This window comes from Diorhabda carinulata, chromosome 10, assembly GCF_026250575.1.
Source record: "Diorhabda carinulata isolate Delta chromosome 10, icDioCari1.1, whole genome shotgun sequence".
In the NCBI taxonomy this organism is placed as follows: domain Eukaryota; kingdom Metazoa; phylum Arthropoda; class Insecta; order Coleoptera; family Chrysomelidae; genus Diorhabda; species Diorhabda carinulata.
Window position 1 is genome coordinate 12531409 of NC_079469.1, and position 224457 is coordinate 12755865.

General features: G+C 32.1%; 13 protein-coding genes across 19 annotated transcripts; 7 read left to right on the forward strand and 6 right to left on the reverse strand.

Annotated features, from left to right (window-relative positions):
• Positions 1-23952: 23952 nt before the first annotated feature.
• Positions 23953-34416, reverse strand: LOC130898427 (vacuolar protein sorting-associated protein 18 homolog). Of its 3 annotated transcripts, none has more exons than XM_057807718.1 (13): positions 33957-34403; positions 33715-33898; positions 33365-33610; positions 31822-31922; positions 31666-31713; positions 30982-31293; positions 29814-30361; positions 28401-28686; positions 26886-27248; positions 26462-26666; positions 26254-26405; positions 25958-26189; positions 23953-24354 (listed from the first exon to the last, which is right to left on the reverse strand). In XM_057807718.1, the coding sequence occupies exons 1-13, from the start codon at positions 34023-34025 to the stop codon at positions 24110-24112; spliced, it is 2991 nt and encodes a 996-aa protein (XP_057663701.1). In that variant the 5' UTR covers positions 34026-34403; the 3' UTR covers positions 23953-24109. The 3 variants fall into 3 exon arrangements, with proteins under 3 accessions (XP_057663701.1, XP_057663702.1, XP_057663704.1); XM_057807721.1 differs by having other exon boundaries at positions 24132-24354; positions 25924-26189; positions 33957-34390; XM_057807719.1 differs by lacking the exon at positions 31666-31713 and having other exon boundaries at positions 33957-34416.
• Positions 34417-36357: 1941 nt separating this feature from the next.
• Positions 36358-40784, forward strand: LOC130898498 (uncharacterized). Its single transcript, XM_057807853.1, has 3 exons — positions 36358-36773; positions 37888-38039; positions 39228-40784. Exons 1-3 carry the CDS (start codon positions 36585-36587, stop codon positions 39496-39498), a joined length of 612 nt encoding a protein of 203 aa, XP_057663836.1. The 5' UTR covers positions 36358-36584; the 3' UTR covers positions 39499-40784.
• A 469-nt stretch (positions 40785-41253) lies between these two features.
• Positions 41254-81893, reverse strand: LOC130898734 (mitogen-activated protein kinase kinase kinase 7-like). The gene is made up of 8 exons (XM_057808216.1): positions 81650-81893; positions 80785-81081; positions 79636-79815; positions 78831-79070; positions 77201-77458; positions 76567-76651; positions 45710-45903; positions 41254-44217 (listed from the first exon to the last, which is right to left on the reverse strand). The coding sequence occupies exons 1-8, from the start codon at positions 81728-81730 to the stop codon at positions 43945-43947; spliced, it is 1608 nt and encodes a 535-aa protein (XP_057664199.1). The 5' UTR covers positions 81731-81893; the 3' UTR covers positions 41254-43944.
• Positions 81894-81910: 17 nt separating this feature from the next.
• LOC130898738 (cytochrome b5-related protein-like) lies at positions 81911-92135 on the forward strand. Of its 4 annotated transcripts, XM_057808222.1 has the most exons (7): positions 81911-82040; positions 82139-82313; positions 86338-86571; positions 88625-89016; positions 90272-90460; positions 91203-91424; positions 91650-92135. In XM_057808222.1, the coding sequence occupies exons 3-7, from the start codon at positions 86353-86355 to the stop codon at positions 91960-91962; spliced, it is 1335 nt and encodes a 444-aa protein (XP_057664205.1). In that variant the 5' UTR covers positions 81911-82040; positions 82139-82313; positions 86338-86352; the 3' UTR covers positions 91963-92135. The 4 variants fall into 4 exon arrangements, with proteins under 4 accessions (XP_057664205.1, XP_057664208.1, XP_057664206.1 ...); XM_057808225.1 differs by lacking the exons at positions 81911-82040; positions 82139-82313 and adding an exon at positions 83111-83516; XM_057808223.1 differs by lacking the exons at positions 81911-82040; positions 82139-82313 and adding an exon at positions 83484-83630.
• Positions 92136-92454: 319 nt separating this feature from the next.
• On the reverse strand, positions 92455-96528 carry LOC130898741 (39S ribosomal protein L28, mitochondrial). Its single transcript, XM_057808229.1, has 6 exons — positions 96395-96528; positions 96044-96219; positions 94771-95029; positions 93703-93849; positions 93402-93589; positions 92455-92571 (listed from the first exon to the last, which is right to left on the reverse strand). Exons 1-6 carry the CDS (start codon positions 96404-96406, stop codon positions 92508-92510), a joined length of 846 nt encoding a protein of 281 aa, XP_057664212.1. The 5' UTR covers positions 96407-96528; the 3' UTR covers positions 92455-92507.
• Positions 96529-96835: 307 nt separating this feature from the next.
• LOC130898739 (cytoplasmic 60S subunit biogenesis factor ZNF622) lies at positions 96836-100897 on the forward strand. Its single transcript, XM_057808226.1, has 5 exons — positions 96836-97644; positions 98245-98523; positions 98603-98790; positions 99730-99947; positions 100715-100897. The coding sequence occupies exons 1-5, from the start codon at positions 97326-97328 to the stop codon at positions 100827-100829; spliced, it is 1119 nt and encodes a 372-aa protein (XP_057664209.1). The 5' UTR covers positions 96836-97325; the 3' UTR covers positions 100830-100897.
• On the reverse strand, positions 99667-107553 carry LOC130898740 (UDP-galactose transporter senju). The gene is made up of 4 exons (XM_057808228.1): positions 106659-107553; positions 104534-104651; positions 104290-104476; positions 99667-102119 (listed from the first exon to the last, which is right to left on the reverse strand). Exons 1-4 carry the CDS (start codon positions 106744-106746, stop codon positions 101469-101471), a joined length of 1044 nt encoding a protein of 347 aa, XP_057664211.1. The 5' UTR covers positions 106747-107553; the 3' UTR covers positions 99667-101468.
• A 296-nt stretch (positions 107554-107849) lies between these two features.
• Positions 107850-124360, forward strand: LOC130898730 (F-box only protein 11). Of its 2 annotated transcripts, none has more exons than XM_057808212.1 (4): positions 107850-107955; positions 110547-110966; positions 111026-111306; positions 113099-124360. In XM_057808212.1, the coding sequence occupies exons 3-4, from the start codon at positions 111105-111107 to the stop codon at positions 115699-115701; spliced, it is 2805 nt and encodes a 934-aa protein (XP_057664195.1). In that variant the 5' UTR covers positions 107850-107955; positions 110547-110966; positions 111026-111104; the 3' UTR covers positions 115702-124360. The 2 variants fall into 2 exon arrangements, with proteins under 2 accessions (XP_057664195.1, XP_057664194.1); XM_057808211.1 differs by having other exon boundaries at positions 107860-107955; positions 111033-111306.
• LOC130898733 (serine protease inhibitor 28Dc-like) lies at positions 109494-134919 on the reverse strand. The gene is made up of 4 exons (XM_057808215.1): positions 134704-134919; positions 132564-132858; positions 129206-129668; positions 109494-110481 (listed from the first exon to the last, which is right to left on the reverse strand). The coding sequence occupies exons 2-4, from the start codon at positions 132856-132858 to the stop codon at positions 109587-109589; spliced, it is 1653 nt and encodes a 550-aa protein (XP_057664198.1). The 5' UTR covers positions 134704-134919; the 3' UTR covers positions 109494-109586.
• Positions 134920-137495: 2576 nt separating this feature from the next.
• Positions 137496-142815, forward strand: LOC130898732 (protein PIF-like). Its single transcript, XM_057808214.1, has 4 exons — positions 137496-137589; positions 139350-139584; positions 140576-140630; positions 140903-142815. Exons 2-4 carry the CDS (start codon positions 139490-139492, stop codon positions 142766-142768), a joined length of 2016 nt encoding a protein of 671 aa, XP_057664197.1. The 5' UTR covers positions 137496-137589; positions 139350-139489; the 3' UTR covers positions 142769-142815.
• A 5334-nt stretch (positions 142816-148149) lies between these two features.
• Positions 148150-172476, forward strand: LOC130898729 (centromere-associated protein E-like). The gene is made up of 11 exons (XM_057808209.1): positions 148150-148301; positions 148401-148544; positions 150240-151358; positions 153400-155794; positions 157013-159630; positions 161064-161222; positions 162713-162905; positions 162964-163165; positions 171753-171903; positions 171955-172122; positions 172318-172476. The coding sequence occupies exons 1-11, from the start codon at positions 148281-148283 to the stop codon at positions 172363-172365; spliced, it is 7218 nt and encodes a 2405-aa protein (XP_057664192.1). The 5' UTR covers positions 148150-148280; the 3' UTR covers positions 172366-172476.
• Positions 172477-174947: 2471 nt separating this feature from the next.
• Positions 174948-180199, reverse strand: LOC130898731 (peptidyl-prolyl cis-trans isomerase sig-7). The gene is made up of 4 exons (XM_057808213.1): positions 179569-180199; positions 177643-178466; positions 176383-176968; positions 174948-175534 (listed from the first exon to the last, which is right to left on the reverse strand). The coding sequence occupies exons 1-4, from the start codon at positions 179793-179795 to the stop codon at positions 175042-175044; spliced, it is 2130 nt and encodes a 709-aa protein (XP_057664196.1). The 5' UTR covers positions 179796-180199; the 3' UTR covers positions 174948-175041.
• Positions 180200-192010: 11811 nt separating this feature from the next.
• LOC130898736 (alpha-amylase-like) lies at positions 192011-202787 on the forward strand. The gene is made up of 7 exons (XM_057808220.1): positions 192011-192296; positions 196233-196378; positions 197110-197314; positions 199306-199510; positions 200035-200349; positions 200927-201115; positions 202521-202787. The coding sequence occupies exons 1-7, from the start codon at positions 192069-192071 to the stop codon at positions 202745-202747; spliced, it is 1515 nt and encodes a 504-aa protein (XP_057664203.1). The 5' UTR covers positions 192011-192068; the 3' UTR covers positions 202748-202787.
• Positions 202788-224457: the final 21670 nt, after the last annotated feature.

Genomic DNA, 224457 nt, shown 5'->3' on the forward strand with positions numbered 1-224457 from the left:
GTGAAAGCTTTTACCGGACTATCACAATAATTTTCTGGCTCGGTCCGACAAAATGAGATTTTCTGACCTAAAAATAAACAGGAAAGTACTAAATTTCTAGCCGTATAGACCAACAAACTTGCATGACAATTTCAGACCCGGGACATTCAATATGGCTTCCTATTATTGGTGGATCAGGAATTCTGGAGAAATCTATCGCTGACTACAACTCGCTTACGAAACCTTATTGGAAGTTTTGTTATACCAACTTTTTTCCTTATATTTACCTATAGAATCATTTCCCGGGAGATTGGAGTGCTATTCCGAAACACCCTGTATATGATATCTCACTTCACAAAAGTTGAATTACGGCATTCTATTGAATCTATGGAAAATTGTAGAATTATGCTACTGAATAATAAGGTTTTTCGCGCAGAAATATCTTAATCAATATTCGGAACTTATTAAATGTATTTACCATTTTTAACTGTGGATCAGATGTGGGTAAAGGTAAGTGAATGTCCAAAGTTTTTCTTTGATAAGGTAGGCATGATAAACCAGAGATGGCTACAAAAAACAGGTTCGAAAAATTTCAGCTTGTAAACTGGCGGCCCGAACTTAGTACACCACCAAACGCCACTTCTTAAGGTCAGCACAGATCGGATATGAAAATGCCAGCTGGTTTTCCCAAACAGAAAAATTGGCGATGTGATAGCGCAAGTTTTGCAGACCGGAAATGCGAGCATTAGATAAGTAAATACTTTAACCCATTTTTGCAATGATAGAGACGAGCGTCGAGATTACCATCTTGCCTCAACGTTCCTCAAAGTTCCTTTCGGAACCACGAGCCGTTATTCAATACTGAGCAACTTTATCAAAAAGTATAACTATTCCCAGAAGTTTTGAAAAAAATTTGTTCAAAATCAATTGATAATCGGCGCAGTGAATGAATTTAAAAAAAAAAAAAATTAGAAGCCCGTTTTTTGCTGTTGTGGTCGGCAGCTCGAGTAGGTAGATAATGAGTAAGCGCTATAAAATCACGCGCGCGATAAAAATTAATTATATTTCAGCGGGTTTTCATCGTATCCTGATGATTTTTTTTAATATCCGGTAGCTTAAACATATATTATCAATGGATACATCAAAAATAATTTTCCCTTAAGCCGAATACCAAAAATTTTCGTTTGAAATATTGAAAGTTTTCCGGCTTACAAATCATCTTGCGCTATCACACCGCTCTTATTTAAGGTTTAAACCCTACGTTACAAAAGGTTTTCAGCCAATTTTTCCGTTCGGGAAAACCGGCTGGTATTTTGTAGCATGAACGGTTTAAAGACTAAAAATCGTGCTAAGTGGTAGTATCCAAGTGCTAGAAAATTGTTTTTCTCAAATATTAAAATGAGTTTACATTGTGAAAGAGAATATTCCGGACGAAAACTGTATTACCTTTTGTTAATACATCAGAAATCAAGTGATAATAAGAGATTTGGAACAATAAAAACCAAATGACTAGGTTTTATTTATTGCTAGCTCAAAACGTGGCCTAAAATGTATTCTATTACATCACACAGGACAAAGTTAAAGGAAGAATATTGTCAAATTTCTTGAACAAAATAAAATACAATAAATGGCAAATTTATGTCGATGTGAAAATGTTGAACATTCTTCTGGGTCAACAAAGTGGTTATTCTAAGCTTTTTATTTATTTGGGGTAGTAGAACTAAACAAGAGCATTGGGTAAGGAGAAACTGGCCCTTAAGAGAAAATATGAAGGCTGGAAAGAAAAATAAAATCTGGAATTCATTAGTAGTTCGACACAAAGTTATCCTGGGCATCATGAAACAGTTTGCTAAATCACTAGATAAAGAAGAGAACTGCTTTTGATAAATTTCCTCACCTTATTATGGAAATAAGTGTGCAATCTATCATTTTCATAAGTGGTCGTAGGAAAAATATAACAACGCACATCTTAGTTGTTATAATGGTCAATATGGTTACTGCAGAGAATCGTGCTCGACAATATGACTCTTGCTCCATCATAAAAACCTCTAATTCTACAATTTTATTTATTTTATATTTAAATACTTCACTTAATTCACTCTTGGCACTTCTAGACTCAGCTAATTAATTCAGTAGTTTAAAAAATTAAAATATCTTTGAATTTATCATGTTCTGATGTAAAAAAAGTTCCACAACGTGGTATAGTGGCTAATATATATCGAGAGTTGAATTTTTTGGAAACCTTTTCAATAATAACTATTATTAAAGGTTTTTTTCCTATACAGTTTCTCAATTTGTAATATGATATTTACATTCTATTCGTTCCGAAATTCCTACCACTTACCGTGAAGATATCTTTTACTTTAACATCTGGCAGACGACACATAAAATTCATATCGTTACACCCGAATAAACTTCGTAACAAATATTTGTTATTCCGCATTTTGAATTTCTGAAAATTAGTGAAAATTGGAAGCAAAAATTTTATCATCTCAAGATGATAATATAATTCAGGTTGTTTCTTACATAAATATACTACATATTAGAGCAAAATAACAAGGGAAACAAGTATTTCAAATAAGTGAATGTAATTTTTCTGTAAACTTCTTAGTTTCTGATATAAATGGTGATAAAACGCTCAGAACAAGAATATTTTGTTGTGTACATTATCGAAGGATAAGATATGAATTTAAAATATACAATGCGGTCCATTTGTATGGAATAAATTCAATTTTACTTACAACTTGTCGATTTGTATTTATAAATTGACTATATACAGTATGAAAATATTATCCCTCTCCAGCACCCCACGAAAATTTTAAATAAGAAAGGGGATACTGTGGCACCTTGTTGGGAAGGGATTTTAGTCCTTTGTTCAGCAATATAGAATTTTTTTTTTGAATTTGGTGCGATCATAACTGAAAACATTAATTTTTAAGATGTAAAATTTTAATAATGTCTCTATCAAAAAACTTCACGTAGAATGCAGAAAATAATGTCGCATGATATTTAGAATATATTTTCTAATGTACTTTTCAATTAAATTAAATGTTCACAATGACCACCATTCACTTCTTGACAATAACCGAGGCGATTTCGTAATTCTCGAACATTTTGTATCTAATTCACAGGGCCGGATTAAGCTAGGGGCTTGGGGGGCTATAGCCCCGGGCCCCAGGTCCAAGAGGGCCCCATCATTTGGAAATCATTCTGTATTTTTTGATGTGTTGATACCACAAATCTAACGTAATGATATTATTTTGTGAATTTTTCCGGGTTTTCGAATTCCTTAAGGGGGCCCCGTCATTATTTTAGCCCCGGGCCTTATAAATCTTAATCCGGCCCTGCTAATTCACCCCACAATTTGAGGAAAGAAGAGAAAAAATTCAAAAGAAGATCCCCTTTCAGACAATTGACAGAATAAAGGAAAAAAAGAAAACAATGATTTAATGAAACCAATTGAAAAAGAATATGCCAACACAACTCACACAAAAAAAACTGATGTTACTTTTATCAAGATATGGCTAGTATATAATTTATTTATGCGAATGCGAAACGTTCAATAACTATAAAGAAAATGAATGTTCTAGAAAATGGGAATTCGAGAACATTCAAAATATTCTTTGTTATATCGAAAATTCCTGTCCATTCCACTCAATTGTCCAAATTTTATCAACCACAGCTGTCAATCATCTTATTCTTATTGTGCTTTGGCAGAGCTCTTTTAATTAATTTCATTAAGGCGACAAATATGGATTGGATATATGAGGAACGATCGAAATTATTCAGAAATTCAGAAAAACTACAAAACGATTAAGAAGATGAGAAATGTTCAATAATTCCACCAATAATGGATATATTTTACACATCAGCACAAGTATTTCAACAGCATACCAGGTGGATTTGGATAATTGCAATTGTGGTGGATGTGCCAAATTTACTAGAAACGCTTTTTCGATGTGCTTTGATTAGTTTTTCGTGCTCGCTGCACTACTAGAATTAACCGGCCCAATGCATACGCGTCACGATAAAGAGAACTCATAATTTTTTTTTTCAAATTTTGAATCAAATTGACCAATCATCAGAGAATAAAAAAATTCCAATAGTGAGCAATTAATAAAACCAACTGACTTTCTTTGATCAATTTCTGATCTTTCAGATGGTGTAATTGGTCAATTGAAATTTCACACATGAGGTGCTAAGATTGCAAATCTGAGTTTTAATATTTTTGATTGGTTTTATTTTGCTATTATACCCGACCTTTGAAGGTTTCAAAGAAATAGAAGTAGCATCATTAAGACTACAACATTTTTAAGATACTTGCACACCTAGACAAAAGTTAAAAACTGACTGAATAAATGCGTTTTATATAAATAAACAATCTTTAACTTAATAATCAGTTATTTTCGTACAACCTGAAACACCAACGTCGGATGCATAAGCGTCACATCCACAAATTTTTGAGAAATTTAAAACTAGAATCGAAAAATATTTTGCGCTAAGTGCTTTCCTGATTTTTATTCTTGTTATAGTTCACGTTAAAATGTTAGGACAAGTATTTTTTATAATTAGTATGCCAAGTAATACGTCAATTAACGAGGGCTAAAAGAGATGTACTGATAATTGAAGCATCTAGCCGAATAGGGGTATAACTTTAGTAGAAAGTTTCAATAGAGGCCGACGTCAGACATGTCCAGCTTATAATAAACATACAAGATGATAAATCTCAATATTTGGACAGACCCTGTTCGCGTCAGACTAGGACTTATGGTACTGAGATCTTTCCCCGTGATATAATATAAAGCTTGCATATCTGAACCACTCCAGATTACACTGGTATCTTCCGCAAATAAAAATAGTTTACCATTAATTCGTAAGTCTGTGACACTATTAATGAATCCCAAAAAAATTGACCCAAAACTGAACCCTGTTGCTCTCTACATTCAAATTAAGATTTTAATGAACAACTCGGAAGCCATAATACTCTAGTCAATTAATCAGAATTTCTTAATCAACACAATTATCACAATAATCAATTATAGCATAGGGGTGACACTTTATAACACACTCGCCGATTTTATGCTTTATGTCTAAATTTTTATCTCTACTGTGCCAAAGTCACGGTCTATTTAAGACCGTGACCCACGTCCATCTCTACCATCTCTAGATAACAACGCCCCGCCAAGGCTATTTCAAACACTTAGAATCCGGACAAGAGAACCAAGACACTATATAGAAATTAGGCTTGATGTCCAGACCTCTATGTAAGACCGTAGTTTGAAGCCAAGGCTCGGTTGACTGAACATTAATCAAACATTGTTTCAGGAAAATTAATCATTGAGAAGTGGTTTAGGTTCGCAAAATAATTTGGAATAACCGTTTAATGCTAGACATATCGTGAATTAATATTTGAATATGCCAAAACTATCCTCAATATCCGAGCTTACAATCGTCCAATGCCAACAACTAATTAATTATCCTAAGCAGTATTTGATACTCTAACGTGAAAAACCCGAATTTTCCTTTCGATATGTGACAATGACTTAAACAGACAGTCAGTCGAGTGGACTAGTTCCATTCCAAGAAAAATATTTGTATCTTCTTTAGGTATTTTAATGTGATAGCTAAGAATGGGAAATTGTTTGAATGAATGATTTTATTTTGATATTTATTTTGTTAATGGTAACTACTCAAAACATGTTTTCCTTTTAGGAAGAGTATTGTAAAAATTTCCATCCCATCCCCCACCTACAGCTATGTTCTTTCAAGTATACGGCAGAGCAACTAATACTAACCCAAGGTCATGACCAGCGTTCGTTGACCGTATACACATCAGTCACACCAACAATTATCGGGAAATCTGACGGTTTTAGATGCGAAACCATGTGTGAAAAGTGTTTTTGCCAGATTATCTTGGCATCGTTTGTTTAGAATATACCGGTATCCGAACAAATTCGCTTGAATTTTACGATTACTATGTGATCAACACGATTTTGTTATGAGTATTACAAGCGTCAATGGCTATAAATAAAAAATTCCGCTGATATTATTTTAAATTTGTATATTTCTTAGAAATAAAAATAATTCCTTAAAGGGCCCTTAAAGTAGGAGGCTACTGTAAATTTTGACCTAGACACACTAGACTATCCGGTAATCGAGTGGCATCGATACAAGGTTTGTCAAAAAAGAAATGAAACTGATCAAATGCAAGTTACCTGGCAATGTTACACAAATTGATTACCGGAGTTTAAAGCAACTTTGTACAATCAAGTTTTGTATTAATCTTGGTGAATCTACGAATGTGAGTTTGAAAAATTACGTCCCACTAGAAGACACTACTATGGACAGTTGTTTTCGGAGGATATTTTTGGTCTATTCGGCAATCACATATCCGTTTGAAACCTTACATAACAGCTTCTACAAGTCAAGGTCTTGTTCAGAAATATGAAAGTCACATTTTTAATTTGGGCTCACTTACCAAAGAAACTACAATTATTTTTAGAATACATCAACGGCACTCACGAAAATAAACAGTTTACAAAAGAAACCGAAGAAAACCAACTAGCATTTCTGGATATTGTCATCTCCAGAAAATGGAGATAACTATAGTAGTAGTAGCAGCAGAACATGCATTAACGGCAACAACTCCGCCTGGGGTTAGCTATTGGATGTATTGAGTAGCCTAGTGGTTGTCCCTGCCAATCCCAAGCCGGGATAAAGAGAAGGGTTCGTAAATGAGACCAGCACCTACCTATGGCAAAAAGGCGCTCATGCCAACCGAACCACAAGGCACGGCACAGCTCGAACAAGAAAAACCAGACCAGTAGATAATATTGGAGCTGAATCGGAAAAATATTGACATTCACATACATTCTAGAACTAAAAGAAAGGGAAAAGTTACCTCTAAGTATAAAAACTACATCTTGATTCGTAGCGGAAAAAGAAAAGACCAAAGAGCCAGTTCTGGAGTTGAATTTTCACTGCATAAGAGATTTGAATTAGTATGGACAACATCGAATACATAGAGATTACTACACAAATTGCAATTGGAGAAGGGTAATTTGGCTTTGGTGATATAGATATAAGTAAGCCGAAACAATGAAGGGGCGAGTTCTACTAGAAGTTAGAGACATTACTTAACAAAATACCAACAGGAAACAAACTTATTATGGCGAGAAATTATAAATCAAGAGGTAGAAGAGGCGAGACAGCGATTCAGCGAATAAATACTCAATGATATTAGAGGGCTCTTGTAGATTCATGCAGCCTCAATGAACTCAGAATAAATAATATCTTTTACAATCATAAACTACAATACAATATAACATCAATCCGTCATAGATTATATAATTACCAACAAAAACATACACAGATAACAAATCCTGGATCCTGGATCCTGGAGCCATCAGTTGGTTCATATACATAAGGAGAAAATCAATGTAGAATCACTAATATATAAAACACGTCTATCATGCAAGATCTAGAATATCCGGATAACATCACAAGTTACTGTAGAACTAGCATGGAAAAAGATACAAATTAACATTCTGGAGGCAGAAGAGGAAGAAGTTGGCACAATAAAAGTCAGTATGTAGTCTACAAAACCAAAAAGCCCTGATTTACCAATCAAGTATAACTCCTGAAATCTGAAATATCGAAGCCTAAAAAAAGAAGAACGCCAACACTTCAAGAACGTATACTCAGATGATCAGGATGATAACCTCAGCACACTGGAGCAAGAAACTAATACTTTCGAAATCAGTGATGGGGAGGTTCAAACGGCGATTCCGAGGTAGAAAAATAGTAAGTCTCCAGAACTGGACAATATTAGCAATAAAATGATTAAGTAGGAATGCAAATCACTAATCAAGGAGACTAATAAATGGAGAGCAATAAGGCTTCAGACACAATAGATATAATGTTCATACTGAGACAAATTATAGAAAAAGCGATCTATCTGTCGATCTTACCCAGGCTTTCAACAAGGTAAAATTCAAAAACGTTATTCGCATTTTCCGGAAAAAGTCGACAAAAAAAGTAATACAAATAGTCAAGGAACTTACTTATTAAACCGTACAAGAATACAACACACAGATGATATTCCAATAAAAGCAGGAATCAGACAGGGTTTCTCAACCTTGCCCTAGATCTCATAATAAACGCAGTCAAAACTGGAGGAAGAAGATACTCGATGGGAACCAGCATGTTCCGAATTTCATGCTACACAGATGATACTGTCATCATAGCAAAGACGAAAACAATCGACAACGAAAGCTTTGCAGATTCAACCAAATGGTAGAATAGGTCACTATGAAAAGTCTATGAAAATAAGTTATATATAAATGATAATATAATAGAACAAGTATAGAACTTCAACTATCTAGGAATTATAACATCAAGCAATAGAAACATCTACGAGGAAGCACAAATACAAGCCAATAAGGCGACCAGAATCTTTCAGAAGTGTGCATGACATTATATAGCGCAGCAAATTAATGTTAAGCCAGGTGCAGAATAGCTGTACGTACAATAGTTAATATGCAATTGAAAAGAGAGCGATTACAAGCAGAACTTTTCTGAGCAACAAATATAAAACCCATTAGATCAATAGCCGGAGTAACCCACTGGGACAGAAAACGCAGTTCCGACATTAGACATGGTCTGTGACCAGATAACGGATATAATCAGATGGGAACGGAGTAGAAGACGAGAGTGGAAGGCACACGTTGACAGAATTGGGAAGGATCGGCTGGCAAAACAAGCAGACCTGCTAAGAGATGATTCCTATCATGGATAACGAAATACCAAGATTGAGACTGAAAATATTGGAGACCGAGCACGAAAGCCGGACGCGCCCCGTTCGTAGTACATTCCTTGCAATGAGCAATTTGAATTAAATTGGTAATGAAATATAAAACGACAATCCGAGAATCTCGGAAATTAAACGTGGTTTATGTCTCTGTTGTTATCTGTTGGTTTGATAGAAATTGCATTAAACTTTTTACCACGTCGTGATGTGTCTCGTCTATTAATTTCTATCTAGTAATGGAGCACACTGAATGGTTGAATAGTGGTGAGAACAGATGAAATTGTCGAATTTTGACTTAAACCATATTCCGAATATAATTACTTTGAAAAACATCTCTTGTTAGATGCGCTTTATGTCCAATGGCATAAGGATAGAGGCAAGCGATAGAGGCATGGTGACTCATTTTTTTTTTGGAATAAATGCACCAGATGTAGAGAATCAGAAAAAACATACTTTGTCGCCTCTAATAAACGCGTCTCATTATTTTTGACCATGGAATTAACAGTGCAATAGTCTTTTTCGAATTTCAAAATGATTTTTTTTAATACCATCGTTAATTCTAATATAAAGTCGAACATTACACCTCGGTAACAGTGGGAATACATCGAATATCTCATAAGAAAAGTATATTTCATTGATAGTATTCCCTTCATAACTTGTAAATGGATACACGCCTTTCTAATAATGCAGGTGTGGCTAAAAAACCGTAAAAATCTAATTGTGTGTAATTATATAATAGATGGTCTCGTATTTGTTATTAGAAGAAATGTGCTTGCTCGGCTTTTTTAATAAATAACGAAATTCGATTCGTCACGAAGAATAATTTATTATTCCTTCATATTATTTTCAATTGCTTCATTAACGATGTGTATCCAGCAACAATTGTGCTTTGATTGATTTGTGATACGTATATTACACATATTCTATATATTTTTCGTAATAATTAGTTTGTAATAAATGCAACACAACAGTGTGTGTTGCAACACCAAAAGAGATGAATCCAGAATTTATTATAAATTATTTACCTCTTAATATTTTGATTTTAACCGTAAGAAAATTCATGCAATAAGTGCAGACAGTGGCAGAAATATCAAATAAACTATTAAGCTATGACAGACTGTAATTCGTTGATACCCGTGAAAACAATTAAAGAAGGTATAAAAAGATAAAAAAGACAAGAAAAAAGCAGCAAAGCGTGTGTGAGGAAGTAAGTGGGGAATTATTGGCCGAAGGAAGGATGTTTTTTGGGAAATCAATTGTAAGAAGACGGAGAAAACAAGTAAAAAAGTGTAATCAAATTAAGAAGTCGCTTACCTTAAACAAAAAAGTTAAACTATAAGTTATAATTTAACAATAAATAAAGTTGTGGCAATTAATCTTGTCGATGTTAAATGATTAACTGATGTAGACTTTCGGCTGAAAGAAATAGATATAAATTCATTATCAATCATAAATAAGAAAATACTATATGAGTCTTAGCATATCCAATTAATAATAATTCAAATAATAATCATGTATAATCAAACTTACCTACATCAAAAGGAAAAAAGAGATTTTTGGGCATGTGCCCTGAAATAATTATAAAATAATTTCATTTAGACGAATAAATTCACTAACCTCAGTAAAATAACTAAATAATTTTAGAGCACAGGTCTACAAATAATCACTATTTTGTATCATTTGTGTTATTCATTCATTTTAAAAAGGAATTAACAGCCCGAGATTAAAACAGGAAATTGTACTTGAATACTACAAGGTAGGCAACTCTATCGACCCCAGTATATTCTTTTTGAAATGAAATTATTTAATAAGCCAACATTTTTTCTTGCACATGTTCCTTGGTTTCATCAAAAGACTTACTTTATCATAGAATAAACAATTTGATGTATATCCACATATACAAGGCGAATCTAGAGTTAGGTGTATTAGAGTTAAAGCACCGAAACGAAGAACGCGTTATCGCAAAATTGTATCTTTAAATGTTTGTAAACCAAACATTCTAAACATTCTAAGTAAATTTTATTATTGTTATACATATTTTTATATTGTGCCTGACCATAATTTCAGTCCCAAACGTTAATAAGTATTCCAGAGCTTTGAATATATTAGAGTTAGTACACTGGTAGTTAATTATGCCACATGACAAAGACTTCCAATTCATATATATTTCTTTAAAGGAGAAAATAACTACTTTCCTGGCTAATACCTCGACGAATATTGAATTACATCTCCTCTAAAGAGCAATGTTGCTATCAACGAAAAGGTCGATAAATTCCACACTCTTTACTTCTCCTACGTGAGCTATTTGATAGCACTTCCCAAATATCTTTATTTGGTAGCGAGAGGCATCCCACACCCTGAACTTTCTGAAAGGAAAGGGATTAATACATCATCTGTGAACACTGAGCATCCCCAATGCCTCAGATAGAAAAGGGGACCTGGTTAGATCCAAATATACTCTAATATACTTCTCATTGTAACTTTTAACCTCAGAATTAGGGATGATAGGTCAAACGTGAATATTCATCAATACTTCTTCAAGTTAAGTGGATCATGTTGTTAAGTGGTTCGTAGGACATTATCAACATATTTTCTAGCTGTAACATTATTATTAAATATTATATCGCTCACCACGTTGGCGTTTAACCCTCTGGTGGCCGCTACCCACACCTAAATAAGTCGGTATGAGATGAGACCAAAGACTCAAATGCATTATTGTCATTGTCATTTCAAGTCCCTTGTTATTTTTTTCTTAAGCCGCATTTTTTGCTTCAAGTTAGAATGGAAGTACTATACAAAACTTCCATCTTTTTCATAAGTTGTAATTTGATTCTTTTACGAACGATTATTACAGAAATTGATTCGATTAAGTAACCTTAGCTTAAATTACCATAGGTATGAACCACATCGTATATTCCCGACTCTGTAAATCACTATAACAAAAATGAAAACAGCTAGTTGGATTCTCTCTTGCTACGTTTCTACTTAGTGAACTTATTTTTCAGTTTATTAAATTGAAAATACGGCAAACGAGGGAGAATGTGTTCAATGTGGGTGGTCCTTTTCCAGAAAAAAATTACTGACGAATGTTATGAGTTGTATTCCGCCAGAAACAGTTTTTATACAAAGACTTAAATTACTTTTGCAGTTGTGTAATAAAAAAAGTATCCAAAGCATTCCACTTCGAGCCATGAAAAAGTTTTAATAATTTCGGAAAGGTTATTATATAGTTGGCATTCATTAATTTTTCTTTGAGCAAATTGTAGTTTATAACTTTAATTTGAAAAAAAGTAATATAGACTCATAAATATAAAAATGTGAACTGGTTATATTAAAAATGTAATCTCTTTAGATAGGGTGATGACTTTGTGTTACGCCATATGCTCATAAATGTTTTTATATGCAAAAAATACATTTTAGGTAAAGTATGATATGCTGATACTAGATTTGCAAATAAACTGAATACATAAAATTTAGTTATTCATCAATGTACAAAATATACTTGGATAAAAATTAAATTTACAGGAAAATACACCAACTATTTTCGTCAGCTCATGCTCATATAATGAAACCAAAATAAAAAGCTAATTCCTCCAGATTAAATGAGGATATTTATACAGAGAGTTCAGAACCAACCACAGCAACTAGCGCTGAAGTATTCGCTACTGACACCAAAGACTATCATCTGATCTGACAGACAGAAATGCTACTAAAATTAAATTGGTAATAAATCGACTAATTTAAGCAACTATCAAAGCACTAAATTTCAATAGAGTACAAACCAGCCTTCAGCCTGTAGAAAACGAATCCCACTTCGTAATTCACACTTGGCGGCAACATCAATAATGGCGGACATGTTTACGTGGCTGTAGCACAACGCCGACTGACGCCTGAATGTCAACAATGGCGGAGTGTGTAGTGCAAGAGCTTGCGTATCAACGACTGCTTTTTGAGCAACAGTGAAGGTGAAAAATTGTGTTTCAATAGTAGTTTGTATGAATAAGGTGGTGTGTGTGGAATAATTGGTCAATCGACCTAATAACCTGTAGTAGCGATGGTCTATCCTTCTTTCAGGATAATTTGTCTCTTTTATATATCAATCTGTCATTAGTTTATGAAAATTCTTACTTTCGATTGCTTTACAATGAAATTTTAAAACAAAGTCAACCAAATCTCTTTCTACTCGGCTTAATGATAATTTAATTATTAATGAAAGGTTGGGGTGTTTAGTCGGATGTCCCGTAATAGATTGACAAGCGACTGTAAGAATGGGGGTGGCAGTTAAAGTTAGTTAAATTACAAGCATGATATTTCACCCTAAAGATATTCGGCTCAAATTCCTTTTTAATCAACTAATCACATAATTACTATGATGTAATAACTATTCGTAGCAATTGTGATCGATTGAACACAAGTATTAATATTATCTATTGACAATTATTTCAAAGAATTCCAACGGAAGAAAGCAGAAATATCAATATCAATAAAAGATTGAAAAAGAATTTGTTAACGCAGAAATAAATATTTATGGAGAAAAAATTTGTTCATAAACAAGTAAAAATGTTCTGTTAAGAGACAAAAATGATTACACTGGAAAACAATTAGTGGTAGAAAAATGCTTAAAAGATGTCATTTGTACTAAGTACACTTAAAAGATCTTACTTTTTAAAATGGTACACAAGAAAAAGTATAATCGTCAGGTATTGATATCAGTAATACCAATGCGGACATGGAATAAAAAGAGATCGTATGAAAACTCTTGAGGTTTCATACTGTATTCAGTTCAGTGACACTAAACATACATAAACAGGAATAAATATGAGGAAGCAGTAACAGAGATATCATAATGGCACTACAAAGCATACAATAATAGACAAAGTTTGGACAAATTTGTAGTAACAGATTTGTTTTAACAAGCGATTTCATGATCAAGAACTTTTAGAGAAAATTGAATTCAGGCCAGTAGCATGGAAACAGTATTTGGCATTTACAAATGGAAAAATGGAGATTTTTATACAATTATAAGTGATGGGCGTCACATGTAGAGATAATTAACTGAAATTGGACATTTTTACCCGGCTTAAGAAAAGATGAAAAATGGGGTTAATTACACACGTCAACATAAAACTTTTTTTTTAGGACGTGATTCGACGAAAAAAATATATACGAATCAAAAAGTTTTCTTTTGTATTTATAACACCGAATGAACGATATTTTTTTAAAATCTGTGGTTTTAATTCTGAATTGAGGACGATACCATTAAAATGAATATATTTTATTATCAAAATAATCCACAAGAAAATGGAAAATAATTTCAATAACACATTTTTACTTTTTTTCTTTCGATAGTCTTCGTTATTGTATTGGGCTCGATAACGTGGTTCGACGTTAATATTGTCTTGATGAAAAGGTTCTCTGTGCTCTTCTGAATACGACGCTTCCATGTTGTTACTAAATTGATCTAAATAAGCATGCATGTATCAAGAATGATATCCTGCTGCCCATGATCTTATAAAGTTTAAGTGTATCCTAAACAAAGAACGACTTAGTAGTGCTGGAAATTTTTCATCAGCGACAATTTGTCTAATGTGAGGACCAACAAAAACGCCAGCTTCAACTTTTGTTTCAGTTAACGTTGTATCCGCACGCTTCTGAATTTTCTTCCAGTTGTTTCATCAAGCCTAACTTGATCTCATAAGCACAGATAACACGAATATTTTGTATAGCCGCTCCAAATCTCCAAATCATCTACCAGTTATACCCGCTTCTTCACAAATTCTAGCAATATTTTGTTTCTTCTGTTTATAAACGACATCGCGTATTTAGACACCCTTTAATCAGGGTGCGATTCTAATCTTCTCTCTCTTAATGTTTCTAAAGCCAAAATTTTATTATGTGATTGACGTCGTTGAATCTGTAAAATTCTTACGGCTTGTTGTGGACAATTCCTTGAAATTGGAGTAACATATTGCCGCCTTATCTAAAAAATTAAGTTTCTCCTATTCCTGTTTTGCGCTGAGATCAGTTTCCAAAGAACTGAACGTATCCACTACAAAACTACAAAATGTTTTTTAGTTTTTACAAGCTTTTGTCTACAAATTGTAACAATTTTTTGTCCAAATTGGTCTAAGTTATAGCCTTTATCCATTATCCTCCAAAGGATGAAGTGACACCATTTATATTTGATTCAGCAGTTGTTTCCATGCTTGCCTATCCTGTGCAATCTTTTCGGCATGATGCAGTCTCATATTTATTAAGGATTTTGTCTGTCTCTTGGGCGTTTGCCTTCTACTTTCTCTTCTATGTTTCTTCTATGTTGGTTTAATAAAAAAAGAATTACTTTTATTTGTTTTATTATTCATTTTATACAAAAGTTTAGGTATTTTATTTATCGATTGATGTAGTATGAAGTCTGCCGGGTCAGCTAGTAATATGAACAATTTTCCTGTAAATATTATATTAAAAACTCAAAAGAAAGTAGGTGTTTCAGCGAGGGTTCTCAAACCAAAATGATCTATGTAGCTGTATTAGAACCTGGGATATAGATCTTTGAATGTAGAAAAATTGCCAAAAATCCATAACTCCACATTGAATGTCCGCGCCTAGCTCCTCTCCAACTCAACCGATTTAAGTGCTCAAAAACTCAAAAGAAAGAAGGTGTTTCAGCGAGTGTTTTTAAACCAAAACGAAGTCTCTATCTTGAATAGAACCTGAGATATTGAGGATAGAACGTTTGTATGTGAAAAACTCCCATAAGTAATGTACAGGAGGAAATCGCATTTGAGTATAACTTAAGAATGGTGAAAATTAGATGAAATCCGATGGTTGATGGCTGATCTGTGCATCAATACCTTTCATTGAAAAAAAAAATTAAGCAAATCGGTTGGGTAGAACGCCTGAACGGACTCAGAATGGAAATCTTCAATTTTTTTAATACCATTCATATAATTGCAAAAACAACGTCCATCTTCTCTTAAAACAGGTAAATATATTGACATTTCGACATATTTCGGTATCAAAATATAATTTTCCATCAAAATAGACGATTATTTTGAAAGTAGTTGCTTGAATCAAAAGAATTTAATATTTTATCGTAAAATGGAAATACCGTTCGTTAATTAATTCCCCAATAATGAATATGTAAATATTCTAAAGTTCAAAATATATATCATCTTGTGTACTATTTATTTTAATATTATATAATTTCTCTTTGGCCCAGTTCAATTCAAAATCATTCTAAATTCATAAGTTGATTGAATACGCATTTCAGTTCTTAATTCTTGTCTTTTCAGAAAAGTTCATGGTAGAAAAGTTTCTGTGAGTTGTGCTTGAGATCCATTGGTTGCCAAGTTGTACGAGTGAATCGGTTCAAAACACCCCGTGTAAGCAGCAAAGAGTTCGTCTTCATTTGCAAATGCAAAGGCGTGTCGTTTGATTAAAATTCGCAAAACCAGCATTATTTCAGTAAAATCCAGTATTAACGAAGGAACACGTCTTTATCAGTTGAAGAGGAAGTTGAGAGAAATTCGTTCCTATTGAAATTTAAATTTGGTTCGGTGTTATCTTAGAATCAAATAGTATTCAGCGGCCTCGAATCTCGAAGCAAAAGATCCACGACCGGAAAGGGGTAGATAATCTGTAGACAGGAGTTATTCGCCGCTAGTGTGACAGTGGTAATCAGCCATAAAACGCTTTTTTAGTTGTAAACTAAGAAATACAAGCTCATACTAGGTTTGTTCTCGTAGAGAATTACAAATAGTTACTGATAGATTAAAAACCAATTTAACACACTTGCATATATCTGCTAAATTTTTCGATGCTAAAAATTTTCTTCACTATTATTTTGAGTTTTACGTATGGAACGCCTCAATAATCTCAGAAACGGCTTGTACGTTTTTATAAATTTTTGTTCGCGTCGGATACCGCTTAATTTGACCCGCTGATTGTTCAAAAAAAGTTCGTGTCGTGTCGATTGGTGCAAAAAATACTGAACTAATTCAATCGACGTTAAAAGTGAATAAAAAAAGGTGGAAAAGCTGTAAACACCCTATGAATTAACTTAATAAAAATTAAGCAAACTATCCCCGTACACTATTTTCAGGAATAAATAATTTTATCAAAAAAACAATAATAAATTCCCATCAACAGTGTATCCAAAAGAGCACAACGGTTATAGATCAAAAACAACTCAGATTTCCATATATTATAGATACGACTAGGACTTATCTATGGAAATCCGGGATGGTTGCAGCTCTCAACTGAGTTCCCAGTTGTTGAAGTTGAATTTAATGAGGTGGTTAAACTGAAATCTGGCAGCTGTACGGAAAAAATATAAAATGCGGAAGGAAACAGGAACACAAATAGAAATAACCAAAGAAGGAACGAGTAGATAGAACAGATTTGAATAAAAAGGAGCTCATGCAAATAGGAAACTGTTTTATTATATTCTTTCTGTTCCCCAAATAAATAGAAAATACGAATTTACACGGAAATAATTATAAGAAATTTGCTTATAACCAAACGAAATTAATAAAGATAACCGGAATTTTGTGAGCACTATATAAAAGGCAACGTTAATATGAAAAAAAAAAAAAATAAAAACTCAGCGGATATAAAGAATAATCCACCCCACACCACAAATCTTACTAAATTTACTTTGATCCAAACACTTTTAGAGTGTAGATAGATAGAGGACGATTCAGCAACGAAACTGAAATTGAATTGAATTGTTCGAATGGAGTAGGAGGTCGATAACAAATTAATTTCTACAAAACTCCATAGTTAGAATTAAAATAGAAGCAACTTCTGAGCCACAATACATGGAAAAATTAAAATTTACAATGTGTGAAGAAAAATGTAATCGGTATGTTTCAAACAAAAAGGTCGTTGAACTACAATTGAACAATAGTCGTCGAGGAATTAATAATGAAAGTAGATAGATAGTATTAGCAGCTATTAGATTATTTATGTATTTTTTCGATCTTTATAAATTATGATCTGATATTAGCAACTTGTATAATTATCTCTTTCGAAGCTCACCTGCTTCTTCTTCTCTTTTTTATTGGCCTTTTACCTTACGACATACAGCCAAGATCTTGAAGCTCATGTACCACATCAAAATAAAATACACTTCACTAATACAACAATTTGGTATCCTTAGTTGTCACATTTCTATATAAAGAAGCAGCTCATATTTCAAATGATTCACAACTCTATTGAAATTTATAAATTTATATATAAAAAGTTTTAATTCGTTACAATGACGATATGGATAGGATGGTGATAAAAATGCAAGTTAGAGGTTAGGTTAGGCATTACGTTAAGCTTTTAGGTCTCTTTTCTTTGGAACTATCTTCAACTGGAGAGCTAGAGCGAACGATAGTTAATCGCAGACAATGTAACAATAACAAATCTAGCAGGTGCGTTAATAATAAAAGTTGCTGCTTTCCAGCCCTGGAAACATCAAAAGAATAGAAAGAATGACATCAGCGTGAAGTTACATTGATGGTTTAGAGCTCTGAGCTCCAATGTTATAAGATTTCAGCTGATTCAAGAATGACTAGACTGGACTATGCTCCAATATGTTCCGGGATTCACTGGAATGGAGAAAATAGAATAGCAGACAAACTTGCTAAAGTATGCGGATAAACACTCCGTAGAACCTAAACTCTTTTGTACAATCGACTAGAGGATAATAGAGAAAATACTAGAAAAGAAGATAGATAAAAATTAAGACCAGTTACTGGAACAATCTACAGCAGTCGAAGCAGGCATAGATGCTTCTGGGAACCTATAACCGAAGAAGATCTTTAAAAGTCCTGTCAAGGCATTGTCGTCTTAATGGATACCTGAAGACGCTAAGTTTAGCAGAGAATGCAATGTGGAGAAAGGGACAAAATCGATCATTGTATATAACACCTTGAGTACATACATTGGGGAATCTGATGACGAATATTTCACTACCTCGCACTTCATCTAGGAGTAATTATTTCTCAATTGACGTAATCGTTGCAGAAAAGACTTTATTACATAAATTATAATTTTACTAAGCTTTTTGTCGTGTTCTGTAATGATGATGTTTGTGCGAGGTAATATTTAAATTAAATAAAAGTAAACTCATCTTTACTTAAATAAGACTCCGTCATAAATATAAATTCCACACTAAAGTTAAAATATATGATAAAATCCATTGCTTCTTCTTACTAACGTTATATCGAAATTTATGTAACAATAACAAAAAAAGGTACACACATTATTTATTAACTTAATTACTGAAAACACCCACACCCTTCCAAATAATTGGATGATGACCGGAAATGGGACTAAATTAAAAGCCATGAAAGTTACTATAAAACTTAACAATAATTATTTCTGTAATTTGTATTAATACCTTCTCTTCATTTTTCCACATGCTTCAGACGTATTACTAAACACGGTCATACAGTGTCGGAGTTGTAAACAACAGAGAATACTGCTAATATTTATTTGTAATACTAAAAATGAACTTATATTATATTATGTTAATGAAAAGAAAATCAACATACATAGGCACCAAAAGTTCAAAAATTAAAGACAAAACTATAGTAAAGCTAATAATAAATGGCGTTAAAAGTTAATAAAAACAGAGTTTAATAAAAAACTGATAAATATAACAAGTTAAAAACCTCAACCTGAAAATAGTAGCAGTTATCACTATAAGTTATAAAATATATTTTCACCAAAATTCTGTCCATTTTTAAAATTTAGTTTCTGTTCGACAATCGTATAAGTTAGTCGTTGTGGAAATTTTTCTGCAAATGGGAAAAATGAAATATCGAGGTGTCGTTAAATATTTATTTTTAAAAAGCAATACGGCTACGCAAATAAAAGAGGAGCTAGGTTATGTGTATGAAAACTCTTTCTTCAGCATCATTTACGAACGTAAAATTTCGTCCATCAAATGGTACTGGACGATCATCGGATTAACTTGAAGCCGTGACTGAAATTGCACTTCTAATCGGTTGACCACCCATTGTAATTACCAAATCTGGCCCCAACGAATTTTCGTGTTTCCTAACCTCAAAGTTTAAGATGCAGGAAAGAGATGCAGCTATTATTTTGAAGGTTAAAAAGGTTAGACTAATCAGATTAAGCTACTTCTTGCATTGATGGGAACCGTGGTAGATAATCACGTGATAAACCTCGTCGCTTGAGAGGATTCGACAACCGATTTCCACGAAACATTAATGTATCCGCAAGAATAATAGCTACAAAATAATTGGTCCGATTTTAAATGGAACGTGGTACTTATATTTATTGGTAGAAATCAAAAACCAAGAGAAGTAGACAACGCAGCATCGAGTATATAAAATATCTAGTAACGACTAAGAAAAGAAAGCTGGAATAATTGGATAAGAGGTTATCGAAAGGGCAATATAGTAGATCTACTGAACACACTGTTCACACTAGTACACTACCACCACATCAACACAACTTATTTTACCTTCAATCTCTCTCAAGATGATAACCAGAAATATTTTTTCACAAGTTCTTATCCTATCCGAATTATACAGATTCAGTTGCCTCTTGTAGTATGCAATTCCAGTAAGGATTTTCAGTATTGGGTGAGTTTTTGACACAACCAACGTTAGCGATCCTATTTCTGGACTGATTTGAGAGATATCTTCATTCAGCTTGCCCTTTGAAAACACAATCTTTTGCAAATTGATATCATGTACAACTTTCAAAATATCTCTTGGTTGGATCTTGGATCTTGATTGTTCTGTGGTTGTTCCCTGAATAACTGGTCTATAATAGCAGCAAAATAAACTACACAGATCCAATATTTTGGCTAAATTTAACTCAGAACTTTGTAGTTTGTATTTTTTCACAATAGATTCCGGAGAGAAATGTATGTCTTCCATTACCTAAACAACCTGGTCGTCTGTATATTTATTTCGTCCACCACTTTTCGTTACACTTTAGTCAAATATTTCCATATTATCGGACGATTTACTTGAGTGTTAAATTGACAAAACAGTTCTTTTCTGTTCCTCGGATGAAACAATAATGTTACTTTTTGCACTGACATTTAGATTGTTGACAAAAAAAAGATAAGATGAAGCTCTTATTCATTTGCAGAAATACAACATTTATTATAATTTTTTTCTTGAATCCCTCATTTCCTTCAGTTATTTTTTCTCTATTTACTCAACCGTTAGGAAAATTTCCAATATATAACCCATCCTCTTCACTCGTCACTTCATTGTCTTCTCCAACACAGCCTTTCTTATTTGATGGACGATATTCACTTCTTGGAGATTTGAAAGGTTCTTCATGTCCCGAATGGATGGTGCTTTCTACATTTTATAGTATTAGGAATTCCTTCACTCATTTCAACAAAACTTTTTCTCGACTCATTCTTGAAAAAAGAACTCAACCACCAAGTAAGTAGTTAATCAACAAAAACCAGACTCATTTTACATTTAAATGTAATGTAGGTTCAAGAATTCAGGCATATCTATAAAACATTACGTGAAGCATATTTTCCTAGATTATAGCTTCATTAAGAATTAAGAAAACACAATTTAAAAAAATTAGTTTCAGATTAAGAGTTTATTTATGCAAAAAAATAAATAATAAAACTCGAACAGTATAATTTAGTAATAGCGTTGCTTTTTCCCCCAAGATTAATTTTTTTTATTGAATCTTATTAAATCAATATTAAAGAAAATCATTACAGAAAATAATGGCGAAATGGTAAATTACAGTTACATATGATGTGGCTTAACATAACTCTTCCTAAGGGGTATCATCGTTTGGTTTCGAATAAATCATTTTTGTTTTTTAAAGAATTGTATTTTGGGAGCCTTAAAAGTGAACTATTTTTGAAAAAACCTGGGTGGTCACATATTTGCATAAAACCATCTAATTGCCATAAATCTTATTGTGAATTAGATTTTTTTTGTGACAGTAGTGCAAAAATTTTTTACACTATTTTTCTGTAGCGCTACTGAAAAGATAGAAGAGGCCAAATTTAATGTCATACTTGCCACCTGAATTCCGGAAGGTACCCACCTGCCCATCAGCTGCTTTATTCGACGTTTATTCAATAACAGAATATATTTTATTTAACATATGTTTACGAAATCGACAGTCACATGCCGAATTTATTCTTTTTTGTTAATTCAAAAAGATCCGTTCAAGTTGTGGATGATTAAGCAGTTATACATTTTTATTTAGTTTTAAAAAACGAGTCGTTTATTTTGAAAACGCCTGAGGGTTCTGTCATGTTACAATTTTAGAACCTCATTCTGGTAACGCTAAATTTAGGTTTATAGACGCGTGCAAGTGAAGCCTGTTATGCAGTAAGGGGTGTCAACGCCACACTCCTTAGAAGACAGATTCATACTATTGAAAATATAAAATCGTAACAATAGTTATAGATTTATAGTGAATAAAATAATATTGATCATTTAATACATTCATTTCATTTTTATCGATATATCAACAAATGTTTTGTATCCAATACATACTCGTATAAATAAATAAACTTTGTTTCTTAAAAAGAATTATTTTATTTATAAACTAAGTATTTCTTTTTTTGTTCAAAATCTGATTTGTTTTGCAAAGGAATCTAATATCTATGTGATTTTTATCATCTAATTGATTAATTCATAAACTAGAAAAAATATCAATGTATGAAATCTTTGCCTGATATAGAATCTTTTGTTTAAATAAATATTTTTCCCCCACATAAATTTTATTGATATTTTCAGAGGGATGAGTCACGCTACCCTTATTATAAATCCTCATCAAATGAGAGAGAGAGAATTATTGTCAAAAAATTGTTACAATTTGTGAAAACTTGAATACAGACATATAAATAACTAAATGAAGATACAAATAAACTGAAATTTCAATATACAGAAGGATAACAAAATTATAGGTAATAGAAATAGGTAATAATTAGTATATAAGTCCATAGTATTGCGGAATGCGGGAAAAGATGATGTCGATTTGATTTCAATTGGCCAGTGATTGTGCATTTTTATGCATTGTAAAATATTGAGCCCTTAACTAATTCTGAACGTGGATTAGCGTTCCTAAGTGGATAACCGTACAAAGATCTTTCTGAACTTGGAGAAGCTTGCTTATGAATCAGTCAAACGGATTCAAAGATGAATAAGTAGAGAAGAGTCAGAATGTTTTATCTTTTAAAGAAGTGCCAGCAGTGAACCCTGCTATTTATTCCGAGTAACAGCTCCCTTTTGTAGTTTAAAGATTCGCTCAAATCGAGTCACCCTAGAAGAGAAGGGCTTATCGGAGATGCGTCTCAATAAGTGCCTAATAGACTGTTAAGAAGGTGGATAAGTTCGGTTCTTCGATCTCAAATTTCTTCAGTCTTGTTCTTGGGATGTCGATGTCCATGATTCGGCCCATCTCGACTTGTGCCTTCCACTATCGGCATCTCTCAGTATTCATCTGACTACATCTGTCCCAGAGGGTTACTCCGGCTACTGATCTAAGGATGTTTTAGTTCCTAAATAGCTGAAGCTCATAACTTGTTCTATTATTTATCCCCTACGGTTTAAATGTTTGTTTCCTCTTTTATGATTTTCATGATAATTCCTTAAAATTAATTGCAGAACTATTTTTGTAAGATAAAATGAAAAACGCAGTTTACTGCCTTTATACAAAAGAAAGGAACTAAAAGTAAATTTTATACCTGTATACTGTGATCTTCTCTTTCTTAACATTTCTAAGACCAAAGATCATATAAAATTGTCAATTGTCAATATTCTTAAAAATGAAGGTACTTTACTCTTGAGCAAAAATGTATATACCTCGTAAACGACTAACAAATTTTGATATCCAGGTTTTGAACCATGCAAAACTTTTTATGAAGAACTTTTTTTCGTAAAACTAAAAATAAAAAAGTTTCCCATATGGTTCCGACTTAAGTAATATTGGAAAAATAACAATTTTGTTAGTTTTCTTTGAAGAGTGAATTTTTTTTAAGTTAACTGATTTATTTGGATGTATCTGACACCTAAAATAAATGTAAGTTCTAGTACGATACCTAATTGGATGACATTTTAAGACCGAAATATTTCTTGAAATTCTTGGGTCAAAAATAACATAATACCAGATATATTGTCAAAAATAACGATACTAATCAAGAATTAATTAAAACTCAATATCACTCACCACCCTTTAGGGGTGATATCTCTAAATATACCGAGGAATTTTATTATCCATCAAAATTTCGTACAAACCAATTTTGGTATGATATTACAAACTTCCAATATATACATTTTCAATTTTAATATCAAAATAATTTTATTCCCATTCTTTCATGATCATCTCATATTCATGATCTTCTATAAAAGGTTGGTCGATATTTTTAATCATAATTTCTCCACAATATGGACACTCCGATGCCAGAATATTATCGATTTCAGCTCTGAGTTGTTCTCTATGAGACATTCCCGTAGATCCAGTGCTCAAATTGTCAAGATTAAACTGATTATTATACAAACTAAGCTGTTTATTCAAATCAGACAGTCTATTCCTTTTAGCTGGACCTAAAAATTGAAAAAAAAAATAATGCATTTATCTTATCCTGGAAATAATATCATAAAATCATTTGGAAATAAATCTGATTACAGAGATATTGTTCTCCGAACATAGTTGCTTAAATCAACAGTTCATAAATATTATAATGGAATTGATATCTTGCTGAGTTGACGAAGCCCATAGGCTCACAAAAATATCTTTGTCTTTTTGGACTGGCGAGCAGTTCGAGATGTTTGTCTCGACAATAAAGCGAGTTGAATTCACATTTTTGGAAGATGTAATTCAATATAACAGACTTTGAACAAGTTTACATGTTACTATGCTGGTGAGATAAAATTGTACTTAGGCTGCCACCAAATAATTGTGAATTGAACCCTATAGAATTAATTTGTACTTAGGCTGCCACCAAATAATTGTGAATTGAACCCTATAGAATTAATTTGTACTTAGGCTGCCACCAAATAATTGTGAATTGAACCCTATAGAATTAATTTGGGCTCAAGCAAAACATGAAGTGGCAACCAAAATACTACTTTTAAACTAAAAGATGTGAAGCAAACCTTGGAAAATCTGACAACATTCACTGGCGATATTGTGTTGTACATATCATAAAAGAAGATGTAATGTTCAAATTAGATAGGATTATGGATGATCTTATAAAACCGACAATCGTTTCTCTAGTGATGACAGTGAGACAGATTCTCAGTGAATAATTATTAATTATACATAAATTTATTTAAGATAAATAATGTTTAATGAAAAATTTAGAAATAGTTCAATGATTAAACTATTTTTACACCAAGAACGGAAAAAAAATTTTCAAATGATTATTATACAGATATTTTTGATGATTTACTTCCAAAAAAAAATATTTGTTGTATTTTCAAATCAAATAAGTTCTTGCACTTGCAATTGAACATTTTCTTATATTTCATACTCAACCAATTTTTTAATCAAATGATCTTCATTTCTCATACAGCTCCCTTTTCGACAAAAAAACCTCCTCTACTCACTAAATAATGTAATTTTCGTCTATTGTGGTTCCTTCATTCTGAATTATTTACATTTCATCAGAAACGACTCAGATCTTATTGTTTCAAAATTTGTTCCACCAATAAATATAAAACTTTCCAAAACTTCATGTAAAACAAATTTGTGAACCTCCTTACAAAACATTGTCACCGACCTTGAAATTGTTTATAGATTTAATTTCACAATTCGCTGTATTTTTTTTCCTTTTCAATAATATAGAAATCTAAGCGGAAGACTATTGCCGGCGACATACTTAATCAGCAAATGAAATAGTATAAATTTACAGAGCTCATGTTTTTTTAGGACTTTTTCATAGTAAGATCTTTAAATATAACCGTTGTTGTCTTAGAATCTATTAAGTACTATTCAAAATTCCAAAAGTTTGTAATAAGTGTATTTTTGAAAATAAATGTTTTTAAAAAGTGTTATAAAAAATAAAATTTCGAAAGTGAAATTTATAATTCTAGTAGCTTCTTTAGTGATTTGTAGTAGTGTGATTCAGGTTGGTTTCCTAAAATAGTCCATGTAGTTTCAAAACAGTTTACCTAAAATAGTCCATGTAGTTTCAAAACAGTTTACCTAAAAATGGTGACAGTTCAGTTAAGAGACAATCGCTATGGAACATATGGCGACACGGAAACATATAAAAAGATTTGATGAGCAACATTTTGTTACAAACTTCACAATTATCTGAAGTATTGATTATTGTATGATGATTTCTAAATGCTTCTATTTCTTCTCTAACTTGTTTGGCAGATTTCGTAGCTTCTTCCATTTCTTCTTTCAAATTTTGAATGTTCTGATTATATTCCTGAAAATAAAGTTTAGTTAGTATCGATATAATAGAGTTGAAAATTTTTGATAACCATATTTACCTTCAACGAATTACATATAGCGTCTTTGAAATAATCGATTGTAACAAAATCGGGGAAAAATGGTAAAACGTCTTCTATTTTAATAAACTCGCATTGTTGCATAAATTCCATTATCTGTTGTATGTCTTCTGTACTTTTTACTAAATGTTCGGCTAAAACATTCCAAATTTATTTTATCTAATCGCAAATAAAAATATCGTTATGATACCTATTTTGAGCCAAAGTTTCTTTTTCAATTCGAAATCATCTTCGGGAGACATATTAACTATCGTTTTGGCCAAATCGATATCTATGGTGAGTGCTAAATCGACGGCCGCTTTCCACATACCTAATAATCCAAAAAGTTTAACGCACGCTTTGTCCTGCTTATGTTCGTGGCACAGTCTCAACGCATAATGAATGTCATAATTTACCTGAAACAATACAGGAGTCGATAGCAAATTAACACAATAACCATTCCCCACAAATATATATAAATATATGTTTACGACTAGTTTCGACATTATTACGTCTCATCAGAGCAGTTTAACACCCCTTAATGCATCTAAATGTTCTTGATTTTAAGTCTCTTGATAAATTTTGACGTTTCGACTTTATATTTTGATAAAGACTTAAAGAAATGTCCTTCTTACCAAAGAAAGTTCTTGTCCTTGCGAGTCCAAATATTTCATGAGCATTTCTGAATCATATTTCGCATACAAAGATATCAAGAAATTATGGATAGCTTTATCGGTATTCTTCAATTTATCGATACAAAATTCTAAATAGTGTATTATTTCTTTGGCGTGAAATTCACTGTTACAGGTAACCATAGCTGGAAGAAGTTTGAGTGGTGCCAATTTTTTTCCTTGTTCTATTATAACTTTTACCATATGTTTAGGAATCATTTGCATCAAGATTGGGGTGAAATGATAGTACAGAGCATAGTTTTTCTGACTTTTTAGTACCTCTAGAGCGTCGTGAAAATTGTTCTTGAATATATGTTGTTGAATTATCTGAAACAAGCTAAGTTGCAACGAAAACTAATATTCTGTAGGATGAGTTACAACAAAAGATACTAATAAAGTGTCATTATTACACAGAATACAATTGCTGTGTTTTGTATAGCATTTTCTATTTTTCTATTCACTCTTTTTTAATTTGAAATTTGATTATTCATTAATATATGATATTATAGGGCAACCCCGCACAAAACAAGCATTTATGGAAGGTTCTTGCAAGCTGGAGAAACTGGCTTGCAAAAAATTTGGACGCAAGCTGCAGGTGAATATCCAATTTCGATAGTCAGTTACCAAATGACGCCTGTGATAGTTAATAATAAGTACTCGGAGGCAAACATGACTGACAGAGAACAGTAAATGGGAGACTTTAAGCCCCCAATACTGAATAATGGAACCACAAGGTAAACTGATGGCTCCAGAATGAATGCCTTTACCAGAGCAGGTTTTAAATACTTCTTTGTTTGATAAAGCTCTTTGTACTCCAAGCCAAATGTTTTGAGTGGGTGAGTTTGGAAAGAGTGGAAAACCAAAAAGCATTTTTTTGTTATTTTAGCACAGTCATTTTTTGCATTATTTATCTTTAGCTTAATAAGTAACAATTGCTAGCCGACTTAGAGCCATGAAAGATTTTTTTAGACATTATGTATCTGTTGTTTTAGTTTTAGACAGTTCCGTAAGCTAATCATCAATCAAATTTGTTTAAAGTTAGCTTTGCAAATAACAAGATTGTACGAGGATATATTGAAAAATTCTTAGCCTACTATAGAACCAACCAAAATTTCAACGTCAAATATTTTATTACTCAACATATTCTCCTCTTAATTGGATAAATTTATTACAGCGAACCTGCAACAAACTTTTTTCAGTTGAGGAAAGAGATGATAGTCGGACGGAGCCAAATCTGGTGAATAAGGGGGGTGTTCTAGTAATTCAAACCATAAATCACGAATTTTTTGTATAGCAACATAAGATTTGTGTGTAGGGGCGTTGTCCTGCAAAAACAAAACACCTTTGGATAGCTTTCCGCGTCTTTTATCTTTAATTTTTTCCCGTAGAGTAGTCAGTAATATCGAATAGTAATCTCCAATTATTGTTCTACCCTTATTGAAAAAATCAATATAATCAAATCAAAAATAATGTAATCACCTGTTCAAAATCTTTATTGATTATAGTGAGTTTTAGGAGATTTGTTTTATCGCCATGGCTACTCAACAAATTGTATACAGTGCTTTTATTATTTTTAATACAATTAGATACTTCGTCCATCGCTATAAACTTGTCAAGCTCTTTTTGTAATTCCACATAAGCTGTTGACTCTTCCATACCTAGTAAACGTCCTTCTTCCAGTTTTATCAAATAGAGTTCCATAACCCACAATACTATCATAGTTATTTGAGTTTTGTCCTGAGGTTTCAACATATTCATCTTACACCTAGAAAGTAAAATGTTGTTAAAACAAAGGCCGAGAATTATCGAATCAAATGACGAAAAGATTCCTAAAAGAAAAATAGGTCATAATTCTCATTAGTTCTTTTCTTGCATGACCACACTCACGCACGGGCGAAGCATTCCATTCGATAACATCCCACCCCAAGTCCCTATAGATAAAACAAATTCTTTATCAAAGCCTTCAAAATCTACCCAACCAAAAAAAAATTATTCCCAAAATTACTGAATAGTAGTAATTAGATTGATTGGTCAAATTTAAGGAGCAGGTGTTGATCAATGAATAACTGTTCTGCCAATTCATTTTAATCTAAATTGAAAAGACCTTTTTGGAAATAATTCATTTGTACGAACTTAGCTTAATCCTGATGCTTTTCTACCTTTTGAGGTGTGAGACTTGGTATTGAGTCATTTTGTGAGCTCCTTTTTTATCACCTTGTATTTTTTTTGCCAACTGATTCCTTATTTTATTTCTGTGATCTTTATTTCTTCTGTCAAGCTCCTCGTTCTTTCTTCCTTGTTTCTGTAAGTTCATCCTTCATATATCTTCTATATTAATTGTTTTTCTTCTATCTCATGGTGTCTCCAAATCGTCTCAGTTGCCCTTCTTCGATTTGGTTTTGAATTAGTTTCAAGTTGAAATATCCTCATATAATGTTATTCCTTATTTTGTCGTATCTCGCATTATTCTCTAATTTCCTTAGAAATCTCGGTTCTGTACTCTGTATTTTACTTTTTTGTTTCTGTGTAAGTGTCAATGTTTCTAATCCAAATGTCAATATTGAAATACCAACTTCTTTACACATTTTTTTGATATTTCCTTTTTTGCTATAAATTATGCCTCAATTGCTTTGGATAATCTTCTATTTGCTCTAATCCTCTAGTCTGCTCATGTTGCAGTCTTCCATCTTGTATTAATGTAATAATGTAATGATTTTTGTATTTGGAGTCTTACAATAATCATATGGTTACTTCTTTTATCAAGGTCTTGTATATTAATATTCTCATATGTGCACACAGCAATGATTAGGAGTAGAAAAATTCCAAGTAATTTATAAATTTTTTTTAAAGTGAAGTAATATTAACAAGCGATTGTTTTAACCAAACACTAACCTTAAAAACATTTTTAATGCATCACTTTGTCCAGCTTCTATGAATTTTAAACAGACCTCTTCAAGTTTGCATTCAGTTTCTGCATACCTTTGGGCGCTAAGTTCATATTTACCATCACCAAACAATTTATCGGCTTCTTTAATCAAAACATGGTTATAACATTGTATATTACTTTTGGAATATTTTTTCGCCAATTCGAATTCTCCTTTATCGCAAAATATTTGCCATATGTTTCGTTCTTCTCTGGTAACTTTAAAACGAAATACAGAATTTTCCGTTACTGCCCAAATATCACCGGTTCTAACATCCTTGATTAGATTGATGAGTCTACCGAACGCTTCATTGTAATTATCCTCGTAAACTATTTCTTGGTTTAATAGACAAACTCCTTTCACCGAGTCTGTATAAGCTAAAAGTATGTGAAATTGGGTGAGGGCCACTGCTATAGGAAACTTTTTAAGTACCGAATCTTCGTAAATAGATTTCGGGTATGAAATAAAGTTCGTCTTCAAACTAATTGATTCTATATTATCTGTAGAAATGTCGATCTGAAATAATATAATAATTATGTAGTAAATATTAGTACTGCAGCTAGGGGGGTTAAGTTTTTTGATATGTAGAATTGATTTTTCAAGGGTGCCGAGCCCAAATGTAGTCAAGTATTTTATTATAAACAATTCAATTGTTTATAAAACTATAACTCTTAAGCAAAGAGAGATAAGAAAAAAGTTTCAAACAAAAAAATATTTGTTTTAAAAACATCTACAAAAAGGTCACCAAAGTTTTTTGCATAAAATCAATATTTAAAAATTTATTGTTAATATAATGCAAAATTATTACAAAATAGACGTTTTTTCCCACTTTATCAGTAATTACTTGGTTCCTACATGATGTAGAAAGATTAAAAGTTCATTTTAAACATTAAAGTTTAAGCTTCAGAATGATATGTGGTAAACCTGTTAAATATGATCTGTTAAAAAGTTACACAAATTTGAATGTACAAATTTTCATGAAGTAAATTTTAAAAAACGAGATGCACCTTATAGTAGCTTCTAATAATAGGAAGAAAAAAAACACAAAAACATTATCTTTTATCATATTTTTCCAAATACAAAACATACAACAAACATAAAACAAACAAAAAAACTGAATATCTAACAATTCTTACCTGACTAAAAGATATACCTTCTTCAGTTATCCAAGCAAAAGAATCCGGGGTATTTAAATTTTCGGACCACAACTGCAATTTGGACAAGTTATTGTTGTTTTTACATTCCATGTAAGTATCCTTTTCGGGAACATTCAAATATTTATTAAACACTTGTTGTAAAATTGGTTTGTCTTCTGAATTTACTGAACCAGTAAAATAATAAAACCTAGACGGCGTTGTCACTATTACCACGTATTTATCTTGTCGGGGAAGTTTGTGAAATTCCAAATTGTTTATTGGAGTATCAGTACCTTTACCAATGTCAAATATCTTGAAAATAAAATATAATAAGGATTATATCAAACGAGTTTTACAAGAAATCTTCAAATTAATTAACACTACTTCAAGTGATTTTAATTTAATACAAGAAAAACCATGTGTTTGGGAAGGAGGATCTATTCTGTGCATAATTTTAAATCATTTGGAATGTTCTTCAAACTTCAAATGATTTAACATCTTAACAACAACTGAGGATCACAGCTTAGGTAGATGTGTGAGGTATAGAGGACTGAAAAACTGATATCATTTTAAAGAATTTCATATAAATGTGGAAGTATAGAATTTTATAGGAAATATTTGTAACTAAATTATTATATATATGGTTTTATTGTTAGAAAGATAATAATAAATTATTTGATTTACCAAGCCATCCTCATCTCTATTTCCATATAAGGGTAAATAATGTGGCAGCTTGGAACAAAATGATGAACTTGTGATTTGTACAAAAAAAATGTATGGATAATAAAATTAAATTGAAAATAACAACAAATGAATATGAATAACAATGTTCAACAATACCTGCCGCCAATATTGTTCCAGACTCGATGAAAAACTTGAAGTGAAGAACTTTTCTCCTTCCAAAGTAATTTCAGTTTCAAATATTAATCCTTTAGATGTACCTGTAATACAGACATTTGTTATAAGTTAAAAAATAATTTAAACACCACTAACAAGGTAAAGAGCAAGTGAAGATTGGACAGACCCAATGGACAAATGGGGGACAAAAAGAGAACAAACTCAGTCTTAACTGTAAATGGAAAAAGAATAAAAAAATTATATAAATTATAATAATAATATAAATAAAAATTATATAATGTATAATAAACAAAATATATGACCAATATGGAAAACCCATAATAACAAAACAAGTCACAGAGTCAGATTATTGGTATATATCCCTCTAGTATCAAATCAATATTAAGATAAGAATTTTTTAACTAAAGTATTATTTCTAGAAATTTCACCTTTTCATGATCAGTTGTTTGATAATCACTTGAGTCAGTCTTTGTGTATGTTTTCACAAGAATTATCTCTGAAATTTTGGGTACTTAAATTTTAATAATGACAGATGATGAACATCCAGGAAGATAAAAAATGTTGAACAAGTTTATCAAATGCTACTGGATGTTTGTAGAATAAGGTTAGAGAGATAGAAGAGTTGATGATGAGTGGTTTACAGGCTATTCCAATCTTACTCATGGATTATAAACAAAAATATAAAAGAATAAGGGGAAACAGCTATAGAATGAAATTGGAAAAAACTGAATTTGAATAAGATACTCAATACATTTCAGCTACCATCTTTGATAAATTCAGAGTATTCATATTTCAAATCTGGTAACCTAAGACTTGTCCTGTTTTCTAATTAAAAAATAAATGGTTTGAAAGGACAGAGATTTTTAATGAATGATGAACTGATAGTATTCTCAAAAGATGCCACTTTCTAAATAATGTAATAATTTTACAAATCTTTGATGAAACAACTTTTTTATTTTTGAATTCAGCTACACTATAAAGATAGATTTTTAAAAACTCAGCTCTCAATATTTTTACACGCAGTTAAATGTAGTTAAATCTCAGAAAGAGTCTTTATTTTTGGAGAACAAATATTTCATTAGTCTAGCACTGTAAAAATGCTTGTTTTTAAAAGATTAGTTTTATATTTATATTTATTACAGTTTCCTTGCTCACCCAATGCTAAGAGATAATATCATCTCTTACATTCTAGCACACTGTAACTCAAAAATAAAAACTTTTCAGGATAGCAAAAAACTGCATTTTTGTATTTTGCAATCATAATATATTTTTCTTTTTGAAAATTTATAAACATAGATCAATTGTGAGATTTTTATATCAGTTGACTAAAGGGGCATCTTTCCATTATATAATGAGTGACATTTAGAAATCAAATGATATTTTTTGGATTTATGCGATGTTAGAACTTGAGTGACAATATGACAATTGAAAAAAATCAAAGCAAATAAGAAACATTAGAGATAGTAAAATGCAATAATAGGTATAAATCATCATTGTAACTGAGCAATAGTAAAGATGAACTAACCTAATAAAATTGGTCCAGTGGTATTTTCTGATTCATTGAGTGGATTCCATGCCACTGCTGTAAAATCATTACCCCGAAATTTTGAGGTTGTTCTCACTTTATCTAATTTTTTTGACAAATAAAGAATCTCTGGACCACTTCCTCCATCATTTTTTGCAACAAATGTTATAAGCAGATGATTTCCAGTCGGATCCAAAAAAAGATTTGTAATTTTAGTGGTGCTTGTATATTTTGATAAAGAAATTTCTGAAACAAAGAATATTGATAAAAAATACATTTATCAATAGTGGACAACATGATTTTCTTGAAATTAACTTAGTAATATGAAATATGTAATATGTGATAAGTACCAGAGGTTTGCTGTGGATTGTTTAAATTCATTCTAAATAATACACTATTTGCCATAACAATGATGAGGTATTTATTGGCAATTGCAACATGTGTAATTCTTTCAGAAGGTGTGAAATCCTTTTTACTTTTTGAAAAAATAGGTGCCTCTTGTTCCAATGAAACATTTATATATGCAGACATACTCTACAAAAGAAAATGAATAAAAAACTAGTAGCAATACGTTGGAAAGAATATTGTTTACCATTTCAGCTGAGGGAACATTTTTGGTTTTCATATCTGGTTGTTCAAATTGTTCAAACATAGAAGTCATATTGAATAATTTTTGCTATTTTCAGAAAATAGAAGCACTTCTAGTTTTCAGCTTAGGCTAAAAATATGATTTCTTTTCTAATATCAGTATTATAAATACAAATCAATTTTATTCTAATTAAATAAAGACTATTGGGAGTATGTTATTAGTTGTTATTGTATCTTTGACAGATAGAATAGACAGTGTATATCATAGATATGGTGTATAACCATAATATGTCGTTATAAGGCCAAGCGTTATATATAAACAACGACGCTACTGTCAAAGTAAAACTGAAAGGATTAAGTGTTGAAACTCATATTTTCAAATTTATTTTTTCACCATTTCTTTTTCCCATCAATTGTAACACCTACATTGTAGTGTAGTTTCGAGACTTTCGAAAAATGTGATCGAGTGTACTCGATCATGATTTTAATGTTCGGAAAGTAATCTCGATCACTTTCACTATCGTTCGGAAACTGATCGAAGTAATCGGGTCATAGATTTAACATATATGTAATACTCCTATATGGACAGAGGGTATGGGAAAAACGTCTCTACGTTACGGTGCCGACAATAATCATTTATTCTCTCGTTCGAGACACTTTATCTATACTACGCATGCTCGAGAATGCGCAAAACCGAGCTGAAACCTCGAATGATAGAGAAATCGTTGCCATTCTGTCTGTCTTAGCCGGAACAGCTTCCACTTATAGAAACTATCCATATAGAAGTATTACATAAATGTAGATTTGTGATTGGATCCTTTCTATCTTGTTTTTGGTCTTCTGAACTTTAAAAGTTATTTTTAATTAATTCTTATGAGCAGCGTAATTGACAGTTTACCGAGGCAAATAGATTATTGGTATATCATTTTGAGTTAATAAATCGCTAACTGCTTGATGAAATAATAAACTGTAGGTGCATCTTTTGAACGGATGGTGATTAATAGGGCAGGACCTTTCCGACGAATCAAGAAAGCTAGATGTTACATCTTGCTGATTGGGGACTATTTACATAACGGGAGCCTACGAATTTCTCAATGTTTAGTCCATGATGTAAAGACTACAAGGTGTGGTATTGCGCACCAGCTGGGAAGCAGCCAATGAGAATTCGCTCCCAAAACGACGCGCCAAATTGGGAGCGAATTGTCATTGGTTCTTGAGAGATGCGCAGAACGAGTCGAAAATGAGCCCTCGGGAAGAACACAGCTTGTAGTCTTTACATCATGGTTTAGTCGATGTGTCTAGAACCTTTGCGATATTATGGGAATTAAGAAGAACGGGACGACACCTTTGCACCTTCAATTGGACGGAATTACCTTTTGAATTACTTTTAATACTCATAAAATAAAAAAAGGCTCTCCTGTTGCTTTCCAATTTATTAAGCACTTTGTGAACGAAGCCCATGGTCTCGACACTCATAAGCTTAGAACACAAAAATCAATTGGAACAAACTTCGTTAAGTTTTGTATATTTGTGTAAAATTTGAGAACATGTCACAAAGTAATTGTTTATTTGCTGCCGTGTCCGAAATTCAAGATACTTGATTAGTTCAATATAAAATACTATGGAAGCACTTCTGAAACTATATTTTTTACTATAAATTTCTTTAATTTCTTATTTCTTAGACCTTTTGATATATTAATATTTCTAACTGTTCTCAATTCTAGGTCTCTTCTGATTTAAAATTAATTTCTTGGGTATTTTTTTATAGACAGATGAAAATTGATAAATTTTGATAAAGACTAAAAGAAGTCGAAACGCCAAATTTTCATCTGTCTTTAAAAATTATAAATGAAACTAATTTTAAATCAGAAGACATCTAAAATCAAAAACATTTAGTTTAGAAGTATTTTACTATATATATCTTCTTCATCTTTTCAACAGTCTTCTTCATTGAGTAATAATGCATAAAATATAAGAAAATTTAGTTTTAAACAAACACAAATGTAAATCTAAGAATCCCAATAAATTGAATATAATTTGAAATAAATGTTTCAATCCTACAGCTTGTGTTTAAAGTACAATTTTGAAACTCATGGAACCCAAATATTAATATGGTGTTTAAGGTGCAAGGGAAAAATGCAATTGTGCTCGATGCACAGATCTTCAAATCCAAAATTTGTGAAGCATTACGCACTTTTGTGCTCGATTTAGTGCTCGAATAGTGTAATTAGAAAGCGACTAGCGATGCATACAGGGTATTAAAATGAGACCATCGATATATAAATACTAGAAAGCTAAGAACAGAATATTTATTTATAGAAGTACACTTTGGTTTTTACTTGCCACAATCTCACAATATATATCTTCATTACCAAGTTGTTAAATACTTTTCTTACTTTTATTCATGCATGCTTCAAAGAGTAAGAGCTTGTCAACTAATAAAAGTTATGTTTTTATTATAAAACTCTAAATTTAGCTATTTCTTTAATCTCTTCTCTCTTTCTTTCTTATCATCTCTTCAGTTGTTCCAATTTTGACACTAATGTGTTTACATAACCTAATTTTTTTTATTCTTTGATTAAATTGATGATATCAAAACATTAGTAATTAATTGATAAATTTTAACTATTGCATGAAAATGGTAGATTTAAAGAAAGATTTAGATGAATATTTGCTTCTCAAAAGCGATCAAAAAAAGACATTCAAACTGCAAATGCCTGCTATTCAAAAACCTAATATATCTGGTTGGTTTAAAAAAGAACAACCCGAACAGGATCAAACTTGGTTTCAAGAAACCAAGAAAGAATGTTGTCCAAGTTTGGTAAATATTTTCTTTTTAAAATAAAATACTAATAACTTTCAAGCCTGTAAAATTATCTTAACAGTTCTATTTCATAATTTATTAACATCATACTTTTAATTAAGTACTACAACAAAATTCTCTGACTAAACAGTCTTGTTATGGGCGCACTAGTTAAATGCTGCAGTTGATATTAAACAAATCCATTCATTTTCAAAAATAAGTTAATGAGAGTCTTTTATAAACATAATATTCATTTTTTCACTTTTAAATACATCTAGCTAATAGTATATTATTATATCTGATTTTATTGTCACAGCTGAAAAGATGCAGATTAAAATTTGTGAATTTACTTACTAGGCATGGATTCAACATTTTATTTCCTCTTGTTGTTATTTGGTATTAAAGAGTGGTTTTTTCCTCAGTGAAATGAAACCATCAAGTAATATTCAAAACAAAATAAACAGATTTGGGTCCGATAGGAAATCATGAAGCTGAAGAAAAATCAATGAAGAGCTAAAATTGAGGAATATAATATTTTGTAATAAAACACTGTGAAGGTAGTGTTATATTACGAAAGTAGGTAATAATACACGTTATTGTCAAAAATATGAACCAGTACATGTATTTGATCATTGTGTTTAGACAGTATCTCATTACAAGTGCTCAAAAATTCAAAATTGCTCTCAATTATTGGATTTATTACAATACAAAGCACAAGTTGTATATGGTTCAAAATTGATTGCTTCATTTCTCTGCTCCTTCCCCCCAAAGTATTGGCAACTGTTTTCTAATTAGAATTTGTTTTGCACTAGTACGTCTTATATATAGATAAATGTATAAAAAATACTATTAACTCAATCTTAGGAATCATACACTAAGCAAGAAGGACAAACCCAACCACAGAACTGGAATTAAGTATATTATTTACAAAGAATAAAATCATAAATCAAAAAAGAAGGCTTTAATTGTAGATATCCAATAAGGATAAATATTAAAATGTAACATGATTACAAATTGAACACATCCTAGGAAGTGGCATGTTTTGAATATTTACCTTAATAATTTTTTTGCTATCAACTGCATCATTTAAGCTGCTTATATAGAATAGCTAACCATATTTTTAATTTTTTAGAGTCGTCTTCAAAGGATAGTATTTTTTGCAGTCTGTGTAGGATTAGGATTATTATGTTTTTCAATATCTCTAATGTATATTCCAGTATTATTATTTAAAGCTAGGAAGTTTGCTCTATTGTTCACATTAGGCAGCACATTTTTTGTGTTAAGGTAAGATAATTTCATATACACTGCCCAGCTAAATTAAAGCATAATTTGTTATTTGGATAAAACTTCTAACGAAAAAATTGTAGTTCTTAGTTGCTTCACAATCACAATATTTATAACCAAAAATAATGTTATTTTTTAAAGATCCAGAAATATTTACCAATTCTTTTTACATAAGGAGATCCAAAAGTTCCATATCTACTTTCTAATCTTAAGATGATTATGAATCACATTTGGATTTAATGTAAATGTTGTAAAGAATAATTAAACCTTTACTTCAAAAATATTCTGATATACAATCTGTCCTAATTGGACAATAAGTAAGTGCTATATTAGATTACGTTTCGATAATCAAGTTATCATCTTCTGCCGGTTGCTCAATAGCAATTTCCATATATTTTCATATTTCAATAACTATCATAAAGGTGGTTTTTAGGGGTTCATAAATTGTATATCAAGGTGAATTTAACGTATTTACAAATAATTATACGCTTGAACTAGTATTCTATGAATTTTTTCGAATGTGGGTAGTTTTCACGCCTAATAAATAAAATTTAACCTCTGATAAAAGCTTAAATTTAAAATAGAGGGTAGACAGAACCTGAAACCAAATTTTTATGCTTTATGTTTAATCAGTTAAATAACTGTTTAATAAGATGTTAATTATTATTTTTTAATGATACCTGTCATAAGGGATGGTTGTTAAGGACCAAAACTGATTAATGAATGATAAATTATAATAAAACTTGGCTATTGATGATTTTTTATCCAGATACAAATATGATTTAAATTGATTACATGCTCCAATCTATTTTATCTATGTAAAGCAACCCTCTGTTCAGGGTAGATTTTGAAATAGAGGGTAAGTAGAGCCTATATCCAAATTTTCATACAAATCGGTGCTGTATGGGGTAAATACATAACTTACATTTTTTTTACCGTCGTTGATTGGACTATACATGCTGTGAACTTCAAAGGACATATATTCGCAATTCCTATCTTAATCCTGTTAATATTTGTACCAAAATAAGTTGGGTTCAATCTAATTATTTTTAGCACTAGAGTATACAATTTTATTTAGGTATGCTTTAACTTTTGTTAGGCACTATATATACTCGTATTCATCTCATATAAACAATAACTTACTCTTCATAGTAATTTTTAATCATTCTAAGCTGCCTTCTGTTTCAGCTTTTTTTTCTTATGGGGTCCCATAGCATTCTTGAAACATATGTTTGCAAAAGAAAGACTGTTAGTGACTATAACATATGGAGGAACCTTGACGGCAACATTATACTGTGCTCTACATCTTCAGAGTACACCATTTACTATTCTTTTTGCTGTTTGTCAAATCATTTCTTTACTATGGACGGTAATAGCAAATATACCAGGCGGTTCTACCGGACTTTCGATGATGTCTAAAATGTTTACCAGATCATCAGGTAGCACACTACCAATTTAGTACTCGATAACTTATTTATGAATTCTATTATTGTTTTAATTTTTTTATATTTATTGTTTGTAATACCATTCTTTTTAAACATAATTAAATTTTTTTGCAAATTTTGTCTTTCATAATCTTGGAATTTGACTAATTTAGATTTAGACTTTTGAGGTTGAGCAGTGAAAGAGGGTGTACTATTTGAAGATTGAGGGAAGAAGAAAGTAGAATTTAGGTCCATAGGACGAATGCCAAGAAAATATATTTTTGAAGAGGCTGTGATTTATGTTTGCATTCTAATACTGACGTATCGACTACTTTAGGTCTTTATTCCTCTTTATCTTATTATTTTGCTTAGTTCTGCTTCTCCAAATAAGTTTCGTATCTCATTATTTGTTCTTCTCAGCCAAGATTTTTCCTTCCTTGTACTCCCCAGTATCCTCCTGAGTATTTTCCTTTGCCATATATCATATATCCAACTTCTCTTTGTCTGCTTTGTTAAGAATCCATGTTTCGCTTCCATAGTTCACTCTTGGTTTCGATAAAACAAAATGCAAATTAGAAATGAATCTACTCATTGGAGCACCATCACCAAAGCCGAAGACGGACGATACCAAACACTCTAGGTATGGTGGTATTCGATAGCAGATTGAAAGTGCGAGAATATCTTCATCTCTATGAGGTTTTACTGGAAGAAAATGGTGTTAACTATATTGCGAACCGGAAGACAATTAAATAGACCGAACATTTGATGTATGCACTTATTACAAAATGAATTTGCTCATTCCACTTCTTGATCATACAAATCATCAATTGGTTGAAAGGTTTACCAAACATCGTAAAGTAGTATCAGCATTATCTGGGGTGCTACCTTAAAATTTTATCAGTGGTTAAAGCAGAACTTGAAGTATGGAACAGTGATGACAAGTATCTCGCCCACCCCGAAATCTAGTTTGGAATGCCTAGATATGTGCGATATAAATATTCTAATATTTACGCATTACTTCAAATCTTGGTTACCATTCCTGTATCCACTGCTACCCCAGAAAGGTACTTCTCGAGCCTAAGAAGAAACTATTTACGAAATACTAAGAGTGAAAACAGACTTAATGGTTTGGCTCTCATGAACACTCACTATGGAACAGACATTCATGCAGATGAAGTAGTTGATATATTTAAAAAAAAGAGCCGAAGATTTATTCTTTAATTGTTATAGATTTAGCGCAGAGGAACGAAAAAGAACTTTATCAATAACTATGTAGAAATGTTTCCGATGAATATATAGATATTAAATTTCATGTATTTTTTGTCGTTTTCTTTATTTCAAACTAACCCCCTCTCAAAACTAAATCCTGGCTACGCCCGTGTGTCCTAGTACCTGTTATCTAAACATCAGCTTCGGGGTACGCAGATTTCAAAGCTTCTATGCCTGACACAAGATTTCTTGTCAAAATAAAATAATTTTGAGGGTTAACTGGTGTTTTCATGTAATATCTTTGATACTTTAACAAGTGCCTAAACAGTTTAAAGTTGAAATACCATGACTTATCTCATTATCTCACATTGGAAGAAGTTTCTGTTCCTGCTTTTTTAATAGACAATTTCAGTGAATGCAGTTATATCAACGGTATTGTTAAAGCCCTACATGTAAAATAATTGAATTTTGTATTGTCAGCACCTAGGATATTTACGGTACACCTCTTGGTCGATACAGCTCAGTCGTAATTTCTTCGTTGAAGGAAATCTATTTTACTGATAATTAGAAAAAAAATAACACACTTTTATACATTTTTAATAAAATACAGAATTTACAATAATTAAAATGTGTAATAAAAATATAAACTAAAAAATAAATAAAATCACCTAAAGCTAAAATTAGTTAAAGTATTTTTACATTTTTACACATTTTATCATACACAGTAGAATATTTCTATTATACAATAAATTTAAAAACAGTAGAAAAGGCACTCGGTATCATAGAATAAAATACTTTGTTATACTTATAAAACATACACCTTCATGAAAGGTGTAATTACTGACAATTTTCATACAGAATGTCCACTTTATAAAAATATATTGTACAAAAATGATAATATCTCTATTTCTCGAGTTCCACTTAATGCCTAGTTCTTCCAATATCAATTGCAGAAGACAGTTATGCAAGGAACAATCAATATTTCATAAATAGGCAGTCATACAAAATTAATAAATGAAATATAATGTTTATTCCCCGTATAAAATCCGGTAAACATCTAAGTCTACGTGGACATGAAGAATGTGTGTCAAAATCCATCATCTACACTTTTTACCAATGAAAACATCGAATCGAAAACATAAATGCATTTCTATTGGCCGAAGCTGTCGGAAGGCCAATGTACACAATTTCTTCGAAATATTCCTGCCAGACAGTCTGCGATAATATTGAGCTTCCACTATCTTCAACATTTATAATAAGTGTGTAAATCAACATTTTTCTGGACATGTTGAATACACTTTTTCCACTTATCAAATATAATTCTTTAGCGTTAAAATGAAGCTTTTTAGTTCTCTTCTTAGGCGGAGGATAGCTAGTGACAGTTCACTGACCCATGGTTTATATATGATATTGAACTTAGAGCCGTCATAACAAATATAAGTTGCTGATCCACAATTCAACAAATGTTTTATTAAACTGATGATCTTGCTGAATTACATGTTTTTTAGTTTATACTTTTTGTTGTATAAAAGACTGATCAATAATCAATATTGTAAACCGTAATTTTAATTGTTAATAGTGTCATTTTACTGTTCAAATAAAGTATCTTTTCAAAAAATGATCTCTGCAGTAAGATAATACGATGCTGTCCCTGTACTACACCAGAACGCTTTATTTCTTAAGCAATGCGGCGCTCGCCCCTGTAGCGCGATTTTTTATTTGTGGTATATTATGGTGCCATTGATTTCTCCAGTGGTGTTCACGTGCTGATTACGCACTGATCATTGTTTCGGTTTACTATATCTCTTTGATTAATAGACTTTAGAGCTGTAGTAAAGAACTTAGAAGTCATGCACAAGACGACTTATGGAGACTTGAAGTAAAAATTCAATTTTAAATAAAAAAGTTATAAACTTTGATTTTTGTGTTATTAAGAGGAGTTTTAGGTTTTTAAACGTGACTAAATTTCTTTACTTGAGCGTGTTGTTATATTTCCCACTGAACAAAGCAATGAATAAAAGTTGAAAATGCACCTACAATATAATTTTTTTCATATTGTGTGAGAATTTTACATTTTCAATTATATGTAAAATTTATATTGATAAAATGGACAAACTGTATATTACAAGATTTTAAACTATTAATAATAATTTTTTTATTTGGTAATGTACAATTTATAATCTTATCTTCTGTTTGTATTTTAATACAAATTATTCTATTTTTTTATACCACTATTTTGGCAAAAACTTGCTTACTAATATTCTAATAACATAAATTACGTTTATCACAGTCTCGGATCCCACTTCTCGATTTTGTATGTATCTGTTTTTCCAATGAAATTTTATTTAAATCAATGGTTAATGAATATACAATGTATTAGTTCCGGGACGACTATAAAAAATGCCACAATTATATACAATCGAATTTAGTGCGATTGTTTATGCAACTATATGTTATTTTATTAAATTATACATCGTTTGAAATTGATTGATGAGAATATTTAATAAAAAAAAAAAACAATAGTTGGTCAACCGCAATCTTTGAGTGTAAATACATTACAATCAGCTTTATTCGCATAAATATTACTTCAAATTGATGTTTGATATTCGTTTTACGTAACTCGTTGTTTTCAATTGAAAAATGATCAGAATTATACTATAAGGGATGTTTGACGGTGTTAGATTGAAGATGTGAAAAATCAACATCGACATGGTGCCGGCTGAAAATTTATAAAGTCAAAAGGTCACTATGAGGGTAAAGCGGAAAACACACAATTTTTTGAAAATTAAAGAGAAAATTAATTACGTTAGCATTATCGGTACATAGGTTATGTACTTGAATAAAACAGTCTATTGATAAATTTTCTCGGTTTTAGCACAAATTTTTCCAAGTCAAAACCTATTCACCACCCATCTCCCCTAATAGTGTTGTTTATTTCAAAGAGATTTTGAGACTTAGTGAAAGTGGTCAAATAACGTTTAACGATTAAAACAATTTTTTAGACTATACATTAGAAGATTATGTACATTCATATGCAGTATGAATGAATTTACAAAACAAACAGTAATCGGGGAGGCTCATCCCTACACTCTAAGCTCCAAAAATAACTTCAATAAAAATGAACTGTTTATGAGAAATTTGATTTCATGGATTGGAGTGTGTGTAGAGGAGAACCGTTTATCATATTTTTGACAATTTTGGTGTCCCGATAAAAATAGTAACGTTTTAAAATTAGAACATACCAAATAAAAAAATCAACATTGATGGTTTCGCTAACTTTGTTGACCTTCTCTTGGTACTATCACCCAATTATCTATTGAATTTCTTGATGAATTTCCTGAAGGAGTCGTTGGCCTATCTTTTTGTTGCCTCAAGATATCTCTTGATGATAATTCTTTTTGTTGTTGCAAGAGGTCTCTTGCGACCATCAAAGACTCTTTTTCTTCTTGAAGAACCTTAAGATTCCTTTTTCTTCTTTCGTCTTCTTCTTTGGCTACCAATAATTTATTTTTTTGTTGTGTCAATAATACTAGCTCTGTTTGGACCTGAAAATAAAATCAAATATTTATTTCTGAAACAAAAAATTCTAAGAAAATAATAATTTATTGTACAGATTAATTGTTCAACTGTTTTACCAATGTTTTATAAATAATAATAACGATATTTTTGTCTTTAAATATTAATTCTTATATACTGTTGAATTTTTTTATTTTTAATCAATCCTTATCCAGATTACCGTGAGGTGCATTGCTGTTTGGTGATGCAGAATTATTCTATCACATCACATTTATTTTCTTCAAGTAAAGCATTCTTTTCAAGTACCAAAAATGGTGACTTAACGCCCAATGTTTTGAGATAAAAATTTGTTAAGGAATTAGAGATAGTCTATAAGAGAAACTCACCCAAAAAAACTATAAAAAGAAGGCCAAAATTTTTTATTTTAACTATTTTCTTCATATTAAGTTTACCAAGATTTGTAAGTACATATTGAAGTATTTGTAATACGTGACAGAACATTTTCATTATTTATGGCTAACTATTACTCAAATAATCAATAATTAATAACCTTCCGTTGGGGTATCAAAACCGTGTAATATAATTTGGAATTGGAAATTGTTAAGGAAATATTTGGGGTGTCATCTGAAAATTTTGCAAATCGTGGTGTCGTTGTGCGACATATTTGTTTTTCTACTCTTTTTATGAGCAAATTTATTTGTTTATGAAGAAAACATAGATTGCTTCTTGCTTTTATCGAACGGACAACCATAAACCTACTTTAGTTTTTCTCCAAAATGGATATATAGGTACTGTACAACTCAATATTGGAAAGTTGTTTGTAGATTTACAATAAGCGTATGACTTAATCAGGGAAAAAGATGAGGAAGGCTCAGAAGACCAAGGGATAGGAACGAACTTTAGAAACCTTTTTGCATAACTATGAAGGAATAAACAGCAAGTGTAGCAACCAACAAAAAATTCCTAATTGATAAATCTCCAACACTATTCAATCTAAAAAGAAACAATTTGAAGTATCTTAAAGACAACAGAGGGAGAAGAAATTGCGTTAAGAATAAATGAGGTATTGAAGCAGTTCAAAAAGTTAACAATAAAACTAGGAGATCATAAATTTGATGGAATACAAAACTTTAATAATCTATGAATGATGATTAAACAGTAATTGGGAGAGGAGATTAGAAATAAAAGAAGAAATATTAATAACTAGTAGAAGGGGTAAAAAGGACAGAAGACCTGAGTGTCTTAGATCTTCTCAGTGGAATGGGAATCAAGCCATAGAAAAGACTAAGAACAGAACCGCATGGAGAATAGTTAGCGACAGAGTGGAATAAAGAGACGAACTTTCCTGGTTTACACCTCGACAAATATTGCATTGCAACTAATTCGAAGAACGTGGTTTCATACAAAATTTTTTGTCTACATCGATATTCCTAGAGCTCTCAATTGCAAGGAGAGGGGTGTAACCACTAACCACGTTTACTTCTAAATGCGTATGACTGAAATTTATGATTTAATGAGTACCTTCCAATATTCTTCAGCCAGTTTCATGTGTTCCTCTAGCAAAGCTACTGATTTAGGATCTGAATGGTCGGGTGTTGCCGGTCTTAAATGAGGATCTAGTGAATCTAAAAGTACTTTCATATTGCTTAAGTCTTGGTTTGTGTGTTGATTTTCTGTGGAGCTTTGTACACCAGCTTGTATTGTGTTTGCTGTACCTGGAACAATAAAATAATATCAAGTAAATAATCAAAAATTGGAAACACGAGAAAATGAAGACATTCAATTATTTATCTAACGGTTAAATGGGAATCGATTAATTTCATATTTGAATAACCTCTTCCACTTCAATAGTTACGCGAAGTACTTTTTCTACTCCTGTTTTATAAGATACTTAGTGAAAGAAGAAATTTTATACCACAACGAAGTTCGTTATGATAAAAATTTCCATTATGGTACAGATTTTTAATCCAACCAAACCACTTTCTAGTAAAATCACACGAGGCATGCTACTAAGTTTTGAGATATAGCAACTGATGTGAATATGTCAAATCTGACACTGCCATCATAAAGTATGACATTTTTAATGGTGAAAATACTCAGAACGTGTTGTTATACAAGTGCTATTTGAGGTGTTTACAGCGGTATGCCGATCAACTCGCTTCGACTTTTGGTGATGAATCTCCAACTCGAGCCACAATGTTTCGCAGGTTTTTCGAATTTAATCCAAGATCATCATGTGACATACTGTGAGATTGAGTCATACTTGAGCATTCGTTCAACTCCCATACATTCAATATTGCAACGTTTGTACGAGTTGGATACTGCATATTTTGATAATTGCTCAAAGAAAAACCTTGTGTCGATTGGTGCAAAAAAATGCTGAAAAGATTCAATCGCGGTGCTTCAAAAGACGTCTAAGATTGTGACTGAACAACAAACGACTGTATGAGTCTTTCAAGAGGAGCCAATCGCCGAAGACGAATCATTTCCCACCACGAGAATGCAAGCTCTCACACTTCAGTTCAAACGAAAATGTTTTTGAACTACCAAAACGTCGAATTGATGGGTAATCCGCCGTCAGTCTTGTTTGGCACCCAATGATTTCTTCTTATTCCTACAGACCAAAAATAAATTGCAACGCTACTGATAATACTGATATTAACAAGAAAAGTATAGGCGGAGGACGACGATTTTCAGGATTAACGCAACTTCTTCCTAGTTGGCGTGTATTCAAGTAGATTTGCCGTAAGCGAGATATTGCAAAGAAGATGAGAAAAACGATAAAAGAATAAATTGATCTAATGCTTTCAAACTATTACAAGCTGGGTCTACACTATTTAAATTAAACAAGTCCTCGTAATGATGTTACGCCACCTGTTAAAAATAAATGGATTTTGTCATTCTCCTATATTAATCTTGAAAGACGTTGGGGAAATAATAGAAAACTTGGCAAACGACAAGGTTGTTTTATTACGCATAAAGCTTAGATCTACTTGAAAACCGGAAGTTCGCAAACCAAGATTTTATAATGGAAATTATTATACAAACAAGTTGGAGATTTTAATGCATCGGTAAGCTTGCGGAACCGAGAATATTAACTTTTATTACTGAAGTTAAATTTATATATTCATTTATTTTGGGTTTTAATGATAGCTTTCTCAATCACCATATTTTTCATCCTTTCGGCAATAAAAACATCAGGGCAGTCCAAACTGCACTATCGCTTCACCGTCACTTACAAATTACACCGTCCGACGCGCGTTTCAATAACTAAGTTATCGTCTTCAGAGACTGAAAGTAAACAGTTTACATGCAAACAACTCCGTACTCCTGATTGTACTATAGAAGACTAAGATTAAGCAATTTTTCTGCTATAGTGGTTTTGAATAGTTCCTATTAGAATAATGTGGGTTCTCTGAAAAATTTGCAATCTAACATAGAAACAAGAAATTTAGTCCCGGGTGTAGTTCTCCTGCTGATCAGTTCTCCCTTTTATAAATTAAAGTTTCAATTCAATTTATATTTTTCGATTCAAGGTCCCTGTAAATAGTTTTTAGAGGCTTTGTATTTTGAGAATCTTTACTTGAAGAAGATTTCTTTTCACAGTTGTAGTGACCCTTTTTACAAATATCATTACTGAACTATTTTGGGTTTTTTTATTTATTTTTGCTTGGTTTCTCTGCCTGTATCATTTTTTTTCTTTTTCCATTTATCCCTGTTTCTTTTGGCATTTTTTTTTTCTTAAGCAAACTTGCTAGTACTGGGCAATTCCTTCGGCGATTCAATCTTTTGTTCAGAAATATATCATTTAATTGCTGATTATTTTTTTCTGTCTATAACACTTGTTCTCTTACTCTATTTCTTTCTTAACGCCTTTTGGTCGCTTCGACTAAGATTTTTTCATACCCATTACCAATTTTTGATATTTTCTTTTTCCTCATCTCACTAAATCGTTTTGAAGTTTAATCAGCAATTTAAATTCATAGAGTGACGCAGCAAGTTTAATCATAACTAAAAATCACTTTCAATAAACTACTGATTCAAACAATTTCCGTTGGACTCGTTTCCTGGACACAAAACATCTACAGGAGTGAATATTTTATTACCAATATTATCCGTTGGAAAATGTTAGGTTATGTGTTTTGGTTTCAAGAGAATCAAGATTTTATTTCCATAAATTCATAGAAGCATAAAGAGATGTAAAAAGATGTATTCAGTATTTTATCTTTTCTCTCCATTCCATAAAAGTGGAATTATAAACTACACTCAAATTCAAAGACTCGAATCGAAAAAATCGAAATATCTAGAAAATTTCACACACACAAATTTCATCTTAAATTTCAAATGAACTTCTCAAATCGAATAAAAAACATTAGATTTTATTTACAAACTTCCGGTATACGGGGGTTGCTATTTAAGTTTTGATATAGACAAATAAAAACAAAATGAATGTTTAAAATATCTGTAAACAACTGAAATATCACTCGTATAACACACTGAGTACGTTCACCATTAAAAATGTCAAATTTTATGACGGCAATGTCAAATTTGACATATTCACGTCAGTATTACCACATCTCAAAATAGTTACCCTCGTAACTGGAAGCTCCACACTCAGGGCAACAATAAATTTGAACTCCAAAGCCTACAGCTTCGTAATTTCATATTTTTAAAATAATTGTGTCCGCCTTTACTTTTAATCGAAGCTTTTATTACTACACATTTAATAAAACTTCATGGATGTTGTGTTCCTAGATAAAATTATTAGTTATGCTCGATGTGCTGTGATTTCTTAAAAAAAAACAAAGCATGCAATTCTCCAATTGTACTCTTGAAATAACCTACATACTTACTTATTTATTTGGTATTGAATGTTTTTCATAGATGCATAAATGTAAATATATATTTTTAAATTTTGGCAGTAGTAGTAAAAGAAGTGGGAGGGTTGAATAGAGAGACCTTGAATTCATTACTAACTGATAAATGATTTGGCTATTAGACAAAATTTTCAATTTTTTCCTCGTTTCTACACACTATTTTACGAAAGTATACAGTGTAAATCACATGTATTTATACGATTTGTATTGGGCAAGTGGTGACATTAATAGCGGCTACCAACTAAAATTAGTTCCAACCATACATGATGTTCCAAAAGTTGTGAAACAAATCAAGCCCTATTTTTGATGACATTTTTGAATTCCACAATGTGAAAAATTCGGTAAAAGATCTTAGTCGAAGCGACCAAAAGGTGATAAGAAAGGAATTGTTTAAGAGACCAAGCGTTGTAGGCAGAAGAAAAAGACTTTGTAAGCGAAGACCTACGGAAAAACTAAAACAAGATTACAGAAAACGATTGAGAAAGTTGATGAAAGAAAAAACTTCAAAAATTGGTAATAGGTATAAAAGATCTTAGTCGAAGCTACCAAAAAGCGATAAGGAAGGAATGGAGTAAAAGACCAAGCGTTATATACAGAAGAAAAAGAATAAGCAGCAACTTAATTTACAAACAGCTTCTCCACCGCCAATTCCTGAACGAGAGATTGATGAATTGCCCAGGACTAGCAACTTTGCTTCATGAAAAAAATGCCATAAGAAACAGGGAAGAATGTAAAAAAGAAAAAAAATGACAGAAGCGGATAAACTAAGTAAAAACAAATAAAAAATGTTTCAGCAATGATATCTGGTCAAAGTATCACTCTAAAACTGTGAAGAAAAAATTTTCTTTTAGTAAAGGTTCCCAAAATACAAAGCCTCTAAAAACTTTTTTCAGGGTTATTGAAGTGAAAAATATAAATTGAATGAAATTTTGCAAAATTTGGCAAACTGGAGATCTTTAATTTATAAGAGGGAGAACTGATCAGCAGGAATTCAAACGTAGTTAATAACAAATTTGGACTAATTAAATAATACTACTAAAAACTTAGTGTCTCTTAATAACTTTTTTCAATGGGCTCATGGCATTTTTTCTATAGCGGATTTTTGAATTTCAAATAGAGGGAAAAGTCACAGGGAACCCAATCTGGCGAATGCTGTGGCTGAGCAACGGCTATGAGTTCGGCTAAAAAATCAGTCACAATCATGCTGGAAATTCCTATCATTGACGCTTCAAGACGGTTAATTATTAATAGTTATTGACCGTTTCGCCGTCTGTAACGAATTAATGAAGAACCACAACCCGGTAATCAAAGAAAACCATGAGCATGACTTTAATTTTTGACCGACTTTGGCGAGGTCTTTTCAGCTCCGGCCCATTTTTGGAGCGTCATTCGTTAGATTGTAGTTTAAGTGTTTGATGAATGTAGGGTCCTCAGCTACGTTAAGAAGCATTATTTGACTGAATGGGAGGCTTCACGACCTTAACTGAATGCTTTGAGCTTCTCGAATACTATCGGTCGCTATAAAGTAAACTCCGCAAAATATATCTTGGACCTTTTCAGCGATATTATAGCCGCAATTTTAAGCAAACTCGTTGCTCAACTCTTTTGTACATAGTCAATATTGCAAGACAAACTTTTCGTATCGTAAACAAACAACTGACAAACACATACCAATTGAGGTATAGCGCTTAAACTTCACACGAACATCAAAAAAGTTTGTACCAAATTGATCAGATCATGTGTATTAGTTATTTACGTAATTAGTTATGAAAAAAGCGATATTGTCCAACAATAACGTTCTATTTATAATGTGGAATCAAATGGTATTAGAAGTATTGTCACTATGGAAGCGGGTCTTGAAGTATTGTTAGTATGGAAGCAAACAACGATTTTTCAAAAGTCAAAACAAGTCAGATGTAATTACTTGAAATGTCTTTAGGTAGCCAATCAGACATTCCATTTGAAATAAGAGAGTCTGCAAATGCTCTGCATTGGGTAGTTTAATACCTGGAAAATCAAGGAGTAGATACGCAATGGCCTACCAAAAATTGGATAAATACTTGCTTATTTTGAAAATTTAAAAACATAAACTTAGTGGACTAATATTCAATGTTGAGATTTGAACTATGCTTTGGCTTGGCTGAAGAGACGGTCATTATGATACCAGACAAAAAAAATCGAAGATTTTGACGTAGGAGAATGTAGGAAGATTCATAAAAGAGGCAGAAGACAAAATATTTCTATTAATCTATTATTTTACAATATTTATATAATTTATTATTAAATAAATCTGATCCTTAGATCTGAATGATAATAGGAGCCTGCAGGTAGGCTGAAGTGACGTTTCTACGGGAAAGTAAAACACATGTTATTCGCGAATTTGTGGTCACTGCAGGAAATATTGCTCAAAAAGTATAGAAATATTAGACCTCTTGCTGTAAAGCACGACATATTTTTTGTGCAATATTATAATGGAAAATGTAGACTACCATTGGAAAACTAGCAGCAAAGTACATGGGTCTACCTAATGTTGAAGGATACACAGGACATTGTTTCAGACGCTCGTCGGCGTCTCTCCTGACAGACTCAGGAGCAGACATTCTCAAAATAAAACAACACGAAGGAAGGAAATCGAACAGTATAACCGAAGGTTATATTCAAATAACTGTCTCTTTAATAATTTTGTTTTTAATGTTAATAAATCTTAAAATACTGTTGAATTAAAATAATGAATTAACTGTCAGTATTTACAGTAATTAATAAATAATTCCTTGAAACAGTTTTAACATAACTATATTTCATGGTTAGGTTCAGGTTATGAAAAATGTGACATTTCCTAATGTCAAGAAGTAAACTTCAGCGTCACATTTGATAGCGGAATTAAGGCTCGTTCAGACAATGACATTTTATGTCGTGGCACCTAATGCCGTGACGTGAATGACGTAACAATGCATTGTCTGAACAGTTGAATGTCTCGATGTCATGGTGTCGTGACGCTAGTGCCGCATATCAAAAATACTTTGATATACGACATCGTGACACCAGCTATGTCGCGGCAGTGACAGTACTGAGGGTGCGATACTACAATACGTATTTTTCGGCGCGAATCTGCTGTATGTCATTCGATAAAGTTTTCGTTTGATATACTTACATTTCTGGAATGTTACCAGCAATACCTTTGTCTATGGGATAAGTCCGTTTCAGCATTTAAGGATAGAAATAAACGGGATTAAGAGCTTTTGAACATTATTAAATTAGAAAATGTGAAAGCCTTGAGGGCAAAAATTAGATCAATTCGAGGAACATCCAAGAATGAATTTCGATAGGTGGAAAAATAAATGACAACTGGTTCTGGTGTTGATGATATTTATAAGCCCAAGTTCCACTGGTATAATTTTGCTCACGTCTTATTTCCCAAAAACGAAGAATTTGAACTGCAAATTGCAAAATGAATAGCGACTTTAGTGCCTTGAATATTGATTATTGAACAAACGGTTAATGTATGTATCGATTATTTTTTCATAACAATTATGGTGGTCAATTTTTCAATATTTTACAAAATTTGTTTTTTTATCGAAACCAAAGACCTAACCTGAATGGAGACGTTTCATAAAATTTATTCCTGACCTTCTTTATGATAACTATTTTGTTTCAGTATTGTTAAATTGTGTAAAACAGTTCTCGATTGTAAACACAAGTTAATGAGTTGTGGTAAGTTTGGATAAACTTTTTAGGAGATTGATCTATAAACTCTGGGTTTTATTTTAGATCGAGTTTGAAGTAGGAAGATAACAGTTTATAATTTTTCAAAACTGAAGAGATTTTTCTTCCTTCTATATCAATATACAAGGTCGAAAATTTACAATATCTTGAAAATAATTATATTAGAAAAAGCATTAAAAATTATATTTGGGTTAGAAGGAAGTTAAAGGTAAAAATAGAATACAAATAATAAGTGAAAAATAAGCTTATACAGTCTGTCCGCTCAAGTTGGAACCATATGGAAAACTGTTTTATTAGTGATTATTATATTAGTGATATTATTCCTGATAAAAAGTCAACTTGACGACGCTACGGGGGGTCATATTTTATGCCCTATAAAATGTCGATCTTATTTAAAAAAAAAACTTTTATTATTAAGTTACAATAACAAACCTAAGAAATACCTTTAATTTTTCATTTCCTCAACGTCAAATTAACATTAAAAAAAAAAGATTATTTTATTTCACAAATACCAATATTCTACATTACACTAAAAACCTAATAAATAATACGGATTATTTCTCAATAATGTAAAAAAAAATGCTTGCCGCGAACATTTTGGCAACCGGGTATAGAAATATCTTCTAACGTTACTCAGCATCTCAGGCGTGACTGATCTAACAACAAGCGTGATTAGTCTTTTTAAGTCATCTAAGTTGAGGAGTTTGGTTTTGCCTACAGTACTTTTGACATATCCCAAAAAAAGAAGTCTAATGACATCAGATCAGGTGATCGTGTTGGCCATTCTATCAATCCGCACCTCGCTACCCACAGATTTGAAGAAATTTAGTTCAAGTACTAAGTACTGCCGGTTTGGAAATGGAACTGTGCTCCATATTATATTAGTAGGAACTTGGGGAACTGTATAATTTTTTTTTTTTTTGAAAAAAATGTGCATTTCAAAATACAAATCAACGTGTCCAAGCAATTTTCCGGTATACTTATTGGGATGTGAGTATATTTACGCGCACAAGCTATCGCTCGAACGCAAAATCGTTCTCGGTTAGTAAATGTTACTGAAGTTGATTCTTATATGATGTTATTTTGTTTTTATAGCTGTATGTGCTGAAAATCTCATTTCACAAAAGTATGGTAATTAAAACGATAAAAGAAGATTCAAATTTTCTGAGACAAGTACTGAATATTTATAGCAAACCAAAAATCATTTGTTGAATTTATTTTAAACTATACTTGTGACAGATATTACTGGCAATAATTCATAGAACTGATTTGGCAGATTTTCGAACTTTTGAAAAGCGGATAAAGCAGTGTTTTGAATACATAAACCCATTTACATTTTCTGTTCTTTAAGGAAGTAAGATTCAATTCTCCAATTCAGTAAATTCCACGTGGAGCAGGCAAAAATTAGCAAATTTTGGATGATACTTCAAAAAGACCTGAATAAATGCACTCCTTTATTTTCATTTTTTATGCCTAGTTGTGAATTGGGTCCTCAAAGAATTGTGAAAATTGAGGAATTGATTTTTCCATAGGTATTATTGAACTTGAGCAGAATACTTGAGCAATAAGTTGAAATTTATGGAACCGTTGGTTAAACCGGGTTTTCCACATTGGGACCTAAGCAATGTGTTCGTACTGCAGATGGCGTCAGCAAGCAGCAACAAACTTCCAATTGCATGAAGTCCTACAGTTTGGGAACACATATTAAAGGTGTTCGTGGATGATAGACTCAGTTAACACATAATGAAACCGGGACCTCTTCGGAACATACAGCGTTTGTCCTGAGCATATTTGTATGAAGACTATCTGCGAATGATGATGTGCCCCAATTTTACACCAATGATGACATCAAAATCAACTCCAAGTGAATTTTATGTTTCTTATTTTGAATGGGATGGAATTTGTTACCATTGGCTTTTAATGGCATCTACAGCAGATTATACAGCAGCTTTTGTTCGCAAAGAATAAATCAAATCATTCAAAATTTTAATACAGAATGAAGAATACCAAAATATGTTTGAACATTGAATTTTTCTACATTCAAAGATCTATATCTCAGGTTCTAATATAGCTACAGAGTTCGTTTTAGTTTAAGAACACTCGCTGAAACACCTTCTTTCTTTTGAGTTTTTGAACACTTAAATCGGTTGAGTTGGAGAGGAGCTAGGCGCGGACATTCAATGTGGAGTTATGGATTTTTGTAGGTTTTTGGCAATTTTTCTACATTCAAAGATCTATATCTCAGGTTCTAATATAGCTACAGAGTTCGTTTTGGTTAAAGAACACTCGCTGAAACACCTTCTTTCTTTTGAGTTTTTGAACACTTAAATCGGTTGAGTTGGAGAGGAGCTAGGCGCGGACATTCAATGTGGAGTTATGGATTTTTGTAGGTTTTTGGCAATTTTTCTACATTCAAAGATCTATATCTCAGGTTCTAATATAGCTACAGAGTTCGTTTTGGTTAAAGAACACTCGCTGAAACACCTTCTTTCTTTTGAGTTTTTGAACACTTAAATCGGTTGAGTTGGAGAGGAGCTAGGCGCGGACATTCAATGTGGAGTTATGGATTTTTGTAGGTTTTTGGCAATTTTTCTACATTCAAAGATCTATATCTCAGGTTCTAATATAGCTACAGAGTTCGTTTTGGTTAAAGAACACTCGCTGAAACACCTTCTTTCTTTTGAGTTTTTGAACACTTAAATCGGTTGAGTTGGAGAGGAGCTAGGCGCGGACATTCAATGTGGAGTTATGGATTTTTGTAGGTTTTTGGCAATTTTTCTACATTCAAAGATCTATATCTCAAGTTCTAATATAGCTACAGAGTTCGTTTTAGTTTAAGAACACTCGCTGAAACATCCTCTTTCTTTTGAGTTTTTGAACACTTAAATCGGTTGAGTTGGAGAGGAGCTAGGCGCGGACATTCAATGTGGAGTTATGGATTTTTGTAGGTTTTTGGCAATTTTTCTACATTCAAAGATCTATATCTCAGGTTCTAATATAGCTACAGAGTTCGTTTTGGTTAAAGAACACTCGCTGAAACACCTTCTTTCTTTTGAGTTTTTGAACACTTAAATCGGTTGAGTTGGAGAGGAGCTAGGCGCGGACATTCAATGTGGAGTTATGGATTTTTGTAGGTTTTTGGCAATTTTTCTACATTCAAAGATCTATATCTCAAGTTCTAATATAGCTACAGAGTTCGTTTTAGTTTAAGAACACTCGCTGAAACATCCTCTTTCTTTTGAGTTTTTGAACACTTAAATCGGTTGAGTTGGAGAGGAGCTAGGCGCGGACATTCAATGTGGAGTTATGGATTTTTGTAGGTTTTTGGCAATTTTTCTACATTCAAAGATCTATATCTCAGGTTCTAATATAGCTACAGAGTTCGTTTTGGTTAAAGAACACTCGCTGAAACACCTTCTTTCTTTTGAGTTTTTGAACACTTAAATCGGTTGAGTTGGAGAGGAGCTAGGCGCGGACATTCAATGTGGAGTTATGGATTTTTGTAGGTTTTTGGCAATTTTTCTACATTCAAAGATCTATATCTCAGGTTCTAATATAGCTACAGAGTTCGTTTTGGTTAAAGAACACTCGCTGAAACACCTTCTTTCTTTTGAGTTTTTGAACACTTAAATCGGTTGAGTTGGAGAGGAGCTAGGCGCGGACATTCAATGTGGAGTTATGGATTTTTGTAGGTTTTTGGCAATTTTTCTACATTCAAAGATCTATATCTCAGGTTCTAATATAGCTACAGAGTTCGTTTTGGTTAAAGAACACTCGCTGAAACACCTTCTTTCTTTTGAGTTTTTGAACACTTAAATCGGTTGAGTTGGAGAGGAGCTAGGCGCGGACATTCAATGTGGAGTTATGGATTTTTGTAGGTTTTTGGCAATTTTTCTACATTCAAAGATCTATATCTCAAGTTCTAATATAGCTACAGAGTTCGTTTTAGTTTAAGAACACTCGCTGAAACATCCTCTTTCTTTTGAGTTTTTGAACACTTAAATCGGTTGAGTTGGAGAGGAGCTAGGCGCGGACATTCAATGTGGAGTTATGGATTTTTGTAGGTTTTTGGCAATTTTTCTACATTCAAAGATCTATATCTCAGGTTCTAATATAGCTACAGAGTTCGTTCTTTTCTATTATAATGATTTCTGATACTTATTTAATGTATTCGATGCGAGCGAAGCCGCGGGTAAAAGCTAGTTTAATAGTAATACAGAAATGTGATAAAATTAATATTGACTTTTATTTGTACTAATCGAATTTCTACTCATGCATATTCCTCTAACATTGCAGAGCAATAAGAAAGCTGTTTTGGTGTAAAATGTTGATATTTTTTTACCTTAAAAGACAGAAAAATACTCAAGCCATCGAATAAAAAATTGATGCCAAAGTTTGAATTTTGAACGAATGTATTTAGCAACTAAGGTATCTATGCAATGTGACATTCTATTTTCTACAACTTTTATACCATGGATGTTTTCATAGAAGTATCTATTTTCAACAAATGTGCTCTTGGAAAGCCGCAAAACGAAAATGACTCATAGCGGATTTCGTTCAAGGAGGTTTCGTCTGCCTAGGGTGAATCGAGGACTGCCAAAGACCGTCGACCTTCTAAAATATGAACCTCAGGATCAGCATCTGCGTGATGAAAAACCTTGACAGTCTATTTGAATGTCGTGTTCTTGTCAAGAAGCTTGACAAACTTAAACTTCACTTCCAGGTTTCATGATGTAAATTTTTTCAAGATATTGGGTCTTGAAAAGCCGCAAAAAGTAAGTTTGCACGGAAATACGGTTTTTTTTTTTCGTTTTCAACATTAGATTTAAGCTATACCAATAAACCAAATTTCATTTTTCAATTGTCAGTCGACGCAGAATTTACTCCTCCGTATTTTTGAGTAGAATGACATGTTCTATCCGATGCCTGTTTTTCAGGTACAAGCAAAAAAATTAAAACAGTTAAACTCAACATCTGGAAATGTGCAAACTCAAATTACACGTATTTAGGACCAAACAGAGGTTTTAAAACAATTTCCAGCTTGCTGAAAATTAATTAAACTAAACGGATTTTTTCGACTTAACTTAATTGGCCTATAGATCAACAATAATTATTTTCTTTGAACTTTTATCGGTAGTCATTTCACATATTTTTCTAAGAGTGTCGTACTGTGCAAGTGGCAAAGAATTATAAATTTTTAAGATGCTGAATTCCGCGTTTACTGGTTGTTAACGACATGAGCGGACCAAAGAATCCTGATGTAATTTAAAAAAAGTCTACATAAAAAAATACGATTATTTCTGAGAGAACTATAATTTCTAGGAACTCTAAATCACCTCATATATTAAAAAATATATTATGAATAATACTTATAATGAAACCCTATTTAATTGAAATTAAAAACTAATCAAACGTGACTAAGTATTCCAATAAATTTATTACGGCTTTTTTTTAGAAAAAAAAAAATGACTTTCCTGTATCTGATTTGTTAGAATGCATATTTCAATGGTTATTTTGAAAACTATTTCAAATTTTTTCATATGAAATACTTACCATTATCAGTCTTACATTCTTTAAAAATAATCCAACTCCTATAAGCTTCATGTGAGGTTATAACACCAGCGATAGGGCAATCACACATTTTTAATATTGTTTAGTTCGTAACGAATATATTGAAGTAAAAAACTAGCTTGCAGTAATTTCAAAAATTACGATCCAACCTTACCGAACATGTCAAAAACTATTCAAAAACAAACGTAAAACCGTTTTCACTTAATATATAACTTCCGTCCGTTCGTGCTTGAAGCAGAGATGTTTAGTATTAGAGGATTATTCATCTCGGCGATATTCTACTGTCGTTTTACGATGACCTGACTGTAGTTTTAGCTACGCGTCAGCCCGTGCGAAAATACAGATCTTAAGACAAAAATAGAAAAATCACCGAAGGGAACCGATACGTAAAACTAAGGGTTAACTGCACCATAATTAATTACGTCATTCACAGCGATTAAATTCGTTGTAGAAATTATTGTTCTAAAGTAAATATTGTTTTATTGAATCGTTTTTAATTGTACAGTCAATATAAATATGTTAGAGAAATTGTGTGTGTATATGAAATGTTCTTTGTTAATTATACAGGCGATTAGAAAAGTAATGATTAAATTTTGATGGCGAATTGAGAGTGTGAAATGATTAATTACTACACTCAACAGCAAAACAAACCGGACACTACATATTTTTCTTATAAAAAGCTAATTTTCACCAATGTGTTTGGTTTTGTAGGTATTCTAGTTATTAGAGAAAATGTAGGGTCTAAGTTCATTGAACTAAACAATTAGATAAAACTCAAATTTGATTTATTTCTCTTGTAATTGATTTAGTAGTTTATCGCACATTTAAACATCTTGAATTTATTTATTTATTTTGATCCAGAATTAAGGTTCTTTCAAATATTGACATGCCTTGGCCAGAAAAGGCCGAAACGCTTGGGGTAGGGAAGTCTACCATTAACGATGCACTTCGGCGTCTCCGGGAGACTGGTAGCTATGATAGGAGGGCCGGCAGTGGGCGACAAAGGGCAACAACGGCAGTAGACGATCGATTTAGTACGCTGTCGGTATTATAAGAGACCGACATTTAACGGCATCTGAGGTTCGGGAAAAGCTTGAAGTGTCTTACACACATGGGCGACATGCAAAAAGGTCCCAAATCCTGGAAAGACATCGAAGAGAAAGGCGATTATTTGCCGATCAGTATTCTCATTTGACTCTGGAGCAATGGGGAACTGTTAGTCACGGACGAGTCTCGATTTGGTCTATACCAATGAGACGATCGAAACAGAGAATTTTCATAAATAATGGGGTTATGACAGCTCGGAGGTACATCCTCCTACAGACAATTCATTCTAACGCAGGAAAATGTTCGTCCACATGCCGCCAGAATTGTTATCGAATACTTGGAGCAAGTGTGAATCACAGTTCTGGCCTGACCTACAAAATCTACCGATATATATCCCATAGAGTATTTGTGGGATAGTTTTGGAAGGCATGTTGGACGTCGTCATCCTTCTCCTAGTGACTTAAATCAGTTCTAAATTGATCTTCGAGAAGTATGGGATGCCATGCCCGTGGAGTAAGTCCAGAATTTGATTTCCTCGATGCCTGACAGGGTTAGAGCCCTTTGCCGTAGCAGAGAGGGCAATACCTGCTTTTAGAATTACATAAATTTTTATAAAATGAAAATGAGGATTAACGTTTTTTTAAATGTGTTATTTTATAATTTTTTCTTTATTTTGTTTTTCTTTATTTATTTTTGGCAAATTTTGTTTATATAACCTATAAATTAACCAATTTTCCCCATTAATTGAAAAGATTAATAAGTTTAACAAAATTATAAGACCAAATTTAAGTGTTCGGTTTTTTTTGCTGTTGAGAATTATTGTTTATGCTAAAGAGCAAAAAAAGGCTGACCATCAACAACAATTAAACGTCAAAACGATCAAAACGTGGTCAAAAGACGTATATTTAAAGTTTTGATTGTTAAAAACTCAATATAGTTTGTTGCAATATGTTAAAATAATAATTTATTATAATTTGTGCGTGTTTTTTAAAATAAACTATGGTCGCTATCACTCATTGTGAATTCATTTCAACTTTCTTCTTCAGAGGAGAACATGATTAATTCACAAATGTTTTCTACTACATCAGGTGGCGCTAGAAGTTTTAGAATTCCAGAGATAATGGTTTCATTAGTTTCTGTAGCAATTTCCTTAAAATTGTAATAAATGGATTGGATGACACTAGTAAAATAATAATAAGATTTTCATTGTGGTGGCGATTTTCTATTGTGGATTCCCCGATATGCTTTTAAATCTATATCCTTGGAGGATAGTTGCCTTATATATAAGAATTGGAAAAGAAATCATACGTGATCGATGAATTAATATTTTGTGCATTGGAAGTGACATATTATATGTATGTATATATAGATTTGGGGTCTCGTATACACTGCGACCCAAAGGATCTACTGTGTCCCCCTTTTTTGCTGAGATATTGGAGAACACAGAGTTTCCAGCTGATCCATCAATCCCACTCCTTGAAATGTGAGATGGCTTTAAATTTTCGTCTTCTATTTCATACGCACCCAGATGTAGGGCTGTAGAGTTCCTTAATGTTTCACACTCCGAGAGAATTTGGATAGAAGATTCGTCCTCTGTGCAACAAAATCTGCTCGCTACCTTATTTGCTAGGTCTGGCGTCTTCAGATGTTTGTTGAGGCGACAGTGCATCGATGAGAATCCTGTTAATATTCGCAGATTGTTCTACTTAGGTTGATACATTCAGCAGATCTACTCTGGATATAGTTTTTCAGAGGAGTCTTTGCCCATCTCAGACCCTTTATGTTGTCCCAATAATTGGTTTTGCTCCTATCTACCTTCTTTTCTAGTGCTTTTTTCATTGTTCTGGTAACTGATACCACAGAAGGGTTCAAGTCCCATAGAGGGCTTTCAATCTTTCCAGCGAAAATGAATTCCAGCGAGAAAACCTCCTTGGCGAGATTATTCACATTCATTCCTGAATTTCGAATTTATTAATAAACAGGTAAGGCAAGTCATTAGCTTTTCGTTTACCCTCAGTCTCTGAAGACGATAACTCGAAACGGATGTCAGACAATGTAATCGTGAGTGTTGGTGTAAACAGTGTATTCAGTATGAACATCGCCAACGGTTCTAGAAATTCCAGCTTAATCATAGTTAATTATTGGAATTTCATTATCGTGGGTTATACAAAGGTGTGAAAATTTGTCCAGCGCGTAAATAATATTTTGTCGGACACTTTCCATATACACAGATTGTTTTCCTTTTCTACATAGTGCCGACATCTTCAGATTGTGGTCGAAAACTTTTCAGAAAGCCCACGTATTTTATAAAAAAATATGCAAAAACGATAATACTTGAATTAATCAAAAAAAAAAAATTTTGGATAAAAAATTATTATTTGGGCGACTGATGTTTATATTGGGATTTTATATTGGCATGAATCATATTCATTGGTCGACGGCGCGGCGTAGACCGATTGATATGATTCATACGTAGACTCTACGAAATATTGAATCACTGGTCTAATTTTGACCTGCAACATAATAAATATGAATACCTCTTTGCTTTATTATTTACATATTAAATAATTCCTTTTTATTTATATATTCAATGCTTATATTTTGTCCTATTTTATTTCAAATTTTCAATATTTTTACCAAAAACTATATTACGAAAGGATTAATTTAATGAGACAAACCTGTATCAAGCCAACTTTATTTTGTGAGAACAAGCAGAAGTTCAACCAAAATCGTTCTTTACTTCAATGATATGGTGAGTTTGTTAAGGAAAATTGATTGAAATTATTGGTTTTTTAGGGTAATGTATTAGTGACATTTGAAATATTCATATTTACGGTATCCCAAAATGAACGCAAGATTTAATTAATTAATTAATTAAATCGACTGCTGACAGTTTAGTTAGTTAAAGTTAGTAAAAATGAGGAGATATCCACTATATTTTGTTTCGTATTCCATTCTCGACCAATAACTCCAATTTTAAGCGATCCAAGCATTGACTCCCGGTCATTTTCTAATTGATTAACGATCATTCCTTCGCCATATCTGAACAAACCAATCTTCCTAATGCGATGGTCAACTGAGTACTCTTAATCACCGTTCCAAATCAAAAATTCAGCTAAATGGTGCCTTAGTCTTGCTAGTCCATCTTTCCCCCTTGGCGAATGGGCAGGATAATCACTATTCAGAAGAGTACCGATAGCTTACCAGGAATTTGTGCTGTCATAACTTCCTCTGGAAAATATAGTGACCCATATCACTAGGAAAACCCATCTAGAAAGTACATTTACATTCTCTTCGATTGCCAAGAGGTCTTGAAGGCACTAAAGACAAGTGATCTTCCAAGCTAGCGTGCACGTGTAAACAAATAAACAAATTCTAAATCAGTGCATATCTCAAGGGTTCCTTAATCTTGCTAGTCCATCTTCCTCCCTTGGCGAATGGGCAGGATGATCTCTGGAATTTGTGCCGATGCAGTACAAAATCTTTGTCTGCTTGCTATTGAATCCCAATTACAAGAATGGAGGATGTCAAGGCCGGTGGGTTGTCGAGTTCTACCAAAACTAAAGGAGTGGTAATGAAGCCGGTAGCGAGACCGGGGGGATCAGTATTCATTGACACTCAAAGTAAATTCTAATTTTATATTTTTTATAAAGTAAAATCAAGGTTTTCAGAAACTAATGTTTCGTATCTGTCAATACTGCACAAATATATAGAGAAAAATTCTTTTATAATTTTTGAATTTATAATTGATATAAGATCGTTGTGTAGCGTTTGTCAATAGGATTAAAAATATCAATCTTTACAAAACAATAGACAGAGTAGGAAAGGAGAATATGTTCAAGATATATACCCAAACAGTTACCACTATTGCAATCATCGGTAACATAGAATATTGTTAAAAATAGAATAATCTATTCTTTAAAATATATTTGCTGTCACAGATTTTTGAGAATACTACTTGTTCGACGCAGAAATCGAAAAAACTTTAAGTGCAACTCTGGATACGACAGACTTTAAATATGTTTTAGCGCAACCAAACAAATTAACCCATAATCTAAATCTACGCTGTTGAGTCATGAACTCTAAAAACAGACTTCGCGCGTGAACCGAGTGAACGACTGACAGAGAAAACCACACGCGATCGTTCATTTCAACCTTTTGAAATCTCTTATTAGTTTTTCTGGTCGTCATTTCATTTGCCATAATTACTGATTATAACAAATTCCTTATTCTAGTTTGAATATTTAGAATAACGGAAAATATCTAGTTTTGTGTTTTTGTTTCTTTGTATTGTCAATACCGATTGTTTTTTTCTGAATTCTTTTTTTGCATCACAACCCATATATTAGAGTTGCCTTTGTTCACGGGTCTGATTCCGAATCAGTTTATGGACCGATCGCATGCGCACTTTCAAATTTATCTTTGCGTGAGTGGGGCAAAGTTATCAACAAATTTTCTATAAAATATTGAATTGTTATGATTCTACGTCCAAACATCGATATGATGAGTAAATTTACAGAAAAAAATTCCACATCTTTATTGTAGGCTTATTTCGATATGAAACTTTATTCGCAATAATAGGTAACTGGCAGGTAGATAAAGCTATTTACTTGTTTTTACAGGCACGATTAATGTGGAATTTAGAATTGCACAACACCTCACCCACAAGAAAAAGCTGAATATATCCTCAAATTTAATGAGCTTAAATAATCTGATGCGTGTCTAAAATTTGAATCAGCGAATTCATTACAACAATAAAGTCTTACCAGCACGCCCTTTTTGATTCCCAACTTTTACAAAATAAAATCATTAGCACTTAGAACTACAGCCAGAAAATTCCTAGGGGCAAGCAGCCCTCTGTCAACATCTGGAACTTTGACTACGACACTCCATCTCCAGCAGCTTCCAGTTTCGCGTTGCACTCTAATTGCATTACGTGGGTACAAAAGTTGAATACGTCTTCTCTTTCAATTTCAATCCCACATTTCATGTGTACTTTTAAAAACCTTTTATTGAAGACGACGACGACGATCAAGTGATTTCTACATTCTACAAAAATCGCGATTGAGAGCGGGCTCGGCGTTTAGTTGAAACCTAGCGGCAATATTTGCAAAAGACACTGTGGCACAAGATTGTATTGGTAGGAAACAAACAAGAAAAAGGCGTACAAAAATACGAAAAGCTTGTGCGTACTAAATAAAGATATTATTATACTTGTTTTATAAGAACAAGTGATTTGATTATTCCCAAAATTTGCTATCACTAATCACTTGATTTCACTATGATCAGACTAATTGGTTTTATGTGGGTACTCAAGTATTTCCCTTGAACCTCAATAAAATCCTATTTATAATAGAACTTTTTAAGTACAGGAATATCTTCTGAATTAATTAAATTACGGGGAACCGGACATCCAGGTCAAAAAAAGGGTTTTTTTAAATATGAAAAAATGCAATGTGGTGGGTGCCGAGGTACACTAGTGCTCATATAAGGAAATAACACTGGAATTTTAAACTTGACTTGCCGAAGAATCCATGACTTGGGTTGCCTTTTCCTTATTCTTTCGTCTTATTCATAAAGACATGATAATATTTTGACTTTTAGCAATCTTATGAAGCTACAAATTCTAGTAAAAGCAGAAGAAATCTTTTAAAAGCAGCGTCTTCGACATTCTACTTGAAACATTTTTCTTCATAATTATATACTTTACTTTGTTCCACTGTCAAAGCTTCTTTCTTGCTTCCGTTACTATCCTGTTACACCCCTTTCTATCATCCACGATTTATCTTTAGTTTGTCGACCCTGCCAATGTAATATCTTGCATTACTTGTGGTTCCCAGCGTGCTTTAGGTCCACCTCTTGGCCTTCCTACGGATGCCTTCAATTCTGTTATCTTCCGTATCAGGGATTTCGAATCTCTTCGTATATGTCCAAGCCGTTTAAACCTTTGAATTTTTATTAATGTCTCTACATCACCCTCTTTCACCTCGTTCTTGATCCCGTGATTCATAAACCTTCTTAGGTGTCCTCAGTCGGCCTTGACCGGTTTCAGTATCTTCCTTAAGAAATATCTCTTCATTATTCAAAGATCCTGTTCGTCGTTCCTTGACACATAGTTTCCTGTTCTGTATTTTCTCAACTTTGTGTTTGTGTTCAGCTCTTTACTCCTCAGAAACTTTACATCCCTCCAGTTCACTCTGTTTGCTGCTTTAATTCTGTCCGCCACATCTATGCTGCTATTATTTGCCTCGATTAATGTCACGCCTAAATACTTCAGTTTTTTGAATCGGTCCTTTCCTAGAATGATCTTCCTCTCATTATGTGTCGTTCTCTTGGTTGCTAACATGTACTTTGTTTATTGAATATTTACTTCCAAGCCTTTTACATAAACTGCACTATAAGTTTCTCTAGTTTCACTTATCCCTTGGCAGAAGTGCCAGGTCATCAGGTCATCAGCATAACCAACTATCTGCATACATATGTTACTCCGTCTATTGCGATGTTAAAAAAGGGTCCACCAATTTAATAAGTCGTGAAGAAATCCTCTCCTTTCTCATCACCAGCTTTGAGCGTTTCCTGTTGACGCTGTCAAAAGTCTACAAGAATAACATGAAGGCCCATTCCGTATTCACTTTTCTACTGTTTGTGACATCACATGCAATGCATCTATTGTAGACCTGCCGGTTCTGAAATCCTGCTGATAGTCTCTGAGTTTCTCTTCAGTGTAACCCAACAGTTTATAAGTTGTGAGTTGTTGTTGAGCTTGAGGTATTGTTTTTTCGGTATTGTCATGATCAGTCCCATATTCCATTCTGTGGGTATATTTTTTTCCTTTTCCGTAGGAGCTAGATAACGGTTCAAATTCTTGTCCAAGTTTAAAATCATGGTCTTCCTTTTTTATTCATATAAATTATGATTGAAATATTTTCCTTCAATAATTAATATTTATCAAACTCAAAAATACAAAAGGTCATTTCCTCTTCCTTGTTTGTTTTCAAACTGGATCATCAATCTCAATATATTTACATCAATAGGAATATTAAGAATCTATTTTGGTGTTATCAAGGTTTTTCTCCCTCTCGGCCGTTAGATTTATATTTAGCTTACAAAACACTAATTTTAGAAGACCTGTTTTTTTTTTAATTCGTTAACATCTGACTTATAGTTCCGGGGATATTTATTTAGAAACATTCGAATTGTTGAAACAAGATCAAACAAGATTTAAATAAGGTTTAGAGAGTGATAAGTCTCGCAATATTTATTTATATATTTTTACAAATTTTTAATGTTAGTATACGAAAAGTTTAAATTTAGACGACATGATTTTGAGATTTGAGTACTAAATATAATAACGGAACTAAGTACACTCGGTGACGTTAAAGTATTAAACCTCGAAATAATAATAAGTTATTAACATATAAAAAATTACTTATGTAATTTGCGAGTCCCTATCTAAAATCACTTCTGTACAAGTCTAGGCATTGACAAAACCAAACCGGTTCACATATAAAAGTTGAAGAGCTTTTTTTATAATTTTGGTATGTAAATAAAATAATATTTGAATACAAACTTTAAAAAGCATAATATTATATAAAAAATAAGCACTAGCGCGCTGAAAATTTCCGCACAGTCTCTTGATTAAGATGCATTATGAAAAAAAAATTGTTTACCGAAAGATGGGTGGCAGAAGGCAACAAATTTTGAGTTTAAAATAAGAAAATGTATTTTTTGATTATAATTTGTATACCGAAACGCTTAGAAAGACATATAACATAATATTCCTTTCTGAAATAGACTATAACTATGGTCAACACCTGCTCGACAAATAGAAAAGTGGAGATTTATGTAAGTGGTATTAATTTGAGAAAACAAATTTCCATTTTTGTATAAGAACTTGACTGATTATTATAAGCGGCTTCTTTGGAAAAAAAAACAAGATGCCAATTCAACCATTTCAACTCCACATAGTCTAGAAACATTGTAAACTCGAGCAACAGGCAATCCAGTCATAGCATTGTTACTATTTCTATCTGGACAACAGCAGTGTCAGCAAATTATAATACATCATCTCAAGGGGTGACGAAACTATTTGTACGTTTCCAAGCTTGTCGCTCGCACTGTATATTAGTGTTTAAAAAATGATTCTTACAGTGCACAAATAAAAATTTTATGATCTACATGTTTATAAAGTGAGTCTTAATGAGTACCCAAGTCACATTTAGTTGGATAAAATATGTTTCCCAGTTTCTCAGTAGTATATCAAAACAAACAGAAGTGGATATTAGTGGCGTCGATCGGGACGATAGATACAATTGTTTACAAAGTAGCTGGAAAAATGTAATCGAACCTAAAAATACTGAATTCACATATACCGCTACATTTTAAAATAATATTGTACATTGATATTTGAAATTTTGTAAGCACTTGTTGAATTACTTTACGCAAAAATAATTAGACAGCAGCCTTGTCATTATTTTTCATTAGGCTTCTCTATTTTCATAGAGCATATATTTAGACATATTTTGGACGATCAGGGTTGGCTATTGAATAACGAGATTGATAGATGGGTGATTCCGTTCTAACTGTGATATTCACTGTCCTGTATTGTTTTTTTGTACTAGTCATTAATTAATAATCAATTAATAAAAATTTTGTGTTAATTGAATAATTCTTAAGATATTTAAACATTATTTTTATACAATATAACTTGCCACTTAAAGAAAACTTATACTACATCACTTGAATGTCAGTACCGTGTCATGTCCATTCCTAGAATTTACCGATAAATTATTAATTTTTTTTGTCGTAACAAATGATTTAAACTAATTACCTTATAAATTCTAATGTTTATGATCAAACTGAGGAAAATTGATGCACTTGTTGTTTAATATCTTAAGTTACCATGTCAGTACCGTGGATAAATGAGTCAGTACCGTGGAACTCAAAATCCGACATTTGTGTCTTGCTCGTGATACTTTGAAGTTGTAGTAAATTCCTCTTAGAGTTTTATTTTTACAGTAAAATAGATGAATAATATGCATAAAAAAGTTAGAAAAGTTAAATTTTAAAATCTTGAAATTTTGAATACAAAAAATCACAGTTAGAACGGAATCACCCAGATAGATATCACGATACCAACTATATCCACTGTTATACACACCAAGTTGATGATAGAACTCAGAACGATGCTATTACAATTGAAGAAATCGTTGTCGAAACTATTTCTGTACTTTTTTATGATGCGTTTGTTGGAATTATCAGAAAAAGCATCTTAGTGTGAGCTGAAAGTTTTCATTAGATAGATATTTTAATGGAATAATGCTTCTATCGACTCTGCAGATGAATATTTTGAAGAAATCAGAACAAAAATATTTTCATTAGCATTATTGATAGCATAATTTTTTTAGAAGCAGGTATATACTTTTTTTAACATTCATCAAACCATCAAATGTTTGTGAATTAGGCTGTATATTATCGAAAAAATTAATTGAATTGGAGAATACTTCGAGAATATTTGCTTAGTTATTTCGTTTAGTGATCAAACGTTACCAAGAATAAAATTTTAGAACACATACCACTAAATCTTTTATGAAACATTAAGCGAACATTTTCGATGTTTCATACATTTTTTCAAAATCATGAATTGAATGGAGAGAAACTAGAAAACGTGCCCATCTGTAAACAGAAAATTTTTGTTCGAAGACTCACCAAAATAGGGCTAGTGCAGCAAGTGAAAATAATATAAATTGAGCAGTTATAAACGAAGTCAAGTGTGCCGAGATTAAAAATTTACTTGACTGTATTGACAGTATTTAAAATCTCAATGACTTGCTTAAAATTCCTCAAAAAACGTGAATGGTTATTTGCTACTAAAGCGCCACCTTAATTTTCTACTTTCCATAATCATGAAGCCTGATTCAAAAACAAACTGAAGACGATAAGTTGGTTATCGAAACGTACGTCAGACAGTGTAATTGTGAATGTTGGTGTAGTGGTAGTGTAAACAGTGTATTCAGTTTGAAAATGCATTCCAAGATACTACCTTATAACGTTACAATGGAAGTTTATATCGATCATTTCGTTTCTTGTGTATATCGGTATTGCAAATACCAAGCTTTTAAGATATCCCCCCCAAAATTTACTTCAGGGAAACATTTTTTTTTTATATTTTAATTATTAATCTCTTTCAACTTTTCCCTTATGCCAGTGAGTTTATTTATTTAGCAGTTTTCCAAGAAATATTTGATTGTGTTTTAATACCCCTTGTAAGTATTTTCAATAAATAATTGAAATTTATGATAATTTCCTTTAGAATGTGTCTTTATGGCAAAATATTTCCTTGGCATGTTCAAGGATCTAAAAATCTCCATAAATTTTATCGAGTTAAGCAAAGGGTAATTTTTGTTAAAAAATCGATTGATAATTTCATGTTTGCTATTTTGTGATTGTACAGGTTGTCCCTGTAAAAGTTACGGATAGTTAACGATTGGACATAAACTGCCCCAAACCTATAATAAATTGATAATATTTGAATGGATAATTAAGAAAATATAGTTCTGATTTCGCAATTTAGTCTCGTAGATACTCTGGATCGAGCTTTAAAATCACGAGCCATATTTTTTGTCAATTAAAAATTAGAAAAGTGTTTCATATGCTCATAATTGCGAATATACCTAGCAGAAATAATAAGCACTTTCCGATTTTTTTTTTTTTTGGTGTCAATGATGCGACAATGAAAGATAAATTTCTGAAACAATACTTGAGATTACTAAAATCCCCCGTAGACATTTAGGAAAATCATGTGTCGAGAATGGGGCCGTGCGCTCTTTGGTATAAGTCATCGGTCATTGTATTTATAGTTGTCAGCGTAGCGAAAAATCTCGAAAACGTTACACTAAATCTGCGGCGGCAGAAAATATATAAACCGATCTGATGTGATTTTTAGTCCTTGCTGTCATTTTTTGGTACTTAGAATGTGAGGTGCGTTCTTTCCTCCACCAAAAATAGGTGTCGTGTAAAATAAAATCTATTGCTGCCGTTGGGCTCATTGGCTTCTACCAGTATGACTCACGCTACAACGTTTCAAAACATTTGTTTTTCTTTATAGGACATTCCTACAAACACGTAGTTTATCAAAACAGACGATTTCTTTGTCAAAAATTTCTGGCAACTTTAGATAAAAAGATGTTAGGTAATAATTATTTGAAAATGGTCTACGAAGGTTTTCATTTATACGATTTTCATTACACCTTCATCATTTTAAGAACCTTAACTATAGGTTCGTTCTTACAGAAGTCACAATCAGAATAAGGATTCTGGGCATCCCGTTTCTCCGTATTTATCAAAAACTTATGATTTTTTGAAAACAGTTGGACGCTGTTCACATATGTTTTAGTAATGGTTTTCGAACTATTATTTACTCAATATCTGATGTTAATGACACTAAATATAATTTAGCAGACTTATCGGAAGAAAAAGTTTAGCTGAGAAAAAATAGTACAACAATTTCATGGGTAACTTTTGAGTTGAACAAAAATTCGTTTGGGCAAAAAGTAAAACAGGTTATTTACAGAGAATAATGAATTTAGCTACGGAGTCTTCATATCTATCAACTGTTCACACAAGTAATTACAAGTGAATTACATGTGCTTTCCAATACTTTAAAAAAAGGTATCGCATGTCATAGTTTCCCATTAAAAATTCTTATCAATAATGACACTAAGACGATTACGTCGGGCTTGTCTGACAAACCGACGATAAGCTACCAATGCAGGAGGAGCACCCGAGAAGGAAAATCTCCAAGCTACCTACGGAACAGCTCGAAAAACTCTTATTAATGCTATACGAAACAATAAATCGGGATGTTGGAAAGATAGTTACTGGCAAATTGGATAATCGATCCTCACCAGACCTCAAAGATGTCCAAACGACAGGACGGATCGTTGATGCACTTTTGCCGACACTTCCCTCTGGAGGGCATCAAACGCAATGAAGACTGGTAAGGCACTGAGGCCGGAGATCCGCACTGGTAATCTGGTAATCTCCCAGAGTAGAGAGTATACTTGAACCAAACGCACAATAATTTAGACCACACGGTAGATGAATTAATTTGAGGACTGAGAAAAAAATGAGATGTTAGCAATACGCCTTGATCAAAGTACAGTTGTCGCCAGGCTTCAATACTGCTTCTTTTCGTGAGATTTTCTTCCGGAGGATCTATTCAAGATAATTTGTTTTTCCCTTTCTCTTTAGAGATCAATTTAACTGGAAAATAAATTGATAGTCACACGAGTAAGCACCAAATTGATTGGAACAATCGTATTGATGTGTATAGCGGTGCAGCTACAGCTATGAATGAACATCTGCGTTTTACATCGCGCAGAATTGGGAATTACGATGCATTAATCATTTCTTCTTCACACGGAAGTGAGGGGGCTTTCCAGAGAAGCAATTTTATCAAGATTAGTTCAGTTGGACAACGAGCTTAAGATATTCCTTACCGAACAACCTGTTTCAGCGACCGTTTTGTACGGTGAGCAATGGCGAATGAAATTAGTTTACGTAACCTATATATTTTTTCATATAAAAAGCTAACTAGACGTCTGAGTCTAATGTGTTGAAAAAAAGAGTACGTACGTAAATGACTTTGTGGAAGATTATTTTTCTGAAAAGTAACAAGACATCGACTGGGTGCAGAATCCATTTTTAACCCAGTAGAGTTCAAAATCCATTTTTAACTAACACCAAACTGTCAAATTATTTCAAATGCTTTGGACGTCATACTAATTCGTTATTTTTATAAACCTTATAATCTTAGATGGTGATTCTAGCTTGATATATTTTCCTTTTACAAATATCTTGTATTAGAACATCTTTTCGTTTGTTGGCCCACTGAAAAGTTGCGTTGATATTTTTGGTTTATAAAAATTTCATGTTTCAAATGTTTAAATAACTTCTTCCAAATCTAATCAATCAAATCAACATCTAATCACATTATTTCATGTTTTTATGTAAGTCGTAAACTAGTTTGGAAATGAGTATAAATCAATTCATCAAATCGACAGATTCGCCACAGAGTTCAACGCCGATGGGAGTACGCGGGTCTATAATGAACAAAATTATAGCAAATAACATCATATTGTGGCGGTATATTTGTATCGCAGAGTTTATTCAGTGGCCATAGCGTCCTTTAGTCGAAAATTGGTTTGTTCCAACCCATCAAAAAACCGTCGTTGGTATGGTGAAGATTCAGTATTCCAACCGTTATATGAAAGATTCTATGTTATGTTCCGACCAACTTCGATATCGTTTGTGAAACGTTTCCGGGACGGTCTTTTCGATACTTGGTTGATAGCAAGAACCGTGCTTAGCCGGAGATTGTGCCGAACATATCATTTAGACGCTTCCAATAACCGTTAAAAGAACAGTCTAGATTAGCAAGTTGGAACAAACCTACACAATTTAATACCTCTAGATAGCGCTGCTCATTGCGCGTCGAATCACTGTCGTTAGTCCGTTATACTTATAATTTAATTACTATTATATTGTATAAGAAACTTTATTTGACATGTTTACCTATTAAAATAAAAAATAATAACTGCACTTACGCTCTAAAGGTTCGTTTGTCACCAAATAACTTTAAGCAATTCATCTCAACAATATGATTCTCAAGATTTAGGTTACAGATAAACGATTTAGAGATTGTTAATCGAAGAACTGTTCTTTACAAATTATCTATTCATATCTTCGCGTACAGTTGTCAGTTGTCAATCTGTTGTTGTCAGTTGTCAGTCTGATTTTAATGATTTTATAAGAAACTATGTGAAAAAATTTCATTCCTCACATTAAGAAGCTTTTATGTCTCTTTCTTTCCATAGCAAAAAGTTTATGTTACTAAATAATTATTATTCTTCATTTATATTCGCCTATTTTCAAATCAAATGTAAAAATAATGCAACTATGAAGTCATCTTTTTTGTTATCAGCCGTCTAGATAAAAACATTGGACATCTCTACTCTAAATTACTATTTAAATAAGGGACAAACCTTTAATCTCATAACATCTTGAATAAAATGAATAATAGTATTCATAATCCATAAGAAAAGTTAACAATTTCGTAAATATGATCACCCCCTCGTAATTCGAAAATATTCAAATATATTTTGAGACAGATTCAAAATGGTTCAACAACCTTTCTCGCAGCAAATAATAATTAGACATATGATTCACAAACGACACGTATAGTCCGGGAGTCAGCTGATTGATTCATTTTAAGAAAACTAGGATTTCGTCCTTTAGTTTATTAAATGTGAAAGTGTTTTGAAAATATATCCTGCTTGCAATCAGGGAAGAAAATTGTATATGGCATCCTTAAACACTATTATTTGACCCATCTCTTTGTAATTTGATTATTTTATTATTATTTATGTCTATAAATGATATTTCCTTCCCAACCAATCGCTTGAACGACCGCTGGTGTTCAGAGAGAAAATATTTTTTAAAAATATCTTAATAACACAAAGAAAACGATCTTTTTAATATTGTAAAGCCGTATTTTCTTACAAATATTCTCAATCTTGGGGTGTCTTGTAATATAAAGTGCCTTATCTAAAAACTTAAACGCCTCCTGTTTTGCGCTGAGATCAATTTCCAAAGAACTGAACTTATCCACCTCCTTAGCAGTTTATCATGCCCTTATTGACTCCATATGCTCTTTCCTTCTGGGGTACGTGTGGTGCGACTCAATCTGAGCGAATCCTCAAACTACGAAACAGAGCTTTTATATATTTACTCGGACTAAACAGCAGGGCTCACTGCAGGGACTGCTTTAAAAGATTAAAAATTCTGACACTTCCTTCCTTATTCATTTTTGAATCCTGCTTGCATAATTCGTAAGCACGCTAATTGATTTATTCCATTAGTTTGGGTTTTCAACATGGTAAGTAGAAGATTGCGATCGGAGAAACTAATCGACGAATCTGAGCGAAAAAATTGTATTTGAATTTCTGAATATGTTCCAAATTAGATACTCTCTATAAAAGGGAAATGGAAAAAATAAGTTCATAGGAATTTCGATAAATATTTTTTTGTGAAAAAATAATAATCACTTCTATATAAAAAAACGTTATTAAAATAGAACCAAAACCTTATGGGATATAAAATAAAATCGTTCCTTTGGTATATTGAAATCATTAGCTAAAAATATTCAACAGCTTGTACGAACTGTCGGAAAAAAACTGATTTATGGTGCAAAGTAGGACAGTTTTAATGAAATATCCTAACAAAAGCTGCTTTTTAATCGTTTTAATTAGGGTTTTGAGGTTAATCAGGAAGTTGATTCAATTGAAATATTGCCAACATTGTATTTATTGTTAGATATCACTCAATAAAAATTTTCCTACATTCACCTAAAACGCGTCATACTTCGTTAAACTCTATATATCATCTTGATCTTCTCATGGTTAACTTAAAAAATAGTCAAATAACACGGGTCTACACGAAATTTCACGTTAACTTCGAAGCATAAAATTGCAATATTTTAGGTCTTAATTAGACGAAAAAACATATATGACATAAAAAAGTTTGCTTTTGTATTCAGGAGACAGATTGAACGATATTTTTCGAGTCTGTCCTTTTAATTTTTAACCCTCTGTAAACTACGTGAATAGAAGATTCGACTTGGACGATGTGGGGTTTTCTGGACCCATCGTTCTTCTATTTTCAATATATAGACCACATTCTTATGTTTCTAAACTGTCTTGATTTTAGGTCTCTTCTGATTTGAATTTGTTTTTTTCTTATAATTTTTTAAAGACATAAAAAATTGACGTTTCTACCTATTGCGGCTTCGCTCACATCGAATCCATTAAATAATAAATCAGAAATCATTATAATAAAAAAGAACGAACTCGTTTAACTATATTAGAACCTGAGATATAGATCTTTGAATGTAGAAAAATTGCCAAAAAGTAATGCCCAAAAGTTTTACGATCGTAAATAATGATGTAGAGTCTCCTTATACAGTATCTAGACAACAACTCACTTATACATTTGTTAAATACAAACGAAGCGTCTTCAAGTTGAGACCGGAAACTTTTCAGTCATATATTTAAAATTTTGACGTTTTATAAAACTTCTGTAAATTTTTCCGTGACACTGCTGAATCCTATAACTGTATAATCATATAGACAAAGGGAAAGAAGAATAATCTACTCAAACGTTCACTATTTAAAATACCTCGCCAGGTACTGACCAATGTATGTAGTTAGTGATAGGCTCCTCTAGTTAATTCAAATTGCAGTCCACTTTTGGTTGCGACCTACGATTTAAATTTCACTCAAAGATACCTGGAGACATATTCACTGTGGCATCATTGGGAAATGAGTTAATAACGAAAACGCGTGTAAATAGTCGAAAAAATAAAGCACAAAAAACCGTCGTGGTATTCGTATCAGTAACCTCGAAAAACCCCAGGATACATATCTTGGACCAAGTTCAAACAAACTTCCACAAGACTCTAATATACGACGTAGATTTCGGCCACTTTAGGCACCAGGTACCTCGTAGACTTTTTCTGTCGTGATATTTGTGTTCAGCACTACCAACATCCCCCGAGTTATAAAATTGAACTCATTTCCTGCAATATTTTCCGAGTTATAAATTTTTTAACAATTCGAGATGTATTTTTCAAAATGCAATTTCCATTTCTTATTCATAATTTTTGTTCACAAAGTTTTTTGAGAATGGAATGCACTTTGTTCCATCTTGATCCGTCTTACTGCTCAGAAATTCCTAAGCTTTGAGCTTTATTTCCTCGAATATAAAAAGACATTTTTATAACCGTTTTTATTTTTATATATTTTTTCTATGTTAAAAGTAAGCACGGGAGGGTAAACCCTATTATGCTCGAATGGTGCCTGCAGTATAGAGATACTTAAAAACTTTTTTCGAACAAAATAAACGGTGAATTACTACAATCACCACACCGTATTATAACCAATGTCTACAAAAGTCCAGTGTATCCATTAAATAGCACATACGTTCATTGAATTCCAAAAATGATAATAGTAACTTGAATCCATGTCCTTAATTTTCATTCTAAATTTATTCATTTCGATGATCTATTGCGAAAGATGAAAATACAATAAGATAATTACTCACCTTCGCCATTTGTCGGAATCGCTTTATCAAATCCAGCCATAGTTTGCATGTAATAGCTCCTCTCCAATTCTCGATCCCATGCTTTCTGAAAAACGGATCAAGATGTCAAAAAACCATTAAATTATAAAATTAAACGCCGACAATCCAGACGTCAAAAAATCGTATATAATCGGCGATTCATAAGTATATAAGATTTATACAGAACAACTTAAGCAAATATATAAAGATTATTACAACTTGCAATATCCACCATCTACTAAAGGAGAATATTTTTTCTACATACATAGAATATATAAGGTGTTTCAAAGTACATAAAGTAAATGCCCGTATGAAATTAAGATGGGTCTTTCCTAGAACAAAATTTCCTCAGCCTGCTTCTTTCAGAGATATAACCCTTAAAATGTGGTGAATAAAATTCTGTGGTGAAAAAAATAAAATAAAATAAAAAACTGAAACCAAAAATTGTTTTTCAATGCCTAGAATCAGAATTCAAATCATGAACCCAAAAAGAAAACTTTTTTTGTTGACCGGTGTTATCATTTGGTGGTAATTGATAAACAATTTCTTTGTTCGAAGAACTTTCAGTAGGACGTTAATAGCTTGATGAAATAATAATACTGAAAAGGATAATTACAGGATCACATTCCACAGTCAGAGGTTTCAAGAAATCTGCATTTGGTTGAGGTAGTGTCAAAACGGCATTATCTCCATTTGTATTCATAGGTACTTTGAAAATGTCTTCTATTTCTGTATCAAAATATTCTTCATCTTGCTCTTCCTCTTCTTCGACTTCGGCAATGTCCTCGTCATCTTCACAATTGTATGCTGATGTTTGGATAGATTTCTCTGCACCAGGAAGTAATGAACATATAACAGCCATTTTTCTGGCGATCTAAAAAATAAAAAGTAAGATAGATAAATATCTCTTTAAAAAAATCAAATATGAAAAGTTTATTTACTTATTTAATGAAATTCGATTTGTTGTGAAATCGACTAATCCAAACTCATTTCTAAATGAGATTCACAAGACTTTTTATTGCAAAAGGATTTATAGAATCAGATTTCATATTTCTTGAAATCTAGAAAGCTTTCAATAAGCTATGAAGAAAACTATTTTAAAAGTTTGTGCTAAACAATAATTTGACCAAATTTCAGTGGCGCCGATACAGTTTCTAGCATTTCTTTAATTAGATAATATGGACACCAACATGTTTAGACAGCTCATGCTCCATTGTACTTCTGCATGAGCGATTTGAGGACATGGTCAACTCAAATGCATTTGGAAAAATTACTATTTCGTGTGGATTTTAGGCTAGTGGCGCCAATAGTCCATATTTATTTGAGAACATTGCTGGCCAGGTCATCACTGTAAATATGGAGCACTATAGGCCAATATTCATAATTTTCTTTTGTCATAAATTAGGTGATACGGACAAGAAAACATTTAGACATTATGCACGATTGATTTGAGGACGTGATCATCTCATATAGAGGTGATGTGAACTGCTCACCGAGATTGTGCGATATGACCATGTCAGATTTTCTTAATGGCAGGTCTATATTAAAAGTCACACACCCCAGTGGCCCTCAAATCCCGTATAACCCATGACATTGGTCAAATTCAGTCTGGTTTACACGCCCAAGTAAAAAAATAGATATTATTTTGCTAAGTTACAAACGAGGTATGTTAAAAATACGAATTTTGTAAAGGACAATTTTGAAATTCGTTTGTTCATTACACTTTATATTGAAAAGTAAAGTGCTTAGTATCTTAAAGAATCTAAAAGTCCAAAACAAATCTACAATAGATTTCCTTCTGCAAGATAAAATCTAACTTTATTCAAATTTTTCATTTTTATTGAACATTCAACAAATTTTTGTTGTAGAAGTTGTTATTATTTTGAAGTAAAAGTTCTGGAAGACTTTAAAATAAATTTAGAAGAAAACATGGGTCATGGATTACAAATGAAGATATAGAAAATAATGTGATGCTATCCATAGTGAAAGATCTAAAAGATTCACTTCAAAAAACGTATTGAAAAAAAGTAAAAGTTGTGATGATTTTGAAGTAAAAGTTCTGGAAGACACATATGAGTTACAAATGAAGATATTGAGAAGGAAAGTTGACCTGTGGTTCGAATTTTGTGTTCTTATTCAAAAAGAATTGTAGAATACCAGATTTATGACAAGACAAATACTCATCTCTGACGTTTGAAGAGCTTTATCATTAGAATATCACGTTTTATAGTTTGTATTTTATTTACCTCTTCCATACTTGGCCTATTTGTTGGTTCCTGGTCCCAGCATGACGTCATTAAATTTTCGATTACAGGTGGACAGTTTCGTAATAAAGGAGGCCTTTTTCCTTTATGAACGGCCCACATTATACTAAATGCAGAGCCGCCTTGGTTGTAAAAAGGTTTTTTCCTTGAAAGAACTTCCCACAAAATAATGCCCCAACTGAATACATCACATTTCTCAGTATAATTAGAAGAGGTGAACACCTATAAAAAAATAAAATGTTGATTTATATTTATAACTAAAAACAAACAATATCAGTATACAAATGGACCACAGTAGTGATTTACTACGTTAAGTTTGTTTTTATGGCAATTTTTTTTATATCTTATCTTTTTTATATCTTATGCTGCAATGAGTGCTTTTGCTACTTCCATAAAGTGGGCAGAAGAATATGATGTTTCCGCAAATGATATCCTTGTTTTAAAGAGGTTTCAAGAAAATGTGTCAAAACTGTCGTTTCAAGCCAGGAAACCAAAGAAAATTCACAATATCTTTCCTCCATGGAAATGTGTGGAATAGTCCACCAGAACTGTAAGTGTTGGTATGTTTACGTATCTGTTTACAATAGGCAGAGCCTAAGATGATTATTTTTATCTGTAATATGTAATGTTTACTTAAAATTTAAAAATAAAACTCGACTTCTTTTGAACTTTTTGCGAATTTTTAATATTATTTTCCAGTAATCCGGCGTTTTTACTAATCCGGCACAACTCTAGTTTATATCTGCCAGATTAACAAGAGTCTATTGTAATAGAATAAAACTCTTACCTCAGGTGCCATCCAAGCGGCTGAACCTTTATTATTAGTCATGTAAGTACTTTTGTCAGCAGCTGTACCAAAATCACATATCTTTAAATGAACACCACCATTAATTAATAGCAAATTTGGTGGTTTCAAGTCTCTATGGATTAAAGGCTTAGGTTGCATCGCATGTAAATACTCCACACCCTAAAAATAAATAAATTCAAATGGTTTTTGAAAAATACTACATTTCAAATTATTTTTGGATGTAATGAGTTACTTGGATTTTTTACAAAATGTTTCATTATTTGATTCAAGACATTAATAAACTCCTGGATAAAATTAACGCTCATATTTTTTTCAATATTCTCTATGATTGATAACGGGTTATGTTCTCAGATGAAACTAGAGTTAGCATTAAAGCTCTAGATGGACGTGAGCGTGTCCGGCAATGGCAAGGAGAAAGGTTTGCTTAGAATTGGTCTCTATATGTATGAGGTCTATGAATGCCCAATATTACTCAGACAACATTATTGTCAAATATGTAATGCCTTTTGTTCCATACCTGCACAGAAGTGGTTTGCAGAAAAAATCTATCAAAGCAAAGGATTGCTCATTCCTTGTCTAGTCATGTGACAACAGTGGCCTTAGAGTAACAAAATTTTCATAAAAATCTATGCTACACAACCATTTTTATGTGAAAAGTAATTATAGAAATTGGAAAAATATCAAACAAAAAGCTTCTTTTTAGGGAAAAGTAGTTTCTTTGTGATGAAGATTATTTGATAAATCTGGGAGTATCATACATCATCTTGATCTAGAAGCATTCTGAATTTTGAGTAAATTTTAATTTGGCATTAGTTTTATTTTGCAATTTCTACCATTGTGTTCAAAGTATCTACTTTACATGCTGCATAACAAACTTTAGAAATAATCAGTGAAATAATCACAAATTAAATACAAACTTAAAGCAAATCCAATCCAAAAAAGTAATCATTAATAAAGGTAACATTGGCAGAAGGTATACAGTAAATATAGAAAATTATATGATTATTATGTAGTATTTGAGGCAGCAAGTGCTCCGTGAGTTCATAGATTTTGCACGTGTTGATAGAAACCAATATAATTTTCCGCTTTCAATAATAAATTTAGATAAATATCAAGGTTTATAATTACCTTTGAACACTGATATGCCCATGACATAGCATGTGCAATTGTATAATGTAAGTTTGAACGATGCAAAACATTGAATAAAGATCCCCCTTCAGCATATTCCATTACAAGACAGAATTGAGCTCCTTTAGTGCAAGCCCCATAAAGTTTTACTATATTTTCATGGTCCACCCTTGACAGTTGTCTCACTTCAATAAGAAAAGCTTTTTTTTCTTCCTCTCGAGTAATGTTTTTTACAGCTACAAATGTATTGTTCCATATTCCTTTATAAACAACACCAAAACTTCCTTCTCCTACAATCTAAGAATTATTATTATAATTGATGAAATACACATGATAGAAAAGTATTTAGTTCTAAAGGCTTACAAGAATGGAGCCTTTTAAAATGAAAGGGAATTATGGAACTCCAAATATATTTTAGAAACCAAATGATTAGAAAACCTATTTGTAATATAATTCAATTTTCCCAACTCAACTTTCAATATATGAATAGTTTATAGGAGAGCACACTAAAGGAGTAATGAAAAAATGTCAGTAACCAGCAACTGCTGCCAGTTCATAAATATAACATATAAATTTATGAGAACTACCCTAACTTTTAAATTAATTTCAAGAAAAAATATACAAACATGTTGATCTTCACTCGAAGAACATATAGAGCCTGGATAAAAATATGTTTCTCTCTCTATAAAATATTTGAAGAAGATTTAAATCACTACAGCTCATATTTTACAGCAGGAAATGTTAAAAATATCGTCAGACATTCAAATTATTCAGTATAACTGTTCATTAATTGTCACAAATTGGTTGGTTTTGTAGGTATAATTTGATAAATTTTAAGCAATTGGTATTTACTAAATATACCTACCTCTAGTTGCTCAATTTCATTGTGATCAATTTCCCTTACAATTTGATGATTTTCATTATCTGAGAGATCTGCAGACGCCATTGAACATAAACTAATCACATATTTGGAAGTAAGCAGTATTTTGTTTGAATTACTATTAATTTCACGTAAATATTTATAAAATTTTATAAAAAGTGGTTATAAATTTCGGAGCAAGTGTCAGGATGAACGTCAAAGTTGACATACTGTCAATGTCATAGTAACGTCCTTGGACTTCATTTGTTAGAAGTTCAGGTAGTAAACAAAATACATACTATTTGTTAGGGTCTATTTAATCTCGAGTGATCTCGAGCACGCACGCATTAAGCACAAGAATACGGATTCGTTCGTTTTACACTAGGCAAGCGAAAAGGTGAGACTAATAATTTACTATTTATCAACATAAAAATATTTAAATTGAAATCAAGTTCATATTTATAATGATTTTATCCTTATTTTACTTTTTTATAGACATTCCATTCCTACGAATGAAGACGTTTGCAGAATTTGGTTGCTAAGAATAAATAAGCCAAAGCAGACACAGTATTATCATCACATAGAATATGTGATATTCATTTTGAACCAATTTGTAGAAACCCCAATGGCAGGTTAAAAAAAGTTTCACTGCCAACTCTACATTCACCTAGTAAGTACTTATATTTACTGTCACAATAAACCTACTTATGAATCCTAGTAAAAAATTATGCAGAGGAAAAGAATTGCTATTTCCCCCAATAGTTGATGTTCCAATTTATAAACCATTCTGTAGAAGCTCAAAAGAAAGAGGATTAGATCATGTCACTCCTTATGTGGCAGGTACCAGTAGCGAAGAAATTATTTAAAAGTCTCAAATTCTGTGATATTTTTAAAAGTTTTTCTGATAAAATCTTCGAAAGATTGCCCCAGTTAATCAATTCGTTAGGCATCTAAGCTTGCTAAAGTGTGAAGGAAATTTTTTTGTTTGTGGATATAGTTATAAAATGTCAAAAACAAAATAAAAATTATAATAATCATCCCGTGTTTCAATATTCCATCTACCTATATCTTATATAAACCATTTAATTGTGAAATTTAGATGGTCGGACCTGGTTGTCACATAAATGTAAATGAAACTAAAATATTTTACAAAATACTTCATTTAATCAGCATTTTAATTACAGGTATTTATATTTTCTTGTAAATAACAATATTTGAATTTGAAATGTTAGGCAAATGAAAGTATTTTGCATAATACTTTTGTTTCATTCAGAATTTGATGCGACAACTACCTTCGAGCATTTAAAATTACTCGAGTTATTTTCAAATTTCCCGCGAAATTAGCATGGATATGAACCTTAGATCAAATCTTTGATTATAGAAATCTTTTTTTTGTACGGAGCCAGTCCGAGGGATGTCGCTAGGATCGAACTTTGTCGTCAATGTTTATAGAGTGGCAGATCTATCGAGTATATAATCTTTGCAACCGACAGTCGATTCACCTGCACTCGGCGCTCGTTCGTTTGAGAAATATAAAAAGCCTATTAAGCCGGACACCATTTTTTTAAGGCTGACACACAATCAAAAAGCCTAGCTACGTCCGGCTTTATCCGGACGTGGCAAATCTGTTGGATTTGGTGATTCCGGCTCTATGTAGCTTTCCAAACATTACTACTACTATGTCTTACTGTTTCCAAACTTCTTTTATTTTGAATATTAAATAATTTATGTTATATATAAACAATTTTTGTACTTAAATTTATCTGCTCACAAGGTCAAATATTATCGAAACAGATTAAACACCAGTTTAACAAGAGCCTTAGATTCATCGACTCAATTTTCAAAATAGTTGTGGTGCAGTACTTATTACGTCGTAAGTATTTCTTAATTTTTTTCTTGAAATAAACAGAATTATAAATATTGTTACGGACAATACTAGATAACAGTTGAAACAATAAGTTGAAGGAAAATAGGAGACACTTTTAAGGCAAGTTTTTTTTGTATTTAGAGCGTAATGTAACAGATTGCCGTCTGATAAAGAACGTTTTGAGTCAATTTTACTTAATAGCTTGAAAACCACATAATTTTGTCTATAGTTGAAACAGTTTAAGATAGTATTATGACATTTCAGCTGCCATATTAATTATTAATGTTAAATGTGGAAGTACAATTCTTAGACTTTATCTATTGGAACTTTTGACCTGAATTCAGCTACGTTGCATCATATTCATACCATATCCTTTGACCGCACCAGCGCGGCAGCGCATTTCTGGAAAGTTTTTGAAGTATAATTTAAAGTATACAGCAGGACACTTACCCAAGTTTTCTCCCACATGAAATGATTCTCCTTACCTTTCATTGAAAGAGTTTGATAGATTTCTCCATGTTTAAAATCAATGAAAAAAAATTTAAAATATTCTCTATTATACTTACCGATTAAATAGAATTTCGGATTAGTGATTAGTGCTCGCAAATAAATATATTTGAATGCTATTATTGTAATAGCTTCTTAACGGAGTATTAATTTATATATTGTAAGAATAATATTGTTCTCAAAAACGCCCTTATGGATAACCAAACATACTAGCAAACATTATACGAGAGCGGTCCCAGAATTTCCTGGCCTGACCTAGAGATAGCGGTAGTTGCTTGAAAAATACCCTTGTATTAAAAAGAACACAATTTATACAGCATTAGTTTGAAGATGCCACGTTGTTTAGTATTCGTTTGGCAGCCATCAATAGTGAACGTTTTCAGTGATTTGGAAACATGGAAAAAGTTGGCTATCGTTATGTGATATATATGTTACGGTAAAAGTAGATATTGCAGCAAATGTACACATTTTCAGGTAAATGTGCACATGACCATGTCGTTTTGGTAAATGTGAGCATACAAAATACGAAATCGCAAGTGCAATTCACCACATAGCAAAGTCGCAGAAAACGATGAATTTTCCCTTGAAACGTTAGACATAATTTTGGATGATGGTTTATTATGCAACCAAATTGAAGATAAAGATGGAAGTTTTGAGCTAAATTTACTAAAATTACGTAGAAAGTAAGTAAATACTGAAACGTGGTCGCCGCGTGTCGTCTTTCAAAGGCCATTCTGTTGTTGTGAGTGGAGGTAATTGGTTGTTTAGCGCAATTACTAATTAGACTTTCTTATAGTAACATCATTATCACATTTGTTTGCTTGAACTAGCTTTGAAGTTTATGTTTTGATAAAAACTTTCGATGCTAAAACATTTGTATTATCTTTTAGTGTTGTTTACTTACTTTCTACGTCACACTCAATTATGCGAAAACAAATACGTTTTGGCGCGTCATTTAGGTATTTACATGTATTTATTCGTTTTTATGCACTAATATACCGTTTAAAGAAAAATAAAAAATAGTGTGTGATTAAGAAAATATACTAAACGTAGTTAAGGTACAAAAAAAAGGTATGCAAGGACCCTATTGTAAATTCAACTAGAAAAGCAGCTACCGTCATCGATAAAAACTTGTGGCAAGGATGCTTGCAACACATGGTTAACGTTGAAAATTCATATACGAAACCAGCAGTAGCTGAATTAATAATTACACCAAGCGAAAATGTCATTGATGGTTATATGCATAATTTTCACAGTGTTGTTTGTGAAGATGAAATTTGTGATGGACAGAAAAGAGTATTAATCAAAATCTTAACCTCAAATTTCATTTGATATTTTGTGCGTAGCTTAATAATGAAAATAAAGCTAAGTTTCACGAAAGTCAGCTGATCTGTTGAGCCAAAAGTAACTAGATTTCTACCTAGAAATGCAACTTGCACGCAATAAAATAACATCAAACCGATAATGTTGCAAGTGCGAGAACTTGCATGATCAAGAAATATTACGTATTGCATTACATTGCACTTTGTCTTGCATCATGTCAAGCGGCCTTTAACAACAGAAAATAACTACCAAAAACGTCGATTATTAGTAACAACATATATTGCTCAAGATTATCAGTAAATTAGTAAACAAACTGATTCAAATAACGTCAATGTAATCTATTCATATCTTTAAAATTTTGAAAAACAATTATATAAAAATTCAATGTCATTCGTAACAACCTTTAATTGAACAGATTTCTAATTTAAAAACAAAACAAGTCAATACAATATAAGAAAATCTATAGAAACGTCCGATGTAATTTAGAGGATAGTTTTTTTTTGAACAATATGAATTTGATATTTTATTAAAAAAAATTTTCAACCGTAACTTTCAATAAATAAACGTAAATAATTTTTAATATTTTCAATTACTTTTTCACAGTGTGTAAAAGCCAAATAGATTAATGTGCGGTTACTGTACATAATTATGAAAAAATCCCTTTGAATAACAAGTTCAATTCCCAATTTTTAAATGGGAATTGAAGACTTAAGATGGAATAAAATGAAAACAAAAGATTACAGAATGATTTTTCTTTATTCAGGGCCGGATTAAGCTAGGGGCTTGGGGGGGCTATAGCCCCGGGCCCCAGGTCCAAGAGGGCCCCATCATTTGGAAATCATTCTGTATTTTTTGATGTGTTGATACCACAAATCTAATGTATTGATATTATTTTGTGAATTTTTCCGGGTTTTCGAATTCCTTAAGGGGGCCCCGTCATTATTTTAGCCCCGGGCCTTATAAATCTTAATCCGGTCCTGTCTTTATTGTTTCACAGGTCGCATTTCACGATATGGCTCCCAAGGCTGAGTTTATTGCTGCTTCTACACTAGGCATTAAATCACCCGAAACAAAATTACAAGGAGCTTCTCTTATTCCCGATTTGTGGCTAGAGGGGAGAACGAAAATTGATGGAGCTGAAGGACTGTGGAGAATCCATGATGGTATTTACGATTTAACAGATTTTGTCGAAAGCCACCCAGGTGGATCAGAATGGCTAAAACTAACAAAGGTAATCATTTATTAATTAATGTATATAACTAGATGCTTATGAAATAATTCTATTGGAAAAAGTATTTTCAACTTCACATTTATGGATAAAGTTCCCAATATATATTTACTGTGAAATTTTCATTAGTTCTGACTGAACGTAGAATGTAGTTCCTTCGTACAAATATAGTATAAGTGGATATTGCAGATAATCCTCAAAATCGTAAAGAGTTTGCTTCTCAAAAGTAACTTTTCATTATTTATTTAAATTTATCAAAATAAAAATTTTGTTGTTGATCTATTCATCCCCATTTTATTTTCACTGGCCACCCTATAATATGTATAAAATTATTCAAATTTGCTGTTTATTCGATTGCAAAGCCATAGAATTTTAGTATGTACAATATTTAAAGTATCCAGTCAATAGAATTTAGTCATAGGATACCCAATAACAAACTTACTCATAAGGCCGGTTCAGACGCAGCCAGTGATTTAGTAAAGTAATTTACTCGAGTCAAGTTAATTAGTAGAGTTTGCTCAATCAAGTCGAGTCACAACAATCGTTTACACGGGCCAGTGTTTAGTTGAAATCGACTAGCAGCAAGTCGAGTATCAGTAGTGGGTTTTCAAACATTTGTAATTATTAAAATGAACCGAAAACGGCAAGTTACAAACCACAATCTTCTTCGATCAATATTAAGTCAAGTTAATATTAAGTTATGCGGTGCTGTTTTTATTATATTATATTATACCATCTAAGTATCGATAAATTACAATTAATGGAATATTAATTACCTTGAATTGAAATCACAAAAGGCTTATAACTAAAATGACTTAAGAAATTAAGAAAATGTTAGCACACAACATAAACTGAAGAGGTATCGAGGTACTAACAAGTAGTACCTACATAGTATATGTTCTCACTCAGTGTCGTTGGAATTGGACAATTGATAGACATTATGGACAAATCTAATTCTGTCCCACCGGTCAGTTCCGCCTCGCCTTTCCCTACTTCCATGCAACACCTGTTAAAATTTTCTTTCCATCTTTTCTTGTTTCTCAAACATTCACAATATATTTTGAGTATAATTACCTCATCACTCGATGAATTTTGCAAGATGCGCTCTCTAAAGCCGAGCTGAAACAACTCGTGTTCTTGACATATTCTTTTGACTTGAGATATTCTTTTTAACAAATTAATGGAACATATTGATCATATTAATTAAATTATCGATCTAAATGTTTTTGAAAAACAAGCAATTTGAACATTTTTATAACTGTAACACACTTGTAGATATTGGAAAATCAGTTATAAATGTAATTTTTCGTTTTTGCTGTATAGTAACAGCTTCTGCCTGCAGTTCTTGTTCAATATCCCTAATAAGTTACATGTCATAGGGAGCTATTATAACATGAATCGATTTATTCGAAATAAATACAAAAATGGTATATAAACTAAGCTATCTTTCTGACAAATTTTAGGCACAAAATATTCATTATAAAGTTATGAAAATCAATATGAACATTCATGTTTAGATTAAAATTGTGTTCAACCTTGTAGTCGATAAGGATCCAAGATCTATTCAAGCAAGCTCTAACAAATTTTTTCGTTCCTTCACTACTGTAAGCCACACAAGTTTTGAAAGACATAAACAAATAAACACTAAAGAAGGTTTTACTATGTACTGACGTCACTACGTCGCATTATTAGTAATGATGGTTTTAGTGGGAAGTAGAGCTGAAAATTTAGAAACTTGATACCAACCATTTTTCCAAAATTTGTCAAATACCCTATTATAGTATAATTTGAATAGATAAATAATGATAAAGATTTTTTTTAAAATTACACCAATATTTTTATCATGTAAGTTACACTTTTTGAATCTAAGGCTAGCTTATTTTCTCGAGTTACATTATTGTTTTTTTATGTAGTAGATCCCTATTTTTATATTACCGACAATTTTGATACAAACACACAACAAATACTCACTTTTCACTCATCCAGTGGATAGGTGTCCATATTGTATAGGTACCCCATGACCCATTTATTTCCTAATTAATTTGTTTTTTTATAGGGCACTGACTTAACTGAAGCCTTCGAAGTTCATCATCTCACAGAATTGCCGGAACAAATTTTGAAAAAATATTTTGTCAAAAATGCAAAAACTAAACGAAACTCACCATTCACCTTTAATGAAAATGGTTTTTATAGAACTCTTAAAAAAGAAATCCGACCAGTACTGAAAAATGTTCCCAAACAATCAATGAAAAATACCAATTTTATATGTGATGCAATGGTATTTTTATTATTTTTGTTTGCCATCTTAGCTACTTTGGACTGGAACTACTGGTTAGGAAATTTAGCAGGAATTATTTTGGGAATGTTGACAATTGCTACTCATAATTATACTCATATGAAGGACAATTTCAGAATGTACTACTTTCAGTTTTCGATGTTGCAAGTAAGGTAAGGGATTTATCGAAATTTATGTTGGGGCTGTTCCAAAAGTAATAATTTTTTTAGTGGTATCTTTTTGGCAACATTGTTTTTGACAGATCACGCGTAAATTGTGTCTTGTGTCATTGTCAAACTTCAGTTCAATTTTGTCTATAATTTAATCATGAATCGATTTATAAACGAACAACGCTTGCAAATTATTGAATTTACTATCAATATTCATGTTCGGTTAAGAGAATGCATCGCGCACTTCTTCCAATTTATGGGCAGTTTGGTCTGAGGGAACTATTCGGAAGCTTATGACTAAATTTCGAACCCAATTTACACTATTGAACATTAAACCACTAACACGCAAACGTACAGTGACGACCGAAGAAAATATTGCGGCTGTATCCGCCGGTGTTACTGATGACCGTGAAATGCCATGTCAATTCACCGCCGTTCGCAGCATTGGGCCTCTGTTACTGAAAATTTTGTAAAAGGATTTGGGTGTAAAGCCTTATAAGGTGCAGCTAGGTGCCAGAATTGAAGCCAAGCGATCTTCCACAACGTGTAGCATTTGGTGAATGTGCGCTGCGCATGTGCACTTTTTTATCGAAAAAGTGTGCTCAGCAACAAAGCTCATTTCTGGTTCAATGGATACGCCAACAAGCAAAATTGCCGCATCTGGAGCGAAGACCAGCCAGAAGCATTGCAAGAGCTACCAATGCATCTCGAAAAAGTCACTGTTTGGTGTGTTTTATGGGTCATGAATGGCAAGTGGTACCGTGTGATGATTGAAGATTTTTTTGCCCAAAATGGAAGAATTGGACATGCCTGACATGTGGTTTCAACAAGACGGTGCCACATGCCACACGGTACGTGAAACAATCTCACGTTTGGGGCTCGTCAATTGGCCGCCTAGATCGTGTGATTTAACGCCTTTGGACTATTTCTTGTGGGGTCATATTAAGACTAATGTCTAATGGGGATAACCAACAACGATTGGCGCACTGGAAGCCAATATTGAAGCATTTATTCGTGAAATACCGGCCGATATGTTGGAGAGAGGGTGCAAAAATTGAACCTTGCGCATGGGCTATCTAAAGCGGAGTCGTGACCAACATTTGCATGAAATCATCCTCAAACATTAAATTATACTGATCGTTTTATCGATTCCAATAAAGATTTCATCAATTTCTTTGTAGTTTTTTCCAAAATAAAATCATACACCTCTTAAAAAATCACTGATTATTGAGAGTTACATAATTATAATTTTTTGTAGAGACTGGAGAATAACTCATGTGCTAAGTCATCACCTATATACAAACACCATAATTGATTTGGAGATATCTATGCTTAAACCTATTGTTCAGTATTTGCCAGTACCGAAGACACTATTTCAACAAGTTAAATCGGTTTTATCGATGCCGTTTGTTTACCTTACATATTTTTATGGATCTATAATACGAAGGTAAAAGTAGCTTAAACCATTAATTATCTTCTGAGATTTAGCTGGTATAAGTATATAGTATTATTATTGAATTTAAGCTCCCAGACAGATTTTTTTAAATTGTCGTTGCTACCTGACTGATAAACAATCCGAGGTACACAATATCAACAGGTCAAAATATTATCGAGGTAGATTCAACGGTCTGATGCAATTTATATTGAAAAAATGTGAGAGAATGTTGTTGTAGTACCCAAACAGTTCAAAACTGTTCAAAGGATATTGATAACATTTTCAAAACTAATACATTGCTCAATAAGTCGTTGAACTGATAAAAAAAAAACACATTTTTTGCCAAATATCAATTTTATTCATTAATGTAATCTCCTTCAAGACCAATACAATCATTCCAGCGCTTCTCTAACTTCTCGAAGCTTGTATAAGGATTTGTTTTTTACCTCATAATAGGCTTCAGCAATTGCTCCTTCATTGGAGCTGAATCTCTTAATAGCGAGCATTTTTTTGAGATCAGCGGATAGTTAGAAGTCACTGGAAGCAAAATCTGGACTATAAGGTAAATGAGGAAGTATTTCGAAGTGTAATTCGTTCAATTCAACCATCGTGGATGTGTGCATTGTCTTGATGAAACAGTTGTTTCGACATGTAACTAGATAAACAGGTCTCCATTAAAATGAGGTTTATTTCAATCAACTTTGATCAACAGGTAATATTTTTCATTTAAGATTAAAGTATAATATTGTTGTAGGATAATTACCGCCCGGAAATGTAAATATCAAAATTTGAAATTAACAGATCTTACCGGATTATCGCTACCATTAATCATGTATATGTTTGGAGGTCGTTCTTTGTGGGAAACACTTTTAATGTGGAGTTTTATACTTACCGTTGGCGGTACATTCATGGCTTTCATTGGTTTAAATGGTGCACATCATCACCCAGATATTTTCCACGATGGAGACACCCCAAGGTAAATATATTTTAAGTTAAAAATTCGATAAAAAGAGTAAATTTTTGAATGAAACTAAAACCTTAGAAATTGGGTTGAACTAATTGAATGTGTGAGAGACATACTTAACATCGCCTTACACAGTTTTATAAATTTCAATTAAATTCCACATAATTTAACTTCTTTTTTAATCTTCAAATTTTGAGAAAATTCTGAACAGAACATCACATTTACATTTATTTTTAGAAATGCAGAAGATTACGATTGGGGTCTTAGTCAACTGGACTCTGTCATGGAACACAAAGAAGTGTGTGGATCCCATTTCTTAGTTTTGATCAATTTTGGTGATCATTGCCTACATCATTTATTTCCCACTTTGGATCACGGTGTATTAGAGCACCTATATCCTGTTTTCGAGGATGTACTCAAGCGGTTTGATCTGAATTTAAGATTTGTGACCAAATGGGATACACTTTTGGGTAGCTATCAACAATTGACTAGGATCGAGCCTAACCCTAATCCTCCAGATTTGAAGAAATATCCAGGACGACCATTATAAAATTGTTCAACAATAACGAAGGATTTAGACGATGAGCTGGTCATTATGAATTATTCTAGCTTAGTGAATAACATACATATCCTAATGTACTTGTGTGGGGTTTTCTCATAATAAATTACCTAACTTTGTCTAAAAATAGAAAGCCTTTAGATAATAAAATGTACGGCTAAAAATGAATTTTATTAAAATCCTCTATATGTGTGGCCACTATATTCTTCTGGATTGGGAAGATTTAAAAACTTTGCCACTCTGCCTATTTTGTTTATACCCACTACTTACTGGGTGCATTTTTCATTTTTATAATAGAGATAAAACAATAATTTCCAAAATCGTACCCTTTTTCAGTTTTTGAATTAATAAAATAATTTATTTCAGTACAAGAATAGTTATTATTAATATTTTTTATACAATTGAAGCAAACTGATACTTCAGGATTTATGAAACTATTATTTGTGGGTGATTGGAAGTTCCAATTCATATAAATAAACAAAAAACAGAATGAAATACATTTAATCACACTACAAACAAATCTATTTTTATCTGTATCATGTCTCGTGCTTCTTTCCGAAAGGGTTCATCTTTTGTAACCATGAAGCAGTTTCAGCTTGCCTAAAACCAAAATATAATATGAGATAATATGGAAAATTATAGAAAATGTTTTACCAGAAGAATATTTAAAGACTAATGAAATAAATTTATTTAAGACTCCTGCTTGAATGTTTAGAAAGTAGAATTAATCGGAGGATTGTTAATATTTGTACTGTTTAAGCTAAAGAATACTTAAGGGGGTAACCTAGTCTAGAAATTTGAAAAGATCAATTTTTTGTATAATTTCGAAGCTCAGACCTTAAAGAATATGTCATTAAACGGATTTTTAAAAATTTTGTAATGTAGCATATAAACCGGCCGAATGAAACGAGTTATTCTACTGGAATTGTTTCTCAAAGTTTAAACACGTTTGTCTCCAAACTACTTTTGTTGAAGTGTTTAACTTGATATCTTAAGTTCTAACCGACCGATTACTTTGAAATGTGGTGGAAATCATATAAAAAAAAGAATAGTAAAAATGTTTTTCATTTTTTTGCGTTAGTTTCAATAATGCCTAAAATTTAGGATTCCAGACCAGAATACCAGATACATAAAAAATGTAATTGTGAGTGGTGTTGTAGTGGTAGTGTAAATAGTGTGTTCAGTATAATTACGTAGTTAGGTATCTAAGTTGTTAATTGTTAGATTTGTTGCATGGTTTATTTAATGATTAGTTCTTATCGCATTTTTAGTATATTTGTATCAACATAAACAAAATGAAAAACATGACTTTGATCTCAAAAATAACAAAATATTAATTCAAGAAAAAAATGATCAATATATTACAATAAAAGAAATGATAAATCAAACCAGATTTATTATAATTTAATCAATTAAATTTGCAAACTTACTCTATTTGTTGTGGTTGTTCGGCAGATTCGCTAATTGAGGCAGCTTTCAATTTTTCTATCAACTCGGCTCTATAAACTTGTTTTAAAGGAACTATTTTAGACTGTTCCTCAGCTTCTATTTTAGTTTGGAAGATCCTGCATGCTTCTGTCAATGAATAGCCATACCAGTCAATTTCTTCGGAAGTATACTGTGAATTATAAAAAACACTATATAAAAATGGGCAATATTTAACAGCATAATTGAGAGTATAACAACATATTATCCCTATATCTTAACTATATAAATAAAATGAAAACTTACCGCCGTTAAATACTGTTTATACTGTCCTAGAACATGTTTTTGTTTTTTAGGGTTATTGGAAAAAGTGGGGCATCCGTCACGTAATTCTTGTAGTATTTTTCGTTTTAAAGTCAACGCTAACAATGATCTAAGATCACAGGCTGGTGTCTAGAAAAATAGAAATCATTAATAAAAAAATAATAACATTAGCACATAAAATAATGGATAGTCTGACTTAAATAAGCGAGAATGTGAGAGACAATATGTTGGTCTGTAGCAAATTGTTTTCACGAATACAGAAAAAAACAATGGCCAATAATAGAAACTGTCGATCCAGGAAAACACAACATGATAGAGCAATCTTTAATCATCTGCTCGAAAAAACTACTTCTACCTTTACATATAAAATTTGGATTGAGATAAAGAGAAAATCTTTCAAGTATCTAAAGAATCATATTCTGAAAAAGAATGATGAAAAAAGAAGGAAGGTTGATTCGACAAAACTCAAATATGATAAAAATTTCATAGTGACGAGGATAAATATGAAAAAAGCAGAATCAAAAGCAACAAAATTACCTAGTTAAAATGATAGAAATAGTGGCTTTTTGGAAAATTCAATAATTAGATACTCCAATAATCCACTCCACAATCCTTTCCATAGCAACTTACTAAAATTGAGCCTATTGATGTCCATTAATAAAAAAAATTTGAAGAAAGAAACGAATGTAAGCTACTAATCAGAAATTTTTCGAGAAGATCTAAGATATCCCGTTAAAAAAACAAGAACAATTACTTACTTTATTTCAAATTGGTTTTATTATGTATGTATCTGAACTACCAAAAATAATTTATATTTCTGTCCAATAAAAACAACATAATTTGGACTCAATTGAAAGAGTTAATCGCAACAAGTTAGGCTGGTTTGGATATTTACTTAAAGCGTGATTTCATTGGCTCTGATTGGTATTTCAGTTAACATGGTCAATTGTAACAACATTGTAAGCAATTTGAGTTAATGGTAAATATGTCTGTTGAATCATTTTATTTAAAAATTTGATATTTAAAGCATTGGGTGTTGTTTAAACTTACCTTCAACAGATAATGATCCAATCCATAATGGGTATTTATAAGATTGAGAGCCCTATCTGTAACTATAACTGAAATATATTTATCCAAGACTTCTGAGTAGACAACAGATCTTTTTAAAATGGGCACCCAAAAATGTGGAACTCTTCTTCTGTATTTATCACGTTTCAGAAAACCTTGCACAATTCCCTCTCCACCCCAAATATGATTGTGTGATTCTTTGGGATAAAACACTGGCAGTGGAATATTTTGAACAGGTAAACTGAAAATGAAATATGTTTCAGAAATATAGTGACTGCTTCAATTTTAATCAGTTTCGTTCGATTCTAAGTTGAGTTGAATAGTCATACCTAATTTATTTATATTATCATTAATAAAAATCTTTCCATTCTATTTCAAATGCTCTAGCCTAAAAATTTTGGTTAGGGACATCTATAATGTGATGTGTGAATTTATTTGAATATTTAACTGGTCATCTGGGAACGTCAGGAGGAATGGAACTATTTGAGGCATGTCTCTGAGATTCTATTATATTACTAGTTGACACTTAAAACACTTAAAATACATCTCAACTTATACTGGTACTTCTGACAACACTAATGATACATACTGTATACGCGGCTACATTTGGTCAAAAGCACACTAAGTCTGATTGCTCCCATAGTTCTCTTTGTACATTGAAAAGTCCCGTATTTATATAACATCTATGTTATGTTTAACCAAGTAGTTTATATTATTTTGCAGATATATATGTTGATAAGCAATGTATCTTTTGGGGATAATTGCTCTTCATGGTAACCCTCCTTAGTCATGCACCGAAATCCCTACAATCCCCAATTTACTCAATATCCACTACAATTCAATATATATAGAGAAAAAAATTATTGAAAATGCAATAATTTTATAGGTAGTTTAAACATTTCAGTAAGGCTGCCATACTGCATGATGTCAAAGGTATATAATAAATACTGAACATATGACACAAAACATCACAAAAGGCTAGGAAAACATGTTAACCTTTTACTTATCTCACTTCTGGGAATTCAAAATAGTATTTACCAGAGGATAAAAAGACTAAAAGAGGTCTTATCACTAGAAATCTTGCTATACTAAAAGGAGTGAAGTGCTCTTGACCTAACCAATTAGCTCATACAACTAGATATATCTCACCGTAATAAAAGGCGTAAAACTGCTCTTGACCTAACGAATCAGCTCACAGAACCTTTTCAATTTGATTACTAAAAAATTTGATGAATAAAAACACAAGATTACTTACAGTTCACCAGTTACTTCATTTCTTTTCCATTTTCCTGGTTCTGGTATATAATGTACAGCTGCGGGTTGAGTAAATTTCCATTCTCTATAAAACTTTTTATAAGCTTCAGGAAGTCGAGAAGCTAATCCTTTATCCAATTCTGTTGCTTTTTGAAACAGCCCCAAAGTTTTAACAGCCTGAAAATATATGAAAGTAATAAGAAAATAAATTTTATGGATTAATTGTGGAATATAGGTACATCCGTGTGTTTCTATTATACCTATAAAATATATGCATTACACAAAATTACATCCACGTTAATTCAAAACCTTCATTAATATGGAAGTATGTGTTTTTTATAATTTACAATACCTTTGTAGCCATAATTTATAAGTATTATTTTGTAATGTTTTTCAATTCACCTAAAACTTTCAAATTTTATTGGTTATTTTTATATATTAACCTTAATATTTCTTCTTCTATCATGGTCGTATTACTAACACTCTATGTAGATAACTATATGTTTATTCCGCCAGAAGTTGAGTTTTATCTATAATCTTTACGTTTCAGCCACCTGCCATATTGTTTTGGGGGACGAACATTGCTTTATTTACATTCAAATTATTATTAGTACTAGCGTTTTATTTTCATTTTATTGTCCAAAAATATTCCAATTAAAAAGGCGCACAAAAAAGCAAAGCTCTACACAAATCGTGTCTACCACAACAATATTACTGACGTTTCAAGTCACGTAGCTTGAAATAACCTACCGGTTAATTCACGGTACCGAGCTGGAACCTCGGAGGATAGAAAAATCGTTGCCATTGTCTTCCTTAGCCGGAACAGCTTTCACTTATAGAAACTGTCCATATAGGAGTATTATATATAAACATATGCTATAAACTCAACACGTTCTGAAGCAGATGTCATATTACGAAACGCTGTTAATTTGTGCTAGGTAGCGGTAGTGAAATTTGTTAAATCTAATGTGTTATGTGACCAAACGTCAAGTTGTAACCTTTCTTAAGAAAAAAAATGATGCTTGCAATGAACGAAAGTTTTATGCTACAGCAACAAATTGAACTTGTTCAGTACTAGTTCGAGACGAGCGAAAATTGTTTTGAATAATCATATATATCCGCGCATGTCAATACATATTTTAGATTGTGTATCATGCTTTATCAGGTTATAAAAAATTTTTAAGGTGAAACACTAAGATTATATACTCGAGTGAAACATTTTTTCTGATTAGAGGTACGTGATAAAAGATTTTTCAGCGTAGATTTTAAACGTCTTAAAAAATATGAATACGAACTCTAGCAAAGAGTCTTTTACTTGTATTTCTTGTCGAGTCGCATTTAAAGATGCCGAGCTACAAAGGTTACATTATAAAACAGATTGGCATAGATATAATTTAAAAAGAAAAGTAGCTGAACTGCCTCCTGTTACTTCAGAAGATTTCCAAATAAGAGTGCAAAATCAAAGGAATATTAACGAAATAGCTAACCAAGACAAAAGTGTTTACTGTACAGTATGTCGAAAGTCTTTTGGCGGTCAAAATGCATATGATAATCATTTGAACTCCAAGAAACATAGAGAAAATGAGAAAAATAAAACAGAAGGTATGTTCAAATTTATTTTATTGAAAATATGAATTGATTAAAATAGAGTATAGAAATCATTTGCAGGCAAATTCAATAAGTTATCTACATAATGAAGGGTATTTTGTTGTTTCTTTGATTATCTTATAGTGTATTGAAATAATTTGTAAGGTTGAATTTAATACATTCTATGGTACGTTGGATGGTTGCAAACTAAAGTTTCAACAAAGTTGTAGGTTTGAAGAATGATTTTTCTTTCATGCAAGGACTAAATGCTAACTTGATTGAATCCCCAATTGAAGTGTAAGAAAGTATGAATCAATGTCTTTAGTTTTCTAAAATTTTATCGACAATTTTAATTAGGGATGGTTTTGCAGAGTTATTCAGTGGTTTAGCAAAAACCTGAATTGAAGACTTGGTATTTAAGTTTATCTTTGTGTTGATTTTATTTAGATTAAGGGTCAATCAATAATTGTTGATAATAAATTTGTGAGATGATAGATAGTCTAGTAGACTATCTTAACATTTTTTGGGTATTTTTTTTCTGTTATAAAATCTATTTCTGTGTAAGAAAACATGATCAATGAATTGATTAAGGCAATAAATTATTTCTTGTTTCAGAATTTTTGGATGTATCTACTGATAAACAAAATAAAACATCAAATATTGCAAATGTTGGTTCAGATTCTGAAGTAGAAGAAGTAGATTCAGATGAATGGAATGATACAGTTGAAAATCCTATAGATAGAAATGATTGTTTGTTCTGCTCCAATCATAGCAGTAATTTTTATAAGAACTTGGAACATATGACTCTTGCACATTCATTCTTTATACCCGATATAGAATATTGTGTTGATGTACAAGGTTTATTAAGGTACTTGGGTGATAAAATTACTGAAGGTGAGATTAATTTAAACTTCAGTAGCCACCTAAAAATATGATTCTGTTACACATGTATAATATAAATTTATTTTCTTAGGATTTATGTGCTTGTGGTGTAATGAAAAAGGTAAAACTTTTCACTGTGCAGAAGCAGCTCAGCAGCATATGTTGGATAAAGGTCATTGTAAAATGATTCATGAAGGCATAGCACTAGCTGAATATGCAGATTATTATGATTATTCTTCCTCATATCCAGACACAGAAAAAGAGAATGTTGATGAAGAAGTAAGTATACTAAATACTACTCTTGAGTACAATTTTACCTCATACAATTTGAAAGTTGTGTATTTTTTTTATGATTCTCACATAATTTTTATGCCCCTTATAATAATATGCATGTGGCATAGATTCCCTTTTTTATAGCAATATCATTAGTTGTATATTAGTGGGATTTCTTCTTCTTTGGGTGCCCTCTCCTAAACCGGGCAAGTCGCGAATATTCTTCAACCATGAAGCCTGTCGTCTACCAGGACCATGTTTTCTCTCGATTTTTCCTTTGATCAGAAGCTGCAAAAGTCTGTAAATGATAAAAAGCAATATTTGTTATTTCAACAAGAATGAACGGGTTACCGGAGAAAAAAACAATTCAATCGATGGTGCTGTACTACAGAAGTCTAACGTGACAGGCAGCGGTCAAATGGTACGATTTCGTTAAAGCATCGGGTATATACGATAAAATTGCGTTTATTTTCGTCGGATGCGACCAAATCGTACGACGCCATAGTATTGTGATGGTCCACTTTACATTTATCATGAATTGGGTAGTTGTCCTTCTAATTTAATTATAGTAGTTGGTATCTTCATTTATTAGGATGGCAACAAATAAATAACCATCAACTTTATTATTTTCTACATAATTGCTTGTTGTTTTCTTTTATTGCAATTATTTATGGTACTGCGATTAAGTTTTATTAGGTGTTGAGGTTATTGATTGATTTTGTATGCAGAGTTGCCATTTTCTACATCAAAGATGAGAATCTATATTTTTTTATGAAATTACTGCAAATACCTTTATCAAAATATTTTCTTGATTATAGTATTAATTTAATAATTTAATATGTTCTATCCCTTGTTATCTAAATTTTAAAACTTAGGAAACAATTCTCACTCTGGTTATTTGTGTAGTAGTATACTCAAATAAATTTATTCACTCAACGTTTTTAGGTTGAAGTACCAGAATTAGATGGTTCAGATTATCAGCTAGTGCTACCATCTGGAATAACTGTCGGCCATCGAAGTCTTATGAAGTATTATAAACAAAGTCTCAATCCTAATAGAGCTCTTGCTGTGGTCCCATCTAGAAATAATAAAAAACTACATAAAGTTTTAGCACAATATAGATCATTAGGTTGGACCGAAACTCAACAAGCAGCAGCTGCCAAGTAAGTGACAATGATTTTTTTATAACACTTATAAACAAAAAATCTGGCATGAACCTTCCATTTATCTATTCTTTATAAACTACTTATTTATTGACTCTAGGTATTTTCCTCTATTATTGTCAAAATGAACTAATTTGTCATAGCTGATTTCAAATCAATAAATACTAATAATATTACTGTCACTGATTGAAAATCCACAAAATAATTTTGGAAGCTGATTGAGATAGCTGAGACCCTAAATATATCCCAAGAAAGTGTTGGACATATCATGAATGAATATTGGGGTGTGAAACTCTGTTCAAATTGTGTGCCACGCTAGCTCATAATTGATCAAAATCAATAATGAATTTATGATTATCAGCAGTGCCTCAATATGTGACTTTAACAACTAACTGGTGTAAACTTGGTCTCTTCTTACACGCTGTACAAAATCCAGTCAAGTTCATTGTTTAAATTATTAAAGTTTATTCAAAACCATTTTCTACATAAATTTAATTTGTACTCCACGGACCAAAATGCTGGTATCATACAATACCAATCAGAAGCGAGTAGAGATATAGAATGCTAACCCGATGGTCTTTCTCTCTCTTCCAATACTAGAATTCCACTTATATTCCGATCTATCTTTAATATTATTAACCTCCTTTTTTTCATATAGATTTGAACAATAGTATAATTATTATTGTTCAATCTAAGTAATCGTTTTTGTTAATCTGCGTGGATGAATTTTCATATAACACTGTTAATCTATTTATTACTTATTGCAGAAAAGCTAGAGATATCCACTTCTTGAAAAGAATCCAGTCTAAATATAACATGAAGATGGGAACTAAAAATAATTCATTGCTTCAACATCATTTTAGAAGACAAGTGCAGTTTTAGGCAAACCATAAAAATACTATAAACTTGTCAGTTTAATATTAAATATTATATAAAAATAATGTTCCTAATTGTAGTTTTGATTTCATTCATTTTTCCATAATAATTTATATTTTAAACAAGGTAAGAATATTTTCATATTTTAGAGTTTCTTGTAATTAATTTTACATATCTAATATAATATATACATTGTACGCGCCGATCTCTGAGAGCACAATTCTTAAAAAATCGTACATGTGGCTTTACAGCCAAATTAATGTTTGCGAGTTGAAAGAATGCAGTAGAAGATGAAAAATTTAACAATAAAGAATAAATATTTAGTTTGATTTCATAGTATGAATAAATGTCAAGAAGAAAAGGGAATCGAACTAAGAATTGCCAAAAGTAACAGATGTGCAGGCAGCCTTAGAAGATTATACCAATTCGAATCCATTATTAATAGTTAAGACAGGACAAGGTTTAACAAGTCGAATAGTTATGAATAAAATGCCCAGCTAAAAAGACGTACTTCTTTCCAGTATCATCTCATAAAACTACATCTCTTTATTAGCAAAGTTGTCAGCTTTTCAAGGTGGTAAAATTAAAATTGTTTAGGATTGAACTTGGTTTATTTTATCGATAACAAATATAAACTAACTGGTATCACACTTCTTCTATTTGTAATAATTTCTCTTTATCAACAGAGGTTGGTTTAGGGGGATTATGCACAGGGTTTTGTGAATACAAAAATGTAGCTAATAAAACAGTCCCAATACTTAATACTGTGTTAACATATATCGGTATATCAAATAACAAATAACTTAACAAAGCAGTAAAAATTAATTCCAAAGCGCTTGCGAATGTTTTCAATATAGAGTTTAACGTTTTTAAAAAAAAACTAGTTATTATTCCGATAGCGGCATTATTTATCATCACTAGTAACACTTTATAGGTGAAAACTTTGGCGATATTTTCATAAGTAAATGCTTGAATTACAGTTCCATTCAAAATAAGTATTAGTACGTTACACACTATAGAATCCAAGTACATAAATACATTCTGTACAAAAATATTTACAGAGGCACCACGATTTTTTAAAAGATATTCGTTGTAGACCCCAGCCAGACAAGAACATATTATTTGAGTGAATATGAAAATAGCATCTAATCCTAAAGAAACCGATGTCGCTTTTTTAACACTGTCACTGATTGGTATTGAATTGATAGGAAAATTAATTTGTTTCATCATACATCCTAACGTCAAAATTAAAAGGGAAATCCATTGAGTTCGGCTTAAAATCTTCTTAAAAATCACCTAAAAAGTAAAAAATGATTATAACATTAATATTTTTATTTTCTAATATTAAAATCAGTAAAAAAGAATCATTTGAAACCATTCAAAACAAGTTTGAAATACTGATACCAGTAATGTTTTAAAACATTTATTTTTTAAAAAAACAAAGAACTCCACACGCAAATTGGTATACCAGGACAGTGTATTTTACTAGTTTTTATATACCTAGTAGTTCCGATAAAATATTCAAGGTTCGCCAAAGAACAAGTCTCCGATTAAACAGGATATAACATGTATATAGAGGTTCCTTCACGACGACCTGAATCGATATGTATATGAGAAAGAAATTTAAATATCAGAAGGAATAACGCCGGACGACCTCGAACTATATAAATTTTCTAAATTAATATTATTTACCGATGCAAATTTTCGGTAAATTTATGTGCTGGAATAGTAGATGAATACATAATATCAAAAATTAAACAGAGAAATTTATTTCACATTCTCATATTACGAAAACTTCTGGAAGAAGTTCCTCTTTGTACCCGACAAAATATGATATTTCAGCATGATGGAGCTTCTGTACATTTTTCAACAAATTTACGAGTCCATTTAAATGCCGATTATGGACAGAACTGTATAGGCCGAGGTGGGTAAATTGGTTGGTCAGCTAGGTCTCCGGATCTTACTCCCCTTGATTTTTTTGTTGGGGTATATGAAGTCTCACGTTTATCAGAGTTGGATAGAAAATGAGGAAAATCTTGTTGGTGCGAATAGTGCTTGTGTAAACGAAGCAGGTGGTCAATTTGGGCAGTTGCTTTAATCTATGGTGTTTCACCTATTTTGTGTTTCAGATGTGTTGATTAAATGTTACATTTTTATTCTCCATGATTGATTTGTAAAATTATCAACTGAAAGGCTTTAGTGTTAATTAAGAATTTCTGGAAAAACGTTTTAGTGTAGTAGAAGACAAAACTTTTTCAAAAAAAAAAACGTGTAGTTCAACAAATATCATTTTGTAGGACAACATGAACTTATCGATGAAATTATGTTGAATTTTTCTAAATAATCACAAGAGCGGTCCCAAAAAGATGTTTTTCTCGTAAACGGTTCATTTTAGCGTAGTCAAATGTTACTTTTTTATTAAGAAATGATGGTAGAATTAAAAAATTAAAAAAAAAAACAGATGTTCTTATGATATTTATGGGATAGATACAAAATTACATTTTAATAAATATCGAAATTAGGTCTTAGAAGATACTAATTGAAGAAATTTTCATTAGATTCAAATCTAGTCAACGAAAATAATACAACCATATTAAACATAACATATTTATCATTCTGTAGTTTTAAGATCTATTGTAATGAAACTTCCTGTTCCGATGTTAATGACCTGTAAGCCGCAGAGATATTAATTATAATAAAAATATGAATACCCACTCATATTAGTTTATAAATAAAGTCCTAAAGTAACATTTGAATTTATTTTCTACGTTAATACGAACGCAAATGAAAATATTGAAACAAGAAACTTTTATATATAAACCAAAACTTTCTGAATAAAATTATTTACCCGCTTCATCCAATTGCAATAACTGCGTCTATCAAAATCTTATATATAAAACGTGTGAAGACGTTTTGATAACCAAGCTATCGTCTGTAATGAAAAAATCAAGTATTGCCGATCACGCTGACATAATCATGACATAAATATTAATATTCAATAATAAATTGTTGGATGTATTTGAAAGCATTGAAAGTACTAAGTGTAAAAGTAGCTTAAGTAGGGACAAAGAGACACTTCCTCACTATGGCTTAGTAGTCAAGGAATAAATGTAAAGATTCCCGCCAAGGAGGTTTTTCCCGCTGGGATTAATTTTCGCGGGAAAAGGTTTATTGGTGGGAAAATTTAATATAAGGTTTTAGTTTACCTTCAGTCTCTTAAGGGGATAACTTTGTTATCAAAGCACGTGTTAGACAGTTAGTGTAGTGGTGTTGTAAACAGTGTATTCAGTATGGATATCACCAAAAGTTCCAGAAATTCTAACTTAGTTAGCACTAGTTATATCAAGTTCTAATTCCAAGTCCATAAATATTTCTATTTAATATTAGTACAGCGTTTGATTCTATTAAATAGGAATTTTTTGTCTAGTTCACACAGATTTGAAATAGATTATTATAAGACACTTACCTGAAAAAGAATACCTGTAATTACAACTCTCAACTGTAGCAACAAGTAATACGTTGTTGGGTCAAAGGAAGATAAATTCCAAAATGCCAAATTATTATACAAACAGTATAAAAATGCAGGGATGAAATAAAGTATCAGAACGTTTTTATTTGTTACAATTTCTGTAACTAGATTTGTGGCGGAATTTCTGAAAAATAAAAACCGTGAATATACCACTTATGTCGGCATTCAAATAAAAACTTACTCCCTACAGTATAAGAGTGATGAAACCACTAACTTTAAAACCTCGGTTAGTAGTACCACCGTCACTATATTGTAATTATAATTATTATCAGACTGTTGTGAAGCAGTAACGAGTATACCTGAAATGATTAGAATAATTCTCATACAATCTTTCAAACATCTGCATTTTATTGTTAGTTAGAAAAGCAAACGCCTAAAAATCTATTTAAGTTTAAACAAATTCCATTATCAATTCATATTTCATAGTAGCGTTGTGTGCCAAGGGCCGCTAAGCACGTGGGCCTTCTGATAGTTCCGTTGTGCCTCATTTGACATTATCAAAGGCCGATGTCCATTGAGAAGCCGACACTCCGGATCATCCGTGATGTCCATGATGTGGAGATGGCGCCTTCGATTTTCGGATTTCGCGCCTATTTAATTGGAGCAGTTTGGTAAAAGAATCGCAGTGGGTCCATCTATGTGTGGCTTCGCTTGTCTCATACATCTCCGCCGAGACCGACTTGCAAGCTGACTGTTGAGGGACGCGACAGTAACACTTTTAAGTATTCCAATAATGGATTCGGGGTCCATTAGTTAGTTCGCCCATCCCAGTCTGACCACTGAGTCCAGTTCAACTTGTTCTTGTGACCTGATACCATCAGTCACCATTTTGTAGGACCTTCTTGCACTCCAGCACTAGTCTAGAGCACACCATTTGCGCCGTTATGGCTTGTACTTTGTCGACTGAATATCGCGCGTCCATATTCCAAAACAGCGAATATTTCGGCTTGGAAAACGGTAGCGTATCAACCGGGCGAAAAATTATGAATTGATTTGAGTTTCCATAACAAAAAAAAAATTGTAGAAGGTTCCAGCTTATTGCTATTGTAGAAAACAATCCTCTCCTTACATTTACTCAGAAAATACTTATTGATTACATTGGCCTTATGCAAACTTGTGGGATTTGAGGATGTTTTTGAAATGGAATAAAAAATCATATTTCTTAAGCTCCTCAAATGTGCCTCTTTATAATTTAGACTTTCCATAAACTCAAGATACCCCTCGTTTATCTCTTCTAAAATAGAAGATTTTGCAATTGTCAATATGTTAACTAGTTGTCTGTTGAAATGTCTTTCTTGGGAGGAAATATATCAAATAGGCAAACTTAGAAGAAACATGAAGAATGATAGATGAATTATAGTAAATAATATTAGTAGAATAAAAATTGATAAATAACTTTGTATATAGCAAACCTCTAAAAGTATATTGATTTAAGATCTAAGACGTACTTTGCAATACATCTTGCACACATAATTGAAGTTTGTTGTTGACATAGAAAACTGGTTTAGAAATAATGAGAATATGAAAAAATGCAGATAAAACTAATGAAAATAAAAAGAATCACTATGATTGAAGTAGATAGAGAAATATATGATCCTTTATTTTTTCCAAACTTTTTCCAATTGAGTAAAAAGAGCAAGTAAATGATTTTAAAATAATTATAAAGAAAACAAGTCATAATTACCATTTCATTTATTGAATTTTTACTACTATCCCTCATATTGGATGTAGTAATATAATTCTGTTATCAATACCCTTTGCTTTTTTTAATAATAATAATAATAATAATAATAATAATAATAATAATAATAATAATAATAATAACTATACTACTTTTGACAATACAGATCATAATATTTTATTATTATGAAAAAATAATTGTTATTATAACCTATAGTAGCAAAATTGAGTAGGTAGGAACTTTTACTTCAATAGTAATCTTGGAGGTTTATTAGTTTTGATTATTTTATTGAGAAAATGTCTCATTAATTGCAACGTATGACTAGATTAATCAAAATATGTATTTCCAATATTGAAAAATTTATTCTAACAAAGTCAAGTAAATTATACGATTTTTTCAAATATATTAATAAGTTTACATATAAACAATTTCTTATGTTCAAAGAAAAAATATTTATTTTATTAGGTACTAGAAAGTTTCATTATGTGTTTCACTTAGAATACAATACCTCAGCAGTAAACGCCTGAGCTAACGTATAATAAGTGCCTTCTACTCCCTTATATTATTCAATAAAGCCTTAGTTTTCATTGTTATTATAATTTGATGCAAAATAAACTAAACTTACCTTGGTTTACAAATAAAAATATGTAGCCCACAAATATAATAAAACTAAATTTTGAAGGAAACAATTCCTTCAAATGTAAACTAGACATACTTGTAAACGAACATATTACTTTTTAACTTCGATATTGACAGTAGATAATTCATTATCAGGTTATGACAATTGCTTTTTCTCATACTCGATTACCAATTGAATATTTTAGTACCTTATTTTTTTATGTTTTAGATACTAAAATTGACAGATTACTTATATATCTATAAATTATAGCACCTTTTGTGTTTATATTTTTCTTTTTATGGGTCTGAGCACAGAACAGAGTTCGAGTATTTAACAGTGTCACCAACGTATAAATTGAAAAATCAGTTAAATTCATCGAATTTAAGGTAAGTTAAATAGCTTATTCATTATTTAATAAATTCTGTATTAAACGTTTTCTGTTTTCTACGTATTCACGTTAGTTAACTGACAGTCATTTCGAGTTACGTGATTTGAGATGTTGGCCAAATTGTCGTGGTGGACAAACAAAGACTTTATTCCATATAAGTATAGAGACTTGATTGTTTCGAGCGCTTTTTGATTGAAATGGATATCTTTGGTTGTGATGTAGCCCCAAAATGACCTATTGACTTTTATTGGGTTTAATAGATTAATCTCATCTCAAGTTTATGTTAGGTATGCACCATTAGCAAAATGCCGCTAATGGCTTGAAATAGGCCGTTTAAATAAAGGCTCAGAAAAGCTGCAAATATTTTATAATCTTATTCCTGTACCTTTACCTAGAGTAAAAAATTGGAATGGAGTCTGAAAATGATTACAAAATTTTGGACAAAATAAACTTAAGGTTTCTCAAGCAAAATAACCACAGTCCACAGCAAATTTTTTGACACCACGGATAACTGTCAATTGTCATGGCTCTCAATTTTTTGTAACTGCAGATGTACCATAGAGTTAATCTTTATTACTAACTCTATGACTTCTACTCATATTTGTTTCTATTCGATTGCATAGTTATGTAAAGAATTGATACTTTTAATGGCGTCCTGATGCAGTAGCTGTACAAATTTCCATGTTAAAAAAGTGAGTGTTTTAAGATCAACTACTAGTAATATTCTCCTCTATCACACAAATAACAATAAAAAAAGAGAAAAAGAGAAGAATTCAAGGAGTGTCAAGTATCTCACAGAAGTCAAAATTGTCAAGGTTGTCTTATCCTGTCATCTGTCTTTACTTTTTAGTAGTTGTGTTTTTGTTTTAGTTGATTTAGGGCTACGGCATTTACCTCTCCGCAAATGGAAATTAGGTATTTATAGATATTTTTTGCTCATTTGATATATGATATAAAATATATGTGAAGTTCACTATAAAAATAATACGATTTTGGAACAATTACTGCAGTACGGAGATGGTCTGTCAACCGACCCCCAAACTAAATAGTCTTTGTTTCTACATATATAATGAAGATTATTAAAAACGCATTTTTGATAAAATAGATTGTGAAAATGATATTTATAATACATAAAAGTGATACATTGAATTTTAAAATTATCTGATATAGCAATGGCGGTTTTGGTTCGGTAAATTTTCTTCTTGTTTTTTAATCGAAGATTCCATAATTTTTGTGCATCATGCAATTTTAGAAACTATTTTAGTACTCCAATCCCATTTTCTTCTTACTAGTATTTGTTTTATTAAATTTTATGGTGAAATTGATGTATTACCAATTTGGTGGCCATTGTAGATATTAACCAGGATGTTCTATTGAGTCCACATCAATTTTTGATATATTATCTAAATTTCCATCTAAGCAGTATTAAAAATACAATTAGTGTAGATCTCACACTTTTCCATTTAAATAGATCAACATTAGTTAATATTAAATTTTACTTTAAAATCATAAGAATATTTCAGACATATTTTTTAATCTATTACTTTAGTTATATATTTGACAAAGAATATTGAAAATAAATTTGTAGTGATAATGGAGTAAAAATTGATACTTTTTCCATTCAGTAAGTTAAAATAAGACAATTAATTATATGGAGAACTGATGAGTAGTCTTTGACAACTCTATTGATAATATGTACATTATTTCACTTTAGTTCTTCTTGTTCATTTTACCTGCAAAATAGACATCTTACCTTACATTATATAAGATTCATTGCTTTGCAATCAACAATTGGTAAAGTGATATGATAAAATGAATTTACAAGGATGTTACAGAATTGCTTAGTATCTGCAGTTGCATCCATAGTTCTATAAGCCATTTAATATGTATTAATATCAATATTAGACTTAATTTGTAATCACTATTCTCACAATTTCAGCATTTAACTCTTTAAATCACTTCTTTGTATATTACTAAAACCTGTCATAAGTTATATGGTTTGATTGTATTTTATATAATATTATAGTTACAATTTTATATATTTGGTGTTGTTTATTCATAGTTCAGTGTGTATACATGTTTGATAAGTATACATAAAAATATAAATATATGAAAGAGAATTATTTTTTTAAAAACATATTAATTTTTTATTTTATATATTTCATCGCTCAAGTTCTAAAACCGCATATGTCCAAAAACCACAGAATGCCTGTATAATGTTTGAATGTCATTCAATTGAGAATTGAAAGATATACCTCTAGACAACTGAGACAAGAAGCTTGAAATCAATTCATGTTAACAAATTTTCAGTAACAAATTTATGTCTTATGATCACAATATAAATATAAAAGGCCACAGTTTTTATGCTCTCCCGAAAAGTTGTCATTTTTGACATTTTGGTGTTCAAACTTAAGGAGTGATATGCTTATATATAATGATAAATAAAAAATATATTTTGAAATGTATTTATTTATTAACTTGATTTACAATTAAGAGTCACTCACTTTTTAAATTGTAGATCAGCTTCGATACAGTTACTTACTTAATCACGAATTATTAAAATTTGGTGTAGGCTTCTCAACTGACCCCCAAAACATAATTGTTTTTGTTTCTTCATGTCTAATGAAGAATATGAAGGGGACATCTACTCTGAAGCTAATGGCATTTAATGATTTAAACAAGGTGACTGCCGTTGCAGCAGCTGCTTCTGTTCCAGTTTCTGTAATATCCATAAATACTTTATGAATTACTTTATCAACAGATAATCCTGGATTTTGATTGTTGTCTGAGTTTTGGTTATTGATAAGATTTCTGATGCTGTCAATAGTGTCGATTTGTGCAAATGCAACCCGTTTGTTTGGACGGATGTTTGCTTGCTTAGATCTTCTCATATTTACTGTGTCCTCACACATTGTAGTGTTATTGTTTGAGTTGAAAATATTGGTACAATTTATAGTACTCCCCATTCTATTGAATATTAAAACCTCATCAGGATTACCACTAATTGGTGCTATGGGATTTAAAACTGAATCTATGTGACGGATTTGTGTTAAATTTCCACCAGGTGATAATAGTCCTAGATTGGCTTCATATGGATTAAACAAACTTTTGACTCCCAATTTACTTAATACAGATTTTAAATCAATTGTACTTTCAATTCTCATTTTAGGAAGTAAAATTAGAGCATTTGTAGGAACAGTCTTTTCTGTCAAGTATTCCAAATCTGATGTTGTTAATTTCTCCTCAAATTCTTTCAATTTTTTTGCATTTGAGTTGAAGGGCATGATTATATACATTACGCTACCATTTCCTTGATAAGGAAATCCTAAAATTTCACAGCCTAATGTGACATCTTTAAAATATGGAAAATATCCAATATTAGCCATCATATCCACTTTTATGTCAGTAACTGTTTTCCGACCATTTGGAAAGAAAGGCCTCCTAGAAACAAAAAAAATACAATTAACAATACTATGTAGAATAAAATTTCTTATTTTTCTTTTTAGGTAAATACGGATGATGCCCTTAGAAAATGTGCAAACACAAAAGTCCTACAAGTATTTGCAGGAAGTTGAAACAGTTGCACAGGACATTTTAACACTCAAAGAGGAAAAAGTTGAAATTGCAAATACTCAAAATAAATTCAGAGAAGCTTTAACTGCTCTGAAGCACATTGACGATAGAAATACTTGGGTGCTAACAGGATCTACATACATACAACTACAGACAGATGAAGCGAAGTCTCTCTTACAAGATGAGATTAACAAAGCAGAGAACGATTTAAATATATTGCATAACAAAATTAAAACAAAGTCACAAGAACTCAGAGACTTGGAGCATCAGCCGAGAATTGAAGGATTGACATTGAAACCTATTTCTAACTTTGAAGCCAAAGCACTCAATAAAGCATTTGGATCTAGTTAATGGTAAATGTATTTTTTGTTTTCATATAAGGTATTCATTAGATAACTAATGAAGCTATCAGATTTTAGGTATCGTTTAAAATAACTTGAATATTACATAACTACTTGTAGTAGTCAAATAATTTGTTGAGTTTGACAAAAATGCCCAGTGCCTCTTTTATGGCGTCCAGATCGTATGTGAGAAGATCCAGACGAAAAGGAGCCAATAGGATACCTACACCGTCGAGAACCACATCTGCTGAACCATGTGAACCCTCTTGCCCTATTCAGCCAAACCAAAACATTCCAGCTACATTTCAAGCATTTCCTCATCTATCTAGTGTTAGTAGCACTAGTACAGGAGGTAAGAATATTTACAACAAAATCTTCATTTTATGTAAGTGTTTGAAAAACTGTTGGTTATTTTCTTGCCATAATTACTACTAACACAATTACTGAAGGTACCACCTTCCAGCATTCAATTTGACTCCAGTTTTACACTGAACCAAACAACACTGAAAGAAATGATCAATTCCAAACACTACATCAAACTTCAGACTAAAATATTGGTTTACAAGACCATAGATATATAAATGTTACTTTGAAACATAATATAATATGCTGTTAGGAAATTGGACAACTTTAATCTGAATTCTGTATATAAAATATCAAGATACTGAGTGCAGAAGTTTTGTATCCTATAAACATGCTTGGTATGGGGATGCTCATAACAAAATATTAGCTAATACGGTATGGGCAAAATATACTATTGTTCATGTGTAATAATACGGTATGGGCAATTATTACACATGAACAATAGTATATTTTCTTAAGCAGTGTTATACTTGGGACTCTAGTATGAAAAGGGGGAGCAATCTGCTGATGATCCGCTTCCAGAAGAAATGCTTAACAGATATTCCAAACCACTCTTCAATTCAATTCAATCTAATAAATCATAAGACATAGTTATTTAACTAACTCAATGATAACAGACTAAAACAGTTTATGGAAAGGAATGAAGTGTTACTTGAATGGCAGGATTTAGAAAAAACGTGGATGTGAGGATAATATTTTTGTTGTGACATCAATTCCTTTTTCAAATAATATGGTGTTAATAGGGTCAATCTCTGTTTGCTGAATTTATAGAACTAAGGCGATACTTGCAAATTATTGATTCCTATTGTTCTAAGAACAAGCTTGAAGTTTACCTGACAAAATAAAAATAGTTATTTTTCACAAATACCTAAATATCGTGCTCTAACAAGAATCCATTTATATAAATAACATCAACGCTCTATCAAATACAAATATAAATATATGGGAATTAATTTCACCATCAATTGATTTCAAACAATTTTAAACGTTAGCAAAAAAACCCGATTCTCACAAGGAGATTTAATTAAATGTATAGACTGCTTCAAAATCTCGATAGTTGAATTAATAAAACTAAAGTATTATAACGTCGCATAAGTGGTATTTGGGATCTATGTTACCTGAAAGAAGCAGAAACATTTGGACATACTTATTGTTTCTGCAAATATCAACAACTGTATACATAATTAGATCTGAACTAAGTTATATAGGTTAAGATACTTTATAATAAAGCAGGCTTTAGAACTTCTCCTAGAAATAAAATAAAAATCCCAATTGTTATATTCATTGAGCATTAACCCGCTCAATTAAATGGTATAAATCTGCTATTGGAAATTTAAAATATCATTGCATTGATCAACTATGCAATAACTATAAAGAACTTCACAGACAGAAGTTCAGTTTCTCAGGTCAAAAATCAAACAAGGATATCTGCCTGAGTAACAGTTGTTAATTTTCTATACCTTATTTCCAGTTTTTATATATATTTTTTTATATTCAGATGAGTTGATTAATATTATTGATGATTTATAATCAGGTCAAAAAACAGAAATTTGATCTTTTTTGTAATCTATTAATACTTATCAAATCTAAGTATTAATGATTTAATTCAGAGGGTATTATGAATATCAAGTCTATAATAGTTAGTTTTATGCTGACTTAGGGATACTCAAGATCTTGTAAATTTGAGAAGAGTACCTCAATTTATTTCAATTAAAATGTTTGAGTTGCAGTTTTGTCATTTAAAATATTGCTTCTTGTAGAACATCTCGTTATGATTTTAGGAGGTGGTGCAGTACCTGCCCATAATTCCCCATATGATTTGCGAAGGAAATCACCTTCCCATCACGATGGCTCCGGACCAAGCACTAGTGCAGCAACAGCGGGCTCCCCCACTTCCCCCGCCACTCCAACTATACCCGCCCAAGGATATTCTTCAGCCATGCTGCCGGCAAGGAAGAGACCCAGAAGAACATGTTCAGCAACTTATGAGACATGTACCAATACAGCAGCTCACTATCTGCAGTACGAGTTACCCGATGAGGTTTTGCTCACCATATTCAATTATTTATTAGAACAAGATTTATGCCGTGTAAGTCAAGTTTGTAAGAGATTTCAGGTGATTGCAAATGATACAGAACTTTGGAAACGTCTATATCAAAGTGTTTACGAATACGATTTGCCACTGTTCAATCCTGCTCCTTGTCGCTTTGAATTTGTGAGTCCAGAAGAATCTGATCTGGCTAATCCTTGGAAGGAATCTTTCAGACAATTGTACAGAGGTATACACGTACGTCAAGGTTATCAGGATATTACGTTTAAAGGTCGTAATCTGGTGTATTTTAATACAGTGCAAGGTGCTTTAGATTATGCCGATGAACGTAGCGGTTCCAACAGCAGTACCGGATCGTTATCAGGTTCATGTAGTAATCACTCTAATGAAGGATCGGTTCAGGGAGCATTAATATTTCTTCACGCTGGTACATACCGTGGAGAATTTCTCGTTATCGATTCCGATATAGCTTTAATAGGAGCCGCTTCAGGTAACGTTGCGGAATCGGTAATTCTCGAAAGGGAATCCGAATCGACGGTTATGTTTGTAGAAGGAGCTAAAAATGCTTACGCCGGTCATCTTACCTTGAAATTTTCGCCCGACGTTACTTCCACCGTACCACATCATAAGCACTATTGTCTCGAAGTTGGTGAAAATTGTAGTCCTACTATCGATCATTGTATTATTCGTAGTACCTCTGTTGTGGGCGCGGCTGTTTGCGTTAGTGGAGTAGGTGCTAATCCAGTCATAAGACATTGCGATATAAGCGATTGCGAAAATGTTGGATTGTATGTTACGGATTACGCACAAGGCACTTACGAAGATAACGAAATCAGCCGTAACGCTCTAGCCGGTATTTGGGTGAAAAATTACGCCAATCCCATAATGCGTCGAAATCACATACATCACGGTCGAGATGTGGGTATATTCACATTCGACAACGGACTAGGATATTTCGAAGCGAACGACATTCATAATAATAGAATAGCCGGTTTCGAAGTAAAAGCGGGTGCCAATCCGACGGTAGTACATTGTGAAATCCATCACGGACAAACTGGCGGTATATATGTTCACGAAAATGGTCTAGGTCAATTTATCGACAATAAGATCCATTCGAATAATTTCGCTGGAGTTTGGATAACCTCGAATAGCAATCCAACGATTCGCAGAAACGAAATTTATAACGGTCATCAAGGTGGGGTGTATATTTTTGGTGAAGGTAGAGGGTTAATAGAACATAACAATATTTACGGAAACGCTTTGGCCGGTATACAAATTCGAACCAACAGCGATCCGATCGTTAGACATAACAAAATCCATCACGGACAACACGGCGGTATTTACGTACATGAAAAAGGTCAAGGATTAATAGAAGAAAACGAAGTGTACGCCAATACATTAGCCGGCGTTTGGATTACTACAGGAAGTACGCCGGTTTTGAGGAGAAATAGAATTCATTCCGGCAAACAAGTCGGCGTTTATTTTTACGATAACGGACATGGAAAATTAGAAGATAACGATATATTCAACCATCTTTATTCTGGCGTGCAGATTAGAACCGGAAGTAATCCAGTGATAAGAGGTAACAAGATATGGGGTGGACAAAATGGAGGGGTACTAGTATATAACGGTGGATTGGGCTTGTTAGAACAAAACGAAATATTCGACAATGCCATGGCGGGTGTTTGGATTAAGACTGATTCAAATCCGACGTTAAAAAGAAATAAAATATTTGATGGACGCGACGGCGGTATTTGTATTTTTAATGGTGGTAAAGGTGTGTTGGAAGAAAACGATATATTCAGGAACGCTCAAGCTGGTGTACTAATTTCAACTCAGAGCCATCCCGTATTGAAACGGAATCGTATTTTCGATGGGCTCGCAGCCGGCGTTGAGATAACGAATAATGCAACGGCGACATTGGAATTCAATCAAATTTTCAATAATAGATTCGGGGGATTGTGTTTGGCGAGTGGCGTGCAACCAATCGTACGAGGCAACAAAATTTTCAACAATCAAGACGCCGTCGAAAAAGCTGTCGCAAACGGACAATGTTTGTATAAGATATCTAGTTATACGTCGTTTCCGATGCACGACTTTTATAGATGTCAAACTTGCAACACCACTGACAGAAATGCCATATGTGTAAATTGCATTAAAACTTGCCACGCCGGTCACGATGTCGAATTTATCAGACACGATAGATTTTTTTGTGATTGCGGTGCTGGGACTCTCACTAACCAATGTCAATTGCAAGGGGAACCTACTCAAGATACTGACACGTTGTACGATTCGGCAGCTCCGATGGAATCCCATACACTTATGGTTAATTAGAACGTGCTTCTTGTTAATTGCAAACGTACGCTACGGAAAATTGAATAGTGTGTTATAAAAAAGTACTGATAACTAGTGTGTTTATATTTGGTGGTTTCGTTAAATTTATGTTGAATTATATTGATTTAACTATTTAACTATTCATAATAGAAAACCAAAATGGTGATTGTGTCGATATAATCGCTGATCAGAACGTTTGTTGATTGCCTAAACTAACGATATTTTTCCGCTGGTATATAGTATAATTAAAAATAATTGTTTACAAATGGGAAGAGATCATCTTATTATGTTTTGCTACCTTTTTAGAGTCGTTCCTGGCTTTTTACTCCATGTTTTGAATGTCTCCTGAAAAAACTCTTGTATGTATTAATATTTTATTAAAAATATAATAATATGTATACAGAGAGTTTAGAAACTTTTCTACCAAGTGCAAATTACAAAAACTATGTGATTTTATGTTGGTTTAACTCAATTTACCTTTATCTAAAAGATTCTTTAATGGAGGTAGCGCCCTTAGAAGATGATGTTTTTTGAAGGTAGTCAGTTTTTGAAGGTATAACAAAATATACTGCTACCTACATTATCAGAATTTGACTAACTACAGAAGTTTTCTAAATCTTGGAATATTATTCAAAAACATTTACGAGGTGTTTAGAAATCGGTGCCAAAATAGGTTATCTCGAAAATTGTCTAACTCACTTCTTTCCAGTATCAATCTCATTTTTTCTCAATGCTAGAGGATTCTACTTTAGAAAATTGGGAGTTTTTATAAAAACTTGAAAAAAAAAACTGAAATTTGGCGCCACATTATGAAAACCTTTTATGAATTTTTTTGATGAATTCACAAATATTTGGGAAGATTCAGGTGCTATTTAGGGAAATTCTGTTCATTTTTGCCGGAATTTTAATTTCCATAAACATATTTTATCGTGTTTGTCAAAAGCTATCAAAACTTTTGAAACAATTGTAATAAAAACTAAGTTTCTAAACATCGGTGAAGTTTCATTGAAATTCATCATAGGTCTTAAAAAAGAAATAAAAAGGGAACATACCATCTAGTATCTGTAGTTTGCATTTGGTGGCAGTCTAATTATAACTATTTCTTTTGAATCCGTTGTTTTTAGTATTTTAGCATGAGGTTTCCATTATTTTTATTGTTCTGTAATTACACAGACATCGACATTCACAATTATACTGTCTAGTTTTGTGGGATGGAAGTTTCGACGAATCAGACAGTCTAATTGTGTGTGTTGGTGTAGAGAGTAGTGTTAGTAGTATGAATAACATCAATGGTTTCTGTATTCAACTTCTCCCATTTGTTTTAGCAGATAATTGATTTTGTCTAGTAAATTTTACCCAAACTTCCTCTTTGATTTTTTCACATGCTTTATCTACTTTTCTTTTGTGATTTTTATAGCACACACTCCATCCCTATCAATTCACAAAACACAATGTTCTTCGTTACAATTTATTCATTTTAAAACTTCCTAAGTGCTCTGGTCTCATCCCATTTGTCTATAGCTTAATATGTGTTGATCATTTTACAAATAGTTTTTGCATTGGGATTTAAAAAAAATGTCAAATTTTTCAAATTCAATATATATATATTATGAAGTTGCGGGTTGACTTTTTCACTGAACTAACCTTAAATAAGTGCCATATATTTATAGTCAGTTTTTGCATGAAACTATTGTAATTTAAAAAGGCATTAAGAAGCAAGTATTACCGTCAATATATCTAGCAAAATTCCAAAAGGCGTTAATTGATTTTCTAGGCACGATTAATTACGTAATTAAAACACTGCTGAGGATTTTTTTCAAAATGTCGTATGACCTGTTTGCACATTTCGTTAAAGTTTTTCATGATAACACACTGTTCACAGAATATTAGTTTCATATCACAAGATATTCCCTCGCATGTAGTGAAGAATTTGATTAATCATCATTTTCCAAAAAATCACAAATTTATGGTCATTAAATGAAATCATTATTGTGCCACATGTTTATTCTGTGAAATAATATATAATTTTATCATAGATTCTTTTATAGTTAAAAAAATACCAAATATCACATTGTGTGTACAGAGATAATTATTTATTATACAGGGTATTTCTAAATTCATGTTAAAAATGCAGATGATAGGCTTTGGAAAATTATTATTATTATAACGAAATATTTTCATTTCATCCTCTTGGATATATTTCCTCAAAATAAAGTTTTAATTTTTTTCTATTTAAATAATGATTAATTATCAGTTTATATATAGGATTTAACGTTACACTGCCTTTGAGGCTTATTTTTGTCATCAAAACACTACAGTATTTTATAAGAATTCCTGCTTCTAAAAGTTTCTCGAAAAAAAACATTTTCTGTATTGGCTTGTGATAGCTGGATATTTCGTTAACTAAGGATTTTTTTTGCTTCTCTCCTTCAGAATCCTCAGTGTTTGCGAGACGAAAATATCTTGTTATAAAGCCAGTGAGAAGATGTAGTATGTTTTCTTTCGCTCCAGGAAGAATCCACCAGTAATTATATTCCAGAAACTTTATTATAGGCTATTTTTTTTATGCTATAAAAAGCTTCTTGCCATTAAAAACTTTTCTGCTCCTAAGAATATTAAACTTGATTTCCGAATCTTGGGAAACTCAAATTTTTATTGTTATTGCCTTAATCATTGAGCTTTTCACTGCATTTTTGGATTTCATTTCTGAAGTTTCCGGGTATTGACAACTGGTATTTTTCCAATATTCCTGTTATAAGGAGGTGAAATTAGAATCCCTTACTTCAACTACTATCAATTTTTTTCATTCTCATAATAGAACTAATACAATCGATAAATCATAAGATGATTTTGATAAACTTATTGAATTGTATTTTATTTTCACTGAATCTATTAGCTCTAGGATAAAGATTAAGGGGTGTTTTGAAATAAATAGGCGTTTTAAGTGATATTAAAAAATTTCATTTAATTTACATTGAAGGAGAAAAATTAAAACTCATTTTCGTCCATCACCATTTATGGGAATTAACTCTTGAATCTTTTTGCGTGAATTTATAAGCACCTTGTATATATCATGAAGTATATTGACTTTAATCAGAGGTTGGGATAAAATAATTTCAGTTTTTCATGTGTTTCAAAGTGTAACCTTTTTAATTTAATTTTAAAATACTAATCATGGAATAAAAACTTGCTGCATCAACTTTGTTTCACGTTCAACCCAAGTATAGAGCCTTTTTCATACTCAGTCTTAAATAAATCGTCCAAAAAATTTTTATGGTCGACTTTTAGTTCTGTAGTGAAGTGATGAGTCGAAATATGTCGGTCTACCTCGATTTTTTCAAAGATTGACGACGTTTATTGATATCAAAGAACACTGGAGTTCACTTAAGGACTAATATCCATGTAAAATTATCGTGAAGCTAGTGCGGCAGTTTTTCCTTTTCGAAAATAAACAAAATGTGGCTTTTTGGAACCTTCATTGTTAAAGCAGATTAATTTTTGCATGAGTTACTTTGTACTCTAGAATTTTCTATAGTCTGCTGAACATCCTATCCTATATCATTAAATAAGTGTTATTAAAGATTTTTAACTCGAATGCCATGTGTTAAAACCGAAATTATTTTTCCCAAATTAATTATTTTTGTGTTATATAATATGTGATTATATGAGTCTCGTACCATCCAATCATTTTTTGTATAGATTGATTTTTTTGAGGAAAATTTAAATTTAATTTCTGTATTTGTATAGCTGGTTGATTCTAAGAATATGGAAATACACAATCACAATTTATATTTGATGATGATTGAAGTGAAATGAGGATTGAATTTGATGTGTACAAAAAAGTTTTACTTTAACATTATAATTGAAAGTATCTTATATAAATGTATTAATTGCTTCACATAGACGATGATTTTTATAAGAATTTGTATAGACACTACTGCATGAAAATGTGTTGCAATTTATATGGTGTGAAAAAAATGCCTAAAAATAGAATTGTGTGTAAGATTAATAATTTATTTTAAATACAAACAACTGTATGAAAATCAAACAATATTAAAATTCATTTTTATGCACATGTTTATGGTAATTGTGATTAATTGGGAATTTTTAATGTTACTCAGCCCAAGGGTATGTTTATGAATCGACTATAACTAGATATGGTTGGTGAGCTACGTCATTCAACATTTATACATACAACACGTTATAAAGAATGTCAGCATTAAACTTGATTAAGAAGTAAAATCTTTTTACTCTAAACGAATTATGAATCGGTCATGGTTTCTTTTTAATTCATATTAAAGTAACTACATTAACATGGAATTGGACGTGGGACTGTTATATACTTTATGTTGTATAATGGATTAATAAAGAAATAAAAATAACATAATATAACAACATAAAAAATAAAATGAAAAATTAGAGTTTTTTCAATTTTATGGTATAAGAAAACTTATTCCGCGCATAGCCATAACGCTATGTTTTGTTAGGGTGTTTAAGAACCCTAAAGTAAAAACAGAAATAGATGATTGTAGATAGTAGGAAAAATTTCTGACCGTGTTCATACATCTCTTGCAAAATATGCAGAAATCAGAAAAATCCCTGAAAAACCAAATATGGTTCCTATAGAACACCATGGTTTTTTTCTCTTCCTTTTTTCTTTTTCTTTCTTCTTTCTTTTTGGATGAGCCTAGCCTTAGTCATTCTACTTCATTAGAAATAATTAAAAGAATTCCTTCTACCGCTATGTAATCAAAAATTAGACATGACAGCAAAATGACAAAATATAATTGTTTTCACAATAGTGAATACAGCTTATTTTTGAGGCAACTAATATAACATATTCATTGCTCATTCATGTCATCCAGTTTTCCAATAATTTACTTTTACTTGAATATTTTTTTGTTGTAGGCATACATAACATCTCCTAATTCTTGTTTTGTTCATTGTACAGCTTAGATGTCGTTTTATGAAAACTTAATCAAATGATTGATGCCGCCTCCGAAGATCTGTACAAGATGTATTTGTTCCTCTAATATAAAGCATAGTGTGAAAAATAGACAGTGGCCATCGGTTTTTTCTTTTATTAAAGGTGTCCACATCACTTTTCTAGAGAAGCCAGGTTTGTTTTATTTTGAGAGGAATTCTTGTAGTTCCAACTTGTATTTGCTCAATCTTGTTATATTGTTTGTTATTGTTATATTCCTGTTTGTTTTCACTATTTGCCTACAAGTACATAGCAATGACTGAGTAGGTATTTGTAGCTTTTTTATCTCGTCCACTGTTTTTGCCACTGTATATATAAAGAATTGTATAAGTATTTCAATTGTGCACCTGTGAAACACATTCAAGCAACATTGACTACGTTTCCTTCCTTTGGATGCTGTCAAAATGTCAAACATTGTAGTATTTTCTCCTATGCAATAAACTTCCTGGGAGTTCTTATAAACTTATGTGAATAATTCAGTCGTAGCAGGATCTTTTTTATTTCCTTGGAAGTTTTATTATTAAATAGAGCTGTAAAAAAAGTCTTGTAATTGTTTGTGTCAAAAAGTGATTCGAGTTATGTTTTAGTTCTGATCTGTCAATCTACTTCCGTAAGTACCAATGAGGGTGTTATATTTTATTATTGTTTGAATCATTGTGTCACAATGCACAACAGCCGCCATATTTCCAGAGGATTTGGTGAAGCTCCCAGATTCCTAGCTTCATTCGGAATCTAGGTAGATGCATTACAAGGTTGTTTGCACGTATTTTTGAACTATTTATAACGATTCTTACTATAATGTTGACATTGTATGATTTCTAGAAGGTAACTGATTTAAGTCTCACGCATTGTCCTTGCCCTTGACATTGTCCATTAATTTTCTAGTGATTATTTCCTCGAATAACTAAGTTAGAATTTCTGGAACCGGTGCTGATATTCATACTGAACATACTGTTACCATTACACCAACAACACACACAGTCTGACGCGTTTCTATTACCAAATGATTGTCTTCAGAGACAATAAACAGTTTACCTTCAGTTTTTAAAGATTATAACTTGTTTATGGAAACGGGTGTAAGACAGTGTAATTGTGAGTGTTGGTGTGTAGTGTAAATATAGTGCCCAGTATTTTTTTTCAACTGGTCCTAACAATTTGCCTGTGTGAATCACCCCTAAATTTTTAACCACGTGATCGAGTATGTAAGCCATATGATGTGAAATAAAAAATATCATGAATATTATCGAGAACTGATCAGCATTGTGCGAAAGAGATAATTTTAAGGACGTGTTGGAAGGGATAAGACGATAGGCCAATCATCTATTGTTCTCTTTCTAAATTCAGTTGGATCAATATGTCTAACCTAACCTAACCTAACCTTTATAGTTAACCACAACTTTCCGGGTTATTATAAATAATGATCTACAATTTTATTAATAATTTCCAATTAATCACACTTGATGTATGATATAGTAAAAAAATTATTGAAAAAAAATTATATAATTTCATAGGCGACGCCTCTAAACTTGATGATAGATATATTTACAAATTCCTAACTTGATAATAATAATAGAAATTGCAAGGATAATTTGGGAATTTATATAATTGTGGAAAAAGTTTTAAATCTAAGAGTAATTTTTTAATTTTTGTTGTGTGGGAATCTATCTGTTAGTTAAAACTGTGGTGAGTGTAGTTCAACATACAATTTAACAAAATTGTCGGGTGAATATATTAAGGACATTATGTGTTTAATTTAAGTTTTTATCTTAGTCATGAGAAAGCATCAGCCTATTTTGGTTGGAGTGTTTCCACGAAATATTTAGATTTAAAAGTATACGTAAAGTGGTGAGCTCTATGGACATATCTCAAAAGAATGTCTCACATTCTTCTACTCTAAAATTTTATAAGTGTTTATTGTTGTGAGAATGCTTAGCAATATAAAAATTAAATGCACTGTTTAACCATAACGTTAAGTCTACTACGTAATGTCTGTCTACATTTTTCGAAAAAAAAAAGTAGTGCTATTAGCAGCTTGTAAACATTGTTGATTTGTTTTGTTTTAATCATCCAATAAAAACTTTTGGCATGACTCATAATATTTTTTCAATCTATTCACGGAGCTCCTTCCGTACATTAGTTTTTCGAAAATTTGATATAAATCGTATTATATATAAATAGTAGAAAATAGTGTATATCTAGGGGTGAAGGAGGCATAATTTATTTCACGTTTTTGAAAGTTTTGTTGGTTACGTTAAACTGAAAATCTGCTATATTGATTTTTATTGTAAAAAATTCAAAATTAGGCCTGTTACAATATATACGAGGGTAAGCCATGTCTTATTTACAGTCTATAATATAGAAAATTAAGGTGCAATTTCATAGTGACGCTCGACGCTGGCTTAGAGCCTCAAATGAGTTCGCGTGGTATAATTTCGACTGAGGCGCCATCTTAAATTATGGTCAAATATAAGAGCGTCAACCTTCAAAACGCTAAAAACACTAAAATATACCACCTCTATCAATAGATAATTCATTCAATAATTGCTTTATTAAATTCTTATTATAATTAGGTGAATTATTCTGATCGATGATTATATCTTACATCGTTAAAGTTATCAATAAAATACTATAATATATTTACATTACTCTTTTTCAGTACACTAGGAGCTAATAGCTGATAATATGGGTCAAGTTTTTTGCTACAAAACCCTATTTAAAAAAGCTAAATGATGTTCAGCTGTGACGCTCCATCTGAGGCAGCGTCGAGCGACAACATGAAATTGTACCTTTAGCAATAACTGGAAATGGATCATAGTATTGTTAATATTTATTTAAAAAAAAGCTGCAGTTATATTCTACACATATGAAATTATGTGTAAAGAATAAGGATACTTGTTGCCCGTGCTTCTTTGTGAATTGTATTCCTTTTTAACCAATAATATTTTGTCACCATTCAATAACTAATGCTTATGATCAAAATTCTTGCCGTTTTATCTTTTAAACGTACAAGAAATTCGTAATACGAGCGATATGATTCCCAAAACAAGTTTTTTACTGTTTCATAGTTTTCCTGACATGCTGGCTCTTTGGTATAAGTATTATAATTAACGTTTGCGGACGTTTTCATTAGCTTGTCGCAGTTATTTTCTAACAATCGTTTCTGGCAAGTTTAAATATTTTTTTTTTATTATAAATAATGGTGTACCTAAATTAAAACAATTGCCTTTCTGTATATCAACTAACAATACGAGTAAATAACATCACATACAAAATTGTCTTGTCTGTGATATTTGATAAGAAAGTTCAAAATGATTCTGATTTTCTCTCTAATTAGAATTGACGACATAACTACTCATTGTATTTGTGTAATTTTTATTTATACGTTGATTATATTCACTTTGAAATTTTTTAGATTAAAACAATCAAGAAAATTTAATTGATTTCTTTATCATAAGATTTGATTGAAAAAAATGAGAATGCCAATATTTTTAATGGATTTACGTTAGATAAAAGTCATGAAAAATTAATACCCGAAAGGTTGAAAAAATGATTATTAAATCAATGTTTATGTATTTCTTTCTATTTCTAAATAGTCGCAAAGGTAATGTAGTTGTTAGGTAAACACATAAATGTATTAAATTAAATTGTACAATAAAGGTTATACTCTTTTCTAAAGCTGTAGTTTCAATTCAAGTGCGCAAAATTTATTTTTAGTTAATTATATTCGTTTTCCATTTTCATGCTAATTATAAAGCCAATGTGATTATCATGGTATTGCAACCATTTGAAAAATTGTCTTAATTTAAATTACTTTAACTGCATAAAAACCATGGTCAGTCAGTCTTCATTCAAAATGTAAAAGAAACTAATAAAGTAGAATATTATTTGACTCGAAATTCGTTTAAATGGAAATTTACCACAAATACCACTTGAAACGTTAGCAACGCCCATTTTACATTTGAAGATTTGAATACTACATTTGACTTCCTCAGTTCTAGACCATTTACTCCCATACCCGATAGTCCAATAACCCAACAAGTAGACCGGGAGGGATTGGACCAATGATTGTCCGCAATTTTCTGATTCTTTTGGAGTACTGAAAGAGTATAAAAAGTACTTACGATTCTTGGAAAAATAATTGGGTCTCCATCGACATTTTTCTGGGAAAATGAGATTTTCTTTGTTCTGTCGCGATTCTCTGCTACCTGCCATGTTCATGGAATGATAGTTTATCATCGGTCTTATTATCAAAATTGTTTTGGCAGGAGGGTGACAAGGATTCTAAGGGATAAAATATATGAAAATGCAACGAAATCAATCGATTAAATCATGACAAGAATTAGAAAATCGCTGCAAAACGTACTTCAAAAATTTCATTTTCACAATAAAAAGTCAATGGGAACTTGAATAGTTTTCTAGGAGTCGTAAGTACTTACTATATTCTTTCAGTACTCTAAAAGACAGGAGTCAGAAAATCGCGGATGAACTTCTGTCCAAAGTCTGACCCAAACACTGAAGACTGTCTCACTATCAAAGTCTTTAGTACATACGAGAATTGCCACTTGAGTTTTAAGATATAGCAACATTGATGTAAATATGTCAAATCTGACATTGCCATCATGAAGTTTAACATTTTTAATGATGAACGTGCTCAGAATGTGTTGTCATACGAGTGTTATTTGAGCTGCCTACAGATACTTGAAACATTTTCGTGCAAATATTTTTTATGACTTTTGAAGTGGATTAAACCAACAGCAGTGTGCCAATCAACTGGTTTCGGTTTTTGGTGATGAAGTACCACCTCGAGCCACGGTAGTTTGCGAAGGTCGTTCAAAAGCGGCTGTTGTGGAGGAGAACATCGATGATATGCATAAACTGATATTGCAATTTCGTCAAAAAGATTTGCTCGCGTTGAATACCGCATAATTTGACAAACAGGTGTCGATTGGTACAAAGCAATGCTGAAAAAATTCAATCTCGGTGCTTCAAAAGAAGTCTATAAGATCGTAACAGACGACGAATCATGGATCTATGCATATGAACCCGAAACAATCGACTGGATGGGCCTTTCAAGATGAGCAATATACAACAAAAGTTTTTCGCGCTCGAAGCAAATGGTCGTCGGTTTTTTCGGAATAACTGGACTGTCGCTACCGTTCCATTAAAGCAACGAAGACTTCCAATAGAGTTATTAAACGTTCAGTGACAAAACTTTACTCTCTATTTTAGTTTACTAGTATTCTTTCATCGTTTTTATTTGATTATAACAATAACCGCCTACGATATGTTTTTTATAGTCACGTCTCCATTCAACGGGACCGAATCTTTTGTATATACTGTATCTCTTCATATTTGTATAGGTTCCTTGGAAAATTAAGAGACATACTCGACTTTTATGTTAGAAATTAGTCTTTTGTTAAGCAGGACTAAACCTGCAAGTAATAAATGTGATTGTTATTGGGTTGTGGCAATAAAAATTCAAAGGATACTCTTTTTAATATATATTGCGACCATGTATTCATCATCAGGGACTCTAAATATGGATTATAAAAGTAAATACATTGTACCAAAATACTAGAAATTACTTAAATTAATTAATCGAGGAATGCGGTATTTGAACGGTTATAAAATATTGAATACATACAATTCTAAAAACAACTTTCAAAATAACAGTAGATATGGATATTGATTTTGTTGAATTTTGTAAATTTCATTTGTTTTTGAAAATGAAACACGTCAAATTTAAGTTAAATTAAGTGGTTAGGGATCCAAATAGTGCTTAGAATGATCAAATTAGTTATTGTTTTGGATCGATTGGGAGCTCGTGTAGCACCGACTTTAAATTGAGCTTTCTCATAACCAAATATTTATTCATGATACGTCCAACATTCCTTTGATATCTTTAAGGTCTCCGCTATCTCAATCAGCTTCATTTTACGGTTATCCGCAATTATTTGGCGGACTTATTTTATATTTTCGTAGGTGAACGCCTTTTTAGAGTTTGAAGTTCAATAAAAATATTCTTGTTCTTGTTGTAGGTGTCCAATTCAGGTTTTACGAAGTATTCTTAAAATTTGTTCATAATTTGTTGTTTTGATAATCTAAAAACATTTTGACATACTATTTTGTGTTACGTCAATTTCCACCTTGTCAATTATTAAAATATGAAATTTTTATTGTGCGTTTTATATTAATATTAATTAAACTGAATGAAGAAAAAACAACTTACCTTCGAAACTTGATTCCTAAATATTTATTTTTAGCGATATCAAAGCAACTGCACGCTGCACAACTAACTATTTTTTTTTTTCAAATTGCTTTTCAATTGATATTGTTTCAAAATTGTCTTGAACAAATAAATCATCGTCATTAGAGTTACGCCCAAGCAACTAAAGTTACTTCTGATTACTTAAATAGTAATTTCTATCAAATAATATAGAATGTATATACAGAGTGAATTTTATGTATGGAACGCCTCAATTATCTGAGAAACGGCTTGTACGATTTTTATAAATTTTTGTGTACAAGAGTATTTTCATATGGCCGGTATTATGGTGGGATTTACATTGTTGTCGGAACTTTCCTTTTTTTCGGAAAAATAATGAACTTTGTTATTTCAAATGGATCACCCTGTATATTTTTCGCTTTTCGAAATCCTTAAGAAATACTTATTATTTTTCATCTAAAGTTTATATTTATATAATATACAGAATAAATTCCCTCTTTTATGGCCCGGAAACAAATAGGTCATCCCTTTTTTTTTTGACCTAATATATGTGGGTATGAATTGGTTAATGAAATCGATTCGTCCCATATGAACTAGAATAGCTCTGTTAGAAAGAAAATACATTTTTTTCTATAATGAAATCAACCTGGTACCTGGCAAAAAAATGAGTTATTGAAAACAACTTTCTTTCACCGTGAGAAATTTGATATTGTCAATTAAATTATTGTCATCTGTTTGATCCTTATAAACACCTATATAAATACAAAATAAAAACTCGGCAAAACTCTTTAATTAATATGCCACAAACATACTCGTATGTGTTTTCTCAACGAAATGTGATTGCAAAAGTTTAACCACATCCTACATTTAAGTCAATATTATAGAATTTCTGGAGTCTAGCAATGCCTCATTTTATTCGAATTGAAATGGACACCCTACAGTCTAAAATTATTATATTGAAATATACCAGAAAACATAAAAGAACAAATAAATATCTGTTTTACAATTGTTCGGATTTTTTTCCAAATTATGATCTTTTGTCTTTGTAAAAACTTCAATACCCATTAAAAATCTTATACCCGAAGTAACCGAGTAGAAACTTCTTCCTATCATAGCTGAGTAAATAAAATAATTCAAAGAATTGCTTCGAATCTTGATTACAGCTTATATAATAGGCGCCTGTTTTTTAAAATTTTTAGTACGTACTGTTGAACGATTTTGTAGCGGCAAGTTTGGAAACTACTTTTCAGAGATAAAATTACAAACGTAAACGACGAATTTAAAGTTCAATTTTGTCAACGCTTACTGAAAAATGTTATGATAAAAGTAATGCAAGTTCAATTTTGAAAAAAGGCAAAAAGTCGTCACACAAGGAAAAACTGAGAGAATTAATAAAACCAAAACTTGATTTTGAATACTTAAAAGACTACATAATTAAAGTAAGTCGAACATGAAGTTACTTAGTAAGAACATCTGTTTGTCAGTCCCAGTCTTAGAATCAGTCAAATTTATTATTAGTGCTCCTTTAAACGAGATGGTGGGTTAATTCGATAGACGTTTGGAATTTTGTGAAATCATAATGAGGCATCATAATTTTTTTGATATTGTAGTAGTACAATTGTCGTTATTGAACTTTGAATCCCCATTGGATTCAGACCAAACACACTTTCCGCAGTAAAAAAATTGATGTTTGGGTAGGAATCGTCAAGAAAGATTTGCTGGCCCTTATTTCTTTCGCGGGAATTTAATAGCTGAGCAATACTTGCTACATCTTCGTACGGCAGTCCTTCCGGACCTCATTGTGACTTTTTCGGTTCCAAATAATAGGGAAAACCTGGATCCCACAATTTCGTTTCAATAAGATGATTACCGACCACATTATGAAATGAATCGCAGATGATCGAACACTCTGTAACTCAGGTTTACTATTGTTTGACAGGTTTTATAAATTTTGTTTCGTCTACACTCTATATAAAAGATAATTGGAATTCAATAGAGTAAGGACATATTGAATCATATTACGAAACTCTGTTGGATAAAATATTTTTCAAGTCTATAATCGGAAATCATATGTTTGGTTTGAAACGGAGTTAAGCAAATCTTTTCACAGTTCGAGTTAATTTCGAAATATGGACTTTAAAGATGTCTATTATTTTTGTCGGTACCATTTTTTGATATTTCTTAGAATAACCTATGTACCGATGTTTGTCGAAGTACAGGTACACCCTGTTTATGTTTCTTTGAAAGATAATAAATAGTATTTCATAGAAATTATGTATGCAATATTAATATACCTTGCTGTTTGCCCTTCCAAAAATGGATGTTCCCACTTTGCCTTGAAGTACATAGCACTAGCGACAACAACTTTGGTACCTGGAGACGGAGCTTCAGTCAGTATATCAGTGATTTTTCCAAAAGTTCGATCGGAAACCCAAGCGTTCACAAGTTGTAATGCTTTTAAAGGATTACTTTTAAAATCCACATTCAAAACTTCATTTCTATAGAGATTTTCTGCTGTTTCTTTATAAAGTTTTCTAATGGGAAAGTTGTTTTGAACGAATATTGCGGATGCTAACGTAATTTGTTGACCCATCACCAATCCTGCAGTTGATTCGATTTTCAGGATCATCCTACCGAGTTCTTCATGAACTCTTTCCGAATTGTTCTCGATATCGATCCCCGTAGCCAATCCCAAAACTTCAGCAAGTTCCTGAAAAGTATTTCCATTTGATCCTAGTAATATTAAAGCCAAAGCACCTGAAAAAAAAATGATTCGCTTAAGCTCAAATAGCTCAAATAAAATTTTCTGCTTGTTCGCCTTACATCGCGATTCGTATCAGAAAGCTCGGTTTTTCCTAATTTAGCACACATTTATGATGCGCGTAGATATACAAGGTATGTCGATATTCGACCGATAACTTTTTAGAGATAAAAAGCCCTTGGTAATAATTGATTCAAATTAAGGTGGGAACATAGTTCCTCTAAATGCTCATATAAAAAAAATTAAAAAATAAACAAGAAAGTTTTTTTCATAATGATTTTTATTTTTCTTAGTCTTCTTTAAAGTCTATACACTTAGCCCTCGATGTTCTAATCTTGCCCTTCCAATTAATAGTTGCCGTCTTTCTCATCGAAATAGATTTTACGTATGCCATATCTCTCCTGCAAGTCAAATTGCAACGTAGCGAAGCAGAAAATAGTCGATGTGTGTTAAATCTGGTGAATACATGGCCTATATTCGCTTTTCTCAGGTGCAAGATGATGCTCCATTTGGTTTTAGTTGTCTCCAACAAAAAAACGTTTGAAATTTCATAAATTTGCTGATTTCTTTGTAGCCAATCATGTGAGACATGATTATTATTAAAAATTGAAAAAATTGAGATTTTCAACAGTGAGGGTATGTTTTTATGTCTAGTGAAAGGTGTACGTACTGTACCACATAACTTGTTTCTAATATATGGTTTCGGTTGACAGCACACTGTACAAAAGTACTGCCACTAAAGTAGGATTTGTCCCTTTTGTAATTGAATCATACCATCTTTGACAAAAGTTGTCATAGATATTACTCTTTTCTCAGACACCTGAAAGTAAAATAGGTAATGCTATATACAGTTGTTCAGAAATCAACAAATTTGATTATTTGTGAAACCATAACATCAATTCGATTCTATTTCCTCATTTTATTCCATATTTAATAATAATAGTAACAAAAATACTCACTTTATTTATGTTCTAATGATAAGCTGCAAAACACAGTTTGTTCAATTGAATATTGCCTTGAAATATATAACCACAAGAAATATATTCAATGTAAATGAAATTTGATTGCAATTCATATACATGTTGTTAAAATTGATACCAACAATACACTTTCAACATAACAATTACCAATTATTCATGTCATAATAATAATAATATAAACAAAATAATGTAATAAAATATTACAGTTTTCATAGTACTTTGGAAGATACTAAAAATATTATACTTGGATATTTCTTAACAATATTATAAAAAATTCATTGTATACCAGGATCGTAGAGAATTTTTGTAATATAGAACAAGTCTGCTCGAATCTTTTTAACTTTTCCAAATGATATTTGCCGTCGTTTTCCTCGAAATGGGTGTTTATTCATATGATTACAATCTTGTCCGATTGTAATCGTTGTAAAACTTTGAGGCCGGGAAACATAAAATTGTCTGGGCCAGATGAATGGTGAATGTGGCGGGCCGCCAACCAAGTCGAACTGCTATTCGTAATTTTTTGCCGTGGTGAAGTGTGAAAAGGTGCGTTGTTCTGATGGAAAAGCAATTTCTCCCTTTACCTTATTAAACTAAGATGCGTAATAATCTCCTGTTTGAATATAGTTGATAAACACAATCCCATGACTATCCCCAAAAACAATCGCCATCACTTTTGCGGACGATGAATACATCAATATATTGATTCACTTTAAAATTGTCAGACATTTTTAATTTTTGCTACATAGGTACTGAACTAAACCTTAATTTGCATTTATTACACAAAGCAAATGGTCCTTAGTTATAGAAACAGTAAACCACTAAATGTTTTTCGAAGTTCTCAATTAACAAAAATTCGCCCCTGTCTAAATATAAAAATTTATAAATGGAAAAACTTCTTGATTGCTGCATGGTCCAAATCCATGGATTATGTGAATTCTCCCTCTGAAATATTAGCTACATGGGTAAGAAATTGCAATTCACAATCATATATTTTTTTCTTCGTCTTCTGTTTCGCCTGTGACATTTTGAAAAACCGCCTCCCTATAATTGTTGGCTTCCAGCCAAGTGCCTCATCTTGTAATGATAGGTTGACGGGGAAGAGGAGTGTTCGGTAATTTTTGTTTATGGAACTGAGCTCTCATAGGTGCTTAGAGAAAGGTTTGAAATGTTGCAGCCTCAGTTGCTGCTTATCAACATCTTTTTTGGGTATATTGGGTTCAACTGTGGCTTGGTTCGGCTAAACCCTACAGGGTTTATGTACATGTACTTTATTGGTGCTTAAAAATACATCAGCTTTATCATTTTTATTGGTAGAATCTATTCTATAATCACGTCCTCTTTATCTGAAGTTGGAAATATTGAATGGTCGTTCTTATTGGTAGTTTTTGTCAGAAAACATTTTTTGATAAGATATACCGTTTGTGACTTAATTTAAGGCAATAAGTGTATCTCATAATTCTGTAATTGTATATAACTTATACGATCGATCGCCTCATCGTTGGATTGGCAGAGAAGGAACATACGAAATCTCTTATAATTTCACTTATTCCGTTAATTGCTAACAGTTATAAAGTATAAAGAATTTGCGGATATTTTATGTCCAGACAGTACCAAATCTTGAGCCGTACTGCCAGTCTTCTGGTGATGATCTGTTGCTACCCACGGATTTGGGCGTTAGATGGGATTAGAAGTATAGTTTAAATGTTTATATTTTAGGTTCAACAGTATTACTTATTAATAAAATACACACATTTCAAGACGGTTATTTTTCGGTTAGTGTTCAAAGAAAAATCACGATTTAAAACCTATCTGTACGTAACAAATATGAGAAAAATATTTCATTAAAATGAAATGAAGTTCTTTCAAAGGAATGCGAGCACAAATAATTTATTATATTCAGAAAATACATACCAGCAATGTTTAACGGAGCAAAGACAATATTGTTGGCAAATTTTGTATCTTGATAGGCTTTATTGATGGCTAAACTTAGATTAGCGATACCTCTTGATATTACACGATTAATATATTGTTCATATAAGTTTTTATCTGCAAAATTGTTGGTATTTGATATACCTAGCGGTGATGAGGAGATCTTGTACATTTTATCCTCATATTCGTCAGGAAAATATATATTTGTATCTGTTTCTGCATAAACCAAAATATATGCGGCCGATACAGCTAATATCAGTGAAGGTGTGATGTACATCTGGAACAATTTAATCATGTTATTAGTTGCAATAAGACTGAATTTTGGAAGGATGTATCATTCGCATTCTTTTCATGAATATTGTAATTATTAATTTGAGCTATATGATATTTTTATATGGCTGTAACTAGATATAATGTAGACCAGAAAATACAACGTTGTTAAAAGTAATTAATAACATGACAAAACTTGTTCACACATATAGGACGCCCCGAATACTGAAAGCATTGCAAATGCTTCTTCTTTCAGCCATATAAATTTATCTGGCAAACTAGCAAAACAATTCAGTATTTCATTGGATTCATCCTGAGGACTACCTTCTAAAACTCTTTCTAGTTTCACAACTTTATTTTTCCATGAGCGAAAAAAGACTAAAATAAATGCTGATAAAATTTGTCAGATCTAGTTTTATAATGCAACCTTTTTTATTAAAATCTTGACATCTTTCGGCAATTTTTCCTTTCAGTGAAGTCATATAGTTTAACAGCGCCTCATTGAATGCAGCATTATCACAATTGATATTGCAATTAAATACATCTATTTCTAGGATCCTACAAATAGTTTGACCCATTTCTTGCTACATAACGCTTAGTTAGTCGACATGATTTGCTAAATCATTTAGGAACATCAACTTACATATTCGTTCTTCATTATGTGGTTCAGGGAAGAGTCGAACTGATTTTTGTGCAACCAAAATGTCCTAATTTCTCACAAATATAGAAAGTACTATACTGTGTGTCACTGAATAACTGATGTTCTCCATTTGTTCTGAAATCGCGTGCTGTAAGAAGAGACACAACTTCCGTATGTGTCCTTTTGTAATTGAGTTTAGTCCTCGTTTCTTAAAATGTTTAACGAATTCTGATAGTATATCTTCTCCTTTTGTCGTTCCTTCGAATGGTATCAGACACATCAGTTATTTATATATATATATCATTTTGTTTAATGGGATCGACTTGTTGTACTGCTCGTTTATTCGGAAAATCACCAAACAGTACATCCTCACTCCTCAAAAACGTTTACTTCATAAATTCCCCATCGGTTGAAGGTCCTCCCTTTTCTATTAATTTTGAAACTGCATTCTGTTGAGCAGAGTTTTTCCTCTATTAACTTTGATATTTCTGAGGAGGGTGGACGAGAGGGCGTCTCATTTCCTGAGGCCTCGTCCTATTTGGAATTCACTTTGCTCTTGGTCTCAGCTAACGTCATCTACATCAGGCGAATAAATTTCAGAGGAATGCCAAATAGACGCATAGTGCTGCATAAGCAAGATTGATCAACACTGTCATAAGCTTATTTGTAATTTATGAAGAGCTGGTGTACGGAAATATTGTGCTCATAGCACTTTTCCAATAGGCAGACAACACACATGCTCGAGAACCAAGTACAAGTGAACAAATTAACTTATAGAGTGTAATCATATATTTTGATTGTAAATTAAATATCCATAACAATATGTAATGTTCAAATTCATTTTTCTGAATTCTTTTTTGTGATAATCACTTGTTTCTATCAATTTATTTCCTACTTCATTCCATCACGTTTGTATTGTTTCTACCCCGTTTCTGCGAGTTTCAGTGTCAGAATGCAGTTCATCAAATTGACCGAAAATGTGGTAACAAGTCGTGTTGAAAACTTTTATGTTCAAATACACTTTAATAAGGTATTGTTTCTTCCAATTTGTTTCTTATCGATATTATTTCAATATTTCTATAAATATTTACAAATTCATGTTTTTGGATGGAGAATATTGCAGTATCTTACAATTTGTGACGGTTTTGTTTTCTGTTTATCACTGTTTACGATACAAGTTCTAGGTTAGTACCGAAGTGAAAAAATACTCACATTTCATATGCTGTTTCAGAATAATGCAGATACAAATGATGTTTTACGAAGAACACAATTTTTGAATAGTACGCGGAAAACAGGAGAATTATTGAAAAAACCACATTACCACTATAAATGTAAATATCACCTTTTTATTGAAAGAAACAGATATAAATCGCGTCTAGATTCGGAATCTCATGTGCATAATAAAACATGACCTTCTAATCCCCTTCCAACTCTTGACGAAATTATCAACACTTTCTGTTTTATTCGTTTTTTACGATCTTGTTGGAATATACGATGTACAAAATATTGGTTTGAATAATCATACCTAGAAAATGTCGTTTATTTATTTTTAATACGAAGCAATAATATCTAAGCGTTGTTCAATCCAAATCATTTTCCTCTGTAATGCATTCAGCAAAACGCCATTGCCATGCCAACATACTAAATGTCCTTGCTTTGTACATTTATATAATATACTATTTGAAATTGCTATACAAATTAATTATTAATTATTAAATATTAAAAGTAATTCCATTTTGCACAATATTTAGTCCTTGTATATCAACAAAATTCGTGTGAATGGTGTTAGAAACATAGACTAGAAGATACAAATAAATCACCTTTTCTGAGCTTCAGAGTAGTCGCCATTGTACTAAACACACTTTTAAAGATGTTCGTAAAGCCTTTGAGAACTCTTACTATTGCCTTTTTCGGAATAAACTGCAAAACAGATGTCACACGTCCTTGTATGGCGGACACGTCCGCTAACGTGTCCCTTGAAGGACCTCTTCTAAGTTCGCAAGTGCCAAGCCAAGGAGTATGATGGGTAATCGAAAACAGTTACGAGTTACGGACCTGGAATTATTGAATTTTTATAAAATAATCAATCGTAAATCAGCATTTATTTTATTATATATTGAATCTTAGATTCAGACTACGATTTTTGGTTTAGATTTTGCTGTAGATTTTTGGTTATATGTTGTATTTTTGTGTTGATAAATTTGTTAATTGTTTTTCATCGTGAAAAAACGTAATTGGTGCAGTCAGTAGGATTCGTGCGGGTCGTGGAAAGACTTTTACGCATCGTGCCGATAGAAACTTTTTGTGATCTCTGTGTTTCAACGTTCAAGCGCGGATCCTGAGAACCCACCCTTCAGTGGAGGACGAAATTAAGAAGACATCAAAATCTGTAGAGAGACCAGGATCCAGATGAATAAAAAGCACAAGAGGGTAAACCCTTTTACACTCGAGTAATTCTAGTAGCGCTTGCCATGTGGAGATGCCTGTAGATATTGGTCTTGAACTTCTATAGGTTGTAGTGTTCGGGAAGGACGCGTCTTGGTAGCTGGTTTCACAGGCTTGCACTTCTCCAAGGAAATGAGTCCCGATAAATTGAAGTTTTGTTTCTAGTATTGAACAATCAGTTATATGGAGATTTCTCAAAATTAAGTTTATGTAAACTTTTTTAAAATATTTCGATAAATGATTGATATATGTATATGAGATAATGTTTTTAAGAAGTAACATTATATCAGTACATGCCTATAAATAAAATATTTCAACAATTCCTATTAATAAAATTCACGTAAAGATAAAATTCCAAAATAACAGATAGAATCTTTATGTGCTTGTTTTTTCAGATAAGAATAATTATGATCACTAGATAAAGCACCTATTCAATATGTAGTGGCAATGATTGTAAGGACGTCGAGTACAAAAAAGTCCTACCTCTGCTCCAGAATAACCTTATATAACTTTGCGACTCTAATTTTCCAATATATTGACGATTTAGTTGTTAATTTGCCATATTTATAATTTTTTGTTTTGTTAAAAGCTGGTTGGATTTGGTTTTGCAGCTTTTATTCACATCATTTTGTCAAAAATTGTCAATAAAAGGATGAAATCTCTATAAATTAATTATAAGTCTACAAGTCTCTCTTCTAGACTAATTCATCTAGTATCTTAGTCCCATAAGATAATGTTGAGAAAAAGTATATTCCTGACCAGTATGCAACTAAATTTCCACCGAGTTATTGACTGGCAATACTTCAGGCAAAATCAAATTAACTTTATATGCATAACAGTGTTTATAGTCTAGAATCAGGATATTTATCTTTTATTATTGATTGATTTCAATTCATGACTGAAGCACCGTAATGACTTTGAACAATTAATTTGTGGGGGGTGTCAATAATCAGAGTATCAATTTCTTTTAAAATACCATCAGCCATTCAATTAAAATTAGACCAACTGGTTTTACGGAGTTTTAAAACTTCTGTTCAGGCCTTTCGATAGTGATGTATTGCAAAAAAATGTGATTTGCTTTTATCTGTAGCTAAACAGACAATAGCAACATTAAAAATACTTTTTTTATTTAACTTTCTCTTGATATACATGAAACATGCATTCATATTTGTTTGGAAATTTCTCTATAGCTTTATTGAAATTTTTTTCAAATTTCCTGTCTAGTTTTTTTTTTCATTTCTCGCTCTAGCAATTTCAACGTTTCGCTTTTTTCCTTTCAGCTTTGCATTTTCATGTTCATATTTTTTCAACCCATTATCTACTTTCTATACTTTTATTAGAAATTTTGATCATACTTTAAGCCTCGTAGAGTCAATCCTTATTGAGAAAATATTACAAATTCATAATAGAGCAGTAAATAAACTTTGAGTGGGTATAATATTAATATCACCTACATAATTATTCACAAATTAATAGTCACGTAATTTATATTTCAAATTTTATTTCATTATTAGTTTTATTGACAAGCAATTGAGTTACTGTTATCTGTTTCATCATTTTGATGATTATCAAATACTCCAATTAATATTTACATTTATTAGTTATCTATCTATTTTGGTCCTGGTTTCGTCTAAGTGATTCTTAATTAGCATTGTAAGTATTACATTCCAATCAATTTTGTTCAAGTGGTTCAAGTGGTTTCAGTACATTATCGATTGTATAATAGGTGCTAACGACACACTCTTCTAGCCCCCCTACCCCTCTCTATCTCTTGTGTGATGCAGACGAAGTGGTATGGGCCAGCTTGTAAATAATGGAAATATTGAAAATTAATTATAAAATGATAAATAAACTTCCGCAGCTATTAGTTACAAACTAGGGAAAGTCCTCAGTTCAGAAGGCTTATAAATATTATTAACATCAAAATTTGGATAACCAAAAACCAGCGTAAAATCAGAAAAAGCCGTGAGCAGCAGAGCTCCATCACGAAAGTCGAATTTTTCGTCGAATGAAGAATTTAACTAATATACAAACAAATCTTTCGATAAAATGAATTTCTTGGAAATGATATCAATTCTCAATCTTATTTCTTTATATGGAAAATTTGCTATTCCTCAATAACTTTTCATTTCACAAGTTAACTCTCTCTCTCTCAAATGAAAATTCATAATTTCAATAGACCCGGTGGTCTCGAACCCTCTTGTTCAATTCCAATTGACAACAAAGAAAAAATTGTCATAATGACGAGAAATTTCGAAAATGAGAAGTAAAAAAAATCACCCTAGCAACGATCATACTCGTATTATTCATTAAATAGGAGGCGGTCCAGTTCAACAATTACAACGATCAAAACGATTTCGGGCGTTTTGTGCTAGAAGAACTGAAGAAGAAAATTTTGAACTTGAGAAAGACAATTCTTCAACATCACCCCTACTTGCATGCGAAGTTCGAACCCTCTAGTTAAACTTATTCTGGCCAAAAAATAAGAAAATATAACAAAAATGACCATAAAATGGAGAGGGGTGGAGATGGAAAGTTTCGACCTTAGACAGGAAATCATCTCGCAACTAATTGAACCTACATGTGAAATTTCATTTTTCAGTCGCTTTTCGTTTGACCTGCAGAGGTGAGCAAAGGTCAAAAACCACTTTTTTGCACTGCGACCCCTCGAAATATTCATTTGTTTTCAACCAAACTCTAATAACATCAATCCGCCGCCAAAAAAGCCATGTATGCTAATTTTGAACCAAATCGTACCCATAGCAATTGCTCGAGAGACGAAAATAAGAATTGTAGCTTAAACAGATATATATATAAACTACAGACATTCGAAAAACCATCATAATCGTGTTCAGGAGATCTCAAAACATGGGAAAAATGATGTGCCCCCCATTTTTCTTCTAGTCATGCCTACCGTAATAGTCGAATTTTTCAAGGAAAAATTCGACTAAAAAGAATAAACGGTGGATGACATTTAATCTAAATATGTAACCCCGTTATTTAGGAAATTAAAAAAAATGAACTATCTGTTGTCTCCACTATATTTTTTATATATAAAGATTGTCTGAAAAGTTTTCGACTTTATCCTGAAGATGTCACCATCAATGTAAGCTGAGGAATATAATTACGCATGGTTCGAGTGGTGGTTCACTAAATCAGTGAATTATTCATGTTAGTTGTTTTTTCCAAATATTTTCCATATATATATATATACAATTATCATATTTTCATTTTATACTTATAACCATAAATTTCAAATGCAGCGTTAATTATAACAGTACCAATTAGGCAATCATATTTTTTATTAAATTATAACATTTACATAAATTACATATTTTTTTATTAGATATGTCTGGAGTACTACTTCAATTTAAATAATTGATTTTTGAAAACAACATTTTTTTTATTTTTAGATGTTTCTAGATAGATAAAATTGTACAATAGATTTTCTGATTATCTCATTATTTGGTGTTCATCAAAAAAGTGGAGATAATGATCATTGAAACTAGTATAAATGACTGTTAATTCTGAGTTGAAATCATAGTATAGCAGAATGTACATCAAACTAGTCTTCGCAGCTCTACTTGTATGTGTACTGTACAACAGTGCCTACAGTAGATCGATTAATTATGATGGTTCCAAAAATGAGTAAGTACTTATCGATATTTATGTCTATAGTAATATTAAGAAAAATAAATAAATTTTGCCGTTTTCTGTAGAGTGTTTACATGTATAAAACAACTTTACAGCTATCGGGTGCTGTCTTTAGTAAAGGGTATGTTGTTGCAAGGCTCTGATGAGACGCAATAGCGTCGAAACTGATTAGCGGTAACTTCCATCTCCTTGTAATTGCGATCCTTTAGGGATGTAGATGTTGACAAAAAGGTCAAAAGACGCCACGATTTTCGGAGAAGATGTAATTCAATATTCGTCATGACATTAGCCTGGAAAGTAGTAATTTTCTCTTTCGAAAAACGGCCCCAAAGTATTACTACTTTTTCTGGTTCTTGTGCTCTTGTTTGTAAGACTCCGATGCTCACTTTTTAATTAGCTCTATCTATTTAGATTCGGCTGTTTTGGAATCCATCACCATAGCTAGGTCATTTACTTCGATAGCTTCTTGGAAATCACATTTTTTTGCTTGTAGGCATTTCTTTCTAGTTCTGTTCTGTAATTTGTTCAAGTTTCTTCTCGTTTCGATCTTTATTAACAAGAATTCTGAAGGTCAGCTTAACAGTCTATACTAAAGCAAATTAGTTTCTCGGTTGGTGTAGACCTATTTACTAAAACAACCTCCTTCAGCATATTTTCATTGCTCCTTCTCTAGTTTTGAAAAAGTATACTACAGTTTTTCAAGCCTAAGGTTTCGATTTTCCCACATCATCTTTGATTTTTTTTGTATCTGAACTTTTATTTACGTTTTTGTGAGAGTCTTTGTTTATTCCCTCTATGACTGACAAAATTTTGCCTACTATCATTTAATGATCATCCTGAATGACTAATGTTGTTCGAAAAGTAAGCTCCTTAATGAGAATGAGAGAATGAGAAACTCTTAATGAGAAAATCTGACGTTAATATCAATCATTGATACTGAATAACGCGTTACTCAATGAAAATACTGATTATAATAATTTTTTAGTGACAAATCACTTGATACAAGTGCAAAGCATGGAAGACGAAGCTTAAGCTTAACTGTAAGTTGTTTCAACACTATTACTCCAAAATTATATGAAAATTTTTATTACCATTATATTTTCCATTTAAGAAGAACTAGCATCAAATTCATTTCTCTCGGAATGACAATCCACATTTTTGTTCCTTTGAAGAAGAAATTTATATTTTCATTTTAGTTATTATGAATATCCAATCTCTTTTATATAAAATGTCACAAATTGAAAGCCAATTAAATAAAATTCATAAATAGTAGGAAAAAGACCAAAAATGATTCTGTTTCTTCCCCATTCAGTTGAACGATCGCCGAAGACATAAAGACGATGATGATAATGATGATGACGATGATGATGATTTCCCTCCACTAAAAGTAAGTGGCCGCAGAGATGATGATGACGACGATGATGATGATGATGATTTCCCTCCACCAAAAGTAAGTGGACGTAGAGACGATGATGATGACGACGATGATGATGATGATGATTTCCCACCACCAAAAGTAAGTGGACGTAGAGACGATGATGACGACGACGATGATGATGATGATTTCCCACCACCAAAAGTAAGTGGACGTAGAGACGATGATGACGACGACGATGATGATGATGATTTCCCACCACCAAAAGTAAGTGGCCGCAGAGACGATGATGACGACGACGATGATGATGATGATTTCCCTCCACCAAAAGTAAGTGGACGTAGAGACGATGATGACGACGACGACGATGATGATGATTTCCCTCCACCAAAAGTAAGTGGACGTAGAGACGATGATGACGACGACGATGATGATGATGATGATTTCCCACCACCAAAAGTAAGTGGACGTAGAGACGATGACGACGACGATGATGATGATGATTTTCCACCACCAAAAGTAAGTGGCCGCAGAGACGATGGTGATGACGACGACGATGATGATGATTTCCCTCCACCAAAAGTAAGTGGACGTAGAGACGATGATGACGACGATGATGATGATGATTTCCCACCACCAAAAGTAAGTGGACGTAGAGACGATGATGATGACGACGATGATGATGATGATGATGATTTCCCACCACCAAAAGTAAGTGGACGTAGAGACGATGATGATGACGACGATGATGATGATGATGATTTCCCACCACCAAAAGTAAGTGGACGTAGAGACGATGATGACGACGACGATGATGATGATGATTTCCCTCCACCAAAAGTAAGTGGACGTAGAGACGATGATGACGACGACGACGATGATGATGATTTCCCTCCACCAAAAGTAAGTGGACGTAGAGACGATGATGACGACGACGATGATGATGATGATTTCCCACCACCAAAAGTAAGTGGACGTAGAGACGATGACGACGACGATGATGATGATGATTTTCCACCACCAAAAGTAAGTGGACGTAGAGACGATGATGATGACGACGATGATGATGATGATGATTTCCCACCACCAAAAGTAAGTGGACGTAGAGACGATGATGACGACGACGATGATGATGATGTTTTCCCTCCACCAAAAGTAAGTGGACGTAGAGACGATGATGACGACGACGACGATGATGATGATTTCCCTCCACCAAAAGTAAGTGGACGTAGAGACGATGATGACGACGACGATGATGATGATGATTTCCCACCACCAAAAGTAAGTGGACGTAGAGACGATGACGACGACGATGATGATGATGATTTTCCACCACCAAAAGTAAGTGGCCGCAGAGACGATGGTGATGACGACGACGATGATGATGATTTCCCTCCACCAAAAGTAAGTGGACGTAGAGACGATGATGACGACGATGATGATGATGATGATTTCCCACCACCAAAAGTAAGTGGACGTAGAGACGATGATGATGACGACGATGATGATGATGATTTCCCACCACCAAAAGTAAGTGGACGTAGAGACGATGATGATGACGACGATGATGATGATGATTTCCCACCCCCAAAAGTAAGTGGACGTAGAGACGATGATGATGACGACGATGATGATGATGATTTCCCACCACCAAAAGTAAGTGGACGTAGAGACGATGATGATGACGACGATGATGATGATGATTTCCCACCACCAAAAGTAAGTGGCCGCAGAGACGATGATGATGACGACGATGATGATGATGATTTCCCTCCACCTAGAAAAACTGATGACAGATACTAAAATGTTATTGTAATCAATAGTAGAACGTAATATATTAGTAATTTTTATGTGTTCTTTTATTTCGCTAAAAATTCCAATTTTTCTAGAAAACTAGATATGAACTTTCATATTAGAATATTCCATTTTTCAACAACTGCTCTCCGATGATTTGTTCTAATGTATTATGAAAAGTTGGAACTAGTTAATAGATATATATGAAAAGCCAAAGAGAAATGTCATATCGTAAAACTCAACATACCTACATTAATACGGTTTTGTGAACGATCATTCTCAGAAAGTATAATCATGTCTATAATATAATTTGTAACCCTAATCGAAATAATAATGGACAATAATATCTACCCATAATACGGACAAAATTATACAAAGACTATCGACATTTAATAAGACTGTTAAAAAGTAACAGTTTGAATATCTTCCTGTTAGATTCATTATTATATCATAAATTGTGTACAACACAAATGTATTTGAAAACTATGGAATATAATCTAATTGAATTTCTAGAATATTATATGGGATAAACAGGAGAACAACCTCACTATCATCTTTTGATGAATATATTCCACCTTTATTCCTCCAATTACACCAACTGAAAGGTTACGTTCTATGTTGAAGAGCGGATTTTATTGGAAACATTGTGTAAAAAATAGAGTTTTTGTAAAAGTTATTCTTAAGAGTGTGAAGCATCTCTGGCGCTGCGAACAGGATCATTCGTACAGAAGCATCTGCGTTTCCTGGTCAACTTCAGTTGTTTAACGAAGATCCATCGAGCCCTTCCAGAGGAAATTGGCATGCAGAGGACATCATTCGAGTTCATCCTATTGTAAGTACCCTAAATTTCCTCATTTTCTTCGATTTTATTTATGCGCAATTTTAAAGATATTACCGACGAAAATTTACATTTATTATTAGCCGAAATAAATTTGAATTTTGACAATTCTTCTAAGATAAACAATTCTCGATATTCTACCAAAAAATCATTTTCTGAGAATCTCGAAACATTTATTGTAAAAATAAAAAGTTCAGTAAGTAACAGTGATATTGTTATCCTTTGCGCTACTTTACCTAAATTTTCTAATGAAACTGATAATATTTTCACTTTCATTAAGTCTGTTGATAATTTAGTTACATTCTTAATTGATTGAAGGTGGACCTAGAGATTTTTCAAATTATTAGAATAAAACACTTTGGACCGACATAAGACCAGGTTTATCATCTAAATACGGCGATCGACGATCCGAAGACATACTAGTTACACGACTGTACAAAAATATAACGAAACTTATGACCAATACCACTATAGAATCTGTTATAACTTGAATGATTTATTACAACACACATTTTTTAATGATAATGAACAAACTGTAAATTTTAAAACTATTTTAAAAATATTAAAAACTTTCTGCACAGGTGTAAACGACGCACTTTCAAATAAATTCTCGAGAGGAAGCTTTCCAAAAATGTATTGCTTACGATAACCACAAAAACCAACAATTCCTCGGCACCATAATCGAATGTGATATCTAACTTCTTGGGCAATAATACTCAAAATTCCAATCATCAATCACGACCACATTTCAATTAATTCAGGAACGCTCCTGCCAATAATACGAATTTTCAGAGAAACGACTTTCAATCTTCTTTTAATCGTTCTCCATACCACTGATAAAGAACTCGAATTTCCTGACAACAATTACGAAAATTATGCAGAGGTAGATGGTCAGGATTTTCAGATAAGTCCTACTCCCGATTCATCTCCTCCGTAAATCTAAATTGGAGGCTCCAATAGTATAATTTCTCCAAAGGCATCTACGTACTTAAACCAGTCACATCAATACAAAAAACCTTTCCTATCAACTTCCATGAACCAAATGAAGTCATATTTGGCTATATTCCCCTATATAAAAAATAAATATTGGAAAATTGTTCAATAATAAATATCAAAATAAACATTAGTTTTCACAACCAGATAGTAAGTACTTCATTTTATTGTTTACTCGACCCAATTACAATAAAATTATTTTCCTACTGATAATTTGAATTGGCAATTGATCGAAATATTAGATTACTAATTCTAGGTTATTTCATAACTGGATAACTAAGTCTAAGGATAAATATATTGTTATTGTATAGTCGATTGTATTCATAAATGATTAAATTTGCGGATGCCGAATATGCAGATGTGCACTCAAAGGATGAGCGTATGGAGATGCAACTGAAGCACCACGATTGCTTGAAGAAAGAATTTTTATACCTGAAGATATCCGACACTAGACAAGAAACGGAAACCGCTATAAGCCGAGTTTGTCGGATATTTGATCCAGTTCTCGATAGCATAAAGAAGCTTATTTTTAGAAAATATTACAAGATTCATATATTCCATCAACATAACCTGTTTTTTCATATTTCGGATTGTTACTCCTTTCAATAATGAAGATGGTATGGAATCAGTTCTTTTGCCTTTGATATCATCTGGAAAAATTCTAATTGGAAGATCAGGGTTATTTTCACGACGATTTGCACTTGTCTGTTCGATAATATTCACGTAATTCATGACATGACATGAAGGATATGTAGGTCATACAAACCAGGTGTCCCAGGATTGGTAACTTCCTTAATACTGATGTTAGTACCAGCAACCTCCCTTCCATTTTGCTTTATCGTAACAAACCCATATTGATTCTGCCAACAATGAGAACACATATTTTCCAAATTTTGAAATGACATGTCAACATTCACATTTTCATCATATATGTGTTTGAGGCTCGTTAAATCTTGTTTGAATATGACTAAAATAATTAATTGTTTAGGGATAGCTGAATATGTTTGACACAGATAAAAGCAACCAAAACAAAAGTTTTTGATCGCATATCTTCCAGTTGAATTACATTATGTGAAACATTATATTCCTCATATCCAATTTTTCCATGGGATTCCGCAAGTAAGTATACTTTGGTAGATGTAGACTCTTAGAATACACGTAAATATTTTCAAATCTCAATCCATTGAGGTTATCAATTATTGACAGCAGCGCTAAAATAGTTTTACCACATCCTGCAAATTGTGGAATATTCTTCACTAAATAATTCTACGATTACTTTATTTAATCTCTAGCCTTCTTTCTTTTGAGTTTTTGAACACTTGAATCGGTTGATTTTGAGAGGAGCTAGGCGTGGACATTCAATGTGGAGTTATGGATTTTTGTAGGTTTTTGGCAATTTTTCTACATTCAAAGATCTATATCTCAAGTTCTAATATAGCTACAGAGTTCGTTTTGGTTTAAGAACACTCGCTGAAACACCTTCTTTCTTTTGAGTTTTTGAACACTTAAATCGGTTGAGTTGGAGAGGAGCTAGGCGCGGACATTCAATGTGGAGTTATGGATTTTTGCAGGTTTTTGGCAATTTTTCTACATTCAAAGATCTATATCTCAGTTTCAAATATAGATACAGAATTCGTTTTTATTTAAGAACACTTGCTGAAACACCTTCTTTCTTTTGAGTTTTTGAACACTTAAATCGGTTGAGTTGAAGAGGAGCTAGGCGCGGACATTCAATGTGGAGTTATGGATTTTTGCAGGTTTTTGGCAATTTTTCTACATTCAAAGATCTATATTTCAGTTTCAAATATAGATACAGAATTCGTTTTTATTTAAGAACACTTGCTGAAACACCTTCTTTCTTTTGAGTTTTTGAACACTTAAATCGGTTGAGTTGAAGAGGAGCTAGGCGCGGACATTCAATGTGGAGTTATGGATTTTTGCAGGTTTTTGGCAATTTTTCTACATTCAAAGATCTATATTTCAGTTTCAAATATAGATACAGAATTCGTTTTTATTTAAGAACACTTGCTGAAACACCTTCTTTCTTTTGAGTTTTTGAACACTTAAATCGGTTGAGTTGAAGAGGAGCTAGGCGCGGACATTCAATGTGGAGTTATGGATTTTTGCAGGTTTTTGGCAATTTTTCTACATTCAAAGATCTATATTTCAGTTTCAAATATAGATACAGAATTCGTTTTTATTTAAGAACACTTGCTGAAACACCTTCTTTCTTTTGAGTTTTTGAACACTTGAATCGGTTGAGTTGAAGAGGAGCTAGGCGCGGACATTCAATGTGGAGTTATGGATTTTTGCAGGTTTTTGGCAATTTTTCTACATTCAAAGATCTATATCTCAAGTTCTAATATAGCTACAGAGTTCGTTTTAGTTTAAGAACACTCGCTGAAACATCCTCTTTCTTTTGAGTTTTTGAACACTTAAATCGGTTGAGTTTGAGAGGAGCTAGGCGCGGACATTCAATGTGGAGTTATGGATTTTTGCAGGTTTTTGGCAATTTTTCTACATTCAAAGATCTATATCTCAAGTTCTAATATAGCTACAGAGTTCGTTTTAGTTTAAGAACACTCGCTGAAACATCCTCTTTCTTTTGAGTTTTTGAACACTTAAATCGGTTGAGTTGAAGAGGAGCTAGGCGCGGACATTCAATGTGGAGTTATGGATTTTTGCAGGTTTTTGGCAATTTTTCTACATTCAAAGATCTATATTTCAGTTTCAAATATAGATACAGAATTCGTTTTTATTTAAGAACACTTGCTGAAACACCTTCTTTCTTTTGAGTTTTTGAACACTTGAATCGGATGAGTTTGAGAGGAGCTAGGCGTGGACATTCAATGTGGAGTTATGGATTTTTGCAGGTTTTTGGCAATTTTTCTACATTCAAAGATCTGTATCTCAAGTTCTAATATAGCTACAGAGTTCGTTTTAGTTTAAGAACACTCGCTGAAACATCCTCTTTCTTTTGAGTTTTTGAACACTTAAATCGGTTGAGTTTGAGAGGAGCTAGGCGTGGACATTCAATGTGGAGTTATGGATTTTTGTAGGTTTTTGGCAATTTTTCTACATTCAAAGATCTATATCTCAGGTTCTAATATAGCTACAGAGTTCGTTCTTTTCTATTATAATGATTTCTGATACTTATTTAATGGATTCGATGCGAGCGAAGCCGCGGGCAAAAGCTAGTAAACAATAAATTATTATGGTTAAACAGATTTGTATATTTCGTTATTCATGTTGTGAATGATCTATTAATCAATATAATTTTACATGTTGTCAATGTCTAGTAATATTTTGATAAAGACCGCAACAGATCGAAACGTCAAACTTTTACTTGTCTTTGAAAAAATTTTTCCATATAACGCTTTTATTAGCAAAACTACAGCTACAGGTTACATGCTTCTTGTCAGGAGATATCGCAACTTCAGACAGGCAGACGGACAAAACTTTGAAAATAGTTACTTCTCAAAAATAAAAATGCAATATACAACACCTGCTTCCTGCAAAACCCTCTTTAATACAGAGACATTTCTAACCAATAACGATCTTCAGTTTGATGTGTCAACTTGGTTTGCCATTACTAGTTATTATTATTTAATACTTAAATATTACTTCAAAGTTTCAAATGTCAATCGAGCATTAATACGTTGAGAAATCAGAAGGAAAACGTAAATAAGAATGGAGAAAACCAGTCAACATGTAAGTATAATGTTTATCATTTTTGTCATTACTTTAGTCCCATTACTGACATTTGAAAACCCATAAATAATCAATTATGAAACGAAAAAATAATTTAAGGTCAAAGAATCATACTGTAGGGAACAGGAAAATATCACTGCAGCTACCATAGAACAGCTCGAACGTATAAAAGAAGTTGCAGAAGAACGAGACAACTTAAAAAAACAATTAGAATGGTCTCAAGAGGAACTAGGAAGACTGCGGGTAAATTTTCATAAATTCCAACTAGTTTTTTCGAAATTGTTTTTAAGATATATCTGAATATTATAGAAGAACATGTCCTCATTGACTAATAAATCATTTATAAGCAGTAATCTTTTCTTATAACTTTCCCAATTAGAGAAAATAGGGTACAAAAACTAAAATGAATTCAACTTTTTCTTTCTTTTTTATACCAAAATCTCAACATGAAGCATTTAATCGCTTTCGTTTAGCTACTTGTAGAAGAACTTCTTGTCAAAACTCTTGTAAAAAAGCGAATTATGACCATTTGCAGGATCTGTCAGAATCATTTTTTTTGTATCTTATTTAACTGTATTTCAGGACCGTTTTCACTTGATTGTGAATGAGCTTTTGTATTATTCCAATCAATCACAATATCAACCATATTTGTTTGTGTCTAAAGCTAATCAATCTATTGAAAAAGCTGAATTACAACTACATTCTTTACAGGTTTTCTTGCCTGTTTGCTGAAACTTCAAGCTTTATCTATCAACTGACAAATTTGTTCGATTACATTCATAGGATTCTGTTCAATGCAGTGTTTCAAAATCAACAGCTGAATCTAGTAGGTGCAATACATTCTTTAACCCTGTTCTCAACCACTCTGTTTTGATCTAAGCTCATACTTATACAGTACCCAGACCCTCACCTGTTTTATTTCGGTGAAATTCTTCACTATTCCAAATTGGTGTTTGTCGCAATACTTGTACTTTAAAGCACCATGAATTTGGGTGCCGTAATTGTTCACTTTAGAACAAAAACATCCGAATGAACATTTCCCAGGCCTTATTGACGCGGTATAAGTGAACTAAGTCAGATTCGTTGCATTTATTCATAATTACCGATGAAGCCTTGATCCACCACTACACTCCTGAAACTAAAAACAGTCGAGACAGTGGATTGCAAAGGGCGAACCTGCTTCGAAAACGGCTAAGACAGTTTCATAGGCCAAAAAACTGAATACCTATGATTCATTTATTGATAAGGTGAATGTAAAGCTCGAGATTTGGTCAGTACATTATTTGTACAACACTACTTAAAAAGATTTCTGGACTTTCCACTCATAAAGGGGTTGAATTGCTTTCAAAGTTAAAATTTTGCGTTTGTGCTAAATATTAAAATGTATTTCAGCTTTTTTGGATTAAACTTTATACTCAGTTGCTTTATTTTGTTAACTAAAAACTCTGATTATATTTCTTGAAAATTTCTTCAAATGTTTCCCACCAATATCTGCATACTTCATTCTTTACAACTGCAAAACTTGGAATATTCATAAAAATCGTTTTACTCATATTAAAATGAATATATAATTTGGTTAATATCATATTTAGACATTCAAGTTTTTCATCAGGTTTTTTCATGTGTGGAACAAAACCAGAAATGCTGCATGCATAATACTGTTCAACAGTTTTTATACTAAAATCTAGAGCAGATGTTCCCACTTTCCTGGCAAGAAACGCTAATTAATTATACTTTCCTATTTTAATAACAAAAAGGTCAAATCCTCGATGAAATAAAAAAAACTCTACATTATTAAGACCTTAGATCTAACAATATTGATTTTTTCTTCGTCATCATTGTCAATGGTCGTATTGTATTAGAAAGATATTTTCATTGATTTTATTTGATGGCTTATCTTATTTAAGGTATACTTCATTAATTAGCTATCGGTTTCAGAGAAGTATCGAAGAAAAGAAACTTTACGCTGTCCAGAGTCCATCAAGAGGAGATGCCGAAACAGGAGGTCTTTCTAATTTATCCCAATATCCAGAAATAATTTCCACAGAAACTGAAATCAAAGAATTAGAACATAATATCGAGCAGATGCGTAATCAAAACATTACACCAGAAATACGGCTTAAAATAATACAAAAAGAAGTCGAGGTAATGAAAAAATACTGTTCGAAACTCTCCCTAATACAAAACGAAAATGAAGAACTGAAGGAACAAGTATTTTTCTACGAAGACTCACTAGCCAAAATAGGATGTTTCCCAATCACTCCAGCCTTGATGGAAGATCTGAAACTCAAATTTGAAGCCATCAATGAAAATGATAAGTTGAATGAGAAAATTCATGATTTAGAAAAAGAGCTTTGCTCTCATACTTATTCCCCTCACGATGTTGAAATGTTTAGACAGAGGTCCCTACTTCTAGAGGAGGTTCTAAAAGATCGCGATAGACTAAGTCAAAAAGTAGAACAACTACGTAGTCTAGATCAAGAAGTTCATAGTTTAAAAAAGAAGGCAGCTAGAGTAGATGAACTGGAGTGTTGTGTAATGAAATTGAATAGATCGAAATCTTTCATGGAAGAAGAAATAATTCAATTAACACGTAAATTATCTGATGCCGAAGAAGGAGATTTTCACAAAAAAGCAGAAGTAGATATTCTTCGATCCAAAGTAGTTTGCATGGAACACGAAATAGAAAGCCTCAAATCCATGTGCGAAGACAAAGAAAGATTAAAATCAGAACGAGATCATCTGAGGAATAATCTCGAGGAAATGATAAGAGAGCTAGGAGATGTCGACTACATGAAAAAGCAGATTCAATGTATGGAAATGTTCAAAGCTGAACGGGATATATTCAAATCGAAATACGAAAATCTGATGGGTTTGGAATGTGAATGTGATATTCTGAAAGCTCAACTAGATAGAGCGAAAGATATAGAAAGAGAACGAAACTCCTTGGAGTTTCGAGTAGAGGATTTGGAAGCTTGTATAGCGGACCAAGAGAATGAAATAAAAAGATTGGTATGTCATATAGATTTGCTGGCTAAAGGAAGGGACGAAGAACAAGTAAGTCTGTTTATCTATTTGTATAATACTATTTGTATAATATTTATATGTATATTATTTATAAATGAATATGTCATTCCGGGGAAGATGGGGCACCTTCATCAAATTTTCCCCATAGGAAATATTATGTCCATAATCAAGAATATATCAACCTACAATCACTCGAAAATCGAGAGTATATAAAAAAATTTCAATTCCATTATGAATTGTCAAAAGAGAGGTCTTCAAAAGCCACACAATTTCAGCAGACAACTGCTTAATGTTTTTATGAAACCTATGACGTTTCAACTGAAAATCAATAGGTATCGTTTTATTATGTGGTTGAAAATTTGAGCTTTTTCACTTTTAATTGAATATTTCATTTTCTGACGTTATTTCATATCAAGAACTTGATATGAATGAAAAAGTCTTAAAAAATTCAAGTACCCTATTAACGCCACCTTTACATAAATTGGTCTTCCTCCATGATTATGCCTTTTTTGTCGTATTTATTCTTTAGGGTTGTGTTGTTCTTGTTCCATTGTTTACTTATCTTGCCTTTAATTATGTCAGCATGCTATTATTTTCTGTTTTCCTTGTATTTTTCATTCCTTTCCTATGATTTTTTTGAGTTTCCACCTTTCTTACTTGTATTTTTCATAGTTTTCTCTTTTTTATTATTAAAATCTTTTCTCAATTTCTTAATTTTTGATAATCATTATATCAATTAATACGACTCAATTAATATTGATATGTAAATTTTATATTTAGTATTTCTGGAAATGGTTTGCAAACTCTGTGGTTTTGTAACTTATAGCATTTTATTTTGTTATCTACAATTTTTTACTGATTATAGAGCTAATAGAATAGGGTAAAGTTCACAGGAAAAAAATTGTAGAAAATGTGATTCAAATCAACATTTATACATATTTCTTATATTGTACTTGACCGTAATTTCAGTCCCAGACGATAACGATAAATACATAAGAATTCGAAAGCTCGGAATATATATAAGTTAGTCCACTTTGGTGTTTCATTGCTACGTTCCCAATAAGAAAATAAAAATTATTTTGATAAAGAATAAAAGAAGTCGCAACATCCATTTTTATTTGTCTTCCAAAAATTATTAGAAAAACTAATTTTAAAACAGAAGCGAACTGAAATCAAAAACATTTGGAAACATTACATCTTCTTCGAAGAACGTGATATCATCGACAAATTGGCATCCCTAACAGCTCGCATTTATAAGGAGAGGATCGTAACCAATGACTAGTTTCGACGTTGTTGCGTCTCTTCAGAATGGCGTTATAACCTCTCGTTCGGACGGCTGGCGTTTCTACTTGATTCATGTAGTTAAACATTATTCAGTAGACGTCTTTTGGCGACATGTTCACAAGCTTTAGTCAAGTATATCTCTGCCGTAGACGGCGATATGTGAATTCAGTTATTAGGTGATATATGAGGCATGCTCAGTAATTAAAAAGCATAATATCTATTTACACCTTTTATTTCGAACTTCATGATTCTAAATGTTGGTTTGCCTTTCTTTGAAGGAAAAAACAACCACTTTTCTGGCTAATACCACGGAGAATATTGAATTACATCTTCTTTGAAGAACGTGGTGTCATCGACAATCCGCTGAAATTAGCATTTCCAATGGCACGCAATTATAAGGAGAGGGTCGTAACCTCTGATCAGTTTCGACGTTGTTTTGTCTCTTCAGAATGGCGTAACGACCTCTCGTTCGGAGTCTCTAATCCGAACTGAAGACACGGCCAGCTGGCGCTTCTACTTGTTGATTCATGTAGAACATTCCTCAGTAGACGTCTTCTGGCGACGGTAGGGATAGCCTAGCGGTAAAGGGTAACGTTACATACACCCTAATGAAACTGATAAATTAATAATTGCATTTTTCTTCAGTTGAAACACTCCTCCTATTTCATTGTTGTTGTCAATATTTCATCCTAGCAATTTTCTTCCTTCGAACCATGTGTTCATCTAATCATTAAACCAGATATTTATTATATAATCCTTGAATAGAAATTGTTATCATAATTTTCAGGAGAAGTTCAGAGAACATGCTGTTCAAATGAGAGCAGAAATTGAGGAGAAAGATAGTCTCATTAGCGCTACCCAAGAAAAACTGAGCTCTTTAGAAGTTAGACTTACAAATTCAATCCACGGCCTCAATTCTCAAACACTTAAACACAAAAACAAAACTAGCAAATTGAAATCAGTAATATGTACTCTAAATCTCGAAGTGGATAGTTTGAAAGCTAGAAACGAAGAATTGGAGGATTATCTTAGTAACATACAAGCTGAATATCAAAAATTGGTACATCACATCGTAGCCTTAAAGATAGAAAATGATAATATTACAAAACATCTCAAGGATTTAACGGAGGATAATGTTTTTCTCATCCAAACATTAGAAGAAAAAGAAGATTCATTGAATACTTTAAGTGAAGTTTTAAAAGATCACGAACCAATATTGGATGAATTTGAAAAATCCCAAAGTCTTCGTGATAAAAAAACCGAAAATGATTCAATTTGTTTAATAACCTCTGAACTAGAGATGACAAAGGAAGAGAATAGAAGACTTCATGATAAAGTACATAAAATTTCTAACCTAGCCGCAGATCAGCAGCTTCATGAACTACTGCTTCACTCGAAGAGCGCCATAAAAAGAATTTCTTTGGAACTGAACAAACAATGTGATGGATGGCACAACTTACAAAACCAAATCCAAGTATTTAGATCCGACGATGGGAACGCACAACATATCACAAAACCAGAAAAGTTAATAGTAAATTACACTCTTTCTACTGGAATAAATACTGATATGGGAACATGGGATTGTACAAAGACAAAGAAAATAACAAAATCTACAGAAATATCTGAAATAACCAACGCCAATATTCCTGTTACAAGAAACGATGTGGAAGTAGAGTGTTCATCATTGATTATTCAAGATGTATCAAAATTAGATGCAGGTACCATTACTAAAAAAACGGAAATTGTTTCGGTAGGAGTAGATACTCCCTCTACTCTCAAATTGGAAGATTCACAAAATGTCGAACGTAGAATTTGTAAAAAAAAATTAGTACATTCAATAACTCAAAAACCAGAAAAAGTAATTTACGCCAGCAAACCGAAAGCTAAATCAGAAGCCATTCAATTGGAATATAATATGTCTAGGTGGAATTTCCTTAAAGAATCCTTAACACCGCATACAATAATCTCTAGAAGTGTTACGTCACTCGATTCAAACAAACGAATTATATACAGTCAGATTACATCTGTTACTAAAGCACAAGATAATGTTTTAATAGCTCCTGCGGAACCATATCAAAGATCTAATAATCAAAAACGCCCAAAATTGGTTACAGTTGCAACAAGAACAAACAAAATTATGTCCAAAGATGAAGAAGTAGAAACTTTCGAAACTGCTAGATCATTCTTTTGCTCACGTTGTAAAAGCTTAGAAGAACGTATACAAATTCTTGAAAAAGAATTGATTGCTTCCAACAATATTATGTTGAGGCTTAAAGATGAAGTATGTAAAGGAGTTAAAATAGCAGCTGAGAATGAAGCTTTACGTAAACATTCGACAGAAGTTCAAGAAGTAGCTATAGACCGAATAGAAGACCTAATTGAACACGTGAAAAAATTCCAAGAAAAAACGAATACTTTAGAAGACGAAAATAAAAAACTAAATACTTGTAATTGTAACCTACAGTTGAAAATAAAACAACTATCACAAATGATCCAGGAGGTTCAAAACGAAAACGAGCAGCTATCATCTCGTAACGCAGCTATAGAAAAAGAATTGAAAGACGATTCCGAATTATGTAAACTAAGAAGTGAATTACTAAAAGCAGTTAGTGACAAAAATGACTTGGAAAAACTGATACTGGAAGATACAGAGAAAAATAAAAAACGTACGAATTCATTAGAAAAAGAACTGGAATTACTTGTTGAACAAAATAAATATTTGAAAGAAGAAATTGTTCGGCTTGAAGCGACTATAAATGAAAGTGAAATGTTAAACAGCAAACTAGCAAATTCAGAAAGTAGAATTGCAGAATTGAAAAATAATTTACGTCACGCAATAGAAGAAAATAAACAGTTAATTAAAGAGCTGAACACAATCAAATTCCAATTGAAACAATATCCTACTATAGACGTTGATGAACTAAACGATTTGCGAAAAGAAAATGAAAATTTGCTTAAGAAAATTAAAGCTCAAGCTTTAGAAAGAAACGAATTATTGGATAAATTGAAAACTCCCCATGTGGATGTACCATCACTTCCTCCAGATATGAAAGATGAAGGTGTTCTAGTGACAATTTGTCAGGACCTAGAAGGTCAACTGAAATGTTTAGAGAAAGCAAGTCTACCCAATGAAATGGCCGACGAATTCCAGAGGATGGTGAAAGACTTATGCAAGCGTTTAGGTAAGTTCTGAATTTTCTATTCTGTTCTTATATTAATAAAACCTCTACAAATAAATTGATGGTATGGTCTCTTTTTAAAATAATATATAGTGAGGAGCACAATCCCATATCTACTTAATTTTAAAAAAATATTCCATTCTATTCAAAGGCAATATTCTATTATTTGAGATAATTAGAATTAAAGCTGAAATAGAAGAATACTCCGATTGTGAAACGTTCAGAATTAATTCCATATCCCATTTTATAAAAACACCGATTTATGAATAAATTTAGCAGCACATGTATGTAAGCGATAAATCCTAAAATTACTATTGAACTAATTGTAAATCAGTCCTTCGTATTTTTTGGTTAAATTCTCGAGGACATATTTTCCACCAAATTAATTAATAAATATGCGGCATATTGTCTATCTTAAACCAGAATTCCCTCCTAGATTTTCGATCGACTTCATGATATGCTGATATCCCTTTGGCGGTAGGTCAGTTATGGTTTGGGCGGGAATGCAGCACGTACAGAGTTGGTCTTCATAGAAAATTGCTTCCTATCCCCCATAGGTACATCATCGAGGTGCTAGAAGACCATGTTATACGTTTCATGGTGATTATGGGGGAACGTGGCATTTTTATGCAAGATAATGCTAGACCACATACATCCAGAATTGTCAGGGAGTATCTGGATGACGTAGAAATTAGGTGGTTTGACTGGCCAGCCCACAGCCCAGACATGAATTCCATTGAACATGTCTGGGACGAGTTGGGACGACTGAAATGTTGATAACAATTGATTAGTCAATAGTTCGTAACGGTCCACTGTCATGACTATGAACATAATGGGGCACATCCTTCCAGGTAATTCAGTAGAAATTTGGATATGCTGCCTGATTGAAACTGATTCTCTGGAATTGATGTTCGTCACCCTTCATACTTTCTACTATTGTTAAATTACTACCTGGTCAACTGGAGCTATATAAGGGAAAACTATGGCTTTCAGATAGTATATGTGAATTCCTCTCACAAATCTGACATTTTTCAACAAATTTGCTACTCAAATGATGACAATTGCGTGGTTCCACTTCCTCCTGACAAAAATTTTATGAGAATAACATAAAATTACTAATATCACTTTTACTTCTGTTTTCAGATGACCGTAAAAGCGCCCATATCGTTATAGCCGTATTTAACGCTTCATCTTGATTTCAACACAATCATTTTTTTGCAGAAAACTCAGAATATCGTGCAAAAGAAGCTGAAACTCTACTTAGATCAATGAAAGTCAGCGACCGTACTGCGATGTTGAGCGATGAATTGAATAAATGCCGAGCAAAACTAGCTGAATTGGAATCGAGCTTAATTGAAGCAAATGAGAACTCAGATCACTTTAAAGCAGAACTAGCCTCTTGTAAAGGTGATTATGAAAAAAGCTTGAAAGATAAGGAATCTTTACAGCAATTGATCGGAAAATTGGAAACAGATAATGTCAAATTAAATGCTGCTCTTGCAGAAATATCTGAAGGTGGCGATTTAAAAGAAGAAATTAAAAAAATGAAAGAACATATAGCACAACTGGAAACAGAAAATAATGGATTGAGAAATAAAGCAGCAGAATACGATCGTTCTTTCGATAAAATCGATCTTTTGCAGCAATCAATCAAAATTTCGAAACAAGATTTAATGAAAGCCGAAAATGAGGTTGATAGATTGAAAAAAGAATTAGAGAGCAGTCTCAATATTAGAATAGCCGATGGTAATAAAGTTGATGAATTAGAGACAGAGAAAAAGAAAAATCTCACTACTATACAAAATTTAGAACATGAAATAATTGCATTGAAAAAAGAATTAGAATCGGTTTTAATAACAGCTAAAAATTCTTCAACAGGAATAGCAGACTTGCAGAGCGAAATAGCCAAACTTAAACTGATAATAGATCAATTAGAAGGAGATAAAGTTAAACTGAAGAAAGATTTTGACAATGTTGTAGAATCTTTGAAATTTTCTAATGATAAATTACAAGAAAAAATCGAAGAAAATGAGAACCTAATTAAATATAACGCTAATACAGCCGACGAAGCATCTAAATTAAAAGCCGAATTAGAGAGAGCTAAGATTGCAGCTCAAATATCAGCGGCTGCCGAAAAAGAGCTAGAAAATAAAGTTTCAAACTTAGAAAGCGAAAATGCAAGGCTACAATTAATTTCTAAAACGGAAGATAGAATTAGTGAACTGGAAAACTTAGTACTCACATTGCGACAACAGATATCTACTTTAGAAGTCGAGAAAAGTAAGTTGCAAAAGGATCTTGATAAATCTAAATCAATCTTTGTAAAAGATGAAGCTCTAGTAGAACCTGCAGATCAATTAACTAAATTAGAATTGGAAAATGACAGATTAAATAAAGAATTGAATGCTGCCCTGGATAACCTGAATTATATAAATGCACAAATTTTAGAAAATCAAAAGGAAAGTAAAATATTGAAACAGAATTTTGCTCTACTGGAATCTGAAAATACTCGAATGAAAAAACAACTTGATGATATATCTGAAGAATCTCAGACATCTTCGTCTGAATTGATTAAATTAAAATCGGGCGAATCTACTTTAAAACAACGCCTTGCTCTGTTGGAATCTGAAAATTTGAAAGTTAAAAAAGATTTTGACTTGATATCTAACGATAATAAAAATTATCTTTCTCAAATACAAAACCTTAAACAAAATAACATTAAACAAGAAAAAGAAAATGAAAAATTGAAGCAAAGCTTGGAAACTGTCACTAATATCAAAGAAGATGCATCCATATGGAAACAAAAAGCTGTAGAAAACGAAGAAGCTCTAAATAAACTTGAAAATCAGTTAAAAACGATTCTAGATGAACATATAAAATGCCCAATAGAAATTTTTAGATTGAAAGAAGAAAACGATAGGTTGAGGACTAAATTGATAGATTTAGAAAATGAGAACAATAAATTGAAAAATCAATATGAAGGAGCTATGGGAGATTCTTTGAAAAACGTATCTGCACTAGAAAAATTGAAAAGTGCTGAATCAAAATTGAAAGAACTCGTATCGAAATTGGAAATAGATAATAGAAATTTACAAAATCAAGTAACAGTGCAACGTACAGAATTGGGAACTATAGATTCGCAGCTGAATAGATCTAAAGAAGATGTGGCTAATTTGAAACAGAAGTATACATCTTTGGAATGTATGAATATTAAACTTGAAAAGGATTTGGACGAAATTTTAAGTGAAAAATGTAAATTACAAAAATTACTTAACGAATTACAGAATGATAATTCGAAATTAAGCGGATTGATAGTTGAATTACAAAATGAAAATACTAAATTGAAAAAAGAGTTAGATAATATTGCTGCTACTCAACATCAACACTCAACTGACGAACTGAAGATTAAACACAGTAAAGAAATTAAAACTCTACAAGAAAATCTCGCAAAACTTACTAACGAACGCGATAAAATCAAAAGACTTCTCAATGAAGAAAAAAAGAGGATTTCGTCTGTAAAAGATAAAAATGAGCAGGTGAAAGATGTCGTCATTAAAAGAAGAAAGATGTGCGACCGGCAAACGGAAACATGTGATTTACTAGGACAAGCATTGGACGATCATTCGAAAACGATCGAAAAATTTAGAAAGAAAAGCCAAGACTTAAAAGAAGAAAATGACAATTTGATTATGAAAATTACTGAAACTGGAAAAGAGAAAAATTTGCTTGAAAAAAGTTATTCAACTCTGAAAGAAAGATTTGAAAGAGGTATCAAGAATAATGAAGAAATTAAAAAGGAGGTGGAGGTGTTGAGAAAACAACTTGCGGATAAAAAACAGGTAATCATTGATAACCAAGAAACGAAATGGTTTTTTTTTAGACAAATATATGTGATCATAGATATTGAATGTTGCGGAAATATGTATAATCTCATAAATAAGGTAAATACCTAAATGATGATTTAATATTATCTTTCAAAATTAATTTCATAACAACCTAACAGGTTTTTCTAACCTAACAGAAAGTTACCAATCATTGTTTATTTGGGTGATAGTAGAATAATAAAAGTTTTATGTTACGTCTGGTTTTAGAAATACTTCATTTTTTATAATACTTTGTTAAATCAGTATAAACTATTGTTACGAAATAATTGGAAAAATAATTGGCGTTTTAATTACAGTTTTTTTTGTTATAGAGCAACATCTCTAAATTTATTTTCCTCCCAATATCCCACGAGACATTCTTTAAAAACTTTGATCCTCTTACTCATACTGCTTGTATTTTTTGGGAGCTGTTTACATCATATTGTGACTGTTTTTATGGAGATAATTTTTAAGAAGGTCTATTTATTTGTTTACGATAAATCTAAGATTCTGGAAAGTGAGATAGTTTAAATAAATATAAATAAATCAGCAGCAGGAGGGTCAGCAAACAATTTCATGTCATGGTGATCAAATCAGGATAGGGAAAAGAGTAGATGTTGGAAAATACTTTATTTTGATATGCCGATAGACTCTTATCTTAATCCGACGCTCGTCTAGTACCATTTGGTGAACTTTCTCGATGATATTGCCGTTTCTGGCCGACCTCAATACTCGCCTTCAGTAAAGCTGAAAAGACCAAAATTTTACGGTCGTAAATGATGGTGCAGAGTGTCCGTTTCCTCTAACGACTCACTCATACGATTGTTAAAGTAAGTATCCAAACTGGCTCTCATCGCAAGCACAATCTGTTCTCACATCTTCTGGTTGAGGTCGAAAATTTTTCAGACAACCCTCATATATAATCCAGGGCGTCAGAGGAAACTACGATATACAACATAGGCATCTACCAATACAGAGATAAATATTAGATTTTGAACTGGTGGAAAAGATTTTATTTCACGCCAGCAACACCTGGAAGGTCTCTCCAACTCTGGAGATCCTTCATAGGCTACGGCGAGGGCGATCAAGGAAACTGCGAAAGGATTGCACGGACAATAGAGAGCGACAAGCTCTCTATTCTCGATTATAGAAGTAATTGTAATAGTATCGTTTTTGTTTTTTTAAATTTTGTTCTCTACGTTAATTTATAGTTCCTAGTTGAGATAGTTGGTCGATAAACTGGAAAACGTATTAATAGTATGCTAGAAGAAATGGAATATGATATACATAATGATTTAATAGCAAAAAATATTTGTTTTTTATTCCTGGAAAAACTTCAAATACACTAGCATTTACAAAATTATTATCATTGTGTACGGTTCTTTTAACGATTTGTTTTTTTATCCAAGAAATTTACAGTAAAAACAATCAATACAGTGTCGATACCGGATGTTGTAGCCATAAGCCCATTATCTGAGAAAGAGCTGAGATTCTTCGGCAAGAAAGCCTCTATTTTTAAACCCAATCTTCAAATCATAATCAACAAAATGGCAACTGGTGGTGTACAGGTGAATATGACGAAAGAGTATTCTACAATATTGCGAAGGAAATGCTAGACTTCGGAAAGGAGGGAGAGACGAATCAATCAAACCCAACGGGTATCTTTACACACATTTTACTATTCTATTGTGTTTTTCACAATATACCGTTTTAAAAGACATGTTTAGCGTCATCACTCATCGTTTATTTAGGCAATCTGTACCTTAAAACGAAATTGGTTACGAAATCTTTGGCCGCCTCTTTATTTCAAGATTATAATCTTCGATACATTCACTAAGTTCAGATTGACGTGTCGAAATGTACTCAATATTTTCGCAATCTTTCTCTAAAGGTGCTTCAAGGTTCAAATAAGTCTGTTTGATACTGACGAGACTGTAGTGGTTATTGTCAGTGGTTCGGTATAGTCATGGAGAATAATATGTTTTGTTTCTAGTTACGAAATTTGTTTTTATAATAGACAATATTATATTGTGTTTTCTTATTAAATCTGGGAATCTTATTATCTCATTCTTGAGATTTGATATTAGCCTTTCTCAGTAGAAAATGTCTTGTAAAAGCGACTTTCTTAACTTGATTCAATATTATAGTAGCCTTGGAATAGATTTAAACAAGGAAGATATATCGCTACATCTAAAGAATAAAAAAATCATTGTTATATTGGGAAGAAGAAATTCATCATCCTCTAATTCTTATTTCAATAACTCATAATCTTGTATCAATCGAAATCTTTAGTGACGCTCATACTAGATTTAGACCCCGGCCACGTCTTAATATATTATGTCCCCTTATGTGAAATGATTGATCCGCTATTCTGTAGCCCATCTACGAATGAATTATTGGCTATTTTTTCATTATGGAAATTGAACCGAATGCGATTTTTAAATGAAAATTTCCTCCCTTATTTACCTCTGATTTGTGAAAAGTTTGCTCTAGTCACTCACATGCAAAAATTCAATTATCTAAGATGTCACGAATGTTTACGAGATACTTTTGGTTGGATCTTTACAGTCCAGTAGATTTTCTCTAAGTAACATAGTTTATTAATTTCTTGTTTTAATTCTTGGAACTTCAATTCTTTCACTCACTCTTCACTATTTTTGTATTTATCCATCTAATAACTGAGTTCTTATCAATGTTCTGATAACACATCGGTGACATTTGTCATACCACATATTATCCATTTCCATATATTGTTTTTTTTTATGTATAGCGCCCTAATCGGGGTCATATAAGTTATTATTTTTCCTTATTTCCTCAAGAATATGACGACAGCAAAAATATTATATTACTATTATCATTATAGCCATTGCCAGCCTTTCTTTTACAGACATATTTGATGCTTTATTTACTTCTGGATAATTCCCAATTTGGAAAATAATTATTTGTTCTGTCGAATCAATGCACCCCATTTCAGTTGTCTGGTTTCTCTCCCGTTTCCAAAGCCTAGTATACAATTTGCAAAATATTTTCTTATAGTTATACTTTGATATTATTTTAGTCGCTGTTTCTAGAAGAACTGCAGTTTTTGTATAACAAACTTTGTGACGTTACGGCTGAGCAGCTCGCAAAAATGGGACAAAGTGCTGGCGTATTAAAGTCGAACGAAAGTGGCGACAAACTTGGTTTATTGAGAAGAATCGCTGCTTTGGAAGAAGAACTTTTGGAAAAACAAAAAGTCGCAGATCATAAAGGTTTTTGATTATAAGATGAAATTTATACTGAATCGTTAACTTTGATAAATTGTTCCAGTTAATGCTATGCAATACGCTGTAAAAATAGGAAAAAAGCGCCTAAGTGACTTGCAAAAAACTTTGGAACAAGAAAGGAAGTTGAGTACTGAGCTCACCATGCAAGTTGATTCACATTCGAAAATGGTGATGGATCTTAAACAAGAAAAAGACTCCATCGATCGACAAAAAACTTATCACGAACGGAAACTAGAAGAATATATGTAAGTTCAAGAAATAAATATATCAACTAGTATTTAAAGATACACAAAATATTACCGACAATGAAAATCATCTATTAATTTTATGAAAACCAACCACTGACTGACTATTCATGATCATATTGAAATAAAATATGAAACTGAACAGCATACTACATATATGAACCTTTCTGAATATCTACATGGTCAGAAAAAAACTGTAACACGTGAGATTTTTTCGTTACATTGAGAAAACCACATATTATAATTTATAACACATCTTAATCATCCCTTTTATGGGGGATCACATCTTCCTTCTTCAAAAACAAGCTGTAATTACCTTTCAATGCAGGATCCCATTGGTAGAATCCAGCTCGTCTCTAAGAGCACCCAAATTCCTAGCAAAAAATGATATATGGTAATAGAGAGTTGATATTTGGCAGCCAAGAGATTTATGGGAATCTAAAAGTTGTTCATAGCTTGTTACCATAAACGTATGGTTGAATTTCCAGTTCTAAGTTCTTGCCTTATAAACTTTTCTATAAAATTGATATCGTCTATCAGCTTTCCAGTTTGTGGCATCATAAAAATGCCCTCTTTCAACTTGGAATCGCTCAACTCTTAGCAAAAAATGATATATGGTAATAGAGAGTTGATATTAGGTAGCCAAGAGATTTATGGGAATCTAAAAGTTGTTCATAGCTTGTTACCATAAACGTATGGTTGAATTTCCAGTTCTAAGTTCTTGCCTTATAAACTTTTCTACAAAAATTGATATCGTCTATCAGCTTTCCAATTTGTGGCATCATAAAAATGCCCTCTTTCAACTTGGAATCGCTCAACTCTTAGCAAAAAATGATATATGGTAATAGAGAGTTGATATTTGGCAGCCAAGAGATTTATGGGAATCTAAAAGTTGTTCATAGCTTGTTACCATAAACGTATGGTTGAATTTCCAGTTCTAAGTTCTTGCCTTATAAACTTTTCTATAAAATTGATATCGTCTATCAGCTTTCCAATTTGTGGCATCATAAAAATGCCCTCTTTCAACTTGGAATCGCTCAACTCTTAGCAAAAAATGATATATGGTAATAGAGAGTTGATATTAGGTAGCCAAGAGATTTATGGGAATCTAAAAGTTGTTCATAGCTTGTTACCATAAACGTATGGTTGAATTTCCAGTTCTAAGTTCTTGCCTTATAAACTTTTCTATAAAATTGATATCGTCTATCAGCTTTCCAATTTGTGGCATCATAAAAATGCCCTCTTTCAACTTGGAATCGCTCAACTCTTAGCAAAAAATGATATATGGTAATAGAGAGTTGATATTAGGTAGCCAAGAGATTTATGGGAATCTAAAAGTTGTTCATAGCTTGTTACCATAAACGTATGGTTGAATTTCCAGTTCTAAGTTCTTGCCTTATAAACTTTTCTACAAAAATTGATATCGTCTATCAGCTTTCCAATTTGTGGCATCATAAAAATGCCCTCTTTCAACTTGGAATCGCTCAACTCTTAGCAAAAAATGATATATGGTAATAGAGAGTTGATATTTGGCAGCCAAGAGATTTATGGGAATCTAAAAGTTGTTCATAGCTTGTTACCATAAACGTATGGTTGAATTTCCAGCTCTAAGTTCTTGCCTTATAAACTTTTCTATAAAATTGATATCGTCTATCAGCTTTCCAATTTGTGGCATCATAAAAATGCCCTCTTTCAACTTGGAATCGCTCAACTCTTAGCAAAAAATGATATATGGTAATAGAGAGTTGATATTTGGCAGCCAAGAGATTTATGGGAATCTAAAAGTTGTTCATAGCTTGTTACCATAAACGTATGGTTGAATTTCCAGTTCTAAGTTCTTGCCTTATAAACTTTTCTATAAAATTGATATCGTCTATCAGCTTTCCAATTTGTGGCATCATAAAAATGCCCTCTTTCAACTTGGAATCGCTCAACTCTTAGCAAAAAATGATATATGGTAATAGAGAGTTGATATTAGGCAGCCAAGAGATTTATGGGAATCTAAAAGTTGTTCATAGCTTGTTACCATAAACGTATGGTTGAATTTCCAGTTCTAAGTTCTTGCCTTATAAACTTTTCTACAAAAATTGATATCGTCTATCAGCTTTCCAATTTGTAGCATCATAAAAATGCCCTCTTTCAACTTGGAATCGCTCAACTCTTAGCAAAAAATGATATATGGTAATAGAGAGTTGATATTTGGCAGCCAAGAGATTTATGGGAATCTAAAAGTTGTTCATAGCTTGTTACCATAAACGTATGGTTGAATTTCCAGCTCTAAGTTCTTGCCTTATAAACTTTTCTATAAAATTAATATCGTCTATCAGCTTTCCAATTTGTGGCATCATAAAAATGCCCTCTTTCAACTTGGAATCGCTCAACTCTTAGCAAAAAATGATATATGGTAATAGAGAGTTGATATTAGGTAGCCAAGAGATTTATGGGAATCTAAAAGTTGTTCATAGCTTGTTACCATAAACGTATGGTTGAATTTCCAGTTCTAAGTTCTTGCCTTATAAACTTTTCTATAAAATTGATATCGTCTATCAGCTTTCCAATTTGTGGCATCATAAAAATGCCCTCTTTCAACTTGGAATCGCTCAACTCTTAGCAAAAAATGATATATGGTAATAGAGAGTTGATATTAGGTAGCCAAGAGATTTATGGGAATCTAAAAGTTGTTCATAGCTTGTTACCATAAACGTATGGTTGAATTTCCAGTTCTAAGTTCTTGCCTTATAAACTTTTCTATAAAATTGATATCGTCTATCAGCTTTCCAGTTTGTGGCATCATAAAAATGCCCTCTTTCAACTTGGAATCGCTCAACTCTTAGCAAAAAATGATATATGGTAATAGAGAGTTGATATTAGGTAGCCAAGAGATTTATGGGAATCTAAAAGTTGTTCATAGCTTGTTACCATAAACGTATGGTTGAATTTCCAGTTCTAAGTTCTTGCCTTATAAACTTTTCTACAAAAATTGATATCGTCTATCAGCTTTCCAATTTGTGGCATCATAAAAATGCCCTCTTTCAACTTGGAATCGCTCAACTCTTAGCAAAAAATGATATATGGTAATAGAGAGTTGATATTTGGCAGCCAAGAGATTTATGGGAATCTAAAAGTTGTTCATAGCTTGTTACCATAAACGTATGGTTGAATTTCCAGCTCTAAGTTCTTGCCTTATAAACTTTTCTATAAAATTGATATCGTCTATCAGCTTTCCAATTTGTGGCATCATAAAAATGCCCTCTTTCAACTTGGAATCGCTCAACTCTTAGCAAAAAATGATATATGGTAATAGAGAGTTGATATTTGGCAGCCAAGAGATTTATGGGAATCTAAAAGTTGTTCATAGCTTGTTACCATAAACGTATGGTTGAATTTCCAGTTCTAAGTTCTTGCCTTATAAACTTTTCTATAAAATTGATATCGTCTATCAGCTTTCCAATTTGTGGCATCATAAAAATGCCCTCTTTCAACTTGGAATCGCTCAACTCTTAGCAAAAAATGATATATGGTAATAGAGAGTTGATATTAGGCAGCCAAGAGATTTATGGGAATCTAAAAGTTGTTCATAGCTTGTTACCATAAACGTATGGTTGAATTTCCAGTTCTAAGTTCTTGCCTTATAAACTTTTCTACAAAAATTGATATCGTCTATCAGCTTTCCAATTTGTAGCATCATAAAAATGCCCTCTTTCAACTTGGAATCGCTCAACTCTTAGCAAAAAATGATATATGGTAATAGAGAGTTGATATTTGGCAGCCAAGAGATTTATGGGAATCTAAAAGTTGTTCATAGCTTGTTACCATAAACGTATGGTTGAATTTCCAGCTCTAAGTTTTTGCCTTATAAACTTTTCTATAAAATTAATATCGTCTATCAGCTTTCCAATTTGTGGCATCATAAAAATGCCCTCTTTCAACTTGGAATCGCTCAACTCTTAGCAAAAAATGATATATGGTAATAGAGAGTTGATATTAGGTAGCCAAGAGATTTATGGGAATCTAAAAGTTGTTCATAGCTTGTTACCATAAACGTATGGTTGAATTTCCAGTTCTAAGTTCTTGCCTTATAAACTTTTCTATAAAATTGATATCGTCTATCAGCTTTCCAATTTGTGGCATCATAAAAATGCCCTCTTTCAACTTGGAATCGCTCAACTCTTAGCAAAAAATGATATATGGTAATAGAGAGTTGATATTTGGCAGCCAAGAGATTTATGGGAATCTAAAAGTTGTTCATAGCTTGTTACCATAAACGTATGGTTGAATTTCCAGTTCTAAGTTCTTGCCTTATAAACTTTTCTATAAAATTGATATCGTCTATCAGCTTTCCAGTTTGTGGCATCATAAAAATGCCCTCTTTCAACTTGGAATCGCTCAACTCTTAGCAAAAAATGATATATGGTAATAGAGAGTTGATATTAGGTAGCCAAGAGATTTATGGGAATCTAAAAGTTGTTCATAGCTTGTTACCATAAACGTATGGTTGAATTTCCAGCTCTAAGTTCTTGCCTTATAAACTTTTCTATAAAATTAATATCGTCTATCAGCTTTCCAATTTGTGGCATCATAAAAATGCCCTCTTTCAACTTGGAATCGCTCAACTCTTAGCAAAAAATGATATATGGTAATAGAGAGTTGATATTAGGTAGCCAAGAGATTTATGGGAATCTAAAAGTTGTTCATAGCTTGTTACCATAAACGTATGGTTGAATTTCCAGTTCTAAGTTCTTGCCTTATAATCTTTTCTATAAAATTGATATCGTCTATCAGCTTTCCAGTTTGTGGCATCATAAAAATGCCCTCTTTCAACTTGGAATCGCTCAACTCTTAGCAAAAAATGATATATGGTAATTGAGAGTTGATATTAGGTAGCCAAGAGATTTATGGGAATCTAAAAGTTGTTCATAGCTTGTTACCATAAACGTATGGTTGAATTTCCAGCTCTAAGTTCTTGCCTTATAAACTTTTCTATAAAATTAATATCGTCTATCAGCTTTCCAATTTGTGGCATCATAAAAATGCCCTCTTTCAACTTGGAATCGCTCAACTCTTAGCAAAAAATGATATATGGTAATAGAGAGTTGATATTAGGTAGCCAAGAGATTTATGGGAATCTAAAAGTTGTTCATAGCTTGTTACCATAAACGTATGGTTGAATTTCCAGCTCTAAGTTCTTGCCTTATAAACTTTTCTATAAAATTAATATCGTCTATCAGCTTTCCAATTTGTGGCATCATAAAAATGCCCTCTTTCAACTTGGAATCGCTCAACTCTTAGCAAAAAATGATATATGGTAATAGAGAGTTGATATTAGGTAGCCAAGAGATTTATGGGAATCTAAAAGTTGTTCATAGCTTGTTACCATAAACGTATGGTTGAATTTCCAGTTCTAAGTTCTTGCCTTATAAACTTTTCTATAAAATTGATATCGTCTATCAGCTTTCCAGTTTGTGGCATCATAAAAATGCCCTCTTTCAACTTGGAATCGCTCAACTCTTAGCAAAAAATGATATATGGTAATAGAGAGTTGATATTAGGTAGCCAAGAGATTTATGGGAATCTAAAAGTTGTTCATAGCTTGTTACCATAAACGTATGGTTGAATTTCCAGCTCTAAGTTCTTGCCTTATAAACTTTTCTATAAAATTAATATCGTCTATCAGCTTTCCAATTTGTGGCATCATAAAAATGCCCTCTTTCAACTTGGAATCGCTCAACTCTTAGCAAAAAATGATATATGGTAATAGAGAGTTGATATTAGGTAGCCAAGAGATTTATGGGAATCTAAAAGTTGTTCATAGCTTGTTACCATAAACGTATGGTTGAATTTCCAGCTCTAAGTTCTTGCCTTATAAACTTTTCTATAAAATTAATATCGTCTATCAGCTTTCCAATTTGTGGCATCATAAAAATGCCCTCTTTCAACTTGGAATCGCTCAACTCTTAGCAAAAAATGATATATGGTAATAGAGAGTTGATATTAGGTAGCCAAGAGATTTATGGGAATCTAAAAGTTGTTCATAGCTTGTTACCATAAACGTATGGTTGAATTTCCAGTTCTAAGTTCTTGCCTTATAATCTTTTCTATAAAATTGATATCGTCTATCAGCTTTCCAGTTTGTGGCATCATAAAAATGCCCTCTTTCAACTTGGAATCGCTCAACTCTTAGCAAAAAATGATATATGGTAATTGAGAGTTGATATTAGGTAGCCAAGAGATTTATGGGAATCTAAAAGTTGTTCATAGCTTGTTACCATAAACGTATGGTTGAATTTCCAGCTCTAAGTTCTTGCCTTATAAACTTTTCTATAAAATTAATATCGTCTATCAGCTTTCCAATTTGTGGCATCATAAAAATGCCCTCTTTCAACTTGGAATCGCTCAACTCTTAGCAAAAAATGATATATGGTAATAGAGAGTTGATATTAGGTAGCCAAGAGATTTATGGGAATCTAAAAGTTGTTCATAGCTTGTTACCATAAACGTATGGTTGAATTTCCAGCTCTAAGTTCTTGCCTTATAAACTTTTCTATAAAATTAATATCGTCTATCAGCTTTCCAATTTGTGGCATCATAAAAATGCCCTCTTTCAACTTGGAATCGCTCAACTCTTAGCAAAAAATGATATATGGTAATAGAGAGTTGATATTAGGTAGCCAAGAGATTTATGGGAATCTAAAAGTTGTTCATAGCTTGTTACCATAAACGTATGGTTGAATTTCCAGTTCTAAGTTCTTGCCTTATAATCTTTTCTATAAAATTGATATCGTCTATCAGCTTTCCAGTTTGTGGCATCATAAAAATGCCCTCTTTCAACTTGGAATCGCTCAACTCTTAGCAAAAAATGATATATGGTAATTGAGAGTTGATATTAGGTAGCCAAGAGATTTATGGGAATCTAAAAGTTGTTCATAGCTTGTTACCATAAACGTATGGTTGAATTTCCAGCTCTAAGTTCTTGCCTTATAAACTTTTCTATAAAATTGATATCGTCTATCAGCTTTCCAGTTTGTGGCATCATAAAAATGCCCTCTTTCAACTTGGAATCGCTCAACTCTTAGCAAAAAATGATATATGGTAATTGAGAGTTGATATTAGGTAGCCAAGAGATTTATGGGAATCTAAAAGTTGTTCATAGCTTGTTACCATAAACGTATGGTTGAATTTCCAGTTCTAAGTTCTTGCCTTATAATCTTTTCTATAAAATTGATATCGTCTATCAGCTTTCCAGTTTGTGGCATCATAAAAATGCCCTCTTTCAACTTGGAATCGCTCAACTCTTAGCAAAAAATGATATATGGTAATTGAGAGTTGATATTAGGTAGCCAAGAGATTTATGGGAATCTAAAAGTTGTTCATAGCTTGTTACCATAAACGTATGGTTGAATTTCCAGCTCTAAGTTCTTGCCTTATAAACTTTTCTATAAAATTAATATCGTCTATCAGCTTTCCAATTTGTGGCATCATAAAAATGCCCTCTTTCAACTTGGAATCGCTCAACTCTTAGCAAAAAATGATATATGGTAATAGAGAGTTGATATTAGGTAGCCAAGAGATTTATGGGAATCTAAAAGTTGTTCATAGCTTGTTACCATAAACGTATGGTTGAATTTCCAGTTCTAAGTTCTTGCCTTATAATCTTTTCTATAAAATTGATATCGTCTATCAGCTTTCCAGTTTGTGGCATCATAAAAATGCCCTCTTTCAACTTGGAATCGCTCAACTCTTAGCAAAAAATGATATATGGTAATAGAGAGTTGATATTAGGTAGCCAAGAGATTTATGGGAATCTAAAAGTTGTTCATAGCTTGTTACCATAAACGTATGGTTGAATTTCCAGCTCTAAGTTCTTGCCTTATAAACTTTTCTATAAAATTGATATCGTCTATCAGCTTTCCAATTTGTGGCCTCATAAAAATGCCCTCTTTCAACTTGGAATCGCTCAACTGGGAAAAGACGATCAGAAACTCTATTGGCACCTTCTACTCTACATTGTAATCGAATTTGACACGAGATATTGGACGTTATGTGAGAATTGGCAAATATTAAACATTCATTTGCAATAATAAAGAATGTAATTTCTGAATCGGTCAAAAAGCAAAAAAAGGCAGCTTCACAGAAAGAGTGTTACTAGCTTAATTTGACACTAAATCCAAAACGTGGAAGTCTTCAACACTTTAGTCGCCTTATTCAAAACTGAAAGGCAACCTAATGGTTAATAACGACGTAGATATCAGTTAATATTCGAAACACATTGCATATTTGAAAAATAAACCAGTTGGCTAAAGACCCAAGAAATTTCAGTTGCAAGCTCTAACCTTAATCAGTCGGTCGTCTCGTACCATTTGAGGAACTTTTTTCTGCCCCGAGTCATGCTAATAGGGCCACGTTTGAATTCAGTTATTCAAAAATTTCATTGTGGTAAATAATAGTACACAGTGACTAACTCTCAGAAACTCCTCAGAACAATTTCAGGTTGAGGCGGAAGACTTTTCAGACAACTCTCGTACCTCTTGCTTGTATTTTTCTGGCACGTCTTAATTATCACCAAAATAATCTCTGTTATCAATTCCAGAGTTACCATTGAAAAAGAACGTGCAAAGGCTCGAAATTTGGAAGACGAACTCGAAAAAGAAAAAACAAATGTCCTCCATTTCAAAAGTTTGCTGGAAGCAGAAAGGGATAGAGCTAGGATTCATAAAAGAAAAGATACTGAAGCCTTAGAGGTGTAACAGTTTTTTGTCGAATATTTAGTTTTTGAAATTCATTTTTTATAGAGAATGCGCATACAGTTGGAAAAAACAGTTAATAACGAGCAGCTACTTAAAATGAAACTTCAAGATAAAACGAAGCAAAGGAGTGATTCTCCTTGTAAGCCTGTCAAAGATACAAACAATTCTGTTACAGAAAAATCCAGAGCTAACATGCGTGCTGCTTCTTCAAAGGTAAGTATTTAACTCGATATTAAGGTGAGACTTTCTTACTTCGTAGTGTAAAATTTATAAATTTCAATATAGTTCTTGTTATGAAAACTAAGGATGAAAAAATTGTTCAGTGTGGCTAAAACAAATATTTATTTTGATATGCATTAAACGTCCCGTAAACGTATTCATATTTCATATATCTTATATTTGTTTCAGGATTTCAAGTCTATTTCAGGACGATTGACGTCGGCTTATAATCAATAATTTTCGGATAATTGATTTTATTATTCTGAAAAATGATGTTTTTGTACTAGTTTGTTGTATTTTCAAAAATTTATCAAATAATAATGTATCAACAATAGAAGCATTTAAGGCTCGTGGCATTTTTTTGTTCCCATATTCCCTCAAAAGTAACGGTTCTTTAAAACTGCAATTATACTTAAATTCCCTCACAAGTTTATTGAGTTGATTGAGTGGAGTGTAATACATTGTCCAATTTCAATTTTTTAACTCAAATAGAAACGATGAAATCAATTAAATCGGTAAGCGGAGATTGAAATTTTTTCTATTTATAAAATATATGTATCTATAATAAATTATAGTTTAAAAATACTAAAAAATAAGCTAAAGAATAATTTTTGGTATAAGAATAAAATTACTGATGGGATAATTAATATCACTGTTATAAAAGCATTCGCATAGTGAGGAGGTAGAGGGCGCGGTGCCTCTAGGTACCACAAATACTAATGTGTGATGGGCGTGCATCTACTGAGGAGGGGGATCCTCTTGGAGGTCACGCGCGCTTGCTTTTGAAACCAAGCGAGTTGTAACATGACATGAGATTGGTCCTTGAAGGACATTGGATCCCATCCACTACACCTTCCCGTCGTCTCTTGCTACTCACCACTCTAAATACCACGTAATTGACGTTTTTTGTCGCACCGATATTTTATCATTCCTGTTTGGTACAGTAGGGGTTGAATTACAAATACAAATAAAAAACGAGTATATTACAAATAAATCACAGGAACGAAGCTACTAAAAAACTACCCTATTTACTACAGTATACGTACACGTCTTTATTATCACATTAGGTATTCGAAACATTCCGACATTCATTTCGTATTCCTCCTTCATGTTATTCCTCGTTGTTGGAAATATTTTGTACACAGAAAAATCAGTCCATTTATTGAAATCTGGTAACCTTGGTGGCCACTGTACCAGACCATTTCTTCCGATTTATCTTCCAGGAAATAGTTCATTTAGTTCACCACTAATTAATTGATTAGAGTGAGCACCATCATGAAAAAACCACATCCTTTGACGCGTACAAAGTGGGACTTATTCCAATGAAAGAGGTACATGGTTTACTAGTCAATCTAAATACATTCACCAACAATACCTTCCCATACATTCAACGATAATCTAGTTTGACTTTGTGTCAGTATGTGATATGGATTAGTTGATGAATTATAGTGAATGTTTTGCCTGTAAAACCATTTTTATTAAACGTGGCTTTATCTCCAACTAAAACATAGTCGAAAAAGTCTCTCTGTTGATTAACTTTCCGTACTACAAAACACTAGTCTTTTTTCAAAATCAACTTTAGTTGCAAGTGAATGTTACAAGAGTGCATTTTGTTTTTGTCAAGGATTCTTTGTATACCGTTGAAGCTCAATTCTTGTTCGCTGGAAATACTCCTTACACTTGTGTGTTGGTTTTCAGTAAATGTCAGCAAAACTATAATTTCATTGTCTTCCGTCGTAGAGTTTTCTAATCGTTCATGGTTTCTATAATTAATTGAACCCGTGGGATTGAAATGCCCCATCAATCCAAATCAAGCTTGTTTCTGTAGGTTGCCGCCTTTCAGGAAAACGTTCATGGTATACTTGTGCTGATAGTAAGGCTTTTTTTGCAATCTCCCAATATCCAGGATATCTGAATCACTAGTAAAATTCATTTTTGTCCTAGTTCAAATTCTTCAAAACAAAAAAATGTACCAGACCCTTTAATTAAAAACAATAATGCGCCTATTTTCATTGTTAAATGATTAGATATAAGTGCAAAATCGTGGTTTGTTAATGCTTGTTAAAAAAAGGAATATGCTAGTAGAAAAATTGATATAACTTTTCAAATACCCCGTAGAATAGATCACAATCCAATATTATTGTAATGAGAAAGTCGAGCTGATTCCAAATATGTAATAGAATATGAGGTGTTTTTTGGAAAAATGTAACTTTGATATGACATGGCGTTCTGAAACATACTGTAAGGTTGTAAATAATTTTAAAAATGATGGCTATAATCCATACAATTTTCGAATTGGAATCTTCAAGCACAAAGGAGGCACTGAACTTTATCACACTAATCAATCAACCTGTATAATAATAATTATTCAAACTTGAAATGTATCAAGTGGCACTTTTAGAATTGAATGCACTTTTAATTCGCAAATTATTCCTGCGTAGTGTAAATCAAAGAATATACCCTAAAATAGAGGAACACATTAGCAGTACTCAATTTAGCTTTCGAAAAGGACTAGGAACTAGAGAGGGTTTGTTCAGCATTCAGGACTTGGTGCAGATGTGTAGAGATGTCAACCGTAACGTATATTTATGTTTTATAGAAGGCATTCGACATCAATTTAATCAAATATTAAAAAACATAATCCGAATAGTTTTGAGTTCTCAGACATAGAAAAAAAATGGAGGGTATGTTCCAGTTTGAAAAATCATATGGCGTGTACCTTGGGACAACTATCTATGTCCTGAATTAGTTTAATCCTTATCCTTGTTTTTGACTGGATAGGTTTTGAATTTGTTAGGATTGTAATTAAAAATCTAACACAAATTCAACCTTGTGTATATCTAGTATTTGGATAAAAAGTTACATTAAGAAAATACATAATATATATTGGAGTAAGTAAATATGTGAAAAAAATTATTTTTTCTTCTTATTCTTTTTTCTCTTTTCGCTAATGTCACTGTCCGAACTACTTTTACATTTTCTCTTTTTGCGTCTTCTCATTTTTTTATCATCTTCTTCGCTATCACTACTTGATTCACTTTCACTGGAATCACTGCTCCCACTTGAATCTGATGATGATATATTTCTTTTTTTAATTTTTTTATTCGATAAATTTTTTGCTTCTTTCGATTTGTCACTATCCTCAGAAGAATCACTGTCTGAACTTGATTCTACTTTTTTCTTCTTACTCTTTTTATCGTTTTCTTTCTTTCTACTATTTACTTTATACTTGTGTTTTCTTTTTTCAATTTCACTTTCTGAAGATTCAGAATCTGTTCGTGTTTGAATTTGTTTTGTATCTTTTATTTGACTTTGTTTGTCATGTCCACTGTTACTTTTTTCATGATCATTTGATTTGCCATTTCTTTCCGAAGTTTTCGATGAAGACGCCTTATTCCTATGGTATCTAAAACCAACCAAAGTTTTAATAAAAATTGATAATCAAGTTAATTATATTTAAGAAACTACAAACCACACAATATAACTAAATTTCCAATTTTTTTGTTTAACATAGACCCAATTTCCAATGAAAATATAATTGGGGAGCCCAATGTGAGAAATTTTCGAAATCAGTACCAAGAAAACTGTCATTTAAGAATTCACTGTCAAATTGTCAATTTTTGGTTAGGGTATTGGGTCCTACTGTTATATATTTATTCTTCAAGTGAGGATTACATCATGGAGAGAAATATTGAAAATTGGTAAACAAAAAAATCATAATGTAACTAATATAAAGTACACTATAGGAAACTCAACCTACTAAATACGAATAGGGCCAGAAAATAGCCACACGAGTCTATAATTCTTCACCAATGATAATGTTCTGCTAAGAAAATATTGAGATAGTTTTAAATAATGGAGTATAAGCGGATGAAAGCCTAAGAAAACCATGAATGCCAAAATATGCAGTAGTGGAAAAAAATACAGCCTCCGTATTAGATGACTGGTCAACTTCACAAAGACTACAAACAATGAATGTGAGAGAACGGGGTACGTTAGTGAAGAACAGATTAGTATGGAGGCGAATTGTCAAGGAGGTGCGTTTCCAAACAAATTCTCATTATTTAATTACCACGTATCGTGCTTCGAATATTTTTGTACTGTTTTGTTTGTTAAAAATATTCGAAAAAATAAGATTAGTTATTAAATGGAGGATGGAAGTCAACAAATGGAATTTCATACAAAAAACATCGAAATTATAAGTAGAAATCTTGATAAATCAATTGAATTTCCTCGATGTGTTAAAATACATACCCCGAATCCGTATTCCGTACAGTACGTTTATCGTAACTGCGCGATCTACTTTTCCTATGTTTCTCTTTGTTTTCATATTTGTTTCTCGAATGATAATATTCTCTACTCGATCTAGTCGTATCGCGTCCATATCTTCTACTGTCTTCTTCTCGTCTAAATGGGGAATTACGCCTTTGTTCTCTACTCGATCTATTTCTATAGTTTCTGGAATTTTCAATACGATTGGGAGACCTCGAACGGTCTCTATTACTCCTACGTCTATCCCGGTCAAAATTTTCTCTACTGTAGCTTTTCCTAGGTGAGTTTTGTCTCTCCGATCTAGACGAACTATCTTTGTATCTGTGATATTCTCGATGGGGTTCATCGTTTGTTTCCCGATGATGTTTTCTCGAGTCCCTTTCTTCGTATTTATCTTTCTGACGCTTTGAATTATTTTCTTTATCTGCATCTTCTACAGGTGAGTGAGCCGTGGTGCGATTTCTTGTAGACTGAGACGTTGGGTTTATTTCTTTGTTTTTTATAGACAAATCTTGACGGCCATCCTCTGTAGTATCTTCACTATAATGTCTATTTATTTTGTAATTACCTTAAAAAATTGAGAGATTATTAGTTGGCTTGTGAAGTACATTTTTTAACTGTGTAAATTTACTCAAGCTTTGTTGCCAAGTTTACCAATATTAAGTATTTACAAAAAAAAATTCATTAAACCATCTTCTAATTTGGCAATAATGGCAGCTTTCTGAATTTCAGTTAACTGAGAAGGCATTAAGTAAACTTTTTTTAAACACTGTCGATTGAAGTGACATTTGGTAGGAGCTCCGATTTACACAGGCAAAATGTATGTATATGGTTTTTCAGTGAACAGAAGTGATTCAATAAAAAATACTTCAGTAAAAGAATCCTAGGACTTTTCAAATTTTCTTATGCATCAATCATTTGTCAGGTTTTAGTGTTTACAATTTGAGTCAAAATGACACATATCCTGTTGTAATTTGCAGGATAACCGCACTAAAGCTTTGGAAAAACTTCATTCTTGATTATGGAAGGTTACTTTTGCCAAAGATGACAAAAGTTTGCAGTGAATATCACGTTTTCAAGAGCAAGGAACTTTATAATTATGCTATTTGCGACTTTTAGCAGTTATAGGCTCTTTATATTTGATTTACCTAATATATTATGAGGAAATTGGAAGATTAATATAAATATTCCCTATCTATTGAACAATTTATTAAAATAATTTTAAGTTATCGATTTATTTACCTTTGCCTATTGAATTGTTAGGATTCCTTGTTCTCCTTCCTTTTTCATCAAAATGTTCAACTCCTCTTCCTTTACCCAGCCATTTCACTTTGGAAACACTCTGACTGAAATCCACATGTATTCTTCTGTCATCTATTAATATATTGTCCATTTTAAAATAAGCATCCTCACACGATTTGCGGTCTGAAAATTCTATGAAAGCATATTGTAGAGAATCGCCAGTCTTTCGATCCCTGATCACTTCACAAGACACAATTTTACCGAATCTGTTGAAAATTATTTCCAAATCATCGTCAGTTGTCACGGGATTCAATTTGCAAACGAAGAGAACATTTTCTGGTGGTGCCATTTCGGCGTCTGGTAAATCGCCGACCATTTCTAATATTGTAGCTCTAGCCTTCGCTTCTCTTTCTGCTTGAACTTCAGCGATTTCTTGTGCCGTTTTCCCTTCTGTTTCATCAATTTCTTCATCCGGAGCTATTCTTCCGCCTTGTAGACGTTCTGCGCTAGGAGATGGCGATCTTGACGGCACCGTTAATTTTCCAGGATTCGGGTAAGGATCGTCTAAGATAATTGTATGGGTTATTCTCACATCTTGATATGGTCGATCGTCAACATCACAAATTACTTCATTTAATTCTTCTAATATGTCAAAACCTTCTACCACTTCCCCAAAAACGCAGTGCTTTTGATCTAAATATGTGAGATCTTCTCCTAATGTAATGAAAAATTGAGAACCTATCATGCGCTCATCGTTGCCAACAAATGAAAGCAAACCCATTTTTGTGTGTTTTATCCTTGGTTCATTCTCACTCTCAAAGTACCTGAAACAAACAAAATGATTGTTTCTATAAGAAAGCATACAGAAAACAATCAATCGAAGGCATCACACTAACAAAATAAAGCCCCAATATGAAAATTTTTTGACAATTTTGCTTAAATATTGAGATATACAACTTCTGGAAATGAGAGATAATAGAGTGACAAGTCAGCAAAATTTAACCTAGCAAAATCGAAGGGTATATTGTCCAAGATGCCCACTGAAATTGTGAAAATCGAAAAATTGGAGTATCGAGCCATAACCAAGTACCTGTATTTAAAAGGGTTAAGAGGTAAGTAGATTTACGAAGATATGCTTAATGCCCTTGGTAATGTCCTTCGTACGTGATCGTGAAAAATTGGACTACAAGCCTCAAAAGAGGTAAATTTTGCATTGAAGATGATGACCGATCGGGAAGGCCAGTTTCTGGGTCAGTCCCTGAAAATATCGATGCAGTTCATGAGATTATTTTATCAGACCGACGAATTGGGCTAAAACAGATATCTGAAATACTGAATATTTCATACGAACGTGTTCTTCATATAGTTCACGTCAATTTGGATATGAGAAAAATTGCTTCCAATTGTTAGAATGTTGACTAAAAGCGTGCAAGGGTAGAAGTATCGCGTTCGATCTGTGCTCGATTTGAAAACGATTTTTAAACCAAATTGTTACTATAGATAGAGACTTGGGTACATTTCTACGATCCAGAAACAAAGCAACAATCGATGAAATGGCTTAATTGAAATGGATTAATTTATCAAGGATGCCTTCATAATATATTTTGCACAATTTGACCATTCTGGCAAGTGAGTTCCATGGCAAAGCGCCAATGCTAATTACATACACTGTTTATTGACATAAAATAGTTTTAGTAATTTTAGTCACTACACGAGACCGATTTTGCGCCCCAGCGTTAGCGATCGAAGCATAGGAAGTTACGAAAATTTGCATATGTATAATAATGAATCATATTTACCTCGATAAAACTTAATAGAAAGGAGGTGACTTAAGAAATATAAGCTATTATTCATATGTAGTCAAAGTATTAGCCGATTCAAATAATTTTTGACGAAATTTCATTTATATTATTATTATAATCTTACCTTTTATTCGATCCATCTAAAACACCAAAAAGAGATTCTCCGCCACTTCGAGAACCTGTTGGATCACCAGTTTGTGCTATAAAACCTCGACTTATGGTATGAAATAAATTGTAATTGTAATATTTTATCTTACACAGCTTCAAAAAGTTTAGGCAAGCTCTGGGTCGTTCAGAAGTATATAGATCGACTGTTATATCGCCTAAGGTAGTTTCAATTACCACAGACATTTTTAGATATTTACTAGTTTCGTTATAAGAAATATTGGCTATCTTAAAGAATTCAATACACAATGTAACTATAACATCTGCTTTGCCTTTCACATATTTAACTTTTAAAAACAACGAGGTTATGTTTTTGACAAGCTTAGAGTTTTTCAGAGTTTTCTATGCCAGAGACATCTGCTGATTTTGATTATCACTTACAATATAGAAAACTTGCGGGTCTCACTATTATGGACCGTGCTCAATATCCTTCATTATTTTTGGAATCCTTTTTAAGAAGTGGTAGCGGATTTGGTCACACTCCTATAGGTGGAGTGGTGAACAGAGTAAATTTCAGTATTGTATTATATTCACAGATTATCTATATTTAGATGGATCACGACAAGTTATTTGTTCTAACCAAATTGACATCGACTGGGGGTGTGAACTACTAATAAGAGATCGTTAATAAAGTACTGTCAATTTTTTTAATGGCGCGTAATTTAAATTGTTTGAGGTAGTTCATACTGCTACCTTACAGCTAATAAACTTTCTAATTTATGTTATTGTTTATAATATTTCTCAAAAATTTCTCACATGTTCAAGATATAGTATCACAAAAGATGAAGTTTTGAAAACTATTATGAAAAAAATGATGAGGTTGGAAATTTATTAGTTGTTATCTCGTTAAGAGAAAAATATTGAAGTTATTTTTTGAAATAAAATATTGCATACAAACATAACCAATTTAGATGTAACATATTGAGTGATTTAACCTAATAATCAATAATAATTTAATAAATTTTATCACTTGAACTTCACAACATATTCCTCGGAGTTAATTTAGTATTGTTTATAGCCGGCAGTTAATTATTAAAATGTTCTAGGTCCTTATGAGAATTTGGGAACAAATGCATCACATTAATAGATTCATAATACAATATTTATTGGAAGTCATTTTAAAAAAATTAACAACCAACACTGTACATAATCAAAAGTACTCAAAAACACGACCATAACACAACGATAATGAATCATCAAGAGAAAATGTACAAGGTATATCAACATTTAAACCAATTTCAAGCGAATGACCAGGAATGACCGCATTTATAATTGGTCTTGCTCTTGGTTTTAGTACTTTGGAAGTAACACAGTAATAACCAACTTCCGCTTGAATACACTAGGGTTATAAGCCACTATTTTCGTTAGTGTAGGTTAGGGTGTTGATATCAAAACAAACACATAACTTTTATAAACTTTCTGTGTGTGAAGTATCTAGTAGAATTTCATTTTTAAATAAATATTTTATAGTTGTTTCCTAGTGTTTTGCCTACATTGTGTCAGTCATCGAAACCTTATGCGAGAAATAATCTCTTTTCACATTTTTTTCTATAATTATATCAGACATTTTACAACGTTAGGTTTAAAGTTTTTAAAGGTGAGTTGGCAGTGTCTATTTTGGGTACCAGGCGTCCACATACTTATATCCTTAATCTGATTCAAGTAAATTTCCTTTTGTATACCAATTTTGAAATCGGAGTGCAAACTGTCCCTATTTTTAATACAATGGACTAGCCAAGTACAAGTAGAGAGGATACGGTTTCAGAAGCGTAGGGAATTTGTTTCCTAAATACTAGTAAAAAACTTACAAACTAATAAGGGCAAAGAATCACAAAAAAATCCGCATTCGAACGTGGTGATAAATACAAACCTAGATTTTTCTAAAACTATATGTCCTCATGTTTCGCGCAGAAGAGATTATACAAATATAAAGAAGCTTTGAATAGCAGCTCCACAATCATTTTATGGGAATCAGATAACAGTGATGAGGTAGTATGATGTATGATGAGGATAATTTTTTTTTGTATATCATATTTGTTTTCTTTATGTTGTTAGATGAATTTTCTTTATCAAATATCAACATTTGATCATGTCCTGTGGCTCTTCTTTCCGTCTTTCTGAACCAAAGATTCTTGAATCTATTTTCACCCCCTCTCTATCTATTCCTTTCTTTTTTTCTCCCTCCCATGAATTCTGCTTTTAATAACTTTCTATTATTTCGTAATTATTGATTAGGGAGACGTGTCCTGGCCAGCTGGCTCGTGGTTTCCTTAATATCTAAGTAATTGATGGTCAGGGCCGGATAAAGCTAGAAGAGGGCCCCATCATTTGGAAATCATTCTGTATTTTTTGATGTGTTGATACCACAAATCTAACGTATTGATATTATTTTGTTTTTTTCGGGTTTTCGAATTCCTTAAGGGGGCCCCGTCATTATTTTAGCCCCGGGCTTTATAAATCTTAATCCGGCCCTGTTGATGGTTGATCGTATTTCTTCATTTTCTCTTCTTCTCTAGCCGCTTACATCGAATGAATTCCTCCAAAAAATTTTTACCCTTCGATTATATTCATAGCTCGAGGCATTATTGGACGAATGACTATTTTATAAATTCAATTTTTTGCCGAACTTGAGAATATTTTGGAATTTAACACTGCTTTTATGGTTCTATTTGGCGAGCTTCTTTTTCCAATTCTTTTTCTCACCTCTTGAATTTCTGTACTCTTGATAAATAAAGTAAAAAGAACTTGATTATGTTAATTGGTATTTAAAGATAGTTTATATTTTCTTTGATCTACTAGTTGTGCCGTAGGCTTTCTTAAAATCAATGAAGAGCATGTGCAGCTGTATATTGTGCGTGCATCTTACACATTTTGTTGTTTTAGCCTGCCTTGCCTGAATCCTATTCGGTACTTTCCAATAATATCCGAAACTCAATTATATCTGTCAGATTAGTTAGAAACTTGTTCGAGGGTATCTATCAAGAAATCTAGAAATGAATCACATCAGGTTTATTTTGACCAAATAATGCTAAAATTTGAGATTCTTCAATTTTTTCTAATAAGGGGTGGACAGAGCTAGATCGAAATTTCGTCAGGTCTAGGCGTGACTGGACTGAAATTATTTATACTTATATGTTTATAATATAACTTATATTTGTGACTTTAGTGTTGAAAATATTTTAATGACCTTACTTTGTAATCATCTTATTTTAATAACTGAGGTATTTGAATAACTACCATTTAAATTAGTTATTCTATCGAGAGAAAAAAAACTGTGTCAAACGCTGTATTGTAAATTTATATCCAATTAAAGTTTATTATTCTCATGACGTAACTAAGGTTTAGAACTCATCTTTCAGTTCATTTATAACAGAAAGGAACTTATTCCTTTCCATGAATTCTCAACTAACTGAAACATCCTCTTTTATAATTTCCATAACGTATTTAACACTCAGTTACTATCATATATTAAATTCACGTTTTTACTATAATTTTCCTCACTTATTTGAAACATTGGAAGTTTTCAAAGTCTTAAAATTTTCCAGTGCAACAAACCGAAGTTAACAAGGGTCCAAATGGGGTAGCTCCCGAGGGATGTAGATATGGCTACCCAGATGCGAATACTCGATTGTCCATTGTCTGCACAATTCAACGGCCACCTTTCTCCGGCGGACTTTCGAGATTGAATTAGGGCCGAATTTAGCTTATTGCAAAGGGAATTTCTACAAATTGATACTATTCTAAGTGAATTTGTAACCCAGAGGTATCAGAAGGACTTGAAAGATATATTTAGAGTTATGTCGTCGATTCCACATTTTGAAAACAAAGAATCAAAAAATATGTCATGTGAGATTTTACGATATTGAACAAATTGATTTCTATCCCAAATAAAAACAGAAAATGTATTATTTGTTTTATCTCAACAGCTATCAGAATCAATTCAGTGGTTTGATATTGTGAATTTTTCTAATATTGTGATAGCTTAATTTTTAATTAACATTTTCAAATTCAACCCTCTTTATATGATAGATGTAACACTCAACTTTGAAATTTATTGTGTAAACTCAAACCAGAAAAATTTCCAGTTTAACAATAACTCCAGTAATTGAATTACGTACTGACAATCTGTAGCAGATCTTCAGAATGAACATTTCCAATTAATTGAGAGTATTGTAGATAAAAAAAACTTAATAGCAACAGGGTAAATTTCTTTTAGGTTTACAGAATTATTTTGTGCATTGAAAGTCGTCAAAATTTTTAGTAATGAGCTGCTTGAGTCAAAAATGGCCATTCTGGAAGGTATTTGAACTGTTATTTATCGTATACAGCTGGACACTTTTCCAACTTTTCTCTCTACCCTTCATAGTTCAAACATCGAAATAATTTTCCTAAAGATGTGCTGTTTTTATTCTGAACATAAAAAAACAGTTGAATTAACGAATAACAGCAGAAGAGAGAAAATAATAAACAACGTTAATTAATAATTTCGTTTGTTAACATTTATAACTGATTATGTATTAATACTCTTGATGTAAATAACGAAGCATTATAATATGAACAAGGTTAAAACGAAATATCTCGTTAAACTTTTGAGTTGATAATACTCTGTATATTTTGGGATTCTATGAAACAGAATGACTTGAACTGAATTTTTAAATACCACCGTCTTTAAGTAGAAAGCTTTGACTGCAACTTACCATCAACATATGACTATCAAGAAAATGAAGACACGCTATGAACTCTTATAATTTGCTGGTAGAAGAAATTTGAAAGAGAATGAATATCACTTGACGCACGTGCTGGTAAGCTCTGTTACTGCTAGAAACATTCAAAGAGTAAGAAGTACGGTCGTGAAAACAGCAGAAAATACTATAACTATTCAACTGATTTGACATGTGTGACTTTTTGTTATTCTTCAGCACAATGAAACATGTACGTGATTGACGTTTCATGACAGCTTTCAGCTTTCAATTCATGAAAATTTTGATTACAAAAGTCTATTAATGTAGATAGATATTTAATTTGATTATTAATAGAATCAATTTCACAAAAATCTAATTCAATTTGAACTTTAATTGAAATATTTCAATCAATCAATATTTCTATCACACGTCATTTTGAATCACATGAATTTCAAGTTTTTACAAGAACTGATACAATTTAAGGCCACCGCAAATGTTAATTATTTCCCAGACGATGAATACATTACAAAGTATTTGAAATATATTAAAGTTAGTTTACTTTGGTGTTTCATTGCCACGTTCCCAATATTGAGTTCTTTCTTGGGTTTTAGTCGAATGAAAAACTAAAATGTAAATTGAGTCATTCTCTATTATTTTCAAACGAAACAATGAAAAAGTGAAGAAAATACAATATAAGCTTGAAATCATCACAATACCTAACCTATCAATATTTAGTATTCCGTTCCCTGGCCCTAATAACTTAACCTAACTTTCAGCAAAAGCCACGTTTGCTCTAATAAAACACTGTACCCATCCTGGTCTTCTGTAAACTTGTCCTCTTCTATCGCTACTATACAGGCACACTCTGTTTTCATCTGATACGAGAACGGACCCCATTGTACGTCAGTCCAGTTGATGTATTCTCTGCCAAAAAATATATTCGGGGCTCGGGGGCTGGAGCTAATTTGAGGCCTTTTTAGCTCAAGGTTAGCTGCTATTCTTCTGACTGTCCAACCACGCAATGCTTCTCCTTCTGGTTTTCTGAGCTCTTATTGGACTTGAACACCACTGAGGTTCCGATTTCTCAGCGATGTGCTAAAATTTTTTCACCGGACTCGTGTCCTCGATTAAAATTCCAGTCTCTTAAATAAACGGTAAACTCTAGAAACGTTATTAGTATAAATGAAATTGAAAAATAAATAAGTAACATCAATAAACGTTATCCTATAATCTTTATTATTATTGAATGCTTTCTTCTGTCAAGTACATTTTATTTTTTGAGAGAGGATTTTCGTGCCAAAAAAACTATGACCTCTTTTTTTGCAGAACGTCTTAAAGGAAGATTTTTGAGAATTTGCTGATAAATATTTAGTATATTTCTTTTTTGCGAACTCAAAATTGGAATATTAAACTTCAATTTAAACTTCTATTTTCTCATTTCAGAGTTCATTGATATAAATACATAAATAATGAACCAAACAACGTTTCGTGAATATCCTAACGAGTACAATTTTTAAATTCTTTAAAACGCTTTTTGGCTTCTCGAGCAAATCTCCTCCCCCGGATTCTTTCAGTCATATTAAGCGAATTAAGGATTCGGAGATTTGCTGAAATACTTAAAATTTTCTACAAATTTCTTCAGAAACAAATGTAATGCGGAGGATTTTTCAAGTGACGCCTAATGGGATGAAACGAAAAGATTTGACGAGGATGATGTTTAGTATACTTACAGAAACTTCAAATATTATTTGGAATTGAGAAAAAAGTAGGACAGATAACTAGCCCAAATCAGATTCTTTTGTTGTAAATACTTTTTTACGTGTTATAACAACAACTGTTCCATTTGTATCCACCCAAATGGGGTTAAATTCGCATTGAAAGGCTGATAGGATGAGAATCAAATTTTATATTTATATTATATATTTCGAGCCATCATATCAACACAATATCATTTATTGCTTTGCCAATATCAATTGCACCAAGAGTTTCGTTTTGTTAATTTATGAAAACATATATTTATTATTATGACTACAAAGTTGATACATCGTTGAGATTATATCTTCATCTTTATTTTGTACAATGCAAAATAGGGGGCCATGGAAAATAAGGACCAAGTAATAATTATTTATACTAAAAGAAATTGAAATAACATTGACTAGTCGAGAACGATTGCGTAGTTAATGTTACAAACAAGTTCGCCAAATGCGTTCTTAGTCCGGTCCTGACCAGCTACAATGGAATTTCAAAATTAGGTAAATTCGTGAGGCGCCTTTCATCTGCTTTTTATAAATGACGCCTTTGATGTTTCCTTTTAGAACTTTTTATTATAGCAGGCGGTTTATAGGCAGTATTTCTTCTCAATAATTTCTAGGAAAGTCTATTTATCTATTTGTTTCGGTTCTTTTTGTTCTAGAACTTTGTAGAATTTTATTTAGGTATATAAATGATTTGTGTAAACGCAGTTCGTTAGTTATAAATAAATAGTCGTAGTGAAAAGATTGAATTAGTAAAAGTAATCGCAGAAATTATTTAAGTGATATTTATAAGTAAATTATTGTTAAGTTAAGTGTATTACATAGCGTGTGAATAAATCAAGAGACGAATAGGAATAGGAAGAGTGTAAATAAATATAAAAAACGTTACATTTATATACTTATAGCCTGTAAAGTAGGTATATGAGATTTTTCCTTTTACCCGCATAATTTATTAAAGAATTCCAATAAATTTAATGCGATCCTTTTCTCATGAAATTATTGACAGCTTGAACGGGTTTGGATAGCATCATAGAAGGGTCAGAAAAATCGTGAAAGTAACGTATCAATACTTTTAATAGTGCCAAACAATGACGTCTTCTAAAGTACTTCAAAAGTAACAGAAAACTTAGTGATGGGGAAATTTTGGAGTTAGAACAATTCATAGATCTAAATTACGAAAAAACGACAACTATCTATATCTATTAATCAATATTCATAACGCTCAGTTTGTAGCAATCATTGTTAGTTTGAGGTTATTGATGAAATGCTGGGACTTCATGAAAATCCGGGATGGCTGCACTCTCAACTGGATTGCAAGATGTTGGAGTGAGTAGAATTCAGTAGAATTCAGAAGTCTGGTAGTTGGATTCTTGGTGGCTGAAACTCCTAGCATGGCAGCTGTAGAACTGTAGGAAAAAACAGAAACACAGAAGAAGGAACGAGTAGAAAGAACAGATTTGAACAAAATGACCTTATGCTCTAACATATATAAAAAAGCGAATTTATATCTTCTTAAAATATAACCATGCAGGAATCTTTTCTAATTACGAATTCACGCGGAAACTTAATAAAAAATTTGCTAAAACAAAAAGAAAATTAATAAAGATAACTGGAATTTTTTTGAGCACAATGATAAAAAAGCGGAGAAAAACTTACCAGCGAATAAAATCACCACAAATTCACTTTTATTTGAAGTGTAGGTAGGTAGAGGAAGAATTCGAATCAATTTCGAGATTTCATTGAATTCATCGAATGGAGTGGATGATAAATTAATTTTTCTGTGACTTTCCTGACATGCCGAATGGCATGTTACACAGTATTCCTTCTACTGTCCTTTCTCATTGTATCACACTATTTTGTCCGTAATTTTTCTCCCTTAGGCATGATTAGAATACTTTATTTGGTGCAGTGATAGTAATAATGCGAAACTCGATCGGCGCTGGTGACGTAAGCAAGCGATTGGCGCGTTGCATAAAGAAATTAGGGCAAAGTAAAAATATCACACTTTTAAAAATTTATAGCAGTGTTAGAAATGTTCAGTGATTTGCAAAATTTACGTTGCGACATCCCCAATAATTTAAAAATTTGAACTCGACATCGTTTTCAAAACATTTTATATATTCGTGAATTTTATTATTGCTAAATACTATAACGAACTGAGTCGAACGTTAATGACGAAGCTATGCAAGTGCACATAAATACGTAGTATCACTTTTAGGAAAATAAAACGACGAATCAAGTAGCGATATCTCTTATTGTACGACAAAACTAATTGAACAGCCTTAGTCTACCGAAAAACAAGTTCCCTATGATTCAGTAACCAAACGGCATTTTTGTGAATATTTCACTGACAGTGAGCGGACACAAGAGCAGAAGGGTATCACGTCTTTTCCCGGTTCCTTGATAAACTCTAGAGACGTACGTCTGGGATTATCTCGGGCACGGAGCCGTCATTAGCTGTGAATTTAATGATGTTTCACGGTAGGAAAAATCAAGATGTCGACTTCGACACTCTAGTTAATTTTTAACGATTTTATTCTATTTTTACGTTACTACGATTTTTAAAATATATTTTCTCGATTTTTAGAATCAAATATTAGATATAGTACGATAAAATGAGGGTTAAAGTTACCATTGAAAATTTTATACCAGCAAATGTAGAATAAACTATAGGTTTGTCGGACCGCGAGGTAGTTTTTGCCAAATTTACCAAACCAAAGAATTCTTAGAGTAAGTATCAACAGCTCGTGCGAATTTTTGTATCATAGTTGACTAGAAATGTTTTCTGGTTATAGCGAATTCAAATTTTTGGAATTTCTAAAAAAATTATTAGTGTAGTCAGTTCAGGAATCGTTTAATGACATTCATACTAAACATACTGTGGAGAAAAGTTGCTGGAGAATCGAGTTCTAGAGGAAACCTGCTAAATGTCTATTTATCGTAATCCAAAGACCCGCATGAATCATTGACAAACTGTGCATGGATTATAAACAATGATATGTGTGGGTTCCTGGATGATGATGAAAATCTCTAACTCACAATTAACGGATTGTCACAGATAATTTGCAGGTTTCCCGTAGAATTCCAATCTTTATCAAACTTTTGCAAGTTTGCAAAGTTTTGGATGGATATGTGTACCATGTCACTGAATTGCTAACCGGATCCGTTAATAGTTTTCAAAAATTGTTTTCTAATAGCCCATCCTCAACAGTTGACAATTCTCCCCTCTCTTAATGTATCAGTTGATCTCGATTATACGTGGTATATACTAGTTTAATTGAAGTTGATCTATTCTTATCACAATAATGAGACTGTAACAAGATGATGCGCTTCCACAATATGCAGTCATTCCAAATCGGTCGCTAGGTCGTAAAAGAACAAAATAATAGGTGCCTAGGTCACCTGATTTGACCCCTCTTGATTTCTTTTTATGGAGAAGGAAAGGAAAGTGTACCAAAATAGACCACAAAATATCATTGAGTTCAAAGAAAGAATACGTATTGTGATTGCACAAGTAACACCGAAAGTTATAGAGAAGGTTCGAAAAGAGTTCTTGGCACGCCCTTCTCATTGTATTTTAGCTGGAAGTGAATAGTTTGAGCACTCATATTGAGTTTCGTTGAATTTAATGAATAATAATGAATAATTTTTTTATTGATAATATTGTATATAACGCTTTTTTGGCTCATAACTTCGAACCTTATCGATTTTTTCTGACTTACAAATTCTAGTTTTGAAGATTTTTTGAGGAGAAAACAAATCTTTACGTTTTCTCTGTACAACTGAATGATAAAAAATATTCAACAAAAACGGTGCTTCCACTAAAACCATACCTCTCTTAAATCGTTAAGCAATTATGAAGAGAGCGGAGTGAAGGCATTTTATTTTGAATAAATTTTAGCCTTTTGTCAAGCAAAATCAGCCACCATAATATATCGAAACCAAAATTAATAAACATCGTTGAAGCCCTTTTAGAGGTAATTGAGGTATTTGATGCTTACAACACACACTGTATGAATGCTTAGATTCCAAATTCAAAACGATATTGTTTGATTTTGTAATAAATAGAGATAAATATGTGTTTTGTTTTGGATCATCGCTAAACTGGGTAATATCTTTTAATTTTGTTTAGTCTTCCCAAAGATCTCGTATATCTTGAAAAAACATTTCTCAAATTATGATAAATATTGATCATGGTTACGCAAGGAATATGAAATAAGAAATATAAATAACGTACAATTATGGTTTATGACATAAAACAAATAATTAAGAACACACTTAACATGAAACGCATACGCAAAAAACGAAATTTTTAATATAGATATTGGTGCAATTGGTAAAACTGAATACATATTTCTTTCTAATATAATTACCTGAAAAATCAATCTACTTTACAGTAAAGTTAAAATTGATATAGGGTACAATATGAGAAATTACTTGGGATGTTGGGATGAGTGATTTCTATTTCATCGCATTGTAGGCGTGTTAGTATCTATGACAATTTATTCTTACTTTACCCAATAGAAAATTTTTCAGCAATTTTCTAAGTATTTCGTCAATTGCACAAGAAGCGACCCAGCGGTCCTCAAGTACATTTCTTCCTAGTTTACATTCTGTCTCTGAAGATGATGAGTCAGATAGTGTTGGTGTAGTGATAGTAGTAATTAGTGTATTTAGTATGAATACGACCAACCAACTGTTGCATGAATTCCAACTAAATTGCTTCCTGGACCAGATAAAGGTTGAAGCAGTTTCGCTGTAATCGTTTATTATTTTGTTTAAAGAGCAAAAATAGTGGTTCTTCTACAAACAAAACGGTAATTTTGAAAGTAGGGACCGATTGAGCATCGTACGTCTGGATCTACTTGGACACTTTGATGGAAGAAATATGTTCATGACGATGTGTTATCAATGGAGACAATGAGTTCATGGCCAGGCGGTAGTATTATTTGATGATTAGATGCAGAAGTTGATGTTATGAAGTCAATTATTTGAATTGTCAAAAGTGAAAAATTCATATTTCAGTTTGTCAATTCTGAACTACTTTTTCTCTTACAGGGAACAATTAATCAGGTTGATGTCTTTCAGTTGTAGTTTTATGTCGACGCAATAAATATTCTACGTTTTAACTCATTTTGCGACAAAAAACTCTTCAGATTTTTTCCTAGATCCATTATCTTGTCTTGTTAAATATGAATAACCAACAAATACTTGTAGTTCCGAAACTGCGAGAGAGGGAGAGAGACAAAACTGCTCTATTTTCAAAAAATTCTTACAACTTGTAGACAAAACTTTGGGAAAAGTGAAAGACAAACATAAAAATAACTGAATAAAGATAAAATTTCTATATAAAGAAGAAAATCACATAATAATAAGTAATAATTAGTATATAAGTTCGTAGCAACAATTAAACCAGTATGTAACTTTCCCGGAATTACATTCATTCAGTGCACAACCATGCTAACGTGGTAGTGAAAACAAATTCTTAAAGAACTAACAGAAACAAAGTAACAGTAATGTGGTTTATAAGGTATATCAGATATTAAGCCTTGTCCAAAAGGAGAAACAACTCCATATTTTGGACCAGATCTCTAGTGAAGCCTCAAGAGATGTTACATCAATAACGAATTTATAGGATTTGTTTTCATGTTCAAGAAAAGAAAATAGTCGGAAGGGATCAGATCAGGTGAAACTAATAGATGTAATAAAACTCTTTTATTCTCTGTAAATCAAAGTTATTTTTTTTTCGTTACTGATTTTATAACTATCATTGTCAGCAGTATAACTATAGATAAATTGCCAGCTTTGTTTATATCGTAGGAAAGGTCGGTGAAACTTCACATTATTTCCATAATTTCTAGAATGTTTTATAAGGACTACTTTGTGTATAAGACACTATTTTAACCTTGCAAAACAGCTTTAAACCTGATTCCATACCTACATATAAAAATAATAAAGAAACGTGTTGAAATTGAAGTCAATATTTTATTCGACTTGTCGCTATGCATATATTTCAAAACTAGATGATAAAATTATTTATTGGTGATTCCATATTGGTAGTTTTGATCATGACGTTGAACGTGTATGTTGTGTTTATACAAATTATATCAATTAATTATGCTCTGGGACAATTCGATCCTCATTTTACTGGAAATAAAAATGTAATTGTGAATTTGTTTGAGTGGAAGTGGTCTGATATTGCCAAAGAATGCGAAAACTTTCTTCAATATAATGGATATGGAGCAGTACAGGTATAAAGTGTATTTATTCCAAGTTAACTGCTTATTTATCATATTATCCAAGGAAAACCGTTATCATCCTTTTATTTCAATATATAAAAGAATATGCTCTGACTATAATCATGAATTTGGATGATACATTTGTTTTACAACGTAACCTACTAAACAAAAACAAATACACTAACACGCGTTTCGATAACCAAGTTGTCGTCTTCAGAGACTGACGGTGATTTGATACTCATTAACCGGATCTATCTATATACATTGAATTTCTAACAGCCCACCAAACTAGAGAGTGGCTCAAGCATGAATTATTAAACATTTTTCAATGAGGTGAAGAATACATAAATGCAAGATGGGGAAATTCTAATTTACTAGCGGGCTGATCTTGCTGACCTAGCAGTCTCTTAAAAAGAATAATTTGGGAGATGACAGAATATCTAAGTAATGGTAATCTGTGGCTCCACGGCAGTGGAACTAAGTGGAGCAAAAAAAGTATCACGGCCGTACCATTTTCTCGAAGCAGTTCAGGCTATTTTCGACCCCCTATAACTTCGTAGAAGCCTATACTTCTAGTTACCAAGCAAGAATGGTATATTTCAAATTTCATGCAATTTGAACCATTAGAAGTTTAATGCACTTCTAGTAGACAGAGAAGATTCAAATTTTGAATACAATTAGTGTCTGGACAGTCTAGATAAATCACGGAAAAACTAGAATATTTCAATCCAATTATTACATATACTCAGTCCACTTTTCTAGATACACCAACTGCATAAATAACTTTGTTATCCCATATGATATGATATATAAAGAAATTAAATAAATGTTAATGGTTGTATCGGTAAAGTGCAAAAAGTAATGGTTGATCAGGAAAATACAAAAATAATTAGGAAAATATATATTACAGCTTGGTCGGGCCTAAACTAAATTTGAAACTATTAATAGAGCTTATGCGAACAGTTTCTCATATATATAGCTACTACTATGTACAAAAGTCAGGGCCAAAGTATCAATAATGCGTTGATGGATATCGGTCCTGCAGCAGCGTACGTGGCACTTTCGAAAGTTACAAGTATGGGTGGGACTAAGAAGGATTTACCGTCTGGACTTGTCAAAAATTATAACATCGAAGCCTCCGAGAAAAACTCATAGAGACAGGGAGTGAGCTTTGAGAAAAACTGTAGTTGAAGCTGAAGAAATAGTACTGGAAAAGAAAAAGAGGAAGACGACTTACAAAAATTAGTAAAGCTCATAAGACAGATGGCTTTGAGAAAATTCGTTGTTGGTAATTAAGAAGTAGAGAGTACTGGAAAGTAGAAAAAGAAGGTATACCTACAAAAAGAAATGATTTGCCATCAAAAAAGAACGACTTGCAACTCAGTTCTTATACCGTAAAAAATTGTGAGATCGATGTAATACTAAGTCGTTTGATTTTTTCTGTCCCTACTTAAGGGACCTTATGTCTTAAGTTATCACATAATTATCTAACTTAACATCTTTTAGCAAACAAATTTATATTCAAAGTCTTTTATGTTCAAATAAAATAGATTGACTTTGCCATTGCACTAAAAATCTTATTTATGTATGACTTGTGAGTTTCCTATGTTTTCATACGATGTCCAAGTCAATCTATTTTATTTAAACATAAAAGACTTTGAATATTAATGTGGTCACCATAAGATGTTGTTAGATTAGCTAATTACGTAATAACTTAAGTCAGAAGGCTCTAGAGGGAATTAATAAATCAACTTGACTTGATATTACATGGATCTCACAACTTTTTATGGTAGAACTGAGTTGCGAGACTTGTTTTATTACAAGTTTTGTTTTTGATGGTATATGTAGGGACCAAAATTATTTCCAATATAAAAATGAATCTTATATAGAGGAACAGCTATGAGCAACTGCTTATTATTGTTTACGGCCGAACAATTTCTGAATTATTTTGAGAAACAAATCAGTAAAAACTTTTGACATTGTAGATTATGGTAATCTTAATTTACAAATATAAATTTACAAATAGCAAATTGAGAATTATCGAAATAAGTTAAGCCAGCAACAAGAAAAGAAGACTTGCTTATGAATAACGTAGGGAATTATTTACCAAAGGAAGTTACATCAAGATGATGTGCTTGTTGTTCTGCTAAAGGCGTAAGAAAAAAAGTCTGGCGAGCGTCGTATGTAATTTTTGTATATATTTATTTATATATTTATACAAATTTCTTTAATTTCTTATTTCTTAGACGTTTTGATATAGTAATGCTTCTGAATGTTCTTAATTTTAGGTCCGTCTTGTTTTAAAATTATTTTTTTTTTAATAAATTTTGAAAGATTGATAAAAAAATTGAAGTTTCGACTTAACTTCAGTCTTTATCAAAATATGATATTGACACTGACAATTTGTGTATTTATATTAATCAATAAATCGTCTACATATTGAGATCAAATTAGAAATTTGTTCTAATAAGTCAAATTATTTTATTTATTTATTATAATTTTTCCTTAGTCTTTACATCTCAAATATGTAGAAGTAATTAATCAATCAAATTATTTGTAGTTTTATTAGAATTTACAAAATAGAGCTATAAATTTCACTCAAGTTATATAAGTCTTCTTTATCGTTTAAAGCTTTTTATTTCTTATGAACCATGAAATAACAGTAAAACATAAATTCAATTATAAATATTCAATAATTCTTGTTGATACGGAATATAATATAAGAAAAAGAATTTACAGAAATGGTTCACATTCATAAGAACGAAAAAACTATAAATGATAAAAAAGACCTAAATAATTTAAGTAAAATTCATAGTTCTATTTTGTGAAATCTAATAAAATTAAAAATAATTTGATTGATTAAATACTTCTACATATTTGAGATGAAGCCTGAGGAAAAATGAAATTTTCTAATTAGATCAAAGTTCCATTTTTTTTCCATTTTCATTTTATTCCTATTTTGATGTTCATGATGTAGATAATATATTGATTAATATGAATACTCAAATTGTGTCAATATCATATTTTTATAAAGACTGAAGTTAAGTCGAAACGTCAATTTTTTATCCATCTTTCGAAAATTATTAAAAAAACTAATTTTGAAACAGAAAAGACCTAAAATCAAGAACATTTAGGAGCATTAACATATTTATATATTTATTTTGATAAATTATACTTCAACAACTAAAATATATTAGATGTGGTTGATTTTTCAGCCACTTTTGTTTTTGGTTTATAGTCCGTGGTCGATTAATCATCCACCATTTATTTTCTTAAATTTCTTAAACTAGTATATGAAAAAATAAGAAATTCCAATTCCAAACCATATGCATTACCCAGATAGTATTTATTTTGAAAGAAAAACATTAAATAATAAAATCAGTCTATGAAGAACTAAGTAGAGCGTTCATATATGCTCTCTATTTTTGATGAGATCTCAATTTTTATTATATTCACGCATCAGTTTTTGTTTCGGTCTTAGTATTTTGCCTAGTTCAGTTTTTCATCAAAAACTATTCCAAAAAACTTAATCTTTCGTTATCTACGCTAGTAGATTTTCAATTGAAACGATATAAACATAAGTCCAGTATGTATATTATTGGAATATTCATTATTATGATTGTTTAGAATGTCCTGAAAACCCAAAACTTTCGATAAGTCGACGTAAACATTTCTATATCTTCTGAGAATAATTATTTGCGAACACAATTTTCTTTTATTATTATGCTCATTGGAGATGACAGTTTACTAATAAATTATTCGATTAACTAGCTTCCCGTTTTTCAGAAAGTAGATATTAGGAGCAATAACTCCAATTATTTGTGTTAATAATAACCTGTGACTCAAATTTTATATTCTATATTATTAAAACAGTTCATGTTAAGATACGTATATGGAAGGAATAGTTACAGCTATTAAAAATGAAAACAAATATGTTTTTCTTTTCAGACCTCACCTCCTAACGAAAATTTGATCCTACCCAACAGACCTTGGTACGAAAGATATCAGCCGGTCAGTTATATTTTGAAAACTAGATCAGGTAATGAAGACGATTTCAAAGATATGACAAAGCGATGTAATGCAGTAGGAGTAAGGTGATTTTTTATTATCAACTTTTTCCAGTTCCAAAATTTATGATCCAAGATAAAAAAATTGGTTACATAATGAATAATTTCTAGCTTAGGTTAGGTTGAATTTGAATGAAGTGTAAATTTGACTATAAATTCATTTAAAGCTGTATATTTGAGCTGGTTAACATTTCATGATAGAATCAGCGTCTTTTAGTATTACGGTGGTTGCCGTAGTGTAATAGAATGATGTCTGTCATGACATTACGTCTCTCAATAAGTTGTGTGACTGTCACACAGATGGGGCTGCCATTGCCAAAGACCACGGAATCGAATCACTCCTTACCAATGAACGAATAACCCCCCTATCCCCTATATTATGAGCGATTTCTTATTGGGAACGTGGCAACGAAACATTAAAGTGGACCAACTTTAATATATACATAACTATTCGAAAATCTCGGAAAATATATCAAAGTTAGTCCACTTTGGTGTTTCGTTGTCACGTTCTCAATAAGAAACCGCTTATATATATATTTAAATATATATTATGTATTATATATATTGCCGAATGTTCTTTTTTGCTACACCGCTTCGTGGGGGCAATATCTTGCTCTGATGATTCTTTCATACTCTTAGATTTATCATTGTTCATTGTGTCACATTCAATATTCTCTTCCTGTCTATTTCGCTGATATATATAAATATATTGTAATTCAAGATTTATGAATTTGTTTTATTGAGTTTTTGAAATCTAGGATATACGCTGACGCAGTTATCAATCACATGGCGGCAGCTGATGGTGTCGGAACAGCAGGAAGTATTTCCAGTTCCAAAGCTGGACATTTCACTGCAGTGCCTTATGGGCCCGGAGATTTTCATGAAAGATGCGGGATTAACAATTATCAAGATCGAGAAAATGTTAGAAACTGTGAGCTAAATGAGCTTAGGGATCTTAATCACGTAAGATTAAAAACTTTTGACGAAATATTAGATATTAGCTTGGCAATAAAAAACATATTCAACTGGAGTGAACCCGCTATCACTAGTTATTGCTTTTCTTTGATACAATCCATCTATTCCTCACTATCACCAGAAACCTATACTAACTAGCGTGATTTCTTGATTCAGTTTTTAACGTTTGTTTGATTAGGGATCCGATGAAGGAAAATAGTTGTTTACATAATTGTTCTAGATGAACAGATTTGGTACTATAGATGAGTTCTAATTATTATTTTTGATATAGATATGTCATGATAGTTTTTTATACAGAGCTAAGCTTCTCTGAAATAATGAATAAGGGGGAAAATTACACCCCCTTATCTCATGCTCCAATATAAAGTCAGCATACAGAAAACGACGTAGTTGGATTTTCTTGAAAACTATAATTGGGTTAACCCGATCATTAATTAAATGTAATCTGGATAACGTTCACAGTTAACAAATTACCCAGACTTGCGGATTTTGTACTTTTTTTACATAAAAATAACTTATTGGTGTTGGAACTTAATTTCAAATCTGCTAAAGTTTTCGATTATTATTATTTATTACCTATTATTAATTATTCGAGGGTTTGGTCGAAAACTTCTCAGACAATCCTCTAACAATTAAATATACGTCTAACACACGGAACCAAAGTTTTAAAAATCAGGGTTTTGTAGGTCAAGTTGTAAAGTTCATTGTCTCTTCGTTGCCGGTACTCATAGTTTCTGATCTTTCTTATAGTTTCAAATTATAGTGATTGTTTTGTACACGTTTATCTGTATTTGTTTAGTCATTTTGCCATTATATTTTATTCCGATTTGTTTTTTTTTCTGTTCAATCGCCCAGGCATTTTTGGTTGGTCAAGACGATATCTCTTACAGAACTTGCTCTTAGGTACGCTAGTATTTTTTTATTAGTTTTTAGATGAGATTGAATCTCATTATTATCAACTGATACCTGTTGTTTTATATTTCTCATATAGTTATAGTAATTTCAATATTATACATCTATATTTTTATATTATCTCGTAGATTAACAGATTCAATGCAATCATCATTATTATTGGTACTTTTGAATTTTTTTACCGAACAATGCTTTACTTTTATTCTCCCAATGGGGATGGGAGCCATTGGGGATGTTAATACCGACAAAAAGGTCGATTTACATCACGTTCTTCAATATTTGTCGAAGCATTAGCCAGGAAAGTAGTTTTTTCTCCTTTGAAGAATGGCGGAATACATTTTCGAAATTATTTCAGAAGTGAATAGTAGAAATCCTTTATTTTGATACATTTTGCACACCTCATTTACCATAGAAATCTATATTATCGGCGACTACGCTAAATTTCTACCTGACCAAAAGTTCGCAGTTGGAATTGAGGATGGCGCCACTTAGCGTTCGCTGGGAAATGTTCAACTACATGTACCAAATGCGACGCTCTTTGGACGTTGTCTTCAGTTTGGGTCTCAAGCCCGAACGAGGGGTGTTAAACTTCTCTGATGAGACGTAATAATGTCCGAACTAGTCAGTAGTTACACCCTCTCCTTGCAACTGCGAGCCATTGGGGATGTTAATATCGACAAAAAGGTGGGTTTACATAACTCTCTTCAAAGGGGTTGTAATTCAATATTCGTGGAGGCATTAGCCAGGAAAGTAGTTGTTTTCCCCCTTAAAGAACGGCGGAATACATTTTCGAAGAAATATTAGAACACGTTACCAGCGAATATACAGATTAATTTCAAAACGAATGTACTACAATTTACTTAAAGTTGTACTTTTGGTAGACGTTGTAGATAAAGAGTTTGCATGGAAATCTAGACGAAGGTTTCATCGAACTTTTCAAATAGAGTATGACGTCGACAATAAATTGGTTTCTTTTAAAACTTGAAAGTCACATAACACAAAAATGATGGGAGCTCAACAATTACAAATATTTAAAAATATTTTTTGATATTTTTTTATTATTTAAGGCCAAAAAGTACGTCAGGGAGAAAATATGTGATTATCTCAATAATTTAGTTGATAATGGAGTAGCAGGATTTAGAATTGATGCCGCCAAACATATGTGGCCTGAAGATCTCTATCAAATTATTCAATGTGTGAAGAATCTTAGTACAGCGCACGGCTTCAAACCTAATGAACGCCCTTTTGTGTATCAGGAAGTTATTGACTTGGGTAATTATGTTCTTTGTATAAAGTTTCAATATAATTTCACCCTATATATCTTAAATGGTATATTCCTGACGGTGAGTCAATTGGTAGAATTCAAATTAAGAAAATGTTCTTCGTAATCTATGAATGGAGATGCGTCGGTTACCAATACGTACAGAATGGATACTTAAAAGAACTAAACACTTCAGAAAGACCTTCCGGTTATTTAATTTCAGCCACAACTAATTTTTTGTTCATTTTTCTTCTTACTTTTATGGATTTGATAGGAGTTTTTCCGTATCTTATTCTGTTCACGTTCTCGTTGGATAACTGGAATAGTCCTTCCTGGCGTGATTCAACAGCTGGATTTGGTGATGAATAGGTGCATATTTACCTATTCAAATCTTCTACCGGTGTTAACTATGTCTTGTGGAACTGACCAAGATATAAGATTTACTAAAACTTATATTGCGTATCAGAATAATCTTTATCAATATCTCCTTGACCTAATATTAGTTGTTGATTATTGATATATTTTTTTCATCTAGGAGGTGAATCATCTAAAGCAACAGATTATACACACATTGGAGCTATATTAGAATTCAAATATTGCTCAAAATTATCAAACATATTCAAGGGAAATGATAAATTGACTTATTTATCTGGATGGGGAGTCCCTTGGGGCTTTTTGGACAAAGGTATCGCCGTTGTATTTGTAGATAATCATGATAAGCAGAGAGAAGAGGGTCACTTAACATATAAAAATAGTAAAAAGTACAAGATGGCTAACGCGTTTATGTTAGCTCATCCGTATGGGATTCCTAAAGTGATGTCTAGCTACGCTTTCGATAATAGTTTTCAAGGTAAGCATGCCAACTTATATTCCATACATGAAATCCTATTATAAGATACTTTGATAATTCTGAAGCATTACCTTAACCCAGATGTGTCAATTTATGAGTTTTTCTCATAAGATGGTATTGAAAATATTCGTTACCAAGAACTTTTCTAAAAACTTTCATTGCTTCCATGAAGGAAAACTTTTCAATGTGAAATTTATTATACTTGGCGTTGAAAGTACCTAAGTATTTTACTGGTCTGGAAAAAACCGATAAAGATAAAACATATGAGGTAAGAATGGTTCTAAGTGTGTAGAAACATCGCAGAGAAAAATTGGGTCTGCAATTATCATGTAAGTAGAAAGTTATTACTTGGAGTAGTAGAACCAGCCCACAAACAATGAGAGACAACCTCTTCAGAATTCGAGGTTTTGCAGATGTATATTAGAACAATGAAAACATACCTTACAGTGGCTGTAGAAGCAATTCTTCCTATGTCTTTGATTGTAGTGCTGAAAAGTGAATCACAGCAAATAAAACACTGACTAGAGAGAGCTTCAGGAATGTAAACATACTTATGTTTGATAATGAATTCTTCTAGGCCCACCCAAAGACATTAACCACAATTTGCTATCTCCAATTACTGCTAAGAATACTTGTGGAAATGGATATATTTGTGAACATCGTTGGAGACAGGTTTATAATATGGTTAAATTTAAAAATCTAGTCGGCGACTCTCCAATAACAAATTGGTGGTCGAATGGCGATCAACAAATAGCTTTCTCTAGAGGTAAGTGTCATTGACTCTAAAATTGAGTATGTAGAAAACTTTATTATTATTGTTTTTTTCGAAGAAAAGTTGTTTCTCAGTTATGCATTATGTAAAAAGTGAAATTCATTTCCATTTTTCCAGTCGTATATGGAGTATTCTAAAAAATATGTTGAAATGTGATGGTTCGTCGTCATAATATCAATAACATTTCGTCCTGATTTCTTCTAAAATACATAAAAATCTTCTTCATCATTAGAAGATACTAAGTACTGTACTACATGTTTACCTGTTTCGCAGATTACATTCAGGAGTGGCTACTGTGGCGATTGCGCGGCTCAGAACGTTAACACTTAGTTTGACTGGTAATGTTAGTGCAAGTATTATATTCTTCCTTAGTGAATGGATATAAAGAAGATTCCACTTTAATATCAATAAGAGTACTAAATATCAAAATCATTGCTGCAAAACTGCTCCACCGTGTTTTGCAATATTTATCTACCTAGAGTTCTCTGTCAATTCATACCGATAACATTTTTAGTAGGTCATTCCTTTTAGAAGATGTCAGTCTATAATATTCAAAAATACGCTACAGTCTCTAAGTCAGCGCCATAAGAAATATTTCATTCCAGTTTATCTTAAATTGAAACTAGTTTTTTATCAAACACACAATGGAACATCTATTTCAGGTAATTATTGTACTGAGTCACTCTCGATATTGTTGTCAGAGCCTCTTTTTGTGGGTATTTTTCTACTTGTTGAAGAACGTCTCAAGTCTCTAGTTGTCGTCTACGCGGTAAGCACCGTTAGTGATACCAAACTGACCACTTTTTTGTGACTGTCACCCCATCTGCCATTGCTTGGAAAATATCTCGTTAAAAGTACACGTCTTTTGGTATTGTGTCACTTGGATTATTTCCTTTAGGTATGAAAAGAAACTTTACTACCTTCCATTTCCCAATTTTAGGCTTCGTTCGAAAATTTCCTCAATATCATTTATTATAAGTTTACGGATTTTCGAAGCAAAAATATAGTATATAATATGTATCAAATAATACAATTTAACATAATATGATAGATATAATGTAATATAATAAATATAATACTTAAAAAATAACACTTGGTTAATTATTATCGATTCCAAAACAAAATGTTAAGATGGTAAGTGAGGCAAATTCATATCAATTGTTTATTTAGCTTTTTGACTGATATTTTAGAATCTTCAAAAGTATTTTCCTGATGTTTAGCAAAACAGATAAAGGGGATGATATTTTCATATAGTGAATTGTTAATTTAAGAATAAAAATCGATCTGTTTCGGGTTTTCTTGACATAGTACTTAATAACGCTGAAATTGAATTTATTCCTAACTTATGGACCTCATTGCATGAGAATATATTATGTTGATGTTATATTTTTAATTATAGATAAAATTGGTTTTGTTGCATTCACCAATTGGGGAGACCTAAAAGCGAAACTACAAACAGGTCTTCGTAAGGGAAAGTATTGTGATGTAATATCGGGCGATGTTGATAATGGAAAATGTACTGGAAAAACTGTTGTAGTCGAACAAGATGGGAAAGCCGACATCAACCTATTGGCAAATGATGAAGACGGAGTACTGTGTATTCATATAAATTCTAGAATTTCTTAAAACTAATAACATTCAATAAAAATTTTTTAGATTTCTCAAATTTTTTTTAAAGAGTGGTAATAAGATAATTAAACCGAATTTGGTTATCAAATGTATTGAGTATTAAGTTCTTAAAATTATAATTTTTTTTACGTGTATTCAAGAATTTTATAATTGAAAGTGCATTTGGTGATTTATTACTGCCTCATAGTATCACACTGAATCGGTATTAGACCTTTTTCTAACTTGATACACCTTATTATTTATAACATATTATTAAAGCATGTCGTTGCTTTTGCTATCCTGGAATCGGTCATTTGAAATACAGAATAAGTCAGTATTTTAGTTAGAACTAAATACTAGTGAAATTTAAAGAAGATTTTCCATGAAAATATTTCCCCTTCATTTGGACGACTGCCGATGGATACCTGACGTATCTGCGAATAACTGGATGTAAAATTTTCCAATTGATACTACTAAAAAGGTGGCTGCTGCAAATGAAATACATGAACTTGTGGCTTTACTGCAATTGCCCTGCATACCAGTTAAAAAGATTAGCAGCATATTTTGCATTGATAAATTTCGCTGATTTTTACGTACACCCCAAAGGCATCGGAACGGAAGGGCCGAACGATTTTGTAATATGTAATATGTATGTAATATCTCTGAATCAACTAAAAACAGTAGACCAGTATTTTTCATTTAGAGGTCATTCCTTTCTCTCACGTGATAGAGATGTTGTTGTACGAAAAATCCAAACTTATGATCATTGATTTAGATTAAAAAATTAAAAGAGTAGCTCACTCCATCTACTGCTTCAAAGTATAGTGAAGGAGAGTATTGATGTTTAATAAGTTAAGTTGATAGTTGACCTTCTAAATGTCTGACCTTAGCGACCGATAATATGATAAAACATTCTATAACGCGATATGTCAAAAGGCTCGTTACAAGTGCGAAATCATAATAGTATTATTATAACTTAAATACATCGATGTTTTCAATGAAATAAAGTTTAACTATTTTTTACACCACAAAATCCACAGAAAAATTCACAAAAGTACCGTTAATTTGAGAAATAACATAAGACATCAAACCTAGAAAATCTGCTCAATATGACAACCCAACAAGAATTTCAGCTTGTGTTTTATCTTCATATTATAAAATTACTTACAATCTTATATCAAAGTTAGATTTTTTTAAATGAAATACCCTACATTTTATTGCACATTTGGAATTAGCTCCACCTCCACATTACAATAACGATTGTGATGTATTCTACTTGGTATTTGAAAAGTTATAACCACTTTTCCATAAAAATCTGAACAAAAATATTCTGTACAATATGATCAATGGAAAATTATGTCTTTCCTTAATATTTTTTGAATTTGATACAGGATGATTCAAAATATTGATTGATTTTGTTGATGATGAAGATATTAATGACAGTAGTAACTCGAAAAATACAATCAGATAATTCCTATAAACGCCTGGTTTCTCTGACCAGATCGGCCTGAAATATTTCGGTGGTATAGCACGAAAATTTAGTTAATGTTTTCGGTAAAACCCAGTATATGTGTAGTACATAGTAGCGGTTTGTATAAAAGATCGGAAAGAAGTTTCGGGAAAGTGTGCGGACAGTAGTTCGTCTCAATCAAACTAGTTTTGATTTGAATGATTTTTAAACGCATCAGTTCGCCGGAACTTCTTGAATTTGTATATATTTTAGAATTCTGTGCATTTTTATTTCTATCAGCATTATAATTATTTTATAAAACAAATGTAAAAAGATATGTTCGTCGGTAAGAAGTACCACAAATTACACTTTACTGCGCTAGAAGATGAAATATTAATTGACAAAGTTCGAACATTTTCAAAACTATCTTATTTTCCGAACATATTTCAAATAACGCAGCCTCATCATCATCATCATCTTTAATCAAAAAGCACCCAACGTAATCTTAAATACAACTAGGTAAATCGCAACGAATTGAACCTTCAGACAAACCACACACAGACGAAACTTCTGATTGAACTAAATTCGGGAACCTAGAGAGTTCTGTACGCGAATATTCACCGAAATATTTCGGCCCGAAATATCAAACAAACCAAAAGGAATAACTTTGAAAATACAAGAACTGGAAAAGAAAACCAGATGAACGATTTGACGAAAAGGTAGCCAAGAGTAAATAAGTCAGTATCTACATATTATGTAACCTTCAAAAAGAGAATCCACGAATCTACGAATCTACTACTACCAATACTGATCTATGGTTGCGAATACTGGGTATTGACCAACAAATTGAAGAAAAAATAACATGTGAACAACATGAGGAACAACAACGCGAATTAAACGTAGTAAGTGCGGTGAAAAAAATCGAACCACAGTTGAGATGGTTTAGACACTTATTGAGAATGAAGGTGGACATAACAGTTGAGGTGATATGGGAAACCGAAACACAGAAAGAGCAAAAAACCTGGAAAAAGCAAGCCAAACTTGTGACAGGGTTAAAAAGGAAGCAAAAGATACAAGTTAATGGAGAAAAAATATCACCTCTACACCTATAATAGAAGAGGTTGCGGATAAGTGAACAACTGGTTAGTTCATTGTCGAATCAACATAAATTGGACATCTTCTATTTCTAAGGCGTAGAATATCTCAATATTTCACATACTTTTTAAATGATGTATGACACGTGTCTTTTCTCACTCTCATATCAGTTTTAAAACGTATTTACAACATGCCATATATGTACCTATATATTCATATGCAAGAGATATTCCCAGAGGGTGCATTCCCAACGTCAGGAGGAGATGTAGACAGGGAATACGTGAACCGCCAATATACATATATTCTGGAAATTACGGAAAACACGGTTCACTTTTTATTTGCTCGAGAACACATGTTAGGTGTTGAATTTTACATTAGTTGATGCTTGACACTCTTTTGTTTTTTTTTTTAATTATAAAGGGTGAAGTCACAGAGTTTGAGAAAATACATTGTTTTAAATAAAAAATAAAATGCTCCTTATTATTGTCAAAAATTAATGATTCAGCTATCTCCAACAAGATTTTGATATTTGATTTCATTACTCCACTAAAAAGAAAGACCAAGCTATTTTCTCTTTATAAAAATGTGTAATATGTGGGTTGGATTTGAGACCAAAAATATTGGGAAATCTATTTACAAGAAGCACATTAAAATTACAAATAATCAATGTCTTCACTATGTCACAATTTTCCAGCCCGCTTGCTTTCTCCAAACTGAGTTTATTAAAATCGATTCAACCTGTACTTGAGATTGGATGATATAATGGTAATCGACTTGAGTTAACTTTTAGAATAAGCTGCAATCCATCTTACTTCAACTCTATAAATGACCTATACAAACGTCAATATGAATATAAAACTATAAATACTTCATGCTTGTTATTACTTGTAGTATTCTTCTATTTTAAACCTGAAATGAAGAAATTTAGAATCATTATTAGAGGTCTGTTGACTATAGTAGGAGCGTTTTCTTATTGGGAACGTGGCAATGAAACATTAAAGTAGACTAACTTTATTATATTTTCCTAACTTTACTTATGTATATTGAATCTTCAAACCTATGAATTCAAAATTTTTACAAGAATTTATACAACTTAAAGTCACCACAAATCTCAATTAATTATTTCCCAGATGATGAATACATAAGTATTCGAAAGCTCGAAAAATATATTAAAGTTAGTCCACTTTGGTGTTTCGCGTGTTGCCACGTTCCCAATAAGAAAACGCTTAGATATATTTATATATAAGTATATATATATATATAGTAGTTTTTGTGTATGAATATCGCACAAGTTCCACATGGGAGTCAGCATAAAACATAGAATAATAGTGTGAAAAATGTAAAAAAAACTTTGTACTTGTTTGGAGTCCTATATTAAACATGTGTGATTTTTCAGATCATTATACTCTTTGGTGATTTATGTTCCACACACAAACCACCTACAGACACAACAAAAAAGGAACACAGTCTCTTCTTGGTCTCAGCGGTTCTAATAATCATGTGACTGATATTGCCACAAATGTTTGAATAGTATGTACATCGATTTCCTGGTGGAGAGCAAAGCAACTATTACGTCGAATCGACGACGGTGAAGAATTTGAATTCCATCTAACATATGCAGGTTATAATTGAGAGGAGACATTCTAATTTGTTCCATGGCGCTTTGTAGTCCACAGAATTGGTTTAAACGAGTTTGACTTCTTCATTAGTTATTATTCATTTCACAATTACTCTATTTTTTTCTCATGTTTCAATTCACAATTTCCTAGAAAAAAATATTGTCTAAGAGCTAACTGCATTTTTAAATAGATAATTTAGAAATTTATTTCCACACCAAATGGATATTTAAGCAAAAAGGGGAAACCTCGCGATCTTCCATGGTCCCCGTATTTTGACGTGTGCAATCAGAATAGCGAATGGGAACAAATGTTGACTGATGTACTCGTCGACTGCAGGCAGATTGTGACATGTTTTGTGAGACAGTGATTGTTGTTTTTCTTTACAAATTGCATGCCGCACGCTTTCGTTGAGTGCTAGAGTTGAGGGTTCTGTCGTTTCTAGTTCAGGCAAATAAAAGCGGTAGAATTGTTGCGTGAAAAGTATATAAGTATTTACTTTATATACAAGGGTCCACAGAACTTTTCCACAAAATGATTTTCAATCATATAAAATTGGAATTTTATAAATTAACTATTTTGATGATGGAGAGACCAAACATTTTATTTTCACTTATTTGGTTTCTATGAAGTTGAATGACAAAGGAATATTGTTTCTGTTCGAAAAACATCACAAAATTCTACCCCATAATATCGAAATCAACAATTTTTGTTCCTCACATACACTGGAGTTGGATAAATCAAGCTTCAAAGATATCCCCTCCCCCTTTTTATGCCCTGAAATATGGAAAATACTAGTCTATGAGTTACACTCCATCAGAGGGGCTATTGCTGCAGAATAAAAAATCATAAAATAATATCTACAAAAACATGATAATTATATGATTTAAATAATATGTAACCTCACTTCCGCGGTTGGAGAATCTTCCTCAGAAAGTGTTATTTGGCTTTAGTTGAAGTATATAAATACCTGGTACTTGACTCGTAGATGGAGTCAACGGTTGATTTCAAATTGAACGCCGCCAACTTTTCAAAGAACGACTTTAAAAGTGAATAAAAAATATGGAAAAGCTGAAAACCAAACAAAATATACGTGGATAGGATCAAATCAAATCAATATTTATTACGGTGAACAATAACCAGAGTTCAAGTAACAAATAAATTTATCAAAAAAATAATCAATTCACATCAACGGCGAAACCAAAAGAGCATGACGAATAAAAGCAGTTATGAATTAAAAACAACTCTCTATATGTTGCGAAAAGACTGGGTCTTATCCATAGAAAGCCGACATGGTTGCAGCCCTCAACAGAGTTCCCAGTTGTTGGAATTGAATTTAATGAGATGGTGGTGTACTGTTTGATTCCTTCGTGTGGCTGAACTCCAGCCTAAATAAAATAAGCGAGAACACGGATGGAAATTACTAGAGAAGGAACAAGTATGTAGAACAGATTTAAATAGAAAGACCTCATAATCTAACGTATGAAAGAACTGAATTCATTTTTTTTAAACTAGTAATCTTTCCTTTTTTGTTCGTTATGTTCTTCCCCAAAGAATAGACAATTATAATTTACATGAAAAATACTAAATTGTAGCGAATAAGAATAATATCACCACAAATTTTACTGAATTTACTTTAATTCTTGTAGAGTGTACATAGGTAGAGGACGATTTAGCAACGAAATTGGCGTTTTTCTTCAGATGTAGTGGGAGGTTGATAACGAATTAATTTCTTCAAAAATTCGAATGTTTAGGAAATAAATCAGAAGTGACTACTGTGCCACAAAACGTGAACAAACGAATATTCAAAATATTTGAAGAAAAACGTAACAAGTCGAATGGCATGTTACAAATGATAATCTAAGCGGATTATCATGTCGACACAACGAAAGTTGTAGCCAAATCACGACTATTGGTTATTTTTAGAAATGTTCGAGATGGTGAGTCAATTGAACGTTTCTGGAACTAACTAAAATCTCTGTGGTGTGATATACACTTAGTGGAACAATTTTAATTGTCATTGATACTGAATTTCTACATTCTACTATAAAACTGTTTGCTTAGAATGGCAAACATGCAAGTGCTCGGGCATTAGTCGAAAAAAAAATCTTTTTAATCACTACGTACATTGCTTACCAACTAAAATTAATTGATTATGTCTAATGCTGCTTTTGCAAATCCATGCCATGTAAATTTTAATTTTGCGAAGGATCTATTCAAATATATAGTAGTACCATCACTTTTTTATCGGGAAACTTTGAAAGGTATTTCCAACTGAAATTCTGGTTATTTATTCAAGAAATAATTGCAGAGTAATATAGCTTTTAAAATTAATAACAAAAAACCATCTAGAATATACTGGAAGAGATTAAAAAATTATAGAATCTCGGCGTAACATTTTATATGATATCAGAGGCTTGAATACGTTCTTCAATGCTGAATCGAATCAAAACTTTGTTAAAAATTCAATGATTCAAGATCGTTTATCAGCTCATTCCATGTTATCGATTGAAAAAAAAGTTCATATCCGAAATAAGCAACAATAATGGTGAAGTTTATACTAAATTCGCGAAACAGAAATTGAAAAGATCTTGGTCAGTTCAATTTATATGGAATTTTGTAGAATCGCAACGAATGTTCTGTCCTGAATCATGAAGCATACCTTAGTTTAGTGAACAATCTCTGAACATAGCTATTCAAGATATTTTTCAAAAAATTGAAACATTGCAAATTTGTTTCAATGACAATAAAAGTTAAGTCGTAGGGTATAGTAATGATCTTGGTAAAGACGCGAAGTATTCTTTGGTGACTTCTATAAAATTAATACAAGACGAAAAAACTTCTAGAAGGTAAGTTTTTTGGAACACATAAATTTTTTACCTATAGCTGACACCACTCTACGTCCATTAATTCACTGTAAAAAGTTTTAATTTTATGATGCTGTATTTCAACGCGAAAGTAAATAGGCACTTTATTGCAAAGGGCTTCGTATAGGATAGGATAAGAGATTAAGAATCAGAATCAAGTATAACCTAAGAAAGTCTATGTAACTGCAAGATGGCAAAATTAGTTAAAATAGTTTTCTTATATATTTATGTATGAAAATAAAAGTTGATTAGCTAGAAACTTCAGGTACACTGACCTCTAAATTTCTAAATGAATAATTTTCTATGAAAATCCAAGAGCCCTTGAATAAAAGATAGAAGCCTATATGTAGAAAAGTTAAAATTAACGCAATTTTCTCCTTTGTCCAGCATTATGCGATAAAACTTTCATAATAAGACCATTCAGATGTAGTGAAGGACATATATAAATAAATGGATTTTAAATAATCTCTTCTCACATACCCTCGTCAACGTCTATTAGATAATACATTTGAGTCAAGAAAAATCCAAGAAAAATCGTTATTTAATTATTAATTGAAATTTTAGAGTGATTAACCATTCTTCTAATAACATACGCAGAAAAATTGTTCGCAAATCCTAACGATTGGTCCATTTTCTTATTATACATATTATACAAAAAAGTTTTTACCTTTTTACTTACCTTTAGTATTATTCTATTTTATTCCCCGAACTTACAGATGATGTAAAATCTTATAGATCGATGAGTTGGCTTTCCACATTATCCAAAATACTAGAAAATATACTAAAAACGGAACCAGAAACTATCATTAGACTATGACTTAAACATCATTTAGCTTAAAGTTCATCAAACACATTTACACAAGAAACAAACATTTGTTAACACTATTACACTAATATTGTTTCAAATAATCATTTAGTTGATTCATATGTTCATTATTTTTGTAATCAATTTGGAGTACTCATGTTATTTTTAAAAACGTCTTTTTGAAAGCAGTACTGTAAACTAGAAAAAGAACTGATAACATATTAGAATGTGCGTGATGTGGAAAGCTCCTCATATTGTCTCAATGATCCCGATCTCAAACTTAACTTTAAAAAAAAATTTCCAGGTGCTCAAACAATTTAATGTAAGTAGATATAGAATTCAGTAGTTTATGTTTATTTGTTCACAGTTTAGACAAAAATATCCTAATAATTTTTGTCAGGACGTACATATTGATTAAATACTACGGCTACGGCTATTAATAAAGATTATTACACCCTGTTAAATGTTTCCGACAAAGTCTGGCAAACTGAACTTTTCTGTAAGATTGAAATCTTCAATGCCCAAACTTCTTCCTTTTCCTGTAGTCCTGTTCACAATATACACGTCAGACTTGCCTTTTTACTCAACAGTATTCCATTCCAAATTACATAAGTATCTCTAAAATATCTGAAGAAAAACTTTGGCATCTCACTAACTTAGTAAAAAGTAGAAGCAGAAAATCTTTTTCTGTAGATTCGTGTCATTATCATGATCAGACCTACAGATATCGTATAATATATTTTGATTCGAAAAACTAAAAATAATAACGCTTGAAAAACAGACTGAACTAAAATTTGGGAAATATTTCTTTACACAACGTAAAATTATTTCAAAATAAATTCTCATATCAATAATTACCCCAATTTGAGGCGTTAAAAGATATTCTCTAGTTTTCAGCTTTGCTTTCTTTGTTTTGATAGTTTTTGAAACTCTAGCTTTCGAATACTTTTTTCATTCTTCCTGTTTTTCGGTCAAATTAGTCTCAGACTCTGCTCATAGCTGTCCGTTCAATATGAGTTGGAGTTTTCACTTCCATTATTGCTACAGGTAATATATAATTATCGATTGAACAATAAAAAGTAGAAGAAATGAAAATACTATACCGAAGGCCGCCCAAGAGACACGTGGAGTATCAGAAATAACTAACAAAGACGTGAACAGGACAAAAGGGTATACGGTAGAAAAAAGAAAGTTAATGATAAATGATAATGATAAAAAATATAATGAAATACTTGAATACATAATATAAAGAAGGTTATGAGAACTATGAATCAATCACTCAACTAAGAAAAGTAATTTCGATAACAAAATGACAGAGAACTATGGACGAAATTGAAATTTATTCTAAGAAACACTGAAACGGAGAAAGAAGGAATATGAAAGACAAGGAAGCAATTATAAATGGTAATGATAAGATGGAGAAACCACTTAATATTCACAATTAGACATTTAAGGTAGTAATTCAATTAATATCAATAGATTTGAAGAAGTTGAGTCACAGGGGAATAATACCTTTTTCTGGACAAGAAAATTTCCTGATAAATGTTTAGTACCATATTATAGATAGTCTGAGTGTGCAATTGGCCGAGCGTAGAGGTCCGTCTGAAAAGCTTTACGAAAATTTCTATTTTTTCGATAATTCATTTGAAGTAGATGAAAACCAATTGAAAAATATTGCCAATAACTTAGTCGACAAGAACCCTCCCGATTTAGAAGAGACATGAGAAATGAATGTGTTCATTTACATTCGCTCAAAAATTCATCAATTCTTCAGCAAATACGGAAGCATAAAAAATATGCAATGTATTATTCACGTAGTCTTCGAGATTTTTACCCAAATTTTGATATTGCTTTACGTATTTTTCTGAGTATTCCAGCCACAAATTGTTCGGAGGAAAGATCTTTTTCTACTTTGAAAATAGTGAAAACCTATACACTTGAAACTATGGGTCAAGATAAACTTAATGTTCTTATATTTCTGCACAACTAGTCCAGGAAATTGATATTTCTGCGCAGACCAAAGCCAGGAAAAAGATATTATAAATTTGATTATTATCACTATTAAAAATATAGGTACTTATTCATTTTTCTGAACTTAATTACTTATGTAACTCTAATATTTATCAGTTATAATTAAAAATTATTTTTTAGAGAAATACATTTTTTCAAATTTTGGATAGAATTAATGATAAACGCGAAGCTGGGGCGGCATCAAGTCTAAATCTGTCACTTATTACAAAACCGTGATTTAAACAATGGCAATGATAATAACAACGTACAAAAATAATAAAATTGTGATATAAGTAAATAATAGAGAATTGAGGAAATTATCAAGAAAACCATATACTGCGCTTTTGTAAACTATTTATTTTGTAGTACTTCTAAAATTGTTCTGATGGATACTTTGTCAATCTGGGAGGTACTAGAATTTGCCTGTTTAGTACTTCACAGTAGCTCTCGGAACTCGGAAGTTTTACTATACTTTATTCAATTCACCTTGTTTTTTTAGATGCAATTTTTCAATCGATTTAATTAATCTACCTACGATCCAGAATAATATTCTAATCAATTATCATACTAACTAAATATGTTGGAAGATTCACCATCTGTCCCATTCGTGATAAAGTTTTGGAAATAAATTCACCTATCAAATCACAAATCATAAGTATTTTCTTTCTCCCCCACACATGTCGTTCAAAATGCGAGTTAATCCCAAAGTTGAGCCTAAATTGACTACAATAAAAAATCAGAAGAGTGAATATAAAAGGCAAATATAAGGTCCTCTTATCCGGGTTACAGTTACATGCCAACGATTTATAACTTAATCCCTCAAAATACATAAAAGTGAAATGCCCCGTCTGTTTTCGAACACCGCATTTTCCTCGTCCATATAATATTTCGGGAAATGCAAAAGTTTCTTTATTTCACAACAGTAAAAGGGCTGTTCCGGAATAAATTATTTATTACTCTCTAATATCGAACAATGGACCGACCTCTAATATATTGGACTTGACAATTATTTGTCGGTATTTTCATCCAAAACATGGAATCATTTGATATGAAATTAATTTACAGCACAACAAAATTTTGCACTTATTTGCACTGTTTTGAAAACTGCTACGGGATTTTGCCTATCAGCTCTAGTTTCTCAAATAAAAATTTCCAAAAATGAAGTTGTAATATCGTTTTGTGTAAATTTTCGTTGTTTTATGGTATAAAAAAAACTTTCACATCCAAAGTCTAAATATTTTCTCAATGTATCAAGGGCACGTTTCGCATCTTGACTTGTCACAGTCAGAATCCAGTATAGAGTCCGTACGCAGAAATGCCATGATCAAAATTAATTGCTGCTGGATATTCGAACTACAATCGGTTTCCGACTCTGCAAAACATGCTTTTTTGAAGCAATTGGCGATAGTATTTTGACTAACATTCTTCCATGCTTTATCTATGAACCTAGCTGCATGTAGAAGTGCAATACTTGACTTTTGTTTTTCTTCGATGTCATAAATGATTTTTTTCGCAACCTCCTTTCGGTAAAGGCACTCGAAATTTCTAATGATTCCTTCATCAAGGGGTTGAAGTCTTGTTGATGTTTTATATAAGCTCAATATTGAAAAATTGTTTTTTCTCATTAAAATCATTGCTGCAGGTCTTAGTTATTGTTTCTCAATGAGCATGGGTAGGAAAACTCGTGAACATCACGAGCATAATTCGTGTGTGCACCTCCTTGGTAGAACCAAATATTATCGTCTGGTAAGTTATGACTTTTTGTGCTTGGTAACATATTGACAAAGACTCGTTCAGCTTTTCCTCGTAGGAATTGCAGATAACGTTGCTCTAGGATATTTTCTGAGGTTATTAGTTGTGTCATCAATTATTCCAGTCAAAACATTGATTTCTGATAATGGTGAGTATGATCTTCAGTCAACCAGTGGTTGTTTACCTTATTCGAGTGCAATTTTGATAATGGACTGAACCATTTAGACGAAAAGTAGCTTCATTAGAAAACAATTTGTTCAATCAAACATGGCTTATGTAAAAATAAGCTCTGCAAAATAATTTAATACTGCAAACGGTGATTCGGTTCATCATCAATTCTTGATGTAACTGAATTGTGTACGGGTACTTCCCATTCCATGGAATACGTAATACTAACCGCTAGTATATAGTGTCTGCTGTAGTTTGTCTTGAAGGACTATGAAGATCATCTTTGACCCATAAAACACTATCAACTCTCACGTTTACTGATCTAGGTATTAGGTTATCCAGCTTTGTTCTGAACAAATCGCATACTTGTTGCTGAATTCTCGTTTTTCCTTAAAATCCTATGAAATTTCTATGCATTTGTTTCCATTTAAAGTAGCCACAATTAGCTTCACAAATTTGGCGTCACACTGTATAAGGATTGCCAATTCCAGAAAATAGTTTTATAAAAGTTATAGTTTGAAATGCATATCGAAAAATTGTAGAGCTTTATTCAAATCATTTCTACAGTTTTATCATATATTTTTCCAAAAAACGCAAATTCCTATATTTGATAAATGAAAAATATAAATTGAGGCTAGTTTACTATGAATTTTGATCAATACTGGTCATTGCATTGGAGTTATATTGTGATATTGTGTCGACCTGTATAACAGTATGTTTTTTAACATTCTTTCAGCGTATGTGTGAAAAATTCATCGCAACCTTAATAAAATGAGACTGAATCCGATGACGCGGAAAGAAAGATAAAAAAGGAAACGAAATTCTCGCCACATATGGAATCCGTTGTATGACATTTAAGTTTGACGTCCCTTCAGGGAGCTGTTTACTACACCAATCTCGCCCAGGACTGTTGTGCGCTGCTCGAGGCTCAACGAAAAACAAATTTAAGGGTAAATAAATTGAAAAGTGACGTCTTTTATGGAGCAATGGGTTTCGATCTCCAAGACCGAGTCAAATTTTCTTTATTAACTTGGATATGAGGAGCTGGATATTACGCTTTGGGTATTGTGTTTCATGTTGACTGAGTTACGGAGCTTACGAAAATTGAATTAGTTTTAGATACTGGTGTCGTATTTGTACTGTACTAGGGGTTTGATCCTGGTTTTAATAATAATTTGCTAACTTATACACCAGTTTATTTAATATAGAACGGTAGATATATATAGTACAGGTTAGTAACTACCGATCTAAGAAACTGAATGTGTATACCTATTGAATAAAAAAATACAAATTCGGCTAATAAGAGTATTCTAGAATATTTTATATTTTCAAGCTCTCAGTTTTGTGATGACGTAATCTATCGCCTAATAGAATATAAAGTAATTAAAGTTTATATAATATATCAACTTGGGATATCAATTTCCTCATTTTACGATTTTACAGATTACCTATTATCTAATCCTAAACCAAACATATTTCTATTCCTAAATGGATGATACTGGACAAAGCCAAAAGGCTATTGTCTGATTGAATTTATCAGCTACAGGTGCAGTTGCCCAGCTACGGGGCTTTGAAATTGCAATATATCTAAGGGTTTATGGAGCAAGTGCTTTGGATTTTCAGATTGTTTCTAAATTATAGACACATCAGCCAGAATTCTCTGGATTATATGTGAGAGGGAAAGAAAAATGTTTAATTGTCAAAAAATTGGTACAATTTGTAGACTAAAGCTAAAAAAAAACATAAAAATAACTGAATAAATATGCGAATGAAATAAATAATAATAATAATAAATTTCAATTGGCAAGTGATTGTGCATTTATTTTGCATTGTAAAATATTGAACCCTTCACTAATTCTGAATGTAGAGTAGGTAGGTAGAGCCGTGCAGCGATCTTTTTGAAATTGGAGAAGTCCACTACAGGCCTTAACAATTTTACACATTCAACGACGTCAATGTTATGTTAATAAAAAAGACTGCAATGTATTATTATCTGATATGAAACTTTGGCTTCGAAAAGTTGTGACCCAGAAGATTAGAATTGCAATGATTTAAGGGGTTATCAGGCACTAGATTTGGTCCTATGAAGTGCCGTGAGATCAGATTAGAATTTAAGCAGTTTCTTGCTAGAGACGAGTGTAGATTCATAAAGTTACTAATGGGATCTTGTTAAATAAGTACGGGCACTGAGCTATATGGAACAAACAATAATTTGATGATCGTGTATTGCAGTTCTGGGACTCAAACTGTTGTTCCTCGATAGTTAGGACGTTGAATCAATACTAATTAAATTTCTGAAACCTTATTATTCCTTAAATTATATGTTCTAAAATTTTGAATACACTGATATGTTATTAACCTTAAACGAATGTTTAGGAAACTCTAGTGCAGCTGTTACGCGTTATGCAGAAAAGTTTCCTGGAAGAAAAGTAAAAATATATTTAGAGCTATTGAACTCGCCGAGAAACTGAGGCCTAAAAAAATAAATTTTGGGAGACCAAGAACAAGAACCATTAATAAAGAAAATATGATTTAAAACCTAGTTGATCAAAGTCCAACAGTTACGTAAAAAATGTGGCAAGGCAAGACAAATTCATCTTCTTTAAGTCCTTGAAGGATAGTTGAAGAGCAACAGCTACATCCTTATCATTACAGACAATTCGAAGAGCTCTTGCCAGGCGATATACCGGTTAGAGTGGATTTTTGTCAAACATTACAAGAAAGGATATTCCTCAATCTAAATTTTTTAAAATGTTTTCTATTTACGGATGAGCCACTTTTGACAAGGTATGCTCAACTCCCATAATCAACAGTATTGGTTTGATGAGAATCCACATGTCAAAAGGATATCACATTACCAGCACTGATTTAAAGTTAATGTTTGGGCAGCAGCTTTAGATAACAATTTGAACACATTTTATCTGGAAATATTAAATGGTGATATGTTCCTGGATTTTTTAAGTGATCGCTTGATCGAGATATTAGAAGATTTAACACTAAACGAGCGAGGATTTCTCTTTTTTATGAGCTCCAACGCATTTTGATCGAATGGATTGGTAGAGGTATAGAAGCTCCGATTCATTGGCCTCATCGGTCATGCTATTCTAATCAATTGGATTACACAGTTTGGTTGTATTTCAAAGAAAAAGTTTATGCTACAGAGGTTCAATTCACTTCAATTCAATGTCACTTTAATGACCTCTTATCTGACTCTCAACCATTTAGGAGATTGTTGGATTCTTTAGAAAAGTGGATAGACTTGTGTATTCGTGAAAACGGAAGAAATTTTGAACACTTGAATTCTTTTTTATGTTATTAACCTTCTTTTAAATTTTCATCCTGTGATTTTCTATTCCGAAAACGATACACAGTATGGAGTTTTATCAAGAGTATCTTTTTGGTATAAAATCAAATGATGTTTGAATTCATTTGAAATTTTGCTTAATCAACTAGCACCCTCTATGAAAGTCAGACATAAAAACAAATTCATGGGATATCTCAGCTTCCAAGACAGATTCGTATAAAATTCAGTTTTTTCAGTTCTCTATCTACCCTAGAGATGGGATCACTTTATTTTGAAACACCCTTTATACTGTATACGATATTGATACAGTTATTTTTGTTATCTCTGCGAATATTACCGTTTGTTTTATCCATTAGAAATATTCTAATAATACTGTGACATTTCAGCAACGTTTGCTCGACTTTTCAACAATATTATATAAATCTAATACTAATGTTTCTGACATTCAAAAATTTCATCAAATCAGTAATGCTACTGACATCGACTCACATTACAAATAGTTCCTTCCCCTTTTTAAATCGAAAAAGGAAGTAACGCGCGATTTACAAATGCTAAAAAAAGACACAGGAACAGGGTGAAGGGTATGGAAGTCCTAACGTATTCTTCTTGAAAGGTTATGCCGAGAAGAGCAGCAAAAGGGTTAAAACAAAACAAAAGAGCTTTTAAGCCGAGATTAGAAGGAAAAGGATTAACACTGGAAAAGGATAGCCGTATTGTTGCGAAGTATTAAGAATACGGAAGAATAAGGACAATATGCCGTTACAGTGGTGGAGAGTTTTTATTTATTTCAAAAATAAGTTGGAGAAAAATTTCAAGTTCTATAGTTTATCTATAGATCATCCAACCCAACAAGGATCCTAACTAAGTGAAAAAATTAACGTGACATCTGCTGGAAGCCACTAGAATCTACTTACAGTATTCTGCCAAGTATAGACGTTGGAATGCGGCATCAGGTTCATCGTTTCTTCGATACCTGGAAAGCCAAATACTGGAAGAAATGTGAATTTCAAACATACTTATGAGAAAATGTAGTTTCATGAAATTGCTGCAGTCCACTCTGGTGAAATAACCAACGAAATAAACAGAAATTGACTCTCACAAATTCTCTTCCATTTTATCTATCAGCTGTGAACGAAAAAAGTCCGCGAATTGAACCGGAGTGAAACTAGGATTCTTCAGTCTTTTTCTTTCAACGGATTATATCATATATCTCATATTGATTGGAAACTGATTTTCAAAAGTAGTCATTTATTTTTGGTAAACGAGAAGTCTTTGAAGTATATCAAAGTGAAAAAATGATTATTTAATTGGTGTTGTTTCTCCAAAATGTTTCATTTGAAAATTGATAATCAGAAATATAATATACAATACAATAAACTACCTTATACTTTTGATGTGTTTTATTTGTGTCTTTTATCGACTGAAAGCTATTACTTAGTACAGTATTTCCAGTAAAGAAAAGACGATAAATCGAATTACAGCAAAATATCATATAGAGGAATTCGAGTTAGATGGAAATGTGATACATGATTCGTGAAACACAATTATCCACGAACATTGCTGGGCAACCTTAACCTCTAGTCCGGTGCTCTGTGGAAAGAGACTAATTTCCCCTCAAACACCAAGCAGGAAGCCAAGAGAGTTCGTGAAATTTGTAAATAGTCCCAAAAGCCCACGGGAAAAATCAGCAGAAATCCAGTATAGCCAAAGGCCAGAATACTCGAAAGATTTGGCAGAAATTACATGAAATGTCAGGATCACGGGGTTAAAAGTTATATAACGCACAACAAATTTAGAAACTGCGTATAGAGTTCTCTATTTAAAAAGGGAAACTATCGAGAAAACCTGTTAAGATTATATACGTAACCAAAAGGTCTATAATTAAATCTAATTCGCCGAAAAGGTTGAATAGAAACAAAAAACCTGCAGAAGCAGAACCTTACAAACAGCTGCCACGCAGTTAAGGTTTATATTATAACTGTATACGGTTAATTATTGCACTCAATGATCAGACTACATACAGCGTACTATATACGGAGGTCATCGCGACTTTTAAGCATTAGAAAAGTACACAGTGGATTAAAGAACAGGTACCTAAGCATTTCGCTTGAATCACTTTATACCAGACGAAGAAGGAGAACGACCTCACGCCAAAAAGATCCTAAACAGCTTCAGAACAATTGGATAAATGAACAAATGAATAATCTGACAAGGGGTCTTGTGGAGCGACTCTATAGACTGTTTTTTTGGATCTCTGGTTGAATTTATGATCCATTTGAAATGAAGACAGAGATAAACAGAGGTTTTCGATGAAAATCACCGTAGACACACATAATTAGATGGCAAACCAACCAACCTTCTTGGAGCGAAAACTTTTAGTATGCAAAAGCTACATCGATAAGGTACCCGAAGGGTGTGTATGATCCAATATATATATATATATATATATATATATATATATATATATATATAACTGCGCCCCTGGAACCGACTCGCGAGTGTTATCGCCTTAAACAGGGTGAAAATTCACCCCTTTCGTCGCTGTAGAGACAGCAAGCGCGATACTATGTGACAAATTGTACATTATTGAAATGACGGTGAATACCGGGGATTCGAACTGGGACCAAAACTTAAAGAAAGAGGTGTAAAATGGAGTATTTAGTAGAATAAAAGGGGTTAGGAATTTCACTAACTACGAGAAATCTATTTGCATAGGGGTGGTTGTTAAAATGATTATTTGGCTTTAAAACCTTCGCTATGTCTTTGCGGAACGCGAAATCTTAGTAGACTTAAGCCAGAATATAATCGAAAAAATACGAGGTATACTCGAAATGTTCATATAATAATTACTTTAATTAAAATCTTTTAATTTTTTCTCAAAAGTCTAGGTATTCGTTGCGTTTAGATTTTCAAATTTCTCATTATTTCCCTAATGATGATATCTGGTGGAAATATATAGGTGAAATTCATCACATCACGTCGTGGAATTGTTTCTATATAATATGTGTAAAAACTACTCAGAAAACTTTTCTACCTTATTAATGTACACAAAGTATTACGATGATTATAGTAAAGAAAATTGTAACAAGAATCTTAAAGATGAAGAACACCTATAAAAAGACAAATTTATAAATTCTTGAAGTGAGTACCGTCTAAAAGTAGGAGCAGCGAAAGTAAATAACCAAAAACAGGCGAAATTAAATTCGGAAAAAAGTTTATTACAGTGACACCGACATATTATAGAAAAAATCAAGACTAGAGATTTAAGTGATCAATTCGAGACAGCTATTGAACAACAGGAAAGTATAGTTCTAGAAAGTGAAGCAGATACTGTTACAAACGATAAATTCACGAGATCAGAAGTTGGTCTGGAAAAGGAAAGTAGTAATCACTGGATCACCGTTACAAAAAAGAAATAAACAAGATCATCCAGATCCAATCAGATGGCTTATGTCTCCAATAGATTTGTCTAAAATTATTTCTCGGATGCTTTTACAATATAATAACTGTACCATCTTCGAAATGTAAGCTACCAATTCTCTAGTCAGTAAAGAAGAATTGTTGGCTTTGATTAGATTTTGAATATGTCACTATTTCTCTTTGATAAATAAATTGTGTAATTACCGTAATTAAAACACGTACCGGAGATAAAATAGAAATGAATGACTCTTATTTTCACCAGGAATTCATGGGATGTTCTTATGAATAGTATATGAAAATAGACGTGCAGTTGCTGGGCACTTTCCGCATGTATATTTCCCATAAGCCAGCAAAGTTTAGTATAAAAATCGTCATTGTTCGAAATACAGTTTCCAACTACATGATTAATCCAGCTCCATGTTACGGAAATTGATAAGGAATGGACGTTTCGAAATTTTACAGTGGGTAATTGACTCACGTCTGTTTGGTTAGCTGAGGATCTACTGAAAATCCAATTTAAAACAGCTATACTGGGAACTATTCGTAAAAACAACAACTAAAAGCAATAGAAATGTATTATTGTCTTCTAATATGCACGAAGGTGAAAGGGTTTCTAGGCATTTTGGAAAACTGAAAGTTATGGAAACAATAAGACAAAAGGAGCAGTAGCTACCTCCAAGTAAACCTAAGTAAACAAAGAAGATGCCACTTCTATGTATGTCATGGCAAGTTAAATGCTGCATGCTACTCATTCATATTCTATAATTATTATAAAGTGGAAAAAATGCAAAAATCGTCGAGGGAAAAGAATACTTTTTCTCACTTTAGGAAGCTGTCAATCGAGTAATGGATAAAGTTTGCAACGATCGATCCGAGACTACATTGAATCTATATTAGGGGAATTTGAAAAAAAAAACGCAGATCCAGTATCTAAGAAGTCGTCCAGAATAATTTGTAACACTTGTTGTCCCAAACAAAAAAATGATCAATAGCCTGTGCAATCGTTAAGGAAACTATTCTGTATGGATCTCTTCGCCAAGATATCTAGAACCTGTTAATATAGACTCAAATAAATATTGTACTCACCTTAAAATCATCTTCTATAAAGGATATTTTCAAATATTTGGATGTTCCATGAATCGGAATTGATATTTTAGAATTTTTTCTAGCCGCGCGTATATTTTGAATGTATCAAAGATGATTGGAATTTATAGAGAAATTCAAAAATGGGTATTATTAGCACAACTATCAATTCATATCAAAAACAGGTATTTTATTTTTGTTACTTTGAATAATTAATTAGGTTGTCTTATGTATACTGGCAGACTAGATCCAGCTACATTTGTTAAGTGAAATAAATGGTATAGTGTGGTTTGGAAGAATTATATATAAAACAAGTGGGAAACATTTTTGACAATTTTTCATCCATAAATGTTTTTCTCATAGATTAATTCTTTATTGTAAATTTATTAAACTGAGATTTTTTTATGCATTAGGTTGATTTTTGAACCATTATTTTCCTTTGAAGTGCTTGATGATGTAACGCGTTTGCGTATTTATTGGTTCCGCATTATGTGTGCCATCCTTTGTTTGATTTGAGAATAAATCGCTAAAACAAAATATCTTGAGTAGAGACACAGAGAGGTGGGTGGAAATGCATTATTCTCCGTAGTTTGGCAGGTTCACCAGGTTAAAAGGAATCTCAAGAGAATAGGGATGCTGGTTTCACCTCAAGGACAATAAAGGAATCAACAAGAAAGGTAATGTAGTAACGTAGTTATTAGAAATGTATTGAATGGCCGTTGCTGTTAGCAGAAGCAAAGATAACGCGGTTTCCTCTAGTTGGTTTTCCTGGTGGTTCGATGAAAGGATGATATTTAAGACAAGAAAGTTTCCTGATTCAATAGTACAGTTACGTAGCGACCTAATTGCGGATCTCGTGGTCTAAAGTCTGAGAGATGAATATTAAAAGATGATGGTTTCTGTTTCATGGATTTTAAAAGTCACTACCCATTTCTCATACCAATTGTCTTAGCTTTGTTCGTAGGAAGCAAACGGTGGTTCATCTTACACTTGAATGAAGGAAGTTTTATTTAACAAGTATAATAAAGCGACGAATACTTTGATTTACTTATAAGAAAATATAGAATCATCAATTTATCGTTAAACAAATTATGCTGGGTATACTATCTACCAGTATTACATCAACTCTCAAACAAAACTGTGATAGAAATAAAAACTCGCGTTAAGCAGTGTTAGTGTCAGTATAGTTGCTGGAGTAACCAACATAGATATTAAATATTTTCTATTTAATAAAAAAGTTTGAATCTCTTCAGCATTTATCGTCAGTAATAACAAGCTTGATATTTGGAAAATATTGTTCAATGATGCCAGTGCTGTTCCGATTTTCGACATTAATTAATGCAATAAAGTTCGAATGAATCGAACATAATACACAAAAGATATCAACGACAAGAGAGACGTCGAAATTCAATAAATAAAGCATTTTTCAGTGCGGTATTAGAGTATTTCGCTATATAACATATGAAATTTAACCCTTTCATTGTTGATTAATTTTGTGTTTTGGTTGATAGATTTCTATTGCATTGTTCATTCTATAATGTTAATAATAGAATTGGTGAATATGTGCGAGTATTTTTATGAATCAAAATGGATTTTGAAATCGAAAAACTATTGCCTACTATTTGACTTCAATTGTTATGTTCGAGTCGTCAGTAATTACACATTCCTCTTCTTACCAATGTAAGAATAAAAAGTAGGGACGAATTCACAGTAGCAAGTTCAAAGGGGAGTTCTCCCAGTGGGTTTTCTCGACTTTGAAAATTTTAATACTCAAATAAACATGACAGCAAATGAGTTGAGATAATAACATTAGAATGAGCTTGAATTTTTCAAGCATACATGTTTTAAAATATTTTTAATTGATTGGAATGAAACTCCATCCAACTGACTTTATGAAAAGTGAACATAAGTATTTACTAACAATTTAAATGTGTGAATTTATTTGAATATTTATCAGGTTATTCGGGAACGTCAGGAAGATGTACATTCTACTATACTACGAGTTCACACCTCATCTAAAATAAATCTAATTCTGTGTATTTTGAAAAATTTCTATCAAGAGCACACGAAGTTTTGTCATCTCAGTTTTTTAGGTATAATGAATAATTATATAGTCGTTTTTATTGTCCTACCTATGTTGATAATGAACAATTCTCGT

Coding starts and splice junctions, on each gene's coding strand:
- LOC130898427 (XM_057807718.1), bottom strand. CDS start 34,025: ATGACTTCTATGTTTGAACAATTTGAACAACCAGATATGAAAACCAAA. Junction 27,249..28,400: donor TCAATAAAGATTTTGAACAG/GTGATTACATTA, acceptor AGCTTGTTTCAG/ATAATTCAACAACATATATT. Junction 24,355..25,957: donor TGAACTGTCACCATTTTTAG/GTAAACTGTTTT, acceptor TTCAATTTTTAG/GTCCAGCTAAAAGGAATAGA.
- LOC130898739 (XM_057808226.1), top strand. CDS start 97,326: ATGAATACGAACTCTAGCAAAGAGTCTTTTACTTGTATTTCTTGTCGA. Junction 97,645..98,244: donor TGAGAAAAATAAAACAGAAG/GTATGTTCAAAT, acceptor TTCTTGTTTCAG/AATTTTTGGATGTATCTACT. Junction 98,791..99,729: donor AAGAGAATGTTGATGAAGAA/GTAAGTATACTA, acceptor CAACGTTTTTAG/GTTGAAGTACCAGAATTAGA.
- LOC130898738 (XM_057808222.1), top strand. CDS start 86,353: ATGGCTCCCAAGGCTGAGTTTATTGCTGCTTCTACACTAGGCATTAAA. Junction 89,017..90,271: donor TTTTCGATGTTGCAAGTAAG/GTAAGGGATTTA, acceptor AATTTTTTGTAG/AGACTGGAGAATAACTCATG. Junction 91,425..91,649: donor CACGATGGAGACACCCCAAG/GTAAATATATTT, acceptor ATTTATTTTTAG/AAATGCAGAAGATTACGATT.
- LOC130898729 (XM_057808209.1), top strand. CDS start 148,281: ATGGAGAAAACCAGTCAACAT. Junction 148,302..148,400: donor TGGAGAAAACCAGTCAACAT/GTAAGTATAATG, acceptor AAATAATTTAAG/GTCAAAGAATCATACTGTAG. Junction 155,795..157,012: donor AGACTTATGCAAGCGTTTAG/GTAAGTTCTGAA, acceptor ATTTTTTTGCAG/AAAACTCAGAATATCGTGCA.
- LOC130898733 (XM_057808215.1), bottom strand. CDS start 132,858: ATGTACATCACACCTTCACTGATATTAGCTGTATCGGCCGCATATATT. Junction 129,669..132,563: donor TGCTCCGTTAAACATTGCTG/GTATGTATTTTC, acceptor TTTTTTTTTCAG/GTGCTTTGGCTTTAATATTA. Junction 110,482..129,205: donor TTGGAAGGGCAAACAGCAAG/GTATATTAATAT, acceptor TTTTGTTTCTAG/GAGGCCTTTCTTTCCAAATG.
- LOC130898736 (XM_057808220.1), top strand. CDS start 192,069: ATGATAAAATTATTTATTGGTGATTCCATATTGGTAGTTTTGATCATG. Junction 192,297..196,232: donor ATGGATATGGAGCAGTACAG/GTATAAAGTGTA, acceptor TTTTCTTTTCAG/ACCTCACCTCCTAACGAAAA. Junction 199,511..200,034: donor TCAGGAAGTTATTGACTTGG/GTAATTATGTTC, acceptor TTTTTCATCTAG/GAGGTGAATCATCTAAAGCA.
- LOC130898731 (XM_057808213.1), bottom strand. CDS start 179,795: ATGTCTGTGGTAATTGAAACTACCTTAGGCGATATAACAGTCGATCTA. Junction 176,969..177,642: donor TAACAATTCAATAGGCAAAG/GTAAATAAATCG, acceptor CAATTTTTTAAG/GTAATTACAAAATAAATAGA. Junction 175,535..176,382: donor GTACGGAATACGGATTCGGG/GTATGTATTTTA, acceptor GGTTGGTTTTAG/ATACCATAGGAATAAGGCGT.
- LOC130898730 (XM_057808212.1), top strand. CDS start 111,105: ATGCCCAGTGCCTCTTTTATGGCGTCCAGATCGTATGTGAGAAGATCC. Junction 111,307..113,098: donor TAGTAGCACTAGTACAGGAG/GTAAGAATATTT, acceptor TTATGATTTTAG/GAGGTGGTGCAGTACCTGCC.
- LOC130898732 (XM_057808214.1), top strand. CDS start 139,490: ATGTACATCAAACTAGTCTTCGCAGCTCTACTTGTATGTGTACTGTAC. Junction 139,585..140,575: donor TATGATGGTTCCAAAAATGA/GTAAGTACTTAT, acceptor ATAATTTTTTAG/TGACAAATCACTTGATACAA. Junction 140,631..140,902: donor GACGAAGCTTAAGCTTAACT/GTAAGTTGTTTC, acceptor TTCCCCATTCAG/TTGAACGATCGCCGAAGACA.
- LOC130898740 (XM_057808228.1), bottom strand. CDS start 106,746: ATGTCTAGTTTACATTTGAAGGAATTGTTTCCTTCAAAATTTAGTTTT. Junction 104,477..104,533: donor TCACTCTTATACTGTAGGGA/GTAAGTTTTTAT, acceptor TTTATTTTTCAG/AAATTCCGCCACAAATCTAG. Junction 102,120..104,289: donor TTACAGGTATTCTTTTTCAG/GTAAGTGTCTTA, acceptor TTTACTTTTTAG/GTGATTTTTAAGAAGATTTT.
- LOC130898498 (XM_057807853.1), top strand. CDS start 36,585: ATGAAAATGGTAGATTTAAAGAAAGATTTAGATGAATATTTGCTTCTC. Junction 36,774..37,887: donor AAGAATGTTGTCCAAGTTTG/GTAAATATTTTC, acceptor TTAATTTTTTAG/AGTCGTCTTCAAAGGATAGT. Junction 38,040..39,227: donor AGCACATTTTTTGTGTTAAG/GTAAGATAATTT, acceptor CTTCTGTTTCAG/CTTTTTTTTCTTATGGGGTC.
- LOC130898741 (XM_057808229.1), bottom strand. Junction 93,850..94,770: donor TGGATCATTATCTGTTGAAG/GTAAGTTTAAAC, acceptor CTATTTTTCTAG/ACACCAGCCTGTGATCTTAG. Junction 92,572..93,401: donor GAACAACCACAACAAATAGA/GTAAGTTTGCAA, acceptor TTTTGGTTTTAG/GCAAGCTGAAACTGCTTCAT.
- LOC130898734 (XM_057808216.1), bottom strand. CDS start 81,730: ATGGCGTCTGCAGATCTCTCAGATAATGAAAATCATCAAATTGTAAGG. Junction 79,816..80,784: donor GGGCATATCAGTGTTCAAAG/GTAATTATAAAC, acceptor ATTTATTTTTAG/GGTGTGGAGTATTTACATGC. Junction 45,904..76,566: donor GATTCCGACAAATGGCGAAG/GTGAGTAATTAT, acceptor TTATTGTTCCAG/GTACAGCAAACACAATACAA.